Source organism: Citrus sinensis, chromosome 6 (assembly GCF_022201045.2).
Source record: "Citrus sinensis cultivar Valencia sweet orange chromosome 6, DVS_A1.0, whole genome shotgun sequence".
Taxonomy (NCBI): Eukaryota; Viridiplantae; Streptophyta; class Magnoliopsida; order Sapindales; family Rutaceae; genus Citrus; species Citrus sinensis.
In genome coordinates, this window is record NC_068561.1 from 23,985,365 (window position 1) to 24,258,127 (window position 272,763).

The 272,763-nt window shown below is 34.4% G+C and overlaps 41 protein-coding genes, 1 long non-coding RNA gene and 1 other non-coding gene across 73 annotated transcripts; 19 read left to right on the forward strand and 24 right to left on the reverse strand.

The window, feature by feature from the left end:
• The first annotated feature begins 1,972 nt into the window (after positions 1 to 1,972).
• On the forward strand, positions 1,973 to 4,962 carry LOC102624041 (cyclin-B1-2). The gene is made up of 4 exons (XM_006482235.4): positions 1,973 to 2,200; positions 2,483 to 2,583; positions 3,928 to 4,025; positions 4,638 to 4,962. Exons 1-4 carry the CDS (start codon positions 2,075 to 2,077, stop codon positions 4,736 to 4,738), a joined length of 426 nt encoding a protein of 141 aa, XP_006482298.1. The 5' UTR covers positions 1,973 to 2,074; the 3' UTR covers positions 4,739 to 4,962.
• A 311-nt stretch (positions 4,963 to 5,273) lies between these two features.
• On the forward strand, positions 5,274 to 9,007 carry LOC102624327 (uncharacterized). 4 transcript variants are annotated; one of them, XM_025100038.2, is made up of 7 exons: positions 5,274 to 6,005; positions 6,170 to 6,307; positions 6,668 to 7,023; positions 7,118 to 7,862; positions 7,949 to 8,045; positions 8,141 to 8,195; positions 8,362 to 8,568. In XM_025100038.2, the coding sequence occupies exons 1-7, from the start codon at positions 5,498 to 5,500 to the stop codon at positions 8,440 to 8,442; spliced, it is 1,980 nt and encodes a 659-aa protein (XP_024955806.1). In that variant the 5' UTR covers positions 5,274 to 5,497; the 3' UTR covers positions 8,443 to 8,568. The 4 variants fall into 4 exon arrangements, 3 of the variants coding, with proteins under 3 accessions (XP_024955806.1, XP_052299602.1, XP_006482299.1); XM_006482236.4 differs by lacking the exon at positions 8,362 to 8,568 and adding an exon at positions 8,570 to 9,007 and having other exon boundaries at positions 5,282 to 6,005; XR_008055801.1 differs by lacking the exons at positions 8,141 to 8,195; positions 8,362 to 8,568 and having other exon boundaries at positions 7,118 to 7,614; positions 7,713 to 7,862.
• Positions 9,008 to 12,117: 3,110 nt separating this feature from the next.
• Positions 12,118 to 14,413, reverse strand: LOC102624702 (transmembrane ascorbate ferrireductase 2). Its single transcript, XM_006482237.4, has 4 exons — positions 14,095 to 14,413; positions 13,968 to 14,016; positions 12,684 to 12,883; positions 12,118 to 12,585 (listed from the first exon to the last, which is right to left on the reverse strand). Exons 1-4 carry the CDS (start codon positions 14,236 to 14,238, stop codon positions 12,283 to 12,285), a joined length of 696 nt encoding a protein of 231 aa, XP_006482300.1. The 5' UTR covers positions 14,239 to 14,413; the 3' UTR covers positions 12,118 to 12,282.
• A 440-nt stretch (positions 14,414 to 14,853) lies between these two features.
• Positions 14,854 to 19,996, reverse strand: LOC102625181 (protein decapping 5). The gene is made up of 8 exons (XM_006482239.3): positions 19,718 to 19,996; positions 18,647 to 18,747; positions 18,130 to 18,201; positions 17,094 to 17,999; positions 16,781 to 16,855; positions 15,641 to 15,811; positions 15,404 to 15,514; positions 14,854 to 15,281 (listed from the first exon to the last, which is right to left on the reverse strand). Exons 1-8 carry the CDS (start codon positions 19,875 to 19,877, stop codon positions 15,132 to 15,134), a joined length of 1,746 nt encoding a protein of 581 aa, XP_006482302.1. The 5' UTR covers positions 19,878 to 19,996; the 3' UTR covers positions 14,854 to 15,131.
• A 4,586-nt stretch (positions 19,997 to 24,582) lies between these two features.
• On the forward strand, positions 24,583 to 31,093 carry LOC102625465 (protein CROWDED NUCLEI 1). The gene is made up of 8 exons (XM_006482240.3): positions 24,583 to 25,156; positions 25,967 to 26,176; positions 26,626 to 26,879; positions 27,007 to 27,277; positions 27,372 to 27,455; positions 27,735 to 29,815; positions 30,066 to 30,228; positions 30,469 to 31,093. The coding sequence occupies exons 1-8, from the start codon at positions 24,935 to 24,937 to the stop codon at positions 30,709 to 30,711; spliced, it is 3,528 nt and encodes a 1,175-aa protein (XP_006482303.1). The 5' UTR covers positions 24,583 to 24,934; the 3' UTR covers positions 30,712 to 31,093.
• A 1,433-nt stretch (positions 31,094 to 32,526) lies between these two features.
• Positions 32,527 to 40,771, reverse strand: LOC102625743 (histone acetyltransferase HAC12). Of its 6 annotated transcripts, XM_052443119.1 has the most exons (14): positions 39,906 to 40,577; positions 39,140 to 39,349; positions 38,932 to 39,023; positions 37,519 to 38,811; positions 36,723 to 37,022; positions 36,356 to 36,634; positions 35,804 to 35,932; positions 35,470 to 35,670; positions 35,227 to 35,369; positions 34,805 to 35,105; positions 34,396 to 34,535; positions 33,850 to 33,928; positions 33,066 to 33,736; positions 32,527 to 32,959 (listed from the first exon to the last, which is right to left on the reverse strand). In XM_052443119.1, the coding sequence occupies exons 1-14, from the start codon at positions 39,931 to 39,933 to the stop codon at positions 32,842 to 32,844; spliced, it is 3,984 nt and encodes a 1,327-aa protein (XP_052299079.1). In that variant the 5' UTR covers positions 39,934 to 40,577; the 3' UTR covers positions 32,527 to 32,841. The 6 variants fall into 6 exon arrangements, with proteins under 6 accessions (XP_052299079.1, XP_052299077.1, XP_024955782.1 ...); XM_052443117.1 differs by lacking the exon at positions 39,906 to 40,577 and adding an exon at positions 40,623 to 40,771 and having other exon boundaries at positions 37,519 to 39,023; XM_025100014.2 differs by having other exon boundaries at positions 37,519 to 39,023.
• A 583-nt stretch (positions 40,772 to 41,354) lies between these two features.
• On the reverse strand, positions 41,355 to 47,298 carry LOC102626617 (uncharacterized). Of its 3 annotated transcripts, XM_006482245.4 has the most exons (9): positions 47,141 to 47,298; positions 46,040 to 46,481; positions 45,803 to 45,884; positions 45,568 to 45,643; positions 44,338 to 44,418; positions 43,400 to 43,536; positions 42,833 to 43,085; positions 42,273 to 42,336; positions 41,355 to 42,157 (listed from the first exon to the last, which is right to left on the reverse strand). In XM_006482245.4, the coding sequence occupies exons 2-9, from the start codon at positions 46,419 to 46,421 to the stop codon at positions 41,571 to 41,573; spliced, it is 1,662 nt and encodes a 553-aa protein (XP_006482308.1). In that variant the 5' UTR covers positions 46,422 to 46,481; positions 47,141 to 47,298; the 3' UTR covers positions 41,355 to 41,570. The 3 variants fall into 3 exon arrangements, with proteins under 3 accessions (XP_006482308.1, XP_024955789.1, XP_024955788.2); XM_025100021.2 differs by lacking the exon at positions 47,141 to 47,298 and having other exon boundaries at positions 46,000 to 46,179; XM_025100020.2 differs by lacking the exons at positions 46,040 to 46,481; positions 47,141 to 47,298 and having other exon boundaries at positions 45,803 to 45,891.
• Positions 47,299 to 47,478: 180 nt separating this feature from the next.
• On the reverse strand, positions 47,479 to 50,929 carry LOC102631072 (protein GAMETE EXPRESSED 3). The gene is made up of 10 exons (XM_006482338.4): positions 50,539 to 50,929; positions 50,235 to 50,416; positions 49,772 to 50,101; positions 49,442 to 49,688; positions 49,077 to 49,361; positions 48,888 to 48,974; positions 48,748 to 48,780; positions 48,610 to 48,669; positions 48,387 to 48,529; positions 47,479 to 48,200 (listed from the first exon to the last, which is right to left on the reverse strand). Exons 1-10 carry the CDS (start codon positions 50,720 to 50,722, stop codon positions 47,586 to 47,588), a joined length of 2,166 nt encoding a protein of 721 aa, XP_006482401.2. The 5' UTR covers positions 50,723 to 50,929; the 3' UTR covers positions 47,479 to 47,585.
• A 118-nt stretch (positions 50,930 to 51,047) lies between these two features.
• Positions 51,048 to 56,093, reverse strand: LOC102626905 (isoprenylcysteine alpha-carbonyl methylesterase ICME). 2 transcript variants are annotated; one of them, XM_006482246.4, is made up of 11 exons: positions 55,489 to 56,070; positions 55,054 to 55,130; positions 54,845 to 54,914; positions 54,655 to 54,735; positions 53,819 to 53,893; positions 53,328 to 53,429; positions 53,105 to 53,242; positions 52,741 to 52,806; positions 52,488 to 52,631; positions 51,966 to 52,056; positions 51,048 to 51,535 (listed from the first exon to the last, which is right to left on the reverse strand). In XM_006482246.4, exons 1-11 carry the CDS (start codon positions 55,698 to 55,700, stop codon positions 51,374 to 51,376), a joined length of 1,218 nt encoding a protein of 405 aa, XP_006482309.1. In that variant the 5' UTR covers positions 55,701 to 56,070; the 3' UTR covers positions 51,048 to 51,373. The 2 variants fall into 2 exon arrangements, with proteins under 2 accessions (XP_006482309.1, XP_024955790.1); XM_025100022.2 differs by having other exon boundaries at positions 51,392 to 51,578; positions 55,489 to 56,093.
• An 870-nt stretch (positions 56,094 to 56,963) lies between these two features.
• On the reverse strand, positions 56,964 to 61,033 carry LOC102627174 (hypothetical protein). Its single transcript, XM_006482247.4, has 9 exons — positions 60,758 to 61,033; positions 59,917 to 60,028; positions 59,661 to 59,764; positions 58,900 to 59,025; positions 58,693 to 58,813; positions 58,486 to 58,570; positions 58,030 to 58,143; positions 57,916 to 57,955; positions 56,964 to 57,425 (listed from the first exon to the last, which is right to left on the reverse strand). Exons 1-9 carry the CDS (start codon positions 60,932 to 60,934, stop codon positions 57,273 to 57,275), a joined length of 1,032 nt encoding a protein of 343 aa, XP_006482310.1. The 5' UTR covers positions 60,935 to 61,033; the 3' UTR covers positions 56,964 to 57,272.
• Positions 61,034 to 63,761: 2,728 nt separating this feature from the next.
• Positions 63,762 to 69,469, reverse strand: LOC102627466 (proline-rich receptor-like protein kinase PERK8). Of its 2 annotated transcripts, none has more exons than XM_006482249.4 (9): positions 69,162 to 69,469; positions 67,586 to 68,736; positions 66,260 to 66,670; positions 65,839 to 65,925; positions 65,424 to 65,494; positions 65,220 to 65,302; positions 64,788 to 64,935; positions 64,368 to 64,529; positions 63,762 to 64,275 (listed from the first exon to the last, which is right to left on the reverse strand). In XM_006482249.4, exons 2-9 carry the CDS (start codon positions 68,724 to 68,726, stop codon positions 64,051 to 64,053), a joined length of 2,328 nt encoding a protein of 775 aa, XP_006482312.2. In that variant the 5' UTR covers positions 68,727 to 68,736; positions 69,162 to 69,469; the 3' UTR covers positions 63,762 to 64,050. The 2 variants fall into 2 exon arrangements, with proteins under 2 accessions (XP_006482312.2, XP_006482311.2); XM_006482248.4 differs by having other exon boundaries at positions 67,586 to 68,788.
• A 3,208-nt stretch (positions 69,470 to 72,677) lies between these two features.
• LOC102627960 (probable endo-1,3(4)-beta-glucanase ARB_01444) lies at positions 72,678 to 75,261 on the reverse strand. Its single transcript, XM_006482250.4, has one exon. The coding sequence runs from the start codon at positions 75,127 to 75,129 to the stop codon at positions 72,889 to 72,891; it is 2,241 nt and encodes a 746-aa protein (XP_006482313.1). The 5' UTR covers positions 75,130 to 75,261; the 3' UTR covers positions 72,678 to 72,888.
• A 761-nt stretch (positions 75,262 to 76,022) lies between these two features.
• On the forward strand, positions 76,023 to 78,704 carry LOC102628255 (uncharacterized). The gene is made up of 6 exons (XM_006482251.4): positions 76,023 to 76,374; positions 76,984 to 77,106; positions 77,387 to 77,563; positions 77,670 to 77,751; positions 78,028 to 78,092; positions 78,217 to 78,704. The coding sequence occupies exons 1-6, from the start codon at positions 76,081 to 76,083 to the stop codon at positions 78,520 to 78,522; spliced, it is 1,047 nt and encodes a 348-aa protein (XP_006482314.1). The 5' UTR covers positions 76,023 to 76,080; the 3' UTR covers positions 78,523 to 78,704.
• A 78-nt stretch (positions 78,705 to 78,782) lies between these two features.
• Positions 78,783 to 80,520, reverse strand: LOC102628551 (protein trichome birefringence-like 19). The gene is made up of 2 exons (XM_006482252.4): positions 79,919 to 80,520; positions 78,783 to 79,802 (listed from the first exon to the last, which is right to left on the reverse strand). The coding sequence occupies exons 1-2, from the start codon at positions 80,384 to 80,386 to the stop codon at positions 78,993 to 78,995; spliced, it is 1,278 nt and encodes a 425-aa protein (XP_006482315.1). The 5' UTR covers positions 80,387 to 80,520; the 3' UTR covers positions 78,783 to 78,992.
• A 2,543-nt stretch (positions 80,521 to 83,063) lies between these two features.
• Positions 83,064 to 86,555, reverse strand: LOC102628848 (protein trichome birefringence-like 19). The gene is made up of 2 exons (XM_006482253.4): positions 85,922 to 86,555; positions 83,064 to 84,073 (listed from the first exon to the last, which is right to left on the reverse strand). The coding sequence occupies exons 1-2, from the start codon at positions 86,438 to 86,440 to the stop codon at positions 83,252 to 83,254; spliced, it is 1,341 nt and encodes a 446-aa protein (XP_006482316.1). The 5' UTR covers positions 86,441 to 86,555; the 3' UTR covers positions 83,064 to 83,251.
• A 3,424-nt stretch (positions 86,556 to 89,979) lies between these two features.
• Positions 89,980 to 90,719, forward strand: LOC102629107 (uncharacterized). The gene is made up of 2 exons (XR_371081.4): positions 89,980 to 90,214; positions 90,336 to 90,719. It is a non-coding gene; the product is annotated as an uncharacterized LOC102629107 (long non-coding RNA).
• A 1,846-nt stretch (positions 90,720 to 92,565) lies between these two features.
• On the reverse strand, positions 92,566 to 96,343 carry LOC102631384 (BRCT domain-containing protein At4g02110). 4 transcript variants are annotated; one of them, XM_025099588.2, is made up of 8 exons: positions 96,178 to 96,343; positions 95,944 to 96,083; positions 95,560 to 95,693; positions 95,324 to 95,480; positions 94,614 to 94,760; positions 93,842 to 94,309; positions 93,172 to 93,345; positions 92,566 to 93,069 (listed from the first exon to the last, which is right to left on the reverse strand). In XM_025099588.2, exons 1-8 carry the CDS (start codon positions 96,218 to 96,220, stop codon positions 92,890 to 92,892), a joined length of 1,443 nt encoding a protein of 480 aa, XP_024955356.1. In that variant the 5' UTR covers positions 96,221 to 96,343; the 3' UTR covers positions 92,566 to 92,889. The 4 variants fall into 4 exon arrangements, with proteins under 4 accessions (XP_024955356.1, XP_024955357.1, XP_006482402.1 ...); XM_006482339.4 differs by having other exon boundaries at positions 92,567 to 93,069; positions 93,842 to 94,405; XM_025099589.2 differs by lacking the exon at positions 95,560 to 95,693 and having other exon boundaries at positions 93,842 to 94,405; positions 96,178 to 96,324.
• A 1,504-nt stretch (positions 96,344 to 97,847) lies between these two features.
• Positions 97,848 to 101,783, reverse strand: LOC102629309 (protein FLX-like 2). Of its 2 annotated transcripts, none has more exons than XM_006482254.4 (5): positions 101,626 to 101,783; positions 100,247 to 100,829; positions 99,698 to 99,843; positions 99,508 to 99,605; positions 97,848 to 98,987 (listed from the first exon to the last, which is right to left on the reverse strand). In XM_006482254.4, the coding sequence occupies exons 2-5, from the start codon at positions 100,807 to 100,809 to the stop codon at positions 98,283 to 98,285; spliced, it is 1,512 nt and encodes a 503-aa protein (XP_006482317.1). In that variant the 5' UTR covers positions 100,810 to 100,829; positions 101,626 to 101,783; the 3' UTR covers positions 97,848 to 98,282. The 2 variants fall into 2 exon arrangements, with proteins under 2 accessions (XP_006482317.1, XP_015387050.1); XM_015531564.3 differs by having other exon boundaries at positions 99,508 to 99,608.
• A 2,196-nt stretch (positions 101,784 to 103,979) lies between these two features.
• LOC102629591 (uncharacterized) lies at positions 103,980 to 107,126 on the reverse strand. The gene is made up of 6 exons (XM_006482255.2): positions 106,805 to 107,126; positions 105,982 to 106,309; positions 105,674 to 105,890; positions 104,733 to 105,270; positions 104,554 to 104,652; positions 103,980 to 104,455 (listed from the first exon to the last, which is right to left on the reverse strand). The coding sequence occupies exons 1-6, from the start codon at positions 106,878 to 106,880 to the stop codon at positions 104,199 to 104,201; spliced, it is 1,515 nt and encodes a 504-aa protein (XP_006482318.1). The 5' UTR covers positions 106,881 to 107,126; the 3' UTR covers positions 103,980 to 104,198.
• A 2,034-nt stretch (positions 107,127 to 109,160) lies between these two features.
• LOC102629871 (uncharacterized) lies at positions 109,161 to 111,316 on the reverse strand. The gene is made up of 2 exons (XM_006482256.4): positions 110,737 to 111,316; positions 109,161 to 110,231 (listed from the first exon to the last, which is right to left on the reverse strand). Exons 1-2 carry the CDS (start codon positions 111,057 to 111,059, stop codon positions 109,319 to 109,321), a joined length of 1,236 nt encoding a protein of 411 aa, XP_006482319.1. The 5' UTR covers positions 111,060 to 111,316; the 3' UTR covers positions 109,161 to 109,318.
• Positions 111,317 to 111,514: 198 nt separating this feature from the next.
• LOC102630360 (uncharacterized) lies at positions 111,515 to 114,995 on the reverse strand. Of its 3 annotated transcripts, none has more exons than XM_006482260.4 (6): positions 114,809 to 114,995; positions 113,726 to 114,049; positions 113,406 to 113,551; positions 112,750 to 113,026; positions 112,196 to 112,468; positions 111,515 to 112,110 (listed from the first exon to the last, which is right to left on the reverse strand). In XM_006482260.4, exons 2-6 carry the CDS (start codon positions 114,032 to 114,034, stop codon positions 111,631 to 111,633), a joined length of 1,485 nt encoding a protein of 494 aa, XP_006482323.1. In that variant the 5' UTR covers positions 114,035 to 114,049; positions 114,809 to 114,995; the 3' UTR covers positions 111,515 to 111,630. The 3 variants fall into 3 exon arrangements, with proteins under 3 accessions (XP_006482323.1, XP_006482322.1, XP_006482321.1); XM_006482259.4 differs by having other exon boundaries at positions 113,726 to 114,053; XM_006482258.4 differs by having other exon boundaries at positions 113,726 to 114,135.
• Positions 114,996 to 116,393: 1,398 nt separating this feature from the next.
• LOC102631071 (uncharacterized protein At1g32220, chloroplastic) lies at positions 116,394 to 121,115 on the forward strand. 4 transcript variants are annotated; one of them, XM_052443684.1, is made up of 11 exons: positions 116,401 to 116,609; positions 116,950 to 117,067; positions 117,163 to 117,251; positions 117,366 to 117,421; positions 117,506 to 117,561; positions 118,088 to 118,181; positions 118,332 to 118,411; positions 118,678 to 118,720; positions 118,914 to 119,005; positions 119,488 to 119,669; positions 120,824 to 121,115. In XM_052443684.1, the coding sequence occupies exons 1-10, from the start codon at positions 116,548 to 116,550 to the stop codon at positions 119,665 to 119,667; spliced, it is 870 nt and encodes a 289-aa protein (XP_052299644.1). In that variant the 5' UTR covers positions 116,401 to 116,547; the 3' UTR covers positions 119,668 to 119,669; positions 120,824 to 121,115. The 4 variants fall into 4 exon arrangements, with proteins under 4 accessions (XP_052299645.1, XP_052299644.1, XP_052299643.1 ...); XM_052443683.1 differs by having other exon boundaries at positions 116,402 to 116,609; positions 120,851 to 121,115; XM_052443685.1 differs by lacking the exons at positions 119,488 to 119,669; positions 120,824 to 121,115 and adding an exon at positions 119,089 to 119,442 and having other exon boundaries at positions 116,394 to 116,609.
• Positions 121,116 to 124,346: 3,231 nt separating this feature from the next.
• Positions 124,347 to 125,102, reverse strand: LOC102606660 (stress-induced protein KIN2). Its single transcript, XM_006482263.4, has 3 exons — positions 124,840 to 125,102; positions 124,673 to 124,741; positions 124,347 to 124,587 (listed from the first exon to the last, which is right to left on the reverse strand). The coding sequence occupies exons 1-3, from the start codon at positions 124,894 to 124,896 to the stop codon at positions 124,513 to 124,515; spliced, it is 201 nt and encodes a 66-aa protein (XP_006482326.1). The 5' UTR covers positions 124,897 to 125,102; the 3' UTR covers positions 124,347 to 124,512.
• A 2,766-nt stretch (positions 125,103 to 127,868) lies between these two features.
• LOC102606965 (proline dehydrogenase 2, mitochondrial) lies at positions 127,869 to 130,563 on the forward strand. Its single transcript, XM_006482264.4, has 4 exons — positions 127,869 to 128,553; positions 129,269 to 129,914; positions 129,996 to 130,233; positions 130,361 to 130,563. Exons 1-4 carry the CDS (start codon positions 128,005 to 128,007, stop codon positions 130,398 to 130,400), a joined length of 1,473 nt encoding a protein of 490 aa, XP_006482327.1. The 5' UTR covers positions 127,869 to 128,004; the 3' UTR covers positions 130,401 to 130,563.
• A 5,443-nt stretch (positions 130,564 to 136,006) lies between these two features.
• LOC102607258 (probable inactive ATP-dependent zinc metalloprotease FTSHI 3, chloroplastic) lies at positions 136,007 to 139,188 on the reverse strand. The gene is made up of 4 exons (XM_006482265.4): positions 137,815 to 139,188; positions 137,315 to 137,638; positions 136,650 to 136,950; positions 136,007 to 136,369 (listed from the first exon to the last, which is right to left on the reverse strand). Exons 1-4 carry the CDS (start codon positions 138,949 to 138,951, stop codon positions 136,170 to 136,172), a joined length of 1,962 nt encoding a protein of 653 aa, XP_006482328.1. The 5' UTR covers positions 138,952 to 139,188; the 3' UTR covers positions 136,007 to 136,169.
• A 703-nt stretch (positions 139,189 to 139,891) lies between these two features.
• On the forward strand, positions 139,892 to 144,663 carry LOC102607554 (uncharacterized). Of its 3 annotated transcripts, XM_006482269.4 has the most exons (10): positions 139,892 to 140,107; positions 140,787 to 141,036; positions 141,171 to 141,366; positions 141,889 to 142,059; positions 142,137 to 142,253; positions 142,881 to 143,078; positions 143,175 to 143,234; positions 143,318 to 143,416; positions 144,117 to 144,195; positions 144,288 to 144,663. In XM_006482269.4, exons 2-10 carry the CDS (start codon positions 140,885 to 140,887, stop codon positions 144,305 to 144,307), a joined length of 1,092 nt encoding a protein of 363 aa, XP_006482332.1. In that variant the 5' UTR covers positions 139,892 to 140,107; positions 140,787 to 140,884; the 3' UTR covers positions 144,308 to 144,663. The 3 variants fall into 3 exon arrangements, with proteins under 3 accessions (XP_006482332.1, XP_006482331.1, XP_006482329.1); XM_006482268.4 differs by having other exon boundaries at positions 139,893 to 140,107; positions 140,878 to 141,036; positions 144,117 to 144,663; XM_006482266.4 differs by having other exon boundaries at positions 139,894 to 140,107; positions 144,117 to 144,663.
• A 2,847-nt stretch (positions 144,664 to 147,510) lies between these two features.
• On the forward strand, positions 147,511 to 149,038 carry LOC102608436 (S-adenosylmethionine decarboxylase proenzyme). The gene has a single exon (XM_015531523.3). The coding sequence runs from the start codon at positions 147,710 to 147,712 to the stop codon at positions 148,793 to 148,795; it is 1,086 nt and encodes a 361-aa protein (XP_015387009.2). The 5' UTR covers positions 147,511 to 147,709; the 3' UTR covers positions 148,796 to 149,038.
• Positions 149,039 to 150,651: 1,613 nt separating this feature from the next.
• LOC102608731 (uncharacterized) lies at positions 150,652 to 154,775 on the reverse strand. Of its 3 annotated transcripts, none has more exons than XM_006482270.4 (8): positions 154,551 to 154,775; positions 153,655 to 153,762; positions 153,414 to 153,557; positions 153,008 to 153,067; positions 152,716 to 152,865; positions 152,295 to 152,392; positions 151,578 to 151,788; positions 150,652 to 151,076 (listed from the first exon to the last, which is right to left on the reverse strand). In XM_006482270.4, the coding sequence occupies exons 1-8, from the start codon at positions 154,627 to 154,629 to the stop codon at positions 150,991 to 150,993; spliced, it is 936 nt and encodes a 311-aa protein (XP_006482333.1). In that variant the 5' UTR covers positions 154,630 to 154,775; the 3' UTR covers positions 150,652 to 150,990. The 3 variants fall into 3 exon arrangements, with proteins under 3 accessions (XP_006482333.1, XP_015387010.1, XP_052299451.1); XM_015531524.3 differs by having other exon boundaries at positions 152,716 to 152,868; XM_052443491.1 differs by lacking the exon at positions 153,008 to 153,067 and having other exon boundaries at positions 152,716 to 152,868.
• A 51-nt stretch (positions 154,776 to 154,826) lies between these two features.
• Positions 154,827 to 156,812, forward strand: LOC102609020 (pentatricopeptide repeat-containing protein At5g38730). The gene has a single exon (XM_006482271.4). It carries the CDS (start codon positions 154,966 to 154,968, stop codon positions 156,742 to 156,744), a length of 1,779 nt encoding a protein of 592 aa, XP_006482334.1. The 5' UTR covers positions 154,827 to 154,965; the 3' UTR covers positions 156,745 to 156,812.
• Positions 156,813 to 157,791: 979 nt separating this feature from the next.
• On the forward strand, positions 157,792 to 158,476 carry LOC102609308 (stress-induced protein KIN2-like). Its single transcript, XM_006482272.3, has 2 exons — positions 157,792 to 158,016; positions 158,157 to 158,476. Exons 1-2 carry the CDS (start codon positions 157,888 to 157,890, stop codon positions 158,229 to 158,231), a joined length of 204 nt encoding a protein of 67 aa, XP_006482335.1. The 5' UTR covers positions 157,792 to 157,887; the 3' UTR covers positions 158,232 to 158,476.
• Positions 158,477 to 160,350: 1,874 nt separating this feature from the next.
• LOC102609581 (pentatricopeptide repeat-containing protein At3g02490, mitochondrial) lies at positions 160,351 to 162,618 on the forward strand. Its single transcript, XM_006482273.4, has one exon. It carries the CDS (start codon positions 160,451 to 160,453, stop codon positions 162,464 to 162,466), a length of 2,016 nt encoding a protein of 671 aa, XP_006482336.1. The 5' UTR covers positions 160,351 to 160,450; the 3' UTR covers positions 162,467 to 162,618.
• Positions 162,619 to 170,704: 8,086 nt separating this feature from the next.
• On the forward strand, positions 170,705 to 174,370 carry LOC102609880 (protein NSP-INTERACTING KINASE 1). Its single transcript, XM_006482274.4, has 11 exons — positions 170,705 to 171,102; positions 171,263 to 171,395; positions 171,526 to 171,597; positions 171,684 to 171,827; positions 171,911 to 171,982; positions 172,077 to 172,136; positions 172,217 to 172,314; positions 172,440 to 172,586; positions 172,680 to 173,021; positions 173,209 to 173,588; positions 173,696 to 174,370. The coding sequence occupies exons 1-11, from the start codon at positions 171,003 to 171,005 to the stop codon at positions 174,014 to 174,016; spliced, it is 1,869 nt and encodes a 622-aa protein (XP_006482337.1). The 5' UTR covers positions 170,705 to 171,002; the 3' UTR covers positions 174,017 to 174,370.
• A 3,839-nt stretch (positions 174,371 to 178,209) lies between these two features.
• On the reverse strand, positions 178,210 to 181,144 carry LOC102610184 (F-box/FBD/LRR-repeat protein At1g13570-like). 2 transcript variants are annotated; one of them, XM_006482276.3, is made up of 4 exons: positions 180,977 to 181,144; positions 178,959 to 179,819; positions 178,712 to 178,870; positions 178,210 to 178,634 (listed from the first exon to the last, which is right to left on the reverse strand). In XM_006482276.3, the coding sequence occupies exons 2-4, from the start codon at positions 179,793 to 179,795 to the stop codon at positions 178,362 to 178,364; spliced, it is 1,269 nt and encodes a 422-aa protein (XP_006482339.1). In that variant the 5' UTR covers positions 179,796 to 179,819; positions 180,977 to 181,144; the 3' UTR covers positions 178,210 to 178,361. The 2 variants fall into 2 exon arrangements, with proteins under 2 accessions (XP_006482339.1, XP_052299469.1); XM_052443509.1 differs by having other exon boundaries at positions 178,405 to 178,588.
• A 4,485-nt stretch (positions 181,145 to 185,629) lies between these two features.
• Positions 185,630 to 187,611, forward strand: LOC102610914 (zinc finger protein CONSTANS-LIKE 2). The gene is made up of 2 exons (XM_006482278.3): positions 185,630 to 186,499; positions 187,014 to 187,611. Exons 1-2 carry the CDS (start codon positions 185,762 to 185,764, stop codon positions 187,371 to 187,373), a joined length of 1,098 nt encoding a protein of 365 aa, XP_006482341.1. The 5' UTR covers positions 185,630 to 185,761; the 3' UTR covers positions 187,374 to 187,611.
• A 7,318-nt stretch (positions 187,612 to 194,929) lies between these two features.
• LOC107177564 (protein GLUTAMINE DUMPER 6) lies at positions 194,930 to 195,522 on the forward strand. The gene has a single exon (XM_015531507.3). The coding sequence runs from the start codon at positions 195,007 to 195,009 to the stop codon at positions 195,358 to 195,360; it is 354 nt and encodes a 117-aa protein (XP_015386993.1). The 5' UTR covers positions 194,930 to 195,006; the 3' UTR covers positions 195,361 to 195,522.
• Positions 195,523 to 208,504: 12,982 nt separating this feature from the next.
• Positions 208,505 to 208,585, reverse strand: TRNAL-CAG (transfer RNA leucine (anticodon CAG)). Its single transcript has one exon. It is a non-coding gene; the product is annotated as a tRNA-Leu (tRNA).
• Positions 208,586 to 211,023: 2,438 nt separating this feature from the next.
• LOC102611218 (protein SOB FIVE-LIKE 3) lies at positions 211,024 to 211,428 on the forward strand. The gene has a single exon (XM_052443812.1). The coding sequence runs from the start codon at positions 211,024 to 211,026 to the stop codon at positions 211,426 to 211,428; it is 405 nt and encodes a 134-aa protein (XP_052299772.1).
• Positions 211,429 to 213,022: 1,594 nt separating this feature from the next.
• LOC102611501 (6-phosphogluconate dehydrogenase, decarboxylating 2-like) lies at positions 213,023 to 216,034 on the reverse strand. Its single transcript, XM_006482280.4, has 2 exons — positions 215,835 to 216,034; positions 213,023 to 214,852 (listed from the first exon to the last, which is right to left on the reverse strand). The coding sequence occupies exon 2, from the start codon at positions 214,842 to 214,844 to the stop codon at positions 213,381 to 213,383; it is 1,464 nt and encodes a 487-aa protein (XP_006482343.1). The 5' UTR covers positions 214,845 to 214,852; positions 215,835 to 216,034; the 3' UTR covers positions 213,023 to 213,380.
• A 1,290-nt stretch (positions 216,035 to 217,324) lies between these two features.
• On the reverse strand, positions 217,325 to 220,077 carry LOC102611989 (probable galacturonosyltransferase 9). Its single transcript, XM_006482282.3, has 3 exons — positions 219,701 to 220,077; positions 218,080 to 219,318; positions 217,325 to 217,869 (listed from the first exon to the last, which is right to left on the reverse strand). Exons 1-3 carry the CDS (start codon positions 219,863 to 219,865, stop codon positions 217,594 to 217,596), a joined length of 1,680 nt encoding a protein of 559 aa, XP_006482345.1. The 5' UTR covers positions 219,866 to 220,077; the 3' UTR covers positions 217,325 to 217,593.
• Positions 220,078 to 223,685: 3,608 nt separating this feature from the next.
• Positions 223,686 to 225,377, forward strand: LOC102606786 (UMP-CMP kinase 3-like). Of its 2 annotated transcripts, XM_006482340.4 has the most exons (8): positions 223,686 to 223,813; positions 223,923 to 223,994; positions 224,087 to 224,135; positions 224,248 to 224,365; positions 224,513 to 224,669; positions 224,804 to 224,884; positions 224,961 to 225,068; positions 225,172 to 225,377. In XM_006482340.4, exons 2-8 carry the CDS (start codon positions 223,944 to 223,946, stop codon positions 225,274 to 225,276), a joined length of 669 nt encoding a protein of 222 aa, XP_006482403.1. In that variant the 5' UTR covers positions 223,686 to 223,813; positions 223,923 to 223,943; the 3' UTR covers positions 225,277 to 225,377. The 2 variants fall into 2 exon arrangements, with proteins under 2 accessions (XP_006482403.1, XP_015386995.1); XM_015531509.3 differs by lacking the exon at positions 224,961 to 225,068.
• A 22,103-nt stretch (positions 225,378 to 247,480) lies between these two features.
• LOC102612281 (basic leucine zipper 43) lies at positions 247,481 to 248,487 on the forward strand. The gene has a single exon (XM_006482283.4). The coding sequence runs from the start codon at positions 247,694 to 247,696 to the stop codon at positions 248,261 to 248,263; it is 570 nt and encodes a 189-aa protein (XP_006482346.1). The 5' UTR covers positions 247,481 to 247,693; the 3' UTR covers positions 248,264 to 248,487.
• A 3,731-nt stretch (positions 248,488 to 252,218) lies between these two features.
• On the forward strand, positions 252,219 to 255,245 carry LOC102612581 (uncharacterized). 4 transcript variants are annotated; one of them, XM_006482284.4, is made up of 8 exons: positions 252,223 to 252,398; positions 252,509 to 252,577; positions 252,704 to 252,733; positions 253,247 to 253,279; positions 253,476 to 253,546; positions 253,874 to 253,955; positions 254,612 to 254,704; positions 254,872 to 255,245. In XM_006482284.4, exons 1-8 carry the CDS (start codon positions 252,297 to 252,299, stop codon positions 254,944 to 254,946), a joined length of 555 nt encoding a protein of 184 aa, XP_006482347.1. In that variant the 5' UTR covers positions 252,223 to 252,296; the 3' UTR covers positions 254,947 to 255,245. The 4 variants fall into 4 exon arrangements, with proteins under 4 accessions (XP_052299663.1, XP_052299664.1, XP_006482347.1 ...); XM_052443702.1 differs by having other exon boundaries at positions 252,225 to 252,398; positions 254,878 to 255,245; XM_052443703.1 differs by lacking the exons at positions 252,704 to 252,733; positions 253,247 to 253,279 and having other exon boundaries at positions 252,219 to 252,398.
• A 4,706-nt stretch (positions 255,246 to 259,951) lies between these two features.
• On the reverse strand, positions 259,952 to 262,382 carry CYP707A1 (abscisic acid 8'-hydroxylase 1-like). Its single transcript, NM_001288947.1, is given in 7 exon segments — positions 259,952 to 260,344; positions 260,456 to 260,574; positions 260,665 to 260,771; positions 260,881 to 261,055; positions 261,190 to 261,576; positions 261,692 to 262,010; positions 262,106 to 262,382. Coding segments are annotated over 7 exon segments (1,434 nt in total). The 5' UTR covers positions 262,306 to 262,382; the 3' UTR covers positions 259,952 to 260,217.
• Between the last annotated feature and the right edge of the window lie 10,381 nt (positions 262,383 to 272,763).

A 272,763-nucleotide genomic window follows, 5' to 3' on the forward strand; every position in this document is an offset into this window, starting at 1 on the left:
TGAATAAATTATAATTTGTTCTTGATAAGATAGTGAGAACCTGAAGTTCTAAATACATGCATGAAATTTTTATATAATCTATAATTTTTGTTTTTTTGTTTAAATTTAAATATTTATATTGTGATACTTATTTTTGTTTTCTTTTGGTCGTTAATAACAAAGTTTTTAAGAAATGGAAAACCTCACAAATCTACAAATCCCGTTCTTGAAGTTTCTAGAAGGAACTACCTTTCTTAGGTATTGGATGCCAAAATGCATATGCAAGCTATATGCCTAGAAAGCACCGTAGTAGAAGGAAACGAGGCATTTTTGTGGGAAAAATCGAAGGCCATGATTTTCTTTCACCACCATATACATGAAAGCCTGAAAGCTCAATATTTAACGATGGAGGATCCACTAACTTTGTGGAGTGACCTCAATGAAAGATTTGGTCATCAGAGGGGTATTTTCCTCCTAAATGCCAAATACGAGTGGTTAAACTTGAGGTTCCAAGATTATGCAAGAGTCTCTGATTATAACTATGCTTGGTTCTGCATTACCTCATAATTAAAATTGTGTGGCATGGAAATTATTGATAGAGATATGTTTGAAAAGACACTCACTATTTTTCATGCATCAAATATTGTCTTACAACGACAATATCAAGAGTGTAGATACAACAAATACTCTAAGCTGGTAACAACTCTTTTAATTGTTGAGAAAAACAATGAGCTCATAATGAAAAACCATGAATTATGTCAAACTGGCTCTCAACCATTCCTAGAAGCGAATGCGAATACACATACTAATAATGGATATAATCAAGGTGGTAAGAGAGGTCGTGGTTACTACTATCGTGGTGGTTATAGGCATGAAGGACATCAGAACAATAAAAATGGATCTCACTAGATGTGAAATGTTTATAAGAGACCTAATAAATACAACGATGTAGGAAAGAATAATGCCAAAAATGATAATGAAGAAATTTATTGTCGATGTGGAGGAAAAGGGCATTGGTCACGCACCTGCTGGACTGACAAACATTTAGTGGACATTTTTTAGGCACTCAAGAAAGGAAAAGGAAAGATTGAGACTAATTTGGTCAATAATTCAGATCCTATTCATCTTACTGTAAACTGAAGCAGTGAACCTTCACCATTTAGAAGAATGAAAGTCCCACATTACTCCCCCACCCTAGCTCTTGAACGCTATATATGTGTGATGTATTTCATTATTTTGGTAATAATAAAAAATAGCTTAATGTAAACTTGATAACAAGGTACTATTTAGTACTTTCTTTAGTTCAAAAATTTTCCTATTGTCTATTTATCTTATAACAAAATCAAAATTTTGATTCCACTACTATTTGCCTTGGTTCTATTTTAAATAATTAATTTTGTCTGCACAAAAAGAATAATAAGTCACAAAGTAAAGTTGCTTTAGATTCAGCGGACTGTTTTTTCAAATAGGGTAAATGTATATAGTTTTTGAAGTAAAATTTCTGTTTCGGTAAGTTGGACATTACTAGTCTCTAAACTACATTTTAAAACATGTGCTCTGCTTGAATATTGATGTAAAAATACATTTGTATAGGAAACTCATTGTGGTTAACGATGGCTAGACAATTTAAATAAAATTATATATTATTATAAGAATTTTATTACACTAATTAATTCATTTAGTATTTCGCATTGCTTCGACCCTACTAAGAGGGTTGTAAGTTACATGTAACTCAGCATTAGCCTATATATATATATATAGAGTAATGATACAGTCACAAACTCTTGTACAAACTTATTTTATACAAACTGATGTGGCATGATAAGATTGGTTGAATTAAATATCACTTGGCCCACATGATTACTCATATATATATATATATATATATATTAACATTTTGCATTTATGTAGCTTTACTTTTCAATTCGCTGACATAAGAAACGGCGTCGTATTGTACACTCGCACGCTCCTCCTATTTATTGATCAAAAGCGCACACAGAAAATTCGCGTTCATCTTTTCCGTTCTTCATTCGTAACTTGTTCAAAAAGTTTCAGCAAGAGCATTCACTCACACGGAAGAATCGAAGTGCAAAATATGGCGGCACAGAACAAGATATCACACCAAGTCGGGGAGTTCCAAAACGACGTGTTTCGATTCGATATCCACGGCGTCAAGAGCGACATCGTTGGATCTCACCCTCTAGAAACCCTATGCCAATCTGTAAACTTCTCTTCTTTCTTGCTTTTTCCTTTTAATTCTCACTATTTTCCGCTAAATTCAATTAAATATTATTCGAGAATTAGTCTCGCGCACTATATATATATATATATATGTATGTGTATATCTATATATCTATATATATATATATATTCTAATTTTAAAAAATCAATGATAACTTGACTTATGAGCTGAAATTAGGAGGAGAAATTGGGGTTTCTGTGTTATTCATTAAGTTATTAAAGAGATTTCTATTATTTGTTTCGTTTTCTTGGGGTGTTTCAGGCTAAGCAGAGGGAGGAGGAGATGAAGAGAAGAATTCTTGTGAACACTTATGGAACGGCTTTCCCAATGAAGATGGATTTTGATAGGCAAATTCTTTCTCGGTATGGTTTTTGAGTGATTTAATTTCTGATGATGCTTAGCCATTTCGTGGATGTTGAATTTTTTCTACTCTAATTTCTCCAATGAAACGGAGAAACTATTTTTCTAGTTGGGGTTTTATTAACAACTGTGTTACCATGTTGTTGTTGATTGACTCTGCTACTTTCCCTTGAACTTCTCCTGTATTTTGGATTGGGGTTTCAAGTTATAAGCATGGCACATTGGTGAAATTGATAACCAAGAGCTCATAAACTTTCACAGTTGTTTGACAACTCTAGCTATCCCAACCAACCTAGTAACCCCTGTTTCCAACTGTGAACAGCACCTATTCCTGTACCATTTAGTATTCAAATCATTAAATGAATATTGTTTGGATGTGTTTCTGTAGATAAGTGGATTGCAAAGCTTGATTAATAATGATATAGAAGTTGACGTTGGGGAGAGTGGTGTCTTTCGTTGTTTTCTACTGCAATCTTAGGCTTGGATCTGTTCCATATACTCCTTTTGCCACCTTTTACTGTTTATAGCTCTCTTGTGTATAGACTTTCTCTCTTTGTCAATTTCTAGGTCCTCAGAATTATATATCAGTTTGAAGTTCATATTATTTCTTTAATTATGGCTATCAAAAATTAATTGATTGATTTGGGGAAGAGAAAACCATTTAGATGGGGGAAGAAGCTTTATGAAAGGATCCATGGCCATTTTGACATGGAGTTCCAGTCATCTTATTCTTACTAGTCTTTTTGTATGAGAATGATGTGAAATTAGATTTGCAAAAGCCCTGAGTTGCCTTGTTACATAGAACACTCAAACTCCTTGGATCTGTGGAGGTCTTTTCAAGCAATTCATGTCTCTTTTTGCAATTTCAAGTGCAATGGACTAGCTCTTAAATGGGGGCTGTGTTAAGCTTACATAAGAGAGAGTGTTTTGCACTAAAAATAAAAATGCACATGGGTTTCTTTTCCTTTAGAACCTCTTGTTCCTGCAGTGATGATTGTATGAAATTTGCAGAATGCAGGCTTTATGTTTGAAAGATGTACAAATTATTTAGAAATAGAAAAGACTGTAATTACAAAAGGAAGTGGAAAGGATTTTTATCTGTAGCCTGCTTAGTGGGGATATCCATTTCCCCTTTTGGTTCTTTAATGATTCTGATGGCTGTATCCATAATGGTTTCCATCCAGGTTTTCTTTGGAAAAAGTTATTGTATTAGTTCTTAGCAAGTTTTTTAACAAAACTGTTAGTAACTACCAATTTCAGACACATCCACAAATGTGGCTGTTTTTATTAGGATTTCAGAATATGCTCTACATGCCATCATTCGTATTTCTTTGTAATTTTTGCAGATTTCAGAGGCCAACAGGTGCAATTCCATCTTCAATGCTTGGTTTGGAGGCTGTGACAGGAAGCTTGGAAGATTTTGGATTCGAGCACTATCTGAATGGTAACTATGTGCTGTTAATGTTTTGATTGTCAGTCACTTGTTCCCTCCTGAACTTTTTTAAGTTACACACACACACACACTCTTCTTGGCTCCCTCCCTTGGTCTGTTTATGAAAACAATGAGACCACTTATATGAACATAAAGCTACTTGGTTCTTTGAATCAACAGTCCTATAAAGAATTTCCTACTAAGAAACTAAATGGTAAATGCTCTTTTCATACTTTATTGAACTCCCGTCTGGTATGGTGTCCAATGGGATTGGGTAATATGTTTATTTGTATGTTTATAGATTTTAACACAAAATTTGCAAACTTTCACCCAAAACTTGAAAAGTAGCCCAAGAGGTGAAACCCAAACTTGAAGTATTTACAACAAATTTTTTGTGTATAGTAGTGAATCCCTCGTGGTGTATAATTTAACTTGAATAGGGACTTTAAAGAATTTGCACATAGGCTTGTTAGTGGATAGGTGTGTGCCAACACATATTGTACATCAACATGTTGTGGGTTCCTTTGGAAGTAAGAGATGACTGATTTGGTGTTCACTGTTCATTGCTCAATGTCTGCATATTGGTTTGTGTTTATTCTGAATTTGCTCTGATATCATTGGCAGACCCTCGTGAATCTGAATCTTTCCGACCAGCAGACCTGCATCATGGAATGGAAGTGCGCATTGGCCTCTCCAAAGGCCCGGCTCACCCAAGCTTTATATGATTTACGCAGCTTTATTCAATGATTCAGTGAAGGATCTTAAGATGTGCTTGTACCAGTTTTCAATGAAGACATTTTAATGTGTCATTAGAGACTGAATTTATTTACATCACCTGAAAATCGAACAGCTAGCTTTTAGTACATGTGATCCTTTTGTTCTCCCCTGTTATCATATTTGACTATCATGGATGCTTGAAAGTTAAACCAGCTGTTCCTTTTTTGCTTAATCTTTACAAGAGTAATTCCATTTCCTGGCGAGTGCTACCTGGTTGGGTTTTTCTACCTGTGAGTTTCAGGAGCCAGCATGACTTTGGAGTTTCACCCTTTTTGAAAGAGAATTGACAATGGTTTGAATTATATTTTAATATTATTACAGGAGTATTTCGCCTGATGTCACAAATTGTGTACAGATTTTTTTTTTTTAAGAAATAACAATTAAAAAAATGCATGATTGGAGTCTAACATGAAAAAGAGGTACAAAATCTTTTACTTTAATTTAAGGGAGGAGAGGAGGAGAGGGATATGAACAATTTCAATACATGTTAAAGCTAAAAGGAAAAAAATATTTTAAAAATATCGTATAATAATAAAATAGCGGTTGGTATTTTGTATTTGTTTATTTTGAACCAAAAAGAAAATGGAAAAAAATATGTACAAAATATTGTATAATAATAATTCGATTTGCGTCTTGGTTCCTTCATCTTCATCGCTTCATGACCGCCTAAAACTCCCTGGCTAACCAAACACCCTCCCGTATCCTTAATGGACTCGCGACGCAGCTCACGCGCCCTAATAGATCCAAAGGTCCGTCAAGTCGGCTTCTTCACCAACGCTCCCCTGCCACCCGACCGCACTCAGTCGGACCCACCCGACCCGATCCACTCAACACCGTTAGCCGACGCCTCTTCCCCTGGAAACTTCCTGTCTCCTGTCATGATCCCGCCGCCACGTCACCCCTCCTCCTCCCTCCTCCCACGTCTCCCTCACTCCCCTTCCGACGCCTTCCCTCCGCCCTCTCCCACCACCACCACCACCACCACGTCTCTCGGTGACTTCTCTGATGACGTTACTGCGGCCTCGTCCCCTCCCTCTGCTGCTGCTGCTGCTGCGAGGGTCAGGGGTAGAGGCAGTTCGGTAAAACAGCAGGGTGCTGCATCCTCGTTTCCAGGTGGAGGATTTGAGGTTCCGCCATCTGTGAAAGCTCCCAGTAGTGTCCCCGCAAGCGGCCTCACTACAGTGTCGGTCGTCAAATTGCCGCCTGGAATTTCGGGTAAGTAGTCTATAAACGCCAGCTTTTATTGCAATAACCCCAAAATAATTTACTTTGTAACTATTTTTTTTATCAGTTGCAATTACTTTGCTTCAATTTGTTTGATTAAAACCAATTTCAGTTAAAAAAATAGAGAGAATTAAATAAAGGTTATGCTATTGCAGAGAATGCTGGTGGGTCTGTGTCAGTTGAAGTGCAGAGTGATCGAGCTTTGAATTCAAAGCCCTTGAAAGAGAAGACCTCCAAAGCTGAAAGACGAGCCATTCAGGAGGCACAACGAGCTGCGAAGGCAGCTGCTAAAGGTGTGCATATTATAGTTTGTTAATGCCATAAATAGAACATGTCTATATTCTGTGACTTCTGATAATTGAATAATTGATCATTTTATCTAGTTGTGAATTTATTGAGTTTGAATGAGTAGAAAAGTTTAATAAGTAATATGATCATACCTTTCACAGCTGTGTCTGTGTAACCATTGGAAACACCTATGTATTTGCTGTTTACGGCTGCCTGTTGAGTAAGATTTGCACTTTAGTGGTATAACTTAATATCTTTAACCCCTTGTCAACATCTACTCGTTTGAATTGTCTTTGTCTCAGGTAGGTTATAGTATCTAATTATGTTGTATTATATTGTAATAATGATAATCCTATAATGTTTAGCGGAAGGAATTAAGACACCTGCTGCCACGGCATTGGCAAATGCAAAACCAACTAAATCCACCAGGCCGTCTCCACAGAGGAATGATAGTCCTGTGGTTGTTGCTGCTTCCGAGAAGAAGGGAGGTGATCGTTCTGTAGAAAAAGATAGAAAGAAAGATGTCCCCCATCCGCGCATGCAGTATGATGATAAGAGTCGTGTGCAAAAGTTGAAAAAACGTTCTGTGGTAAAACCAACTGAAGCTAGGAACAGAGTTGAATTGTTTAGGCATTTGCCCCAATATGAACATGGAACTCAGCTTCCTGTTCTTCAATCCAAGTTTTTCCAACTTGACACATTGCATCCTGCCGTTTACAAGGTATTGATATGAAGAAATGTGTGCTAGGTTGTTACGGATATGTTATCAAGTTCACTAAGACTCTTGGCTAATTATGTCCTTGTTTTGTTGTCAGGTTGGATTACAATATTTATCTGGAGATATATGTGGTGGCAATGCTCGTTGTATTGCAATGCTTCAAGCATTCCAAGAGGCCATCAGAGATTACTCAACTCCACCTGCAAAAACACTTAGTAGAGACTTAACAACAAAAATAAGTAGTTATGTTTCATTTCTCATTGACTGCCGTCCGCTTTCAGTTAGCATGGGAAATGCAATAAGGTTTCTAAAGAGTGGAATTGCCAAGATACCTATTTCTCTGTCTGAGTCAGAAGCAAAGGCGACTCTTCATTCAGACATTGAGCGTTTCATAAATGAGAAGATCATACTTGCAGACAGAGTGATAGTAAAGCATGCTGTTACAAAGATCAGAGATGGTGATGTTCTTCTTACATACGGGTCATCCAGTGCAGTTGAGATGATACTACAGCATGCCCATGAGCTAGGCAAACAGTTTCGCGTTGTGATAGTAGACTCGCGTCCAAAGCATGAAGGGAAACTATTACTCCGAAGGTTGGTGAGGAAGGGTCTCAGCTGTACATACACTCATATAAATGCTATTTCTTATATCATACATGAAGTTACTCGAGTTTTTCTGGGTGCTTCATCAGTTTTGTCAAATGGGACTGTTTGCTCAAGAGTTGGAACCGCATGTGTTGCAATGGTTGCTTATGGATTCCATATACCAGTGTTAGTATGTTGTGAAGCATATAAGTTTCATGAAAGAGTGCAGCTTGATTCAATTTGCTCTAATGAGCTTGGTATGCATTCCAAAAATATGGGAACACCCAATACCTCTTTCCGGACACATGCCCTATGGTTGCTTATTCAGGTGTCTTGCTTGCAGGTGATCCTGATTCCATTTCAAAGGTTCCTGGGCGAGAGGACATCAATCACTTGGATGGCTGGGACAAGAGTGAAAATCTGCAGCTTCTGAATCTGATGTTAGTTCTTATATATTTTAGTATTTTCCACTCCAGTTGCCACTTCTCCCCACTAACTGATCAATAATATTTCTATTTTGGATTGATATTGACAGTTACGATGCTACACCCTCAGATTATGTGTCGTTGATAATCACAGATTATGGCATGGTAAGTCATACTCTGGTTTCTGTGAGAAGTGCATGTTGCTTGTATTTTCATTATATTATTATAATTGTTATTCCGTAGTCGAGTTTTATACATGTTGAATTTCTTTATCTTGAGATTCATGTGGTTTGTTAATTTCTTCACCTTCTGTTGATGCATTGCTTACAAGGGTTTGCCCAGCCTAGAACCTCACATTTTGCATCTAAGCTTGGTTGTGCAGAGCCCGTGCCCTCTGAGAGTGGAACATTGAGCCATAAAAAAATTTCCTGGACTTTTCATTCCTTTGATTTGCCACCGACCTTTTTACTCTTTTTTTTGTGTGGTTAATTTATGTAATCATCAATGTAACTTGATATGCGAGTATGTGATTGTTTCAGATCCCACCAACAAGTGTGCCTGTGATTGTGCGAGAGTACGGGAGAGGACAGCTGTGGATATAGTATGGCTAAAGTGTTGATAGTGTCCTCCCCAAAATTTTAAGACTGTTGAAGTCATTCTTCCTTGGGCCCGTCCTCTCTTTTAGTCTCTTTAACCCGTCTGGAATAATGTTTAGTCTCTCATTTATTTTTCAACATTTTGTATTTTACTTCTTTACCTGACTCAGTGAAGAGTGCGATCCCCTCGCCTCTCCGGGCAGATGTAGTGATGCAGTCTTCTTTGTTGATGGTTTAATTTTTTACCCCTCTCAACATTTGGTTCTTTCTTTTTGGTTTCCTGATCGTCCTCCGTCAGGATTGAACAATGATCTTTTAGAAAGGAGTGACAATTTTGTTACGGTAGCAGAAAATGGGAACTTTACCGACTTTGAACTTTAACGAGTCTCTTGTATATATTGTGTTTGTACGTTTCCATGTGATCTTGAGCCATGGCAAGAATACAGCTGAATGTATGAGCCCTTCCCAGAAATCTGCTTATTGACCTGAATGTCGAACTTAAGCTTGCAGCAACTGAGTTAAAAGTGATGGGAGAACAAATAGAGGAATCCTTGTGGTAACGGCTTGCAAACAGTAAGTTTTTTCACTGGGATGAAATGGATCGAAGAAAGCATGTTCATGTCTGTTTGTGCATATGGTTCTTTCTCTGGCACGCATGGCAACAAGTGTTCCATTTCCATCAAAATCAATGCAACAAGAATTCCTCGTGTCCGTAATACCTATTCAGACCACAAAAGAAAATTTACGCATCCTTACATTTAGTCTTTTATCATGTAGCTTCATTATAACACACAAAAATTCACAAACTTAAGCCATTAATCAGTCTCAATATACTCACCGTATGAAGCCGGGGCATCCAACATAACTTTATAGAGTGGGAGCCTGCTCTACTTAGATCCACTCTCGGCTGTAAAACTTGAGACACTCACTCTTAATAATTCTGTCTTTATGTTAATATTTTCCTTGATTTTTCTCGCTACCCGTGTCTCTGTTGGCCTATATGTTATGTGTCATATTCACAACAATAGCAAATTAATACAGAAGGACTTTGCCATTTGTCATTAAACACTACATCAAACTTTGTTTAATTACAGCAAACATGCGTAATAATAATGTTCCTCCGAAAACTGAAAAGCCCTATTCAGAACATTGCTTATAGACTTGCACGTCCAAATTATTCTAACCATCATTCTTTTTGGTTGAAGAAAACTATATCGGAACGACATCGAATCAGTTACAAAATCATCCAAAACTTAACTTAAGCTTGCAGCAATTGAAATAGAGTGGTGGGAATAGAAACAGATGAATCCCTGAGGGAACGGATTGTAAACAAGAATTGAGTTTTTTCACTAGGGTGAAATGGATCATAGAAAATTTGTTCATTTCTATTACTGCATGGCTCTTTGTCCTTTACGAATGGCAACGTTCCGTCTCCAGCCAAATCAACGCATCAAGAATTCCTCTTGTCCGTAATACCTGTAGAAACAAATTAGAGGAAGAATAAAGGTCTGAAGTGAAATTTTTACGCATGCATGTCTATGAAAGTTAGTCTCACTACAAAAAAATACTGAGCTTAGTTGTTGTACTCACCGTATAATTCTGGGCTTACTATGGCTTCGAACATAACTTCATAAAGATCTGCACGAACGAACTTTGATCCTGAAGAATCGACTCCAAGTGAGGCAACATATGGAAAAGATGATTGTTGAATAGCCTTGTTCGTTTATTTATTGCTTCACTACACAATGTCTTTGGCTTTTCTCTGTTCACTACAAGCGGAATGCACCCATTTGCAAATATATTGTTCAACAAAAATTTAGGCGCACCAAGTGCATATAGCCTCTGCTACAAATTAAAAATAATTAATAATTAATTTTGCATTAACACTATATATATATATATATATATATATATATGAAAGTTCTGTACATAATTACCATTAATTCTCCAGCAAACTCGACGGTGAGAAATTCAGTAAAGCCTGAGAAAGTGTAGGATATGTTCACTTTAGATTCGAAACCATCGTAGCCATAGCCGGTGTCAGCAGAGCCTGTATTCATTAAAAATAGTGATTTTGATAAATATTCAAGTCTACTTGTTTGTGGCGAAACTGGCGTCTCAGGTCCTTGACACTTCTTTTGAATAAATCTATTTGATTGTCCAATTTCAAGCATGTTCCCTAACGATATAATGTAAAATCAAAATTAGAAATTATCGTCTAAAATAATTAATCAAATTGTAGGTCATGTTCTTACAAAATGTTGTCCTGTCTTAGGAAGAACGCCGCAGGAACTTGATGCACTTCTCACTCTCGGATAAGCTTAAGTATGGAGGAGGAAATGGCAATCCAAGCACTTGGGTTGCATTAATATTGAACATTAATCACATATTAATTAGCCTCTAATCCACTGATAATGCAATACCTTGTGGACTAAGAAACCAAAATGTTAACGTAATGCAAGGAACATTCTTGTTAATGTTAATTGAAATGTATGTGAAATAGTTTAGAATAATTTCTCTTACCCATGAAATCTGCTTCGTTTCGGCTATTGCTGAATCTGCCGGTAGGTTTGCCACCAAAATCAACTCCGAAAGGGGAGTAATTAGCTTTGGAGTTGGTTGAAAGATCGTTGTTGTTTCCACTGTCAAGCAGTGCATCTCCAAATACAAACAAAGCTGGCACATAAAATGTTTTGATATACCCCAAAATTCATGTGCTCCAACAGAGCCTCCTGACTCACATCCAATGGTGGCACCGTGAATTCATCTCGACATTTCACCAAAACCAAACCAAACAAAAGATAAAACAATAATAACGATATTGCAACTTGTTCTCATCAGTTCCTTCTTCTTCTTTCTTTTCTTCCTTTAGCTCTAGCTTCAGATTAAATCGAATGGAATCTTTAGAGCTAAAGAACTAATTGTGATTTAAGTTGCTTGGTTTTGATGCAAGATTTGTGATTATAGGTGGTTTTTTGTACCTTTATTATTGTGTTTATATATATGTGTATATGTGTGTATTTCAGATTTTGCTGGGTTTGTTTCAAGTGCATGGAGGAAGTTCTAGTAGAGGGTATGTACATATCCGATCTGTATTCTGTAACTTCAGTAATTGGTTTTTATTTGCAGCTAAACTACTTTTGCTTAAATCATGTTCTCTTTTGATTGATTTTACAGCCATCCGTTGCAATTATACACATGTACATATGATCATATCACCCATTAACGTGTTCATCGATGCAAATTAAACTATCCAAACAAAATTCATATACGGATTCTAGATAGGTATATATGATGTTTGGATTAAAATTTTGTACTGAGCATATGATGTTTGGATTAAGATTCTGTACAGAGCTAAGAACGGAGCAAAAAGCTCATCACCAAAATAGGCAAATATAACGTACCAATTTAGTCAATATTCGATGAAATGCACGCCTTATTAAATAGCACATTATTGAGAATAAACGACGGCGACTCATTGTCCTCCCAAGTTCTTGCTGCAAATAAATATGTAAGTGAGATTTTATTTTTATATTTTTTTTTCCGAATTGTCATAATTGATACATCCATTTTCTGAAAAGAACAAATCCTGTATTTCTCTTGGAGTATAAATACACCTTACTCGCCTGTGAATCATGGATGAATTCATAAAATGCCTATTCCGATGCTCTGAGAACTTCCGACTTGCCGTTCTCAGGAGTAATAAGAGCAAGAATAACAAATCCTCCTAGAACGACAATCAAAATTCCTAGAGAGTTCACAAGCAAGGCCTCGGTAGAATAACGACTTATGACGTGGTTGGTCTGAAGGAAAGTGACTTTCTCTAAGATTCCGGTGGCAGCAGTAGCAACAGCTAGGGCATATATGTAAACCCCAAGGAACACATGCCATGGCAGCAAGGAAGCTCTACCATTTTTCGAGCCCCCTGGATACCAAAAGGTTGTAAATCCAGCAGCCCACTGTCCAAACAAAACAACAGTGAAAAAATTGCATGGATATAGATGTAAATACAAAAGCTAGCTTTGCAATGAGAATGGGGCAGGAAAATGAAGAAGACCTGGATGCCAAATAGGAAAACGCAAGCTAGTCCCAACCATGAATGCAGGCTGTAGAAATTATCAATACCCTTGTCATTGTGGAATTTCAGAGCAGCCCAAACACCAATCAAGCTTAAAAGAAAAGCAATGAATTGCAAGCTTAGATGAACCAATTTTCTGAGCTTTTTTGTCCCTGAAACTGTCTTGTATGCTAGCATAGCTGCATCAGTCAATGCCAGCTCATAAAAATCATGAATTCTTAGCTGCTATCATAACATTTAGCAACGGAGAACAGTGTCTGAGTATTCAAATAATGACAAACGATCATCTCAATTGATTGCAAAAAGTGAATCAAAATATTACAAACAAGTGTGTATGTTAATCAAAATGCTTGCCGTATGGCACCCAAAATAAGCTTCAGAATTCAGAGGATAGTTATTCCTTCAGAAAAGGTTCCAGAAACAGTAGTCACACCAGTACTATTGCAAAGTTTGAACATTATACTGTTGTATGGTCAGTCGCAAGACATTAGGAGTTTAACTCCATTTTCTCCATTTTGAGGGGTACAGCTAAATCATGAAAGGAACATCTCGGCAAAAGAATCACAATTTTAACAGCCACCTTAAAACAAAGAAATCTAGTTTCAAAAAAAGCATCATTTGCAGTATCACATAGAATTAGCCTCCAAGAAGTCACTAAGTTTTCTGGTGCATTTGAAATGTAAAGCAAATCTGAATGCAATAGACTTACCAACATTAGGACAACCAGTGAAATCTACTACCAGCAAAATCAACTACTAGTGTTAACATAATTCACATCAGAGAACCATCAACCCAATAATCACCAATAAAAATTTACGAAATGGCCTATATTTCTCCATTTCATTTCCTAGGTCTACTACTAAATACTAGGGTCTTGAAGTGCTTTCTAAGAAAGTGCTTTGGAATTAAAATTGCTTCCTCCAAAAGCACCTGAAAGCAATTCTTCAAAAAACACCTCTCAAGTGGACTTCAGCCTTGTCTTTACAATTCAAAAGGGGATCTTCTAAAAAAGCACCTATAAAGAGCTTCTCTAAAAAGCAGTCTAATTGCTTTTTCTTTGTCAAAAATAAATTTTCATCTTAACCAAACACAACAAAACAAAGATAAAGGTATTGGCTTTGTATGAGCACATTTTGTGTTGTTAAAATGTAAATGTTTCTTACGAAGTCCAAAATACAGCTATACTTCTAATTTTTTTTAATTAATCAAAATTAAAGCGTAAATAAAATAATATAATTTTTAATTTATATCCTATCAATTTACCTTCGCCATTCAAGAGTACGAGACCGATCACCATAAGAACCGGATGAACCTACAATGCACGAATCAACAAAACACGCAATCAAAAATAATTTCACAGAAAATTAAAAAATAAAAACAGAAAACTTACATTAAATATGAGATCTTTGTTATCGGAGGCAAGAGACAAGCCTCCTCTGTATTGAACAGTCCACGTCAGCACAAGAGTCGAGATTATCACTCCGATTACTCTGATTACTAGAAAGATCGGAAACCGAACCACCGGAACCGCCATTTCGAGAAAAGCCGCGGAGAAGAGCAAAAAATGAAAAACACTCGATTTGATGCCAAGATTATCTAATGCGGAGAAATTAGGGTTTATATGAATTGAATGAATTTGAGTGAGAATCTGAGTTTTGCATTTGCTGTGTGCGCTGATGTGAAGAAAAGAAAAGAATGTGTGCCACGTCAGCTTACGTTTCTAGATGGTGCATTGAGTTTTTTTATTTTCGTACGTTGACTTGACGAGGATCTTTTTGTAATTTTCTGTCAGTATTGATTAAAATGTATATATAATATAAGTTTCCACTTCGAGAAAATTAATACATAAATCCTCATAGAAAAAATAATCCTCCTCCAAGGCCTTGATCTTAATGCAAATGATACTTGAATCCAGATACGTTATACCATTTCAGAGACGTTATACCATTTCAGAGCTCTTCAATTTAATGTTAAGTATGTTATGTTTACCAATAATATCTAGTTGAATTTAGTAATTTAATTGAAAATGAAATACTTTATTTGAATTTTTAAATGATCAGATATTTTACTAAACATGTTTTCATCTCTAAAACACCCTCTTGTAGATACGGAATTTGTTAAAATCATTCACCAAGCAAAAGACGAGGAATATTGAAAGTCTGAAGAAACCTTAAACCAAAACTAAATTTGTGTTAAACAATCTACTAACAAAGCTTATTCAACCATGCAATGGGAAAGCATACACAGCAGTGTTTTGTCTTGTCTGATGCTTGTTTATTTTGACCTAAATCCCAACAACAGAACCACAACAGGAAGTACAAACACAGCACCTCGAAATATAATCTTGGTGGGCTGGAGGCGCATGTAAGTTAAAACATCTAACAATCAACACCATTATTATTGTCTTGGAGACACAATGAGGACAGATTAGGAAGTTCGCGACATGCCATATCCATATCCACGACCTCGTGGAGCATAGCCATAGCCCCTTCCGTGATAAGAACCCCGTGACCGGCCACCGCGATAAGGCCCACGGCCACCTCGCCCACCGTGATACCTTGGGAAATCACCGAAGGTCTAGAAAATGATCATTGTTCACATTCATCAGTTTACCAATTCAAAAGACTCAGACACTTCACAGAACTAATTGTCGTTAGATCATATGCAGGGAAGTATGGTGGGAAAAACAGAAAAAGTACCTCTGTATCTCTTCTCACTTGCTCTGAAAACCTAGGCCTTCCATTATGCGATCCACGATTAAGGGCATCACATGATAAGGAATCAAAAAAGTCATCCTTAACATAAACAGGCTGTATAACAGAGGAAAGTGTCAACAACAGGCAATGAGTAAAAGAACATAGTAAGCTTACTTTTCACCTTATAAATCATGTATTCTGTGCCTGTGTATGAAACAGAGCGAGAGGAGCAAAATTAACCTTGTTTTCATGTTTTGAAGATCCAACATCTTCTTCATCTTCATAATTATCCCCATCATCCAGAGCTTTGTTACTTTTACCAAGATGGCCCCATACCTCATCTTTGTTAAATTTCTCATTCATAGCTATAAAATCAAAATCCTCTGTGAATCTAGTTGCCGAGCGTGAAAGCTGCAATAACACGTGTACAGCGTCATATTCCATGTATCTGTGATTTATTGGAATGCATAATATTTTTTTTTAATAATCAACAAACGATAACAGAGATCCTACACAAGCAAAACAAACAAATTTTGATATTAACCAGTACTTGGAAAAATGAAACAAAAATAATGCCTGATGATGCAGATTGCATGTAATGCTAAGCTGATGCAGCAGAAGTTTAATGGATGACTCTTTCTGGTTTGAATTGTGGTTGAGGTCCACAGACACGAGATGGAAATTTGATGCCAGTGACCGTGGATGGTGGCCAACGCGGGGGCTGAAACTTTTTTTTTTTTTTTTCATACCAAACTGATGAAGCAAAAGTTTAGAATTCTAATATTCCGTTAATTCTTGAGAATATCGGAATAAAGGAACAGTCTAACTTCACATTGATTCGAAAGGATATTGTGAACCTAGGGGATTAAGACTCATTGACTCCACAGAATGTCGAGAATTAACTAAACTCATAGCATATATGTGCCTGATAGAATTACAGTAAATTCTCATCATACTGAAGGTATGATACCATTTCATTATCTGAATTTTCAAACGCTACGCAGAGCTAACTTTAAATGTACATAACATCTCAATCAATGTCCACTTTTTCTCAGAAGATCTAGAATTTTAAATTACCAAAAAGGCCAAGCATGAAACTTCGAAGATCCAATATTTTGAATTACCACTAAGGCAATAACAAAAACGATAGGAAAAATGTAGAAGGATATACAGCATACATCAGTGCTACTTCAAGAGACTGTTGAAAACTTCCTGTTTTGTTTGTCTTCCATTATGGAAAAAACAGTCAGATTTAACGCATATCTTGGTTGGTGCTACTTCAAGAGACTGTTGAAGTTCTGTTTGTTTTCAATTATGGAAAAAGAAAAAATAAAGGCGAACGTGTGCTGCAATGACATTCGGGCAACAAGAAAGGCATACCTCATTTCCTCGTCCTCTACCTCTTCCACGTCCTCCTCTATAACCATATTGAGTAGAAGTAGGAGCTCCATATGGCTAGATTGGAAAATAGAAACAACAAAAACTTCAAATCAAAGTACATGACATTGATTTCAATCAATTAACAATCTGACCACAAAATGAAGGCATACAATAGAAGTTCAGGAAAGAAAAAACAATAACATTAACTAATAGCAATCCAACGCTAGACTTAATTCCATAACATAGAGTCCAATGTTTTGCATTACACAATCACAAAACTTTGCTCTATGGAAGTCAGATAATGCACCAATACCTTACGCTCAGTTGTTGAAGGTAGAGGCAATATTGGTTCCTGCACGTCTGAGGCTGGTGGTGCTGCTGCTGCTGATTCGGACGATGATAACTGTACTACCTCAACATCCTTTTGAGCTGCTTGTGAAGACTGGGATGAAGATACTGCAGGCAGTCCAGGCTGCAGCAGTTGGCCAGGGGTTACCAAAGAAGGCATTATTCCATCATTCAGAATCGAACTTGACATCCCAACAGTTGAGACAGATTCAGACACGGTGCTTTGAAATGGCATTATGGGGCCAGGAACTGATTTAGGCTCGGAAACTGGTGCAACAGCAGTTTTATCTATACCAGAATTCAGAGGAGGCACCAAAGGTAAACTAGTACTTGGAGCTGCAGTCGGAAGAGTTTGGGTGGAAGCCTTGTCAGGAATCAGATTTGTTGATGAGTCTGAAATCATTGCAGAAGATTGTGCAGGAAGCATAGGAGACAGCAAATTCAAGGTTCCTGTACTAATGGGTGGCATCAAAGGAGGGCGGTGTTCTGCCAATTGGGAAGCTGGTAAGTTGGAAACCCCAGTAGGTAGAGAAGGATTCATGGCAGGATATTGCATGGATTGCTGCATGGACGGTAGCATTGACAATCCAGGAGGGGGTTGAAGCAAAGGTTGCTGCTGGCCCTGAAGCCCATTCGGTGACCCATAGAATCCTTGCCAGTACATTGGCATGGCAAGCCCAGCACCATTTGTTGTGGGCATGGGTGATGAACCCCATGCACCCAAACTGCCACCTGGCTGATAAAGGGGAGGATTCCCCTGAAATGGAGGTCTGGAAAGTCCTAGCTGTGACGTTTGGGAAGTTGGATCAGGTAATGATCCAGTACCAGAAGGCAAGGTTGTAGATGCAATTGCTGCCTGAGAATAGTGCGACTGCACAAGGATTTGAAAATAATGTCTATAAATTTGGATACATCATAAATTATACTCCAGCATGAAAAATGATCGAATCCAGGCTCAGATAATTCACACGCAAGGAAAAAGATTTACGAACATCCTTTACCTGTATAATAGCAGGATCATTGTGTATAGATGTTGTAGTCTGAATCGGTGGGGAAGATTTGACCTGCAAATCCTGTAAAAAGAAACAAAAAAGAATGTTCTATTAAGATATGACTCTGATTTACTAAATATTGAACAATTATTTCATACAATAAGATACATGACAGATAAATGATTTTCTCATGTTAGTTGAACATTTTAAAACAAAAGGGTCTCTGCACACCATACAGACTTGAATGTCTTTTCTGATCACAGACCTTAAAGTCCAGTCCCTAGTCTGACTTAAGCGTGGACCACTAATAGCATCACCAGTAATGGTAAGGAGACAATGCTAATCAATGAGATTACCCTCATCTAAAGTCAATCCAATGTGTCCTCCAGAGACCAAAAACCCAGACTGAACTTCTATTCACAATTGACAACAATAAGGCTCAGTAGTAAGTAGTAACTTGCAAAAAGGTAGAATTCTCTTATCCATTTGGAAACCATTAACTCTCAAATGGAATTGTCTGGAATACCTTGATATCACTTCCTCGAAAGAGTATGTACTCATAAATTTTATCACTTGGTGGAACCTGGGGACCATCTTTTCTTCGCCCTTCTGTTCCAAACGATCTTACTGCAAAGTTAGGAAACATAATTAGAACCACAATAATGTTTACATCTTTATAGCACCAATAAAAGGAAAGAAGATATACTAAAAGAGAAGAAATTTCCTTATTTTCAAAGCAAAACATTTCACCACCACAACCAACAGGATAATTTATGAGGGAAAAAAAAAATCTATAATCCAGCCTTTTTCCCTGAAGATATTAGTAGTATGCAATAAGAATATAACAGCAGACAGAAAATATCCCTTTGACCGTTAAAGGAAGCAAAACAGCAGTAGCAAGACAGTCCGCTTAGGGTGGCATAAAAGCTAAATGCCACATGATTGGGAGACAGAGAGATGTTAGTGCCATGCTTGGTTGGCAAAAAGGTAACCTCCATGGAGGCACAGAAGGTAAAGTCATGGAGCCACAACAGTGAAAGCAGAGTAGAGGATTGGTCGTCAAACTGATATTATCATGTGAAGAAGAACATTTGGACATTGCAGATCTCATTCTCCAAGAGTGAGGTGGGATACTTTCATTTCCAATACTACCGACATTCTTGCCACTAATAATTAATATGGTCTAGCTTAATGCAATTGTTATAACATCACAAGATGATGCTATAGCCTACACACATAGTTTATCTTCTACTGGCACGTACTTAGCTCCAACACTCGTCATCAAGCTTGAATAGTTACATGTTTCCTTTAACCATTTTTTTAAAAACTCCACTATATAGCATATGCAAATATATCGCATCAATAACGCCCAACAATAATTCCTTTTTTCTTTTAAGCTAAAGCATCCCAAAATTTTAAAATTACAGAATCTGCATCATAATAACAAGCAAAACAAAACTCCATCTTAAAATCAACAAAAATCTTATCTTCCATACACACCCAAAAACCAAACCCCATGGTAAGCCTAAACATAAAAAAAAAAATTTGAAAAAGCAAAACCCCCAGCCCCGAAGAAATTTTGGAAACGATAATTTACCATTTCTCAAACCGATGCTAGATTCTTCAGTGTTGATGTTAAAGAGAACACCCTCGTAACGAATCTCAGACTTGGAAGTCAAGCTGATCAAGCTACCGATGTACGAATCAGCAGACCCACTTGAAGAAGATCTGGGCGCCTCTGTTGCCGCCGCTGCCATTAGCCTTTGAGACGAGTGCCTTTTTTTCCCCTTCTTTTCTCAATCTCCTCGAGACAATTGATGATGATACACCGGGATACTTACAAAATTATCTTAATACCCTAAACACAGAATTGCCAAAATTTTCATCAATACCCTCTGAAAGCTCACGTGAAATTACTAAACTATCCTCGCCTTAAAACACTCATAACACGGCTCATACAAACGCTCACACGTGCTGGCTCCTCTTTGGTATTCTTTGTGCTTGACAAAACTAAAAGTGATTAAAGATTTAGAAAGAGAGGTTAAACTCAACTCAAGTACTCAACCGAACCGAACTAAAACTTTGTTTGTTTTGTCTTTTTGCAGGTCTAGTCTGGAATTGGGCCTTGGATTTGCGTTTTGTTATGCTCGGAAACACACCTCAAATGACGAGAAAGACTTTTGAAAACAAACCTCACCTTTGTTTCAAGATTTCTTTTTTCTTTTTTTTTTAATTATGTGGTATGTAAAAATTTGTAATGGATTACATTAGTTTGATATTTTCACTAGCAAAAATCAACTATTTAAGCTTATTTTATGAAATATTTGGTTAGTTTAACATTTAGTTCATGAATTTGTAATGGATTACATTAGTTTGGTATTTTCACTAGTAAAAATCAACTATTCAAGCTTATTTTATGAAATATTTGGTTAGTTTAACATTTAGTTCATGAATTTGCTTCAGTTCTTAACATTTAATTCATTAAATTGCTTTGGCGAAATCAATAACTGCCTCAATTGATTTTTAAGAAATTTTATTTAATTGATCACCAAAATTTTACATATTTAAAGAGATGGGAGCTAAAAAAAAAAAAAAAAAATTCTTGATTTGGCTTTCATCCATCAGTTTTGAAAAAAAAAATAATGTAGCATAAAAGTTTATATAATAAATGTGTGGGTGTTAAGATATTAAAAATATATGACACGAAAATACAAATATAAATGGATGCTTAAGTTCATTGGTATATTTATTTTACAAGTCGACGTTGAGTCATGCCATGGGTCGTAGATTAGAAGTCGTTGTGAAAAGACAAGTTAATGTTTCATTACGATATACATTTCAATTGAGTTACTCGGCCCAGAAAACAAACTAATCAAAGAGTTTTTGACACAGCTTTGGTTAGTAATTAATTAAAGTTATTTACACAATTCAATCAACTAATAATATGACTTGTTATTTATGTGCTGAAATTTTAAATGACATCTCATGCACGACCTTAACTATTATACCTTTCATCGGTAATAAGAAATAATAAAAACATGTTGTGTAATTTTTACTTCAGAGTACAAATGTTTATATGTCCTCTTTGTGCTGAAATTATAATGATATGTCGCATCCATAGACTTTAGATGATAAGTCATCTCTACATGAAGCTACATTAAATGTTAATTTGTTAATCTACTAATATAAATAAGAGATGGATATAATACTAAATAAAATCCATTTAGTTTTATCATTTCAATCCAATTTAGGATCCATTTTGGGAGATTCAAAAATTATTTTTGAAAAGTTAAAAGTTAATTTTAGTATTTTGTAAATTTTTTTAGAAATTACTTTTGGCAAAATCATTTTATCCTACAATATGTTTTGAAAATGAGGGAATGATTAGCTTTTTAAAATCTCATTTTGAGAATTAGTTTTATACTTATTATAATTCAATATACATCTTCACAAATATTATAAAAATATAAAATTATCATTATTAATTATAGCAATACCGTAGCTTTTAAAATAATTGTTATTAGTTGTGCTGTAAAAATAATAAACTATGAAGAGAATGAGTTAAACGTTTGGTAAAATTTTATTTTTAAAAGTGCAATGAGTTTTAAAAGTAATCGTATGCGTTTAGTAAATTCTACTATTAAGTTGTTGTGAAAATGTGAATTGTGTATAATATTAAATAAAATTTATTTACATATTTATAAACATGTATATAATTTTTTATATATAATAATTGATAATTAAAAATATTTTATGATATTAATTTTATTTTTTTGGGGCATCTCAATATAATCAGCAATAATAATAATTTCTTTAAAGTAAGTGATTTCATTTCCTAATTAATAAGGAGAATTTTGAATTTTTATAATAATATATGAGGATGAATGTGCAATTGTATTAAGTATAAAAGTGGCTTTTAAAATTAGATTTTGAAAAACCACTCCTTTAATTTTTCAAAAGAGTGGGTTTTCAAAATCTGTTGTAGAATGATGTGATTTTGCTAAAATTATTTTTTAAAAATTTACCAAATACAAAATTTTAATTTTAACTTTTGAAAACCACTTTTAAAGTTCTCAAAAGTAATCTCAAATGGGCTCTTAATCTCATTTGACGTACCGAACATGCCCTTGGTGTCTATTGGTAATTGGGGTTCAAACCAATCTAATTAAAGTAATTTATTTATGCAAACCCAGTCAACTCTAGAAAGATTGAATTTATAAACTTGGGGTTTGAAAAAGAACCACTACTACGAATTTTACTGTGAATATGTTTATTCACTTCACGTAATTTTAATTCACCAAATTCAATTCATTAGTCAGATAGGAATCACATTTTGATTTTCTTCAAACTTTGATTTTTCAATAGTCTAAAAATTAATTAAATAATATTTCATTATATATATTGGGTCAAATAAGTAGTTCTATAAGCTATTAATACTCTTAGTGTGGTGTTCTTTTCCTGTAAATCAAACAAAAATACTCCATTTAAAAACTAAAAATAATAAAATTGTCCTCAGCTTTCTATTTTTTGCTAAGACTGTTTAGGTTTAAGCTAAGTAGCTTAAATTAAATGATTCAAAGTTCATCTTCAAATAATTCTCTCGGTTACGTGCATTATTATTGTCATTTTCCTCCAAAAAGCTCACTCCACAAATTTTCGTGGTCCTTTCTTCTCACTAATTACATATACCACTCACATATCAATTATTTAAACATGTTAACCCCTTTCTAATTTATCTGCAAACATAAAAAGAGTTAAAGAAAATGAACGGATTGATTCACTATATACGTTTTTTTTTCTAAGAGTCAATTTCAAATTACTTCCCTCATAAAATAATAATTTTAAAAATATTTCTTAAATTATTGTGAACTTTAACTTATTCAATTTTTATTATGAGACTGTGTTAATAAAAAAAAATTGATATTCTTTATAAAATTAAGATAAGTTGAGGTTAATAATTTGAGAATATTTTAAAAATTATTATTTTACAACGAGATAATTCAAAATTAGTTATCTTTTAAACTGAATCAAATCAACATTTATTAATTTCTATTAAAAAACACTTTTTTTTTTGAAAATTTCTAAACACAAATAATTGTTTTGGTTTTTTATAAATTTTCCATACGAAAAATTTAACATCTAACTTCGTGCTTGCCATAAGATGGGTGAGCTGCTATTTTTTTGGTTATTTTTATAAATTTATTATATCGGAAGAATTTCTAGAATATCTCTGATGTATTACAATCAATTGATGCATGCATAACATATGTAGTTGAATTTAATATAACTACCACATATATAATATTTTTTTAAAAATAAATACACACATATCATAATATTATTTAATTAATATATATCTAAAAAAATACCTTTAATATATCATAAAATTTCTCTAATCACGGAAGATTTTAACATCTAACTACGTGCTTAGCATAAGATGAGTGAGTGACTATTTTCGATTATAAATTGAGAACCCGAGGGTGGAGAGAGAGAGAGAGAGTGTGTGTGTGTGTGTGTGATGTGTATTGAAAGAATAATGATGGGGTTGAAGCCACGTGGGGACAAACGAGATTCCTATCTTGAACACCCAATCAACTCATTCCCTAAGTTAGCATAACAGCTCGTTAACACCGTGGCAGTTCCATACCATACGGTTCATTCTCATTCTTTTAATTCCAAGTTTCCAACCCCACCTGTAATTCCTATCCTATCCCCACTTCACTCCATAATTTGACCTCACCCCGCCCCTATCTTCTCTTACCAATCAAGGCCAGTTTCGTAATCGCACTTATGACAACCCAAACAACCATGTTCTCCTCCGCCCCCGAGCCGCCCTCTTTATTCCAAAACTACCCTTTCATTTATTTGATAGGATCACGCTTACTTTTGACTCAAAATAGAGACAAATGTAGAAAATTATAATATTCAATGAGAACTAAAAATATCTAATCAAGTATTATGTATTTATCCAATTTATCTAAGAATATATTTTAATAAAACTTAAATATTATTGATCTGAATTCTTGATGATCTATTATGAGCAATTTTTTTAATATATCATTAAAGTTTTCTTTTTATAAATTTATCCTCAAAATTAAATATTTTAAATCTTTTTTGTAATTAATTACTAATGCAGATAATTTTTTTCAAAGTATTTATAAGTCACAAATTAATTGATTAATTAGGTTGTCTGAGCTAACTTAATAACAAGTTTTAGAAGTTATGCGTACTTTTTAAAGTTTGATATGAACTTCAAAAATTTATTTAATAGAATTAGATATTTATAAAAAAAAATTAAGATCTATTTGAAAACTTTATTAAAATTTTTAATTAGGAAAAATGGGAAAATGTGAAGACATTCACTTGTTACACAATTAAAAAATTCAAGGGTAAGAGGGTAATTTAAAAAGGGAAATGATATCGGGGCCCAGAAATAAAAAAGGAAGGAGCGTGAATGATCCGCGCAAAGCACACAAAAGTGTGGGCTGAAAAAGAGAGAGAAAGTTGCTTAGTGAGAGAAAGCTGTTTATAGACGTTATCGGATTTCAAATCCACTTACTCGCCGGAATTTATTAGTTCCGTTGACGTCCGCGAATTAGGGTTTTCAAATTTAGAGAAATAATTACAGAACAATAGAGTTACAAAGACTCTGTCCTCGTATTGCTCGAACTTTGAAAACTTCACTTCACCCAGCAATTTGGGAATTCTCGTTCAAGTCCGTGACAGCATATGAAAACTGAGGGTTAGGTTTCTTATGAGTTCACGATCTGTAAAATTCGAGTACGTTGAGTGGCAATTGCGGGAATTCAACTAAATGTTTACACCGCAGAGGAAGGCTTGGTCGGGCTGGTCTTTGACGCCAAGAGGCGAGAAGAATGGAACCGGGTCGGTTTCGAATCCGACTACGGTTGACGGACTTACTGGGAAGGGAAAGAGTATTGTTGCTTTTACTGAACCCAGGACTCCGCAAAACGGTGTCGGGCTAGTTGATGATGTGGAATCTTTGGCCGAAAAGGTTTCAAAGCTTGAAAATGAGGTTAGTTTTAAGTATATAAGTGAAAATTTGTCTTTTTTGAGTATGTTGACTGGTTCTCGTTTTGTTCAGTAATTTTATGTGATTGGTTTCTGTAGATTAGATGCTTTAATTAGCTTAGGATAAAGTTTAGTGTCTGATTATTTATTTATTTAGTGTTTTTTTTTTTTTTGAGGCTTGTCGATGTGGGTTTCTGGTGTAGTCGTTGGGTAAGTGATTGGCTTAGAAATTTATTATATGATGGGATTTTGACTTGGACGGTGGAATTCTTTGACTTATTGTTTAATCGTGTTTCAGTTTTAAAGACATTCTTTCATTGCCCTTGTTGTAAGACAATGTAACAGCAATACATTTAAGCATGGTGGTGTTTTGCGGGCTTAAAAAGCAGGGACAATGGTTGAAGATGTAAACTTCTCAGAAAGAATGAAGTAGAGTTGTAATGTTACTAAAACTTAGTAGGCTTCTTGTGTTTTTGATTCCTTCATAAAGTGAATTGATAAGCCATTCATTTTGAATTTTAATAGACTTTAGGTTAGTGATGTATAAGGAATGCTTTGTGAAGTTAGGAGTGTGTTTTGACATTTTAAAAACTTTTGGTTTAGTGATGTCTATAAGTTGCATAAGGTCATTTCTGCTGCATTCCTGTGCTTATGGGCAAGTTGCATACTTGCTAAGAGTTATTAGTTTGTGTATGCATATTTTTCTTTTGTAATTGGGGGGCAGGCATTGCCGTATCTATGTCTTGTTGTTGTGCTTAGTATTTTTCTGTTTCAGTTTCAGTTTCTCACTCTCATCTGCTAACCTTTTCCTCAGCTTTTTGAATATCAATACAATATGGGGCTTCTCTTGATTGAGAAAAAGGAGTGGTCTTCTAAGTATGAAGAACTCAAGCAGACATTTGCTGAAGCAAAGGATGCTCTTAAACGAGAACAAGCAGCTCATTTAATTGCAATAACTGATGTTGAGAAACGAGAGGAGAATTTGAGGAAGGCTTTGGGTGTTGAGAAGCAGTGTGTGCTTGATGTAAGATTACCTTTCCCTGTTTTGGTTGCCATTTTCCATATTTGATTTTTAATTCTTTCTAGTATTTTCATCTGTTGTTGTAATTTTATGCTGAAGGGGACAAGTAATTCAAAAATGAGCGTAAGCTCTTTTAAAGTATCTCCATTTTGCCTCCTTTCTTTTTCAAAAGTAAGAAATGAAGTTCTCAAAGATGATGATTATCTTGCTCTTGTTATGAATAGGAATTCACCTAAGGGATGGTGAATACTATATGTAGTAACTTGTTAGTTTAAAATTGTCTGCCACTTGGAACCTGTGAACCTTAAGACTTCTGTGCACTTGAACTTCCTGGTATATATTTTTTTCATTTAAAGGTTGGGATTGAGGTCTTGTGTGAATGCTATATAAAAAAAGTATTATAACTTTGTCTGTGTGTGTGTTTTAATTTTTGGAGAATGTTGTTGCTACAGTTGGAGAAGGCTTTGCGGGAGATGCGTTCTGAAAATGCAGAGATAAAGTTTACAGCTGATTCGAAGTTGGCTGAAGCAAATGCCTTGGTCACTAGCATTGAAGAGAAATCTTTAGAGGTAGAGGTAAAGTTGCGTTCTGTTGATGCCAAGGTAGCTGAGATAAACAGAAAGAGTTCTGAGATCGAGAGGAAGTCACACGAGTTGGAATCACGAGAAAGTGCTCTACGTATGGAGCGTGCATCTTTCATTGCTGAGTATGCTCAAGTCTCCTGACATTTACTGTTTCTATATTGAATGCATTTGCACTTTTTATCGTCTGTTTGTATACGTAGTTTAAATGCCATTTTGCATTTAATTTTTGAACTTGGTATATTTTTTCAGGCGAGAAGCATATGAGGGCACTTTCTCCCAGCAGAGGGAGGACTTGCGAGAATGGGAAAGGAAATTACAAGATGGAGAAGAGAGGCTAGTCAAAGGTCAAAGAATTGTTAACCAAAGAGAGGAAAAGGCAAATGAAAAAGAGAAGATTTTTAAGCAGAAAGAGAAGGACCTTGAAGAGGCACAAGAGAAAATTGATGCAACCAACTTAAGTTTGATGAGGAAAGAAGATGATATCAACAAAAGACTAGCAAATCTTATTACAAAAGAGAAGGCAAGTGTTTTCATGCTGTTCTATGATGAGCTATTGTAAATCTGGAATGTATTAGTATTGTTATGATGATATGGGCTTTTCATAATGGACGCAGGAATATGATGCTGCTAGGAAAAGCTTAGAGATGAAGGAGGAGGAACTACGTCAATTGGAAGAAAAGCTTAATGCAAGAGAAAAGGTATACCTTTGTGATGAATTTTTTTTTTTTGGGGGGGGGGGGGGGGGGGCCTGGTTTCTAGGCATATTTACCCAGTTTATTTCCTCTTTTCTTTGCCCTTGGTAGAGTAGCAGCCATGTTAATTGTAACAAATTTATTTGCGTGCAAGAACCAGAATAATGATTTATTGTTTAAATCACGCTATACAATAGAATTTAGATTTGAATTATTATTAGTTATGCTTTTTCTTGCTTACTTTCTTTTGATGTTCATTTAAATTCTTTCCATTGAATTTTGCAGGTTGAAGTTGAGAAGCTACTCGATGAACATAAAGCAAGTTTAGATGCAAAACAGCGTGAATTTGACTTAGAGATTGAGCAAAAGAGGAAAGCTTTCGATGATGATCTCAAGAGCAAGGTGGTTGAAGTTGAAAAGAAGGAAGCTGAAATCAATCACAAGGAGGAGAAAATTGCGAAAAGAGAGATGGCATTGGAAAAGAGACTGGAGAAATGTAAGGATAAAGAGAAGGATGTGGAATCAAAATTGAAAGATCTGAATGGAAGGGAGAAGACAATGAAATCTGAGGAGAAGAACTTGGAGACAGAGAAGAAACAACTGCTTGCTGATAAAGAAGATATCTTGACTGAGAAGGCTGAACTCGAGAAGATCAGGGATGCAAATGAACAACAGTTGTTGAAGATTTATGAAGAGAAGAATCAGCTGAGAATAAGTGAAGAAGAAAGGGCTGAATATCTCCGCTTGCAATCAGAATTGAAAGAGCAAATAGGAAAATGCAGGCTTCAGGAAGAAATGCTTTTGAAGGAAGCTGAGGATTTAAAGCAGCAGAAAGAGAACTTTGAGAAAGAGTGGGAACAATTGGATGAAAAAAGAGCTGAAGTTGAAAAAGAACTGAAGAAAATCAGTGAACAGACAGAAAAACTAGAAAAGGAAAAACTCTCGGAGGAAGAAAGGATAAAAAGAGATAAACAACTGGCAGAGGACCATATAAAAAGGGAGTGGGAAGCTCTTGAAGTGGCCAAAGAATCATTTAAGGCCACCATGGACCATGAGCAGTCGATGATAACGGAGAAAGCCGAAAGTGAGAGAAGGCAGCTGCTTCACGATTTTGAGCTTCAAAAAAGAAAACTCGAATCTGATATGCTGAATAGACAGGAAGAGTTGGAAAAAGATTTGAAAGAAAAGGAGAGGTTGTTTGAGGAAGAAAAAGAGAGAGAATTAAGCAATATTAATTATCTGAGAGATATAGCAAGAAAAGAGATGGAAGAAATGAAGCTAGAAAGGCTTAAATTAGAGAAAGAAAAGCAAGAAGTTGATTCTCATAGAAAGCATCTGGAAGGAGAACAAGTTGGAATTCGCAAAGATATTGATATGCTTGTTGGCCTTACCAAGATGTTGAAGGAGCAGAGGGAGCAAATTGTAAAGGAGAGAGACCGTTTCCTTAACTTTGTTGAGAAGCAGAAGAAGTGTGAGCACTGTGCTGAAATAACTTCAGAGTTTGTGCTTTCCGATTTGGTCCAGGAAATTGTAAAATCAGAGGTTCCTCCTCTTCCACGGGTGGCTAATGATTATGTCAATGAGAAGAAAAATAGTGAGATATCTCCAGATGTTTTAGCTTCAGGATCTCCTGCTTCTGCTGGAACTATATCTTGGCTCCGTAAATGCACTTCAAAGATATTCAAGTTATCTCCTAGTAAGAAGGATGAGAATACTGTTGTTCGTGAATTGACTGAGGAGACACCTTCATCTGGAGGACAAACTAAGTTACAAGAATCATCTAGAAGGTTAGGTCAGACTAACGAGCCAGACTTATCTTTTGCTATTGTAAATGATTCTTTTGATGCTCAAAGGTTCCATTCTGAGACCAGCACCAGGGAGGTTGAAGCTGATCAACATAAGCAGGTTGATGGGCAGAACAACTTAAATGGTAAGGCCCCAGAAGTTCAGGAAAATTCCCAGCCTTCTGATTTGAATCATGGTCGGCAGCCTCGGAAGAGAGGCAGGCCTAGAGTCAGTAGAACACGATCAGTGAAGGCAGTTGTCCAAGATGCGAAGGCCATTCTTGGGGAAGGTTTTGAATTAACTGAGAGTGAGAATTTAAATGGGAATGCTGATGATTCTGTCCAAGAGGCTGCTGAAAGTCGGGGTGAACCTAGTCTAGATGATAAAGGAACATCCAGAAATGCACGAAAGCGGAACCGTGCTCAGTCATCTCAAATAACGACAAGTGAGCACGATGTTGATGATAGTGAAGCACAGTCAGGGAGTGTTGTGGTGGGCCAGCCCAGGAAGAGACGGCAAAAAGTTGATCCAGCAGAGCAAACACCAGTTCCAACCCGATATAATCTCCGGCGACCCAAAACGTAGGTTTTCAAATTTTGTCTCAGCTGCATACCTAGTGTGTCCCACCAAAACCCAAAAAAAAAAAAATTGTGGGCCTTATAACCTTGCACCCCTTATTGTACATAAATTTCAAGCATTGTCATTATTGTTTTCCATTTGGCTTGCTTCCATGAATGACCTCGCTGTGCATGAATACATATGCAACAGTTAAGTTGACTGGCTGGTATGCGTGTCTGGGCAACTAATATTTATCTGTTAAATGGTTTGCAGAGGAGCCCCTGCTGCAGCTGTGTCTGAACCAAACAAAGAAAAGGAAGAAGTGTCTGAAGGTGTTCGAGGAGCCTTAGAAGATGAAATTGTCAACTCCAAAGCTGCTCCCCCAAATTCAGTGGGTGTCTTCAGCGACAATGGCAGAAGCTCACAATTAGTGAGGGTAAGGCCCCTAACTCTGTGAAACTAAAGAAATGGTATTGTTAGATTGGTTTGTGTGTTCTTTACGGCTTATGGAATGCCTAGTAATGTTTCACTTATGATTGTCAGTATTTTGATTTTGGATGCTTTTTTGGTTTTATTGAGATCGTTCATTGGAGTCTTACATGATTGCACAATGCCGAAGGTCTTTGATTTTCTGAACTGAATTTGATATAATTTTTCCTACACTTTTATGTGATAGTGTGGAGCAGTCGACAACAAGGATGCATCAAAACAATTTGTTGAGAATATGGCATTGACAATGAGCGAAGAAGTGAATGGAACACCGGAAGGAGCAGGAGATTATGGTGATGCGGATGAGTTCAGGAGTGAATCCCCTGGAGAAGATGCTTCTGGGTTCGATGGTGGTGATAGCGATGATGAGTGTGAACATCCTGGTGAAGCCTCAATAGGAAAGAAGATCTGGACTTTCTTCACAACATAATGTTGCTGAGTTCTGTTCACCATTTTGATTGCATAAAATTTGTTAGGTTTGCTGTTAGGATTTCTTTGAAAGAAGTGTAGTAATGTGTATTAACAATTTGAATGTAGTAATGACCGCGAGGTCTTTAATCTAGAGAATAAGGGGGTTGGGAATTTGTTTGCCCTCTTACTTCTCTTCTTTAGAATTCGGATATTGGTGGTGCTGTTTTAATCATTTTAGTACAGTCCTAGATAGATTTTAATGTGGCAATGACCAGTGGCTATTTGTTTATGACGGGGGTGTAGCTTCCTCATTACCTCAGAACTTGCTTGTACCTAGAGTTTGTATTTCACGTTCTACGGCAATGATTGTTTGATATTATTCTTAAAATGCCATTTTCTGTGTCCTTTGTCCGCTTGACTGCTTATAGCCAATGACGTTTAAGGCAGTTGTCCGGATTTGTCCCGACCTTGGAGCTGCTTCCCCTCCGGACATGGGCTTGTCCCAAACCGGATCCTGAGGAAAGGCTGAGATTTGAACCGGCCTGGAAAAGAACTTGAACTGGGCCAAGCCGCAATGCCGGCCTGACAAACTCCTCTTTGGTTCTCAGTCCGAGCAAAACGGATTGGGGTTTTCCACTGAACTTTATTTGGGCAGGTTTGCCCTTTTAGTTTCACGTGAATTTAACAAATTCTCTGTGTTTTTCAGATTTTTTTTTTTTTAAAAAAAATTTCAAATAATTTTTTTGAGAATTCGTAAAAATTAATTTTGGTTTTCAAATAGACTTTTTTTTTTTTTTTTTTTGGTCTAGTTTTACTAATATCTATGCATATGTAAAAATCTAGGATGAAATTTAGCACCATTGCGAAATCTCTATTTAAAAGTCCAAAATCGTGTGCTATAACATTTAGTCTTGTGCCCAAAATAGCTTTAAACAAAAAAAAAAATTCTTTTCAAAAAACTAAGCTCTCTTAATTTTGTGGATTTTTTGACTTTCAAAAATTCATAAAATTATTTCAGACTTCTAAATCAACTCTTATTTATTCCTACAGTTTAACTTCATTAATATCAATGTACAAGGAAGAAAACTAGCTTGAACTTCAAAACCATTGCAAAATCACCATTTAAAGGCCCAAAATCATGTGCTAGCCTTTGGTTTGGGTATAAAAAAGTTCGTGTTTTTTTTTTTAAAATCAAAATTCTATTTATACCAAAAAAAGACCTCCCAATGAGTTTCACATCATCCGACAAGTTCTCATAATTTTTTGACTTTTTTTTTTAAATATTTTTTATTTTTTTTTAAATTCATAAAATTATTTTTAGTCCTCCAAATTCACTCCCATTTTCCCCTATAATCGAGTTTCACCAATATTTACGTGGTACATAGGGTAGCATGAGATTCAACACAATTGCATAATCGCCCTTTATACGTCTAAAGCCGTGCATTATATACCCTTTAGTTTTGGACCTAAACTAGGTCCCGGAAAAAAAATTAAGTTTTTTTTTTTTTTTAACCAAATCCATATTTTGCCACAGAAATGCCTCTCTAAAGGTTTCACATCAATCCATATATATATATATAACCTTTCTGGGAGATTCAGGCGGGGTAGCTCGACGACCGGGACGTTGCCCTGTAGCTTCGGGTCGGGTTCAAGAGGGTTTGCTAAGCCCAGCAATTGCATCCCCTTTATTTGGTTTTCAAAATTTATGGTTCACTAGAAAACTTATTTCTCGTTATACTTCCTATATAAACCAATTATTTATTTATTTTTTTTGGTCATTTCCTTTAGAAACAAGTTACAGAAAAATCATTAGATCAATTATTGAGACGCGATGATTCTCGAACTTAAAAATTCTCAGTAAACAAACATGGATTTATAGAACGTGCTATCGTGATCCACTGCCTTTACATTTTAATTTAATCGTTGATTCCGTATTTCTTCTTCCTTCATCATTTCTTAAGATTTGGAATATATTTATACTCATATACAAAATAAATGGGAAAAATCCAAACATGCCTAGTCTAGATTGTTGAATTTCGAAATCTACAACAAAACCACAGGGGAGTCCTTGATAATTACACCAGAGAAGAATAATAACTAAAACTGGGGCGCTTCAGACCGTCTGTTTTGGGTTTTGTTGTTAATGAATTTACCAAGTCCTGCGATGGCTGCTGCTTTGGGCAAGTCCTGCTCTATCTTTACAATTGGGACTATCCCCTCGTTTCCAGCATCCCACCACGGCTTCAGCATTCCACTGCTTCAAATCCCTGCAGATTTAACATGAAAATTAACAATCAAGTTAATGTTTTGGACGAACTTATTAAACAGACACAAGGTTTGGAAGAATTTCTTGAAAGAGAAGTATTAACGTACTTGCAACGTGGTACCCTGCAATCAAGTTCTTTACAGCGCCTTGAGTGCATAGTCAGCAGCAACCATATCTTTCTACAGTGCTGACAACCCCCGGCGGTTCGAACATTACAGCTGCGTGCATGGTAAAACAAAGTTTTCATTTGAAGGCATTTTGGGTAAGAGCAGCCCTTGCTTTTGGTTAAGCTACATTGAGAGGCATGTTGTAGGAGATTCATCAGTTGTGTTTTCTGCAGTGTTAAATTAACTTGTGAGTGAATATAAGTGTCCGGGTTTCTTCCTGCCTGCAACGCTTTCGTCTGTGCCTCTCTACTCTCAGTCCCACCATCAACTGCAGAAGAACGCTGGGTCAACTTATGGATATGCAAAGAATTGCCCTTTTCCTGATAGCATGCAGTGCAAACTTCAAACTGCGGGCAGGTCTCACACTGCCAGCACTGGTCTATTACAGTGTCCTTGCGGCAAAGGCAGCAGATGCTCTCAGCTGTGAGCATGCTTGAATTGTGTAGATGATGCAGGATCATCATCGAAGAAAACTTAGCCCGGCGAAGTGTGTCAAACTGATAATAATTTTTCTGACAAAAACTCAAGAAAGCATTCCTATTTTCAAATAAAGTATTATCCGTAATAACATCCTTATCCCTGGTATGACATGGCACATCATCCACCATAACCTGAAAAAAAAAAATTATATATATACGCATGCGCGCGTGCGCACAAAAGATAAGCTAAAAATGCCAGACCATTACAGAGAGAGGGATGACTGAGATTTGAGATATGAATTCACCTTACTGAGTGCATGCTTTTCTTTGCCATTTAAAGTGTGGATGTCCTCACCGTTGAGGTTTCTTTCAGCATCATGGCATCTGCAACATGAAAGGAAGAATAAGAATTGTGTTCTTTGATCATCCTGTGCACCGTAGATTCATGGAAGAACAGACATTTTGCCAACAACGGGATCAATCTTAAAATAGTTTTTTCATGTTAAAGCTAATAACATAAGAAAAGTAATTTTGTAAAATTATGCCCTTGCACACATTTGTGCAACATGGCTCTTTAAGTGACTTAATTCTTTGCACAGGGCCTCTGTTATCTACTAGTGAAAACAAAGCCTCCAATTTATATTAATATTGTATCACACATTAGCTTTGCATTCTCAAGAGGATACAAGAATCTGAAACAGTGATAAATTGAAGATGATTAGATTTGATAACTTAAACAGAATTGAGAACCTGAAGAAAAGCATGGACATAAGTATAAAAGCAGAAAGAACAGTTCAATTAAAGACGTGGACATGAGTATGAAAACAAAATTTAAGAGGAAGAATTATTACCTTTCACATAGCTGGAAATATTTGCACTGACTGCAAAACCATCGGTGCCTATACAATATCACTTCATGACAGTGTGAGCAAACAAATTGCAAGTGGACAACGATGAAGTCCTCCTTAACAGGGAAGATGATTTGTCCCAGCTATAGAAAGCAACCAAAACAAAAAAAGCAAGATTAATTCGGTCAAAACCACGTTGAAATAATTCAATAACTCTTAGCCATTGCACTACCGCTGGCTGAAAATGTCCAGATAATTGGTTTGACCCCATATAGACCTTAATTTGCATGCTCACTAATTCCTATTGGCTATTTAGTCATCATTCGAGGCAAAGCAGCACATCCAAACGATAAGAATTATGGCATCTAGTGATTATAACATTCAAAAAGGTGAAGTTGAGAAGAGAAATTACTTTTTGCATAAATAGAATATCTTTAGCAGCATTGCTAGAAGGATCTGCATGTCCCATGGCCTTTAACATTCTCTTTGTCATTGGTTTCTTTAACTTCTTATGAAAGTCATCTCCTCTTTCTTGTTCAATGCTCTTGATCACACCTTCAGCGGCTCCAGACCAATAGTCACCGTCAAAATACGGCAAACGAGCTGCTGTTACTTTTGAATGTTGTCCAGTTGGAATGAAAAATTGATCATATAAATTAGAGATACCAACAACAATTTTTTCTTCAGCTGCTTTTCTTAGCATTGATCGATACCTGCACATAGAAAAGTTCTTAAACAAGAAATACACAGAGAGAAAATCAATAGTTATAGGAATGCAGGTACATGATTACAACAATGGGGTATATATATATATATAGAGAGAGAGAGAGAGACCACTGTCGCAGCTTGTCAGACTTGGGAGTTTTCTGCATCTCCGGATGGCAGTATAAGATATAATCTTCTCCCTTTACAGGGGGACAGGCCCATATATAGCAGGTTGCAAAACCCCGTTTTTTACTGTATTCAAGGTATCCTATCTGATGAAAGAAACATAAGCAATCAATCTTCCAATTTTACGATATAAAATTAAGTTGGAAGATGTCAAACAAGTAGAATAATAAGAATTACATAATATACCAATATTTCATGGTAAACAAAGGTACGAAGAGTTTTCCCAGCTGCAGTTTCTGTCTCAGGCCTAAAGTACTTCACCGAATCAAGATATGAGATATAAACACAACGTTGATTTGGGTGACTGCATTCTGAACCAAACTCCTGGACATACATGCCGAAAAGGCATACATCCACCCCTTCAATCTTCTGAAACAATAAAATCACCTGAAATGGGAGAAGGGCAGGCAGGTTTTCTCAGAAACAAGATAACAAATATACATGAAAGCACAATAAGAGGCAAATTACAGAAACCACAAAATGTTATCTCATAAAACACTTAACTGAAAATTCATCTAACCTTTAATCTGTACGGGAACTCTGTAGGATAATTAGCTTCATGAAAGATATCTAGAAATTGCTGCTTCACTTTTAACTTCTTGTCAACAGATAATACAACTCTAACAACGAGATCTTCTGCCGTCGGAACCTAGTAATGGCATCATGTATTATCAATTAAGCAGCATAATGAAATTATAGAGCAAACAGGGAAAATAAAGAATGAGAAAGAAAACAGGGAAAAGAAAAATAGACAATCATCTTAAAGAAAGCAATTACTGGAAGAACAATAGCATCATCTAAAAACCGAAAATATAGCATTTCCTAACAAAAACCTAGATCTTAGTGGGTGAAAGTTAATTTAATTCTTTTTTTTTTCCCCTCTAGAATACAGATTGTGACACAGACATTGACCGGTGGAATTCATCAATGATCTTTTCATTTAGGGTTTTATGCTTGTATTTATTTATCCTGAAAACCATTTTTCAGTAATTTATGATGTATATGCAGAATACAAATTGCTGCTATATAACACAAACATGTTAAAGATCCTTCGGTGCAATTGGCAACTTACCTCATCAAGGTTCTTTCCGGAAACATTTGCTTTCATTTTTCTCTCCTCCTGGATACGCGTGAAGAGTCTTTGCTCTAAGTGGTCACTAAGCATGGTGCTTGGTAGATCTTTTGCAGCAAAAAATGTGCTTTCTGCTAAGAGCAAATGGTCCCCAGTTTCTATTTCTTTTAAGCGGCATTTGGGACAGATATATTCAGCTTTTCCTTCTGTATCTCTTTTGTTATTATAGAGAGCACATATCTGGTGTTGCCAACCTTGACATTTATCACACAGAACCCACTGAAAGAACACAACAGGCATAGGAAGTGAATCTTTTCATTATTTTGTAGAAATAGCAGGAAAAAATATGAATTAAAACTCAGCTTACCGCTTCTTCTATATCCTCATCATTCTTTCTCTTATACATCTTTGCCTTGGAAAAGGAAATTCCATATAATGAAATTTTCCCACCTCGAGATTGTTTATAGCATGACTTACAGAAACAATGCCGCATGCCATTTTCTTCAGGTGTGCTGTAGTATATGACATAGCGCTTAATGTCAGCACCACAATATGAACAATATATTGGTGTTGGAGCCAATAAGAGCTTCTCTGCTTGACACAGCTGGCAAGAATTGTCGCTGAGAGTGTTTGTAGTTTTATTTCCTTTTTCCTCCTTCAATGCACTCTATTTCAAAGAAGACGCTCAAGCATATAAGTGTTTGTTTATAAACAAAGTATATTTGCAGCAATTAAAGGTTTGAAATAAAAATATCAAAGACAAAAACTTGCCAACAAGTTTGTAAATTGTAACTACCACCTAGTCTGCCAGCTCAGTGCAAAAGTATCTATATTTACAGTGCACAAATTAATGGTTTGGAGGTAACTATGCAAAAATAACAGAATTCAAGCAGAAGCAATGGACTTATTATTTAAATTTTTAATTCGTAGATATCTAGATGCTTAAGGTTTAGGGCCAGCAGAAATCAGGAATCACATGCAAACAAGTTGCTGGATCAGTAAATGGTGATAACATTGCTTTATTTTCCCAAGTAAAGAAGTTTTTCAAAATGGGGATAAAACAAAGAACACGCAAATGACATCATGTACTAACAATGAGATAAAAATGGAAAAAAAAAAAGAAACAAAAATATTAGCAAGGGAGTATACAATGATGTACGAACCTGGCTAACCAACTGCCTAAGATTTGATATATGCGCCCTTAATTGTTCTGCTGTGAAAAAATCAGTTAGGGAAACACCATTTGTCCTGGGATTCCTCAATTTTAATGGTTGCCCATTATCAGCTTCTTGTGCAATAAGTTCATTTTTTGTCCCAGGCTTGGTCAGATCAGACTCAGTCCTGACTGGTACTGCAACACATTCACTTTTAATCTCTGGGTTGGTCTCATTCAGCTTTGCCCTGACCAGTACCTCATCCTCTTTACAACCAGCACCACACGCTTCATCAACAGACACAACACTGGACCTCAATCTGTTAGACAATCTGTTAGAATCTAGGAATATATCCGCTATATCACCACCACTACTCAGGTCCTCCTCCATCTTACTACCGAAATTAAACTCCTCTGGAGTAAACACTTTCTGGGAGTTCAACATGCAATAATGATCAACAATGCTATTTCTAGTCCCTTCAAAAATAGTAGAATCTTTTGCAGGATTTCTAAGTAGTTCCATGTCCAGCTCTCTGACCTCAGAATTAATAGATTTAGGAGATTCAGGCAACTGCTGCAAGGGTGGAACTGCTCCAAAATCAAATGACTGAACTTGTAATGGATCCACGAAACTAGAAATTCCAACCCCAGATGAAAAAGGGCAAATTGGATGTTCCATCTTCAAACGTTTCGAAGAAGGGAACAAGCAATTTGAACTGCCAGATTTGGACCAATCACAATCTGTATCACTGAAACTGCTTTTCATGATATCAAATTTCTGGTGATTAGCAGCATCAGATGCATATCGAACAGGTCCACAGATATGACACTCAGCAGAGTGACAGCCATCAAAGTGGGACAAAAGTATGCAGAAACGTTCACATCCACACCAGTGAATATTACATATTGTTGAATGCAAATAGTTCACAAAAGAGACTATACTACCTCCATTGGCCACCATTGAACTCTTGTAGTTGATATAAGCATGTAAAATTCTATTTTCAAGATATAAACATGATGGATTACTTGGCTTTGCATATTTAGCAGCTCCCATTTGATTAGAAGTGGGTGCGTTGCTCTCTGAAGCAAGTGGAGACACATACAATGGTTCTGAAGGGGATGCAGTCTGCATACACATATTTTGTTCTGCTATCAGACTGCAAGATACATCCCTTTTATTGAAATAAAATTGTGCTTTCCCATCAGATGGCTCATCAAACTGTACATATGGCCACTGATACTCCAAGTCTGTGCTTGGTAGAGTACTGGGGACTTCAGGAATTATCTGTAAAAAATGTGGGATCTGCAAAGTTGAATCAAAGACAGGTCCATTGTTGAAAGTTGCAGCATCGGAAAAGCCATCCTCACTAGAACATGAAGTGATGGTTGAATCCTGTTCAGGAGATAGAATCATATTTCCAACCTGCTTTTTGGCCATAGGTGAAGGGATGTTCTTCCTGTTGACAGCAGTGAGTACACTGGGAGCTCCACATAGATATCCATCAAAAGTTAGTCCTAAAGAAGAAGATTGGACACACAATTATTAGAGATAAATGTAAAACCTTGCAACAAAATGGTACAAATAACTGAATTGTGCAACCAATCTACAGTTGGAACGCTAACTTGCTCACCTTCAGTGCTTCCATTCAAGAGACTAAAGGGTGGGACTAATCCGTCAGAGTATGAATCACGTCTGAAATCCAAGGTTGACATTGACATATGGCACGGCAGTGATGAAGAAGTAGCATGATAGGCAACTTGTTGGATGGGGCATACATCATCCATTTTATTTTGGATCAAGGTTTGCAAACAACAATTCAATCCTGGTTCATATATTTCACCTGAAGAACAATTGAGGAATAAAAATTCAGCAAAATAGTATAAATAATATCCCAAAATCATTCAGATAATAATTCATATCGTAGGACTTTTTCACTTGTATCTTAAAAAAATACATTTTTTTTTACAGTGCAGTAAAATGAATTATCCCAACCAAGCGAGAATACCTGAAAATTATGGATAGATTTCCCAACGAAAGATATCAATCTGTGTGCATTTTGCTGTTCTACGTGGATTACTATATTCATTTATTAACGGAGACCATGACAGGGACTTGTATACCCAGTTAGACACAAGGTGAGACCACTTTATTCTGTTATCTTAATAAAGATTTTGTTGCCAGTACATTGTACATTATCTGTTTGATTTAATTAGTTTCCTCCAGGTTTGGTTTGCCTCATTCTACATGATCGTAAAAAGCCCAACTTTATAATCCTAGAAGCCATTTTTTTCATAATTAGCAGAGCGTTGTACGCTGAGCATACGTCTGTAAGTGCGCACAAGCAAACGAACATAAAACCAAGATATCAATGCTTGGGTGACAGATATGAACATAACCATGCTTTAAATATTCTAAAGCTATCATTTGGATGTCATGTTACAGAACGGAACATCTACTCTCATAAAATCTTTCTATCAGTCTGAATCAATCACTTGGAGATCGAATAGAACAGGACTGTCCAGCTATGAGCTTCTTGGAAGCAAAATGTAAACTTAAGAATCATTTGTGTTTGATGAGTTATGACTTCTTCTTTTTTTTTAAAAAAAAAACCACAATAATATATTTATGTCAGTTCTCTATCGCTTTTGGTACATTGGTTTATATGTAGTTGGGTTGGGCAAATTTAAAATTTCCCAAACAAAAACGCCACCGTTTTTATTTTTTCCCAAACTTTTTTTTCCAGAACCCTAAACCAATTCTTAAAATTTGGGTATGAAGAAACAAAACAACACCACTACCACGTCGCTTTTGCTTCATAACTTCAAAACCCCTAAACTGAGAACGACGCCTTTCATGTCAAGACTCAGAAACCCTAACCCTAAAAGAACCTAAGTAAAGCTTTTAGCTCTTAATTCCAGCGACAACGTCAATTTCAGATGAGAAGATCAGATAATCGCAGTGAATAAATATTTTCTTTCTTTTAGAAAAAAAAAAAAAATTCTTTGCTTGATTTTGTTACCGTTAAACAAGAATAAAACTAAACAGTAAAGTTAAAAGCATACATTACGAAACCCTAAAAGGAAAGAGAGAGAGAGGGAGAAAGAGAGAGAGACCTGTTTAAGCCGTTTCTCTCTCCTTGATTTTCGAGAACCATGGTGGGCCAGCTATGCTTTATTTTTCAATTTTGTTTTATTTTACTACCAACCAACCTATGACCACGAGATTACATGTAAGATATAATAAGTAGAGTTAAATCATAAAAAGATCGGTTTCCGTGTCGTAAACTGATAAATGAAAATACAAAAATACCCTTCAATAATTAATTGATTAATTAATTATACAACCCTTTATTGCGTCTGAATTCTGATTCAGTCTCCCGCAGTCACGCGTGGCGCATGTTAAATCAAAGTGTCAGATTCGATCAACCTTTTGATTAACGAGTTAATTTTTAGACAATTTTTTTTTTTTTTTGGTTGATAGACCGTGCCGACAGATTTGATATCAATACTATTACTTAAATCGATAACAAAAAAAAATTAAACAAGTGGGCTGATTAACTTTCAAATGAGTGGGTGAGCGATGCAACACGATCCCGTGGCACCTCGTGGTTGGGTCATCATATAATCCCACGTCATGGCGTCACTCGCTTACCAGTACTGAAATCATTAGTCACGCATAACGACCGTATTATTCTCAAAAGGTTTATACAAATTTCATGGCTTTCAGACATTAACATCAGCCAAAATTTCTATGCAAGTCATTCCCTTTTTTTTTTTTTTTTTGGATGCAGAGCTGCATAGGATTGATATGAGCAAAAGCAATAACAGAATTTAAAAGAACAAGCAGAACGAAATTGCGAATGCATTAGAGAATATTGACAGCTTTTAAATCTAAATGTCATTCAGAATAAATCTTACAAATGGACATCATCCAACTAGTCTACTGCCTTAATACAAGTATCCCCTTGCTAGACAGGGAAACAAAATCTCAGAAGAAGATCTGTCAGTAAAACTGGGTAAGGTTTTTCTACAAGTTACTGCTACAATGATGTCCAACTCTGTTTACCACCACCTACCACGAGGGCGAAACCTGTCATACTCATCCATACTACGAGACAAATATTCGCGGCTATAGTCATCTCGGTATCTATCTAGATCATAATCTGGTGGCGATGTATGTCTATTGGAGTATGGTGAACTATAAGAACCATGACTGGCATAATCATCCCTATCTCTGTCGGAGTATGACCTCCCACGGGTAGGGCTTCTACTGTGAGAACTGTAATAATCATAACCACCATACCTTGGAGGATAACTAGAAACTGGGTCGACACCAGGAGGACCATCATCTCTGTAATCCCTAGACCATCTTTGTTCATGGTAACGCCCTCTGCTAATTGATTCTGAATGGTGGTTCAATCTGTGGTGTGACCGATCCCTCGATGAATCAGAACTAGAAGGCCTAGCTGCCCAAAGTCTCTCATCCGCATTTTCTGGGATTGGTGCATTTATTCCGGGAAATTCAGCGGTCATTTTCCTCTTTGATGCGGGACGGCCTGTTTCAATTATTTCCCCATCTTCTTGACCTTCCTTGATTTCCCGATCAGCGTATATAGTAATCCCTGATGGTTGATCATCGTCTTCTGAGTCTACATACATTAATATAAGAATTATGAGTTTAATGAATTTAAATGAAAATATGGGACAAGCATTTCACAATCTATATGATAGGTTGATAACATGTATAAGCACGCTTTCACTGACCAAGATACCCAGGTGGATACCCAAGTTCTCTCATTCTGTGAAGCCAAGGCGGTGGATCAAGCTCCTGTACAACAACAAATAAGACAAATTGTGACCACTTTTATTATGTCATAAAAGAAGTTTTATTTTGTTAAAAAAAATTGTGTCTCTTACGAATAAAAAAAGTCGATAGTGGTCATCTGCCACTAGTACATGAGAGGAAAAGAAGAGAAATAACTTGAACTTGAACACACAATCACTTGCATCACAAGTTGCCATTAATTGGAGGAAGATCAACAATTTGAAAAGGTTCAAACAATCTCAACAAATAGATGACATTGTTAGAAGTTTAACCATAGAACTACTTTGAGCAGTGATAACCGTGAAGGGAAGTGCAAGCATGTAATATGCAATGCACAATGCACTCATCATCAGACTTGAAGAAAAGTGTGAAATGTCAATATATATTAGTGCACATAAGGGCATTTATTTGTACTCGCCTAATAATGGTAATAGGCAAAGGCACGCTAAAATGTGTTCACGAAGAATTGATAAGCAGAGGAAATAAAGAAACCACATACCCCAAGACCTAAAAGTTGCCGTGTTTCAGCATCAAGTGCACCAGGCCTTAAACCATCGTACTTTCCGCCAGCAGAGTTCTGATAATATCGCATTGGATTGCGAGAAGCAGAATTCTGATTACGTTTGGACTTGTGCTGCTTTCGGGCATTATTAACAGCATCTTTGTCACGAGGCTTCGGACATTCCTTTAAAGAATGACTATAAGAACCACAATTGAAACAACGACTAGCATCATCTATTATCTCCAAGCCTCTGCAAAGTACAGGAAAAATTGCTTAGAAATATCAAATAAGAGATGCAGACTATCAAAACCACCAAAAAGAACTATTTGATATTTTTTTTAAGATCCTCAAACTAGGTAACAAAGTTGAAGCTATAAATTATGCCTTTAATAAATTTGAAGTTTTCAACTTATGCCATCAAATGTGTGTGTGTGCGTGTGTGTGTTTGTATGTGTGTATGTATATGTATATATGTATATGTATGGGTGTTTGTGTGTCTATATATATAGTTTCGGATAAATGAAAAGCATCATCCTAGGAAATACAAATATAAAGAACATTTACCCCTCCAAATTACTTGAACCATCCCCTGATGTCAAACCCAATGCATATCCACGATCATAAAGAGGTGTGCTGTGGCTATCCGAAGGAATGAAATTCTTATTCTGCTGATTCCTTGTTTGGTTGTCTATCCAAAAAGACTACACATAAAAGAATAGTTCAGTGGAAGATTTCTATGTAAAACAGAAAGCAATGAAGCTCAAGTACAACATTTTATTTGCTTTTGTCCAGAGTATAAGTTTGACAGAAAAGATACAAGCAAAATTGAAAGAAATGTTTCATTAATGTATTAATCACCACAATCCAGTCCCCACCATAAAGCAAGAGTAAAGCAGTTGGGGATCTCTTCTCAGGGAGCCATGTATGTGACATGTGTCAGATTCAAAGCAGTTATTCTGTCACTAGCCTAAAAAAGATATGAAATAAGAGTACCCTTTCTGAATACTTTTTTACAATGCAGCGTACTAGTAATTCTATCAGCTGATTAAACATTTTGTATTCTCTAAGTGAATTTCATACAAGCCCATCTTTTACTCATGCATCCTTGCACTTTATCATCTTGTAATTCAATCTTCTATAATAGCCTTCTGAATCTGATTCATGAAAATTAGAATTTTAAAGTATTTATAAGTCCAATAAAAAATGGCATTATTTCATGCTTGTACATTTTTTAAAATAAATATTCTGCAATTGATTCTTTAAAAAGCCATATAATCATTTGAAGAAAACAAATTAATAAAATACTTTTGAAATCGGGGAAGATCATTTGCAACAACAAAAGTTCATTACAATCAGCTTATAATCCATAAATTTGAGGAAAAAACTTAACAAAACAAGTGTTGACCATTAAAGATAATATATGTTAATATACGTACAAGGTTAATGCTTGGCCTACATATTAAATGTGTCAATGAATGTAAAAACATAAATGTGGCACTTACCACTGCAGGGCCCTTCGCCTTGCCAACACGTATAGCTGGAAAGAAAGTCTGCTCACCAAATTCAATGCCTTCATTTGGATCCTATAAGAATTGGAGCAAGAATGCAAACCAAGCTCAGGTCAAGGCTCAGAAAAGCATAACAGAACAGAATTGCAGAGACAGCAACGTATAAGCCCACTGTTGGTATGAAGAAACAAAGCTAAAGTACAAATGCAAAATATGACTTTGAACATCAGATAAGGTTGAGGAATTGAGCCAATAATCAGGAAAGATTCGACTTTGAACATCAGGTAAAGTTGAGCCAACAATTAGGATGTTTTATATAATGAATGGATAATGTGCTGCCTCCCATACTTGAGAGAAGAATAGGTACTCCACATCATCTCAGCACAATTCGTTGTCTCCTCCAACCAGACTTATGTTAGTTCTTTTCTATCTTTAAGGTTCTATGATGTTTTGAATACATCATCAGATCTGCTGTCAGGGCTAATAAATAATTTTCAAACTTAGGAGGTATTGCCATTGACAATTTTTATGGTAATCCTAGTAAAAGTAGAAAAGATTAATACAAGAATATGAGAGTGTGTATGTACGGCTTCTAGCTACGGGAGAAAGACCAACAGTGAGAAGAACAATTATAAAGGATCAAGCAACGGTTCGTCATTACCTATGCAGCCATTTGATTAACAGATTTTGTTCCCATCTCGAAAGACAAATCAACTAGAAGCACTTCATTCATCTTTCTAAGACGCTCAACTACTTAGATCAAACCTAATCATTACTCATATCTAGCAACAAAAACTCCAAAGCTACTTTCATATGATTGATAGGTTAAATCTCTAAGAATAATCAAAATTATTGCACTGGGTGAGTAAACCTAGTCCATGCAAGTGTGACTTTATATGCAAACAAGAACTACAGTATGTCCCAACTTATCAACTTCTCCAATATGGGATCCTAGATCAGAGAGAAAGATATTGTCTAAATAATTACATATTCACTACGGTTCACACATAAATTGATAGGGAAAGTGTATATCTATAGCTGATACGTAATTCATGCTAACTAACACAAGCCACTTCAGTTCATTTTAGTGAAAAAGAAATAAGACATGAAAAGATGTTTATCTGCCTCATTTTAAATAATGCAGCCTTTAAATTGGTAAGAGGAGAGAACTGGGATGGCTTAGAAATAAAAAATCAAAAACCAACTTCCACCAGCAGTACTTACATTTGATGATGAACCAAATTGAGCTTGCCATTCTGACCACTGCTGTAATAATTCCTCAAGTTTCTGCTTACTAGCTCTAGAAAAGGGCAAAAAATTACCAAGTATTTAGTGATTGAATAAATAAAATGATCTAAAAGAGGAGCTAGATATACTCTTAGTCACAACTTATAGGAAAGAACACAAATACAATTCTTTTTTCCTTTTTTTGGTAGCAATAAACACTCCCAATCCTAACCTCGTTAAGGAATTATAAATTACATGCACCGAAGGTTGTTCTTCATCAAGTGTCATCCGGGCTCTCTTAACACCGGATGTAGCTGCCATTTTGATTATGGAAAACAAAATTAGGAGCATTTATTTAAATGCTAAATCAAAGTCCATTTGCATTAGTATCCAGAAAAGATTAGTGCACACAGAGTTAGAGAAACATACAAGAAACAAGGTTAGGATATCAAATGTTAAAACAGGATACAGCTGACATCCTTCATGCGGTTATGGTTGGGACTACGGTTTCCAACTTCAAGGCAACCATTTTGAACATGTATCCTGGAGTCTGATTCCACAATGGTTTCAGCCAATTCAACAGTTGTAGTCCCCTCAACATTTACATTCGAATCATCAACAACATCCTTCCCCACTTCTCCTTCCTCTATTAACTGACCATCTTCAATCTCAACATTGAGTTCATTAAGCTCCATGCTCTCACCATTTGAATCATCTTCTTTCTTCTCAGAATCATTAGGTTGAAAATCAGATTTTCCAGGCTCACCATCACGACCTGGCATTTCATTGTTCTCCTCTTCACAGCCAGAAGGGCTAGAAGCTAGGAGGTCAATAACATCCTCAGCTTCCATATATAAACAGAAAGGCAAATATCCAATGTATGAGGACCCCTGATCAACAGCCCAGATTCCCTGCATGAGATGAACCACTCTTAGTGGACCAGAAAACCACAAAAAATATCGCCACCAAAAACACCATAAGGGAACTACAACAAGAAGTATATCAGAACAAGAAAACAACGAAAACATAATTTTAATTAACAATATACCAACATTTAAGGCAAAATCCAAAAAATATTTGTTAAAACAGCTGTTAATAAGAACATGAAGTACAAGATGAACGCCATAAAATCAAAACCAGAGTACATCAACTACTTCAAGCTTCTATCAAATACAATTTTCTCTCCGAGTAGCACCACAATTCCAATGACTCAGTCTTAAATATAGCTTCATCTACATACACTATTAAAAATACATTACTCGCAATCAAGATTTTGGCTTGAACCAAAACTGTTAGAAGTTGAAAAACCTTTTCTACTAATTTTACAATAAGCAAAGGAAATTAGGGTTCTGATCAACAAAAATGACGATGTGTGTACAACATATATATATGGAGTTGAATTTTAGCTTGATTGCCGAGAAATGGAACTTCCACTAAATTAAACTTAAATTTGCGATCTTTAACCAACACAGGGAAGAAAATTATACACAAGAAATTTTCTCAGCACAAACAGAAAACAGAAAACTGAAAACTGAAAACTGAAATTAGGGTTTTGATTAGAGGTTTTCACCTTTATTATTCGTTGATGATTATTAGATCTCTCCTTTTTAGTTCTCTTCCTCCTCGGGCTTTCAACGTTTTATCTTCTTTTAGAGAGGCGGCGATTGACTGTGTCGCGGAATAGGGTAGACTCATTGACCTATAACGACTTTTGAGACGACATGTCGTTTTTGGTCATTTTATTTCACCCCTATAAAATTTAACAAACTCTAGTCGAGCTGAATTTTTTTTTTTTTTTTGGAAAAAAAAAATTCCAAAACGAGATAGTAGATATGTATGTGTGTGTGTGTGTGTGTGTGTTCTTCTCTAATTGTCAATAATTACGAGCTTTAGTTTTGAAAATTGCAATGAAAAAACTCAATCATAAGAGAATCTCGGTTTCTTAACAAAGGATTAGTGCTCCACGAAAATATAAATAAAAAACGTTAATTATAGAATGTGTAGCTATGAATCCTCTAGTTAGTTGAAGACAATGTCCTCCTCCTCTTCAACAGTAGCATGCTTCTTATGCTACTCGACATTGACTCCACCACTTCCCCTTTGTCCTGCAACTTTTCTTGCTTCAGAAGTAATGGATTGATGAACCCCCTTGAGCTTGAAGCTGGCTCTGATGGGCTTCTTCTGTACTCCTTATCCATTATCCCATCACCATCACTTGAACTTTCTGCTTTAATGGGTGCCTTTGCTTTTGCCTTTGCCTTAGCTTTGGCTGTTGACTGATCTTTATCCTCGGAAACCCAGCTGGTTTCTCTTTCGCTGCTACTTTCTGCAGAAGAAGTTGCACTCAATGTGTGAAAGATGGTAACACTTTCTTTCTTGGCTCCTTGAAACGAGTAGCTTCTGCTTTTTGCATCATAAACTGGTGGGAAGGATTTTGACTCTGAGCTTGCTGCAGCTTCATCGCGGCCCAAACTGTATGTTGTTGAGAGCTTCCTCTCAACGCTCCGTCTTTCACGTACCAAACTACTGATTTTTTTGATCACTTCATTGGCTACTGCATCCTCTGCAACCTTTTTCTCCAGTTCTGTGATTGATCTATCAAATGCTTTCTTCTTGAGTTGGAGTGATCTCTGAAAGGGCCAAAAGTTAAAACCATTGCCAAAGCTTTTGGGTGTGTGATTTAACTATAATCTTGTTAATGCTGTTACATATTTTTAGCTTTAAAGTACTCAAAATACAACATTTTAGTAAGTTGCTAACTAAATAAACAAGGCTGAGCCTTTTCTAGAATGAAACTGTTAAAGTTCAAGGCTTACTCTCTTTTCAAGAAAATTTCCCAGATGTTGGCCTTGGAGCTTCTTTTTCCTCCAAAATATACAACAGAATCGCACTAGCACTGCTAAAACTAGCAAGACTACAGACTCAAAAAAGAGGAACAGCAGTATTGCCCTTTCGTTGCCTGAAGAAATTGAGAGGCATGTGTCCATAAGTTTTCTTTCTTTATTTATTGATTCATTTCTTTGAGTACTGTCAACTTACCTGTGTAGATACTAGGCAGCTTAGGCCTTGTTTGAGAGCAACTAGCTACAAGTTTCTGATCTGGTAACAGATAAAGGATCAAATGCAACATATTTTTCAGCGTAATAACTTTAAAAGAGTGGTTTCACTGATTCTTACACTTAGTACGGCATGGCAGCGGGTTGCCAGTCTCTGCATCATCATAAACTCATCAATTTTACTGACATATGATGTTGATTCTTTAAATGGAATTAAAAACACTTGGTGAATATGCGTATGCTTTGATGAGAAAATCTTACTTGAAGCAGTGAGAAAAGCAAGAACAAGACTCTCATCTAGTACAAAATGCTGCAGATCACTCTTTGACAACAAGGATGAGAATTGGCCTACAACCATCAAACACTGAAAGCAGTTAGACATGAAGCAATAAGGAAATTGAAATCTAACCAACAAAAATCAAACTTCGAAGAATTAGAAACCGAAGTTACCAGGATAGCTTTCAGACCAATATATGGCCCCAGTAGATGGAACCAATAAGGAGAAGACTGCACTTTTAGGGTTCATTGTGGAAACAAAAGTATACTCACCACTAGTGCAAGTAATCTTTTGATTCATCTCAGTTTGGGATATATAAACTGCATAGGCAGAGCAATCAAGAAGCGGACTAACTTGGATCACTGAATCTGAAGTATCTGATTTCGAGAATTTATTGAGAACCCCAGACGGGGAAAATGAGTACAGCAAGCCATCTAATGAACCAACAGATATCCAACCTGTTAACAGAAAAGTGAGAAAAATTTGAAGAAAAGCAACTTTATCATCAAGGGCTATGTAGATGATGAAGGTAACTTACCATTAGAGTCAACTACTGGAGCATATTCTGCAGAACCTAATGGTCCAACGCTTTTGTGCCAAAGAATATTTCCTGAGGATGTGTCTAGAGCCAACACTAGAGCCCTAACTGGTATTGTAACATACAAGTAACCATTGTTTCCAGGGGTGAGAGTAAAAGCTTTGTCAAATGAACTCAAATCCTGGATCCAGTTAAAATAAGGACTACGAGCTGACAAAGAGTAAAGTTCACCTTGAGTATTTGAGATCTGAAAAAGCAAAAATTCTATTCTCACAATAAGCAAAAGAATTTGTAGACAAAACAGAAAGATTTGGGATGTGAAGTGCTTACATATATACTTCCCTCACATTGATCAATCACGGGGACTGAAGTGAAGTAACAATCAACATCAGTTTTCGTGCAACCTTGACGATAGCCTAATTGATCTAGCACAGGTCCAGCACTCCACAGAAGTTGTCCGTGTGTCATGAATGCAAAGAGAGCGTGACGTTTAACATTAATGTAAACTGATGAACTCGATGTGCTAACTGCAATCCCAGCAATTGCACCTGTTCCCCCTTTACCAGATCCTGTACCGTAGAAAACTTGTGTGGCAGATTCAGAAGTTCCAATCTTCAGAAGATCGACTTTCAGAACTCTATTTTCTGCAACAATATATACCTGCCAATAATAAATCAATAATCATAGGAGATAGCTGGAATACGAATAAAGTAATATGGAGCATTAAGGGATGAACACAGTGCCATTAATTAAAAGCACTTCAGGAAAGATAATCAGAAAGTTGATTGCTAACCTCTCCTGTGCCACCGTGAACTGGAGCCGTACCAATGTTGCATGTGAAATCTAAATCCAAGGACCAAGCAATGGTACCATTACTTTCAAATGCAAATAAAGTCTTTTCCGAACAAGCATAAATCTTCCCATCTTCTCCAATTAATGGCTTTGAAAGTCTAAAAGCACTTCTTCTATAAGGCACTTTAGCAGAAGAAGAGAAAGAGGCAAAAGTCAGAAAGGGGAAACATGAGAGGTATGAATGAAAGGAATCAAAACCAATATCTTGCATTCTTCACGTTCTTTAAAAAATAAATAAATAAAACCTGAAAGGGAACTTTCACTAGGGTACTTCCATGATTTTGAGGGCTGAAAAAGCACGAAAAGCAAAGCAAGAATCAGAAGCAAGAAGAGAAAGGATTGATTCCCCGTCATTGCAGAGATTGCAAGAGAATGTATTTCCGATATCAGTAGAAGAAAAAGTTTTTGGTGGAGTGCTTGGAGTCCCATGATTAGAAGGAATAACCGTTTCCTTAACTGCTCTACTTTTGGAGGGAACTGGAAGTTTTTGCTATTATCTTCTTTTCTCCCCTCTACAGTTTTTGAAATAAAGCTTTTGCTAGTTCAAGTTATTATTGGAATTACTCGGGTGACCAAATTATTATTAGTTGAATTAAAATCAATCTATCAACTGTATTAAACATTCGAGGGCCCTTCTTCATGTTAACAGATTTAACCAATACCTCACCAGAGAGAGAGAAAAAGTTGGTTTATTTTTACGATTGCTACGATTTGTGACTTGACTTATAAACCTGTAATCAGAAATGGAGAAATCTTTCATCTGAGAAGGGTGAAAGTTTCCCAGTTAGGAAACCAACCTTGGCAATTGAACAAATAAATTTGAATAAAATTACAACACTTCTGTCATCATCTTTACCATAATGATTTTACAACACTCGTAAATCTGTAAACTTTCAGAACATTCAACAAATGGAATCAAAATGAATCAGCCAAGTGTTGCATGTTGTGAGCTTTTCCGGGAAGAAACGGATATCTGATCAATGACTAACAGAGATGATGCATGAAGAGAGTGTGCAACCAGTGCTTGACCGGGCCTGGAAACCACCATACACTTAAGATAAACCTTACAAACTATGTGCCCTAGAAGGGGCTGATAAGTCGAGCCATCCTTAACAAAGGTTCGGGAACAAGACGTTTTCTTGGAGGTGCCATAGCGTCCTTTGCAAGAGCTTCTTTGTCATTGGCATGTATCACAGCAATAATATGGTCGAATAAATCATCTTTACCGCCTCTAAGAGGATCCTGCATAGCATGGGTAACAAGGTAGGGAAAGGTTGGAAGGCAACTAGGCAAGGGATATAGCAACAGCAGACAACAGCTATTACATTAGGGCATATAGTCATATAGTCATAGAATGCTATTAAGTCTAGCAAATTACATAAATAAATAATTTTTTTCCTAATTATCTAGATAGAAAAAAAATTATTTACCCACTTGTTCAGAACTATAAAGTAACTGAGAGAATTATGTCCATCAGTGGAAATCAATAATCTGAATACTTCCAGCTCCAAACAACTTATTTGTCAGAAAAATTGCATCCAGCTATAGGTGGTTAATGACATTATTTCACGGTTTCATTAACCCATGCCTGAGAACAATTATGAAAAGCATTGACCAAGAATAATGGACAAAAACTGATGAAAATTACAATAGACATCCAATCATGACTTACTTGCAGAAACAAGTCTGTATGACTTTTCCCAGGATACAAAACCAGCTCAGGCTTGGCTCCAACCTTTTGAAGAGCATCCGCAAATGCCATACTGCATATGACAACTTAAATATCAGGAATAACGGAAATACGCAGAAATTTTAGTAAATTTGTAATAAAGCTATTTCATATAATCATATTCCAACAGTCAGATAGACTGGATGCATTTCAGTTTCCATTTTGTTTTTCTCATTTTGCAAATACCTCATGCACCTTTAGCACCAATATCTTTATGACATTATAAATAAATAATTTGAACAAGAAGGCAACACATCTTATATTTGACATGAATAGTATCTGATTTGATACTAACAATACTTCGCCATCATTTAATTTAATGAAAACCATGATACGGCGTAAAATCACTACCAGTATACACCTTTGCTACATTTATTTTTGTAGATCCAGAATATAAACATAGCAATGATATTAAATACAAGAAGGGATAGCATGCCGTATCAATCTAGAGAAGCACATTCTAACCTGGCATCTGATGGTATTGAGTAATCTGAGGTTCCATGAAAAAGTATAATAGGAGGAAGGAGAGAACTAGCATCTCTAATGCTTGGGTCCTTTATTCTTACTTCAGGTGAAAATACTGGAAGGGATTCTTCTCCTTCCATGATGCTGTAGCAGCAAATCACAACAAAACTCATCTATGGCAATGAACATGATAAGGAAAAAATTGACAAGCATGATTTGATCAAAACCAATAAAATTATCATCTGCAGATTACCTTAAGAAAATGGAACGATAGAGACCACGGTTGTGGCAATGATCTACTAAATTAAGTAAATTGTACCTGTCAATAGAATATGAAAGGGAATTATAAAAATATAGAACTATGTGGAAACATCAATGAAGGAATCGATCAACATACTGGAAGAACATTACTGCTATGAGTTTCTATCACCTTCAATACATCAAACCTAGAAGTTCATGATTTTAAACATTTCAGTATAACAATAGACAACCTTCAGTTACTAAATTAAGTAATACCGGTGCTGATAATATATTGACAGAAAAATTTTAAAACTGCTTTGCTAACATTCTTTAAACTCCCACAGGGTTCATAATAAAGGAACGGACAGAAACGTTACCCTCCAGATAAACCAAAATAATATTTTATATGGGAAGCGCTCCACGAGATGCTCTCTCCTGTAGATTCTTTGACTGCTTGCTCCAAGAGAGCACAAGAAGAAATATGTGCACCAGCTGATTGCCCCATTAGATAAATCCTACTCAAAAACAAACATCAGAAATCAATGGTACCATTTGAAGATCAAACTGTGAATTCAGGAAAACAGGAAACCAGCCTATCACCTGTTAGGATCACCTCCATAATCAGCAATGTTGTTGAAGACAAATGAGATGCCCTGAGAAACGTCTTTCACCATGTCACTGATAGTTCCCTGGGGAAAATTTCTGCATTGATATAGGCTAAAGTAAATTTTTATGAACAGATAGTACAAGAAGCTCTATTTGTTAAACTTAATACTAATTTTGAGCATGCTCTTGATGGAGAGAGAGTTATATAAATAAACTGACAAATCAGCATATCAAATTTGTCAGTTTATCCAGATTCGAAACTTGCTTAACTGTTATGAATAACATAAAATGAAATTACTTTTCGTACTTCCAACACACCCCTTCAGGAATGGATGTGAGAGGCATTATATTCGAAACGTATCAGGCTAAAGGCACCAGCCAATCTGTGGAAATACATTTTTTTTTTTTCATATTTTCAAAAAGTTGGACATCTAAATGATGTAAAATGTGACTCCGACATTGTATTGCTTGAACTGAACAATTACCTATAATCAAGGCATGCAACTATAATGTCTCTTTCCGCCAACTGCCTTCCTAGAAGAGAACCCCACGCTTTGTACCTAAACCAACATGAAACCAAAATAAATAAATAAATAACTAAATAATAATTCCAACAGAAAAGTCATATTATGAAAGGAATTATACAGCAATTTAAAACAAAAATACTACAAATCAGCCAGAGAATGAGGACAGTAGTATTGTTAGAAACAGTTGGCACAACAAAGTTCAACAAGTCCGCACCTTCAGTGAGGTAACAAACAAGGTAGACAATGGGTTTTGTGCATATATTAAATGGTCATCATAAATGCAACCGGGAAAGATGATTGTTGATAAGACATGGAATTGCCAAAACTATTGTTGAAAATGAAGGACGTAATGACCACATTACACCTCTTAACATGTCTTTGATGTCAAAGTTCTGCAAGGAAAAGTGAATCCAACAGCAAAGTTTGATGTTAATTCCTCATTCACATGGACTCTCCATATGTCTTCTTAATGTCACAACACAGATAAAAGTACTCTGTGATTCAAAGGGCTTCTCAAGCCAACTATGATATAGAGACTAAGAAATTGCTTCCAAAATCAGTATCAAAACCATATGGAGCCATCATATTTTTTAACTTTCTTCTCGAGCTCTCCTTCTCAATTAGGTGGTGGTATTCTATAGCAGAGAAGAGGGGTGAGTGTGACTGAATTTTTAGCCTAAAACTGGTACCTATATGGGTTCCTGAAAGAAATTTGACTTCATAAAATAATAGAAAAGACAGGAAATTTTAGGAGATCTTGAAAGGTAATGAGGCAGCTACTCAAAATTACTCACCCAATAATCCAGGCTCCACCAGTTACAAACACCACAACTGGCTTCGGTCCATCATTATTTGTGGGAAAATGTAGGTCCAACCTGTATTGTAATGGTAGAAGTAAATTAAGTCTGCATTCTGTGACCTGAAAAGGTCATCGAACATAGGGAATAATATATTAACTATTAACCGCATCACACATTTGCTGACCTATTTCTGGGTTGATCTCCATAAACAACACTCCGCCTGACTTGGCTCGAGAAAAAATAATAATAGGCAACTGCAGAAGATCAAAAGCAGATATGTCTCATAAATCTTTGACACTTCGGCAATTTTTAATTTCCTCCCTAATCGAACACAATCCAATCCTTGTTTAAAAAAAGATAATTATTTATGCAAGAGAAAAGGAAAACAGGCACCTTGGAGAAAGCCAGGCAAAAGTAACATAGCATAACAACCGAGAGCAACCAATCTTGAGATCCACCGATAGCCTAACCTGAATGAAAATAAATGATTAATAGAACATATAAATGTTGCAAACAGAACTTAAATTACGGCAACCCGCCACAAACACCAAGGTAATAATTAATAATCCCAAAGCTTCATATCGATGCAAGCACAATAACTTGAACAGAATCAATATTTTTTTTCCTCTGTGTCCCGCAATTTTCTTGGGAAACAAACAAAGGCAAAACTTTTTCAACTCATATCAACATGTGTCAAAGCATAACTAACAACAGAAAAAATAGAACAAAATCTGAAACAAATTCACATATAAACAAACACCCAGATACATCCATATTCAACCGATCAGATGCCATCATAAAAACAGATTTTTAAAAAATAAACAGTACCCAAGATATCGAAGAAGAGTGAAGGTTAGCCTGGTGATAAGATAAGTCTCAGCGGCAGCGTGCCCAATATCTCGGCTAAACGAATTCTGCCGTCGTGGCTTCTCCGGCTTGCTTCCGGCGGGTCTCCGGCGCCTCTGCTGATTATTGCTTCCCACATAATTACTAGAGGGACCAAACGACACCATCGGTTCGGTCTCCATATCGTCATTCATAATTTTAATTGTCTATTTTTCCACTACCACCTTAATGAAACACACCCAAAAACAAAACCCAGAAAGCAAAATAAAAGATGTTTTATATATTAATAATATGGTTGGAGATTGGATCTTGGATTGTGGGTCGTTAATGATATGCTTTGAAATGAGTGCAATGATAATGAAACAACGTACTTCATGTGCAGGCAAATACAATGTTGTTGTCCTTGTGTGTGTGTGAGCGCGGTGTGTGTGTTTCTTAATTTTGTTGCTCTTGCTAGGAATTATTTACTTATTTGTCTCTCCCCTCCGCTACTCGTCCATTGGAGGTGGGGCCACTTAATGCGTATCTTATCGATGTAATGTCTAATCATTGAAGCTTGCAAGAAAGAGATTCTCTGCTCAATGCTAATAGGTTCCAGTGAAGTGTTCATCTTCATCTTCATGGAAACGTGTTCGTTTGGAAATTGTGGTGGTTCATGGAGTGCATCATGTGAGTAGGACTCGTGGTACGACATGAGACATCAAAATAGAGTCGGTTGTCAACTTTGATTTGATTAAATACTATTTCATCATTATTAAAAAAAAAAAAAAAGTCTTTTGCTTTGGCTTTGACTATTGCGAGTACTTATAAGTTATGGAGTTAGTAGTCCGTAAACATACCCTCCCAAGTTTAAGTTGATTTGTTTATTGGTTGTTTTGAGTGTCCAGTGACAATTAGTAAATAGTCAAGAAAGTTTATAATAACTTGTGACATGGTTTAGTAGCGCTGGAGTGGAGTGGGTTAACTCTTCATGAGTAAAATATAGCAGAGTAGGCTTTCTTTGTTATTTGAAAGTACTAATTTTAATTCTATATTTAAGCTTGTCAAGTTTATTCTAGACTACTTTTCATTAATCTACACACTTCGATTCATCTATTTGCCGAAAGTCCATTCATTGCCCGGTACACAAATTATGTGGTTGCTCAAACAAAAAATAGCGGCTGCCCCATTTAACGCACTTGGAGACATCCCATTTTCTGGTGGCTTCAAGAAAATGCCACATATCACTCGCCCGTATCTCGATTACCCTTTAGCCAAAACAGCCAGCAAGCTACTTGTTACATGCTTACATGTCATGAGTGCTTTTTTGGAGTCTTAGATTATTTTATTTTTTGAAAAAGAAAAATGAAATTTTAAATGTTTCTTTACAGTTTTGAAAAAAAAAATAAGAATAATCGGATTGGGTTTTGGGATTTGTTATAGAATCTAGTTAGAAATTCTAAATGCACCCACGCATATAACTAAAATGAATAATAATTGTTTGTTGTTGTCGATATATCATCACTGATAAATAAAAACTGAGCAGGGTCAAGTTTTGACCACAAAAATTTGAGGAAGCCGCTTTGCAGGACCAAACTCATGACATATCCAGTAAAAATACAGAACAAAAGAAAGGCAGAATGTTGAAAATTAATTGAAGAATCCGCCTACAGTCAAGATGGCTACTTCATCATATATCTAAATTCTAAATTCAGCTTTTCTTACAAAAATTATATTCAAGTAAATCCCATGTAGATTTGTGACCCTACATGCTCACCTCAATACTTCTATCTTAACCACCAGCGCTGAATAGCAGAAATTGGAGTGTTCAAGAACGGTGCATAACGATAAACAAGTGGATTGACAGTCCTCCCTATCTTTGCCCACACGCTTTGATGGTAACCAGCACTCACAGGCGCATGATACATGAGTTTCAAGAGCTGCCAGACAGATTTCCAACAGGGAGAACATTTTTAGATTAAGTTATATAGCTGTAGCTCATATGCATTACCGCGTATGTTTTCTCTACATTAACTACAATTTCTCTCTATCAAACGCATCTGATGATAAATCATTCACCTACTATAAAAGTAAAAGTAGATTCAAACATCATGTTAAGAATCCTCATAAATGATGACAGTGAATTTTAAATGGAAACCGCCAAAGGCATAATATGTTAAAGAGTAACAAAGAAACCCTGGGACATCCAGATATAATCCAGTTTGGGGTAACATAGAGGGACATATAGAATGCAACATTGATCACCATATAAAGAAAATACATCATTATCATATCAAAGCAATAATATATTCATTCTACCGACCGTTAGACTGCATGGAAAAAAAAATTTGTGGCACAAAATATCCATAGAAAATAAAGCTATGTAGTAATAGTTAAACCAATCTATAGAAGAGAGGTGGAATGTCCAACCTGCCAGTACATGAATGTTTGTATTATGTTACGCTGCCACCTGTATGAGTAATTAAAAGTAAGACGAACCGAATTAAACAAAAAAAGTAGGAAGAAATGATTTGAGAAACTTACGACAACAGAGAGATAATTAGAAGGAAGCCAAGTCCAATCTCAGCATGTGAAGTAAGTATGCTAAGAGTAGTTGAGTTAGACTCCACCCATACGCATGCATCTTCCAAGTATTTCCTGTCACCAAAAGAGAAATTATTGAAAATGTTTTATGTATTCAATTATATAATACATCATACAATATGCAAATTACAAATATAAACACATACATAAAACCATAACTACTGACTTCTTAGGCTACACAGCTACCAAAGAAATCATACCGTCAAGTGGAATGTGCCTAAATGCTCTCTGAGAATTTTTATTCTGTCAAAGGCTCTTACTTCGTAATGAAGTGCTTAGTGATTTTCATATTTATTTATTTATTTATTTATTTCTAAACACTTGAAAACAAACATAAGTTCATGTCATGGCAAATTATAGTGACCACAAAAATTCATGAGTCGGCAGGTCTCATACCTGTACAAGATGGAACGACTAAAATTACGCCTTAAGAACTTCGCAACATGTTCCACAGAGCGGCATAAAATGGGAATCAAAGCAACTGAAGCAAAGCTCAACATAGTCAGTCCATTATATTAAATAAGCGACAAGAAAATGTCTGCTATATAGATTGAGGGAAAATCAAACTAAGAGACAACATTTTAGAGACCAAGCAATACTCACATTTTAGGCAAAGATGTGAAGTAACAAAGGAGAGGCAGTAGATGAAGTAAATAAAATCTTTGGTTGCTATTATTGACTGAAAGTAGACTTGCAAAGCCTGCATATTCCATGCTCTGGGTTTCTGCATATGGTATATGACTGATCAATCTAAAAAGAAAAACAGCATAGCATACTAAGTGTAGGATAAAAGGCAAAATGGATGGGTACCCCATAAAGTGAGTACAAAGAATATATAGAGGAACACGCCGTGCCCATAAATGACAGTCTATATGCCCTATTTGAGAGATTCCTTGGTATGAGTGGAAATATTGCAAGCATAGCCACAACAAAAACCTACAAGAATTAAAACATAGAAGTAAGCTTAAAAATTTACAAATTAGATGCAAGAACTAGGACAAAGCATAGCCCATTTTGACTGAGATTGCATAGATAACTTTTAAGGGATTAACAAGACTTTGTGATCTAGTGAGAGGATCCACGACAAAATTCATAACTCGACAACTTCCACAAATATTAATCAAACTATATAACTATCATAAACCATCCAGATACTCAATTGAGGATATTCCTCAACAAATCTTTCCTATCGCATCAAAGTTAGGCAGTATTGTCCATCAAGCCCCAAAAGAATTGATTAAAAAAAAAAAGTTGAAGCATTTATTTCAATTTATTTTATTATTTACTCCTTTCTTTAAATGTAGGTTTTTAAAAAATGCTGAATTTTGAGGAGAAATATGAAGAACTCAGGAAACCATTGATATTGTTACCAACCAAGGAGGACTAGGATTGACAATTTCTTACAATTGCATTAAAAAAAGTACAAGCAGAAACACTCAGGCCAGGCCAAAGGCAAAACTCAATCTGAGGATTTACTTAATTTGTAAACCTAAATTTAATACACTTGTACAAATGACTGCATGCGCATTTGTAAGTATATACATACTTGTACGCCTAAGAAACTACATTACCCAAGCATTGACAGAAAATTGTATTGTTTGCCGGTCCCAGCGCACAGAAGTTGTATTGGAACCTGCATTGGTTGATGTCCCAGAGGACCTACTAGTAGTTGACCCTACAACATCAATTTGGATTCAATTCAATGAAAAGAGCAGGATTCTTTCCAGAAAATAGAAAATTAAATGAACTTCTGACTTAAAAATGAAACCGCTGCTGTTTTCAATTCTGTTGATTAAATCAGACATGCAGAGACATGTATTCATCTACCTGGGTTAGCAGAGTTACGCTGTCGAGGTCGGTCATTTGCAGTTGCTGATGAGGTTGAAGATGCCGAGGCTTGTGTTGGTTGAGACATAGACTCCACCACAAGATCAGGATCCTGCTTTTTGAAAAGATCCCACTATAAGAACAACTAACAAGTTGGGGAGAAAAATTGCCCAAAACAGAGGTAAGCTCCTAAACCAACATAAAGTTTACTAATAATGTGAATAATAAGCATCAATAAGCATCTTCCAACCCAAGATGTAAATTCTATACCAAAAAAAACAAGTTACAGAAAAACCCCATCCCAAATATGATTAGCACTTATTTTCTTAAATGCCTATGATACACTGAACTGATCCCAAAAGAAACTAATACCAAAGATGACCAGGACCCAAAACTGGAAAAAAAAAACAAAAAACAAACAAACAAAATCAATGCAGCAAATCAGGAATGACAAATCTCATTCCCAATTCCAACAAAACTAGGACTTGAAACAATCAAAATCAAATTTTGAAAACGATAGTTTCCAATTACAAAACACTAAAACCCAGATAAAAAATTTCACAACTTGCGATCCCAAATCCCAAATAGAACACGAACAATCCAAAAACATTTGAACAAACCCATATCCCATGTCCAAAATAAAACAAAATACAGTTCGCAGAGACAATAAAAACAACACTTCAAACAATCAAAAATAGATTAACGGTAACAGTATCCAAGAACAAAACATTATAACATCAGAAATCCAAAAAGTAAAAACGGAGATAAAAATTCACAACAATCTGAAATAATTTAATAAAACCCAAGATGAAAAAAGTTGAAAAAGGAAGAGTGTACGAACGATGTAACGTTGGTAGAACTTGCGCTTGTAGTGATCGACAACGTCGGAGCGGGCGGCCATGTGCGGCGGAATCAAGATGTTTGACCAGTAATCCGCCCATCGCGGGTCGTTGTCGTAATCGTATGCAGCGGCTGCTATTCTTTTGATTTTCTGCGAATCCTCTCTCTCTTCACCCATCACTCACTCTCTCACTTCGTTTTTGCTTTCTCGCCGTCTCTTCGAAGTTTGTGTCCACAGAATACAACCAAGATCGAGCCTTCTTTCTTTGTTATTGCTTCTTTTTTTTTCACGTCAAAAAACAAAAACAATTTTCCTTTTTTTCATTTTGGGTAATTTTAAAAACCTCCCCTGAGGTTTCTAGTAGTTGCAAGTAGATGGGAAAAATTGATTTATTTGTAAGCACCCCCTTCTATTTTTGCTCCGTTTAATTTCCGTTTAGGTAGTTGGGGGCATTTATGACAATTCGTGAGATAACTAAAAGTTTTGCAACATCTGGTGGCAATTGGCATGAGCACAATAATTGAGACTTGTCTTTTTAATCACTATGCTCTCAGATCCAAATTTCTTAGGTTTCCAAAAGCCTTTAATTGAATGTGTTTTGAGCTCATTGTTATCAAAGCTTGAATTGTTAGACCATTAACAATTGACCCACAAAGACATTTGTTGAATGTATGCACGCCATTGGCTTTAGTGTATAATCATTTCAAGTAATGAAAAAACATTTGACCAAATCTTGCAACCGGTGATTAAGCCCCTGTGAGACTCGGTCGTCTAACTAAGTCAGCAGCCTCACCAAGTCATCCTCATTGCCACCATCTCCATCCACATGTTTTAAAGCCTTTGTGACTCCGTTGACATGCTCTCTGTCAATCCAGGCTTTAATTTCAGTCTCGATAGCGCAGCGACTCGAATGATGGAGTGAGACGAGACTCGCCGAGTTAAAAAGCTTTTGAGGCTATTATGGTTGTGCTATCTATGAAGGTTTGGACAAGGGTTTTGAGGTCGGCGAGGTGTTGAACGAGAGTATGAAAATGTGGGTCCTTGGGAGAGGAGGGCATCGGATTCGGTCTCGAGCTCGAGCGGAGCTTTAACGACGGATGAGTTGAACTCAGCTGAGTTGGAACTAGGGTGCGCTTGGACTTACAATTGATTATTCATGGAGTTTATGTGAAATAGAGGCAATGATCACTCACTGAGTCACTGTATACAAACATCATCAAGGTAATTTCGTCTTTTCAAAGGCAACTAACTGTCAACGAAAAATTTAACTAATGGTGAGCAGGTGCTTACAAATAAATTGATTGTTGTCATCTATTTGTAACTACCTCAAAACTCAGGAGAGATTTTTAAAAATTATCCTTTCTATTTTTTGCGCCTCCTTTTAAACATTATCGTATCGCTTGAGATTTTTACCATTTTATTTAAGAAGAATAATCTTTGACTTTTTGAGATTACTTTTCTCATTAGAACTCAAATCTTTTAATTATGTGTCTTTTCACATTAATTAATGAAACGAAAATTTAGATAAAAAAATTAATAAACATTTAAATAAATATTTACAAATTAATATGACATGACTCCTGTAAGTTCACGAGCTTCTTCCACCCAAAAATAAATAAATAAATAAATTCATTTACTAAAGTTGGGTTAACGTCTTAACGATATAAGCCACTAGGGCTTGGCTCAAGTGGCTAGAGCCACTCTCTCATAAGTGTGAGAGAAATGATTCGAGCCACAACAGACGCATTAGAGGGGTTAATTTAAATTTCATTCCTCGAAGCTTCAAAACTTGAGTGAATATAATCTTTCTTCCAAAAATAGAGTTGACGTCCCTTGAATATTTGAGAGGGTTAAAAAAAGTTAAAAATTTGAGCGGTGTCATATTAGAAATTGTATGATTGTAAATATAAATGTCTTAACGATATATAAAGACATGTATTGATCATGACATATGATTTGATGTCCCTCGAATATTTGAGAAGATTAAAAAATTTGAGCAGTGTCATATCAGAATTGATGTAAACAATTCTCAATAATTATATGATTATAAATATCATGAGTAATAATCTCTTAAAAAAAAAACGTTTTAACAATATATAAAGACATGTATTGCTGATGGCATATGATTTGACTATCGTCGTTAAATATGTACCATAGCTAAATATAGACCGGTTTTAATTTGATTAGATAAAAGAATTAAACTTAGTGAAGCATTGACCCACTTTGAGGAGAGTGTTGGAATATGCTAAAGCTGGGGCTTTGGGGCTCTGGGCAGGTATATGAATGATGAGTTGCCATCCACGAGTTATCCCAATACATGCATAAAAACATTAGGCATTAAGCTAGCTTTGTTGCTAGTTATTTTGACCCAAGAAGGTTCAAATTATAGAGGTTTTTAACAAGCTGTTCTTCAACAAGAACTGGGATTTTTAATCTGAAGCTGACAATGGATAAGAGAAATGCCGTCACTAGAAACGGCAATGGGGTTTCACTCTTTGCGGGATAACCGTTGAGATGCATGACATAACAATCTGCCAATTCATCTGTTTGCTAATGTTGCTGTCTACTAATCCACGGCTTCATATACGTTTACATCTGTAGTTGCTAGCAGGCCTTGTTGTAACATCACCTGGTCACCTACTCACACTTTTAATTTCAAGATTATGTCCACTTCATAACTTCAAAATTATAGTGGCCCCGGTTCATTTTTTCAGATTAGTATTGGGTAAGATTAGGCTCACAACATGATATTGCAAGTCTGTAACATTTTAAATATCTCGTCCCGCAGCAAGATTTAAGCTGGGTACAGACAGCTGCACTCACTATTATTGATACTGTCATTTCTTCCATCACCATCTTCTCTCTGCTTAGGAGCTAATAATGATGTGATCTTTATCCCCAAAAGTCTGTCTACTGTACAATGGCTAAAATGGAAGAAGAATGATTTTTCACATTTAACCTTTTAAGTTAGTATTTGTAAAGGACCATTATTGAAAGAAAGAAATTTGGAAGAAAATATATATCTATATTACTTTAACGGATAGAGATACAAATGGAAGCTGCGTTAATCCATATGTATAACAAAGAATAAAAAATCAGCAATTCCTACAGAAATAATCATTTTTTTTGGCTGAGTGAACAAAAATTAAGAAGAAAATGCACAATCGCAATATTTGTACAAGAATCAAGCAGCAGGACCTGGTTTCTGGATCTCAAATGAGAGCCTCGAGCTGTTTCTGGTTTCCAATCATATTTCAGAAATTTGTCCCCAATTCTGCATACCATAGACACACTCATGGCATATAGGAACTCCGATCCTCATATTCTCGACTTCTCCAACTAGTCTGAGATTGGTTGTAAAAATCTGAACTATAGTCTTGACTACCACCAAATGCCAACCTTTGAAACATTCTGATTTGTGCAGAATGTTGTGCTGAACTGAAAATTCCACTTTGGCCGGGTTTCACTCCATTAGTGAGATCTGATGCTCCATCTAATGTGTCTAAAGCTCTCACTACCTGATTAAGTAAAGAAAAGAAACTTCTGTTATTAAACTTCAACTAGAAATGAAAAAAACGGAAATTTCTTTGTCGTTCAAACATGATTTTACCTGACTCATTCTCGGTCTTTTTGTTGCTGAATGGCGCACACAAGCTGCAGCTGCCTCAATCATCCAAAACATTTCACTGTCCACATAGTTCTTTTCCAGCCTAGAATCTACCAAGGCTTCAAAATCCTCATGTTCAAGTGCTTCAGCAAGCAATGGTCGAGCCTGAACAACACACGAAATAATCATTAGCTATATTACAAGATGGTCATTGGAGCCCTTGGACATGCTGAAGAGAAAATTTTGAATGTATCCATTTGACCATTCACTTTAGTTAATGTCATTATCTAGCAAATATATAGAAGTTCTCTATTTAATTACTTTAATGGAAGACAAAAAATAAAAATCTTTGTTATAACGGAAGACAAAATCTTTGGTATAATATCTGGCTGTATACAGAAGTTTGAGGTCTTTATAACTTACCCACTCAACCAGGCTCTCATCACCCAATGGTTGAGAAGCATCCACAGGCTTGCGACCTGTGATTAGCTCCAAAAGCACAACCCCAAACGAATAAACATCAGACTTTTCTGTCAGCTTACCACTTGTTGCATATTCTGGAGCCATGTATCTGGAAATCACACCCATTGATCAGATATATATAAATAGGATATAAGATAACAGTACATATTAAACAAAAGGTTTTGTCATATTCAACCAAGTGCTTTATAAACACACTGGCTAAAGAACAATCATAAAACAGATTAATGTCTGTCTGTAATTCTAAATTTATTGCAGAAATAGCATTAACATTTGACCATGCTCATACAGCATAGTAAAAAAGGATCTAATGCATACACAAGAATGAAGGTTCATAAATTACTTTACAAGTTTTGCCACAAACAGTTCACCTACCCAAAGGTTCCCATTACACGTGTAGATACGTGTGTATTTGAATCCAATTCCAACGCTATCTTAGCAAGCCCAAAATCTGCAACCTGTAAAAATAAAAATAAATGAATAAAAAAGCATCTTTAAGAGTATGAACTCTGACCTACAAATTTAGATGGAGAAAGTAAATTGTTTGTCGAAAAAATAAGGCGGAAAACTCAGGCATACCCGAGCTTCAAAACTGCTATCAAGAAGAATGTTCGATGACTTGATATCCCTGTGAATAATGCGAGGATGGCCTGGTAAATCAAAAAGTAAAATGTTTCAGTACATGATACAAATGAAAGCAGTTCACATTCAGACCAGGAGAACATAAGGAAGACACAATTTTACATTAAACTCATGCACGTATTTAGATAATTTAAGATGGTTATTTAGCTCATAATAATGTTGATCGAGTTGTCTTTGTTTTATACTTAAAGGGCATTGGGAAAATTATAATGTTGGACCAGCACGGCAAAATGTGGAAGACGACAATGAGAAGCTCTATCAAAGATAAAGTACCATAAGAATGTATTGATTGCTTTTTTACAATCAATGACATAAATGAATCCAGAAACAAACAAAGAAGAAGAAATATTACAGTCTTCATGGAGGTATGCTATCCCACGAGCTGCGCCAGCAGCAACCTTGACTCTAGTTGCCCAATCCATAACAGGTCTGCCTTCAGCTGCAAAATCGTGTAGCAAAACAAGAAAGTTACCATTTTATCATTTTTCAAAAGGGAGATAATTCATGTGGGGATATTCACAAACTGAAGCCTGGGTTCTCAAGCTTAAAAGATCCACGAAATGTTTATTTGCATATGAAAAATCCAAAAATTGTTTTAACTATTACACAAGGAGCAATTTTTGGTGCAAGATTAATGAATCAAATAGTTTCAGGCCATTCAAATACCTCATGAGGGACCTTTTTTAATCCTAAATTTTATTTTCAAGACATGAAATTTAATGCTTATAGAGAAAATGGAATTCTAAAATTCTAAATTGAGAAGTATGCCTTACCATGGAGATGGTAGTGAAGAGTATCGTTAGGGACATATTCATAGACAAGCAATCTTTCACGCTCGGATATACAGTATCCCACCAGTGAAACCAAATGACGATGATGCACGCGGCTAATGATCTCAACTTCTGCTCTGAACTCGCGCTCTCCCTGTGAACCACCTATCTTTAACTGTTTGACAGCTACTTCTCTTCCATCTGCCAGGACGCCTTTGTATACACAACCAAATCCACCTTCACCTAGAACATTATGAGCTGAAAACCCATTTGTGGCCTGTATCAGTTCGTCATACGTGAACCATGACCTTGAATTGCCTAGTACACCTGACTCTGATGGTGAACGTGAAAAACCACTGTTTGACCCATTTCCTACCAGGGGAGCTGGAGAATGTGGCCTTAGAAATACTGAATCTGCAAAGCACATGCAATTAAACTAATTATTATAGTTCAACAGCCTCATTTGCACTAAATATATGTTATAGCTAGCCAAAGAGCAAACTCAAAAGAATGGATTCAAATACAATAACAAATTAAAAAACATGAGAATAGATAGCCATGCAATTTTTTTTCCAGAAAGCAGAGAACATTTGATCCTCTCCTGTAGAGAGAGAATCTAGAACGAACATTGCAGCTCATCACCTCGATATCCATGACCTAAAATGTCTGAAACAAATGGACAACATGTAGTGAACCACGGTTCATATTCCAGGCCCAAAAACAATGAGCTAAAAAGTAAAAACTATGAGCCAAAAAAAATAAAAGAATATATTTAAATTAGTATGACTTGCCAATCAACATGTTGCTCTGCAATAAACTCAATAATTTAGATTGAAGATACATCCAAATAAGCATATAGTTCCCTGAAAAATATCATCTCAAAATGCAATTTCCAGAATGTACAGCAACAGTAATCACATTAGAAGTCAATTTGCCAACTTTTCACAAAAGATGGTGCACATGCACGCACACACCATGCATGCTCTCATATGTTGTTATAGACATATCGTTACCTCTTTTTTTCTTCAAAAAAAAGAAAAAAAAAAAACGAGTTTGATTCCATAGAAGGAACAATTTACAACTATCCAGTTTAAAGCAAGAGCTTTCCTTTCTTTTGACCAATGATATTACACTTCAGTACTGTTTATCTAAATTAAGAGCCATTTGATTACAGGTCCTATTTAATCAGGCAACATCTACAAGATCACAGTGATTTTACTTAGAGCTAGTACATATCTAAACAACAATGATTCAAGATTGAAAACCTAAAGAATCAAAAACCATAAGGCCATAACTTAAAAAATTACTGAGCAATGTTCAGTAGATCACCTGACTTCTGTGAGGAGGCATGGGGAGACGGCAAAGTGTAACCAATATGTTCCCCAGCTCTCTTTTTCTTTCGTTTATGCGCAAACCACACAGCCATCACAAGAAGACTTAGCACCAGAAACCCAACTGCAATGCCTATTGCCACTGCACCTCCAGTGCCTAAAACCCCTGCATTCCTTGGTGACGCATTTGCTGATACAGTGGTCCCATTAGTTGATTTTGCTGTTGGTTTCTCAGTTGGAACAGATGGTAGCGGTGGAGTACTAGGACTTCCACGTGTAGATGAATTACTAGGAGGAGCAGGAGGTGAAACTGCTGGTGGTGAAGAGGTTGAGGGGACTGAAGGCGGTGGTGGTGACAATGTAGACGCCGGGGGAGATTTTGTAACTGGTGCAGGAGCAGATTGAGAAGGATGAGGTGGTGGTGTAAGCACAGGAGGCGAAGGAGTACTTGTAGGTGGATTTGACGAAGGTGGAGGTGGAGAACTGGAGGAAGGTGGTGTTGGGACATTGACTGGAGGAGGTGAACTGGAGGAAGGTGTTGCTGGGACATTGGCTGGAGGAGGTGAACTGGAGGAAGGTGTTGTTGGGACATTGGCTGGAGGAGGTGAACTGGAGGAAGGTGTTGTTGGGACATTGGCTGGAGGAGGTGAACTGGAGGAAGGTGTTGTTGGGACATTGGCTGGAGGAGGTGAACTGGAGGAAGGTGTTGTTGGGACATTGGCTGGAGGAGGTGGAGAAGGTGCCAAGGCTTGAGGCGGGGGTTGGGCTGGAGATGGAGGCGAGGGATCGACTTCAGGAGGAGGAGGAGCATCCAGTGGCGGTGGTGGGGATGGGGGTTGAGGGGGAGGGGAATTGACAGCAGGAGATGATGGCGGGGGTGCTGTTGGTGGTGATGGTGGAGTGGATGTTGGTGGTGAAGGGGGTGGGGATGCTGGTGGTGGGGATGTTGGTGGAGGCGTTGTTGATGGAGGTGGTGATAATGGTGGTGAAGGGGGAGGGACAGCCGGGACAGCTGGAGGGGAGGATTGAGGGGGTGGAACTGAAGGAGGTGGTGAAGTAGCTATCGATGAATCCAGTGGTGGTGCTGGTGGTGGAATCAGAGAAGGCAATGAATTTGAAGGTGGCAAAAGTGAAGTCATTATTTTTTATCTGAACAAATGAACCAAAGAATATGTAATGTAAAGCTAATTGTCCAATGTACCTATCAAAGATCAAATCTTTTCTCAGAATTATACAACTATACAAAAATCTACAACAAAATTCAGTCCATAGAACACACTTCTCACAGCCAAAAGCTCAAATCTTTCTACACTATTGAAATCCTCTTAACAACCTACAAACACTTACAAGCTTTAAAGAAAACTCTGTCACTACAAAAAAGTAAATAAATAAATAAACACAACCCAGTTGAGAGAATCCTCCACTGGCCGAAACCCATATCAAAAATTACAAAATTTAGAACAACAAACAGATCAAAAAGAGTCCACTTTGAAAAGATCAAATGCAGCATCAGCCAGATCACTGAAAGGGACAAAGAAAAGATCAAGAAACTGAGGACACAAAAAAATGCTTACCAATGTTGATGGAAATTGCTGGCTGGAAAATTCTATTTTTTCGCTAATTTGGAAGAAAGCAAAGTTGCTTCCGTGGAAAATGGTAAAGACTAAAAGACGGTGCTAAGTGTTGGCCACAAAATGTGCAAAACAAACGTGGGGGCAACTTTGCAGAGCCTTGACATCACATGTTGTGTAATCAGACAATTTCAGTATTTCATACATTCGCACCATGTTCGGAGAATTACTAAGGCAGGCTTATATATTCTTCTCTAAACTCACTTGGATTCTTTTTTTGACCTTTTTCTTTTTCTTTTGTTAATAATATTCTTTAAAAGAGATAAATTACAGTGTAGAATTTATGCCCATTTTATCTAAGAATCTTCCATTATCTCTTACAATAAATAATAAAAAATAATAACAATCACCCCGTTAACCCAATAGAATCTTAACCCATTGCTTTCCTTTTGTATAAATAGGATTTAGATTATCCATTTTACGAGTTGAATCAATTAGTACACATTTGCCGCATAAATATTGTATCATAGTGTATACAGTGTGTTTGTATTTTTGGTAATTCTTAACGTTACCCACTATGAGACCATTGTGTAATTTATTATTACCATGCAGAGTCCAAATAATATAAAACTTGATGGAACCAATATGGGAAATAAATGAATAAATGGAAAGAAATGTGGGAGTAATAATTGAGTATCGTGCGCATGCCCCAGATAACAAGGAGGAAAAGAAAAGAAAAAGCAATAACAACAACACATGGTCATGGACTCGTGGTTGCCAGTGAGTATTATACTATTATATAAGTTGTGCTATTATATAAGTCAAATCTTTTTTGCGAAATTAGGGGAGAAATTAAAAAAAATTAGACCGCGTTAAGGTTTCTTTTATCCCAACTACAGTCAGCGTTGAATGTACAAAAAATAATGTTAAGTTTGAGTAATATATGTATAAATGTGGATCTGGGCGAGCCTTAAGTTCGAATGCCAAGCCGTGTTGAATTGAACATGCGTGCTGTGTTTTGATTGTGAAATATTTAATTAAACGATTTGTAGCAAATTATTAGGAATCATCAATTCATTATTACGCAAGCCAATCTGTTTTTCATCTGTTAGTTAATTTATTCACTGACAATCTGACATTTTAGTTAATAACGAGGATCTTCATTCACTGGAAAGCTCTTTGTGGGTTTGTTGAGCTAATGCTGGAATTTTGATGGGGTTTCTTGTGTATCTGGAAAAGTGTCTTCTTTTGTATCTTTAACCAATAATTTCCATCATCGTGCTTGTTTTTCGTACTCTGTAATTTATTTTTATGGGATTATTTTCCTTCATTGGAAAAAAAAAAAAAAAGAAGTAAAATGGGTATGTTTAGGAATTTTAAAAACATTGTTAGACAAGGTGAAAAACAAATGTAGGAGGAAATGACAATGAACATAAATCTTGATTCTTGCCATATTGGGTTGGACCAAGCACATCGCATGCCCATTTTTAGAACTTTCAAGCCCAAGCCTAACATTTTTCAAAAACCGTTTTCGTTTTTCGAAAGTAAAAAGCAATGAAATTTTTGTTTGTTTTTTATATGTTTTACAAAATATGTTTTTTTTGAATGAAAAATAATATTTTCGAAATCTATATGTGTGTGCGCGCGCACGTGCGTATATACACACAAAAAATATAGAAAACAACCGCACACATGTCAAATTATTATTGGAGAAGTTGTGGGTCCTACAATATAGTTCTCCCAATGATATTTTCAACATGCAATCGCTCATCGTAATAAAAGACAAGATGAAAACAAAAAGAAAACACATGAAAAAAAAAATGATACATGATGATTAGAAGCATGATGCTTCATGATGATATACTCAAATTGAAAGACAACCACTATGAAAAAGCAAGCGAGAAGGCGTTGGGGAAAGGCTTCCGACGGAACCAAGTAAAATATAAAATTAATAAACTAATTTTTCAAGTAGTTCTTCAAATTGTTTCATTTTGTAATCTTGGAAATTTTTTTGAGGTATAAAGCAACCTCTCAAAAAGGTCTATCTTCTGGTACAGCTTCAGCTATATATCTTGATTGTTTTTAATCATACGGTTGAAAATGGCCATTTCATATTTCAAACATACAAATATGCATGCAAAAATTTAAAACTATTGAGTAAATAAATTGGAAGCAAGTGATTGAAATAAAATTGATAGATTGATAGCAAACAAAATATATAGGGGCTTGATATGATGTGTACAATCGTGCATGTGTGACTGTGCGTTTGTCATGTTTTCATTAAGGGATTATGGGACTCACATCACAAGCTCCCAATAAAAATCTGACACGTACATAATCGCGCATCATAAAATATGCAAATTCTATAAATGTGGAGCTGTGCGTATACTTCACCGGCTTCAAGTAAGTTAATGCAGAGCTACTTCTAATTCTGTATAGCAAACCGAGTCATTTTGGTAAGATGACAGAAGAAAATAAATTTCGATAGTTAGCAGATACACATGCATGATCAATAGCTAATGTCAAGGCTATAAAATGTTGTTATAACTAGTTATCCCATTATCAGAATGCTGCTTTAAAGTCCAAGGCTCCAAGCTTTTATTGTTTGGTTTGCAGTACGGATTACTCTACAGACAGCCATGGGTTTAGTTTTCCAATTGCATTACGTCACTTTATAAGGATAATTTTGCTGCACACAATATGATGTAATTCAATGTAGTACCTTCATTAACTTTAGAAAATAGGACTTCCATCTTCGTTAGTGCTTAAAGTTTAATCTATCCGTTTCTTGATTGCTCTTGATCTCTCCCTCTGATGTGTATATAGAGCGAGAATCACCAACGACAAAATGTGCCGATATGTAGCCTGGGAAGAAGACATAGCAGGAAGTTATGCTTATGAGCAAAATCATGAGAAATGAAGCTGCTGATTTTTTATGCCAATTGATAAGAGTACATGAATGAGATGAGAAAAATGATAAACAGCATTAAAGAAATTACCAAACGGTTAAAAAGGATAAACTATTGCTTATTTGCTTTCTTGATTGTCATACGTATTCTAGAAGGTATCAAATACATACGTATTCCATTAACTCAATGAGGTGCTCAGGTATGTGATTAGAAAGAATCTGTGTGGATGGAGTGTATTGAACAATCTAACAGACACTTGGTAAATATATTTCTACTTTTTAATGAATTATTGCTCTTTCTTTGTTCAGTTGGTTCCGTAAATCTATTGAAATGGTCTGATGGTTTGGTTGTTTTTGCAAGCGTACTTCAAAACTTTCTGTATCATAGACAAGCTCCTTGTTCTTATCTACTTAAAATGATCAACATTTTCATTTTTCTACTAAAAGCCAAACCAAGAAGTTTCCAGCATTTTAGTGTGCCTTCAGTACTTTTTAACCTTGGATAAAACTTCCAGACGTAGAATAGTAATTGTCATTCATATTGGTTTGACAGAAGCCGAATAAATGAAGCCTACAGGCTTTAGAATATTATTTAACAATGAGACAAATGATAGTCAGAAATGCTTTATAATCTCTATTATTTTATTATATTTGTATAAACATACAAATAACTAAAAAATAATACACAATACGGAAAACAAATTCAAACCTGATGCTAACCAGACTGATCCCCAAATTAAATATCCCCACATTTGCAGCTTAAACTTTTTTACTCCAATTCATAAGTTATTCAACATGATATAAAACATAAGGGAAACATATTTAGTGACAGTAGTGACCAAACCAACAGAATTTTCCGCCTCCACTGCATTCCTCTTCGTCTACTTCGCCCCTACTGTGAATCCACCATAAGAGATTAGTGAGTGAGTTCCCATCATCATAACCATTTAAGTTCCTGATCTTCTGCAAAGCACTATCTTTGTCATAAATCCCTTCTAAGGAATAAACAAATCCTTTCCATCCTTCGCCAACTCCCTCTCTGCCTAGAGCCGGTAACGTCCAATTCACAAGCTGTCTCACAAAACCAACATCAGAGAACAAAACCTCAGAGATTGGCGATAAGGGTAGCAGTTGAATGCCAAGCCTGCACTCTCTCCAATCAGGTGGAGCAAACCAAAGTCCACTATCTCTTTTGTTAGCCCACAAAACACCCACAACTCTGTTCTCTCTGGTGAAATCTTTGTCATACAAGGTATCTTCCTCTCTAATATGCCACCATGTTTGTGCTGCCTGAATCTCCATTGCTGTAAGCGTTGATCCAATGGCCACGAGATGTGTATCTCCATAGGCTAGCCCCATCAAAGCAGCAGAATAGTATGCGTTCACAGCCTCACTTGTGCTCTCTTGATTCCTCCCATCTGCAAATTCAGTTAGACCTCCAGCCCAAGAATGCAATTTATACAAGTCAAAGCATCTCAAACGTGGATAATTTGAGTTCTCTCTCCTGCCTAAGTTCATAAAATCAGCCATAAGCGAATAAGCTTGAGGCCTATACTTCCTCCCCCAAACCGGATCAATCTTGACAAGCACAGCAATTGCATAAAGAAAGTACCCCAAGTGATAATGATGGTCGTTATACACTCCAAATCCAAAATCTGCTCCAGAATCTAACGAACCTTGTTTTGTTACAATTCCACCCCACTTTCCATCATACAGAAAACCATTACCATTAAAAGTACCATCCAACCACGGCCCAATTGTATCCCTCAAGTACTTCCTTATTGCCGGTATGACATCAGGAAAGCTTACCTCTTCAGCTATCAAAGCCAACCTTGCTGCTCTAGCAATTAATTTCCCATAAAAGTAAGATGAATTTGTAGTTATAGGAGTTGAATTTAAGGCCTCGACATCCTTTGAAAGTGCTGAAATTATTTCATCATACGATTCTTCTCTATTACCATTAATTGAATGCCATGTTACCGAAACCGAGTGAGGTTTCAATACCCAAGAATCACCAACAACACCAACGAGATCACCATCTATACTTTTATACTTAAAATCTTCTAAAACACTAACATCGGAATCATCAATAGACAACATGTTAAGATGCAAAGGATGAGCCAACATAAGTAAATCACCCCATCCTTTCTTTTGAAATTTGTACTCTAAACAAAAAGGCTTAGTAAAAACAGCATCACCTGAAACTGGATAACAAGAACTGAACCGATCAAGAATTGACTGGTACTGAGGATCAAAATCCGGCAACACTGCAATCCGGATGATGCCAGTAAACCCACCAGAAGTGAGCAAAGAAACACCATTTTGGCTCAAACTAATCGGTGAAGATGAATACAAAAACCATGTTTGGTTGTTGTTAAGCTTAATGGTGTACTTGGTCAATGAATTGTTGGCATCACAAGAGAGAATGGCATGAATAGTTGATATTGAAACTGGGGTATTATTGACTATAGAACAAGTCAAAAAAGGGCTTCCTCTGACGAGAAAAAATCGGAAATTTGCAGCGGGCATGTCAAGAGTGACGCTGAGATCACTGTAAGATGAAATAATATGACTTTTTCGTGAACTTGGTTCGGTATTATTTGATGCGGAGATGATGAGATCAGCATTGAAGACCTGGTAAATGAAAGAAGGGTTGTGGAACCGAGATGGATATGAGACGGAGAGTGAAGAGAGTGAAGATTTGATAAGATATGGATGAATGTATTCAGGCTGATCACCGGCTTTGAGGGTGAAGTTTTGGAAGAAAGAGTTTGTGGGGAGAGGAGACGACAAAAGGCTTGGCGCGAAGAAGAGTGAAGGGTCAGGGAGCACAGTGGATTGTGCTTTGGGGAAGAGAAATGGGAAAGTTGGGAGCTTTTTCGAATGTTGAGGCTCCATTGTTGGGGGTGGTTCAGGTTCAAGTTTTGGTGAATCTGGGGGCGAAGGTGAAGCTGAAGGTGAAGGTGAAGGGCTTTTTGTATTTGGGGGTTTATGAGGTTTTCGGGGCTTTTTAAAGGGCTTTGTGATAATTGTCTTGACTCTTCTTTTGAGCTTCTTCAACATTTTTGGTAACTTAGCAATGTTGGTTCCGTTAGTTGGGATAAGGGTTTGGATTGGTTGTGATTTGGTGGAAGGAAACTAGGAGGAAATGGAGGGAGTTTGACTATTTTATTTGCAAGGTTTGACTTTTGGAAGAGGGGAAATGAGATGACTTGGCTTGGAGGTTTTGAGATTGACGTTTGAAGAAATGCAAAAATAGCGGAGCTGAGAAGGGTGGCTTGGGAGTGAAGATAACGCGAGGAGTGCAAGATTTGCAAAGTTGTTTTTTTTTTTTTTTTTTTTCTTTTTTCGAATCTTAGAATGTGTATACCATACCATGGAGGAAGGTACTAACCAAAGTGGGATTTCATAATGCTTGAGATGCAAGGAAAATATATGCTACCATATATGGTAATAAAAAAAAATCCAATGATAGTATTAACGGACGACAAAATTCCAACACGATCTTAAGATAGGCTTTGGATTAAAGAAGTAACTTGGAAATTGGGCAACATTTGTTGCTAATGACTTGTTTTGTCAATAAGGTTTGTAATTTGAAGCTCGCAAGGAATTAAATTACTTTTATTATTATAACAACAATGAGAAAACTCGCCAAACTATTATCATGCGTTTTTTTTTAGCGCTAATGAATGATGTGTTGTTATTGGATACAGCAGGAGCATTATTACATGGCGCAGTTTTTAGACTAATCGGTATTAATAAATAATAATGATAAAATCTCGGGTGATCCAAGTGATAAATCATGCAAAAGTCCATATTGCGCCCAGCCCAGTAAACCCAGCAGACCAACAAGACATAAACGAAGGCCCAGCAAATCGGAACCCATTAACTGATCATAACTGAAATGGACCGCACCGGTTCAAGCCGCCACTCATCCGGTTCACCTCAAAGCAACGTTCGCAAGTTCACGGCAGATCACCACCTGAAATTCAGAGCCCAGAGAAAAGAGTCGAAATGGCGGGATTACTAGCATGGGCAGCCGACGTAGTAAAAGCCCACAAGGACGACGATGACGACGAAGACGCCATAAATTCATCCATCCCATTAGTATTCACAGAAGAGCAGCAAAAGTACGTCCGTGAACTCGACCAGAAAGCCGCCTCTCTCAGCCGTTTGATCCGAGATCTGCGTCTCAGATTGCCTCCCCCTGATATCTCCCAACGCCTCCCTCATCTCCACGCCCACTCTCTCGCCTACAGTGCTGCCCTCAGCCAACAACTCAGCTCGCACTCTTCTACTCGTGAGCAGGTTTTGCTCTTTTCCTTTCTGATTAAATTTTTTATTTTTTTATTCTTAAAGTTTGTGTTTTTAGTGTATTGTTAAATTTTGTGGTTCTTTTATCTGGGTTTTTTATTTTATTATCTGGAGATGTTGAGTTTTGGTCACTGGTATTGTGTACCAGTTCAAAGCTGGCATTTTGTTTTTTAAAAAATAGATATGTTATTTCACGTCTGTTCTTGATTCTGGTTTTGATTCTTGCTTAGAAATGTGTTTTGGTGTAATATTTTATTATAATAATGGAGCTGTATGGTCAAGATTTTGAGCTTGGTGCTGATCTTGGTTTCTCTTTAGTTCAATGTAAACCTAGATGTCTTAATATTGAACAATGTAATAATGTATTCAGATTGGATTGATAACATTCGAGTTGTGTCAGATAAGGGTTAAGGCATTTATAGTCCATTGTATGATGAAGAAATAAAATTAAAAAATGATTCTTACATTGCATTATCTGATGATTACTTGTTCTTACATATGCCTCAATGTATGGATGAGATTTGGTCTTGATAAAAGAGTAATGGCTAATAGGTAGATATTTTCCAATTTTAGCTGATTGTTGGTACTGATTCTTGTATACAGACCCAATTGAGAGAGGTGACATTGCAGGAAGAGAATGCTGCATATGAAAAGGCTATATCTAGTTGTGAAAGTAGAATACAGGAGAAAATTCAGGAAGCAGATTCACTCCGAAGGAAGTTGAAGGTCTGAGCTAAGATTCCAAACCATAGTTTTTGCTCTCATGAATTATGTATCATCATTTATGAGCTTTTTCCATTCTTTCTATACCTGTTTTTTGATAGTATTGTTTAAATATTGGTTATGAACTACATTTTACATTTTGAAGAAAACATTTTTGGGGAAATTTCCTATATTTGTTTTGATTTTGTTTACAAACTGATGTGTATGTAAAAGTAGAAGTGACAACTAAATTGCTTTCTCATGACCCTTGGAAGTTTTTGTTTTAACTTTTTTATTTTTTCAGGAAATGGATGAAATGGAAAACAATCTGGCATCTGAGCTGGACAAAGTGCAAACTGCAATGAATACCAGCAAATCAGGAAAATTTACTGAATCCATTTTGGCTGATAAAGCTGGAGTGGATACAGATGCTTTGAGGTCAGATATAGCAGAAAAATTAGAAGTCAAGAAAAAAGAATTGGTATGTTTCATCTTTCCTTTTGATTTTTTAATTTTCATTTTCCTTACTGTTATTGGGTCATTTTTGTTGTTGTGTTTGGTGCTAAAAGATTGTTTAATGCTTTCAGAATTCAATGGAAGAGAGGGTTCAGGAATTGGAGAAAAAATGGGCACAAGTTCAGAACGATGCATTGAAGCAGCCTTCCCCAGGTATCTTTCACCATTAATTTATTCTACGGCCTTTACTCCCAACTTGTGTTTTCTTGGCATGAGTTAATTATCTAGCTTAATACATATCCTGACATTGATAACCATCTCTGCTGATATGGTTCACATCTCATAATGCTATGGGAACTTTGTGTATAGAATTCCAGCTCTTGTAAAATGAAATAGAAAATGCACTTGTAACTCTGTACATCTCCATAAATATTTGGTAGTAATTGCATGTATTCATGATCTTGACAATAAGCAAATACTGTTGCACAGCTCAGCGAGAAAAGATGTTAAACAAACAGCTTCACAGCCTCATTGAGCAATTAGAAGTGAAACAGGTCAGCTTTATAAACTTCTATGTGACATTTTAAGTTTTCTTTTGACCCAATGGTTATGTTAATTATTTGCAATATTCTTTGTCAATTTCAGTATATTTATGAAAATTATAAAATATTTTGTTAGACACAAGCCGAAGGCCTTGTCGGTGAAATTCATTTGAAGGAGAAGGAATTGGAAACATTGAATGGTTTGCGGAGGAGAATTGAGGGGAGCAACGTAGAGGAAGATACTGCAAGAAACCGGCTTAGAAGAGTCACATCTGATAGGGGATCTGCTTCTACGGATTATCTTGTTGACGATTCTCAGAAGCTTCCTTATCACACTGGTGGCCGGAATGAAACCCTGTATAAGCTCATGCTACTCAGATCATCTTTTGTGCTCTACATTCTTGCTTTGCACATTGCCGTCTTCATCAAGATTTCATTTTGAATAACGTCCTGATTCTGCACAATAAAAGATAAACTACTATCTGTGTATTTGATGTGTTGTAATTTTCTTTTCCACAATTATTATTACAACACTTCATACTCTGACAAAAAGTTGATGTATATTTAAAGTAATCTGATGAATAGAAAATAAATCTTTATTAACGAAAATGATTCTTTTTGTCACATTATCTTATTCAATTTATTTTTTACTAACAGCACAATTGATGCATTTGCAAGTGCAAGGAATTGCAATTCAACCAATTAAGAAAGGTTAAATTTTCTGTCATTTTTTTCATCTTTGTACATGTAATTTCTCCAAACTGCTAGCTAGAAGCCAGCAAAAGAATCACAATTCTGCAAAGTGTGTTACAACTTTCATTCTTCTCGGTTATATATCATAAATGAGGGGGCTATGTTTTTACAGGTATCAAATACATAAACATAAATAGAAATCCCTGTAACTGTTTTACATTAGGCATTTTTTATCAGCTTCTCCACAACTGCTCTCTGTCTTTCAATCTTCAACATATAAAACAAGAACTCATTCCATGTGTCAATGGGGCCTGGCAAGCACCAGTGAACACAATCATTCACTGTCTTATTCTTATGCATGGAGTGTCCGTACTGATTAGGATGCCCATCTGGCCTTAACAACATAATTTCAGTAGTGTCAAGCAACGAAAATTTCAACCCCATATCCATCCCTTGCTTCTCTGCTGCTCTTAGTTCCTCTACTTGCGTCAAGTAAAACTCCATTGTATACCCATCTAACTCCACTTCTTGGCTTGTAAATGGCCTTGTTCTCCCACAGTTTCCTCCCTTGTCCCAATCACCATTCTCAAAATGAGACGGAGAAAATGTCCTTAAAAATGTGATACCCTTGTAGTTCTTAAGCCTCTGAAGAGTTCTAAATGCAGTTCGAAACGCCATCCTGTACGCATGGTACTTGGTTAAGGCTGTCATGTTGTTAATATTGCAGTTGTGGCAGCCAACAGGTTGACCATTTGCATAGTATACCAGAGGGCGAAAGAACCATTGTCCTGCTGAAATGATCACATAGTCGAAATTTTCAATCTGACTCACCCAGGATTCATCAGCTTCGTCTAAGTAGAGGTTCATCAGGTTGTTGCGAGAATGACCATTAGGGTCTGCATCACTTGATTTAACCAAGAAAGGAGACCATAATGTAGCTACTGTAAATTTATACTCTGTGTAATACCATCGTTTGAAATAATCGGTTTCCGATGTGTACTTATGAGAGATGTCTTCGGGATTGGCCTCCTGTAACATGTACTTGATCTTTACTTTCTAGTGATTATCATGAGAGCATGCTGAGCAAATTATCAAATTATGCAAAAGAAAGAAAATATGTGGTAATGAGGGATCAAAACACTTACACTGGCTAAGAGGCACAGCAAGGATTCCATTTGATTCCTTCCCACTGAGTCCCCGACAAATGCCAATGATTTCCCTCTAACAATCTCCAGGAACTGAACTGGATTGAACAAAGGAAGCTCACATTCATGTGGCTTCCACCTCCAGTTCATGAACTCTGTATCCGGTCTGCCAAACTTCATGCAGTTCTGCTGATCAATGATCAGACGGCAACTTTCGTTCGAGTAGTAAGGCCCTTTTGGATTCGGAACCCATTCTCCACTAAAAATGTCACAGTGCTTCTCTAATACCATGCTTCTCAATTCACCGACATTAATCCTAGCAGATGACAACGGTGACCGCCGAGTGTCCAAACAGAGAGGGATTACGGTGAGGAGACTCAAAATAATGGCGAGTAAAAGAACCATTTTCGGGGTGTTTTCAATTTGAAGTTTGGTTCGTCCATTGAGATCAGCGGCATGAGCCTTCATGGTGTAGTGCCAAGTAAGAAACTTGTGCGTTTGGAGTTAATTTATATGGCTGCAGTGGAGTTAATTTATTTGTTCTTTGAAACGTGGAGATTGTGATGCATCTTTCATTTAATTTGAAGTGAGGCATCATAATATAAGATTATGATTAAATACTTTTTTAAAGATTTCATTAGTGTTGCCCTTTATCCATCTAAAACAGAGGAAATTAATGCTATCTTTTTAGATGGGTTTGATTAAGACTAGCAAACCAAATCGTCCACCGACAATTCGTTTTATGGCGCAAGCTTTACTGTTGAGTGTTGACCAACTCACTCTTGAGGTTTTTAACTAAAGAGTGAGTATGAAAGAAACTGGACTTTTCGATTGCTTGCACGCGCGGAGGATTTTATAACTTTAATCATTGTCGAAATATTTACCGTTAAATTATTGTAAACTACTACTTTAAACAATCAAAAGGACCATGATGATGGATATTGATTGGGAGCTTGCTGTGTTAAGGATTATGTAATATACACACCCAATGGTTGGCAGCCACGTGTCCTCAGGAGAGAGAAAAAACAAAAGCATTGAAATACAAGCCATGGGAGTTGGCAGCCACTGCATGGTCCGTAACTTAGCCAACTCCTGGATATTTTTGAGTCACATCTGGTTGTTAGTCTAAAGCAATCGTGAGCTGCAAGTAAATGGGAGCTTTGGCGGCAGCTTTTACTGCTCTGGCTTGCCTTAAGAGCCAAGGAATCGATGATTGAAAATTGCAATGACTTCATCATATAATTTTGCTTTAAAATGTTGGAGGCTTGTTATCATCTTATGGTTTAATAATCATCAATATATTCTGTTTTTTGGCACATTAATTTAACGTATGGAGAGGGGAGTCTTTAATTTCCGTCTGTATGTCTCTGCTCATAAGGTGGAATTATTGATTTCTGTATAGATTAAATAATTAAATCGTAAGTTAAGGGCAACAATAAGATAAAAGATGATAATTAAAGGTTGAGACGGCGAATCTAGATGCTTCTTTGTCAATAGAGTTAGAATTTAATTCCACGGAAGTTAAAACTTTGAAATATTGTACGTATGCATGTTTTAGAATAATTCAATTTTTTTAAAAAAATACAAATAAATGTATAAAATAGAGAAGAGAGAGAGAGAGGATGTTATTTATAAAATTAATGTACGATTAAAACATTTTCAATAATTATAACGTACATTTATTTCATTTTTTAAAAAAAAAAACTAGTTAATGGATATAAAACTAAACTACAAAGCCTAATCAAGAAATTAAAATTGCTTGGACGAAGCAAAAATGTGAGTAGTTTGGCTTAAATGAAGAAGCAGGCCATTTTGGCAGTTTTGTGGTGTGGTTGCTTTTGAAAGAGAGGCCTTCCAGTTACAGCCGCCGCATACAAAACTCTCAAAGTTGCCTCTATAAAATCGTATTAACGATCATTCAAATTTGTCTCCACAATCATATTAACAATTTCCTCTGATCCTCTGGAGGGGTCAGGACCAAATTGGATTGATAAAAAAAAAAGAGAGAAAAGTTGATGTTTTCTTTAATGTCTATTATTATTATTATTTTCATAATCAAGTAGAATTCATAGGGACCTTTATTAATTAATTAATTAACCCAACAAACGAAGACACCTCTGCGGCTCTGCCTCTACTTCAAGCTACTCCACGGAAACTTCACAGCCGCCGCAACGTCAGCAAACCCTCCCTCCCTTCACCACTTGTTTGGCATCAAGCCAATGTTTCTTGCCCTCACCGCAAACAGATCCTGCCACAGCGGAAGCGGGTTCTTGGGGGTGACGTGACGTAAGCCTTCTTGTAATCGGGTTTCGCATTAAGCAATCCGCCCCATTTCTTCTTCTTGCCTCCCTTGTTGAGCGTGCGGGCTTCGTCGACTTCGAAGCCGTTTGATGGGATCGTCTTGGCTGCGATTTCTTTAATGTTTTGGAAAGTGTTGGGCATCAAGAGCTTGATTGGGAGGTTCCCAGCTGCCTGCTTCCCATTTTGTGCTTCTGTTATCTCGCTCCGTATTTCCCATTCTGTGCTTCTCCTTTCTCGCTCGGTATTTTGTGCTTCTGTTTTCTCGGGTGCGGTCCGTGCGGACCTGCGGTTGCGAAAATGTGATGAAAGTTGATTGAGGTTTCTGTGAAGTGTTTGTGCAGGGTGATGGGCTTGGGCCGGGCATTGTTCCAAGCCCACCAGTAGAATTCATAGCACTATATTAAATTTAAATTTCCACCCATATTTTAACATTAATTGATATTAAACAAATTTTGAGAGAATATGACTTTTTTTTTTTTTAATTTTTCGAATGAAAATTATGAGAGGGTATAAAAGTATAAAAGATGACTATACATCAAGATTTTAGTTGAACAAACAAACAATCAATATGACTTTTTAATTTATTAATATTTGAAAAAACTTACATAAGTTTATAGCATAGCAAAAGAAAATAACAATTTTATTGTGTTTTTGAGTTCATACATTTTGCATGTCTATTTTCACTAATAATTTTACATTCAATATATATATATACATATTGAAACTTTAACTTTGTTGAAAACTCATTTAATCAAATCTCTAAATAATTTGATCACCAGCTATACATCGTCAGTAATAAGCATGAAAATTTCGTCATATTACTCATAAAATAAATACCCACAAATTAAACAACTTTGATTTCTTATTATCTTCTTTCCTATATATATGCCAACTAAATTAAAATAAATTCAAACACAAATACACAACTACTAATTAATTCACAACAATTACAAATTAAAGAACCATACTAATAAACAGAAAAATCAAACAAAAAAAAAAACAAATTAACAAATTGATCGAACCGAATCTTGTCTATCTAAACCTCATTTTCCTATCACTTGGATAAAGCTTATCCTCATACGATCTAATCCCCTCCATCTTCAACATCTCCAGCAGGAAATCACTCCACGTATCGATGGGCCCCGGCAAGCACCAGTGCACACAGTCATTGTACAATGTGACATTTTCATGTGGCCAGTGGCCGTATCTACTAGGGTGACCATCTGGTCTCAACAACATTGCCTGTGTGGTATCAAGTAACCTAAACTTTTTGCCCCTCCTTTGCCCTTCTTTCTCAGCAGCTTTAAATTCCTCTATTTGAATCATGTAAAGCTCCAAATTGTCACCCTCCAGTGTTGTCTCATTGCTTTTGAATGGCCTTGTCCTCACACAGTTCCCACCTTGATTCCATAACCCATTTTCGAAATGCGACGGTGCAAAAGTTCTCAAAAACGTTATGCCCTTGTAATTTTCCAGGCTATATATGGCCTTAAAAGCTGTTCTAAAGGCGCTTCTATAGCCATAGAACATTTTCATGTCAGTCACATTGTCTAAGAGGCAGTACTTGCAGCCAACGATTTTGTTGTTTTCGTAATAAACCATTGGTCTAAAGAACCAATGGCCTGCTGAAATGATTAGGAAATTAAAGTCATCAATTTGGGTGGTCCATTCTTCATCAAATTCGTCCAGATAAAGATTGAACAGTCCTGTGTTGGTGGGTCCGTCTGAGTCCGCCTCTTTGGACTTCACCAAATGGGGCGTCCAAAATGTTGCAAGAGTAAAGTTGTAAGATGTGTACCTCCATCGTTTGAATCTTTCCTCTGGTGTGTATGAAACGTCAACTGGGTATTCCACCTGAAAACGCAAGTAACAAGGAGTGAGAATTTGAATCTACTATTATGGCTCGTTTTCTATCATATCTATCTATCTATTCATGTAATTACATATAAATGTTGATCAATTGCGCTCTAAAATCTTTAATGTGACTAATGATTCCTGAAGCAATATGTGGGATTAATACGACAAAGTTTTTAGGAGGGGTTAACAAATTAATTATGGAGTGGTAGAAGACAAGATCATGCATGGTTGGTAGAGTTTACAGAGACTCTGAACTGTATCAGAAGACAAATGTTTGTAGATATAAGAATCTTTGATTAATTTTAATTGAGTGGGCAACGAGGCCATGCATGTTGCTAAGCTTGGACATGATCTTGTGGGCAACCAATCAATAGAATAATTGAGACCAAATCTGATAATAGTAAGTGGCTAACTGTTATCTAACCATGCATGCTTAACTTTATATGCAAGTGGGTTGGAATGTCGAATTTAAAAAAATAAAGTGTGACATAAACGAATCTGTCGACAAGCAATGTGACATATTACAAATATTTAATTAATTCTACATCACAATTAGAGAAAGAGAGAGAGAGAGAGAGAGAGAGAGACCTTTCAACAATTTATAATTAATTTTGTTTATTATTATTTTCTGGACAGCTGGGTTGTTGAACCATATGGGATTAGGTGCTATGGCTCCTTCACAACGTTTAAAAGTTCATCAATTAGAAGCTTTTAAAAAAAATGAAAAATGAAATTATAATTTTATTTCAGTATACCTTGGTCAAAATTATACATAAAAAAATATGTGTATCTTAATTTCGACTTCTAAAGGAGAGTCTTGGGAATCAATTTTTCCTTTTTAAAAAATATAACGAATTAATGAAGGCAGAAATTGGTATTTTTCGCATTGAAATTTTTAGTAGAGGTATTTTTTAAAAAAAAAGAAAATTAAAATCAAATTAAAATGTTTAAAGATTGATAGATCGAAATAGCTAGTCGTGTTTGTGGGAATGAGTAGATGTAGCAAGTAAAGATTCCACAAACTGCCACCCCATAATTTTACCTAATCGTTCATTTAGTTGTTGGGTTAATTAGGTCAACTAACTCCCTTTTCTAATTCAAAATCATAGTACGGATCAGTTAAATTGCAGGTTATTAGATTTATAGAAAAAAAAAAAAAAATCAACAGCGACCATAGTATAAATTTTTTAAAAAGTAATGTAAATAGTGAGCGTCCGTCTAACCCAAATTTAGAAATCAGAAGCAATTTAGTGTAAAAAAAAAAAAAAAAAAATTAAAAGACATTGAGCGGTAAAATATCTCACAACTATAGCTAGGTTATGGGGGGAAAAAGAAAAGAAAGTATGTCATGCTACATATGATTATGTCGAGAAAAAATGACGTTAACACTGATTAAGATATATGCTTCTTTTTCTCACGCCAATAAAACTCAGCTCGTTATCAAGTTTAAAATGCTGATTAATATAGTTTCCACTAAAATTAAGCACCGTAAAAAATTAAGGTAAATTTTAAATTATCTTCTTATGACAGTCTTTAAATTATCTCCTTCCTTTTAAAAATATTTAAATACCTCTTTTTTTATTCAAAAGATAAGAAGAAAATGGAGGTGAGTAAAGAAAATATAGTGATAGCTCGAGATTTTTAAAAGTACAAAATAATTCGAAGATAGTAAATTAACGATGTGTAATTTAAAATTAACCCAAAACTATTTATGTAGTGTGCTATATAAGTTGCAAATGACGAAAAAACAAAGGAACAAAAAAAAAACAAAAAAACGGAAGTACCACAAAAATGGATAGAATTTAATTGGTTGATAATTAAAGAGAGAAAGAGAGAGAGCTTTACCCTAGATAGGAGGCAAATTAGCGACTGCATCTGATTTCTGGCCACAGAGTCACCAACAAAGGCCATTGATTTTCCTCTAACAATTTCAAGAAACTGAGACGGGTTAAAAATAGGCAACTCACACCCATCTGGCTTCCATCTCCATTTCATAAAATCAGTATCTGGCCTTCCATATTTCATGCAATTTTGATGCTCATGAATTGCCCAACATGTTGTGTTTGTGTAATATGGACCTTCAGGATTTGGCACCCACTCTCCTGAAAATATATCACATTTTTCTGAACCTTCGACTTCTTTTATCGAGCCTTGATCTGCGTCATTATTATTTAATGAAGAAGGCGATGATGGCTCGGGAGAAGGAGAAGAATAATATTTTGAAAAACCAAAAATAGGGTTTCCTGATAAAGGGTAGTGAAGAGAAATGATTGCAAGAATAATTAGGGTTATTGTTATAGTAAAAACTATTTTTGGGGTCCTAGGGCTTTGGCTAAAATGAAGCTCCATGGCTTGATGCTTCATCTTTGTTAGCAAGAAAGAAAATATATAAAAAGGATAAAGAGAGACACATGCAAAAGAAAGAGACCTTGTTGTTGTATATATAAAGTTCGTAAGTTCAAAGAAACAATCAAGAGGTGAAATTAATTTTTATAATATCTTTTTGGGATGGTGGGGTAATATCGTCTCTTGATGCTAATTAAACAAAAGAAAATCACGAATACTATTACTAGTACTACATTGAAAACAACAGCTAAAGAAAAAAAAAAAAAACAACTAAATAAATTAAAGGTTCTGTAGGTTTTGGTTTGTCGTGGAAGGCGGAATCTTCTTAAATTAAAATGCAATAATGGTGGTCACCCTCTCATTCATGTATATGCATGGCAAGCATTTTCTAAAAATGATTTTTGTATGTTTTCGGAAATTATTGAAGAACAATAAGTGAGGTGAGTTAATTAGATCAGTAGTAGAGTAATTGAATTAAAATGTTTGAATGCATAAGCAGTTAGTTATATTTAAAGAAGCATTTACCAAGTTGAAAGAAGCTTCTCACCTTCTATTTATAGATTGCTTGCTCAACATAGTTAGTAATTGGCTTGTGTAGGCTTTAATATTTGACGGAAGTTAGAATCTTCAATTCCAAGTAACGTTTATCAAGGGGTTTTTTTTTTTTTGTTTTGTTTTAAAATACTCATCTTTAATAATTAATCATCTATATGCTGAGATTTAATTTATATCAATTTTATTGTAACATAATAGGGATATCAGAGCCTATTTGCGTTGATTATATTTATACTTAAATATTAAATAAAATCTACTCTCATCAAATAAAAAGATATTGATTATTACGAGAATTATAAACCTCATTTATTACCAAAACTTATAAGTTAGATACAACTCATTTACATATTAACACATGTAAAAAAGTTGTGTTGAAAATGAGGAATTGTGGATGACATAAAAATTCTTAAAGTTAATTCGCAAACGATTACTTGGATATGACAATTAGGTATCAAAATCAGAGCTAGATATCAACTTTACAACTCATAAATCCTTATAGAATGCGCAATTCATTATAGCCGGCTCACTCAAATTGCGTATGGCATCTATAGATGGTCCAAAATTGTGTTAAAGTAAGCCGTTTATATTACTAGTGTTTTTTTGGAAAAAAAGAAAAAAGAAAAAAGAAAGGTCCAACAGTGTGATTAAATAGCTCTTAAGCTGTTGATTTTGATTGGAATTTCAAAATTTTTCGCTTTGTCTTTCCATGAGCTCAATGATTATTTGCTTTCCAACTCATTTCACCTTGGCATTTACTTCTTCTTAGCCTCAACTTTTTCTTCAAGCTTTTTGATAGCTAAAAAAAAAAAAAAATTGCCCGTGAATGAATAGGGTGATGTATCAGCATTTAATTTCGTTTAGCATTAATCTTTCCGTAAAAATTTTAATTTGACCGCAAGCACAATTATAAATTTGAATATCTAAATCTAAAATGATCAGTTGAATTTATTTCAAAGATTTGAAATGAAACCAAAGCAATGGACACGAAAAAATTGAAAATTCATAACCACTCATGTTAAATTACAATTATTTTTTTTAAAAAAAATGAGATTATAATAATTAAATTAGATTTACTGTCCATTCATCATGAAGGGAGAGAAAGAATCTAATTTGTCACCAAAGTAATAATCGGATAGCAATTAAATATAGGTAATTCAATGTGTCACAGTCAAAAAAATGGTCCCCAAAAATGAATTGATTATGGTACACAAATTGCCTCTACTAGAACTACAATAAATTAAGAAAGCTCCTTGTATATTCCAAACAGGCTATTATTTTCTATATAATAGCGACTGAATTGATTAATTGAATTCCCAAACAAGTAACCGACTCAAGTCCCATACCATCAACTAATTTAATCTTTTCAAGCAAAGTCCCAACATATTCAACAATTACATGTTATATAACCCTTTTCTTTTCTGTTCTTTTTGAGCTTATTATAATGAATTATGATAATCAGCAGATAATGCCATGAAAAGTGGGATCCACATCCATAATTTAGAAAGAAAATAATATTCAATTTGCTCTCATCTTCATATGTGTATTATGTCCTTTGTTGTTATTACATTACAATCATACTTTCAAAGCTGAACAAAATCGAAATCGGTTGGCTTCTCATTATCATAACCACCAATATCTTCTTTTTCTGATTTTGTTAAAGCACTAAAAAATGATACAAATCTATCAAAGGTAATATCATTTACGGTGACATTTGTGTCTTGTACGTTGCCTGTTTAATTCTCATTTCACTGTTTAGAGTGTGCCATTTCTACAATTGGAAAAGGAATTTTGGCCAACAAAATCACTCATCTTAAAAATCACACTTGCATAAAAATTAATGTCATCGAACTTAGTTTAATTAGAAAATTAATGATTCTGTGGCGGCCTTTCTTTTTAACTTTTTTCAATTTATTTTTTCAGTGTTCAAAGCAAGTACCAAAGTCTTATGCTCCTCCAGTGTGTATTATGCTATTTTTTTTTTTTTTTTTGGGTGCATGTGTGATGTGGCTATGAATTTTCTTAAAATTTTCGCCAAAAAAAATAAATAAATAAATTCTTGACTCTCCAGCCTCAAGCCTAAAAACTCTACCTATACTTTAGGCAAGAGTCCAAACCTTATTAAATGCAGTTGATAATATCTACAAAGGCCCAATAAATCATGGCCTGCGGTGCTTGGTTTACATTCAGAATCAGAAGAGTCGTGCCATGAAGGGCACGGCTGAAAGGACGGGCCTCCGTCCTCTGAAGATTCAAATTTCACCGAGCCCAGCATGGCCCGTAAACTGCCAGGGCTAAAATGGGCTAAGCCCATCAAATTGAACTTGTGCCAATTGCTGATTGTCCTCGACAACCCTAGTCACTGTGTTATCCGAGAATGCAGTCATGTCCAATGAGAAGGAATTTTTCATCATCTTTTAATTTTTTCTCTCATTCAATTGCATCCATAACTTATTCATGTCCATTAAATGATTCTGGTATAATATGGAATATTGTTAAAATAACAAAATTATCAAAAAGGAAAAGAGGGGAGGGAAAAAAAAAAAAAAGAGTGGGCGAGTTTTCATTATGAGGGGGGTTATTAGAGCTTTTCAGTTTAAATAACGAGTGGTCCTTCAATTTTATATTGATTTGACTCGAGATAATGACAAAATGGGATGGAACTTATCACTACCTTAAAATTTTTCATAACACAGCCCAAAAATTTTGGTGCAATTACAAAGGATTATTGTTAACAAAAATATAAGCATAAACCCACACCGGCCACAAAAATTCATTTTAAGTCACTTGAGAAAAAAAAAAAAAAAAAACACATCTCTGTCGTATCATGTTATTTGTCTAAAAATTTAATAAAATTTTATTATGTCAAGCATCGCCAATTGTATTTACTTTAAATATAATAATTAATAGTTTAGTGAACGACGTTAATGATATTATGATAAGCGACATTGTTATATATAGCTCTGTATGATTGCTCTATCAAATAAAATTATTTAGCGAATCATTTCAATATAATGTTACAATAAATCAATTACGAAAAATTTTCCCAGGGACTAAATTTTCTCAAAATATATATTAAAAAAGGGGGGCTTCTCTCTCTCATAAAAGAATTGCGTGGTTTGCCTTTCCGAACTTTCACTTAAAATGCTTTTATTCTGTGACAACCAACCGTTATAATTCATTCATTTTCTCTTGTTCACTTGTTCTTCTCAAACTCTCTGCTACTCGTTCTCTGCCCAAGTAACTCCTCTCTCTTTCTCAACTATATAAACCCCCATAACTTTCAACACTTTCATTGAAGTTTGATTGATTATTGCTAAGTTGATTTACTCATCTGGGTTCTTGTTTATTTGTTCAACAGGCTTGTTACTTAGCAGTTGAATATCTACCTGGCGAGATAGCAATGGTGATGATGGGATTGGAAAGGTTGGTAGTGAGCTTGAAGTCTAAAATAAGGTCACTGAAGATGAAGAAACCCTACGACAAGATTGAAAAGAGTGAGAGCATGAGAGTTGAAATAAGAAGCAGGAAAGCTCGGAAGCTTATTGAAAAGACCATGAAGATTGCGGACTCTCCCAAGACCAAAACTTTTGCTTTCTGACATGTATACATTTACTTTTATACAATATATACATGAGTCTCTCAATATCAAATGATTTAAGAGACTATGAACAGAGCTACAACTTACCCTCTGCTTGCTGTTGATGTTATGGGGGAGAAAAAAAGATAAGGGTGTTTGTATTTACTTGTGTCCTTACTCTCTCTTTTTTTCCCCCCTTTTTTTTAATATTATATATCTAAGTTTCCATATCAACAACATATGGTCATCATGCTTCCTGGATTTAACCTTGCTTTATTATTCCTAGTTGGAATTTTGATTCTTAATTTCTCAACTCGAGAATTGTTAACATTTGATTACGTGATGATTCTAAATCTCACATAAGCTGCAAAAATATTAATTTAAATGAGTATTCATGAGTTCACGAACATATTTAACATTTATCTTACAATTAATTTTTGAGAGTGAGTTTTGCATGTGATTTTCTGTTCGTAAAAGATTATTTTATTATCAATTTGCTTAATTTTTTTTCTTTTCTTTTGTTAACTAATTAACATCCTCTACTAGTTTGTTATCTCCTAGTCTCTCATGGTTTTTCAGAGATAGAGAAAAAGGCTAGTTTAATTGTAAAAAAGAATGAAAAAACTAATTAATACTAAAATTCAAAACTTGATCTTGATCGATCATTAAACTAAGTATAGGTTAAAAGAAGGGAATATATATATATATATATATATTAGAAGAAGATCCTTGTCCGCAAGAGAAAGAGAAGGAGAATAGTCATAATAATAAGTGAGTAATTGTGGAGAATGAGAAAGTAATAGTTCCCATTTTTTTCTTTCTATTTTATGGTACTTTGGACCGTTAGTTTTTATTAGTGGTTATATTATTAGACACGAGTTGGCAAGCGATTGAACTATAAATGCTTACAAAATTGACTTGTCAATTATTCTTATCCGAATTTAAAGGCATAATCCAACGATTTAAGGTGCTTTATTGAGTAACGCATGCTTATTACCTCACAGATTTGAAACTTAAAACTTTGATACTATAGGAGGTAATAATAAACGTCCGTAGTCCCAGCCATTTTCATATTTCCTCAATACTATTTTTCTATCTTACTAGTTAACTTTGAAAAAGGAAAAAAAAAAAAAAACGTAAGTCATTTGCTAATCAATAGACATATCATGCGAACAATAAGATCATGATCTACTGTGATAAGTGCCATGAGGTTATCAAAATCAACTGTTCCATTACTTGAAAATGAAAGAATTATTTAATAAATCAAAGCAGGATAAATCCTTTGTTTAAGTGATCTTTCATGTCAGCAGTTAGCTGGAAGTGATGAATGCTGAAATAAATCCAACTAGCAAAAGGAATGGCTGGATTACGTATTCCTTCAAATTAAAGTTAAAATGATAGATGAGAGAGGCAGAGAAGGGAAGGCAAAAGAAGAAGAAAAGGTTGGTCATAATGTGGGCAGTTGTTTGTCTTTGCCTTCACATGAAAATGAAGCTTCGGTGGGCAACGTCACAGCTCAGCTTTTATATGAATGAGAAAAGACTTCCACCAAGTGTTCTGTGGCATGCAAAGAATATGCCAAAAGGGTTAAAACGACAAATATGCTTTTGAGAAACAATCTACTCAAGCTCCTCGTCATTCGAATCTTTCAAGTTTTATCCAGCTAGGCCTGAGATTAAATTAAACCTTTTAAAAAAAGTCCACGTTAGAAGGGGCTTCCTAAAGTCTACCCGATGGTAGAATCTTTTTATTTGACCAAAAGAGTTTCCGCTTTTGAGTCCCCAGATTAGCCTTAATTTGTTTCATCTCAGTTTCAAAGTGATAGCGCTCAAGAGACCCGACCCATTGGGTTTGGATCTTGATGAAGCACTTTTGTATCAAGTCATCCAAACTGAGATTTAACACAATGTAAAATTTAAAAATCCTACACTAATCTGAAATCTTGAGCCAATTACCACTAATTGAGGGTTCTGATCCTAGGTACAAACTAGCAGGGTATATAAAAAGTATATGTATATATGTATGTATGCATGCATGTGTGTGTGTATGTATATATATAGAGGGTTGTTACAGAGTCATAGAAATTATCAAAGTTACATTGTTATTTGCTTGTACATATCAATTGGTGTAAAAATAGTGCTTGGTAAAATATCTTGTGAACAGGGAATCTAGTAACAGCTTCAGAACTGGTAATGCCAATTGCCAATTGTTTTTTTTATCGATATTGTTTATAGATCGAGAATGGGCCAAGAGTACAAAATATAAGCTAAAATCTTCCCAGTGATCTGTGCTGCATTAAAAGAATTTGCTCAATGTGGAATTGATAGATGAATACCTAAAAGTTGCTGCGATTGTAAAGCATTTGGAGATCCTTGCAGTGAATGCATGTCCATGGATCCAAAGGAGGGTCCATACAGTAGCAATGGATGCATCTACTCTGGCAGAGATGGCATCTGATGAGAAGATCTTGTGGTTCCTGAGAACGGCATTCGATACATGCTTCAAGTAATGACAGCTTCAAGAAGGAGAAGAGTTAGCCCCAAGATCAACCTCAACCTTACATTGAAATTTAATCGCATTGGAGAACGATATATGCTAGTATAAGCAGAAATTTTACCTGAACACTGGCACTATCTCCATCTGGAAGAATGAAAACATCCCTTGTTGACCAGGCACATGGAATTGTTTGCGAGTAGATTTTTTGGTCAGAAGTGGCTGCATCCTCCACCTTTGTAATGCTCATAAAACTGGCTTTACACAGAGGACAAGTGGAGATCTTTCTCACTGAAGCCTGCATACATCATCACAAGAAACGGTAAAAGTTGCAATAATTTCAGGAGCATATGGTAGAACAGATAAAGAATAAATAATCTTAGTCACCAAATGCCATTTAAAATTACATACTTGGAAACTTCTATGTGTAACTGCATTTAAAAAAATAGTGGCAAACGCAAAGGCCAAATCAGGGGGAAAGTTTTCAAAATCAGGGGTAAGGAGCCAAGTTAAACTGGTTTCCATAGTAGATAATAAATTTTATGCAAGAAGTGAAATTTATAAAGCCCAACAAATAGAGAGATTTGCAGGCTTTAAAACATCATTGTTCAAAACTCGAAAAACCAGAGGATACCATAAAGGCCAATCCCAAGTATGTTAAAGTATAACGTACAAGAGATAACATATACATATTAAGAAATGAAGAAACAAACTAAGGCACGTGCACATATTAAACATGAAATTTAAATAATTTGAAAAGAGATGCATAACTAGAAAAAGATGAGAATGTATACCATATGATCAGCCCAGTTTTGGATGCATGAATAACAAAATCGATGTCCGCATGCCAAAACCCCTCTGGTTGAACTAAATTCTGTCCAACATATTACACATGATAATTCCCCTGAAGCAGATGATTGGTTAACGTGTTCAATTCGTTCAGTATTTTTTACCATTCCATTTGAGTTCTCAATACCAGAGCAACCATCTTGTGACTCTCTTTGCAGCAGAGCTGGAAAATCTCTTTCTTCTATTTCTTTAATATCTTCAGAGCCTTCATTTATTCCCCCATCTTTATGGAACCCATCATCAGATGTTTCTGCAATTCTGATAACTGGGGCCCTGTCTTGGTCAGAATCCAAGAGCATAGACTCCAAACCATTTCTACCAATACACTTCGCAAGTCTCCGTCCCTTAGTAGAAGGTTTAGCAGAAGAGCTGCTGCCGATGCCCTTGGAAATCTTGGTCTTTTCTCTGAGTGACTGCAAAGAAGAATGAGTACTTGACTCTTCATGCTTTGAAATTTTCCTTTTCCCTCTCACAGAATGGATAGAAGAATCTGAACTTGACTCTTCATACTTCTCAAGCAAAAAGACATATTCATGGTAACATATTCATAACTTCAGATGAGCAAACAAATCAAAAAATTAAACATCCAAGATAGATTTAATTATGAACAGAAGCTAGAGCATAATCTAGACTAGTAAATTCAATCCTGAAATTTCAGAAAAACTAGAGCATGATCATATCAGTTGTGCCAAGTTTGTTGTAGAATTGTATTCATACCTCCATCCTAATTAATCCAGACAAAGGAGGATCCTGAAAACAATTTCTGGCACTAGACCTCTGTTCCTGCTTTGAAGCCCTTTTAAATGATTTTGACTTGCATTTATGAGAAGTATTCTCGCTTTTTCCAAACTTAGGTAACAGGTTCTGTCATAAAAATAACAGAAAAAGAAAGATAGACATTGAGTTTCAGATCATCAAATGTTAAACACACACTATTGAACGAAACCGTAATACAGGTTTTGGATCTCCTAATAAGGCACCTAAGGTTCAAATTCTGAGTTATTAAATAAATTCAGAAAGTAATCAGAAACGTAAATTCCTATAAACCATAGAAACATAAAAGCTTAAGATGCATTCAGTAAGATTGTTAAAATAACACTGCTAAACTTATAAATTCAGCACAAAATCATGAAATCTTTTTTAGTTTACAGACAAAGATGGTGCCTATGTGATCATTTGATTGCCTTGTTAATAACAATTTACTGCATTAGATTATTCAATCTAATGGTTGTTTCTACTGAGCACACAACAACACCTAAAATTAATTTTTTAATGCCATTACCATCAGCTGAATTCCATTTAATCATCCCAATGCCATGACATCGTTGAAAGTTCTTGCCTACTATAGCTAGAAGATGCATCATTTATGTTTTCATATTACACATACACAGAGCAGAAGGAAGGAGTTTATTTGTATAAATAGTCACCTCGTTCAACAAAAAGGAACCCTTCCAACCAGCCAGCTCGGAAACTTCAAATCTCATATCAGTTTCTTCGTTCTTAGAGTTGTCATCAAGGTTGGACCTGTCAGAATTCATATTGAAGAGTGGGACTTCCAGCAACAGAGGCCCTATCTCTTGTCCACTGCACATAATCAATGCATACGTGTTTAATGTGCATCAAAATTTACACAATTCAGTCGAAATCAGAGCACTAATGTTACCTTTGCAACATATAAGGGCGCTCAGGAAGACGTCTGTGTTGCTTTATGCAATCTTCCACCCACTGATGATTAACTATAATCGTTCTAAACTTCTTAGCAAGACTGTGCTTCTCTCCTTCAAACTTCCAACACACCTAATCACCCAACCCATAACCATCCGTAATCATAATCTCTATAAAGCCTAAAAGCAATTTCACAAAAAGCACTTCAAGCACTAAATCTTTAAAAAGCGCTTCTCAAATAGAAACTGCTTTAATACTCCCACAAAAAAAAGCATAATATATGAGGTTGCTAAGTGTGTTGTTGATAATGTACTTTCTAATACGTTAAAAATACAACTAAAGATAAAATGCAAATAATCCATAGGTTAGATTGAAAGCTTACTAAGTGTGTTGTTGATTTTGACATCGTACCGACGTAACTAGCTCCGGAATAAGATATGAGCTTGATGAGATTGAAGCGCTCCGTTCCATGGTAACCGCTCACTGTCGCCACCACCGATTCCATGCCTTCGATGGATCGATCTATAAAACAATCAATAATATTTTTTTTTTAAATCAGAATTGAAATAATTCTTAGCTTCAAATTGCTTAAATAAATCAGAGAGATAAGATCTACTGTCGGATTGATCGATTTGAGAGGAGAGAGATTCAGCTTCCATTGGAGAACGAAATGCCGGGAACTTGAAAGGTTTTGAATCCTTTTCGAGAAAAAAATGAGCGCCACGGTTTATTATTTTAAATCGGACCGGACTGAAGAGGCTACCGGTTCATTTTTTTCCTCTCTCTTTTTTGCCTTTTTGAATATGTAAAATACTACATTAATGTTGTGTTTACTTGCTGGAGTGGGAGCGTTGATTGGGAGTCTCACTCCGTGGGCCCCACTCATTTTTGGAGTGGAGAGTGGGAGTGGGACTCCCATTGGGGGAGGTGGGAGTGGAAATCCACTCCCACCTCTTCCATTTCTACCCTTTTTTTATTTTATGTTATATAATTAATAAAATAAAATAAATAATATTATATTTATTTAAATAATAATATTATATTTAACTAAATAATAATTTACATTGATTTTAAGTTAAAATTATTTTAAAATAATATTATTATATTAATAGAGAATTAATAAATATAATATTATTATATTTATTTTAAAAATAATAGTACTATATTTATTTAATAATAATAATAAATACTTTATTCTAAGAAAATATTAATTTTGTACTAAATAATATTATATTATTATTTTATATAATAATAAATTTAATATAATTATATTAAATAAAATAAAATAACATTTCATTTTATATTAAAATTACAATTAATAATTTATTGTTCATAATTAAGAATATTAATAATTATAATAAATTTACAAATATAATAAAATAAATATTATTCATTAAATATATTTTTTATTAGTTTTGTAATTAAAAATTATAATTCTTTAAATAAGGATAAAATTGTAATTTGAAACTATTTACTCCAATCCAAGACAAAGTAAACACATAAATTGGATTCTGATCTCCATTCCATACTTCCATTCCAGTGTAAGTAAACAACTTACTCTCACTTCCACTCCACACTCCTAATCCTAATATTCTCACTCCTCAGGATTCCCAATCCAATCCAAAAAGTAAACGCTACCTAAGTCATTAATGATAACAACAAAAAGGAGGTTATGTAAAATACTATTTTTTTCTCTCTTTTTGTCCTGTTAATCAAGTGATTTTTAACATTGTTGGTCCTCCCAAGTGTAAATAATATACTAAATGGTAATCTATATATTTTTAAAATATAATATACACAACCAAAAATTTCAAATAAACTTTCACGATAATGATCTAAGTATTTTTAAAAAAGTTAAAGTTAATTAACAAGTTTTTAAAATTAATTGTATTTTTATAAATTTATCATTTAGCAACAAAAAAAATAAAATTGAACTTGTATATTCTATATAAATTTTATCCAATTACCACATTGAACATAATTTGTCTATTGTCAACTATTTTTCAACTTAATAGTTAACACATTCTTATCTTATTCTTACGATGTTGTGTGAGAATAAAATTTATCATAATTTAAGGGTCTGATTAAGGTGCTGTAGCTTTTATCGTTGTAATATAAAGTATAAATTGTATTGTATACAAAGAAAACATAACATGTCGGAAACTGAGAACTGTATTGCATCGTCCTAAGCTTTGGACGATAAATGGATCCAAAATAAGCTGCTTGGGAGTTTTTGAATAACTTCCATTTTTTTTCACAGCACTTATTACATAAAAGATCGTACTATAAGTAAAATAAGAACCAGCTTATCATCGAATTTGGTTTTCAAGATGTAAATCAAGTATTACAGCAATTAACCAACCACGTTCTCCCATTTTATGTGCATTCATTCCTAGATCAAAGTACATCCTCTGACATGATAGCTACAATTACTGACAGCCGATAAGTTTCTCTTCAATCATTTAAGCAAAATAGAAGCACCAAATGATTGCCAAAAAGGACTGGTGAGTGAAATATGAGGTATCAGTATACTGTTAAAAAAAAGATGGGGGCAGCAGTCAGCTTCATTTAAATGCTTCTCAAATGTGGGGATATTACTCTCTGCAAGGGCTGGATAAGAAAATAGATGAACCAGCAAAAGGGAAAATAGCTTCTGATTCCATACTTGCTCTTTGGGAAGATGTTGCATAATATCTGTTTTGCTGAGATGTCTAAAGAAAATCATCTTCGAGCAGGGTTCCCACCACGAGGTTGCCCGCTTCCAGATCGAGCAGGTGGTGTTGCAGATCCATAAGGCACATTGTTCAGAGGTGGCGGTACTTGTCCATGTGGGGCAGCACCTCTGGGTGCTCCATCAAAACCGGTTCCTCTTGATGGATCATAACTAGGTGCTCTGCGCATATCATACCCTTGCCCTCTTTGTACATCATATCCAGGTCCTCTTTGCGGAATGTAACTGGGTGCTCTTTGTGCTTCATAGACAGGCCCTCTCTGTACATCATAGCCAGGAACTCGCTGTGTCTCATAACCTGGACCTCTCTGCATGTCATAACTAGGCCCTCTCTGCATGTCATAACCGAGCCCTCTCTGTGGATCATAACTGGGTCCCCTGTGTATATCATAGTTAGGCCCTCTTTGTGCATCATATTTAGAACCTTTCTGTGCATCATAACCAGGTCCTTTTGTTGGATCATAGCCGGGTCCTTTGGCTGGATCATAACTGGGTCCTTTGGTTGGATCATAACTGGGTGCTTTGGATGCATCATAACCAGGTCCTTTGGATGCCTCATAACCAGGTCCTCTTGGTATGTCATAAGCAGCCCTCATAGGAGTTCCTGATTGAGTTGCCGCATAAGCACTGGTACTTGTATTAGGCCCAGCACCAACAACACCAGCAGTAGTAGCTGAAGGTGGAGGCCCATGCCCCTATGACAAAATTTCAAAGAGTGGCATCAGTCTTCGCAGCAGTTAAAAAAAAAAAAAAGAGCAATAGAATTTTCTTCTTCCAGTCTAGTACTGAAACATCACTCCTAGAACCATGCTTCAACGGGACCATCCTCTGAATAAGTTGAAAAGCAAGGTTAACCTATGTGATGAACAGATTTAGTTTGTCCCCTTAACAAACTTGTGACTGCCATTTTCTTTCCCCTAGAAAAAATTTATTTCACCATCCACATTATTCTTGTGACAATCAAACACCCATAATTGGTTTTACTAAAATGACTGTGATGGATAACCATCTGATCAAGGAAATCAAGTTTCTGATAGAAAATACATACACAAGGAAACCAAACAAGGGATGGCAAGATATATAGATATTAGCAAATAACATGGTCATCATTCTAAAAAGCACAACTTTGCAATGCAGATTTTGTCCAAGATTAACAACCATGAATGATGATAAAGCAACAGTTTACATAAAACCAAATCGAGGAAGACAACAGACCTGGGGAACACCATAACCATCTTCATAAGCATTTTGTCCCACAGGACGTCCAGAAGTCTCATTCTCACTGTTTCCAGTTGCACCACCATAAGATCCATCTGCTTATGTTTGCAAATGTGATACATTAGTAATATACAAAAATGAAAAAAGGAGCTCCAAAAGGGAAGGAGAAAAGAAATGGTAAGAATACCAGCCCTTCTGTCTACATTAGGAGCATTCATCAACTCAGCCCGTAGCTTTTCCACCTCTGTTGCCATGGTAATATAGTTCTTCTCCATCACCTGAAGTGATTCAAGATGGTCATTGTAAAATTTCTTCTCATATTCGTAAGTACCCCTGCACAAATGGAAGGTTATGGCATTTTTGGACCAAATTTTGAGGAAAATAGCGCAATAGCAATGTTGGAAAGCAAGATGAAGAAAATAATATTGTGGACTAGAACTTTCACAGATCCAGGGATGTCCAAAATGTAATGCCTTGGAGTAAACTTGTCTGAAGAGGAAGTCCAGGGTACACGTGAAAATAAGTGTACATCTTATTTCCAGTTTGTGAGCTCCAACTTTAGGCATTGTCTAAGATGCTACAAGAAATAGATAAATAATGTCTGAACAATGAACATTTTGTCAATTCTACATGCTCAAGCAACAAGCATTAGCATTCACATTCACTAAACCAGATTTGTCAAGTCAATTTTTCTTTAAGTTGTTATTATGACAATATAAGAAGCTCAAAATTACACCTGCAGTGATGATATTCTTGTCTGAGGCTCTCGAGTTCTGACAGCAAAGCTGGTATCTGCTGCACGTCTGTGTGGGCCCTCTGAAGATCCTGGGTCAGTTGATGTACTTTGGCAATAAGTTCCTCCCTCGCTACAACCAAGTTCTGAGCTTCTGTCTTTGATTTCTGAAACTCTAGCTTAACGGGCTCTGCAGTTTTTAGTTCGGCTTCCATCTTGGCAATCTTTTCGGTAAGGTTCCTCATTTGTAGCTCTCTCTCAGACTTCATACCTCCTATCTGACCATGCAATATCTGCAACTCATGCTGTGCAGCAGCAAGTTCTTGTCTCAATGTTCCATGGGTAGCAGCAAGCCTCTGATTCTCTGTTGCAAGCTTCTGCATCTCCACATGCTGCGAGGCAATCTTTTGTTCCATAACTTCAGGAGGAGGCATCATATCGAAAGGAGGAAAGGCACCTGGCATTGGGGGGCGCATACCAGAGACAAATGGATCAGGATGCATCATGCCAGGGCCTGGAGGAGGACGCCTTAGATGAGGAGGTGGAATTCGACCCTTGCTTCCCATCTCAATCACTCAGTTATGACCTGATACAAGAAATACCAACAATAAGCAAGCTGGTTCTAGCAGGGAAAATGAGAAATGTAATTATGAAAGCACTTGGTAAGTTCCAAAACTAGAAGCGGTACAGTGACAAATCATACTCAACTACAGCAATAAAAAGATTGAAATTAAGATAAAATAAGAATGCAAAGTGCACATTTTTCCTAATTACAAAATCTTCTCGTCAGCGTACAAATTATGTGAAGCACTCGAAAGCATATCAGTCAAGAGTTTGCAATTATCACACAGATTATGGGAAGTATTCACATATTCAAAGACTGATTAGGGAGGAATTCATATAGTTAAACAATTGAAATTAACCCATTTTCCACTTTCTAACAAATTGTAGTAAAATTCAGTAAGATATCAAAATCAAGAAACGTCAATGACAATGCTGAAGTCAAATTCAAAACCCGAATAACTCCTGCATGTTACCATCACCTTACAGCAGGCAAGAAATGAAAGCTGTCTCCACAGCGATAGAAGTTACCAAATAACATTATAATCACTAAAAATTTCTTCTTCTTCTTCTTCTTCTTCTATTAATTAAGGTTTCAAATGCTTCACTAAACCCCAAGAATTCAAATAGAAACTTAAGAAAAATAAAAAAGACAAAAAAAAATTAAATAACAATCATATGGTGGACTGCCAATTTACAAATGAAGATTTTGGAAGAAAACTGCTTGTAAAAAACTTTGAAATAACCCTAATTAAAGGATTTTATCTTTTCTTTAAAAAAAAAAAAAACCGCTGACAAGAGACGACGTAGTTTCTTCTTACTAGAATAGAGATAGATGGCAGTAGCAAATCGTCAGTGAATGATGGAATAGCAGAGGCTTTAGCTGGCGAAACAGAGCCAAAGGCAGAGAAAGAGTATGCGAGCTCAATGTTCGTATCGTTGCCCCAAAAAAAAAAAAAAAAAAAAAAAAAGGAATAACACTGTATACTAAAAATGAAAATAATGTCTTCTTCTGCGTAGGAAATCGTAAGTTCATTAAAACGACGTCGTGTAAACTGACCCGGCCTTCACGGCCCTTAAATCTTATTAGACTTTTTAATTTTTTTGGGTGGATAATTTAATTTAATAGCATATATTTTGAAGATTAAAGTGTAAAACTTGCTTTTTATATTTATATTAGGAAATGGAACCGCACTTCGTGCGGCTTTTAAAAAAAAATTAGTATTATTTTTTTTATTACTTTACATTTGATGAAACTAATAAAAAATATGAATTATTTTTTTAAAAAGATGACGTAACCTTATAAAACTAATGTTATTTATGAAAGTTAATTATTTTTTGTTAGCATTAAAAATATATATTAATGTGTATAGTTAAGTGTACACAACCTTTTCATCAATAAAAATTATGTTCACACTAATCAACTTTCTATTTTTCTTGGTATTAACAGACTCCCACATCTTACAAAGTCTAACCCTTATCATCCAACTATCTTTATTATTGTTTAACTCGTGAAGAAAAGAGTACTCCATGAAGCATACAATACTAAAAATTTAAATAAGTCAAAAAATAAAAACACAAGAACATTTCTAAAGAGGATGTTGGTTAAATAATAAAAAAATCCAAACATAACAAATCTTAAATGCTTAATATTTATAGAGTTTTAAGAAACCAAAAGACACTAAATAAAAGGTTGCATAATTAAATATGTGATTATGACATTAAAATTAGATCCTAGTGGCATTGGTGATGAAAGATGAACGAACCTTCCTTCCTATATTAATTAGTTGATGTATTTTAAACCACTAAAGTTTAGTTGTTGGCTTAATAAAATAAATGAATGTTTCAAAACTTATAATTAATTTATTATTAATGGTTATATATTGTTGAATTTAAATAGAAAGAGGAAGAGACATGTAATTTTTTGTAATCTATTAATTATTTTCTATTTTTAATATTTTGTAATGTAATTATTTTTTAATCTCAACCAATAGATTAGATAATAGAAAATATAAAAGATGAGAAATAATATACCACAAATCTTAACTACTTAATATCTATAGAGTTTGAAGAAGAAGGTTGCATAATTAAATATGAGATTATAACATTAAAATTAGACTCTAATGACATTGTTGAGAGAATATGAAGGAACATTCCTTCCTATATTAATTAATTGATATATTTAAGCCACTAAAGTTTAATTATTGGCATAATAAAATAAATAAATATTTCAAGATTTATAATTAATTATTATTAATGGTTACATATTATTGAATTTAAATAGAAAGAGAAAGAGACATGTAATCTTTTATAATCTAATAATTATTTTTTATTTTTAATATTTTGTAATGTAATTATTTTTTTAATATCAACCAATTTATTAGATAATAGAGAATACAAGAAGATAAGAAATAGTGATGCCACATCACATTCTCTAGTCCCAACTTTATATATATATATAGAGAGAGAGAGATTTTTAATATTTTGTAATGTAATTATTTTTTAATTTCAACCAATATATTAGATAATAGAGAATAAAAAAAGATGAGAAATAATGATGACACAAATCTTAAATATTTAATGTTTATGGAGTTTGAAGAAGCCAAAAGGCACTAAACAAAAGATTGAATAATTAAATATGAGATTATGACATTAAAATTAGGTTCTAATAGTATTGTTGAGAGAAGATGAAGGAATCTTCCTTCCTATATTAATTAATTGATGTATTTTAAGTCACTAAAATTTAATTGTTAGCATAATAAAATAAATGAATGTTTCAAGACTTATAATTAATTATTATTAATGGTTACATATTGTTAAATTTTAATAGAAAGAGGAAAAGACATGTAATCATTTATAATCTAATAATTATTTTCTATTTTAATATTTTATAATGTAATTATTTTTTAATTTCAACCAATTTATTAGATAATAAAGAATATGAAATGATGAGAAATGGTGATGCCACATCACCTCTTGTAATCCCAACTTTATATATATATATAGATATATAGATATAAATATAGATAGATAGATTTGTAACATTTTACCCATTCCAATTATACAACAAATAGATTCCATATGTTACTATTAGATAGCCCTTTTGTGGTACTATATATCTCAAGTTTTAAATAGTTCTAATTTTCATAATTAGAAATTTACTTCACTCAAAAAATAAAATAAAATAAAATTTTATTATATTTTATGTTATTACAAAACATTTACCACCAATTTTATTATACCCATGCATTTGATTACGGAGCTTGGAATCTATTTTATTATACAAACTCCCCAAAGTTTCTCAGATAATGAACAACGGAAGTACAATGAGAAAAAAATATGATCTTTCTGTTCTGAATTTCATCCGACATTGTGCATCAGTCATTTCTTCACTTCATGCAATCACTTGAGGAATTTTGTCCAGAGCCTCTTGTATTTTCTTCTCGTCAAACGACAAGTCAACCATCTTTCCTTGCAAGTACTTCTCATAAGAAGCAAGGTCAAAATGGCCATGGCCACACATTGCCGTCAGAATAACCTTTGCTTCTCCAGTTTCCTTACAACGGAGGGCTTCCCTGATGGTGGCTGCAATTGCATGAGTCGGTTCTGGCGCTGGTATTATCCCTTCAGTTCTAGCAAATTGTATAGCACCTGCAATACAGAAAATGAACATCCCACATGAAACATGTCTGCTATTTTCTATATAACTAGCATCAGTTGATAAGTTGGGAAACAGGGAAGTTAATTGCCTTGAAAGCACTCGGTCTGAGGAATTGAAATTGCTTCCATGAGACCTAATTCATAGACATGTGATAATAATGGTGCCATACCATGGTAACGTAATCCTCCTGCAGCAACAAAGAATGCTAAGTAAACAACAAACGAATAAAATTTAGTTCATCATATCGATAACAAAACAGTATAATACCAGCATGAATTGGATCAGGAATGAAGTCGTGCCCAAGTGTATGCATCTTCATCAATGGAGTCATCCCTGCGGTATCACCAAAATCATAAGCATACACGCCTTTTGTTAGAGAAGGACATGCAGTAGGTTCAACTGCTCTTATTACAGGGTTGATTTTTCCATTGAGTTTCTCTCGGATGAATGGGAAGCTGAGCCCGCCAAAATTGGATCCACCACCAGTACACCCTATGATGATGTCTGGGGTTTCTCCTACAGCCTCCATCTGCTTTATACACTCTTCTCCTATGACAGTCTGGTGTAGCAAGACATGATTGAGGACGCTGCCCAGGCAATACTTTGTATCAGCATTTGTAGCAGCAACCTCTGCAGCTTCTGAAATGGCTATTCCTAAACTTCCCGGGCTTGATGGATCCATTTGCAGAATTTTCCTACCTGCTTCAGTGATGTCAGATGGAGATGGATGTACTTTTGCACCCCAAGTCTGCATCATTAATCTTCGATATGGTTTCTGATCATAAGAAGCACGGACCTGCCATACCTATACAAAGATTTCAAATTAAAATGTCACTAGCTCTACATGAATTCAGAAAACGAATTAAGTGCGGATATAATGCAACTTGGAATCAGTTCCCTGACTCAATTAACAGTTAATATGCTTACACTACAGAGGAAATAAGGATGTGTGGTTTCAAACGACTTGATCAAATGGCTAGCTGAAAAGGGGGAACATAAAACACTTGCTATCAACTTTGGCCATATGTTCTACGCATTTTTCTCCAAAATTGACAACATCACACAAGTATGCATTATGCAGAAGGGAATAATCTAAAGCTGTACAAATTGAGCTAACCACACTATAACATAAAATCCAATTTGGTTCAACCTACTTGAATGGACAGAACTGGATGCAAGATCTATGACTTTGCTTTAAATTGTCCTACCTCACAGTTGAGACCAAATAAGCTGCATGCGAAGGCCAGTGAACTCCCCCACTGGCCAGCACCGGTTTCAGTTACAACATTTTTGGTGCCTTCTTGTGCATTATAATACACTTGTGGAACTGCAGTGTTAGGTTTGTGAGATCCAGCTGGGCTGACACCTTCATATTTGTAGTAAATTCTGGCGGGCGTATCTAGAATCTTCTCCAACCTCTTGGCTCTAAATGAAGTAAAGAACATAAGAGAATTCAAAAGATGGCACAGAAAGATATATCCAAAAAGATCATACATTATGTATTAGCAGAGCAAACCTTATTAGAGGCGTTGGACGCCAAAGCCTGTATATATCAAGAACTTCATCAGGGATATCTATGAACCTGTCAGTGCTTGCCTCTTGCTTAATCAACTCATCAGGGAATAGAGGAGACAAATCTTCAGGTTTGACAGGTTCAAAAGTTTTGGGATGCAACGGAGGAGGAGGTTTCACTGATAGGTCTGCAATCACATTGTACCACTGACAAGGAATTTCAACCGGTAACGCAACAGCAGTCGCAGCTGCTCTTACTCTACAGCCATTTGAAAGCCTCGGGCGTGTAGTCTTTGCCTTCAATGGAAAAGACCCAAGAAATTGTTCCCCAGCTGAAAGTAATAGAGGTGGTTAAAAAAGGCAAATTCAAGCAACACATCAGAACAATAAAGAAACTTCTGTTCTAATCAAGGTTGCTGTGGCACATGATTTAGTCTAACATGATCTGCACTCATAAAAAATAACCCACTACAAGTATAATTGTCTGGTGAAAAATCCACTCAACCTACCAGTCAAACGAGGATGGCTTCATGTCATCAAAGTGCAGGGACATCAAGAAACATGCCTTAAAACCCTACTACGGGCAGCACCATGTCTCTCTAAAGATTCATGCTTAATTTAGCCAGTGTATTAATCATAATTTACAACCACAGCCCACAAAGAGCGAATAATCGATAGCATTTCCAACAGCAAGAACCAATGATTGAACAACCTTAAAACAATCAAAGGAATCAACAAAACAGAAACATTGGAACTCACTTTTGGCATCAGCTAAAGATTGATTAAATGCATGCAACAGATTAGAACAGTACAAGTGGAACAGTTACCTTTGATCTGGTTTCCTGTTGACCCGGAAATGAGCAGTGGGTTTAAATTTGCATATAAAAGTGATTGTGCAGCCATTTTCAGAAAGTTTCTGCAGTTGTCCTGAGAAACTAGTAAGTGATGGTGTGACGATGCTGGTGCGGCGAGGTAAATTTCGTTGACCGCCGAGAACTTTTTTGTTCTTATCTTTAAGGCCAGGGCTATGCTACATTATATGTAACATCATACGTAGACATTACATCCAACAACTCAGAACAGTTTCAAGAGAAAGCAACATTTTAAATTTGTTGGGTGCAACATCTTGTTGATGCATGTTACGTTAAATGTAAAAAGCCATGTGGTAGCAGTGGAGAAATTGAATTTGCCTTGGACCATTTCAATTTGAATAACTGAAGCAATCAATACCTTTGAAAAAATTCACAGGGAAAGACTCTATGATTGGTGCTTGGATTCGAAAGTATAAAGTAATCGAAGTACGCGCTTTGCCCTTATTAGCTGCTTTTCAACCTCTCCGACAAAGTTAATTAAGAGCATCACCAAAATACTCTTTAAATAAGATTTTATTATTTATTTAAAGAGTTTTAAGACTCTAAAAGACATTTCAATTAAGATTCTTCAAATAAAAAATGATCCTCTCTCTTTAAATTTAAAGAGTTACTTTCTCTCTTTTCAATTTATATTTTATGACTTTTTGTTGAAGAAAAAGAGAAAGGTACTTTAATTATTATTGACTTTTTTTTAAAAAAAAATAGTTATTTAATTAAAATAATATTAACTCATTTCTATTTGAAGAGTCTTTTGGAGAACAATATCTTTTTTCACTCATCTATTTACCACATAGGTAAGCAAATGAATATTTGAAGAGTAAAATTTATAGAGCCTTTTGGAGATGCTCTAACATGAAAAATTTACAAAAATAATCATAAAAGTTTTATTATTTTCACAATTAACCCTCTTAATTTTTTTCTATCAACATTAGCCAAACACATGCTTTTCTCCCCAAATTACCCTTCTTTACAAACCAAAAGCAACATTCTTTCTCAACTTTCGTCAAACAAAGGCAGCTTCCACTCTTGAATCATCAACCAACGGCAACGGCAAAAGGCAACGATAAAAAGTGAAATCCGATCATAATTTATTCGGATCCAACACTAATCGACATCACATAGTGGTATGAGTTATTTTCTTGCTCGTGAGTTTGACTGAACTGCAAATGATTTCATAGGTGAATCTGGCGACAATCAGCCTGTCGCACCAAAAACCATATTCATTATAATTAACTATTAATTTGATAGGGCTGAAATAATTTATTTTTTTATAATTTAAGGCTTAATGGATTCAGTTGTACTTGAATTGTGTTACGATGGTTGCTGAGAGACATTAGAGGATGGGCGTATAGAGTATGTCAATGGTAAAAATAGAGCTTTTTTGGTTGGAAAAAATTATCTTTTTGATAAGTTATTGGCAAGAGTATACGATGTGTTATAAATTAATCCTAATGAATATAGTATCACAATGAAGACAACTTTGAGGTCTAGTAACACATTATATCGTGTATGTGCACTGCCCATGGATATATTTGATGATGAAATGGTGAGGGTTGTGTTACATATGGCATCCGACGTAGTTAATTTTGGATGTATTCCTATATTTGTTACCACATCACCTCGAGTTCCGAGTGGAGATATTGAGCCAATAGAAACAAGACCATTGAAGGCCAAACAAGTATTTTAAAATTTAAAGGATTATGTGGCTTGGGTCAAGCTTCAGAGTTGGATTATCTGATAATTAAATCTTTCTTAATCTTTATGGGATATTTTGACACAAAATAACTAAGTAATTTAATGGACAAAATTAAATGTATTCTTAACTTTCCTTTATAAGTACAAAACTCATTATTTTGGACTAATTAAAATTCCAAAACTAACAGCCAGCCACAAACAAATTGCCGTTAACTTCTTTTCATTTTCTTTAGTCGTTTTCGTTTTCCTTTTGCCCTTTCCTTCGGGCATTAATTTTTCTTTTCTTCGATACTTTTCAGTCGTCGCTTTCCTTCTTTTTCTTTTGGACTCTTCTCTAAACTCTTTACGAAAAGCAGACAAAGACAAATCTTAAAGGAAAAAGATCTCAATAAGTAACTTTTTCTTTTTTAATTTAAAAGAAGATCATTTTAATCCAAAAACTGACAACTTGCAAATGGAGTGATAAGAACACATAAAATTCCTTCAATTATATCGTTTGAGATTTAATTAATTATAAATTAGGAAATAGTACTTAGGTTGATTAATTAGCTTGTCTATGTCGCATAAAGAAATAAATGGTGAAAGCATATAATATATATCCCTAATAATTCATATGTAAGACAAAACCAAATTGAAGTAGTTGTCAACAATACAACATAGGGTTACAAAATGATGATAAAAGAGATATTAATATACCCCCTTTGCCACTACCAACAAACATTTCAAAAATAAGAATGTGTACATCTCATTATATATGAGTACTAATTAATTGATTCATTCCCATTTGCATTGAACCCTATGTGTGTGCCTAAAATCACACCTTAATACCATACTACCATCCATTCTCCTCAACACAAAACTCTCAACCAAGACAAAGCAACCAAATCTTTGCCACCCGTTTTCACCAGCAATTTCTTCAACTCTCGAGACTCTCAATTCCTTTTCTCTCCCACGAACCCACCCTCCTTCCTCTTGCAACCACCTCATCTTCTCGTCAATGGCCAAACTCAACCCCACAACACCACCACCACCACCTCTACCCCACCTTCGCCGTCTACAGTTCCTATCACAAACCCTATAACCCACGAACCCTAAATGCCTACCCCTGTCATCCCTCTCACCTTGCTTGCCATAAACATAACTCACTTCCCTTTGTACATTCACATTCACATTCACTTCATTAGCATCATCCCCTCCATTGTTCACACATGAGAATATTTTCTCCCACCACTGCTGGAGGGTCATCTTATACAACACCGACTTTCTCATTTGGTGTCTGATTCTTGATTCTTCTCTAACGAAAACAAATGGGCAGTACCATTTCCCTACAATGCTAACACTCGAACGCTTGTTGGTGATGGGGAAGTTTAAGCTTGGGAGTTGTGTTCGAAGAGAGATATCGAGGCCCAGGGCTTCGCTGAGTTTATCATTATTCCATCGGCGTAGAAATGATCTTGATGATGAGGAGGAGCTGCGAAGCTCCCAGCCTTTCTTGCGGAGAAACTTTGGAGGAAGGCCGTCGGTGGTGGCTGCTGACGTGGCGAAGAACGAGTGTCGGTGGTAGCGGTGAATCTTGAACTGCTGGTATATGTTTCTGAAATCAAATGGCTTTGGTTTCATGTCTTTTACTACATTGCTGAAGCAACACATACCCACCTCTGTCTCCCTTGAACTTTTGCAAGTTTTCCTTCAGAAAAGGGGAAAAACAACCTTTAAACGTTTCTCAAAAACTGATAGCAAACAAGCGGTGTGTTTGTTTTTGAAAATGAGAATAACGTTTGTTTTCTAACTCAAAAACGTGTAATCTGAAAACAGAAACAATGTGCATGTGAAATATTGAAAAGAGGGTGTTAGAACAAGTAAAAATAGTAACAACCGAGTTTTGGTATATTTAATTTTCCTTTTACAAGAATTAAAAAGTACTATCACTTCTATTGATATATATATATGTTATAAAAAATAGTATTTATAAAATAATACTAAATATCCCACAAATATTGAGAAAATTTATATGGTGCATACACTTTTTTTCTTGTCATGTGTATGCTTCAACTAATTATAAAAAAAATAAATACACGTTATAAGAATTAAATAAAAATAAATTTGTATATTAAAAGTATGATGGACTCTCATGTAAATGTTTCCTTTTTATAATTTTATAGTTAATGTAAATGTTAAGAACGAGGACGTACCCTTTGTATTTGCCTTTAGCTCTAATAACATAGTACCGATTGGATGACAACGGTTGATCGAGAACTGGGAGGAACCAAACTTTAGTAACACTAGTTTCTTGATAATCATTTGAATGAACAACTGTCAGCATCTTGTCTTGAGGAAACGGCAGTCTTTTTACTCTCCTAAGTTTACATGTTCCCCAGCAAAATGTATCTTCTGCTTCTGCTTCTTCATCTGTAATCAATAAAATACCCGAGTATGGACCCTCTTGTGGTGGTAGCTCTGCTGAAAGAGTGCTGGGCGATTTTCTGTACAAGGAAAGAGGCCTTGTAACATACATGGCTTAAAGCTTAAGTTAACATGTACCCTCGTGTGTGTGTGTGTGTGTGTGTTTGGTGCAGGAGAGAACAGGAGATGTGGTGTGTTTATGTGATGATTTGCTTAAGAATTAAGAAATGGGAATTGGGTTTGGCTTTTAGATATGATCAAACCTTTATGTCCATGATTGCCCCTTTAATGCTGAGATGGGCAGATGGGGGGGGCCATGAAGCTTCAAGACTTTCGGTAGTGGAAGAAGATATAAAACGAGAATTAAAGATAAAGTGCGCTTTACTTCCTTTTTTTTAACTTTGCTTTTTTCTTGTGATTGTGTAATACATTAACCACGTAAAACGGTAAAAGGCAACGTATAGTAAATTTAACCACGTAATAGGGTTAAACTTTGAAAATGCCAAAAGAAAAAAAATAAAGTAAATTTCTTTTTATGTCAAAACATGCTTACCAAAATTTTGGTGATTAGAAATTTTAAGATCAGAGTTATATTCAATTTAGAATTATCTTATTCAAAACACCACACATTGGTACAGAGTATCCGAGCTTCCGGGAAGGAGGGGAAAAAAAAAAAAAAAAGCTTATGCTTTTAGTTTAAGGTAGGTATTTATAATTCCCATCATCTCTCCACCCGGGAAACGCCCAAGACACCCCCTTGCTGCTGCAACCTCGTTGAACTCACAGACTGAATCACCACTGAATGCTTGAAGCTGTTCACTTCTTTCTTTTTCAATCTTTGTATCTTCTGTTAGGTCTTCACCAGCCTTAACAGTGGGTAGAGGAAATGGATCAAGGGGAATTTCCATGACAGCAGACTCCCCACCCACAGCACCCACAAAATCCTTTAGTTGGCACATTGCAAGTGGAACTGGTTCAAAGCTGTGGTCTCCATACTCAACTGGAGTCGAGTGGTCTCCTGTGACACAAAGGAAGTATTGGAACTTCCCAGATTTCTCAGCCTGCCAGAGCAGTCTTGCTAGCTGGCCTATTGCTCGATCTACAGCTTCCAGAGCTTTAACTTTGAAAATGCTAGCCTTATCATGGCCAGCATCATCTACTGCCTGCAATACCAAATATCCATGTTCCGTTATCATCACAGTTCAGAAAGCCATTGACCCAAGATCATAGCTGTCAGAAGATTTAGACCTTAATGTGAAGAAAACCAAAATCATAGCCATCCGATCTGCCTGGTTTATGCTCATCCTCCCCCGGTACAAATACATTTGGGCAAGATTGCAAAGGAGCTGAGAGTGCCTTAGCTATGGCAGTTGCTTTGGAAGTTAAAATTGTTCGATAATCTCCAGTAGCTCCAGGAGCTTCCAGGATATCAATATCAAGTGATAGGCCCAAACCAGCTATAATCTTAGTAGGAGCTACCATGCATGGCCATAATCCATGTTTCTTTTCAAATGAAGGTACCTGCAATATGCGATTTAGGGTAAAAAAAAAATCATATAACTAAGAATTCTTACTTGATATAAATTAAAAAACGCTCCAATTGGAAAATTTACATCTAGGAAGGTAATGCCACTTTCTAACACAAGGGAAGAAAAAGAAGAAAATAATTTCAAGAACCATGACAGTGAAATCATACTACCAGACAGCGCATCCAATGATTGAGACATTAATGTTCAGTTTCTCTAAGCAAGGCCAGCTGCAATAAAGAAAGACAAACAGAAAAGTCAAGGATTACAACACACCTCTATTCGAATACCACAGCCTCGCAAAAGGACAACATTGGCGATGTTCTTCCCTTCGGCTGCCCGTTTTGCATTTAATGGGTGAGAAACCAGAATTTTTGATATTTCCCTGGATAACTCATTAACAACTGCTGCTGTGTGCTTTGCTTCATCAGTATCATCCAGTGCCTGAGCTTGAAATAGCAAGCGGTTGTCCTTCAATGGATCAGTCCCTGATATATTGCCACTTAAGTTTGGTCCTTTGACAACCACCCCACACCTGTGTTCCGTTGCATACCTGTGGTAGAAGATTGTTTGTTAAGCTTGTCCATGTCTAATTTCCAAAAAGTTGAAGTAGGTAAAAGCCAAGAACTAAGCTATTTATTGTAACTTTGATGGATGAGTTCTGTACTACTTGATTCATGGGAACAAATTTGCATTCATACAAACAAAGGTACCAAATTCAACTGCCTTTTTTTTTTCTTTTTTTTTTTTGGGAGAGAATCATTGAATCATAAGCGTTAATGTTTTTTTTTTGGATATAATTATTGAATCATAGGACTTGGTCAACACATAATTTTAGGGTTCAAAGAACAGATTACATTTTACATTGTATTGAATTTAACAAGAAACAGCTGAGCATGATATAAATGTTCAGTGAAGAGGAAACACTGCACCTGACTCTAACTTCATACTGCGGAAAAGACGGGAGCTTCATTCTATCCAATGCTGCACATAATCTGGGTCCTTCCTCTTCAAAATGCCTGTCAGCCCTCCTACTGGTAACTATTCCAGTTTTCTCATCCAAGGTCGCAAAATTTGACTGAAGATCAAACATAGGTAATTGGTCATGACATGTAACCACCAATCTAAAACACATTAACCAAATATTTAAATCAAAAGAAACTACAAGAAGATGCTGATTATTGATTAGTCATGTGAGATCAATAACAGCAATAAGATTATAAAAGAATATGAAACAAGAAAATAAACCCACCTTGAAAGCAATATCCCCAGGTGACATAGCCAGTCCAGCACCCATGGACTCAAAAGCACCACGTCCTCGGTAGTACACTCGCGGGTTGTAACCCAATAAAGAAAGATGAGCTGTGTCACTTCCGCAACCCAAACCCACTTCAACAGGATCCATGAGACCGTTCACTCCAGCAGATGCAATGGCATCCAGGTTCGGCACATAAGCAGCCTGCAAAGGAGTCTTGTACCCAAATCTTGGCAGTGACACATCTCCTAACCCATCAATCAGCACAAATGCTACTCTCCTCTTGGGCAGATGGGGACTACCCATGCTTCTATATTCTATCTACCTTCACAGTAAGGTTAAAATTGAACACAGAAATGAACTTGTCAAAGCTGCTCACTTCCTTATCATGATAGACTATTTAACCCCTACAGAACGAGAATGGAAAAATAAATAAGAATATCACAGCAAAGACAAATTTCAACCAGAGACCATGTAAATTGTTTTTTCATACATTCTACAAAATATGATTAAAATTTGGTGCATCCTAATTTTTTCAAAAACTAGTCTTAGTAGTCAACTAAGTCCAAGTTAGAGACATGGGCACCAAGAACAATATATGCATAAAATGCAGACACCAATCATAACAAAAGCTCAGAATATCTGGCCATATGATTTTATTTCATTAAAACAATGGTTTGACAAAGAAATCATATGCAACAAAGAAATCCAATGGAATCAGTAAAGCGCCAAAGCAAGCAGCAGTCCAGCAGATTACAAGCTTTAAATAAATATTCAGCAAAGTGAAACGAAATAGGCAATCCACTTGCATCAAGCTCGAAAACAACAGCACACAAAAGAAAACATTTTTCGTCATATTCATATCAAATTCCAAATGGGATCCTCTCATTATCAGCTAAATTGATCAAACAAACAACCAAAAGCTAAGGAATCAAACAACAGCAACATCATTAACTGAAAACAGTTTAGTCCCAAGCTAAGAAAATGGAGCAAATCAAGTTAATCTCAACCCATTAACAAGTGCATGCAAACAAATAAACTTTCCCAAAACAAAAAATGGTATCAGAAATCAATTCTTACCTTAAAAAGATGGGGAAAAAAAATCAATTTTGATATTTCAGAGCTTATTTAATCTCGTACTGGTTCCTGGGAATTGATTAACATCGGGGAAACGAATCATTCAAGCACATTTTAATCAATTTGGTTTCTGTATCTGGCGTGAAGAAGATAAAAGTGGTTCGAACTTTTATGCAAATGAAATGATGTGTTTTTGCGTTTTTTAACGAATTTAATAGGTAAATGAAGTAATAACATTAGGATCCCTATTGTTTACATTTTCTCAAATAAGAACATAGTATATCAATTTGTGTCAGATAGGTTACTGTCTCCCAAATCAAATGTCTAAATTACCCTTCAGAATCGGAATTATCCGACATACATTTATATTGTGATTGTTGTTAAAATTCAAGATTATAGGACTAGTTTTATCATTACAGTAGGGTTTGGGACTTATTCTAATAACAGTATAAACATCTCGTTATTTGAGCAAAAATGAAAATTTTGGGATCTAGATGCCATTTTCCTAAAAGCAACTGATTTAAATATATATTTTGATTTGTATGAAATATTTTATACAAAATATATTGCTAAATAATCGGATCAGCCTGCAGTACCACAGTGGCACCATGCCACTTCCTTTTGTCTTTTGTAGTAAATTATCATATAACCCCTTTCACTCTTTTTTATTTAAACTTTACTTTACAAATATTAAATTAATTTCAACTGCATCCATGTGAACATTACCGAAATACCCATGCTGACCAACGGTGACCGGATTTCAACTGACGGCGACGGAAAACTCGAGTTAGACACTTTTGGCCGAGCCGAGTCCAACGGTGGTGGTGGTGACCTCTCATGCGTGGTGATGGCGCCGGATCGAGCTCCCAAAGCCGTGAATCCTTCAATGACCGATCAACGGCAAATAGGCTCCCCCCGGTGGCTGTGATTGGTCGGAAAATATAGAGGGAATCGTGGGGAGCAAAACTCAAGTGATAGCATCACCGAAAATCGGAGAAATCACGGCGAATTGAAGCGGCGGTTCTGCGGCTTTTTACGGCTTCAATCGGGAGCTTTCCGAACGCTTTTCGGCGACAAGATTGGCATGGAGATGACTGGCATTGCACGATCTTCCGATCGGTACCAACCTTGGCCGGTGAAGTGGCCGGAAATGGAAATAGCATCCGGGTCAGGTTGTGGGTTCGGCATGGGCATTTCGGTTCACAGAGGGGGTATTGTGATATAAGTGTAATATATAATAAGAATTTGTAAATAATAAATAGTATAAGGTACTAACTAAAATGTCTATGTGGATGTAATACATATTAACTTAATATTTGTAAATTAAAATTTAAATAAAAACAAATAAAAGGGGATTATATGAAAATTTATAATATTGGAGCCATAAAAGACAAAGGATGTGCCACGGTACCACTGTGGTACCGTAGCCTGATCCAAATCGTGCTAAATGATGCTATTTATATTTTATACATAATTTAAATTTTCAATTAAAATTGTAATCTCAATGAATAATAAAAAAAGGAAAATGTGTTAAGGACTTACTGTTACGTGGACTCGAGATTTTGCAACGACTTGTCACTATTACCCGCCATGTGTTCTCGTATATTTTGAACAGCTAGTTAAAGGTAAAACATTTTAGCTAGATTTTAAACAAAATCTTAATCAATCAAGCAAACGCCAATTTTGATTCTTTATGCTGAAATCTCGAAGAAGAAACAAAGTGCACAACACAACACTTCAATATGATGAAGAGGATTCTAATGTCACGTTTGCTCCATTCACAAACCTCCACTGCTAGACTCTTGTAAGTGCTTCTGTTTACTACATTTGTTAGGTTGTGTGAATTAGCTAAGTTTTCGTGACTCGTTTGTTGTTATGATGAGATTATGTGTTCTTATGTTGTGTCTCTGATGGTCTTGTCATCTGGGTTTTTATTTATTTCCAATTTTTGTTGGATTTAACTGTTATTTGTTGGAGAAAATGTTCCCTTAGCATGTTTATTTTCTTTGATATGGGTTTTTTTCTCATCTTTAATGAGATCCTGGACCATTATACGACAAAAGGCTCTCTCTTTTGGAATTTTCAGTATCTGCAATGTGTATCTTTGCCCTAATATGTCATTGTTTCTCGTATTGCTGAGACAGTCCAATTCCTGTGTCCAGTAATGGGAGATCATTATCAACTGGTTCAAATAGGGTAGATGATCCCTTAAAGTCTGAGGGCACTGAGACTCCAAATGTCAAGCCTCCTTCAAATGAGAAGGTAGTTTTGTTGTACTCATGAAGGGCTTCCTTGAATTCAGTTTCTCCATAGAGTCAGATTCTTCTCCTTCTGACCTTACATGCATTTTGGTTTAGGTACTTGTTTTAGGTGGAAACGGGTTTGTCGGTTCACATATCTGTAAAGAAGCTCTAGAGCGTGGTCTGACTGTTTCTAGCTTTAGCAGGTATCATATTGTATTTACTTGTGATCAAATAAACATCACATGGAAAATTCAGTACCTTTTCGTTTTCTTAGTTATCGTATAATTATGCTTAGACACTGAACTATTTCTTTCTAGGTCTGGAAGATCATCTCTTAAGGATTCTTGGGCCGAAAGTGTGGTCTGGCATCAAGGTTCACTAAGATTCAGAATTTCAGATGCATATTTATTGCAAATAGTTGATTAAATGTAATACTGTCTTTCTTTTCGAACTACAGGAGATCTGCTCTCACCTGATTCATTAAAAGATTCACTGATTGGAGTGAACTCTGTGGTATGATTAGTTCTGTTACCATAGGTCATTATAAGCCTATAACCACAAAACAAAATCCAGGAGAAAAATGAAGGGTAGAGATTTTATGAGGTCATTCATACTATCACCGTGGTGCAGATCAGTGCTTCTTTAATTTTTTTGCAAAGCACAATAGGTCAATTGGTAATAGTCCGTAGTTTGTTTTCAACAGAATATTCCTGTCTCCATCCAATGATTTGGCATGCTTTGATTGGTAGTTAGTTGGAAACTAGAGAATATAAAGGCACAATTCTGAAGAAGGCATATCAAAGTTGGACAATATCTTTTGGAGGATTGTAGAGTTTCCTATTGTGTTATGAACTTAATTTCTAGTTTGCTTATTGACTGCCATTGGTCTTCTTTATGTTAGTGCAACAAGATTCTCATATTTTCATAAACATCTGAAAACTCTCTCCCTCTTCTCCTATGTTTAACATGCTGAAATCTTTATGTTGATGAACTCTTAATATGTAACTGGATGCTTAGCTTTTTGATTTGGAACTTATAGATCTCATGTGTTGGAGGTTTCGGCTCAAATTCATATATGTACAAAATTAATGGGACCGCCAACATAAACGCTGTAAAAGCTGCTAAAGAGCAAGGTACGCCAAAATTCTTTGAGCAACTGCTTTAAGTATCTAAGCATTGCCTTCTATCATTCTAGAATAATTTTTTATTTGAAGTTTTGTATTGCAATGTTACCGTGTGCTGAGAGTGACATGAAATACTTCCTTGCAAATCATTGTCTGTAGGTGTAAAAAGGTTTGTGTTTGTCTCTGCTGCTGACTTTGGTTTGGTAAATTATTTACTACGGGGATATTATGAGGGAAAGGTACTTTCTTGCTCTATGATGTTCATCCACAAATTGAATATATGTAAAACACTAAATGTTCTGTGAATTGAAACAATGTAGTTTCTGTCCCTGCTTCTGTGTAACCAATTAAAATTCAAAATTGCAACTCTTTTTCTTTATCATGGCCGGGCATTTTTAGTTGGTGTTGCACTTTAATTTGTCATTTATCTGCTATGCTTAGAGAATTCTTTTTCCCCTTTAATCCTTTTTCTGATGATTGTTTCTGTCCATCTACTCTGATGCAGAGAGCCACTGAAAAAGAGTTAATGACAGAACTGCCACATGGAGGTCAGGTCTCATTCCTTGCTCTGATTCTAGACTTTTGTTTTGCTGCTAGGTGGTTTTTTAAAGTTAAGAACCATGAGTAATTAGAGGTCCTTTTGAATTATTTATTCAATGGCATGAGTACATCAATGAAATGATTTCTCATGGCTAGAGCAACTTAATGCTAAGAGGGAATACTTTTGTTCATTTTACGTAGGTGTGATCTTGAGGCCTGGCTTTATACATGGGACTCGTCAGGTTGGAAGCATCAAGTTACCTCTAAGTGTCATTGGGGCTCCATTAGAGATGGTAAATTTTGGCATCTATATCTTCCCTCAACAGATTCTTATCTTTACCCAGCAGTTCACTGAGTTTTGTGTCTCTGTTTCTAGAGAGCAGAGCCTATGGGTGGTAAAAGCACACATGGAAATAGATAGTCATTGTTGAAGCCTTCCATCTATTTGCTGTTTCTTAAAACTCACTGATGTTCGCTCATCCATGGACCATTGAAATTATAGAACCAAGGAAATTTCCTAGCTGTCTGAATGTCTGATCTAGGGAACACAGGATAAAATGTGATGTATCAATAAACAATCCTTTTAAATGTTTTCTCGGTATATCTTTCTTATTCTTTTTGCAATGTTGCATATTGTCCATACACTCTGAAAATAGTTCAATCAGAACGACTCTGTTTTGTTGGTAACGACAGATTTCATGCGGGTCTGGCAGAGGGCTATGTTATTCAATTTTTATTTCTCCCTTTTCTTCAATTAAATTCATGTTTAATGCAGATGCTGAAACATGCAAAAGTGCTGACGGCAATTCCTCTCGTTGGTCCGCTGTTAATACCTCCAGTACGTGTGACTTCAGTGGCAAAGGTTGCTGTGAGTGCTGCAACAGATCCAACATTCCCCCACGGCATCATTGATGTATACAGTATACTACAGCATAGCCAACAAAAGTCAGCATAGACGTATGTTGAGTTCTTCCCTCTCTTGTCATTTAATTTTTTCTCAGTTACATGGGTCATGATGCAGCTAATTTTCTTTGAGAGCAAAATTAAATCCTTACAACATGATGTTAGTGCCATTGTCCAGATCTTGTTTCTCTCCCAAATCAAAATAAGTGATTTGTTTGTTGGTAATTTTTACACCATACAAACTCAATAAAATGCATCAGTTCAATGACAAAATGCAGATCTGTTTGTCACTATTTCTTGCCTTAAACTCTCAGTTCATTATTTTAAAACAAGAAAATTACTTGCAATTTAAAAATGATTGCAAAATGATAATTTCCCTCGCACTCCATTCAGAAGGCATCATGAAAAGAACATCAAATAAATCTGTGAATAATTCGGTCACTGTTGCAGATAATTATGAAAATTGAATTATCACAATGGGTAGCAGCACTTTCTGTTGAATTGTTTCTCTCTTGCTTATATGCCTAGCATTGTGCAGAACTTTTAGAGGCTATTTTTGTCCCCTCTTTAAAATTCTCATAGTTAACAATTGAAGCATCCAACTAATTTTTTTTTTTCTCAGTTTTAGATTTTTCCACCCTTCTCTCGGTTTCTAAATGCAATCGTCTGTCTTTGTTTTTTTTTTTTTTTTGGGGGGGGGGGGGGGGGGGGGGGGGTGGGGGGGTGTGGCAACTACCTGTAATGTGTAAAAGATTTAACAGTCTGATTGGGAAATATCATCACTGATCAATCTTATTTAGTGGCAATTGCAAATAAAACTTACAAAAACAAGCGAAAGATTGGAGAATTTAGAAGTAGTACTCTATTAATAAAGATCTCTACGTAGAGTTCAAAGTACCATAAAACAAAGAGATAAAGAACACAGCAACAAAATGTGCCTTAAAGTAGGGAAAAATAAACGAAACAAACTGATTCAACATCAAAACCTCGAAATTGATTTGGGAAAACAGAAGCAAAAACAAAGCAAGTGGAGTGGCAGCTATTAGCTTCAGCTTCATTTGTTGGCTCCAACAGTGCTCTTCACGGCATCAGCAGCACTCTCAGCTTGAGCCTTCACCTGCTGTCCAGCCTGCAAACATCAATTACCGATATAGAGTTATCATATTCTCATATATTTGTAAATGATATTATTTTTTTAATTGTTTTAGTAACCTGGTTGCATGAATCCTGGACAGAGTGGACAGCATTGCTAGCCTTATCCATCATCTGGCTGCCCTTTTCCTGGATGAAAGATACAAGCACATCATCAGCAACAAGTGAAATATACAATTGATTCATGTAATGTAACAGCATGTAATTAATTAAACAAGCATAACGTGTCAGTATGACTCACCTGTGCTTGGCCCTTGGTCTGGCCAGCTTGGAAACTTGTATTCTGGGAGTCCATCTTCAGTTCTCTTAATTTGACTGAGCAACTAATTAAACTCAAAGGCTAATTAATCGGCTTTGGTGACTAAGGTTCCAGGATTTGTAAGTGTTTATAGTGTGTTAATGGGGCATTTAGGTGATGCCATTTGTTGTAACAAATAGAAGAGGTTGAGAAATTTAGGCTTTGGTCCTTTAGACTAGGTAATTCTGTTGATGAAATAAAATCTGATTCTTGATTCAAAAAGTTGGTTGACATTTTTGAGACTTGGTAATAAAGGTTTTGTTCCTTGATTATAGATATCGAGACATGACCCAATTGATGCCAAACCCTAGTACATTTTTAATCATATCATAATTGAAACATCATGAATAAAGATTATACATATAATATGATGCATGAGCATGATTTTAAGCATAACGCTTTTAAGTTATCATGAAGGGTACAAAAAAATAAAAATTCTTGACATACTCAGGATCTTGAATTAACTTAATTAACAGGATCTGAAAAATTTACAATTGAAATGAATGATGGATGAACAATCATTATTAAATTGTTTACTTTGATTTTTAATATTTATTATTAGATTGTATGAAATCAATAACTTAAAATTTATGCTAAATTTTAAATAAAAAATTCAACTTGAAATAGTCTCAGGCTAATGATGTATACTCCTCGGACAAAATTTTTGAAAAGCCTTCTCACTGGTGTTTATTTTTTGATGTCACAATTCATTATGCTTAGGAGTGGACTAACTTACAAATCAATCTTTTAAATCTTCTTGTACCTCCCAAGATTTGAATTGAAGTAACTAGTCTTATAAAAGTTTAAAGTAAAACCATTCAGCCAAGCCTCCGGAACAAGAATAGTAATAATAATAATAATTTTGGCCATTAATAAGCAATGTTGCACTAGCGCAGTAAGAATTAGGATACTAAGGCTCCGTTTGGTATAATTTTTCAAGTAAAGTTTATTTAAATAGAGCTTTTAATAGTAGAGCTTTTACATAAAAAAAAAAAATTAGTTGTTTGGTTGTCAATAAGAGTTTTTATTAAAAATTTATGAAATTATTTTAATAGACAAGTTTTTTTAAGTTATATTATGAAAAGAATAAAATAATATTGTCAAATAAGTAGAAGATATTTTTGATATTTTAATACTTAAAAAAAACTTTTCAACCTCTACTCTCAAAAGTTTAAAATTTAAGCTCTTACTAGTAGAGGATAAATAACTTATTTAAACTCTAAAAACTCGATCAAAAAAAAAATCAAACAATAACAAAAATTATGATAAGTGTTTATATGATTAAATAAGCACTTATAACCATTAAATAAGTCATACCAAACAAGCACTAAGATTACTCGGAGCTAGAGATTCGAAACTCCATAAATTTTTTTGAGGGGTGTCTACGGGGTGTTTATTCGACTCATGTTTCTAAAGGAAAAAAATTATCTTCACTTAATTACGATATTCACTTAATTATATACCATAATTAAAAAAAAAATAAGTTTTTAAATATGTTGCGGGGGCTTGAACAACTACCCTCATAATTATAAAGATAAGGTTCTCACCACTGGAGGCGAAGTGATTGAAACTCCATAAAATTTTAATAACGTTTTTCTTTTTTTAAATGGAAATTTTGTTTTGGGATCGATGGTAGGGTAGCTGAAAATTACTGATTGAGAGTTGAAACATTTTGTATTGGCTTTCTTTTTCAGGACTGTTGTACGTCATGGAACTTTTGATAATGATGGTGTGTCTAATTGTTTCGAATTCAAATGTCTGCGATGGTACCCGAAGCCCTTTCTCAACTGTCAACATTTTTTCTTTGACATATCGATTTTTTATTTTTAAATATAGGCGTTTTTAAGTTACATTTATTATAATTTATTTAAAAATCGGGCTTCATAGTGAAAATAAGTTACAAAACAGTGAGATTAAGTGAATTAGGCTGTATTTGAGATTAAGGTTGATTAATTATAACTTAAAAGTTACAACATTAAAGTGTTTAGTAAACACTACGTGCTATATCTTGAAAGCTATATTAATATGATTTTTTACTTGTATGATAAAAATCTATTATATCTTTAATAATTTTTTCAAAAATATTATTTAAAATTTACATTTACTATATAATTATTAATTTTTATTTTATAATTATAATATTTTTTCCATAACAATAGTATCTTAAAAGTTACAACACCTCAATTCCAAACAGGACCTTAATAAGTGAACTAACTTTGATTAATACAATAACGAGCACCTGTTAACCCAACTAGCTCATATAAGATACGTTCAACCTTTGCTACTTACTATTACTTAAATTCCAGTGTTCAAGTGCACAAAGCACATCAAACTACACTTGGGATCAGGCATAATTGAATGGAATTAAAATTTTTTGTTTACATAGACAATCTAATAATATTTTTTTTTAATATAATGATATATTACAATTAAAACTCAATTAATATTTACAATCAAAAATATATATCTGGACTCTTCTTAATAATTCTATTATAGTACAACTTAAAGTTCGACCTGAAGAAATATATAATCTAACCCAAATGATGGAAAAACAAGTAAATTCTTATTTATTAAAAGGTTGGGATTCAAACCTTTGAATGCATGGATTGACCAATGGACTAATAATGAATTAAGAATAAGAAGAGATCACAATTTCTACTCAAGGCACGTTATAATTAAGTTCACAAGACCATTTCAATAAAGTTAACGGAGTTAAGAGCTTATAAGAATGGGTGGAATTTTAAGATGGCAGCGGCCCCCACCTGCGGAGGCTGGCGCCGTCCTTGCGGCTGGGGTCAACGGTCAACCATACGCTGTATCACTATCAGTGCGTGGATTGCTGCAACCAATACTTTTGGTGGTCCAAGGCCTTGCATTAAAGTCCGTTGCTGCCGAAACTACGACAAATTTTAAAGAATTGATTGCGAAATCGCAATTAAACATCAATGAAGGAACGCCGCTGTAGAAGAAAAGCATAAATTAAAATTTAAAAGTTTTTATTTATTTTTTCCAGATTCATTTATCTTTTTAGTGTTGTTATTATTACTCAACGTTTTACAAGAACTAATTAAAATTATTCGGAACTAATTAAAATTATTTGGATCAAACGTTTTCTCTGGGATTTAACGATATCTTTTTGGGGATTTATCCAAAAAAAAAAAAAAAATTCGAATTTAGCTATTACAAATATTGAACTACTAATTAATTATTCGGGAAAAGAAAGGTCCATCTATTCTTATAAGAAAATTCAAAATAACATATTGACTGCAAAGAAAGAATGAAAAATAACCACAAAATTAATCAGCTCTTCACAAGCCCTGAAAACTTAAAGAAAAAAAAAATTTACAAATCCAAATTCAAATTGAAAACCAATTAAGATAAAAAATTATTTTTGAGAAGAGCTAGCATGCATGCCGGTGGCTGTGGATTTATTGGGTAGCATGTGCTTCACTTGTTCATTCCAACAGTGTTCTTCACAGAATCAGCAGCTCCTTGAGCCTTGGCCTTCATTTGGTTCCCAGCCTGCGTCAAAATTATATACATTGATCACAATTTCATTATTAATTATATTAACTGATCAATTGAATTAGCAGTAATTATAATTCACCTCTTGGACTGAATCCTTTGCAGATTGTGCAGCATTGCTGACCTTGTCCATCATCTGGTTGCCCTTTTCCTGAAAAAAAGATTAAAAAAAAAAAACGGGGTGTGCCTACGTATCAACCATTCTGCCCAATCAACGAAAATTGAATTTCATTCTTAGGCTAAACTCACCTGAGCCTGCCCCTTAGCTTGGCCAGCTTGGTAGCTTGTGTTCTCAGATGAATTCATGTTTACTTTTTCTCTTTCTTTCTTGAGAAACAAACACACACTGGAAAAAATGAGAATGAAAATCGAAGTTCTCTACTTAATTTGGTGAGTTATGTCCCATGCATGATTGTGACTGAAATTTATAGCGTGTTAGCACCGTTCCTTTGCATGACAATTGGCACCAAAGTGGTTGCGGGTTTGAGGATTTTGGCCTTTGGACCCGGGATGCCGTGAAAAGTGTCAACAATCGTATACAATTTAAAAGGTTATTAACATTTTATTTAGGCCTTGAAAATTTGAACGACTGGAGAATTACAAAACATTAGCACGTTCGAAATTATTTTTGGTAATTGAATGCATGTATACTTCGTTATGATCACGTAATTAAAGCTTTGTGCTGTTTGAATTTCTACACGACAAGTGTGCTTTCACAAATTTGCTAGCCAGTGATTTAGAAAACAAAGACGTCGAATCACTGAAATATTTTGAACTATACGTAGTTGTTTTAGCAAGAAATTATTTATGAATGAAAATGAATAAAGGAGGCACCAAAATATGTGTAGTGGCGCTTATCCTTGTGCAGCTTTAGAACATGCAGCGTTTTACAAACCCATCCCTCGTGCACATGGATTGATTTTCAATTGTTTTTTTTTAAAAAAAAATAAATAACTGTGGCTACATACATTTGAAAGCATTTTCCAAATTGTTTCTCATTTTTCAGAACCGAAAAATAGTAAAACACGGGCTTGGTTACATGTTTTTGTACACTTGCTTTACAAAACAGAAATACATTTTCTTTTTTATTTATAATCATTGATAAATTTTGAAAACAGTATTTTATTTATAAAAAAAAAAACTCAATTTTTTTTTTTTTTTTGCATGACTCTTATTTTACTCATTTCAGAGAAACAATGTATGAACACGTTCTTGCTAATTTCAAGTTTAAGGGACCGCACTGCCAAACGCGTTTTCCATTTTAATGAAGAACATCATTTTAAAGATTCATCACGAGATTCACTCATATATAGACTAGTTAAGTTGGGTCATAAAATAATACCAAACCAATCAAATCATTTTCTTAATATACAGATCAAATCAAATCAAATCCGCAAATTAAAATTATTGGCTTCTTTATGTAGTGATTGATTTTGATTGACTGAATTTCTATTTTTACTCTTACACTATCAGAATGTGACGATTACCATAAATTATATTATTCCTTAAAGCATTAATTGACAGTTTTATTTCGTCGTTGATGTAATATTTTATTTTTATTATTCATTGATGACATATTAAGGAACTTCTTAATCTGCCAAATAGTACACTTTAAATATTAAATAAATATACAGATTTTACTCCGTTTTACCAGTAACTATCTAATATATAACGGTCCCAAATCACCCCCTTAATTAGTTAGATTACAAAATGTAAAGATTTAAGTGACTTTACCAATTTCCAGTTATCAATTATAATCATTTTCGAAACGATTCATTATACTTAAGGGTCCAGTTATAGTATCACAGTGGTGCCATACCACAACTGGATCCAGTTATTAAATTCAGTTTTGGTGACAACTATAAGCTGGATCCAATAGTTGAATCCAGCTGTGGTATGGTACTACTGTAGTACCATAGTTTTACCCCATACTTAATATGTTAAAAAAAATAAAATCGAGATTGTAATAAAAAACTTAACATATTTGACTAACAACTTATAAATGCATAACCTAAAAAATTGAAGAGGTTACTTATGATATATAACGGATGCGAGGTAATCTTACTCGCATCAAGAAATATAATCTACCCAAAATGAAAGCATAACAGCTCTCAATAATTATTACATTATTTTTTTTAAATTTCATTATTAATACAAAAAGCTCATAACTTTTTACCGATGAGTGACAAGTGAAAATGGTACACGTTATATACAAATTATAACCTAATAAGAAGTCATTGATCTGGTTGTAAAATACTATTTCCCATCAGCAGGAGAAACAAAATATTTGGCCTCGACGGGGCCACAATATGGAAACCATAAACTTGAGAAATCTACAACATAAAATTTGTAAAATTGAGAAGGCTGGCTAGTATAACGTTGAGGGCCAAATGAAGAAAATCATATAATTTAGTGGTCTGAAAGAAAATATGTAAAAATGAGGGGGCAATATGTAAGGTAGAATATCCATTGAGTTCTTTATTATTATTATTTTCAGCTTGGGGCGCCCCGACCGTACAATTTGGAGCAATGCTCAAGAGTGCTCCCCATTATGCTAAATTAAAACTTCATACAGACACCACCGATTGATAGTGACTCAGAAGATTATTTATGTATATAATATATATATATATATATAGAAACTAAATATCATGTTACTTGCAAAAGTATGTAACTGTCGTGCTATTAAGTCGTTAGGTTACAAAATGTAAAACAGTATAGTAGTACAGTTGAAAATGACAAATTTGTCACCGACATCTTTATTAAACTTCCCCAAAAAAAACCCCAAACTGGCAAATATTAAATCAGCTGACTCAGATCCATGTCAGCACCCACCAAACTTCCCGGTGTCGTAAATTTTCTTCAGACCAGACTCCAGAGAGAGTTATTTCAAATTCTCCGTCCAATAATAAATTTAAAAAAAAAAAACTTATTTCATAATTTTTTAAAGAAAATGGGGAAAATTATAAAGAAAAAATTCCCCAACAAATACACGTTAATATACACACAATTATGAGTCATCCGATGAAGATGACTATTACTTGATCAATGTTTATCTAGAAAGAATAAACGCCTCGGCTCTTATCCAACGGCCCACATTGAACTTTGCATTAAATCTCTCAACTAATGACTAAATCTTACATTACGTTGATAAATTATTTTAATTTCCACGCAGGGCCAGCATGTTGTTGTAAAAGGAAGGTACCCAGAACACCAAAGTCACTTTACCGTTTTAGCCTCAGATAAGTAATGGAAATTTTCTTATAAAACCCCCCATAGGCGACACCTCAATTCAAGCTTTGCCATTGGTATTATAGCAATCCAAAAAAAAAAAAAATATAGTAGCAGCAGCAAAACCAAAGGGCAAAAACAAGAAAAAAAAACAAGGCCATCAAACTTTTCTCCCATAGTCATATGGCCATTCGTTTCCAAGCACCAAAGCTTCTGAAAAACCTCCGTTACTTCACAAGAGCTCTTAACTCTGCTTCCACCACCTCAATCTCCGCCGTTTCGCCGTTGAATTTCGACGAAAAGCCTGAACCCACCATCGAGAAACCGGCCGCGAACCGTCTTGGCTCGTCGGTTCTTGATATTAATGATCACGAAAAGCTGTTTTCTCTGCTTTCGACAACTAAGCTTATCCGTGCAGCTGCGAACCTTCACCTGGCGGCTGTTGAGCCGCTGGTTGATTTCGGCGTCTGGGTTATGAATTCCAGGTTGATGGATATTGACTTGGCACGTGAAGTTGTGATGTGCACCGTTAGACACAGTTTTTATGAACATTTTTGTGCAGGTGAGAACGCTCCTGAGGCCACAGATTGCGTCAGGAGAGTTAATGACGCAGGTTTAAGAGGCATGCTTGTGTATGCTGTTGAGCATACTGATGATGTCTCTGAGTGTGAGCAGAATTTGCAGGGATTTCTCCAAACTGTTCAATCTGCCAAGTCTCTGCCTCCGGAATCTGTAAGTTTTTTTCTACTCTTTAATTCCTTCATCACATACGCATTAACTTTTTAAGATCTTTGTTTTTTAAACTAAAATCTTGAGATCTTTTACTAATACCGCCTCATTAATCATGTTCCTTTAGGAAAATAGTTATCTGTTTTATCTCCTTTCATCCTTTCTTTAATATAAATTAGAAAATAAATTTTAGCGGCTGAACAAACTGCCACGCTGAAAAAAAGAAACCAAACAAGGAACCAAAATGCAACTAGCTTAGTCTAGTGGCATTTTTCTTAAAAGTTTTGCATGCTTGCTGACGCTTGATGGTTGGTCCTACAACATAACAGCTGGGTTTGAATTTAATATTTAAAAAAAATTAATTTTCTCTTTAGAAAGATAGAGAAGCAATCACAATCCAACTTGAATATTCTCAAATAGGAAAAACAAAAATTGTTGTGAAAATTCAAAGAATCAAAGATTCCCCCCACGCGATTAGGAAAATGGGAAATTTCTTAGCACATCAAGTTTGAGTCATTTACACCGAGAGAGAGAGAGAGAGAGATTGAACCCGATACGTCTTTGTAACTCCTGTCCGCCCACCTCATAATTAATAAAAATAAAAGAAAAAGTCCAAACCTTGCAGTTATTGCAAGCTGTGAATTCGTTGTCATTTGGTGTCAATTGCATGCCACAAAACGACGTTCCTAATTTTTTTTTTTTTTTTTTTTTGTAACAGGCTAGTTTTGTGATAGCGAAGATCTCAGCAATTTGTCCCATGAGCTTACTCCAGAGAGTGAGCGATTTGCTTAGATGGCAACAAAGAGACCCTTCATTTAATCTCCCGTGGAAGCTCAACAACTTCCCTCTTTTCTCGGATTGCAGCCCCTTATATCACACGTTGCAAAAACCTGAACCGTTGACATTACAAGAAGAAAATGAGCTCCAATCAGCCCACCAAAGGCTACAAAAGTTGTGCCAAGAATGCTTAGAGGCCAATGTGCCACTAACAGTCGATGCAGAGGACACATTTGTGCAGCCTGCTATTGATTACTTGACATACAATGCAGCACTCTCGAACAACAAAGCCGGTAAGCCGATCGTGTACAACACAATTCAGGCTTACTTGAAGGATGCCAAGGAAAGATTGTTTCTTGCAACAGAAGCTGCTGAGAAAATGGGAGTGCCTATGGGGTTTAAGCTTGTCAGGGGAGCTTATATGTCTAGTGAAAGTAAACTAGCTGCGTCCTTGGGATTTGACTCTCCTATTCACAATAGCATTCAAGAGACTCATGCCTGTTACAACGATTGTGCTTCTTACATGCTGGAGAAGATTGCTGACGGCTCCGGTGCTGTTGTTCTTGCTACCCATAATGTGGAATCAGGTAAATACAAAATATTACTTAAGCACTTATTTTGATGTTAATGCTTGACGTGATAATGATGTGATGTTTGCTTGTGAATAGGGCAACTAGCCGCAGCAAAGGCGACTGATCTGGGGATCAAAGGGGACCAGAAGCTGGAATTTGCACAGCTTTACGGGATGGCGGAAGCTCTTTCTTATGGCTTAAGAAATGCAGGGTTTCAAGTTAGCAAGTACATGCCATTTGGGCCTGTGGACAAAATCATACCGTATTTGCTGAGGAGGGCAGAGGAGAATAGGGGATTCTTATCTGCTTCAAATCTCGATAGGCAACTCATGAGGTAAAATTGAGTTTGGAAAAGTGCTTACTTGAATTTTTTTCTTTAAAAAAAAAAAAAACCACTTTTAATTTGATGATTTTGAAAGCAGAATGTAACTTTTTTTTCCTTTTTTGTCGGCGGTGCGCAGGAAGGAGTTGATGAGGAGAGTAAATGCTGCAGTGATGTAAGGTGAAGATGATGGGATCTGACTTGAATTGTGTTGTATCAAGCATCATGGCTCATGATGATGCTAAAATAATGTACAAAAATAAAATTAGAAACATCTGTAATTTCGAATTTTCTCGTTTTAATGTACTGTTATTTCAAGAAATTCTACTTTGCTTTCTATCATGTTGCTTTTACTTCGAAAAAGGAGAATGTGGTGGAATGTGAATGGACTTCGTAAAAGGGGAATGTGGTGGAATGTGAATGAATTTAGAATGAGAATGAAATTTTAATATTTACTTGGCAAAATAAATGGGAATGAAAATTAATTTATCAAAAGAGTCATAATATAAAATAATGTAATTTTCATTAAATAGGTACATGTATAAATATTATTATAAAAATGATATTAGTTAAAAAACTAAAATTAATAATAATAATAATAAATGTTAATAATAATAATATTAATAAAAATAAAAATAACAATAATTAGTAATAACTAAAATAATTAAGTTAATGACATTTAATAATAATAATAATATTTAAAATAATAAAATTAATTGTGATTTGAATGAGGGTAATTCGAGAAATATGAAAAAATTATAGGGATACGAAAATCAGTTCAAGGAATGAGAATCTTCATTTCTAATTCCCATTGGAATGAGATTCTCATTCTTTATTCCCAAATTATATGGAACCCACACATTTTATTCCATTTCTCAAATTACATTTACACACCATTAATTCGCAATAGTACTCCAACAAGAACCAGCAGGGCATCAATTAATTCTATCAACATGTTATATTCTCTAATTCTTAATTTCTGGCTTGAAAACCATACTCAAATTGACACACATATTGTATGCCCATCAATTAAGCACGTGAACATTACGCTACACATATTAAAGATAATAACGCTATGTAATATGTACGCGATAGCGTTGCTTTATTATAAATTATCACGGTGATCCCACTGACAACCACATGTTATATGTATGCCACTTGTAGCAACACTACAAAAAATATATGAAATTACATCAATGTTTATGATAACAAATATAATGTTTATATATTTGTTAAACATGGTTTTGAAACAACGCTTTTAACAAAAATAATAAAGATATTATTATAGAGTCTTTTTATTTCATAATTTTCTCTATTTTCACAAAATTTTTAAAAATAAATAGGTATGACTTTCTAATTTTCTATACATAATTTGTTAAATAAACCATCATACATTTTTGAAACTTCTATCATATCTTTGATTTTAACCAAATATATATAATATATAATTATATCTTATTTTTTTCATAAACCATAATAGGCGAATAAAAGGTAATTTTAATTTATTTCTATTTTAATCATTATATAATAAAACAACACTTTTATAATAAAATTTAACAGATGCATTATTCGTAAATACAACAAAAAAATTATTAAATATCGAACTATTTTTTTATCAACAAATTATTTTTTTCTGCACAACATATACAAAAGTAACTTATTTTATCAACTAATGTAATTTTAAACGGGTAACTTTAATTTTTGAACTACCACAACAAGTGTTTGCTTTTGATGGCTGTGGTTAAAGTCCAAGAGGTGAATCAATTGTGTGAATTTAATATTCAAGATTCTGAGCGCAACTAATAAATAATTTTCAACGTACACGCCGTAGGAATCAGCTGCTGCCGAGCCGCAGAGCAGAAGACGCCAAAACAGTGGTACCAACCAAAAGTACCGCCACCACCACGGCATGTGACAGGCAAAAGGGGTCCCAATTTGATGTACAGTGCATTTATGTTTGTTTTTCCAATCTCCGAAAGAAAAGGGCTCCCACATTTATTAACGCTTATGTGCTGTCGCTGTGCTTTCATAATTTTCTTCTCTCTCCAAGAGGAAAGGCAGCGCATTCTGATGCCAGAATGATGTGGAAGCATCCAGATTTACTAATTAATTGGCCGAGTGGGGACCAAAAGACCAGTTTCGGTCGGTGAAGCCATGACTCAACATGAGGTGGAGGCGAAATCCCATTATAATAAAAATTTAATAAAACCGAGTACTTTTCGTAGCACCACTTTTAAAGATATCATATTTTTTTTGGTTTTGACTTTGACTCACATGGTTCAAATTTATCACGCAGCGAGCATCAAGAAATCTCGCACATTTTGCAGACATTAACACGAACACGATTGTTGATTCCGTCATATCTTATCTTATTATCACTTGAGGGGCGCGGGGGAATCTCTGGATCCCATTTGCCGAGATTCCAGTCCATCCCCGCTCAAGAAAAATGATATAATAATAAAAAAAGAATATATATAATAATTCGTGCGGAATGGATACAATGTCAACCAATTCCATCAGAGAGCTGGACCCTGGATGCCTGGAACAGGGATTCAACCACAACCGCTATTTGCACCTTTTTTTTTTTTTTTTTTGTTCTCCATGGGGACATGTGCAAAGAACTTCGTACGACTCGGGACGATAATTAATTTTTAATTAGTCGTTAATATTAGTTTATATGAACAAAGCTTACAATAATATTAGGGTAATTTTTAACTTGCCCCCAAATAAATTAATATTTTACAACCCGCACCCAAAAAAAATGATGTGTTGCACATCGCTCCCAATTTCATTAATTTTTCAGTTAAGCGGCTCCGTTTAACTTTTGATTGAATGACAAAAATGCTCCCTCTATACGAAAAAAAAAAAACAAAATTTTTAGCTCATTTAATTTTTTTTAAAAGGTTTTTATTTCAATTGCAATAAAGAGAATTCCCATTAAAATTAATTTAAGGAATGAACTTCCAATTTTACCCCTCCACCGTTAAACTTAATTGAAAAATTAACGAAATTAGGGGCACGGTGCAACACGTCATTTTTTTTTGGTGCACGGTGCAAAGTATCAATTTATTTGGGGTAGGTTAAAAATTTCCCATAATGTTATGTTGAGAGCTATGTATGTGGAACAAATATCGAAAAATAGAGGTGTGCAAATTTGGGTTCGGATCAATCCGATCGAATTTCAGGTTAATCGGGTTGAAAAAAATGTAAAACGAACTCAACCCAAACATGTGATTCGAACCAATTAGATTCAAATATATTCCTATTGGATAGAATCAAAGATTTATGTTTGTTTTGGTTTTGATTTTTTTGAATTTTTGAATCGGATCGAGTTGGCCAAAATTCAATCCGATTGGGTCAGAGCCTTCATTTGAATCCAATATGAACCCGAAATTTTTAGATCGAATCGGGTCAGATCGATTCGGGTCGGGTCATTTGCCCACCCCTACCGAAAAATATTGTAGACTTTTGCCACTTGCTGAGGATGGTTTGGTTGGACGGATAGAGGTGGCTGGCATACATTAAGCTTGAAGAATAGCCATTGTGTGTGTGTGCACACACAAACATGCTATCTTCATTATTTTTACCTATATTTTATACTTGCTTAGAACAATTGATAGCATAACTCGAAAATGTACGTCTAATTAGAGCTGATCTGTTCTTAAATTTTTTTAAAAATTTATACTTCCAGCATAGGGAGAGTCTAACCCCATTCCCTAATGCGGAGAGGGAAAAGTGAAACCTATATGACTATATCATAATTTTTTTTATAAGTTGAAAAAACAATTAATACAATATATACATAGTTAATTTTTATATCTAAGTTAATATAACAACTATTCTGTCATTTAATAACAGGTTTTACTGTATTAACATATCAATAATGAATAATAAAATTAATTAACAAATAGCACATGATAGCTGATTATAGGCGACATATTAATTGAATTACAAATTTTATATTCCAACTACTGTTATTGATTTGAAAATTGTCGCAACTCCCTCCGTACTTCTTTCTGCCAATCTCCAAACACGATATCAAATCTCAAGTGCTTGAATGAAATTCAACTTTTAATGAAGTACATATAGTATAATTTGCAAAAGCTCCCAAAAAAAAAATCCCAATATTATAAATAAATCAAAGATAAGCTGGCAAAAGTCGTGTGCTAATGGCCATAAATACAAAGTGGGAGTCCAAATCACAGCAAGTGGGTAGTGGTACCTTAAATCTTTTAACCAACCAGCATGAGATAATTTGATCGAATGCACGCTGAGTGCTGACAAAAAAAAGCGCAGCATTTTCCGGAAAATGACAATCATTGAAGAATCGGCCAACCATTTACAACTCATTTAATGAAAAAGAAAAAAGTAGAAAAATAGCTGTTTACCACTGATATTTTATCATCTTCTACTTCTTTGAAGGAGCTAGACTAGATAGATTCCAAAACTTCTGAAGCTGTTTCAGAATAGCAAAAATATATGAGTGTGTAACCCGGTGGGGGAGAAAAAGTGGGAAACAACAGAACAAGATTATAATGACAAACGACTTTTAAATTGATGTGACAACATTTTTTTTGATAGCAATTATCAACATTGGTTTATGAGTAGAAATTACCCAATAATTGAAACTTCTATAATACTACCAACGAAAGTGAAAGCAAAAAGGATGTGAAATAGTTCAATTAGATGGTGCCGTGCCGGTGGTTATACTTCTTTCGTCACATGAAACAATGTCGCCATCATAAATTATTATATGAATGGAAAAGAAAACAAGAAGATGGAAGAAACAATGTCGCTAGATCCTTTGATTAATACTAATATTGAGTCATTGGTGTTATTAGGTCTTGCGTGTTCATCCTTATTTCAATTAATTAAATACATATTAGTTTCTTTTTTTTTCTTTCTTAGTAGAATATATATATCCATCTTCATTTCACTACTTATCAATTTGATTCACTTTGAGGTTATGACTTGACTTTAATTCTATATTGAATCCTAAACTTATCCAATATTCATTAGATTTAATACTAATATTGAGTAACTGCTACGAGTTTAAGCTTCTTAGTCATTTTAAACTGAAAATTCTTTATCATATGTATCTAAAATTTTCTAGTATTGTATTTTAGTCCAAATTAAGGTTTAGTCCTTGCCTTCTCCAAAGATTTAGACGTGGATCGTCAGCTAAATAAAATTACTTGAAACCACTTGGTGAAGCCTTAAAAGCTTGTGAAATGTATCAAACTGAATCAAACAAGGCAAATGATTTTCAACAAAAACCAAAAAACAAAATAACCAGAAAAAAAAAATGGCTAAGTGTCTGTTCAGATTGCAGGTGCATTGACTTTTTTGATCTAGAACTGTAATGGAATGAGATCATTAGTTGTCAAATATGAGTGGGTGAATAGTTTGTAAGCATTAATTGGTAAGTATTCTCGCTCGCCGCCTTCCAAAATGGAAGAGAATCGAACGGATATACTAAATACAATCATTCATACTCAAAATGTAAAACTTCAAGTTCGGTGTACTTTTGCCAGTTCGTCATTTTGCAACCTTCAGACGAGACTCGAGAGCCTCTCAATTACCCAATAAGGTCTATTCGCATAGTTATTTTGGGCTCCCTGTGGTGAACTATGTAGAATGAAACCAAATTCATTTTTGGGCCGGCTTGCACAGAGTGGTAGACCAACAACACCCCAAAAGATATATTGGCATGAAATGATGGCTTGCTTCCATTATTTGTATTTTATGATCATTAACTGAAGAGACTAAATAAGGATAACTAAAGTATTAAATCTGATAATCTTACTGAATTCAATTGGTATATCACTTTTGAGCAAAAAGATTATAAACAGAAACAAAATTTCTTATACATTCAGATCTGTGAAAAACCTTAAGAATTGTGTGTCAATGATTGTGGGGGGAAAAAAAGGAGGAAGAAGAAGCACACATCAGCTTAGAGTTTGATAGCCCATGGGCCCTTGCAAACCATCTTGTTTTGTGTCATTTCTTCCCATGAGAGATGGCATCCATGGGAAGAGCTTTCCAAGCTCTTTGCTTATTGTATTCGGCCGCTGCTGTCTATCATTGATTCCAAACTTTGCTCTTTCTATAGCTTCCATTATATTTTCCCTTGTCACAGTTTCACTGCCTGCAACATTCAAAAGATATTATGTTACATTTAGTAGGTCACAGTTTTAATCTTCATTAGGAATTTCAGTAAAAAGATTGTTGTGTTTTACAAAACAATTGTAATAGAAAAGAATGGAAAGACAACTCTATGGAAACTACATGAAGAAAATTGTCACAAAAGGATGGTCATATTTGTTCCGGAAGATTAAAGACTACCATGTGCAGGAGATATTAAATGCAATTTGTAGGTAGAAATAGAGCAGGTAGCAATTTGAACATACTATATACTTCAAACTCACCTCCACGAGCAGCAAGCAAAGCAGCTTCATTAACAATATTTGCTAGATCAGCACCCACAAAGCCAGGGGTCAGAGAAGCAACTAGATCGCAGATAAGCTGTGTATCTTCTTCTAGAGGAATTCCTCTCAAATGTACAGCCAAGATCTTTCTTCTTCCTTCCTCATCAGGTTCTCCTACAAGCACTTTTCTAGAGAAGCGACCAGGGCGACATAGGGCTGGATCCAATGCTTCTGGCCTGTTAGTTGCTGCAATAACAACCACTTTTGCATCTGACTCAAATCCATCCATTTCTGTCAGCAACTGAAAGGCAGAAAATAATTTTTTTTAGATTAAAGGACATTGCTATTGAGACCATGAGGAAACATAAAATTCAGAATCATGCATAAGTAGATCAAATTTCTACGGAATTAGGTATGACAAAATATTTAATCTAAAACCAGATAACCTCTAGATTAAAAGGTTTCCTAAGAAAGAAGCAAGGCTTAAGAAGTAAATGGTGGAGTTAGATTTAACTGAGTAAGTTTTGCAATGACTCAACATTATCTAATAATTGATTACTATTTTCTGGATTACGAAGCATACTTGTAATGTGAAAAGTGACTTGTCAAAATTCAATCAAAATCAGTTAAATTAATGCAATATGTAAGAAATCGAATTAGATAACCTGATTTAGTGTTTGATCACGTTCATCATTGAAACTTCTACCACGCTTTCCTCCAACTGCGTCAAGTTCATCAATGAATATTATTGCTGGTGCACATTTTCGTGCTGCACTAAAGAGGTCTCTAATGCGAGCTGCCCCTCTTCCAACAAATAACTCCACAAATTCACTGGCAGAAACAGTAAAAAACGGCACTCCTGCTTCACCGGCCACTGCACGGGCAAGCAATGTTTTCCCAGTTCCAGGGGGACCCACAAGCAATACACCTCGAGGTAATTTTGCTCCTAATTTTTTGTAGTTTATAGCTCCTTGAAGACATGAAACTATCTATAAACAAGAGTATGTCAATACACAGAAATGGAAGAAAATTACTTGGTTAATCATGATAGAGTAAGTGAACATGGGCTAAAACCTAAATGAGATCCTAAGATACTTTCAAGCAATATAAACAAAGGACACAAACTTATATTATTTGATGCAGTTTTGAAGGATTAGATGCATACCTCCATGAGCTCAACCTTAGCAGCATCAACACCCTCCACATCATCAAAGCCAACCATCTGTTTGTTAGGCCGGCGCTTTTTGGCTGGGCTATTAGCAGCAGAAAGCTGACGATAAAGAAGCCACATTAAAGGAGACAAGGGAATCCACAAAGATATCACGGTTATTAAAATATTTCTCATCGATGCCAATGGAGATTGAGGAGCTGAGCTATATGTTATTCCCTTTTCCCTCATCAAACTAAGAAGAAATTTCTCATCATGATCTATTTTCCTGGTGGAAAATTGCCACTCTGGAATAGAAGACTGACTCCTTGAGAATTTCTTCCATACATTCACTGCCTGACCTGTTCTTGCACCACTGTTTTTGGCAACTGTATTGGCTACATCCTGAACTGGTTGATTTACTTCTACATTCTCAACTGGCTCACTTACTACAGGTGATTTTTCTTCTGCAATCTGAGTATCAGGGCCCTGCAAATTCGTGTTATAATATATACGACGAGACCCTTCCTCAAGTAAAACTTTTGTAACAGAGCCACTCTGAAGGCTTGTTATCAAGTCCGAGTATGGAACAACCTTTGTCGATGGTGATGCTGTCAATTTCAGGAATAAATAGCACATCCCCAATACAAAGGATATCAAAGTGGACAAAGTCACCCTCCTTATATTCTTCCTCAAGAACATCACAACATCATTCAACACTGACCTCAACGAAACCCTCTTCAATCTCAGTGCTAATAACCGCAACCGTGGACGCAATCTTAATGAAGACCGCCTTCTCAACTTCCCATTACCTCTTTTCCCCAAATGGGTTTCTTTATCCCCACTGTTTCCACTCATTACCGGCCTAATTTCACTACTACAAGACGCCCCATTTCGAGACTTACAACAAACACTAAAGCTCAACAAGGGAGCTCCAACTATTCCACCATTGAGAAACCTCCTAAACCTATTGTTACAACCTAACAAGCATTGTGAACTTTTGCAACAATTATAAAATCCCACTGAAGGAAAGCAAAATGAAGTATGACTACTGTAAGAATATCTCCGCAAAGACTTGATTTTTCCACTATAAACACCTAAGTTATGCTGAGTTGCCAAGAACCCACTATTGCAAACAACAGAAAAAGAACTCATCTTTCTTATTTAACAATAGCTATGAACTGTGTGCGTATATACATCAACAACATTCAAGAACAGCCATTAGTGATTAGTGATTGAAATGTCGAAGGCCGTGAAGGAGCTCTGAAAATGATTTTTTTTTTTTTTTTGGTTGAAAGGACAACGATGGTATTACCTGCTTTGCTGTCAGCTGATGATTATGAACATGGAAACTATAAGAAGTTGAGTTGAGTTTCAGTTTAGTCGCGGGTGAAGGGAAGAAACAAGATAAGTTTGACACAATCGATACGCAGCGTAGAGGTTTCCACGTGGCAAGTTATCACTGGGTAGTAGGTTGGGTGCACCGTAGCACAAGAGCAAATAATTGAGAGTTTCATTTCACGTGCATTATCAATGACCGTTGATTTTATATTTAAGAATTGCAAATATTACTAAACTTGTAATTACGCTTGAATTATTTCTATTCCTTAAGCTTTGCAACATGAAATGATCAAAGTACAATTTGACTCAAATATATATATATATATATATATATATTTTACCTACTCAAGTATTTATTTTAATCGCTTGTTGCTTAACTTCAAAACAACCAAAATATTCGCCACAATACAAGTAATTTTGCTATCAAAGTTATCATGTAATTATGATTATCAAATTCATAATTTTAGTTCAATTTTTAAAAAATATTTAGAAAATATATTACTCAATTCCGTGTTAGTTTTAGAGAGGGTTTTGTTTGGGGTTAAGAAATGCTCTGACAGCTCTGTAATCCGTTACTAATTTCTTTTAGCTGCTACCTAAAAAATATATTTACCCCAAAAAAACAAATAATAAAAAACGGCATGTGTGTGTGTATTAAAGTCGCACAAATTATGACTTTAGTCCATATATATAAATAAATATATATATAAAGTTCTTTTTTTTAAAAAAAATATTTTCGAGAAAATGTTTTGTCAATTTCAACAACCGGTCAGTGCAGATGAATTGATCTGATCATGCACTTTTCGTATATGAATGTGCTTAGCTCTCCTATTGGTTTGGAGTTATTCAAATATTACCATTCTTAGATTCATTTTTGCTTAAAATAATAAAAACTAATAAGAAAATATAGATATTTTGATCAATAGAAGAGAGACCCATCGTTCATTTGCTCATAACTCCAAAATCCCAGGTTCGTTTTCTTGTTTATCTGGCGAATTTTTTTTTTTTTTTTTTTTTGCACATGGATTATTGATTTAATCTGATTTTATTCATTTTCCAATTCACAATAATCTCAATTGAATTAAGGAACGACCCATTTGTTATTGATGCAACAAAATTGGTGGTTTTTTTTTTTTCTTTCTTCTTTTTTCCTTTTTCTCACTTGCACTTTTCAGTTTCATGGTGTTCCTCTTGCTTTACTTTCTTCAATATTTGATGTTTTAGGTTTTTCCTTATATGTTAGATTTTTTTTAAGCTAAATTTGTCATTTGTAAAGAGCGTTTTGTTTGTGCTCCAATGCTGAGGTTGCCTCGGAAGAAGTTGCTCAAGGGATGAAAATTTTTGGTTGTGTTGTCATGTCATAGCATAATTTCAGCACCTTTCATTTCGGATATTGGCATCTGGTGTTGTTTTCTGTTTCCTGCATTTGCTCCAAACGATTATTTTGTTGTAATTCTATAGTGTCACTGCATTTTAATTTCCGTTGGCTGATGAAATGAGTTGTTACTGATCTGCTTGTTTGATTGTCTGCATTGGATGTGTTCACCATTCCAACTAAGTCGTATGCTTAAGAGTGTTTGCGAATGTTTTGATTGTGGTCGTTGCGTAATTTCACAGACAATATCATGATTTCATTTCTTTCCTTTCAGATATTGATTGTGTATGTGATCAAACTTTGGTTAGTGGGTCAATATGTTAAGTAAACAGAAGTTACATTGTTTGCCTTTTGGGATGCTATAGCTTGTTGATGAGTGGAATGGAAAAGAGAAGAATAGATGACTGCGAACCTGGGCCGGTTCCTTCACCAAGACCAGTGGACAGATTTGGTTTTGTAAAGCAGGAACATGGTAGTCCTCATGAAGGTGTAATCAAGAGCAGGTCAGCCATTCAATTTGAAAGGTATACTTCCTCCTTAGTAATAAGTTCAGAATTTGTTCTTGGTTGGGATGATCTTGAATTGACTGCAATCTTTGTTTCTTCACTGCTGATAATATAATATTGATGATTTGTGATGAATATCAAATTTTTTTCAGGGAGGAAAGAAGGGTTCGAAAATGGAGAAAGATGATTGGGGTTGGAGGAAGTGATTGGAAGCATTATGTTAGAAGAAAACCTCATGTGGTTAAAAGGCGTATAAGGAAAGGTATTCCTGATTGTTTAAGGGGTCTGGTTTGGCAGTTGATCTCTGGAAGTCGAGATCTTTTGCTCATGAACCCTGGAGTTTATGAGGTACTGCTTTTCTTTTTTTATCTTGATATTGCCTTCAAGACTGTCCTTACTTTTCATTAGATGATTTATTAATTCGTATCTGCTATAGCATTTGCTTTCCTTATCTTTATATGTTTATGAATAATGTTCAACTTCTAGTGAAGGAATACTGATGCCTTACTCTCAGCTTCTCAAACAACTTATCATTTTTTTTATCATTGAGTGCTTTCTTTTTCCTTATTTTTATTCTTTCCATCTGTCCTTTTCATTTATATCATGTTGGATAGTTGAATGGATTTCATTGAGCATCTTTAATATCAACTTGGTTTTTCTCCTAGAAAATGCTTAGGTTTGTTCTTGATGGATGTATAGCTGCCTGAAACCTTGGCCGGCTAAGTTGTTGTGCTATTAAGAACTATTCTGCTTTTTGTTCGTAGACCTAGTGAATATTAACCATAGTTTTCATATTCCTTTGTACTCTTACATGTGCATTCGCATAGATTCTAATCAATATTTGGTTGATGGAAATTGTTTTTCTTGCAGCAACTGTTAATATATGAGACATCAACTTCAGAACTAGATATAATTCGGGATATTTCTCGTACCTTCCCTTCTCATGTTTTCTTCCAGCAGAGACATGGACCTGGTCAAAGATCCCTTTACAATGTTTTGAAGGCTTATTCCGTCTATGACAGAGATGTTGGTTATGTTCAGGTTGAACTTTTATATATTTAAGGATTCATGTATCTGCTTTGTTTCAGATATTGATTTTGGTAATGTTGGTAATGCAGGGAATGGGTTTTCTAGCTGGTCTTTTGCTGCTCTACATGAGTGAAGAGGATGCATTTTGGTTAATGGTTGCATTACTGAAAGGGGCTGTCCACGCTCCAATGGAAGGATTGTATCAGGTAATTCTTTGTTTTTGAGAAATTCTTGAAATAATTTTAAGGGTTTGAATCAACTGAAAGCACTTGTTACATGTTTAGATGAAACAAGACTTTATAGTCATTGTTTATTCATTGTTCAGATTTTGATTACTGAGGTACTTTAAAGTTTCTTATTAAGATCTGCACCTTGCTGTCACCCTTGCTGCATTAGAAAGTAGTGCAAGAGGAGAATCCTTGAAGGTCCTGAGCTTACTCTGTAAAGCATTCACTGTCTAATGCATTATAGGTCTCCCTTCAGCATGTGTAGGCGGTTTCTTGTTTCCATGATGTGGGTGGTACTTTGAGTTCATCAAGGTCTAGATCTGTGATCTTGTTACTCTGTCCTGGTTGTACTGAATTTTATTTCTATATGGAGTTTCTCTCTCCCTCCCTCACTCTCTCTCCCCTCTCTCTGTTTTTTTTTTTTTTTCACCTCTGTTTCCTTCATTTTTGACATTGAGAACCACCTGTAGAGGAACTGCTGCTGGTGATTGACCCATCTATGCTTTATGATTATTTCATAGCAGCATCTGTTGTTTTATATCTCAGATGAAGTGATATCTCATATCTGTTTTCTGAGAGCTGTTGTTTTTTGTGCTCATGAAATAGGTAGGACTACCTCTTGTACAGCAGTACTTGTTTCAGTTTGACCACTTAGTGAAGGAGCAATTGCCAAAGCTTGGAGAGCATTTTACTAAAGAAATGATAAATCCTAGCATGTATGCAAGTCAGTGGTTCATAACTGTTTTCTCATACTCTTTCCCATTCCATTTGGCTCTTCGAATATGGGATGTCTTTCTCTTTGAGGTCGGTGAATGATTTTTTCAGTTTCTTTCTTTCGAAGCTTCTGTCTGTTGGTCCACAAGTTGGAATTAATGTATATATATAATCATCTTTTAACAGGGTGTTAAGATTGTTTTTAAAGTTGGCTTAGCCCTGTTGACATATTGCCATGATGACTTGGTGAGTATCTCAGGACCTAAACTCTACTTGAGATTGGAATTACAGTATATTTTGCTTACACATGGTATTTAAATCATTTTCAGATTAAGTTACCGTTTGAGAAGCTCATACATGCTTTGCGCAACTTCCCTGAGGATGCAATGGACCCGGATAAGCTATTACCTGTGGCTTACTCAATCAAGGTTCTCTCTCTTGCTCTCTTCCCATTTCCTCCTTGTATCTATGCCAATGCTGATGTGCAGAAACATCTCATTTAATTGCTATACATGCATTACATCTTTTTTATCGTGTTGTGAACTTTGATCATAAGGAAAGGGTGGATACAAAATTATAAGATTTTTTGATACTTGTAATATTTTCCATTTTGACAAAAAATATGAATTTGGGAATTTTCTGGTTGCTGACGGACATAAATAATATATATTCAGATTTTTAGTATGTTCATTTCTAGGAATGTAAAGATATTATGTCCTTTGAATTCATGTTCAGAAGCTATGTTTGTTCCTGTTAAAAGTATTCATTCTCATGACATTTGCACCGCAACCTTAAGAATCTTTGGTATTGTTTGTCTGGCCATTGTTTCTGTCTGAATTTCTCACGGAAGGTAACTGGTTGAAGCAGCAATTTGGGGTGAAAAAAACTACCATTTGCTTTTCCATTTTTTGGTGACTGGTAAATTAGGCTGCTTTTATTTTTCTCTTTTGGGTTGTGTTGGGTGATCCTTAATCTAAATAGTTCGTAGAGCTTTAGCGCATGGGAAAGGAGTCATACTGTTTGAAGAGCGGCTTCTAGCCTATGTAACTTTCCAATGCATGACTGTTTATTAGTAGTTCATGTTAAATTATGTGTTGGTCTGAAATCAATGTACTGGTTGATTGTTAGGTATCCAAGCGATTGGAGGAACTGAAGAGCCTTTACGAAAAGCAGAACAAAAAGGTTGTTCAATCTGCAGAAACTAATGGTAAGGTGAAACAGCAAGACATGCAGGAGGATTGAGGAAGCTAAGATGACTGATCAATTTTAAACACCAATTCTTTTCATTCTTTTGTCTAGGTGGCTGCAATAATGCTTGAAGAAATGTGAGTCTAATGACTGACTTGAGCCAGGGACTGAATGAAAATAGGTCCTTGGTTGATGGAATGCTTTAAAATGTCAATGAAATTATAGATGTCTGTACAGAGATTTTTCAATCCTAATTTTTGGTAGTTGTCAGAAATTTCTTGATTAGGTCAAGGACTGATTTGAGAATTTCGGTCTAGGTTAGTAATTCTTGATTAGGTAGAGAATTTTCAACCAAAATTTCTTCTGATATTATAGGCATTTCTGCTCAATCTTGATTTAGGATTTCAAGTTTCAAGCTTTGTAAGTGTTCTTTTGTAAAGTCACTTTTATTTCGGATTGATTAATCAAATAAAATCACTTAAAGAAAGGTTGTAGTGGCGGTTTGTTTCTTTATTTGTCCAAAATGATGGTGGGCAAACAGGGCAACAAGTTTTATGCCAAACAGCTCATGAGATTCTATTATCGACAAGACGTAGCTCTCAAAAGATAACTTTAGGGGGGTACCTGTGTACATTGCTTGTTTAATATGAATGTTTTTTTTTATGCCTAATTATGCCTACTTAATACTACTAAAATACTCGATTACAAAACCAGTCAACTTTGTGACAGCAGCATCTTAAAAGGCTTCCAATAGTAGAACTTTAGGGTAAGAAGAACATCATAAACATAAAATCCAATACCTGTATGTAACATTGCCAGGGAGCATTTTTCTTTATATATATAAACTTACAAATTCACTTGTATCTATCAGAAACATATAATATGACTAACTTTGATTGGCACAATAATATATAATGTGATTAATCTTGATTTGACCAGCATAAGGAAATAATAAGTGACTACCCAATATAGTAATAAACGAATAATTCTAGAGATTTCAATGTTTAATCTGGAATGACATGATGTTTATTTATATAATAATATAATGAAATAATAAATAATTTTATATTTATTATTTTTATAAATAAGTGACAATGTTAAAAGTTGAAACAAAATCCACAAAACTTTGAAAGGGCAACAAGGCCATTTTGTACCTTGGAATAGGTTCTTAAAGGGGTCACCTTAGTCAGTAGGACCACTTAGGTGCTGTGGGCCCCGCTTACTGACCAAAACAATACAAAAAGATAGGAAAAGACAAGAAGACACAGCGAACATAGTGGTGTCGTTATGTGATAGGTCTACTCAAATCTGCAGGGGGCATCCCAATCTTATCATCTATTGCCCAAATTACGTGTGCCAGGTTTCCTTCCAAAAATAAGTGACCTCATACTTGGCAACAAACTATTGGCTATAATTGCGCCAAAGCGAAGATGCTTGTATTCTTATTATTGTTATATCGTAATTTTTTTCCTATTTTAAATTAATATTCTCCACGTGCTTTTTGACGGCTAGTCTAAAAGGAAAATATGTTTTCATTTTGATAAGGAAAATATGTTTTATTGACTTGTATCCCAATCACGCCGACATCCACTTCAATTACCGTCATCGTTACTTATGGAATCTTTTTATTTTATTTTCTGCACATTAACCTTGTTAATTAAGCACTTTAATGCCGAATTTGAATAGTAATTATCCATCATTCACATTATTAAAATAAAATACGATCATAATAAAAAATTAATAAAAATAAGATCTTATCTTCAAAAACTTCTGTTCAAAGAATCATAACGATAATTGTTAAGAATTTATTAATCTTTAAGAGCTCCGATATCTTTTTTTCGTTTTAAGTTTATATAGAGTTTGTAATGCAATTTTTTTCCTAAAAAAAGAAAAAAGGAGTTTGTAATGCAATTAAAAAAATAAAAAAATAAAAAAAATTGCGATGATATACCGAAAATACCCCTCATTGAAACCTCTGAAGAGTCGGGCTAAAGAAAGGGCAGCCGCGCAAAATTAAAAACACACGAATCCCACTCAATTGGTCCACAAATTCTTGGAGGGCACATGAGTCATTACGCGGTGCAAAAGCTTGCCATAATTAGCGGCTAGCAATCGATGTCTTCGAGGAAATTCAGGTGCGGCGGATAACAAATGTGAAGAGAGGGTAATACCGTAATTATATGTAAAGGCCGTGGCATTCTCAAAGAGCTAATAGTATATAAAGAGCTCTCGCTAGTTCGTTCATGCGATAACGAAACGGACGGAAGGAGATCGAAATTCGTTTTGTGAAACAGAGTGAAAAATCAACCCTTCTTTAATCCTCAAGGAATTTTATTATTTTCTTGGTCTCTGAATCGAGGGTTTTGCTTCTTGGTTTAGTGGGTTTGTTTTCGTTATATTATCTGTACGTATATCGATTCCCCTTATCGTTTGATCTTTATTTTATCGTATTGTTTATTAGTTTATCGTTCTATGAATCTCTGTATGTCGTGTTGGTTGGGATTTGATGAAGAACTTTTTAATGATGAATCCGATTGCGCTTGATGTTTTTGGAGAAATAAAGATGGGATTTTTATCAGATTTTTTGCTACAAAATTCTCTCTTTATCAGATGTGGTTTTTTCTTTTCTTGTTTTCTTTCTTTATAGATCCTTACTTGTTTGGTCTGGTATTTTAAGATAAGATTATTTTGATTGTGGTATTGATTCTGGTGAACATCGTTTCAATACCTTGTATGAAGATAATTGTTTATTGAATATTAAGTTCCTGCTTAAAGAACTTGTCTTTAAGCTTCTGTTAGAGATTTCTTATTCTCCTTTTAGTTAATTACACAAGAAATTGTTATTTTCTTTGATTGGTGCTATTGTTTTCATTGCTTTGCTGTTTGGTTTGTTATTATACATATGCTTGCATATATGCAAATGCTTTTATGTAGTTTTTTATTTAAAAAAAAAAAGAAGGAAAATATATTCTTTTTAAGTTCTTTGGTTACATCAAGTTGTTTTGCCTGTGATTGGACATGGGTATCAGATTCAGATCTGTTATTCTGATAAGGGTGCTGATGTCTGGTAGTATTGTTCTTGCAGGAGCAAGGCTGAATGATCTAATGGAGTCAAAAGGTGGTAAGAAGAAGTCTAGCAGTAGTTCCTTATTCTACGAAGCTCCTCTTGGTTACAGCATTGAAGACGTTCGACCTCACGGTGGCATAAAGAAGTTCAGATCAGCTGCATACTCAAACGTGAGTTTCATTTCGTAATAAAATTTTATTCCTTCTGTATGTTATAACATGAATGCCTTTTTGACATTAATTATTTCTTTTGTTTATGCAGTGCGTCCGCAAACCATCCTGAGATCGTCCAATTTGTCCCATACCCCCCCAAAAAAAAGCTCACTACTACTGCAATTTTAATTTTTTTTAGTTTTAGCCGTCTTAATACTGCAATTTACTTGGCCTATTTCTTTTTCGACTTCCCTCGTTCTCTCGTTCTGCCCTCTTTGCTCTTTGCAATTGTCATTTGTTTTCTGTAAGGCAAGATGGCCTTGCCAGTCTCTGCAATTGGATTTGAAGGTTATGAAAAGAGGCTTGAAGTTTCCTTTTTTGAGCCTGGTGTCTTTGCTGATCCTGGAGGTAGGGGCCTCCGCTCTCTGTCAAAACATCAATTGGATGAAATACTGAAACCTGCGGAATGCACAATTGTTTCTTCGTTGTCAAATGAACATCTTGATTCATATGTCCTCTCAGAATCAAGCCTCTTTGTGTACCCTTACAAAGTTATTATCAAAACTTGTGGGACTACCAAGCTGCTTCTTTCAATCCCTGCCATCCTCAAGTTAGCTGAGTCCCTCTCGTTGTCTGTTCGATCTGTGAGATACACTCGTGGAAGCTTCATATTTGCTGGGGCTCAGCCATTTCCACACCGTAGCTTCTCTGAGGAAGTAGCTGTCCTTGATGGACACTTTGGCAAGTTTGGTATGGACAGCACAGCTTTTGTCATGGGTAGTCCTGACAACACAAAGAGATGGCATGTTTACTCTGCCTCTGCTGAAGCAGGAAGCCATGTAAACCCAGTTTACACTCTAGAGATGTGCATGACTGGTTTGGACAGAAAGAGGGCATCTGTCTTCTACAAAACTAATGAAAGCTCAGCCGCTATGATGACCGAGGACTCTGGCATCAGAAAGATTCTTCCAAAATCTGAGATTTGTGATTTTGAGTTTGACCCTTGTGGTTACTCCATGAATAGTATTGAAGGGGATGCAGTATCTACTATCCACGTCACACCTGAAGATGGTTTCAGTTATGCAAGTTTTGAGGCTGTGGGTTATGATTTTGAGGTTGTGAAGTTGACTCCCTTGCTTGAGAGGGTGCTTGCTTGCTTCAAACCCGCTGAGTTTTCTGTTGCTCTGCATTCTGACATTGTTGGCGATGAACATGGAGACACCTTCATGCTGGACTTGAAGGGATATTCCTGTGGAGAAAAGATATATGAAGAGCTCGGTAATAATGGTTCGCTGATCTACTACAGCTTTTCGAGGGCTGATTGCTCCACATCTCCTAGGTCAATCTTGAAATGCTGTTGGAGCGAGGACGAGAAGGACGAGGAAGTTGAAGGGAAATAGTGTCCCGGATATAATATCGTGTTTGTTTTTTTCATTTTAATCCTTCGCTTATATAATAAAATGTGGTGGGGTTATGTAATGGTAGGGCTTGAGCAGCCTTTACCTTTCCGTTTTGCTGCATTTTTCCTGTTATTGTGAACAAGGTCTTATGTTTTTGGATTTCTGTTATGTTGGATTTCCGGAGATGTAGATGTTAAACCAGTATCTTCTTTTATAATAAGAGTCATATTATTATATCATAAATTTGTCTGTCTTTACCATGTCAATTCAAGAGTTACTATCATCATGAGTTGAGCTTGTTCTAACTTATTTACACCTTGCAATCCTTTTTCATGTGTTTTGGAGTCCACAACTTGTGTGTTTCTATTATTTTCTCCATATACGATGCGGTGGCGATGTCAATCCGTTTTCCAGTCTTTTGGTGTCCATAACTTGTGTTTTTCTGTTATTTTCTCCATAAATGACGTGTGGTGGCGATGTCCTTATTTAAGTCTTACATAATAATTGCCTTCTTTGGAGAGGAAATAATGAAAATCTCAAACAGTAACAATAGAAGTCTAGTGTCGTGTCGTGTTGCGCAATTCAGGTTTACAACGTGGTAAAGGCACGCGTGCACAACAGCCATTTGGATTTTGGACAGCAGCAGAAGGATATGAAGCTGCCAAACTTGACCACATAAATAAAGGGCAAAACTGAGCAAAAAAGACACCACATGTTTTGCGTCGGAAGAAAATTGTGGCCAGCATGCGTTGGATTTTCTAAAGCTGTTATTCTACCTTTACTCGCTCAAAAAAAGACTGGGTGGGTGGGGTGGCCCGTTCAAGACCCATCTAAGAAGAATAAATGCAGCAATTCTGCAAATGCATTAAAAATTTTCTGGATGGTCAATTCATAGTTGCTGCATCTTTACAAGATGAAATAATAAAAAAGAAAGAAAAATATTAGTAAAATAACTCAGAAAAAAATAAAATTTAAGCCCACTTTGTTGGTCAAAACTGGAAACCGATGCTAAGAGAAGAGAGTTTGCTAGAGGAGGCTTCTTTTGTTTTAAGCAGGTAGCGATAGCCGATAGGGTGCCTCTCTCGTAGATTGAGAGACATTTACTGTATGGGTAGCCTTTGTTTTGCCTGTCTAGAGTAGCTACGTGTGGGTTGCATGGGAGAAATAAATACATAAACATATATTTAGGGCTAATTTAATATTGCTGTGGTGGATAAAATAAAATTATTTTTATTTTACGGATGAAATTAAAAAAAATAACTTGATGCTTATTTATGGTTAACTGGGAGTTTGAAAAACCAATGGATTACGGTATTTTTCAAATTACAGTCTACAGCGATGTAATAAGTTAATCGTACAATAAACATTATGACTTTTTTTTTTTTTTTAAGTAAACACGCGCATTTGCCAATGAATCACTTGCCTTAAATGCTGGAACAGTATTAGCTTCAAAATTTACACAGGAAAGAAGATGTTGATTCATATCCCCATCTTTGATTGTCGATCTCTGGAATAAATCTCTCATTCCCCATTTTCAAATATTGATGGGTCTCATATTTTTTATTTTTGTAAAATAAACGCTGTTAATTATTCTGATTATAGATTTCGATTCCTCAATCCGATAAATAAACGAACCATAAAATATTTCCTTTTTTTTTTCTGTAACACGATGGAAATATGTTCCTGGTTTTATGAAAGTCCAACCATGAACGAGTAAGTTCCAATCACATAAGTTCAGATTGATGACTAGCAAAATGCTTCGTTTCTCAATCACCAAACATTATCCGGTGTTCGATAGGTATGGAACTTTTTTTTTTTTTCTTGAAACGAAAGACAATAGATGTGGAACTCCAGAGAATGGCAATTCACGACAGTTACGTCGAAGATTGTCATTTGTTATGAGCGAGTTCTATTAACTAGTTCGATGGGGAAATTCATACATAACGCTATGAACAACCAGGTTTGTGAAACATCACAACTCGTTTTTTCAATAATGAAATAAAAAATCTTCAGTTCCAAAATTCTAATCATTCAAAAATGGTACATTTTCATTAACAAGACTGTTCATTAATACAATAATGAAAAACGGGACTCAAAATTTCGTGTGGTTAATCCTGTAATCCCCACATTGTTAATATTGAGGGGGAAAAAACAGCTGCTTCAGCTTCTGGCTCTTGATAATATCTCAGCAGCATTCAATAAGGTTTAAACTTCCTGGCAGCTCTTAATTGCTGTATCCGCTTTCTATCCTGCTCAAATTTGCTTTGGAGCAGCATGATTTCTGCAAGAAAGAAAAGCATTAATGTTTTGTTTGAGGAGCTGATATGATTTGACCAGTGAAACACAGATGAAATCAACCCTGGAGGTAACAGTAGGAAGCAGAAGTTTCAAGTGTGATTAATTATAGGCAAACAATGTTTTCCTGTCTGGCCTCTATTAGCAGGCTATAAAACCTGGAGAAGACCTCAGACCAGTCAACGGATGCGTTAATTCCACTTTCAAAAGACTACAGCTAATTTACCAGGCATACTTTTTTATAAGAAACAAGTGTGTTTATGAGAGTGTACATTCATTGACATGTTAATATTTCTTAATATGTTATGTAAATTTTCCAATTCTGCAGAACAGAAAAGATCACCTTAACTGGTGATGAACCATAGAATTCCGAATTCTAAGTTATAGTTTTATTTTCTGACCAACATGGTTAGCATTTATGCAAACAATCATCTAAAAGAAAAGAGAAAATAATAATCAATAAACTGTCTATAAGATTTTGTTATACCGTTCCTCTTGGCTTCTCTTCTTTGGAAACGGTAGAAATCCAAACCAACGTCTTTTTTCTTCTTTTTGGCCATCTTATCTTCTACAGCAGCCTGAGCAACGGAGCCCACAGCAATTCCACTCTCAGCATCTGTGGTCTTTTTCCTTCCTTTATGGTGTACAACAACAGTCCAACCCCCTTCTGCTGCACGAGCTTCTCTTTCTTTTCTTTCCTGTACGTGCCAGAACAGTTTAACGAGAATCTAAGGAAAAACAATAAGGAACTAAAAGAATAAATAAATAAATAAAGATGTTGCATTACCATATAAATTCCGTTCAAGTAAATATACAGACTAAATCTAAGAATACCTGTTTACAAATAAACATAAAAATGCATAATGCTCAATGCTCATTGACCACAAGATATGCGTATGAAGACTTCTACAAAATTCCCTCAACAAGACAAGGAAATAAGAAAATAAAATGCTAAAATATGCTAATCTATTTAGCTTCAAATAAACACATGTTACAAATATTCCACTGCTTATTCTACCGATGCGGGTACAGTGATGAAAAGGAGCTTCGAAATAAGTAAGCATCTTCCTCATGTTTATTATCTGAATTTAGTATGTGGAAAACCATTCTCAAGGGCAAAGATGCAAGCACTGAATGAGACAAGTAATATTCCACCTCAATGTCGGTTAACAGTAACTGATAGGGATACAGAAAAGGATGTTACCTGTTCAAGTTTTGCTTCATGAGCAGTAATAAACTCATCAATTCTTTGTTGTGACACCTTCAAACCTGGTCTACTTTGATGGTATTCTGTAACCCACTCTGTAGTCAAAAAGTCCTCCATAAGAAACCAAATAAAAAAGAATGAAACCAATCAAATATAGTGATATAACATGCTCAGAGAAAAAGCCAGGGGAAAAAAAAACTGATTTTATGCATGTCAACTGTTGTCATAAAACTAAATTAAGCAAGTTCCAGCAGCTACTGTTTACTAAAAGAAACTACTGGTTCGCAAGTATGTGCAGCATGTTTAAAGACTCCTAAAATTCTGGAGTGTTATCTATAACCATATATGAGCATCAATGAGTTGAGCACAAAATCATGGCACTTGAAAACAAAAAATTCACCAGTTCAATGCTTCTTACTTTTCATTCCTTTTGAGCAATCCTCATCCCCCGAAGAGATCATATAAACATCATCCTCATCAGCGTCTCTTGTATTTTCCTCCAGCTCTTCATCTTTCATCAATGAACCGCGATCCTTCTTTTTCTTTTTCCTAGCTTTCTTAGACTTCCCTACTACAACCAAAAGAATAACTCGATGAAATTCCATAGATCTTCATAACTACAAGACAATTCAAAGCCATTTTCTAATTCTAACAAAAACAAACAAAGAGTATCACTGGTTTAAAATTATTTCTCTTATTAGTATTCTCACCAGGCCTGCCAGGATTTTCAATCTCCTTTTTGACTTGGCTTGCTCCTGCTACCAAATTTTCTATATAAAAGAAAATCAAAAGTAATATGCATAGGTTAAGATAGCAAAAAAGGAAAAATGTATGACTGATGCCTAGACAACATTCAGAAATTTCACTGCACAATCGAACTAGATGAGACTGACAACCATACTTTCAAGAAAAGGAAGGAATACTCTACCAAATAAATACAAGTAAATAAGTCATTTAAGGTAATTGCATTGGAAATAAAAAGATATCCACCAGGGGGAACAAGGTGTTCCCAGGCATGCGCATACAGACACAACAATATATACAGTAGTTGAATATGCCACACACCATAAAGTAATAAAAAACCCCAAAGTAAATGGGGCTCATTTTATCACATACCATTAGAATTGTCAGCATCATCTCCATCCTCAGCACCATGCTCCCCCACCTCATCGATGGGAGTAGCATTACTTTTCTCCTCTCTTCTTAATTTCTTCTTTGATTTGTTTCTCTTCTTCTCTTTAGCTGCTTTATTAGAATTATCTATGGAACCAACAGAAACAGGACCCGATTAACAGAATATTTATTACATATCTAAAGTCATTTTGAAGCAATTTACAAGTTGTCTAAACCATTTTACCTTGGACATCGCTAACATCAAAACTGTTTCCTTTCTCCCTCTTTATCTTTTTCTTCCCAGAAGGTTTATTCTGTTCATTGTCTTCTTTTACTGTAATCAAATTTTCATCTGAAAACGACCAAAAATAAATAAATAAAGAAAATAAGAAAAGAAAAAGGAAAAAGCACTGTCATTTGGCAATAAACCAACATATGTGGCTCTTATAGCAAATGATCATAGTGCATACTTGTATGACTCTGGTCCATTTGAGTACATTCCTTCATGAGTAAAAATGAAAAATGAAGATATTTATAAAAATAAATAAATAAATAAAAATTAATGGCATCTAGCTAATATTAACATAAATCATTGGTGCTATTCAACGATTAGTGAATCCCTTAGAGAATGTGACAAGATTTTTTGGTGTTATTCAACCATTAGTGAATTTATTGCATAAACAAATTCTTCATCATAAGACACTGGCCGTGATCACTAACATTCAACATATTCAATGACCATACATATCAAATCAATTTCACAACTAGGACATTCTCATCATTGGTCGCTATAATTTTGCCCAATCAAATTGTTCTAATTCCTTTCATTCCAGCTACTTGCTTTGACTTGTGAGGTCTATACTAAGCTTTTCAGCCCCATATCCAAATGCACCAAAGGAATTTTTTTTTTCCTTTTCTCAAAAAGAAAAAAATAGCAAGCTGGATAATGTAGATACCATGAATGCTAGCAACCTAAAACCCAAAAAAGAACAGATTTTTATATTCAAAAAGTCGAAACAAAACAAACCCAGATAGCTTTCAATCAGCTTCAAAAAAAGAAAAAAAATCAACACTTTAGAGAGTTATAATCAAAAGAAAACAAAGAACTTAATAAAGAAAAATTTAAGCAAAAGAACATACCGCTTTCAGAAAGCTGAGAGTTTTTTCTCTTCTTGAGATTAGGCTTCTTCTTCCTCTGCTTCTTCTCGGCGCTTCCCATCTCTGTTTCTCTCTAGTTTCAAGTTTCGGGTTTCCGTTAACAGTTGCTGTGCAGACAGCGCTGGAGGAAGGAGCGTCCGTGGTTACTGCTTAGGGCGCCAGGCTTTTTGTTTCGATGGGTGTAACTTGGGTCCGCGTTTTCGTTTGAACCCGGTTCAAGTTCCTATTTCCCGAAAATTTTATTTTTAAACTTGGGTTAATAACATTAGGCCCCTTATTTTTAATAAAACAAAAAAATGATATAGTATGAAAATGGTTTCAGATGGGTCCCCGACGGAGTACGTTAGAAGTCCTCTCTTTCATCTCCACTGTAGTGAATGAATTTGTTTGTCTTTAAATGGCAGCTAGCTTAGTTGCGTTAAACAGTGACACCAAATTCATTAAAACCATTAGTGCAATTGTGCTAAAGGGTCACTGGGCCAAGCTCTTGTATCCCAACATAGCTTCAAGTCTCACCTCAACTGCTATTCACAAAGTGCTTCTAAATCTCTATAATTGCTGTCACATTCCTTCTCTTTCATGTGCATTCTTCAAATGGGCTGAATCTGCGGTGCCCAATTATAAGCATTCTTTGCAATCTCATTGGACAATGATTCACATTCTAACTAAAAACAAACACTTCAAGTCTGCACAGAACATGCTCGAGAAAATTGCTCTGAGAGACTTTTTATCAACTCCTTCAGTTTTGAATGCGTTAGTGAAAATTCATGATGATCCAGATGGGAATTCTCATGTTTTGAGCTGGCTGGTGATTTTTTATGCAAATTTGAAAATGACCCAAGATGGGTTACAGGTGTTTGATCAAATGCGGGTTCATAATTTAATGCCTCATTTGCATGCCTGTACTGTGCTGCTGAATTCATTGGCGAAAGACAGATTGACTGATATGGTGTGGAAAGTGTATAAGAAGATGGTTCAGCTTGGGGTTGTTGCGAATATTCACTTGTACAATGTGTTGATTCATGCTTGTTGCAAGTCTAGTGATGTTGATAAAGTGGAGAAGTTGCTGTGTGAAATGGAGTTCAAGGATGTGAGAGCTGATCTTTTCACGTACAATACATTGATTGCTTTGTATTGTAAAAAAGGAATGCATTATGAGGCATTGGCTGTTCAAGACAGGATGGAAAGAGAAGGGATCAGTCCTGATATTGTTACGTATAATTCTCTTATTCATGGGTTTTGTAGAGAGGGAAGAATGAGAGAGGCTAGGAGACTTTTCAGGGATATTAAAGGAGCCACTCCTAATCATGTGACTTATACTACTTTGATTGATGGGTATTGCAGAGCGAATGATCTTGAAGAAGCATTGAGGTTGAGAGAGGTAATGGCTGCTAAAGGGGTGTATCCAGGGGTTGTTACTTATAATTCGATTCTGAGGAAGTTGTGCAAAGAAGGCAGGATAAGGGATGCAAATAGGCTCTTGAATGAGATGAACGAGAAGAAAATTGCACCAGATAATGTCACGTGTAACACTCTGATTAATGCCTATTGCAAGATAGGGGACACAGCATCTGCAATGAAAGTGAAAAACAGGATGCTTGAGGCTGGATTGATGCTTGACCAATTTACGTATAAGGCATTGATCCATGGATTCTGCAAGGCAAGGGAGATGGACATTGCTAAAGAGATCTTATTTGGCATGCTTGATGCTGGGTTTTCTCCAAGTTATTGCTCATATTCGTGGCTTGTTGATGGTTATTGCAACAAAAACAATGAGGAGGCATTATTAAAACTTCTGGATGAATTTGTAAGTAGAGGCCTTTGTGTCGATGTTTCAGTGTACAGGGCACTAATTAGGAGGTTTTGTAAAAAAGAAAAGGTTGATTATGCTCAAAGATTGTTCAATCTTATGCAAGGGAATGGTATATTAGGAGATAGTGTTATTTACACTAGTTTAGCTTATGCTTACTGGAGAGCAGGAGAACCCAAGGCTTGTTCAGATATCTTAGATGATATGTATAGGAGAAGGTTGATGATAACTCTAAAAATCTATAGATCTTTTAGTGCTTCCTATGCCAAAGACAATGAGATCTTAGATCTCTTTTGGAGTCATGTAGTTGACAGAGGCCTAATGTCGAAACATATTTTTAAGGAAATGCAGCTGAGGAATTCATAGTCACAAGGGAAACTAGGAGATGCTTAAAGTCACAGGCTGAAGTTTTGAATTCAATCAAAAGGCAGAAAGCTTTCATTTCAGTGGATCATAACATGGATGGATTTGAACCCACACATGGTGGAAAGCTTCAATTGAGCTCAATTCATTGATCTTGGCATATATTTGTTGATGTCAAACTTATTGACACTGTACATTTGTCTGTGGTCAATTGGAGCTTAGCGGAGGAGAAGGGTTCTGGCAATCGACCTTGTGGAAGATGTCATTATTACAATGACTTGCATAGGGATTGAGTTTTCTACTAGATTAAATGATGGATTTATCTTGGGTGACAAATTCATTTGGTCTAGATTGAGCCTCCAAGATGTGATTTTATGATGATCCTTACACTTGTCATTTGAAAGATAGAACTTTGGGGAGGCAAATTTCATATCTACATATTTATTATTTTGTAATGTATTATTGTTTCATGTGAAAATAACAAAAGTTTATTTAGGGATGGCCTCGGGTTTATTATTAATTGCATAAGCTAATCCATCTCGCTGTATGTCTTTTCATCACTTCCTCACAAATTAGACTAGTATATACAACAACATGACAATATTGTTCTTGTCATATTGTTCCATAAAATTTGGTACTTGGTAGCTGCATTGAGCTTATTCCAAAGAGAAACTGATTCATCCAATTCCTATTTAAGTTTCATGGATCGGTAGCCAATACAATGAATTAAAAAAAAATGTATCAAACATTCATATTATTATAAATACAAAATATTTTATTTTTCCTTCAACTGCTGAATTTATTCAGAGAAGTTAGAACTAGTCAAACTCAGTGCCCTTTTGTATGACTCAGCAAACTTTGAATTGAATAACTCAAACGTCTCCCGAGTCACAAGGCCTAATTCCACTCACCCAAGGGCAGAGTTACACGTGTTAGCCTCACCAAACCGAATGCTCACACGTGTCAAACAGATTTCCAAATAAACAGGCAAACAGCACACATGTCAAGCAAAGCACTAGCCTTTAGAAACTATAAATTGTGCCAACTTTGAGATACCCCATCACTGAACTTTCAAGTTTCTCACTCCATTCTCTGAATACATAATACATTTGTGTTTTATAACCCCACCAAAAACCAAAATAAAAAATGGCAGACAATTCTCAGAAGATGAGCTACCAGGCTGGTGAGGTCAAGGGCCAAACTCAGGAAAAGGCCAACACCATGATGGACAAAGCCGGCAATGCTGCTCAATCTGCTAAAGACTCAATGAATCAGGTTCAAATATTACTTTCAAATCATGCAATAATGTTATATCATACATATACACCTCCAGAGTCACTCTCTGATGCAAACATTTAAAGATTGTGTAGAATTGTTGTAAATCTTTTTCATTTTTTTTGTGTGCGCGTACGTAGGCTGGTGAGCAGGTGAAAGCAAAGGCACAGGGAGCCGCTGATGCCGTGAAGAATGCAACTGGGATGAACAAATAAAGCTGATTATTGGACCCCAACACAGGAGCTGCATGAATGGATTTCAGGGTGTTTTCCTTTTTTTTTTTTTTTAATGTTTTTGTGGTGTTTCTGTGTTCTTCTTCAAAGAAGAGAGCTCTTCTTGTGTAGCTCTCTCGCGTTAAATTTCCCCATAAGTGTTTTTGAATTTAGCCAACCTGAGTTGCTTTTAGAGAGAATGTACTTCCTTTTGGTACTTCCTTAATGCAATTCCTATTTTAATTTAATTCACTGTTCTGTTGTCGATTTTAAATTTCTGGTTTTGTTTATTCGATCATTATCAATTTCCGAAATCCTTCAATGGATCAATCTAATAAAACAGAAAAAGTATGAGAAATAAAAAGTGACTCCTCATTCGGGGATAAAATCAATCAAATCATCAAGGTGTTATCGACTATAAAAGATATAACAGATAGATCTTGATGATATATAATATATAAAATAACCTTCATTTTACAGAACAATTTCAATATTTAATCACATGATTATTCAATGTAGTTTAAAGCGTGTTGTGAAAGGGTAAAATCTGTTGCCTCACCATCTGGATTACTTTTTGATTTTGCGAATTCACAGGGAAGTTAACGTACAACAGAATTTAGAAATGGATCAAATAACAGGATCGATGAAGTTCAGTGACGGATCTAGAAAAATAATTTATCGGGGGTTAAATTAGATAATAATAAAATCTAAAAAATTAAAATTTTAAATATATAAACTATTTGCTAATATATTTATAATTAGTCTCTACACATTTTTATATTTTAAAAATGTTATGCAATAGACTCATTATTAATATTATTAAATTTATTATTTTCTATATAAACAACCAAACTATCACTTATCTCATCTGATTCCAAAGATGATTCTTCATGAGTTTTATTACTCAAAACGTTCGTTCTACTATTATTATATAAACTGGAAGAATTAACCATATTTTTTAAAATAAAAAATATTTTAGGTGGTGCGCTATCATCATTTTTAATTAAATACAAGTTTTTATATTTCTTAAAAGTCAAAGTTTAAATTTTATGGATGTTTATATTTTATAGTGACTATTTTAATAAATTTAATGGAGTTAATTAAAAAATTAAAATATTTTTTCTTTTATTTTTAAATTTTTTTTTTACCAGTGGGTGCTTCAGGCTTGATAACTGCATCCGTCCCTGGATGGACATATAAATAACTTTGATATTAAACAATGAATTATATGATTGAAAACTCACTGAGCTCTAAAGATGAAGCTTATGCTCTATTCTACTGAACTGATATATGACATTTTTTTTTTCATTCTCTTAAATTACTATTCACTGCTGTTATCATCCTCCACCATCAAAGTCGACTCTTTCTTCACTCTTTTATATCATCCTCTATAATCTTACTCTCTACCACCATGTTCCCTCATTTTATTTTCTGTAATAAAGAATTCCCATAGATTAACTGTCTAAATTTTGTACATGTTAAAATCTTCTAAAATGCTTGAAAAAATTAGCTTTTTATAATCCATACATGTAAAAATCTTTCTAATCCATTGAATAAAGCCACTATATATGTGTAGAAAATTACATTGAAGGATAAAAGAAAATCTAAAATCCCAAAAAATAAAATGAAATTATTTCTGCCAAAGAGAGACCAAGTGGTAATTATGGAGCTTCTTGCTCAAAAGGGAGAGTCATGTTTGTGTGTGTGTTCTTAGTATTATTTTAATTTATTAATATTAAATAATAATAATAATAATAATTTCATTTGTGTCAAAAATTCATATAACTCTTTCTGTTATCACAATATACATATTTTCAAGTATTGGAAAGAAAACCTTCTCCATTAATATACATAAAAAATGTGAATTCAATAGTTCATTCTAGAAAAAAAAAGTGGTTTATCATTTGATTAATAGGTGGTTCTTCCTATATTTATATATGTATAATTTATCTTTGATTACATTAACAAAGCTCTATCAAATACATAATTGAATTTGTTGCTCAACAATATTAAAATATTTTCAAGAAAAAGAAAAGATAAAAAAAAAATTGTGACCGGTTCAAGTCGGGGTTCGGATTGAACCGGTCCATAGATCTTTCGATCAAGTACATCGCGTAACACACAACACGTCTCTAAAACCCTAAAACACAGACACTCGTATGCTTCCCTTCTGAATCTGCAGTTATCATTTCACCAGCATATTAATCGAACCTTCAGAGAGAATGAGACATCAATGGCGTTTTCTCCTATTCCGAAACTACCCTCGATCGTCTCTTCAATTCACTGGTTCTTCTTATTATTTTCAGGTACCCTTTAATCCAAACCTCACACTCCATGAATCTCTTCACACACTGTCTTCACTTCTTCCGACGAGCTCTCACGCTTTTTATAGCAGATTTTCTCGACTACCCATTTGTCATTCTCGTTTTATAAATCTTATAGACCCTAAAAATCCAAACTTTAGGAACCCCATGATTTGTAGCTATTCGTCTGAGCCAGCTATCGAGCAGAAAGAATCTGATTTTACTGTTGTCGGTGATATTTTCTATAAGTTCAGTGATGTTACTGATATTAGCAAACAATTGGAATTGAGTGGTGTTGTTTTCACCCATGAAATGGTGTTGAAAGTGTTGAAGAATCTTGAATCGAGCCCGGACGAGGCAAGGAGGTTCTTTAATTGGGTTTTGGAGAAGGAGAGTGAGAGACTGAGCTCGAAAACTTATAATTTGATGCTGAGGATTGTGGGTGTTCATGGGCTTGTTCAGGAGTTTTGGGGCTTGGTTGATGTTATGAAGAAAAAAGGATACGGGGTAGCAAGTCATGTGCGCAATAAGATGACTGAGAAGTTTGAGAAGGAGGGGTTAGAGAGCGATTTAGAGAAATTAAAAGGGATTTTTGCCACTGGTTCAATTGATAATTCTATAGAAAAGGTTGCTTCTAGGATTTGCAAGGTTGTTAGAAGTGATATCTGGGGTGATGATGTTGAAAGGCAGTTGAGGGACTTGAATGTTACATTTTCAAATGATTTGGTTAAATTTGTAGTGGACAAACTTGGAGATGAGCCAAAGAAAGCATTGATATTTTTCAGATGGGCTGAAGAGAGTGGTTTTGTTAAGCATGATGAGAGTAGTTATAATGCCATGGCTAGTGTTTTGGGGAGGGAGGACTGCATCGATAGGTTTTGGAAGGTTCTTGATGAGATGAGGAGTAAAGGATATGAAATGGAGATGGAGACTTGTGTCAAGGTTTTAGGGAGGTTTTCTGAGAGGAATATGGTTAAGGAAGCTGTGGACTTGTATGAATTTGCAATGGCTTGTAAAAATAAGCCCTCTGTGAATTGTTGCACATTTTTATTACGCAAAATAGTGGTCAGTAAGCAGCTAGATATGAGACTTTTTTCAAAGGTTGTGAGGGTCTTCAGAGAAAATGGCAATGTGTTGACCGATGCTATGCTCAATTCAGTTTTAAAGGCTTTGATTAGTGTTGGTAGGATGGGAGAATGCAATAAGATTTTGAAAGCTATGGAAGAAGGTGGGTTTATAGCTAGTAGTAACATGAAGAGCAAAATTGCATTCAGGCTTAGTAGTGCTGGTAAAAAAGATGAAGCAAATGAGTTTATGGATCATATGGAAGCATCAGGTAGTGATGTAGGTGACAAGATGTGGGTTTCTTTAATTAAAGGACATTGTGTGGCTGGGGATCTTGACAAGGCTGCTGATTGTTTCCAAAAGATGGTTGAAAAAGAGGGCACCTCTCATGCTGGTTATGCGATTGATTTGTTGGTAAACACTTATTGCAGTAAGAACAGAGCAATAGATGCTTGCAAGTTTGTCCATAACTGTGTGCGTGAATATGATTTGAAACCTTGGCATACTACATATGAAGAATTGATAAAGAATTTATTAGTTCAGCGTGGGTTTAAAGATGCATTAAGTCTTCTGTGTTTGATGAAGGATCATGGCTTCCCACCTTTTGTGGATCCATTCATCAAGTATGTATCAAAGTCTGGAACCAGTGATGATGCTATCGCTTTCCTTAAGGGTATGACTTCGAAGAGGTTTCCATCCATGTCTGTGGTTCTTTGTTTATTTGCAGCCTTTTTCCAGGCAAGAAGGCATAGCGAAGCACAAGATCTCCTGTCCAAATGCCCACGTTACGTCCGCAATCATGCCGATGTTTTAAATCTGCTCTATTCCAAGAAATCTGGCGGAGATTCTGCACCTGCTGTGACTGCTTAGGTTTCATTGTAGTGTATTTTATTCCCTATTTTGTGCGGTTGATGTTTTTGGGTATGAAAATTTTGATGCTTCTAATTCTAAACTCATAACCTGCTTGCACATGATAATTTTCGCTGAGTGGCAAATAAAACCTATAAGGTATTCAATTTTTACATCATTCTCTTTTATTAGATACATCTTTTTCCCCTTACAATTTCTTACGTGCATATAGCACTGAAGTCCTTAAATGATTTGTGAACGACTAAACTGAATGTAGAATCCAATAAATGCAGATTTTGTTCAATAGTTTATCAGAACTAACAGTTTAAGTTCATCTGTAATCATATATTTTGAATTTATCATTGTAACCATCAGATTTCCTGAAGTTCCAATTAGTAGGAACCATCTTTGAAATAGTTATTAGAGTGCTCTAGCAAGGTTAACAACCTGCTTTTGTGATTATTGTCTTTAGCAGCCTCGTTGTTGATATCAATGTCTATCTCATTCTCGTAGTAACAAATTTGAGACAAGTCAAATGATTGTGTTTCGCACTTTGAACAAGTTAATTCAGTTTCCTTACTTCATATTTGAGATAATAATGGTTAAATCCATGTCAGTTGTAGGTTTGTAATTTCAGATCATGTTGATTTTTGGTCTGTCGCTTAATTTTTCCAAATCCTGATCCGTTAGTGTTTCATTCATGCAAAAGATTATTGTGCTTGTCTGCTTAACAACCCAGAAATGATTTTGATTAATTCTGGTGGATCGGGGTAATAGTTGTCTAATTGTCTCCGGGATGTGCTGTACAAAATAGGTAATAGTTGTCTAATTGTCTCCGGGATGTGCTGTACAAAATATTCATCTGGTGACAATATACTTGCTTATTATTTAACGAAAAGGCCCATTAAACAAGCACGCTAGGCTGAATGGATGTTAAAGCATTTTGTCTGATTGTCAGTCTTCAAGATCCGAAGCTGGATTTTGGATGATTTGCTGGTATCTTTGTTAATTTGAAAATCGGGACTAAAATAGAAGTATTTTAGATAATTCTGAAGGGTTGCTGTTACATTATCATCCTTCTTAAGAAAGATCTCCCTGTTTATGATATTTAAATATTACTCCATGCTTCTGAACTTGATACTCTTTTAATGGGTTATCATGTCCATAAATCTTAGGGCAATCCCTCCTAAGGCAGCAACAAAGCATTCACCATGAAGCTACGCACTGCACACTATATGCACACACCTACAAGCTCACTTTGTATAAATGAATCTGTGTACTTTGTGTGAAGCTCAACTTTAGAAAAGAGGGGGGAGTTTTAAAAAAGCACCGGGCCTTAGTGTGGAGGCCCAAATTTTAATTGCCTGTGCTTGCCAATGCCAGGGCAGTAAAGCCGGATGGTGTGTAACAGTGTCGGTGTGTCGATTTTGAAATCATTTTGTTCAGGGATGCCTCAACACTTCTTCTCCTTTCCCTTTTAGTTAGAAAGTATCTATATTCAAATATTTCCACTTTTAATGGTCAAAAAATAAAAATCTCGGAGGAATATGTGTTAATATGTGCCAATGCTTTTCTTTGCTTCAAAGCTAAGTTAGAAATTTACTTTTTCCCGGTGAAATTCAATTTTTCACATTTATTTTGAATACGTAAAGTGCATGTTTTTGTTATGCAGAAAATTTGAGAATCTTTACAATTGTTTGTGTAACCAGCAAAGAACCAAATGGCCAATAGTAGTTTGTTTGTCAAACTTATTAGTTGGTGATTTAACGGCCTTCCAATTTATTGAATATTCCCTTTATGTATCTAGGAAGAGTTAGTTATTTAATGTTGCATCTATTAGCAATTCAAGAAGTGAATCCCATGTAAAACATTAAACACACATGCAGTACACTATGCTAGTGGAAGCCAGAAGGTGTAGTTGGGAATATCGTGTTCGGATTTGTTCTTTCTAAATAATTGAGGTGGGGGACCAAATGCAAGACCTTTTATTTGATCTATACATGCTGCATATGGTCCTCATGAGAGAAGTTGCTCTTCAAATTGTGTTCTAGGGTAAATGAAACAGTGTAGGCTAGCTTTTAGCATGCCTTCAAAAAGGAACAGCATTTTCTTTTTTTTTTTTATAAATTGTAACAAGCATGGTATCTGAACTTTGCAAGAAATTTTGCATGAGGTTAAATCCTTTTTGGTTGCTCAGATCAAACTAGCAACAGAGTCACACCTCAAGATTCCCTTCTATTACAAGGGCTTACTTGATTGGTTATCAGTTGAAGGCTGCTGATCTTGATGTGGTTTGTTTGTGATGGTTCACTTTATGCTTATTATGAAGTCGGGAATCCCAGCAGGCTTTTGTATTCTTGAGCTTGCTCCATTTTCAAAAGAATGTGAAATCTGTCTCCGTTGTTTGTCTGAGCTCGACATAGAAAATGATAGATCATAATAGTCACTTGATCAACATTTTCTTCCACTATCTTTAAAATTTTTATTATATTTATTCTCATTGTTATCAGTGTTGTCCACAGCATTTTATCGAAATTACATTTGAATGGCATGCCAAAAGACTGAATAAGACTCATCCATCAGCAAAACGCGATGAGCGTGACAGAACAAGCCATACACATTTGGTATCACTCTCCAGTGCCTATTAATGCTCTGGAAAATTTCTTATGAAAGACAATAGGGAGTTCCTGGGCTCGTCTCTTCAGCATTAATTGAATCAATGTGATAGGTTTCTTTGGCATATATGGAACAAACAAAAGACATTTCATGTTCTTACAGACAGCAAGACAGAATTCTCATCATGTTGTTATGATTAGTTGCTATTACTTCTCCAGTCACTGTGTTGCTGTTGAGAAGGGGACCAAAAACAGCAAATTTGCAGCTAATCTGTGTCTCGTGTGTACATTAATACAGGGTAAATTTCGAATTAGCCGGTGAAATGATAATTTTTATCATGTGTAAACTTTAACTTACCCTATTTCTCTTCAAAAGATGCTGGAAAAATTAAAAAAAAAAATTATTCTTAAAAAAAATGAGAGTAAGTTGAAATTTATAATAATTTAGAGATATTTTAATATGATCATTTCATGAGAAAGTAAACAAAAAATAACCCAAAGAAAAGAGATCAAAAGCAGAGCCGTGCTTAAATTAATGTAACCACCAATTAGTAAAGTGATAAATCAATTTGCTTCCCACATGTGAGTAGTGATTCAAGTATCTGAAGGTTTATTATAGAGGAACATTTTCTTTCAATATTTTAAAGGCAGATTTGACTCGTTTTAAACACCATTTTTTTTTTCCCGTACGTGTAGATAGATATCCAAACTGCTTAGGTCTAGGGGAGGGACAACGGTTTGGTTCGGTTCTAAATCAGATTGAGCCAATCGTTTTTTTTTTAATAATAATCCAAATTAAATTGATATTTTTTTTTTTGTAATTTGAAAAAACCCGAACCATCGGTTTGGTTCAATTTTTTTTGAAGCAACTGTTCTTTTCACCTATCCTGCTCGCGTCTAATGCCGGAAGATATTTTCTTCCGATTTTTGGACGCAGCTCTTCGGCTCATATAACCATGACGTGTCATAACAAAAGTATCTGAGCCTAGTCTCCTGACAGATTAAAAAAAACCTTTCCCACCCAAAATGAGAAGTAAAAAAAAAAAAAAAAAAGCCCCCTTCCCCTCTCTCCAAAGGAAAAATAATAATAACAATAATAATTAAAAAGAAAAACTCGGAGGCAAAGGCGGAAATGTAGAAGTGATGATCGCTTCACAGGAAAGAGCATGTAGAGGATGTTGGCATTGGCAGGGACCATGCAGCAAATAATTTTGCGGGAAATACTCGTTATCTTGGTCTTCTCAAAGATGTAAAAGCACGCATAATCATTCATTTCAAGTGCTGCAAAAAAAAAAATTGAAATAAAATAAAATAAAAAGATTGGACCCAAGTGTGTGTTTTCCTTCATCTTGTTATGAACTCCTAAATCACTTGCACTTTCCTGTCAATGAGACCATCTTTGTCTTTACAAGATTACAATGGACCATCCCACTCTTTTTTCTTTTTCACCTTAATCAAAAATTGCTAAGAAATTAACACTTATCAGATAATTAGGGATACTTCAACAAACCCATCAAATATTACATACACCTCCAAGTGAAATAGAAATGAATGGCCGCGTGATACAAACAAGACGCTGCCTCCTTTTCTTATTCTCTTTTTGAATTTATACACAATGCGATCTTCTTTTCTTGCATAACAGCGATAATTCGTTGAACGCGTATGTGGGGCCTAATTGTCCCCCCATACAGGGCCACCCAAATGATGCCCATTGCCATTTGCCACTTGCTGCCATGGAAAATTATCATTTCTCTAAAACCATCACAACATCATTACTGTTATTATGAGGAATGAACAAAAATCATTAAGATGTTTGTAACACTTTTGACATCAAACTTGGCCTTTTAATGAACCTTGTGATCATCAGCTACAGGATCACACGGTGCCAGATGATTAATACGTTTAGTAGCACTTGATGATAAGGGGACCCAGTTTCTAACCCCCCCCCCCCCCCAACCCCCACAAAAAAAAAAAAAGAATTAATTCATAGTAGGATAAGTTGCCTGAATTACAATTTACACATATCTTCGTTGCCAATGCCGAGCACTATTATTAGACTCCGTCTGTGCATTTGGAGTGCAATGCAAATAGATAATTACATAGCCCAATTTTGCAAGTACCTTAGAAAAGAAACATGTGAAAAAGTGTTGAAGGTAAATTGATTAAAGATTCTTTCATGAGCAAAAGTACAATTACTGGCTTGAAAATTCAAGTGGCTTGAGAGGCAAAGAGACAGGATAGGTATAAATGAAGTGGCGATGCTGCTGCTTCACGTCCCTCCATTCAAACTTCAAGTACTTTCTGCATTTTATTACTTACACTCTATCAATACAACAATAATAATAATAGATATGAATGGCTTACAGATGATTATATGTATTCAAAAGCTTATTCTAATTAGTTTATACTAAAAGTGTTCATTCCAATACGAAGCAACAATAAGAATATAGATGATTGATGGTCTTTTATGATATAGACAAACGTGACACATCTTATTAATGTCCATACTTTAGTTTATCCGGCATTTATTCTCATGCTTGTCCTAATAATTATATAAATAAAATATACGAGTGATCTTCAATATTCGTTTTCTCTTATGCTGCGTTTATTTTTTGGATTGGAGTGGGAATTCTGAGGAGTGGGAATCCTTGGATTAGGAGTGTGGAGTGGGAGTGGAAGTAGGGTGTTTACTTAGACTAAATGAAAGTATGTATTGTCAATCAAAATCCCAATTATTTGTTTATTTTGTCTTGGATTGGGAGTAAATTGTTTTAAATTACAATTTTATACTTATATACAGAATTATAATTTGTAATTAAAAAATTAATAAAAAATATATTTGGAAAATAAAATAAATATTTTATTATATTTATAAATTAATAATAATTACTAATATTCTTAATTATGTAAATCATAATTTTTTATTAATTTTAATTATGTGAATAAAAATTATTAATAATAGCAACACAAATGAAATATTATTATTGATAATATAGTACAAAATTAATATTTTTTAAGAATAAAATATTTATTATTATTAATTAAATAATTAATTAATATTTATTAAAATTAATGTTTAATATTATTAATTTAAATATAATATTTATTTATTTTTATTTTATTAAATTTAATAAAATAAATATGATATAATTATTATTTTTAATAAATATGATATTATTTATTTTATTAAATATTATTTATTTATTTTAATTTTAATTATAAGGATAAAATGGGAAAAGGGGGGAGTGGATTCCCACTCCCACCTCCCCCATGGGAGTGGGAATCCCACTTCCCACTCCAAAATTGAGTGAGACCCATGGATTCCCACTCCCACTCCCCCTTTTTTTAAGGTAAATAAACACTGAAATGTGAGGAATTCACACTCCACACTACCACTCCAACAAATAAATACTAGCTTAATGTAAGTTCAATTAGCCACTGTCTAAGGCATAATAAAAGGATATATGGCCGTTCACAGCCAACAAGAGAAATCCAATAATGGGCAGCCACGTGTTCAAAGGGTCCAGCCTATGACACGTGTCATAATGCTATATGATTCCTAGTGTTAATAAGTGCGTCAAAGCCACAGCGATCTATCATTTTTTATAAAGGACAAAAGAAAGAAAAGACATGCAATGCGGACAAATGAATGGTTAAAACTTTTTTAATTTTATATCTAGCTTCTATGGCTTTTAGCTGTGACCGTAAGCATCTAATATCGGGAACGCCCTAATTTGTTAGGGTTGCTTGTAGTTTGCAGAGGTGAGGTAAGTGAAGAAAGAGACAATGAAATCTAGCTGTTCTCTGTTTTATTTGGCCCCTAATCCCTGGACATATTTGTCATTTTCAAAATATTAAAGTTCTGTGTTCTTGTCTTCTGTTCGGTCAATTCTTTCTTTCTTATTTCTTATTATTATTAATATTTTTTTAAGGGCTTATGGATTTGGTCACTTTGTTACATGGGGTCCTTCCTATCCCGTGATTATCACATGGACTACTTCTTGGAACTAAATCAAATAGCTAGCCCTCATTGCACATTGTTATTCCTTCATTTGGGCACTTCATGTAATCCCTTAAAAACAGTGTTCTATGTAAATATGTAATCGCTTTTGTTTCTCAGGCTTTGCAGTCCAAAACCTGTATGTATATATATTTTAAGGAGCCAACACGGTGCTTAAACTAATTAATACTCTATTATGCTGACTGAGCTGGAATACTTAATTTGTACTCCAATCAATATGTCACTTATTCATTTTGCTTAACAGTAGGTTCAGTCCAATTCCTATGCCAATAAAAGAGTTCTTTACAGGACCCCATGAATGTGTTTGAAGTTTAATGTAAACTTTCTATCATGACTTAGAAGAAGCAATGGCAGCTTTTGCTTTTAAAAGCTTTCCTCTTTTTGAATAGCTGTTGTGGAATGGCTGTCTGCTGCTTAAAGCCACAAGCAGAAACAGAAAAGAAAGTGTGTGCAAGTCTAACCGTTAGCTGATAGTGGCTTTGTGGAATCTATGAAAAAAGCAGACCCATTTACAGCACAAAAGTGCTTTAAATTATTTACCATTTCACAATATTAAAGTGAAGAAAGCAAAAAGCAAAGATACTCATGGTCATGGGGGCTCAAAAAATTGGTGGGTGGGTGAACAAATCCATTTTCATCAATCTCGAGCACTCTCCCATTTTTGCCCCTTTTTTCCCTTTTTCTCGAGATTCTCACATTCCCCATTAATTATCCCACAAAAAAAAAGGTACGAAAAATAATACACTCTAGGAATTTTACTGTATGGCCAAATTCAGGGGAATGTTGGATTCTCTCTTCTCATATCCAACTCCATTGTTACAAAGCAAATGCATGCCTTCCCATACACACAGACTTTCTCTGCCCCTTTTGTACTTTATGCTCTCATAATTCAAAAAAATGAAATACTTAAAATGAGAAAAGAAATAGTAAAATATAAACAATACTTATCTCTGGGCCATAGGATGACTCATCTCCTCTGGGATCCTCCCACTAAGCATTTTGCTTCCCCTTAAGTACTTGTTTTGCAAAATTTGTATAATCATTTCTAAATACCCATATTATTAATATATATATATATATATATATATAGTTTTTTAATCAGGAATCCCTGACTTTAATAAAGTAAGTGATTAACTAAAAGATAAAATAAACACATATTTCAATGCACTGTATTTTATCATGTAGTATAGTAAAATTTAAATTTTTTTTATCTTGTAACTAATCTCTGACTTTATTAAAGACATGGATATATTGCAAAACATTTAAGACCAAATTTGCCTCCACATGTTAAGAAGAAAAAACTTTTAATTTGCAACAAATTTTTAACAAGAAAAACAATGAAAACGTCAAGCATGCAGGGTCTTTTGTATAATTTTTACAACCATGCTTCTTAAAAGAGTAACGGGTATTCATCTACTTGTACATTTGTTAACGTTATTCTACTGTCAACTTTTTTAACAGTAACTTGAGTGAAAATTAGAGTAGCATGCAACAAATTGTAAAAGAAATGCATGCATGATTGAGCCTAAGAGCAGGAAGGGAATTTCCAATTATATCCTTGTATTTTGAATATTGCTGGTCCAAAGCATTCGGCAGTATTTTTTCTTTTGAAGATATGGGCATTATATATTCTTTTCTTTTACAAACTCCTGACCCAGAGACAGGCATGCTAAGTTCCCCTTTACATTACCAACAAAAACTGTGTGTTTTTTCTTGGGTTCTGACACAAGATTTAGTAGATGGATTTCTGCCATGGAAAGCAGCAACTGAGTTTTGATCTATGCATTTCTTTGAGCCAAAGAAACTCAGTTCAAAGCTTGTTTTGTCACCTATAGTTAGTAGCTAGACAGCCAAAGTAAATCACTAGCAGACTTTTGCAGCTGGGATTTTCTAGTTTTTATCAAATTCAAAATCAAAGGAAATGGCCATAAGGGAAGTTTTTGCTATTTGTTTTGTGGCTTTCTTGTGCTTTTGGACTACTGCAAATGGATTGTTATCTGCTAAAGGTGTTAATTATGAAGGTAAATTAAGATAGAAGCTTTAGTTCTGTCTTCTTTACTTATGTTGAATCTGTTATTAGTTTTGCAATAAGTTAATGTTATTATTATTATTTTGGCATCAAATGAGTATGAAATGAAGTTCTTTTTTTTTTTTTTCGCCATCTGGGTATTTTTGTTTCAGTGCAAGCTTTAATGGGTGTAAAGCACTCACTACATGATCCTCATGGTGTTCTTGAAAACTGGGATGAGGATGCCGTTGATCCGTGTAGCTGGACTATGGTTACTTGTTCTCCCGAGAGCTTGGTCATTGGCCTGTAAGTTCTCATAGCAATTAATTCCACACATTTTAGAAATATCGAATATCTGTCAGTAGTATGAATTTTTGAACAGCCTATATTAATTGATTGAAGGAGATTGCGAGCAATTGAACTTTTCTTTTTGCAGAGGAATTCCTAGCCAGAATTTGTCTGGTACTCTTTCTCCGAGCATTGGCAACTTGACAAATCTTCAGATTGTGTAAGTATCAAAGAAATTTGGATAGTTTTTCAGATATCTAAATGGAAATGCTTCACTTTCTTATTGCTACGCTTTGGATCTTTCAGGCTCTTACAGAATAACAACATAACTGGACCAATTCCTGCTGAGATTGGCAGACTCACAAAGCTTCAAACACTTGATCTTTCGAATAATTTCTTTACTGGGGAAATCCCTTCCTCTCTCGGCCACTTAAGAAGTCTCCAATACATGTAAGTTTAATTCTGTATATAATTCTTATAAGTTTCAATATTTTTGGTCTCTATTTGACATGAATTTTTTGTACTTCATATAGGAGGTTTAATAATAACAGTCTCTCTGGTGCATTTCCAACATCGCTGGCTAGCATGACTCAGCTTATCTTTCTGTAAGTGTATTCACCATAATTTATCAATGAACGTTCTTTATTTAAATTTGGTTCACGACAATAATATAACATTCTTTGATTATTTGAACTTCAGTGACTTGTCCTACAATAATTTGAGTGGCCCTGTACCCAGATTTTCTGCCAAAACATTTAAGTAAGCATCCAATACTTACTATCATTCAGATCATAGAATTTGTAAGGTAAAATAGATGATAAATTTATGTGTTGTTGCAGCATTGTTGGCAACCCTCTGATCTGTGCAACGGGTTCTGAACCAGATTGCTATGGGACACAACTAATGCCAATGTCCATGAACTTGAATAGCTCACAAAGTATGGAAATTAGAATTCTCACTTTGCTTAATGTTCACTTCAGTTCACCATTTTCAATAACCTTTTCAATTCCAAGTACTTGGGTCAATCTTTTAGTCTGACCCCAATTCCTCTTGCTCCGTCAGCTGCTTCACCAGGCAGAACTAGAAGTCACAAATTATCCCTTGTATTTGGCTTGAGTGTGGGATGTGTCTCCCTCGTCATTCTTGTATTTGGACTATTTCTTTGGTGGAGGCAAAGACGCAATCAACAGATGTTCTTCGATGTTAAGGGTTTGTGATCCTAACATAAAACTTGACTCCTACTACATATGAAATGGTTGCATGATCCCTTGAATTCATTCCTTATTCACTTGAAATTCTTAGAGCGGCACCACGAGGAAGTTTCACTAGGAAACTTGAGGAGATTCCAATTTAGAGAACTGCAGGTTGCAACACATAACTTCAGCAGCAAGAACATCTTAGGAAAAGGTGGGTTTGGTATCGTCTACAAAGGGATTCTCCAAGATGGAACTGTTGTAGCAGTCAAGAGGCTTAAAGATGGCAATGCCATTGGAGGAGAGATACAATTCCAAACTGAAGTTGAGATGATCAGCTTGGCAGTGCATCGTAATCTCCTTAGACTTTATGGATTTTGTATGACACCCACAGAAAGGCTTCTTGTTTATCCATACATGTCCAATGGCAGTGTTGCTTCCCGTCTCAAAGGTAAAACAACTCTGACAAGTGAAAGTAACTGTAAATGTAATTCTAAAAAGAATTACTTCATTTGCGTACTAGAATCCTCAAGAACTTGTAACAGTGTTTTGCAATTTGTTGTTATTACAAGTAGATGGACCATATTCCGAATTTCAACTCCAGGCAGCTGAACTCACGCGTCATTTATGTTTGACAGGGAAACCAATTTTGGATTGGAGCACTCGGAAGAGAATTGCATTAGGAGCAGCAAGGGGATTATTATACCTACATGAGCAATGTGACCCTAAAATAATTCATAGGGATGTTAAAGCGGCAAATATATTACTTGATGACTGTTGTGAAGCAGTTGTAGGAGATTTTGGTTTGGCTAAGCTTTTGGATCACCAAGATTCTCACGTCACCACAGCTGTAAGGGGCACCGTGGGGCATATAGCCCCTGAGTATCTGTCCACAGGCCAGTCCTCTGAGAAAACAGACGTTTTCGGATTTGGCATCCTCTTACTGGAATTAATCACAGGCCAAAGAGCACTAGAATATGGCAAGGCAGCTAACCAGAAAGGAGCCATGCTTGATTGGGTGAGCCAAAATTCTCTATTTTCTTCTCTTTCCTACATCCTTGACAAACATTCAGCAGTTATGTTGTACCTATTCATCTAGTGACATCGGATTAATTATCATTGCAGGTTAAGAAAATTCATCAAGAGAAAAAGCTTGAAATGCTTGTAGATAAGGACCTGAAAAACAACTACGACAGAATTGAGCTTGAGGAGATGGTTCAAGTGGCTCTGTTGTGCACTCAATACCTACCAGCCCACAGGCCTAAAATGTCGGAGGTTGTTCGAATGCTGGAAGGCGATGGCCTTGCAGAACGATGGGAAGCTTCTCAAAGAGCAGAAGCAACCAAAAGCAAACCCCATGAATTCTCTTCATCAGATCGATACTCTGATCTCACGGATGATTCATCTTTACTAGTCCAAGCAATGGAACTCTCTGGACCTAGGTAAAATCCTTAAAGATACAAAGTTATTTTCCCCCAATCGCAAGAGTTAGAATGAGGAAAGAATAGAGTATAGTTGAAGCCACCCTGCAAGAATTCCTGTATTGCTTCATAATGTATGTTGTATAATAGCGGTACATCAGGGTTCAAACAGCTTTATGTATTTTCTTTTTTCCTCTCAACTGTACAGTTTCTTTAGTCTGAGAAAGTAATATCTTTAGAATGAATATTTCATATGCATTTGGTATTCCTTTCGAGTGAAAATTCTACAAGGAGTTGTCCCTTCAAATTTTTGACCTTGTAGAGTTTGGTCATGATTGTAACCTTTTAATTCTCAAGTGATGTGGAAAATAATTCAGAATGGACTCATGTTCTCGTTTACTTTATATAATTCTTAAAACATTCTGCTCATGACTCAAATTTTACATCCTGCTCCTGAGTCCAATTTTCACAAACCTCCGACGAACACTCAGAAATCTATTACATGAATTCAGGACATTGCAAGAAAATATCTTCTGCTAATTCATACCCAAAAAAAAAATCTATCTTATGTATTACACTGAATTTGTACCTTTTACATTCGGAGGGCAACAAATACTAGTCTTCTTCTAGCCGTGCCAAAAATCATCAAGTCATGATACAACTAGCTGCTTAATATAAATACGAGGGTTTATTGGAGTAAGAATATCCTACTCTTGCTTCCGCTGATGCCTATTCAACTGACTGCAATTCTCTTCAATAAAAAATCTTCTTTTTATTACCCTACTAGATTATTAATTTCGGTGTGGTCGACAAATATCCTTTAAGAATTTAACAATCCAAAATAAATTAAGAGAATGTTTGGGAGTAATGTGAGACAGTTGAACTGCCAAAACCCAGCTATCAAGGCATTTGATAACACTTTACAGCTGGACTTAATAGCTCAGCTGTTTAAAAACAAAAGCTTTTACTCTACAGCTATGGATTTTACTCCCTCACTCCCAAAGGCACTCCAAACTTTAAGGATAAGTTATCGAAATTTGTTGTTGAGTAATGTTATATTTGCTATCCACATGACACTGATAAAATATCATCATTTGGATATTATCTATAAATCTTGAGAAGTGAAGAACAACTTGGCCTTGGTGACTTTAATTTGTGTTTATTCTTTTCGAACGAGTAATTGATTACTTTAACTTATAGGTTTATGATTATGTGCATAAACATAGAATAATACATAGAGTCTTTAAATTCCCTATATTTTGTGTTAATTATTTTAGTTTTACTATAATTTCAACTTATTTACTTATATATGAATTTGAATAGGACTTTTGTCTCAAAGATATTTTGATATTTTCAATAATTTTTTTTTCAATTCTATTTATCAACAAGAATTACGACAATTATACTCTTGATCAAGTGATCAACTTATTCAATGGGACAAATTATATGATCATATTTTATTATAGTAATTCGATACCGGAGCTCCTTACTACATACGTGGTACCTTTTAAAAAGTTAGTACATTAAAACAAAGAGATCGGGGATAGCCTTTCCATAAAGCCCAATGTTACATGAAAAATTAGGACTGGTTGAAATTCAATGCAACCGATTAAAAAGAAGAAGTGAGACTAATATCACAATATGAAACCTACTATTACTTGTTTATTTAATCAAACTACAAGGGTCACATTGTTGACTAACAGTGTATCAAAGCCTGTGTCTCATATACGTATCTGTATCTGTCTTCTCCATCGCCAAAAATCTGCTCCAAAGTGAGCTCCTTTATACCATTCCCTGAAAGAAACTGTATCCAAGAATCAAAATGATGGGACAATGGTTTGTTGCGAATGGAAAGCTTGAAAGTGTTGATTGGGCCACGATGAGATAACAGAACGTGAGAGATGACATGAGCAAGAAAAATCAACACTGTCCGCGCCCACACAACTATCATCAAATACTAGCTCTGCATAGGGGTGGGCATAAACCCACAACCCATGGGTTTACCCAAATTCAAACCAAATTAAATGATTTGGGTTGGATAAATCATGAAAATGGGTTAGATTAGGGTTTATATAGAAAACAATTTCATTATGGGTTGGGTATGGTTTACCCATGGGTCAAGGACAAAACTCCAACACTCAAATTTTTCAAATGAAATAAATGAAAACAAATAAGTGAAAGGCCACCATTAAATTTTTTACAGCGTGATCAATTGTCAACAGTTAGAAAATGAAAATAACAGTAAAAATAAATTTAAATTAAATAAATATTGTTGTAAATAACATAATTTTTTTTCTTATTTACAAAAATAATTCCTCCCACATGAAAGGATTATCTTAGAAAAAGCAGGAGGCTCTACTAGTGATCAATAATAATTCGGCTTAGACTGGGTCCGATATGCTAGATGGCGGCTAATTTTTTATCAATAATTGAATGTAATGCCCATATTAGGCCATGTACAAAACTTTGCTTACCATATAATGAAATTAGAACATAAAGCATGCACACTATATAATATCATAATGTAAATAAAATTAAGGGGAATTGCCACTTTCCCCCCTACAGTAATTAAAATATACCATTTACCCCCTTTTTGTTTTTAAATGGCCAAAAATCCCCCTGACAACATAAGTTTACACTATTACCCTTATTTTTAACTACTCTTTTATTTACATTTATTATAAATTAAATAAATTAGATGAATAGAAACTAAATAAAAAATTAAGTATTAAAACAAGAAATATATGTTTTGATATGAGCAAAAAAATTAATAATAAATTTTTTTCTTGTAATTATTTATTTTGTGAATATTTTTAAATTAAATGTAAAAAGTATAGGTACAATATTTTATTATTTATCTTATAATAAATTTTTATTTGTCATTTAAGTTTTCTTATAATAACTTTTTTATCATTTTACTAATAATTTTCTTATATATTTATTATAAGAAAATTTTCACAAAATAAATAAGTATAAAAAATTGTATTATTAATTTTTTTGTTAATATCAAAACATATATTTCTTATTTTTAATGCTTTATTTTTTATTTAGTTTCTATTCATGTGATTTATTTAATTTATAATAAATATAAATAAAAGAGTAGTTGAAAATAAGGGTAATATTGTAAACTTATACTATTAGGGGGTTTTTAGCCATTACAAAAACAGAAGGGGGAAAATGATATATGTTGATTAATGTAGGGGGGAAACTGGCAATCTCCCTAAAATTAAGCATATAAGTAGACAACATAACGCAAAATTATCAAAACGATAAATAAAAATAAATATTGCATAATTAAATAAATAACAAGTGACAAAATTTATTATTAGATTGTTAATGTCATGTTTGTGAAAGTTTATTATTAAAGTGTATGTTCTTATTTATTGAGAAATAATAATTTTTGTGATTAAACTTTATTTTGATTTTCTAGTATTCTTTAATTTAAGGATTAAGTTATTGTAAAATTTATAATTTTTATCCACTATATTTTTTTATATTTTAATATCAATTTAATAATTAATAACAATTAATAATTATTATAATTTTGATATAATTAAATTTTATTAAAATAAAAATTATTTTGATAATAAAATTCAAACCAAACCCAAATGGTTTGATTAAAAATATTTGGGTTTGTTTGGATTGAATCTAAATTTTTATGGTTTGGTTTAGGTTGACTTAAAATCCAACCCAAACCAACTCATGCCCACCCCTATAAGTATTATAGAATTTTAAAACATACTTATTTAAGTCACGCAAAACTTATACTTATTTTGCAAAAATAATAATAAGTGTCACAAACGATTTTATATACAAGTTGTCATAGTATAAAGAGATCGACTGAAAAATAATAATAATAATAATTTTTTAATTAATGGACCTATCATAACTTTACACAGTAAATTTCTTCATTACACATTAGTTTATACACGTTTATTTGTAGAAATATGATTCGCAAAACGTAACCCAAAAAAGGAGGGTAATAAAATAATTGGGTCCTTGATTTCTTATAAAATCATTACTAAGAACATTACTTATTCCTTTTCTCATTTGGGTCCCTATTGAGTATTTCTTGTAAAATCATTACTAAGAATTTTTCTGTTTAGTTTTAGTTGCGGCTACAGGTAAAACGGTTAGAAAAGATGAAACAAGGAACTTTTTTCCATTTCCCTTTTTTACGTTATGGAAAAAAAAAAAGAAGAAGAAGAAGAAGGTAAGTCATCAAACAAAAGAGAGATTTATTCATGCTGTATACTAAACAAGCACAGCTAAAACCGATTTAAACTTTAAAAAAAATCATAATTCACATGATTGTACAGATTGTATAGTCAAAATCAAGAAAACTGTTGATGGCCGGGAACTCTAGAGGCCTACAGTGCTAAACTTATAATCTTCACATGTTCTGAAGCCCGGTCAACTTCCAGCAGCAAGGATTCAGGAATCCTATCACCCAGATAATTTACAATTATAATTGACTCGAGCTGAGGGGAAAGTGTCAGTACAACTTTGATAAATTCCAATTCGGTTCTTGTACCAATGATGCCTCTAATCCTCACGACCTTAAGCTTATGGAACATGAAGCCACATAGGCACAGTCCTGTAAAACAATCCATAGCAGGTCTAGAACCGTTTGATTGAACAACCTATAAAAGTTCAACATGATATTCAGTTACTTCAGCTAAACTTATTACAATGCACCGATCTTGAGGTAAAAGCTTACCGTAATGACGAGTTCCTCTAAATTGGGGCAGCTTTTAACTATAGAAAGGGAAACCATGACTTCTTTAAAATTGCTGAGTGTTACTTCCTTTAGGTCAAGAAACAAGAGCCGATTGAGCACAATAGGAAGTCTTTCCTGTACTTGGTCACCGGCTAGCCACTGAAAATAAATGCACAAACAATATAACATATATAAGACAGCTAATCAGGTAAGTCAAAATATTGGATGATTAAACAAATAAAGTTACCTGAAGAAAGTGGCAGGACAATGTGAGCCTCTTAATATCATATAGACATCCAAACACTCGGTCAAAATTGCAAGAGTTGCTTTGCTCATTGTTGTGGGTTATGATCCCTCCATGCATAGGGATCATACGAATATCAACACTATCTAAATTCACACTATTTTCAAGATTGATATCTTCAAACTCCGAATCTATCTTCAGGTACTTCAGGCTAGAATTGTGAATTCTCACAGAGGCCAAATGGTCAATGTTCAAAAGCGTTAACCTCTCAAGAATAGGACAGTTCCGAATTAAACTTTCAAGTATGTCACTGATTATAGAAACCTGAGTGAGCTGAAGGCTTTTAAGGCAATGAAATCCTTTGAATGTAGAAGGAAGCTTGAACACGCAGCCATAAAGCTCCAGACATGTTAGCTGCGGACAAGAGAAAATGCCACAAGGCAGCTTGAAACGTTTCACAAAACCAAAGTCCTGAAGAATTAACTCCTTAATACCTTTGTCCATCAGATACTGAATCCACTCTTCTAAATCAGAGAAATTTGGACTGCAATAAGCAGCCAGCTTGAACTTCTCAATTGGGCCACTGTGATATGACTGCACCATGTGAATGATTTTCATAATCTCTCCCCACCTTTCTTCCATTGACAGAGAACTAGAGAAGCATTTATCATCAAAAACTAACTGTGAAAGGCCAGTCCACTTATATCTCCACTTACTTGACAAGATGCTAGTCCTAGCAGCTTCTCTTAACGGCAAGTTGACAAGGATGGTATCTAGCACATCCCAGGGCAGATTGCTAATCCTATCCAACTTTGCAGCTTGCTTTTCCATTTCAGTCATTTGATTTCTCCACTAGTTCTTTAGCTGACATAAATTTACAAGATGATCTTCGTCACCAAATTGATACTTGGATGGCAAGAGGAAAATTTATAATATAATAGAAAAAGAATAATTATTACAATACAAAGTGAAACGAGATGATACTTTAAGCAAGAAAACTAACTGCTCTGAACTACCCAAAGAAAGAAAAATAGGTACAAGGCAAACACACCAGACAAGCAAGTGTGGAGGGGAAAGCAGGAGAAGAGAGAAGAGAGATGCTATGGCAAAAAAATAAGTTCAGAGAAACAGAAAACTATTGCCAATCAATTATTTTTCTACGTGTTGTGTTTTTATCTTAAATCAATACGTAACATAACATGTTGACGTTCACATATCTTGAAAGACTAATCACTCATTGCAGAAGGTTCCATTACGTATTCACAGTAGGGGGCAAACAAGTACATCAAGACGATCTTATGAGAATGACAGCCAAAACATATAGCTCAAAGTTTATCCAGTCAGTGTCTTCCCCTGCTAAAACCACACGAAACTAATGGGCCCAGTAGTAATTATCCAAAACATCTTCCACTAGATCAATAGTAAGACCATAATCTTCAGAAACTCTAGAATATATTCAAACCTGATCGATACTCATATTGAACATACAATCCACAATTCACAGACCAAACCTCAGACCCCTTTCCCCAAAAATTAGAGTAGATTCTCAATCTAGACACTCCACCAGAGAGAGCTATCATAAGAAAATTTCTTTAAAATATCTACACAAGAAACTGATTTAAACACTAAAATCATGTTTTCTGCACTAATCCCGCTTGACCCTGTACTCTCGTTAAAATTCACACTAAAGAACATGCCATGATCAGGTACACATAAAATTTTGCTTCATCCCCAGAATCAAACACAATTCCTTCTTTCTAATTCCAATCAAACTGTAATAACAACATCCACGACATGCAAAATTTCTCTGGGGCTTTTGCAAGAACCCAGATAGCTTTGTATTTCATTTAGAGAAAGGCAAAATATCCATTTCAATTCACAAGTTTTCACAACAACCCAACAACATAGTTCTGAATAAAAACGGGAAAAAAATAATAAAAAAAACGAAACGCGAAATTCAGATAACCAGTCAAGAACAAGCCTTAAGTTCCAAAATTGAAACAATCAACACAGTTACATACATATGCATGCTATATACATGTATAATTATTCAATTATGAGAAGACAATAGAGTGAATTTTGCAGTGGCATCGGCAGAGTCGATGGTGGGCGGCTGCTGACAGCTTCAGCTGTTTTCACTTTACAAAAGTAAAGCGTTTTTCTTATTCTCTATTAGTTGTAAATTTGTAATACTACTTCTTTATATATATATATATATATATATATATATATTTCCTCCTTTTAATGTACTTTACATAAAAAGCACTTGCAATTTATATCAAAATCCTAAGTAAAGGCCTTACATTACGTGTTAAAATTTTTAATACTATTAATAAACTTCTAGTTTCTATATGCCATTGATTGAGAATAAAATGCATCAGATGGATCACGATTTTACTAAATTTTTCTTTTTAATGTATTATGTAGTTAATTACAAAACAGCTGCTATGCTAAAAAGTTATTACAGATTTAGTATTCAAATGGACAAACCGAAAACGACATCCTTTTAAAGTCTTATTTTCATACATCAAATCAGGCATAATAGCTTTTTTCCTATTAATTTATTTAAAAAATATGAAATTCAAACAAAATAATAAAATATTCTATTTTGATGTTCGTTTGGGATTGAGGTTAAGTGCATTGAAATGTTTGGTAAATATTAATTACTATACCTTAAAAGCTATGTTGATATGATTTTTCACTTATACGATGAAAATTTTATTATATGTTTAATAATTTTATCAAAATAATAATTTAAAATTTATATTTATTATATACTCTTAACTTTTATTTTATAATTATAATTTTTTTTTCTACAGCAACTATAATTTAAAAGGTGTAGTACTTCAATCTCAAAGATAACCTTAGTATGGTTGTTGTTTTGTCTGGGTAAACTCTAGTAAGTATGTTAATTTACACACACACATATATGTAAATTATTGGTTTGGAGGTTTCCTATTTTCTTTATAACATTTTTGGGTAAATATTTATGTGATAATTTATTTCATATCATGTTTGAAAATACTTTTTATCATAAGGTATCTGTATCATTTTAAAATTATATTGTGATATCATGTAAATGACTTTTTATAATGTAATACTATTGTATCATGATGGAATAATAAAACTTATAATTATATTTTTTTGTTAATTTTTTTTAAATATCTGGTTTATTTTTATAAAGAGTTGTTGTCTCGAATAACTTGTGGTTTTTCATGTAAGTTTGGGGCCCGAGTTTGTCTGCAAAATCCCAGTTGAGGGCCCAGAAGACATTTTTCTGGGCTAGGTCATCGGTCCAGCTGATTTATTTTCAGAGTCATGAAAGGTCCATTGGGCTGCTACAGAAACAAAATAATGCTTTGATTTGAGAGACTTAAGGAGACAAGGAATTCCTATTTCTCTCTCTCTTTCTTTATATTATATGGTATAATTCTATTGAAATTGTGGCAAAAAATTTTTGGAACGAACTTTGATTAGCACAATAGAATATCATGCTCCTGTACTATTTTGTTTAGCTTTGAAATCTGTCGATATCAACTTCGATCGACGCAGCAAAACATTGCATTACAATTAAAATTTTGATGTAATATTTGAAAAGCAGGAACTAAATTTCGTAGGGTCTTAACCCTTGATGAGCAAAGTATTTGACATTCAAACCAGATATAAGCAGCCTACCGAAACTTATCTAGATGCAATCATTCAGGTCTCTAAATCTTAAATCTCAAGAACGAGACTAGGATGTGTCGACCTCCTCAGCTGGTACTAATTAGTCATTTTTTTAAAAACATTTATTGTTCTATCATCACGCATCTTCTGGCTATCATCACCAGCCTCCTGTAATTAATATGTTATAAAGTGATCAGCAAATAAGCTCAGACTGTTAGCTAGCAAGGCAAGGTCACACTCGGAGCAAGCGATAGTGTCACGACGTTCATGCTATAAGATCAGATCTCTCAAGTGTTTACTTCGATGTGTTCGTTTTCTTCACGGCATTATTAATTTGCTCTCATCATTTTCAGCCACACATATTGCAAGCGATCCGTGGGAATTTGATTGATATAACATAAAGATAATTACTGATGACGAGTCAACACTAAACAGCATCATCAGCTAGCTGAAGCTGACAACGGATAATTTTGCAGCGCAAGTCCTGACAATAATACTCCTATGGGAGTCCCTATGTTACAATTAATGTAACATACACACTCAACAACAACCACACAAATAATGGACCCACACAATTTGTGTGGTTGTTGTTGAGTGTGTATGTTACATTAATTGTAACATAGCATTTGCCTACTCCTATTAGTTCAATTCAATACTTATCCCAATTTTTTTTTTTTTTTTTTGGGTCTCCAAGAGACATTGAAAATTACACACACATATCACTGTCATCAAAACTGCTGCATGAGTTTCGGCATGGCATTCGGGTCCCTCTCTTTGTCAGTGAAAAACTAAGCACTGGTTAGACAAAGATGTATCACGAACCAGAAAGTTAATTCAGAATCGGTTTTAGGGTATCTGAGACCTAATAATCAAAGATTCTAATAATTGTTCTCATCTATTAATTTTTTATTTTTAAATAGAAATTAAAAAGAATAATAATAATAATAATCAAACATTCTAACATTATATAATTAAGTTTATTTAAGAATTTAAAAAGGTAAAGAATTTCATTTTTTTCTTGAAAATATTAACAATGAATAAATTAATGGTTAGACAATGTTATTAATCATATCTTTTTAAATTTTCTACAAAAAAAATAATAATACTTAATCAAGATAATTATTAATTAGAGAGATGTCCGATAGACTTTCTTATAATATTTAATTTTAAAAATATTATTAATTAAAAAATATTCAAAAAATAAGATTTTAGACGACCAGCTTATTGATTTATACTTAGTCACCCCATTCAAATTTTATTTTCGGCTTAAAATTCCATTAAAAATAAGGGGAAATAAATTCAAGAGAGATTTGTTGGTTGGGACCCAAATTTTTTATCAAATGTACAGTACAACCATGAGTCTATGATTAAAGCAGATTTAGACATGGCAGCTAGTGGGACGGATGGTGCAATTTAGGCATAAAAGTACTTCGTGGCTGGGGAAAGAGATGATGCGGCTTATCAACAACGTTAATAGCAAGCGATAACATTGCTTTTAATTAGGGCCAGAAGCCAGTTTTTAAGGGACATCAGATCGGTACCACCACTAGTGTCGCCAATTTGTGGCTCAGCTGCATCCTAATCTGGTTGCTGCATACGTGGGAGCATCTCATTGGCTTGGAAATATTTATTTCGGACTCGTCTGAGTCAGCTTCTTTCATTCTTGAAGAAGCAATTATTTGATTCCACCTCAGCACTTCTGTCACAACGTCATATGATCCAAGTCGGCATCTGGGTTGCCGTTGGACTCGGGCAACTTGCATTCTTGCAAATGTTACAGTACTGTGAAAATGCTTCCTTCCTTTTTTTCCAGAAGCACTTATAAAGGAGCTTTTATTTTTTGCAACCAAATAATTCTTCAATGAAGTATTGTAAAAAGAAATAAATACATTCAAATTCAATGTATATGAATATAGTTTTTTTTTTTTTGTCCTTTTAACATCCCAACGCAACTAGAAAATAAGAAATGATAAACTCTAATTTATTGAAATATATATATATATATGACGGTTCACACAAAATATAGACAGTATAAAATATAAATACTCAAATTATCCAATATTCATTAAAGTTCAAAAAAATAAGACCTAAATTCTGAACCAACCGAAGAATGAAAAATGCTTGTAAAAGTTGTTATAATGTACATTATGCTTATGCTGTAACAAGGGCTATCGTCAAAGTGCTATTTAATTAATTTCAGCGCAGCGGCATTAAAGAGACGATGTAGATTCGCACTGTTTATGCATGCTCCTACAGTTGCTAATCATAAGGTGGTAGAAAATTATTGGATTTCAACAGTTAAATTTCAACCGAGATAAGCTTTACAATATGCTTTTGTTGGTCAATTTTTTTAATGTTTCACACGGCTAATGTGATTTGTTGGTGGTTAATATGGTTGCATGATAGCGCCAGTTAGTTAAGATACTCCATTTGTTACTTATTAATACACATTAGTGATGATCGTATTAAAATAATAATAATAATAATGCTGGCTGCTTAATTTCATGAACAAAAGGAGGCAAACAAGTGCATGACAATAATAAGTCAAAAATAAACAAATAAAAAAAGGGAAAAAAAAGAAAAAAAAAAAAAAGAAAGAAAGAAAACTGTATGTTGTTGTAAAACAACATGTGTGATGGTAGCATACATTATCTGCTCCAAAAGCCCGAAGCCTGATGAAAGCTCCACGTGTCCCCCCACTTGTCAGCACGTGTACACTTGGATCTCATCGACCCACCTGGACTAGCGGAGCACTTCATTCGAGCGAGTACAACACAATTAACCCACTCGCTCGATTACGCACGCCGCTACCTCATGCAGTTAGACGATTCCAAAAGGCCAAAGTGGCAAAAACCTGTAGGCCCCACTTACTCAAACCTGGTCCCACCGTGAACCTTCGCCAACCACAAGATAACGTAGCACCTTTAGTCCGCCACTAATTTCAAGCCACGTGCCACTCCCTAGATTCTCTCCCTCCGCTCTTCACTTACACCCCCCCTCTTCTTCTCCCCTTCACGCTCAGCTCGCAAATCACAATTCACAAACAAGCTGAAACAAAACGTCGGCGTTTAGAGTGTGAGAGAAAATTTAAAGAATTAAAAAAAAAAGGGAGAGAAACAAGAAAACCAACTAATTAAACGATGATGAAAGAGGAGAGCAACGACGGCAGTGGAGGAGGAAACAGCTGGGCACGTGTGTGTGACACTTGCAGGGCAGCTGCATGCACGGTCTACTGCAAAGCTGATATGGCGTATCTTTGCTCTGCATGCGACTCCAGAGTCCATGTGGCCAATCGTGTCGCCTTTAGACATGAGCGCGTGTTCGTGTGCGAGTCCTGCGAACAAGCCCCGGCTGCTTTCTTATGCAAGGCGGACGCGGCGTCGCTTTGTGCTGCATGTGACGCTGAGATTCACTCAGCAAACCCTCTCGCAAGGCGCCACCAGCGGGTCCCTATTCTTCCGATATCTGGCTCGGTGTACGGGGGAAGGACCGGCGCGACGCCGGAGGGAGATCATGAGGATGACCAGGACGAGGAAGAAGCGGCTTCGTGGTTGCTGTTGAGTAATCCTGGGAAGAATTGCGGTAATGGTAATAATGGGAATAATAATGGGTTTCTGTTTGGTGGGGAAGTTGATGAGTACTTGGACCTTGTGGATTATACTGGTGGGAATCAGTACCTTGATCAGTACAGTAATGGTAACAATAATCAGCAACAGCACGGTGTTGCTCAAAAGGGTTATGTGGGTGACAGTGTTGTGCCTGTTCAGTGTGAATTAGCTAACAAAGATCATCATCGTCATCAGCAAAATTTTCAAATGGGATTGGACTATGATTCATCTAAAGCAGGATATAGCTACAACGGTTCAATTAGTCACAGTGTAAGTTTTCTAATTTTGGTGCTTCTGCTTCTGTGCAAACCCAGTCTAATTTTCATCTATTACTTTAATCAAATGCTTGACTAAAGCTAGCTTACACTGCTTGTTTGCTATGCTATCTGATTACTTTGTCTACCCAATTAAGTAATAAAGCCTTTACTTCTTTGTACAACCTAAAGTCCAGGAGGTATCTTATGATACTTTTGTGCACTTTAGTAGTACCCTTTTTCCTCTTTCTTTTACTTTTTATAATTTAAAGGGTGGAATCTACTGGCTTAAAGGCTTAAATTCTTTTGGTTTTCTTTCCCTTTTGTTCCAAGTCTTGATTTCGGAGGTCAAAGTGCTGATCTCATTAGTTCATATTTTATTAAAAGAATTGCAGCCTAAACTATAGCTAATCTTGTATTAAGATATTTTACATTTTACTTAGAAACGGGGAAAAAACAGAGTTAGGTGCATATATTTCTTTCTGCTTCAAAGAGTTAATCAACAGTGCTTTTCTGTGTTTATGAACTAGGTCTCGGTTTCATCTACCGATCTCGGAGTGGTACCGGAATCAACCATGAGTGACATATCGATTTCACACTCGAGGCCACCGAAAGGGACCATTGACCTCTTCTCAGGACCTCCAATTCAAATGCCACCCCAGCTTACTCCCATGGACAGGGAGGCCAGAGTCTTGAGATACAGGGAAAAAAAGAAGACAAGAAAATTCGAGAAGACAATCAGGTATGCCTCAAGGAAGGCCTATGCGGAAACTAGACCACGTATCAAGGGCAGGTTCGCGAAGAGAACCGATGCTGAAGTTGAAGTTGATCAAATGTTCTCCGCAACATTGATGACTGATCCTGGATATGGCATTGTTCCTTCATTCTAAATCCATCGATGAGTCGAAGAATAGCTCTCAAGATTAGAGGTCTACTGTTTATTACTAAAGTACTACTACTTGTATTGTAGCTCTCTTAATATAATTATCTGAATCAATGAGATATTTCTTTTGCCGTATAGTAATTTTCTTGTCTATTCATGCAACCATGACACTGCTATGTTGTATATGTATGTATATTCATAATTTTTGGAATTAATTTCATCACGATTATTGCTTTCCCGAGTCACACTTGTGTATGCAATAAGAACTGAATGGTCCTTGTTGTGATTTTTGAGGAAAAATGTTGATTCAATGTATTCCTTCCTGGAGAGGAAAAGGAACTAAATTTTGAGCCACATGGTGTAAAATGACAAAGATGATCCAATGTGAACAATGTGGCATAGATAAAAAGCTCAGTATAGCTATGGGGGTATCCAAGCTTGAAGGAGACTTCTGGTGTTTGAATGATTCCTTGCTACTTACTTTTCAACTTGCTCTTTTCTTCACAAGTACCTAGCTACACATCATATAAGAAAGGCAAGCCAAGTGGCTAAGGGATGATGTCCATGTATGCAAAAAAGAAAAAGGGCCAACAGTTGGCATAGTTTTGACGCTTTTGTCAATGTTTTGCTATGCCATCAATTTATTATTACCACAAAAAAGGAAGCATCATATTCGAAAAGTGAACAGAGTAATTCCTCTATCATACCACAAGAAGATAGAAACCTAAAAAGCTTCAACTGCTGCAATGGAATACATTAAATTCAAGCGAGCCTTCTACATGCTATGCTTTGATCTAATCTTGTAGTTATTGCAATCTGGTTCAGACAAGTCAAGTTTAGCAGTCATTACTTGACTAGTACAGTGCCAAAAGTGAATTGTAAATGACCATATTTTAAAATAACATGGTGTCTCGGGGAGACGGCAACTTTGCCTTAATGAGTGAAATCATTATCATCATGTATTATGCAACAGCAAACTCTTACTTTTCAAAACTCAATTTGCAGTCCTTATACCAGTCTAATATCAGTGATACAATATATTATCTGTATTTGTAATTCTTTTGCTTTTGCTTAATCTTGAAACCACGATAGTTTAAGCACTTTGTGCACAACTTTTTCCTCAGCATCTAATGTTAACAACCTCCAGCCAACTTATACCTGAGTACTGTTTTTGTTTTCATTTGATGCCAGCTGTGGATTAAAAGTTACGGCACCTTAATTCCAAACATATGAATTTTGTTTGAATGGAATCAAGGGAGGTATGCTCAAGCTATAGTATTAAGATGTGTTCAAGCTAATGAATCTATAAAACAAGGTAGTACTATGCAGTACCTGAAAATTTACAGAGAGCCACAAATATCATAGCCATAAAAACTGCAGCTGAAGACTCTGAAAAAGCAAAATTGCGCTTTTTTGCTTGCTGTCATGTATGAAAAGGCGAAAAGGTATAGCTAAAGTGCAGAGTGAACTTAAGGAAGAGGGCTTCCGTGAAGGATATTGCTAATGGCTCTAGTTTATGATTCCTAATGCATTCTATGAATGTCATTGCTGAACTTTTTCACTTTAGTCGAGGTCCTCACTGATCCTTTTGCACTTTATGTATCCATATCTGCATTGCCATTTGTTGGGCATCAAATCTTCTTGTCCACTAAGCAAGCCTTGAGGCTAAGATTCGTATTTATAATTTGTTACATATGATATACCGAACTAACTTGCACCACTGACAGCAGACGATAACATATAACAATAGATGTTGATGATGATGATTTAACCATCAAAAAGGGAAAAAGACTGCTTAATTATCGGTATATTTTTATCGAACACCTTTGGATTTTTGGTGGAAGTCGAGGGCCGTGCAGAACAAGTGAAAGCCAAGCACTCACCTATCTTTATTAAAAGGATGCTGCGCTTTTTCCACTTTAGGGGTATGCAGCAATAAAAACAAAGTTGAGCCACATGCAGGATCTTGATAACTTCTTGTTAGCATTAACTGCCATGTGAAGGATTTGGACTTGAGCACTAAACTATTGATCTCCCAAGCTATTCAATTAAGTAGTGTGTCAATTATTGTAAAGTCAGCCAGCTTTTTGTCAATTTCTCCACTCATCAGTGAGCACTGGCCTTAGATTCTCTGCTTTCTTGTCACCGATATTATTCCAGCTTAGTGTTATGCAGACACTGAAATGTAAAAGAATGCTTCTCTATAATTTGTGTATCCTTAGAAACAGAAAAGATATCCACATATTTAGTAAATGGCAACTCCCTCGGATAACACATTAGTAATCGGTTTTGTAACTATTGTGCTTCTGCTTAAACTTGAACGCACAACAGCTAAAGTGTTATGTAAACAAGCGTAGCGTGGACTGATGCCGAATTACTATGAACCAGAAAGAAGTTCACATTTTACAAAATGCAAGCGTGGACAGGTCTTCTAAAATAGTCCATGCTATGATCTTTTATTCCTTTTTCTTTCATACCCATTTATGAGATTTTACAGATCACAAAAGAGGGTAACACTAGAGTGGTGTTAAGTGAAGAGTGAAGTCACAGTGCGGCATACTGACATTTCAAGAAAGCACGAAAGCAATTTGCACTTTTATGGAAGCAACTGGACATACAAGAACTAAGTGCATCCACAGAAAGTGCTTGCCGTCACTGCATGTTGATAGTTCTAAATTCCAAAGCCTAAAGCCAGGTGCTCGCATCACATGGTTCCTCAGAATATTTTTTGATCAATTCACTTAAATCTGGTCAAGTTAATCTTTTTGCCAAGGAGGTCCAAAAGGATCCTTATTAATTCGGGCTCTCACAATATCAGTTTCTGCTCTCTCATACGTTGAGAATCAGTGTTTTCCTTCACACATTTACATAGAGATTCTCTTTTAGAGTAACCTTTATCCAATGGTTCTTTAAACAAGCACCTCTAGTCCCCTTGATCGACCAGGAGCACTCGTTGCTGAAATAGGAAGCTTTGTTAATTTTTTTCCAGAGTGGTAAAAACGATTGCCTGTTACTGAATTTTTGTTAAAATGTAATTGAAAGGAACATGGCCAGTTAAAAAATTCTGCAATATGTTAGTTGCAAGCAGATGTGATTCCTGGTTTTGCCTTCTTGATTTAAAATGTTGTCATTTACAGACTGAGCATTATAGCAGTGAATGTTCAATTGAGGTATGGTTTATCCATTTATATCAAACAGGCCTACCTAATCTACTGAAATGATCGTGTCAGCCTTGAAGTTACTCTTTCATTGTGAAATGATGGCTCAAAATTCAACAATTATGCTCCAATCATAGATCATTGGCGAGAAACATATTGAAATAACATTACAAAGAACTTCAGCACAATATAACTATCCTTCGAAGAGAACCATTTAACTGTAGCAAGAGAGTTAAAGAAAAAGAATTGAGTGTATTATTATTTTCTCTGTAAGTGTGGGAAAAAAAAAAGAACAAAAACAAATACATGTAGATTTCATCTTCCTCCCTTCAACAGAAAGTAAGGATATATAATTCCTTCATAGACAAATACATGTACATTTCACTTGACATTAAAAGTACATAGTCCATTTGATGTAATCTAGCTATTAGTCATGGCGGACATCTAATTCACAGTTAATAAAAATTAATAATTAAAAAGAAATCTCAGACCTATTTCATGTAGATGAACTAGTTATGTCCTTCTAAAGGAAAATATAGAAACTCAGGGATCCAAATGTTATTTCTCCGTGACAGACAAAGAGTGTTTTTTCAAAATAATTTTCGATGGACCATGAACTAGTTCTGAATGAGTGAAGCTTCTAACATCCCTTTTAAATTATTAAAAAAACCCCCCATTTTTATTTATTTATTTCTCTTTCTTTTGTGAAATCATAAAAGTGGATACTAAATTACAATAGAATATAACTATTTGTAAATATACTTTTTCATAATAAAATTATTGTTATTTGAAATTTATTTCTTCGTTGTTTTTAAATTATTTTAATTTTTATCAAAAAATTAATTATATCATATTTAGGATTAAAAAATAGTTAGGGACCATGATTTTAGTTTAATTGAATTCACAACTGCCCTGCCCTCCTATAAAAATTCTAGTAACGATTGAATTACGATTACGAAAGAGTGGGGTGATACCAGTGTATTTAAGGAGTGTAGAAAGCATTTCTCCTCTTGAATCCTTTTAAAAATGAGCGGGCTCGGACTAGCCCCAATTCAAGATGGACCAGACCTTGAAATAATGGGGCTGTTGATCGATTGTCTGGACTCTTCGATTCGAGGTCCAAACGCAAAACTTCATTGGCACAATTTTGTTTAGAGTAGAGCTACTGGCACACCCCTACATTATTCTTATAAAACCCCACTTTAAATAAAATTGCAATTAACGACAATTAAAAATTAAATACATATAGATTTTTTTTCCAGCAAATTACTTAATTCATGATCAATGATTTAAAAAAAAAAATCTATATGTTACTTCCTATCTAACTAGAATTAATTGTATAAATTTACAATAATCTATTGTTGTCTTTTGACTTCTTATTAATTAAATATTTTTATACTTAAAATTACTTGAAAATTATAATTTGAAATATGTGTTAGTTCAACGTTCAGCCAATGATTAACACTAAAAAACTTATCACCCATATAACTTTTTTATTTGTGTGTAGAGTAATAATAAAATTGAAAATAATTAAAAAAAATAGCACAATAATACTTTGAGTTTTAACAATAAAATAAATCAAATAAAATTTGAGAACTTAAAAAAGTGTATCTGAAAAAAGGGGCATTTTCAAAAATAAAATAAATATAACTAAAAAGGGGGTTTTATGAGGAGATCAGAGGGGTGCCAATAATCCAACTCTTTTGTTTATCGTTGTTGTGATTTACAACCCGTCCAATTCATGACGTAAACCCACCTCTGGGCTCAGGCTTCACTCCGATCACACTTTTGGGGTTGGGGGGGGGGGTTATTTTGTGATGACAAAAAATTTGAGTTTGGCCTGCATCAGTAAAGATTCAAAAGATCTGAATCTACATATTAAAAATATATGAATTCAAATGTTAATATTAAAGATTCATGTTGGAATTTGGATCCACGTATCTTTTAGTTCAAATGTTATTTATTAAATTAAAATTTAATTAGAAAAAATATAAGTTAAACGATTTAGATAAAAAAAACTAAAAAAATCTAACCTAACACTAAAACAAAAACATACTAACTTAGAATCTATATAGATTTGTGGTATTATTAGACTTGGATAGTTGGATTTATATTATTCTTGATATTTGATTTATGTTATAGTATTTTTATTTGTGGATTTATAGTGTTGTAGTATGTTATTCTACATGTTAGAATTGTTGATTGCTAAAAAATTATTGAATTTTATTTGATTTTAGCATTATGCGAATTCATATATCTGAAAAATTCACACACAATCTGCATAGGTATTACTCGCATCGAGATCTGCATATTTTTTAGCGGATGCAGATGTACTTATATATGGGTATAGATTTAGATTTTTCCATCCCTACATAAAATAATTAGGACCACTAAAAATAAGTCAAAACAAGATCTGTCTAGATATAATCCTACGTATTAGTTACTTATTCTTGCATATTTTATTGAAATGTAGAAATGTAAGTTACAATAACTTACTAAATTAACTTTGGCAAACTCAACAAGTAATTCCCTTACATGAAAGTGTGCAATATTAAATATTTTTAGTGAGTGGTGGACAAATGCATGTTTGTTTTCATGTTGTCCAAATCAATAACTAATGTTAGCTAATTGCAAAGTTTGGTATCTTTCGTGGTTTAAGGGAATAGCCTTTTGTTTAGGGGTGAGCACTAGTTTGTTTGGTTCGGTTCAGCTCTCAAACTGAACCAAACTGAAACCAAATGGTTCATGAATTTATGAACCAAATACGAACTAAATTATAGAACCAAACCGAACCAAACCAAATTAATTTGGTTCAGTTTGGTTCGATTCTGTAATTTGGTTCAGTTCGGTTCGGTTTGGTTTGATTTTATCCTATATATTCATTATTCAATAAAAAAAATATAATATAATAATACACTATTAATACAACAATAATCTTGAGTCTATAAATTAGCAAATAATAAACAACATAATAAAATCTAATAATAGTAAATTAACATAATAAATTCCAAAAAGAATCTAGAAATCCATAAATAATAACTAATATAATAAAATCTAACAATAATAAATTAAAATAATAAAGTTCAACAATAAACTAAAGTGTATGCTATGACATATATAATATCATATATTAACTAACAAAAAAAATAAAAAAAAAATTCTGAACTATTTTTTAATTTTAATTTTCTTGAACCATTTGGTTCGGTTTTGAGCCGAACCAAATGCCCACCCCTACTTTTGTTTAAGATTAACAATTAGATTGAATTGTGGCTGCTATCTGCAGAGTCAACTGTTTTAACACAGTGATAATAATGAGGTTTGGCATAAATAAGAAAAAAAAAATTGGACATTTATTTATTTATTTTTGTTTCATTTCTAGAACATGCTTACACACTCCATTAAATTCTCCACAGAAAATGGGAAGGAATTTACTGATGAAATCAACTGAAATTTTTTCGAAACCGAGAATTGATACTTGCGCCTAAAGGACACGTTTTCTGGGGTCTTATTATTGGATAAGCAACCGAAAAGCCTTTATTAGTTTATGGGACATGCGTGTTTCACATTTATTAGTCTTTTCTCACTGTTGGTTGCTTCATGTATAGAACATGAATTTCAACACAATTCAATTTACAAGAGTACCCATTTGTGCAATTACTAATCAATTATCTAATGAACCCCTTCATGGACATTTCTTTAATAATTATTTCTTAAAATTGAAATATGCAAGCTTTTAAGGGTTTTTCAACAGAATTTTCTAACATTTTTCCCTATTTTATAATATAAGACCACATAGACTACGATTAGATTCTCAAAAAAAAAAAAAAAAAAACTTGGGGACAATTTTTTTTTTTTAAAGAAAACATGGATATTAACAATTGGGTCATCTATGTTTTTACATTTCTGTTTCCACTAATAAGAATATAGTAATTCATCAACAAGAAGTACGTGCCTAATCTAAGAATGATCAAATTTCCTTATAATTTTTCAATTTAATGGAAGAGAATGCAACTTTGCAGTCATTTCTCTATGATAAATTGGTCAGATCCTATTTGATAAACTTATTTTTTTAATAATTTCGTTCTCATTTTTTAAGCATGTTATATATTAGAAATTAACGTTTTCGAATATTGAAGATAAATAAATATATGCAAGGAATCATAAACTGTTAGGAGTTGAAAAAATAAATAAGATAACATGTATATGGCTGCCCAATAATTAAGCAAAGAAGAGTCTAATTCTGCCGATGCCCCAAGCATTAAGTAGCGCCCAAGAAAGAATCACCCTTTGTTGAAAACAAAAGGGCAATTTGGTATCTTGAAAAAGAAGCAACAACGTATTCACATTTCTTTGTTCTAATCGAGGAACCGTACAACTTGAGCTTTTGATGAGCTATAAATACCCAAGAACATCACCTAGGTAAAACTGCAACAACAAAAATAATTAATTAAACAATACTAACCATAGAGACTCTCTAGAGAGATGGTGAGTCCTGGAATTGCCAGCAATTCAACGAGAGATGGCGGTGTCAGTGGTGGTGGGTTAGGGCATTGGAACTCTCCCCTTCCTTATCTCTTTGGTGGGTTAGGCCTCATGATGGGGCTAATCACCGTAGCTTTGATGATTCTAGCTTGTTCCTACCGAAAATCTTCATCGAATTCAGCAACTGATCATGCAGATGAAGATAAATCAGCTGGTCATGATAAGCAAGTGGAGATGCAAACGGAGATGGAGCCAAAGATTGTTGTGATCATGGCTGGAGATGATAACCCTAGTTACTTGGCTAAGCCTGTGTCTTGCACTTTTTATCACCAGCAAACTGAACAAGTACTCTGAGCTATCTAATATAATATATTTGTAGTTATATATAACTAGTTAATTTCTTGTTATTTTTAATTTTATTTTACATCAAATTTCTAGCTGGTCTTATAAGTCTTGGAATTTGTGGGAATATGTAAATTCATGATGAGTGCAAAAAGAAAGTCGATAATTTTTAGATTTCTTCTTTAATATTCTTCATATCATACATTCGATCATCTTATTCGAAGTTATTAAGAAGCCTCATCAACAGTTGGCACAAGATCAGTTAATTACATATATACGCATGACTCAAGAAAATTCACTGCAATAACTATCAGATTGCTTGTAGAATTTACTCAAAGAAGATGCAAGGGAAGGATATAAATAGAGTGCATATGCTTTATTAATGAATTAAACTTCTATTAACATTTACTGTCAGAGACTATAATTGTAGTGTTAATTTATTAGCTTTCTCTGGAAAAACAAATTTTGCTTAGCTTGATTCAGAAATATAAGGTTGTGGTAATTGTTTTCGTAGTTACCTTTTTAGAATGTTATTGTTTCGGTCTTTATCTTCAAGCTGAAGCTTTCAGATGAATCAAACTTCTTTAACGAACTAGATTAATGGTGGTTTCATTAACTTGTAATCGACATGGAATCCATACGAATCGTACCAGTCTTTACGTTTTCGCCTTTCACAAATTAAGAAATGCTTCGATCTTAAATTTTTTTCAACTCCAAAAATGTCCTAATAATTCAGTGCCGTCTCCGTTGGGCAAAAACGTTGAAAGATCATTCTCTTAGAGGACCACTGACCACATAGGTCAATGTTTCATGACTAAACAATGAGCTATATTGGAGGTCATCATTATTCCATCTGCATCAGACAATTATAATTTTTTGAAGTGCTGGCAATATTCTAATTAAATCTCACCTTTTCTTTTTCTTTTTCTTTTTTTAATAAATTTGTTGCATGCTACATAGATACAGTTAGGATACATATTTTCGTATTCCAGGTCATATAAAATATGATGTGTCGTGGTTTTGTAGAATTGACTAATTAATTATATATCTATATGACTTGATGGATACATATATATTGTACATGATCCCTTCTCAATCCGAACTTATTTAACTTGTAAAGGATCTTTATCATATTCTTATTTATACATCTGTATTTCGATATCTAATTAACATATATTCGTTAATGGGGTAAACTTTTTACTCCATCTTAACTCACGTAAAAGTTCGGATTTAGAAACATTATATCCTATAATCCGTATGGATCATATGCCACAAGTGGGTAGTTGAAAATTAAATATATTTGTCAATTAAAAGTGGGATATATTTGTGTTTTCAAAATTTAAGTAGAAGTTCAATAATTAAGAACAAATACCTTAAGTCGATCATCGTGAATTCTCCCCTAAAGCAACATGTAGCTAATGATGCAGGTTTATCTAACCATATATTACAAGAGATGTTAAAAATAAGGGGAAAGGGTGAATTGGAGAAACGCCTAACTACTAAACGCATGAGTTAATTAAGCTGACTTAATTACCAGTTGAAGTCACTAAAAAGTCTCTGATTATATATCCTTACCGTACATATATTATTGTATTATTAGCCAGCAATTAAGCGCTGACAAAACGGCTGAAAGCTAGCTAGGCCGCATGCATCGTCTCCATTAGATTAGTTTTGTAGACGCGGCGGGTGGGCAGTGTGATTTAAACACTGTTAATAGTGGGAGATGGAGAAAATTTGAAGGGGTTAGTGAAGAAATGGAAAGAAAGTAATTAAAAAGATGGCGATTTCTTGTTGAAATTAATGTGCAAGAATATTATAATATTATGGAAAGTGCATCTCCACATCAAACTTTGCTTCAGTGGGAGACACTTGATGATGATCATTTCCATTAAGTTTAGTAAACTTTTTTTTTTTAATTCACATTGTTGTTTAATTTCTCATTGAAGTTGAAAGAAACTGACCTCAGGTGTAGCCAAGAATTGGCACTTGCAAGCGCCGTCAAAATGAATTAATCGATCTGAATTGCTTCAAAATTGTCTCAGAAATCACAATGTGATCAGACCATCGTCTCAAGTTAATAAGATGACTACAGCTACGTGCACTCTCACTCTACGTTTATTTAACAATTTTTTTTTTAGAGTGTAACAAAGAACTAAATATTTTTAACAAAGAGTGGAGGGGCGTTGTATGTATGCATAGATAAAATAACCCTTGACACTTTAATTCAAAATCTATGCCTCTTGGCCATCTGATCATAAATAATTCCAGCAACACAAAATCGTATCCAAAAAGGTTATTGATAGATCCTCTAGTTCATTCGCATTACTCTTTCTAATCTATATGACTTTGGCGTGGTCAGTTCACTAATTAAATACATGAATAATTAAGTCTTTGTATATGTACAATATAGTAATATACATTAGTATCCAAGAGTAAAGTAACAACAAGAATCTTGACTTATTTTGACGACTCATGAAGTGGAAGTGATGAGACCTCTTTTCTTAATTCTCGTTCGTCCATATCCTGAAAAACACCTTTCTTTAAACTCCTATGGAGATCAGAGACAGATTTTTGCTGATTGGGAATCTCCAAAACTAGATGTTAAAGGTTGTGTATATATATAAAATAAAATAAATTATTAGATGTATTGCAAACTGCAAATTTTAATTTTTATAATTAAATTCTTTATGATTTTGTGTATTAGAAGCAACGCATCCTAATTAACAAATCTGTATATTATTATGTCACTTGTAAAATTGAAAGTTCAAACTTTAAACTTGTTGATAGGCAGTTTTTATCTAAACTAAATAATTATTGGTGGTATATTGATCCTAGAATTAAGGAGTTGATGGCTCCATTACCACATAAAAAGGAGAAAATGGCCAACTATCTGGAGGGGGACAATATAAGGTAAAAATAGAGAAAGAGTGGGGAGAGGAACCTTGGGGATGATAATTGGAGAACATGATGGATGACATTGGGATGTTGAGAAATTCATATTGAACTCACTGTACAGGCTCAAATCGTGCTTTCTTCTCCACCAAAACAAATTCAGTTGTGTGGAGGTCATTTTTCGACATCAACGTCTTGGCGCCGTCTGTGGGGACCAGTACAAAAAGTCATATGGAAGAAATTTAAATGGCCAAACAGAAAAATGGTGGGCATGCGACCACTAGATGCAAAGGTTGTATTTCGAATCGACAAAAAATGGAGTGATTAATAGAACGACCTCAGGATAATAATTGATCATATTACACCCATTGATGATTTATTAACGGGTCCTGGTATTAATTTCATTATTGCATTATTTTTGTTTTTCTTCTATCCTCACAGAAAGTTCTAAGTGTCGTTTCTTTAATACTATTACATCCCTCTAAAGGACTGATTAAAATCCTTTGGCTTTTTTTTTTTTTAAGGAATTTCAAATTACTATTATGGATAGTTTATTTTTAAGTAGGCCGTCAGAGGAACAAAATTGTTAGCAAGCTAAGAACAAAGTCTCATATTAACATCCATTGTGGAATGGTTATGTTGTTTGAACAGCCTCAATTCATTTGTGTTGCTAGTTCTATTGTTTGGTGTCCCGTACGAGAATTCTCAACACCGCAAAGTTTCAAGAATTTTATGGAAACTAAATACCAACCGCACCACAAAAGAGGATTTCAGCAAGCAGTGGGTGTCGACAGGCTAGACTCGGGAACTTTTGGAATTTTGTAAGGTGATTGCCTACAATGAAGCCTATTTGATGAGACCCGATCAGATTAAAATCTAGCCTAGAGCTGTTGGATGAAATATGCAAAAGAAGTTAAAAGACAACAAAGAACTAACTCAGGTGCATTTGTTCTAAACTTCATGCATGATATTTTCACTTAAAAGGTTACTGTTTAGTTAGTTTCAAATCTCTACTAGACTAATTTATTATGGTATTGGTTGGTTGATCTATTTGCCTTGCTTTGATAAAGACGGGTAAAGCTCTAGCTCTACAATTTTTATAAATCTTGTTTATGCATCAGAGCTATAGTAACAAAAGGCTTAACATGATATCCGAAAAATGACCATTTTACATAACTGATTTAGACTGCTCATCCAAATTCTAAATGCGTGAAATAATATTGTCTTTAACATTATAGTACCTGAATATCTGGAACTTGTCTTAGGCAATATAGCGATTGCATATTGTGGTTACTCATATAAATTTATTTGCTCAAGAGAACTCTGCCCAGAAGCCAAGGATTGAAATCCAGGTTCTGTTTCAATTTATTCAATATGAGCATGAAATTATTTGAAGAGCATGAATTATGTATACATTGTTAATCGATGCTCAATTACTACTTTTTCGTATGAAAATATTATATATTAGCTATGGTAATGAATGGTTTTAATTGACATTACATAATTTCCAATGATTCTTGAAAAGTGCTAGAAGTATGAAAAGCAAATAGCACAAATTGTTTAAGGCCAAGTGTTGGTCATGGCCGATTTTAAAAGTTGACAGAGGAAAGAACTTTGATGTAAAAGTTACAGAGCACAACTTCACAAGTTTGTGAAAACCAATAAGGTGTATATATATATGGGAGAATTATTAGATCCACCTATACATGGATGTTTGTATGCTTGGATGCTTAATTTTAGAAAGCAAATTCAAGCCAATAAGGTGTGTATATATATATATATAGAGAGAGAGAGGAATTATTATATCCACTTGTACATGGATGTTTGTATGAATGGATGCTCAATTTTATAATGCAAATTTAAGTTCTATTATATTATGGCATACACATGTATTTTCAAATATGCAGATAATCAACATTGTATTTGGTATAACTTCGAAGAGAAAATAAGCCAAGCCATGAAATTTTAGAGACTTGTTATAGTCTTATGAAGCATAAATTCTGAGTTTTTCATGGTTCTTAGCATCATTTGAGGTAGAAAACTCTTTTAGCAAATCAGATGAGATATGGATAACAATTGAAGCCCCAGCGAATAATTTCACAATCTTCAGCGCTTGTTTAGTTACTCTATTAAAAGAATCAACTAGCTCATATTAGGAAAATTCTTCATCGGTATGTTCATATTTTGATTTTGTATAATTGTCGTCTAATGTGTTCAGCTTGGCTTTGATTTGCTAGCCTATTGAGGTCCAGTTAGACTTTGATATCAGTGGCCTTGTTGAGGTCGACTTCGACATCTACATATTTGATTCTACAACTTGAGATCTACATCTACATATTTGATTACAATTTGTGATCTGCAGCTACATATTTGATTCTATAATTTGCGATCTACGACTACATATTTGATTCTACAAATTTGAGATAGATATCTACATATTTGATTTCTCAACATTGATTTTTGTGGTCTTGTTGAGATCCACTTCGACTTCTGCATTTGATTCTACAATTTAATTATATATTTTGAGATTGACATCTACATATTGAGATCAAGATCGCTATCTTGGCCTTATTGAGGTCCAATTGATTTTATTCTGCTAGCCTTATTGAGGTCTAGCTTAATAAATTATTTTGGCATTATTGAGGTCCAGCATGAATAAATTATATGATTCGGTCTTATTAAGATCGTTGTTGCTGTCTAGGCCTTATTGAGGTCTAGCTTAATAATATATATATATATATTTTTTAGCCTTGTTGAGGTCCAATGTGAATAAATTATATGATTCGATCTTATTGAGATCGAAGCCGCCATTTTGGCCTTATTAAGGTTTTATTGATTTTGTTCTGCTAGCCCTATTGAGTAGCTTGATAAACTGTCTAGGCCTTATTAAGGTCAATTTGATTATGTTCTGGTAGCCTTGTTGAGGTCTAGCTTGGTAAAATATTTTTGCATTATAGAGGTCCAATTAATTTATTTTCCTAGCCTTATTGAGGTGGACATTTACATGTTTTAATTTTGTAATTTGAGATCGACCTCCACATGTTTAATTCTATATGTTAAGGTTGATATCTTCAAATTTTGTTCTATATGTTTAACTCTACAATTTGAGGTCAACATCTACATATTTGATTCTACAATTTGAGGTCAACATCTACATATTTGATTCTACAATTTGAGGTCAATATTTACATATTTGATTCTACATTCTGAGATTAAATTTATATATTTGATTCTATATTTTGAGAGGTTGGAGGGATTTTATTTTTCTATTTCTTTTTAAGCTTCCAACACCGATTATGTCTTCTTGGTATTGAAAACTAGGGACTGATGTTGATAGACAATTTTTGTCTAAACTAAATCATTATTGGTGGTATATTGATCCTAGAATTAAGGAGTTGATGGCTCCATTACCACATAAAAAGGAGAAAATGGCCAACTATCTGGAGGGGGGCAATAAAAGGTAAAAATAGAGAAAGAGTTGGGGGAGGAACCTTGGGGGATGATAATTGGAGAACATGATGGATGACATTGGGATGTTGAGAAATTCATATTGAACTCACTGTAAAGGCTCAGATCGTGTTGTCTTCTCCACCAAAACAAATTCAGTTGTTGAGGTCGTTTTTTGACATCAACAAAACTACTACCAGCTTCTGCTTCCATAACATTTTTCTTCATGTATTGATGATGACTCTTTACACGAACAGACATCCAAAGGTCAATTGAATAAATTTGGGGATTTAAAGAATTCGTTTTTGTTTTTTTGTTTTTTTTTAAATTTGCGAAGCACTGCAAAATCATTTAACAACTAACATTAACGAGGATTCTTTCTTTTCTTTTTTTTTTAAATGTCAAATTGAGACCTTTTTGTGTTAATTTTTTCCGAAATCAATTAACATATTCAAGGAGTCTACATCTGTAAATGACTATGTATTTAACCTTCCATAAATACACATATTGTAAGGGAAAAAGAAAAAGAAAAACTAAAACTCTCAAGAAAATGCATATAATTAATCAGGTGTTTTTAGAAATAGATTTTCCTGTAATATTAATGTAAATTTATATATATTCTATTAAACAATAAAGATATTCTATAACTCGAGTCAAAAACCAAAAAAGTTTTTCCAATTAGATATCGATCGACTTGTGAGTTGTAGCAAAATTAAAACCAAACTCATTGATTTTTTTTTTTTTTTAATTTTTGGAAAGTAAAACCCATATGATTGTTATCAAGAAGGGGAAAAAAAAAAACAAAGCAGCCCCTTTTGTTCGATGAGATCTATCTTTCCCTCTTAACGAGCGAACCAATGAGAATGAACTAAAATTGACAATTTGATTAATTTCTGGGTCCCTGGTTTTTCGTTTTGCTTTCATTTTGGGCCATGTTGTGTCTTTTTGTGCCAAATATTCAAAAAAGATAAGCATGAGAATTATTTTCAAGAAAAGAAAAGAAAAAATCAAAGATATGCACGTGTTTTATTTCTGTTAATATCACATAGAAAGAGGAAAAAATGCCAATAAATCTATGGGCTATCTGAGTAGTTGATTTCAGTTGCCGAAACCAGTACGAGTCTATCGACTATGGTCTTGTTTACTGCAGCTTAAAAAAAGTTGTAATTATGAAAAAAAAAATAATATGTAACAAATATAAAATTTAAATAATAATTTTGATAAATGTATATCAAGGGATTCAGCTTGCATGGAATTCGGGTATCCGCAGATTGAAAGTTGAAACGGATAGCCTTTGCGTTACTCAATTGGTGGCTAGACCTTCAGTGTTGACCAATGAATATGCTCCATTGGTCCAAACTATCAAAGATTATCTCAAATTGGATTGGCATGTTTCCATCTCTCACATCTACAGAGAAGCAAATTTTGCTGCAGATTATATGGCGAACCTCGCGTTTTCTATTCCGCTAGGCCTTACTGTGTACCCTTCCCCCCCTTTGGACGTTAGGGCTCTGTTATTGCATGACTCTTACGGGGTTTCTCACCCCCGTTCTGCTATTCTCTAGCTCTTCTTAGAGCCCCAATTCATCAAAAAAAAAAAAAATCTATCAAACAAATCAAAAATTATATCAATATAGTTTCTAAGTTATAGCAGTTAGTGTTTACCAAATACTTTAGTACTGTAACTTTTAAAATACAACTACTCAATCTCAATTCCAAACGCACCATATATCTTACTACATTAGACAAAGAAAAAAAATATATACTAGTCTCATTTTAATACTAATATTGAACTTTTATTTAACATATTCTCATCGTTTTATTGTGGTGCGAATAAAATTGCACCTTATTGCTTAGATTTATATTTTCTATAAGGTCAGACATGTACACGCGAGAATATATAACATACGGTATACTAAAATTAAACCCTAATGACCTGTGGAATGATCAAATGAGGCCTCCACACAACAGTCACAGCACTCAAGTTCAACTTGACTACATAAAGTGTGTACAAAATCTTGCATTTGATGTAAATGTTGGGGGATCACTTTTTAATTTGTTAAGCCCCCCTTCATCTGACATGTAAAAGGGATGAAGAATGTGTCCAAAAATGTTCAATTAAAATCTCTTTGATAAAATATGGGTTAGTAGACGCGGGGGCTTGGAGACGTCAAGATTTTATTTTATTTTTAATTTTTCTCCTCCTCTAATTTTGCATCACTCTAAAATAAAATTTTAATAAGTTGTTCTATTTGCCGATCTGAAGAAGCACACAGCAATTTTGCACATGGAATTGTTGGGCGGTGAAAAGTTTTAAAGTGCGTATTCAAATTAGGCATAAATTGCAGCAAATGTTTAGCAATATGAGAGTGTGTGGTTTATTATTATATTTATATTTTAGGTTGATGTCAGCACTTTCAATTGAACTTTTTAATAGGATATTAGCTCCTTATTCTCTCCCCCCCCCCCCCACAAAAAAAAGATTATAATTAACTTCTTACACCATCGGTTTTTTTCATATAATTTTATTTTTGACGTATCAATAATAACTTATAGCCAAATATCAATTATATAACATGTAGCTCTAGATCAGTTTTACGATAGCTCATTTCGAGAATTTGTGTTCAAAGAAAGCAAAAATTGCTTTCGAATTATGAGAATTATATCTTCACCCCCATGAAGGATTGAATTAAGTAGAACCAGCTAGTGAAATATTTTTATTCACATGAGTTGAATTGAATATGTTTTTTTTTTAATTAAAAAAAAAGATTATAGTCTTCATATTACGCACTTTCTTTTTCCAATAAATTAATTATCGATTCTTAGTAAGAGATGATTTTAGGCATGGCAAACTATACATGTACATAAAAAGAGATTTGCCCACTAACTTTTTTATGGTGAAGAATTCTTATGCAAGATTTTCCCATATGGCCTTGTCAATTTCATGCCCAAGATCCTATGCCACATATTTTCATCCACATTCGAAGAATTTCAACGAGAGATAGACAAACTAAAGTGGCTGCAGCTGAGATCTATTACTTGATTATTTGTTTAAAATATATATATACGTCTTGGATGAATTGATGGCTGTGATGATTTAGAGGGGGACTGTCACCGTCCATTACATGAGCCATTAAACAACCCACCAAAACTTCTCTTTTATAAAATAAACAAACGTTAATATGTCGACAAATGAGAGCAAGATATAGAAGAAGATACTTACTAGATCAAAAGTACAAATTAAGAGCAAGATGAGACTGGCTTTACGTACCACTATTGGCTGGGACTCTTGTATTTAATTTGCTCATATCAAAACAAACATGTCTTTATTTATTTGTTTTAAATTTAATCTTCAATTGCCAATACAATGATATTCTATTGGAGAAATTATTTGACTCGACGATGAGGTGATTTAATTATACTAACAGTAATAGATAAATGAGAAGAAAAAAAAAAGAGGAACCGATGGGATGCAATTAATAATACATGGGGGCCGATGATTAATACCGTATAATTACTTCGACACTGACAAAAATGACAAACAAATGCGACCGATAGAGCCTCTACATATAACGTATCCTTGTCAATTTTAAATTTTTAGGGTCATGAGTTCACATTAATTTCCCTATAGCTAGGACAAGTTGAAGTTTGATTGAAAGGCCTCACTCTTGTGCTTTGAATTAATAAAGACCTCTAGATTATTTGTTCTGAAATCTTAAGTTTGCAACACGAGCAGCAAATGTCCACAACCACAATGCACAATGACGTCAAATAAATTAATACGTGCTACTTGATTGACAAGAACTGCTAGCTACCCTGACGATATTGAGCAAATTTTATATATATGCGGACAAGAAACTTGAATAAATATATCGAGAAAACTATGTGACACAAATTAGTTATGGAACAAAATTCAAGATTATTTTAGAGAACATACATACAAAAGTGTGATACTTATTAACACATTTATGAGAGTGAGACGTGTAGGACAAAAATGAAAGGTTCATGGGAAAATATTGAAAGACAAATAAAATTTTGTTGAATTTTTACAACCTGATTTTCTGAAAATTTTTTAGAGCTGCACCCCCCCGGCCGCTTCACTCTTATCTTATCTTGAATAAAAAGAACAAAAGGTTGTCAAGGGTCTAAAACGTCATCCTGTGAACTGCTCTTTTTATGTTGACATCTTGACATCATGGCCAGGGGAGCCTCTAATTCCTCCAAGCTGGTGCAATTTCAAGGGCGCACTCAATTGTAGGTCAGCAATTGCTTGGAATTCCTGATGATTATTTATAGAAATTGTTCGATGATTTACACAACACCTGAACCCTCATCCTTCACTGGTTGCATCATTGTTTGTTGCCTCCTCATCCTTCCTTCTGTTCTAATCATAGCTGCCAATAAACCTTCCTCTAATATACCTTTGTTTACTATATTTATTTCCTCTTGTAAATTTTCCTCTAAATTTTGGACTAACATACTGCCTTTTATTCAGTTTTATTTTTTTTTTAAATCAAAATATGAAATGTAATACCATAAATATATACATAGTATAAAATCTTCATAAATTCAAGAGAGCTTAAATTAAAAAAGAAAAAAAAACTCCTAAATATTCTCCTATAAAAACTTAAAAGCGTAGATGATGATATTTGTGGGAAGAGCTCTCGGGTTCGATCCCCATTAAACATATCATTTAGGAGGGATAAAGAGTCTTAACTGTGACTACACTCCAAATCCGGATTAATCGAGTCCCAATGCGGTCGCAGCACACTAGATGGTTTATAACAAAAAAAAAAAATTATATGTACCAGAGAGATACTTTCAAGCTAATGCCTAGAATAAAGATTTTGCCATAATTTCAAAATCTGCAATGGATATCATAAAGAAGTAACAGTAAGAATATTACGTGATAGCACCAGGAATGTTCCCTTTAAAGTTCAGGGCCATTAAGGTCATTTAATATCATCCTATCAAACCAAAACCACTTCGAATCCCCCCCTATAAATTCATCTTTTCGCACCAATCTAATTTCATTGCCACTAGACGTACAACAACAATCAAAGAGTTCTTGATAGATCAAGAAACAGAGGAAACAGAAAGAGATAGCAAATGAAGCCAGCGGCTGCAAACACAACGGCACCCATCGATCTTTGGCACTCTCCAATTCCTTACCTTTTTACCAGCCTAGCTCTAGTGCTAGTGCTAATAGCTGTGGCATTGGTCCTATTGTTATGCTCCTATCAAAAGCGTTACTCTAACTCATCATCAGGTAACGGGCGTGATCAAGAAAACCAACCGGCTGTGCTGCCGAAGGTGCTTGATCCTGAGCCAAAAGTGGTGGTGATAATGGCCGGAGATGACAAGCCGACATACCTGGCCACGCAGGCCACCATCTCATCAAAACCTTGCTGCTGCGAGCAAGTTTGAGTTAAAGATTCGAGAAAGTAGCTACATCGATCATTTCCATGTGGCTGAATATAAAGTTTTGTTTTAATTCATGTATTTTATTTGTATTTGATCTTTCTTTCCTCTAAGTTGATTCTAGTGCTATTGTATTGTGTTTGCGGGAATATGTAAATAATTTTGATGAGTGTAAGTAGATTTGTTCCAAGTTTTGGCCATATTACAAAAAAAAATGTCCAATCTTTCCAGTTCTTTTTACTGTTTTGGTTTCTCGCTCAACAGGATGTACTTAACAAACATATCATTTGAAGGTCTTTTACTGCTTGTCAATATGGAAACTGTTTTCTTGTATTCGAAGTAATATACTTTTAGAAATCACAATTAGCTTACCATTTTAAATGTTTTCTCAATAACCTTCTTTATTATAATAACACTCTTAATTTAAATAATACCCATTTTTATTTGGTAGCAACGTGGCCTGCCTTGAATAAATAAAAGTCACAACAACTCAATTGCATATATAGAAAACACAACATCTTAATTCTAAACATATCTTTACTCTATAGGACGTGTCATAAATATATTTCTAGTTGGTTCCATCACTCCTCTTAATTTTCCATGTAATGTCATTATCATTATGGAAGCAATGACTATGATGACGTTTGCTAATAATCATAGATAGATTATGGCAACAAATTCGCTATATACCCAAGAAAAGATACACAAGAAAAGTACTGTGTGAGAGTCCAGAGTGGACTAGCACCCACTTCCTTTTTCCCTTAACAGGTTTCTTGAAGGAGACGTTAACCTCATCTTGCTTAAGCTTAATCTCCCAAGATTAACAGCCTTCACCAGTTGCCAAACGACTCTAAAACAAATTAACCAGTCAATGATCCACAGCCGCAGAAAGTTCTTATGATGATCAAAATTTCATTACCCCAGTCATTTCACAACTAGAGCATCTACCCATGTCCATAGGATATATAAATTTTCATGTAATTAATATGGCATTTGATTAGTTACTACCATGATTGACAAAAATTGTGCTTTGACTTTGCTAATTAGTGGACGCGGCGGCCTGGAAATGCAAAGAGGCTAAGGCCTATGATGGTCTGGTTGAATTAGCATCAGGCTGGTGAAAAAGAATAAATAAATAAGGGCAACAGCACTGTGGGTAATGGGGGACAATGGTTTGATTTATAAACTGCTGTAGGTGACTAGGTGTTGCACAATTTGGATATACTCTCAGGATATTCTTATTCGGGGCTTGCAAAAGTTTTGTTTTGAAAAAGTTGAAAGCACAATCTGGGGTCTGCAGCTTGCTAAAAAGGCAATTTTAGTTTTTCTTCACGGGAGCATAAAATGATCATTGATCATTCCATCATTTAGGATAAAAGTAAAAAAAGACGTGCTGTGTCAAGAATGGGATTCGAACCCATGCCCTTTCGGACCAGTACCTGAAACTGGCGCCTTAGACCAACTCGGCCATCTTGACATTGTCGGTAGGTGAAGTCCAATAAAAATTTTATCATTTGATCGTTTCGATGAGAAATCCTTCTCTATGGCTAGGAATCACTTTTGATTTAACTTGCTGGAGTTCAAAGTTGATTTCCTGACTCTTCTCTTGCTTTCTGCTTTCATTTTTGCCATCAAATATAATGCAAGTGAGATGAAATAGTTTAAAGATTGACCATGCATATGAGATCATATGCCTTTGCCTCTTAAAGCTAAACAAATAGTGAGTGGGTGACTATTCCTAGGCCCAGTAGATGAGGCTTTTACTGTTTTCTTGGGCTGCACTTTAGTTGGTTTTAGTCACCATCCTGTGGCGGAAGCTTCAGCCCAAGTAAAAGTACAAAATTGGGTTCACAAACCTTCACCAAATTCTGGTACATGCAGCAGCAACTTTAGAGCTTTAATGGGCTTCTGCTGCTGATTTTATAAGCAAGAAAGCAAATTCAAGAGCGCATGAATTGGGACATTTTAGAAGCTCGATTACGTTTCTATTTTCTAAGAGAATTATTCGTATATTCAAGTTTTTTTTTTTTTTGGTTTGATTTACTGTTAGTTAGTCAAACATCTACCAACACCAAACTTGGATTAGTACTATTATAGCGTACTCCGAATGTCTGAGCTTATTTTCTATCACATTTGCACAAATGAACTTAACTTCCGTTTGAAGAGGTTCACATCAGAACTTCTTGAAATCAATATCAGAATGAAGTGTAAAAATTTAGAGTGTTAATGTGCTTTTAGTTTTTGGGTGTGAACGCTCTTTGCGATCGCAGTTACTTGAGTTTGAATAATGATAGTAGGTAAGGATTGGTGTTCATTGAGGGAGATATCTCATCTTTATCCAAATCTTAGTTAAAAAAAAATTAATGCGCTTTCATAAAAACGTGTCCAAAATTGCAACTGCTTCAAAAACCACCACATTATTGACTTAAACGGGGAAGGGTTGCAGCAGCCATCTATGCAAGCACGTGGTAAAACATAATTTTTTTTTTTAATTATATCAGAATCATATAATTAAGGTAAGTCAAGATGCAATCTTTGAAGAGAAAAAGCTGTAAAAAAGGATTCAAAAAGATTAAAGTTGAATTTGGTAGAGATGATGAGATTTTAAGTGGGAAGCAACCTAAGTCACGCCATTAGAATATTAGACAGCAAGAAAAGTGTTGCCAACCCATTTTGTTTTCTTTTAATGATTTTTTTTTTTTAAAAAAAACCATTTTTTTGAGTTTACTTCTGAGTCAAAAAGTAGTTAATCAAGTTGAGTAAGAAATATTGTGGGAAACAGTGGGATGTAAGAAATGAAGACTAGAAAAACATGAAAACTGTGAGTTTCCCATATGAAAAAAAGTAAAAAAAAAAAAGCCTGCGAGCTGCAAATTTCTTTTCACAAAAGTTGGCATGGAAACAACTGCCATGGCAGCTGCTATTGTTTATGCTGTTTTTGTTTTTTTTCATGTTATTGTCTAAAATAAACAAGTATTATGATTATGCATGCATGATACAACAACTTCTATCGATAATCAGATGTGATGTGGGCGAGAGAGGCTTTGGTCTCATTTATAAGTAGTGGGTGCAAAACTGTGACAAATTGTAAGCGTAAAATGGACATTTTCAACTTAACAGTTGTTTTATCTATGCATGCCAGTGTTTTGATCACAGTAACAAGAAGACAGTAGCCGTCTGTGTTAGAAGTTAAGGGACAAGAAAACAAACAATGACAGAACAAAAGTGTAAAGATCTTTGGCGGCCTCATTTGAAACATTTTGATCTGGATACCAGAACTCTGTAACTCACAGTTGGCTTATCTGCACTTTTTTTGCACAAAGCTGATCTATGGTAATGCAAAAGACAAAAGAAATAAAGACATGTTAGAAAAATAGAGAAATCGGGATGGTTGTACTGACTCTATCATGCTTAGGGATATGGGTCTCATATTTCTTCCAGTTTGAGGAATGGGTTCATCTGCATATTCTGGTGACACCAACGCAGAATTTTAAGTGTGAAGATATTTTCTCTCATGTTTATGAAATGGGTTCTTCTGTAAATATGCAATGAAAGAGAGCATGTGAAACTCCATTTCCTTCAAAATTTAAATTCTTTTAAGAAAAGGAAAAAAAGAAAAAAAGAAAACAGTCTAATAAGCTGTCTATTGCAAGGGTCTTTCTTTCATTTTTTTTTTAATAAGAAAATGTTTAATTATCATAAAATCTGTTAAGATGTCAAAATCATCCTATAGGCTCCATAAATAGAGGTTTTATAACTTCTATGACACTTGTCTCTCTCTTCCTCCCTCCCACCGTCCTATATCACTCTCTTCTCCTAAATAAACTCTTTTTCTTTGCATTTCATCCTGGCTTCCGAATAATTACTTTCCACATCACCAGTGTTCATTGAGAATCTCTGGCTTTGCATAGAGCAATGGACAACTCCAAATACCCTTTCGGCACAGAAGGATGTAGCAGCAGTGAATCTGGGTGGACAATGTACATTGACTCTCCTGCGCAAGAAGATGATATGGAATGCTACAATGAAGAGGATTACAGCAATGATCGTAAGAGTAACTACAATGATGGCATTCATGGTGGATTTAACAAGGAAGATAGTGATGATTCAATGGCTTCAGATGCTTCCTCTGGTCCAAGTCATCAGCATAAACGTCCAAATGATGAAGGTAGACATAGCACGGCAAGTTCTAAGCATGGTAAGAGTGGTACTAAGAAATTGCTTTCATGGAAGAAGTCAAATGAAAAAGAGAAAAAAAGTGTTGATCATAGTAGTAAGCATAAGCATAAAAATGATGCTCACAAAAAACACTTCAAGTAGTTCAATTTGATTTGTGCAGGATTGTAAAATCTTTGAGTTTACAAAAGGGTAAAATGTTTCTCTCTAGGATTTTTCTCTCAAGAATGGAATTGTATTCCATATCAGATATTTGTAATTTCATACTTCCATTGCATATTTGAGATCAATTTGAACACATTCACACAGGAATAGAGTGTCTCCTGTTTTCTCAGCCATATGAATAATCATGTATTTCATTTCTGTTTTTCTTGGTTGAGTAACCATATCATACCATCTTTGGTTGGGTCACCAATCATATCGCACTTTCAACTTCTGGCCTTCTGCAATTCAATTGTTAGATCAAGGTGTTTCAAGGAAAAAATAAAAATAAAAAATTAATAAACACTACCTCATGAAGCAGATTAGAAGAAAGAGATAAAATGAAGTTACTGTTCAATCGGGTTTGAATTGACAGAGAAAGAAACATTAAGTATTTTAATGGAATAAGCTATTAATAAGAATACATTTTTGTGCATGTGTGCCCATGTGTACTTGTGTGTGGGTTAAGATATGAACTAGCAAGTTTAATGTGCTGGAAAGAAGAAAGATCATTAGATCAGCATGGAAAGACAAATAAGTGAGAGTTCTGGTGCATATGGGATTAGATTGAAGTACAAAAGAAAAATAAAATGATTGCAAGACAACAAATATTCTTTCAAAACTAATAAAAAACAACAATGAATTTGTGCATGCATGAATGGGTGTGTACATTTGTGTGTGTTGTGCTGGAAAGAAGAAAGATCAGCCTAGAAAGACAAATGACAACTATTGAGGGCAACAAAGATATTTGAACACACAACAATGGCCACTTGTAAAAAAACTCAACTCTACAAAGATTGGAGGCAGGTGCAACAGCTAGGAACCTTCAAAATGTTGGCTGTACAATGAAGCTAAAGAAAAGAAACATTATAGAACATACCCAGATAATTCCTACCAAGAAAGCATGCACAGATATACTAACTGATATTCCTTATAGTTTAATGAATAATACATATCACATCAAGAATATTCTGTTCACATTTAAAACGAAAAGGAGAAAAGAAAAGGTGTTAGCATGTGTTATAGAAGACAGAAAACAACAAAAAGTAAACTAAAATAAGATTTTGTGTTTACTCCTAGTGCTAGTCTTGACTCTGTAGATTCATTTAAGGTTCTCACGGCAGTACTGGGGTGTTAAAACAAAAAGGAAATTTATGTAACATGTTAAGGATTCTCTCAAATGTATAAATGAGCCATCCTTTAATAATATAACTGTGAAACTGGGAAGGGCTACCACTACAAATCGAAAAAGTAAAACTAAAGTTATTAAATGAGAGACAGAATGAATCCAAAGCATTAAAGCAAGAAGTTGGCCTATAACCTTAAAGTGAACTGAGTGTCAAAGATTGAATGGTCGGGTAACTCGACCATCTTCTATCTATCATGTAAGAATGACTCGGCTTGCTTCAAGCGATGTGAGAAAGCAATGCAGATATAGGCCTTAATCTGATTTGATATGTGAAAGCAATGATGTCACCTGAATCCCACAGAATGTTGAGCACAAACAATTTCAATCATCCAAATAGCAGCACAAGACTAGCACCACCAACTGATGATTTATTCAAAATATAAAACTTCTCTTCGATAATTTGATTAAACATTACATAAAAAGCCATTATGCCCAACAGTTATAAATACACGGCTCCTTAAACTGCCGGGAACGAAAACTTAATCAATTTGCACCTTAACACAAAGCAAAGCAGAAGATCTGCCCAAGCACAAGCATGACAAACAAAAGAGAAATAATTCCAGAGATTTGATCTGATGAAACAATTCATACTTAAAACACACTTTCACCAAACACCAGTGGTGTAAGCTCTGCCCAGCTAGTCTAAAGCAGAGATTATTATGTTTATTAAGAGTTCTGGTTAAGCTGAATCTTTTTAGGAGAATAATTAGATTTTGGACTGTTTGGCAATCTTGAACCACTCGGTATGAAAAGATCCTTCCATATCAATCCTTTCATATGTATGAGCACCAAAATAATCTCGTTGAGCTTGGACCAAATTAGCTGGCAACCTTTCCCTTCTGTATGAGTCGAAATAAGCAAGACTGGATGACATACCAGGTGTGCTAATACCCGAGTTGATAGCAAGGCAAACAACTCTTCGCCAGGCAGACTGCCTATCAACAATTTCCTTTGCAAACTCAGGGTCCACAAGAAGGTTTGCCAGATCAGCATTCCTATCGTATGCCTTCTTGATTCTGTCAAGGAACACAGCACGGATAATGCAACCCCCCTTCCAAATCCTAGCCAGTTCCCCCAACTTCAAGTCCCATCCTTTTTCAATACTCTTTGCACGAATAAGATTCATCCCCTGTGCGTAACTACATATCTTGGATGCATAAAGAGCCTGCCTCACATCATCAATCAACTTTTGCTTGTCCACAGCTTGGTTAGACTGAACACCAAAGCCACCTGATTTAAAGACTTTGGCAGCTTCAACTCTTTCTTCCTTTAAACCACTAAGGAACCTTGCATCCAAAGAAGATGCAATAGTGGGAGCTGCAACTGATAGATCAGCAGCTTGCTGTACAGTCCATTTGCCAGTACCCTTCATACCTGTTTTGTCCAAAACCTTGTCAACCAAGTAACCATCTCCCTTATCATCCTTTATTCCAAAAATATCTGCAGTGATTTCAATCAAGAAGCTGAGAAGCTCCCCCTTGTTCCATTCTGTGAAAACATTTTGCAGTTCCTCATTTGTCAACTTTCCAACAGATTTCAGTACATCATAAGCCTCTGCAATCAGCTGCATATCACCGTATTCAATTCCATTATGAATCATCTTCACAAAATTACCAGATCCACCTTTGCTAATGTAAGTCACACAGGGGCCGCTATCAGGAACTTGAGCCGCGACCTTTAGAAGAATGTCTTCAATATACTTGTAAGCCTCGAATGATCCTCCAGGCATCAAAGAAGGACCATGTCTTGCACCCTCTTCACCACCTGAAACTCCCATTCCAAGGTAGAGCAAACCCAATTCAGCCATGGCTTTCTCTCTTCTCTCGGTGTTCTCATACCACTCATTACCCCCATCAATGATGCAATCACCTTTCTCCATGTAAGCGGAGAGGGTCTTAATGGTTTCGTCAACAGGTGCACCAGCTTTAACAAGCATGATTATCACCCGAGGTTTTTGGATTGAATTGACAAACGATTCAGGATCAAGGAAACCAAATAAAGGCAGATCTCCCTCCTTTTTAGCTCTTTCAACTGTCTCATCAACTTTGGAGGTAGTTCGGTTATAAACAGAAATGGGAAAGCCTTTTTCAGCAATGTTGAGGGCGAGATTTTGGCCCATGACCGCCAGACCAGCAAGGCCTATTCTCGTAAGTTGTTTGCCCTCAACCATATCTTCCTCTGTTCCACAATTGAGATTGATAGTGAGATTAATTCAAAATGATTTTCACAAAGCAAACAAATTTGAGATCCTTGAATAAATATTTTAATGAAGCACCACCCATGACTCAATGCCAACTTATGATCTATTTTTAAGAATGAAGTGGATTATTTCAGGGAAAGAAATATCAGATGCAATAGTGAAATGAGTGATGGTCATGCATGTACTCCTGAGCTAATCAAATTGTAAAAAGTAAAAAATTATCGAACCAGCATCATCATGTGATTAACATAATTTAGTAAAAATCAATTAGCCAATGCATCTTAAAAAGGTCTCCAGCTGAAAAATGCACTTTTTCAGGAAACCCGCATACTTAGAAGGCCATTGTTAGGAACATAGTGATTCACTAGTTACGTCAAAAGGAAGCAAAATTAGATAACTGAATAGAGAAGCCATCCTTAGCCAGATGGAAGTCACCTCCAAATGGGCTCTCCAACCTGGTTTCGGTCCCCTAGAAGTGAAATGTAGAAGCGGTTTTTTCCTTTGATAATATGGGAGTAAATCTCTATTGGAGCGGATTTTCAAGCAATGCGAGTAGAGCCCCGACTCTACTATCATTGTATGTATTTTAGACTTATGATAAACTAGTTTGTAATATAAGTTAATTATAATATAATAATGCAAAAATAAACAATAAAATAAATGAATGATTCATAAGAAATAAGATCCAACTACTAGTCTACAATCGCCTAAAATTGTGACTTTCGTGAGTAAAAATGAAATAAAAACAAAGGCGCAAGAATAAGGCACAAGAATGATCATGCAGATAAAAGGATTCTTAAAACAAGTGGATCATATAAACTCAGAACAAATAGAAAGCAAACCCAGATGAGCAAATTCTAAATCAAACGCAGAAAGATCATTACTTTGCTCAGTCTCCTATAAAATTATACCAAAATCATAGAACACAAAAGACTTTAAGGAGTTACGAAAGAATCAAACCTTAAAAAATTCTTCTTCTTCTTCTTCTAAAATCTGATGCAAAAACAAGAGAAGGAAAATTCAGACAAATCAACCCAAAATGTGATCTGGGATTAGCAGAGCAGAGACTCTATAAACATAATAAATGATTAAAAATACAATACGTCAATAATACACAGTTTCACAGCAAAAGGCAATAACATATATATTGCTTGCCCTGGAAAAAAAAATATGAGCTTTTTATTAATGGAAAAGGCCAAAGTGGCTGCACCAGCCATTCATAATCGGGTCAAAGTTGGCAACTCTCCTCCCTTGGCGAATCAGCAATCGTTCGTTAACCTCTTGGTATTGCCACGTCATCTGGGTTCAACTACGCCAAGCTGATGTGGCAAACAATAAAAAAAGAAAAACCTTTTTATCGTAGGGGTTTGTTTAAAATTAAAATAGTTATGATGATTGATGGTTGATAATTGGACTGGCTTCCTACTATTATTGACGGCTGTTAAGTGACAGATATTAGATGAGATTCAATAATTTCGATCTTGTTATTTTATTACTTCATTATTTTTTTATTTAATTTACATGATTTTATACAATAGCATCCATGCTATGCATATAGATGTGCTATTTAAGATGGATGATGTCTTCAGTCGTAACATTTTATGTTCATGTATTATACAAAAGTATAATATGATTCTGAGAAAATGTATATATTATGCGTAACTGATCACTTTTAAACATGTTAATAGGGTGAAAAATTATGAAAAGGATAAATACAATCAGATTGAATCCATCAAATATTAATTTTATTTATGTGGGACAATATGAAGTTTCAATACACATACTACTTTTTCTTTTCCCTCCGGCTAGAGCATATTATAGAAAGTCTTCCTTCTATTAATCACTTATCAATGTCAAATTTGATCTGAACATTTTATAATTGACGGCTGCTCAATTCACTGCTTTGATCTTTGTGGCTAGCCGTCAAGTTTCTAATCTTTGACCCAAAACCAATTCCAAAGGTAAAATGGGAAGAAAATGGACTTTTCTAGTAATTGAAATTTATAATGCCAAGGCAGGTTATTTATGTATTTACAAGTTTAGGTCAGATTCCGCAATAGAATAAAGGTATGACCCGTCATGTGAATACTCTTACAATAAGGGCAAGTTGGTAAATAAGAAATCATTTCTTGTTCGGTGACACCCTCCCCCTTTGACCTTCGTTCCTTCTACCAAGTCTCGCCACTAAAACAAACTTTTTAGCATTTTATTTGAATTATTAAATTACAACCTGATATTTTTTTTTCATAAAAATAATTAAGTCGTCAAAACAAAAATAAATAAGGGCTGCCATTGTGTCATAAATGAGATCACAAAATTGATTGATGTGAACAAGCGATATACCATACGAAGTTGGAAAACGAAAACTACTCGATCACGAAATAATTAGATAACGGAGTCACTGAGGTATCGATTTGTCAGAATTTCTAAGCATATAATGAAAAGTTAAATTAAGAAGAAAAAAAAATTGCATTTCTGCGTGTTTTACACAATTGAGTTTTGATTGTTTACAATCTTAAGCTCAATGCTGTAAAAACTAATAAGCATCTTAATCGAAGCATATTAACCGAGAAGAGACACACCATCACTAAGCTTTGGAGAGGGTTACAACCAATTAGAGGAGACCAAAACTTGTATGAATATAAAGTAACCATCTATAAACCATCACTGAAAGTGTGTTTGTGTTACCTGAAGAATAAGTGCTGTAACGCGACTTGAATTAGAGGCCAAAATTGCACACCTGCACAAACTCCATATCATTATCCACATATTTAGTCCAGAGACTCTTGTATTGATTCATAGCAATGTCAAGCCAAGGTTTCATGTTTCCGTTGTAATGGATGACTGCAGCCTTATTGATTTCATCCATACTGATACTCGGATTGTACCCAAGTCCAAGGACGTGCCAGGATTTATCCAATGACTTTGTTGTTGAGTAGAAAGTGATGAGGCCCGGTGGCAGGGTACCCAATTTCCACAGAGTTCGATCCTCATTCTGATGAAAAAAATTCATGCATAAATTGACTGAATTGTCCAATCTCAACGTCAACCCAAGAATTTTAAGTCCTCACTAAACTAAAGCGTCAAGCAAGTTAATTACTGAATTAAACTAATTGAACATGCACATGATTTGCATCTACTGTAAGCTATTATATTGGCTAAAAAACATAAAATGGAACTCTATTGTATGGGTAGACACACTTACCAAGTTTTGCCAGTAATGGTATTGGTCTGTGCATTTCTCACGCCTCCAAGCATCAAGATCAAATATATTCATCCCAAATGCCCATGCACAAGCCTTTGGATTAAATTTCTCCCTGATTAAGGGATGTGAGAAATTTAGATATTGAGCATAACGATGAAATGACCCAAAGCAGGTTTCCACAGCCCCGTTCACCTTTCCATCTAAATCAATGTTCCACAACCCAGTTAAGTCCTTTTGAACCACAACATCATCATCCAGAAACAAAATTTTGTGCAATTTAGGATACATCTCAGGCAAATAGAACCTAAGGTGATTCAACATTGACAAGTACTTGGGATTCCTAAATTTCATGTTATTCACATCTTTAGTTGTATTCTCCGCCTTATGGTCAAAGTAAAACTTCTGCATCTTAGCAGACTCAAGCTGCCTCAATACTGGTACATACGACGAGTTCAGGAATGAATAATCCTCCACAGCCTTCACTTCTACATGTGCACCACCTTCCACGGGCCTCATCCTGAACCAAACCTTCATTGCCGCAATATTCATTCTGTCAGTAACCACATGGAAAACATGTTTCCACGGTTCCTGTGCATTCTTCACCACAGACCTCACTACAACTGATACTGCAATCACATTATCCGAAAATATAGCATAATGATACAAAGTGGGGTCCTCAAATTCCTCCTTAGGAGGCTCCTCCTTATACTTGTCTGGGTGTGAAATCCTCTCCTCCACAAGTCTCATTGCCAAACAATGCAAACTCTTAGGAACCGATTTAGCAGAAATCAAGCTAGCAAATGCCCCGTTCTTCTTCGCCTTAATCAACAACTCATTAACTGCAAAGATCGTATCTTTCAACTTCTGAATCTTCAACTGATTGTCGTAACTCTCTTTCGACTCACCAATCATCAATCTTGCAACTTTCACTTTATCCTTCACTTCCTTCTCGAACTGCCTCAACACATCCTCATCCACGGCACCCTCTGACTCAAACAAGGCCGACTTATAACCAGGTTTCATCAAAAGATCCGAAAAGTTGTGAGCCAGATCATCAAACATCCTCAACTGCCTAGATATATCTAGCTTCAACTTCCTAGCATAAGCAGCATAAGTATTCACTAAAGTGATATGATCATTTGCTTGTTTCTGTATCAAATCTAATCTAGTCTTAAGCGGATCAGACTTCAACGCCAAAAACGTCCTTTGAACATACGCATTGCCACTACTGGGCAAACCCTATCCAAAACAAAAAACACAAATAAACATTCCTTCTCTGACGAACTCTGTCAAACATTTTCTTAAAATCCAAAACCATCATCAACTCTTTTTACAGAGTGTCAGTAAAAGACAAAAAGCTTATAAACCAAAAAAAAAAAAAATCTTAATCGATTCAACACTCAACATTTTCTTTAAATCCGAGTCATCAACTTTTCTCATAGATTAAACATTTGAAATTCACAACTTCTTTCTTAGCGAAGTACACACGAGTAGCTAAAAGAAAAAAATGAATCCAATTTATTGCTCAATTAGCAATTATTGATAGTAACTTTTCATAGAAATAGTTGATAAATGGCATTTCAGATAAGTGAAAGAATGAGTGAAGTGGAGGTGGACTTACGGGGTCGTGATGAGAAGTGGAGGGGTGAGAGGTGAGGATGACGGAGAGAGTGGCGAGGAAGAGGAGAGAGAACATGGCGGACACGAAGATGCGGTATGAGAATAAGCTGCGTAGACCGGGACCTACAGCGGTTCCGCCGCGGCCTCCGCGAATGGCCACCGCCATTTTGAGGTTTAAGCGATCTGATTGCTTAATTTGAGATCTGAAGTATTGAAGAAGAGAGATTTAAATCGCTGCTGTCGTTGTTTTGATTCAATGATTCAAAGATTTTTTTTTTTTTTAATTTTTAAATTGCTTTTTCTGAGGAGTCGAATATTATTAATAAAGAAGGAGCAGATCGGAGTTCAGATGGAGTACACAGAGTTGACACTTGACAGTACACACGCGGTTTAGTTTACTCGAAGTGGATTCTGTTAGTTTATACGACACGTCATTTGTAGGAGACGATGTCGTTTTATGTGCCACAGGTCGTAGTGAGGACGACTCGTCATCCAGCCATTTGCAATGACATCGTTTTGACTTTATGACTCATCCAGTAACTTTATTTAAGAACTTTGTGCTTCTCATTGAATTCAAATTACTTTATTTATTTATTTTCCTTAAAAATGTGTGTGCGCGTGTATATAGACGGTTACAGAAAACTCACCAATCTAGAGGATTTCATTAGGATACAGAAAACTCACCACACAATGGTATCTTACAAGAGATTCAAGGCTCTCTAATGAAAATGTAACAAAATTATCCAGATGGTGCAGATTGTTTAGATTCCCAATATCTGCAAACAACTTCTGTAGACGGTTACAGTTTTGTAATTTAAGAGTCTCCAAATTGTGAAGTTTACATACTGATTCAGGCGATGTTTCGACTTGAGCATCAGAAAAATTAAGGTATCGCAGTATCTTCAAGTCACCAATTTCACTTGGTAGCTCATACCTAAAGCATTGTAGCTTCAGCGATAGATCAAAAAGAACGTTCCGATTTAAGTGGCTATAATCCCAAACCACTCTTGATGATATTGGTAAGGAAGTGCGCAGATGTTTTACACCATCGATAGCCTCGAACCTTTTAATGCCATCATATTTGCTACGGATGTAAGATAAATGCCGAAGACTTTTGGAGAACTTCCGTTGCTTGTCACCCTCTACTGCATCCTCCATTCTGTAGCACACTTCTCTTGCAGCTCACTGAGCAAGGTCGTTGATGAAGTCATGCATCGCAAATCGTGACACATTGCTACTTGATTGTCGAAAATGTGATCTTGACTGTAGCTCACCAGAATACTGGTGGCCTAATTGTTCCACTGGTTTCTCACTATTTTCATGCCGCAAGAAACCCTGAGCCATCCGCAGCAAGATCAGCTCTTCCTCCTCAAATTTGCAGTCCTCTGGAAAGATTGAGCAGTAACTAAAGCATCGTTTCAAATGTGGAAGAAGATAATGGCAGCTTATTCTAAGAGCTGGTTAAAATGGCACTCCTCTCTCCGGGTAAATCCCACGCTTTGCTGTTTAGTACATCTTCCCAATCAATACAGTCGACTTTTCCATGTAAGAGGCCACCCAGTATTTCCGATGCCAAAGGCAAGCCGTTGCACTTTTTAACTATTTTCTCACCAATTTCCTTCAAGTGCATATGCATGTTAAAGTCCGTTCTCCTCGACGATCGCTGAGTAAACACACACAAACAATCGTCATCTGACCATTTTTTCAACTTGTAAGTTGGAAGAGTACCCAACATTAATGAAACATCTTGATTGCGAGTTGTGATAATAGTTTTACTTCCTGATGAGCCAGCTCCAAATGATCAGCCACGGACATTCTAGTCGCTGGGATTCTCATTTCATATATCATCCAGCAGCTTCTCCTTTAATTTGACTTGAAGCAAATTTAGATCATTATCACGAACAGCCTCGGTAGAAATGGACTGTAACATTGTTTTAGTTATCCTGAAAACATCAAAATCTTCAAAAAGATAAACCCATGTTTCAAGGTGAAAACGATTTTTCACTTTGACATTATTGCACAGAAGCTGGGCAAGAGTTGTCTTCCCCACCCCACCCATACCTAGTATAGGATGAACGGAGACTCCATCACTGCTCATTAAATCATATCATTCAACAACAATTGAAGTATTGTCTCATTATGATTTGCCCTGCGATAAACTTTTGCTTCATTCACCACAGATGTTGTGGGAAGTCTTTGTCTGACTTTCTTGGACCTCTCTCCTGAATTGCTTTTCAAAATTAGCTGCTCTTTCTCCAAGTCAATTTCCTGTAATCTGGTAGTACTGTCCTTGAGTTTGTACCTCATAGAGGCATTGAACATTAGAGAGGGTGTATTGAAATTTGAGCAGCAAGTACGAATAATTAGCTTCCATGCCTTACTTGTGCTGGGTTGATCAGGTTTAAATAACAACTTTCTTTGCAAAGCTTCAGTGTCAAGCTCATCCATGATGTCTTTTAAGTCGTAAGCCAAGTTCTGAAGTTCACCAAGCCATATCGTCACTGATTGCTCTGTCACCTGCTTTCCCTCTGCATCTTCAAGAACTACAGGAATCTTCGACAATGTTTTCTCCCACTTCTTGAAGGGAGCATCGATTTGCTCTTGGTGGGCAAACAGCCTAAGTCCCTCTGAAGTCAACTTCTTCAGCAGCATCCCAAACGATACAAATAGAATCGCCTCTTCAATGATAGACTTGGTTTCTCTGTAGGCCGCAAAAAAAAAAAAAAAAGGCAGTAATGCAAATGATAGAAGTAAAGCAAGTTTGCAGAAAGTTGACTGGAATTTTGGAAAGCAAAAAGTTCAGTATGTTTTATGGATGCTGAAGCAATCTCACGTATGTTTTATTCATTTCTTTAGACTTTTGGCCTCCTAAAAAGTTACTTCACCAAATAAAGGACAAGAAAAAAGCACTAGCAGCAGTTCATTTTATCAGTGTTCTAACATCACACAGAGGCCAGAGCTTGGATGCAGTAGCTGATAAATTGTCAAAAAGTATAGAATGGCATGGTTAGTCATCATTGTTTTTCATTTAATCTAGATTACCTTCACTCTCAAGCAACTAGTCATTTTATAGCTCTTGTATGCTATATTCATATGGGTTCAACTAGCAATAAGTGGTCTTCTCAAAAAAAAAAAAAAAAAAAAAAAAACTAGCAATAAGTGAACGAGAAATTAGTAAATATTAGCTATCGGACAAATAATATTTTAGTTGCTATGCTTTCAAAGTTAAGAAGAAGCATAGTTCTACTTTGTTCGAGCAAACTTACATCAGCATATTGACTCTTTTAATGCTGACTATAGGAACAAAACAAAGAAAAATGAGCAAGCCTTCAGAGGAGGCATCTCAAGTCTTAGTTTCCCTCCCAAATATGGTATCTACATTTATGTTGTTCTTCTGGACTATTTTCAGTTGGTAACTTCAAGGCTTTAACCAAGATGCTACCGCATAAAGCTAAGATGTCATTGTCATCTGGTGCTCGTCAGATTGAACTGTTGCACATTGTAACAGAGCTCTGTGCAGACAAGCCCAATTTGCGGCAATGATATTTTGTTAAAGCTAAATAGGTCCAGTATAACTAAGACCCTGTTTTGTTACATCATCAAACAAAAACTTTGCTAATTATTTAACTTCATCAACAAGCTCATCAGAAAATCAAGCATATATAACAGAGTACTGCCAGTGATGTTTTATTTATGTGTTACTTTATCTTCAGGTCACATTGCGCAATTGAATAGTTAGACACTGAACTTTTGCTTGGATTTAATTTAAGATTTGTCAATTCTCTTCTTTGTGTTTTTTTGTTGGAGCCAACGGTGTTATCAAGGGACTATAAATTTAAAAAAGATGATCACTTATCACGATAAAACCAATGCAAATTTAAAAGATAAAAAACAAAAAAACAAAAAGACTGAGGCCTTCCTCATTTTTGACACATGGGCATCCATATATATATATATTCTTTCTTAACGCGAACACTCTGGAAATACTGTACATACATGTGGTTGTTTCCAGAGAGCCCACATTATTATTTTCGTCATATCAAGGCACCCAAGTTGATATAGACTGGTAAATCTTCAGGGCATTTCTGCATAATTTATACGAAACTTAATTGCCAAAGGTGAAGCTCACAGCTTTTTATCATCATTTTTTTTTCCTGAAATAATGATATTGTTATTTGTATGATTCAGTTTCTTTATTAGTTCATATATACATATATAAGTTGAAGGTACTTTTAATCAACATCATGGAAAGGGTCGCAAGTGATGACACAAAAAAGGAACTAGTGCAAAACAAGGTAGCAAGCGTTTAACTCTTTTTTTTTTTTTTAGATACATATGTGTGTGAGTGTGCATGATTCAAAATCTTATCTGTTTTATATATCTACAGGATTCAGGAGAAGTCTCCTCAAATCAGAGTAAAGTTGTATATGTTTTAGGTAACTAATTAACCGTTTTGGCACTTCAGAATACAAATATGTACAATCTTAGCACAAGGTTGATATATAATTCTGGTTTCTGTTGTGCAATGTCAAATTAACATTTTTACAGGGGGACCAGGGAGTGGAAAGAGCACCCAATGTTCCAAAATCGCCAAACACTTGGGCTTTCGCCATCTAAGCGCCGGGGATCTTCTTGAAGCAGAAGCTGAGTCTGGGTCCAATGACGGGTACTTTGCGTTTCGTGTTTAGTTAATAGTTTACAATTTTTTGGATCAAGCAGTTGAAGCAAAAAAATTTTTAGATCTTTTTCTTTTTTAAGGACTCTTTAGTGCTTCATATGTCTTATTAACTATACATATATACTTGGTTAACAGAAAGATGATCCGGGAATATAAGAAGGAAGGAAAGCTGGTACCATCCGAGATTATCGTCAAGCTTCTGCAAAAGGCAATGCAGGAAAGCCAAAAGAAGGATTTTGTCATTGATGGATTTCCTCGCAATGAAGAAAATCTCTCTGCTGCTGAAAACATTGTAGGCTTAATTATAACTTCACACACACACACACACACACGCATGCATGCATGCATGCGTTCTCCTTTCTACATGTTTATTACTTGTGTATGATCACTTATGTTGATTATTCCTTTTTATCATCTTAATTACAGTTGAAAATTGAGCCGGATGCTGTACTGGTTTTCGATTGTTCAGAAGAAGAAATGACAAGACGCATTTTGAGTAGAAACCAAGTGAGTAGTTTTGCACAATTCTGTTTTCCCCTTTCAAATGCTCATATTGAATTTCATATGTGCAATAATTTTGTAGGGAAGAGTTGATGATAAAATTGACACAATTAAGAAACGGCTCAATGTTTATTCCGAATCCACGCTGCCTGTAATCAATTACTATAGCTCAAAGGGAAAGGTTCGGAAGGTAATATTGTTATATGACATACTAAGTTTGATGTACGTATATATACAATTACAATTTGGTTGAGCGATTCCATTTATGCCCTTGTTTTCTTTGCTGTCTTTAGATTGATGCAGGGAGGCCGATTGAAGAGGTGTTTGATGAAATCAAGGGTGTGTTCTCTGAGCTAAATGCAGGACAGGACCTGGGGAGAAAAGAAATCAACATCTAATTAATTAATGTAGATGATCACTTCACTCGATTAGGGCTGGACGCCGAGACTTTTTGTTTTGAGTCAATTGATATTATTTTGCAAATTGATTCGTTCAGTAATTAGCACGTAGCTAGTAATTAATGGATCTTTGTTGATACATAGCGCTTTGTACTGCTGGTGTTATCTTATGACACCTGTAGTCTCTCTTGAACCAAATTAAAATAACGGGAAATTATAAAGAATACACACGGACCAAATTTCTCAGTAACGTTGTCTCACTTTACGTCATTTTTTTTTGGTTACCAAACAATAATGAGTAAAGCGAACAAACCAACATTATTTTTCTCGCCACGCCAACCAAAGTAAAGGCAACGGAAAATTTTGTTAACAACATTCAAAAGAATATAACTTTATATTTATATATATAGAGAGAGAGAGAGAGAGAGCGAGAGAGAGAGATTTTTTTAATAAGAATATTCTGACTTTATTAAAATGAGTATGTTAGTAAAATATAAAAAATACAAATTTTAATATATTACAGACTTTTTTTTTTGTTGGTTAGCAGTATTTTATATTAATAAAATGAGATATATATATATATAATTATTATTTAGTATGAGAACGTAACATAGGGTGAATTAGTATAACACTTTAATAAAATACTGAAATTATCATTGAAACACTTTGAATATCTATTAAAAGGAACAACGTACCAAATAAGAGTCTTTAAACTATATAATACAATTGAATTTTAAATTCAATGGAAATTATCAGCTCTTGACTCACAACTCTCTGCAGCATGGGTAATTGTCTGGTTATTCATTTTTTCCGTTTACGAGAAATTTCGTATGGCGTGACTTTGTCCTTTGATGTGATTCATGTCTTACATGAATACTGTGGGCTGGTTCGGCCCAGTCCATTTAATATTCACAATTGGATTTCCCTAAGTTACATGCATGTAACTTACAATTCTCTCACATGAATAATGAGTAGACTCATACCATACACTATTCATGTGAGAGGGTTGTAAGTTACATGCATGTAACTTAACATTAGCCTTCACAATTTTGTCAATTTTTTTTTTAATTTATATATTTCTTGTTTTCATCTTTTTCTAAGTAAATTTATTAATATAATTAATGGTTAATAAATTAAAAAATAAAGGTAGTTAAACCTTTATCATATATTAACATTAAAATACAAATGACACAAAATTTATAAAAGATCAGGAGATGAGAGGATTCTAGTCCATATAACAACTATATTTAAGGAAAATGATACCTACACTCCAAGGTTTGGGAAAATAGTCACCAACACCTCTAAAATTTCAAAAATGGACATTAAGGCCCCCTTTTGACCACGATACCATTTACTTATATTATCCCAAAAAAATTAGTTTTAAAATTTTTAATAAATAAAATATGATATAAATAATGTAATCTATGTGGTAGACTAACAATATTAAAATATTTTAATAGTTAAATAAATTTAAATATGTAAATTATTGTATTTATTTTAATAATATATTTGTATTTATTGTCGGGATTTTAAATAAATATTTGCATTGAATATATTTTACAATTAAAAAAACTCACATACTAATAATGTTAAAATTATTATTTTTCATAATATTCAAAATAATTTGAATTTTAATACATTCATTTTAATATTATATTTATATTATTATAAAATTTACTTTAATATAACAAAATATATCTAATATATTGTAAAATATTAAAATACTTTTTAATATTGAAATTATTTTAATATATATATATATATTATTACATTTATTTTAATATTATATTTTTATTTATTATAAAATATTAGAGTCAATTTTTGTATAATAACATAGGGTAAAGAGTATTATAATCAAAAGAGAGTCTTTAACATTCTTTTCTAAAAACTTTAATTACCAACCATAAACAAGTCCCTTTCGCACTCGGTCTACCATTTCCATAAAATTTAGGGGCGTAGTACCCTTTTCTCTTACATTCATAAGTTAAAAATTAGGATCATTAAATTATTATAAAAAAAAGGGTCAATTTGAAAAATCCCAGAAATTTCCCTGCGAAGACAGAGACTCTTGACTTGTTGTTTCCGGGAACGATCATTTCGTTGGAAAAAGAAAGCGAAATTAATTAAAGTTGTTCCCGCAACATTTCTTCATACCATCACAGAACTTTCCTACAAACTTACTACAGAAAAAAAAAAAAAAGAAACGAAACAGAGGGCCGTGCTCTACATATAAATAATTGCAATCGTCTGAAGATTGTTATCCACTGCATAAACAAATCTCAATTTGGAGCATTTTAATTCCTAATTGCCGAAAATTAAATTTTTTGTTGATACAGATTGAGAATGATGTTGAGAATAACTTGTGGAGAAGAAGAGGAGCTGCTGCCCGTGAGTCAAGTACCGGCAGGGACATGCTGCGAGCACCAAAACTGTCTCAAAATTCAATGGGATGAGGTGATATTCACAGCATCGTGCATGACAACGTTGATAGTCTTGCAACTTCCTATGACAAATGCCAGCGGCAAGCCTGTGCCCTTGTTTGTTTTCGGTAATGTGCCGCCGGCATTCCATGCCTTCCTTATGTGCCTTACGGGGGCTTGTTTCGGTTCCGTTTGCTCCATTCATATCCGCAAGACCAACCCCAAGATTGCAAGCTTTTACTATGCTTTTTCCGTGCTCTCAATGTTTGCTAGTCTCGCAATTGCCTTCTCTTGTTTTGTTTGGGAATCTTTCAAGGCGCTATGCCAATTGTGTTGAATCGCAGCTATATAAATGTTTCCAGAGTCGTGTGTGGTGAGCTTTTAGACGGCGAATTTGCAATAATACAAACATATATGTTTGTGTGCGCTTACGCCCGCATGTAAGTGTGTGTTAATGGTCGGATGAATTTTCAACAGACATTATGTATTTGTTTTCCAGTTAATCTATTGAAAGACATACCTTCTTTTCAAAAAAAAAAAAAAAGTGTGTTAATAATCAATATGTAAGACTCTTCTTAATTTTCGAAATAAATGTCGTTTAATCATGTCTATTGTTTCAATGGTAAGTTGAAATTTTAAGGGAGAAATATTACATTTTATCAAATTTGGATTCCAAAACTTGGACATATAAGAATTTGTTGTAATTCCTTATACTAAACAAGTGTTTTATAATCTCACATACTAATTTCATACTTAAAGCTAACTGGAAAGTTAAAAATTACCTTAAATTTATATACATAACACAAAATGGATTCTCAATTGACATGGTAAGAGCGGAGCCCTTACTCATTCTTTGAAAATTACAAAAACATATATGATATATTTGTAGTTTTAGCTTTTAAAATAGAGTTTCTAATGATTTAGTCTCTGCAAGTTTATTATTTTAACAATTAAACTCAATAATCAAGTAATTTTCAACTTTAAACCCCCCAAAATTTTACTTATATAAAATTTTGGGCCCCTCCAACACATTGGATCTATGGCACTGAAGAGGACGTGCTAGATACGTTCGATATCCTACTTTCCCCGTTTGTTCATCTGGATCATCTCTAAAATCAAAAGACAAAATCTAGCTTGACATATATTAAGAAAATTAGAACCATCAATGGCTGTTCATTGCATAGAAATATACATCTACTTTAATCTATTGTTCCCCTGTTTCCCAGTTTCCCTTTTTCATTTCTGAAAGGTACCAATTGGTTTTACTGAAGTCATAGTATAATCACTCAAGTGCAAAATTCAAATCAACAAAGACAAATATATTGCTGACTTCATTTTATTTTTTGAAAGCAATACCTTTTTTTTTCCCCCCTGGGCAGGATTCAGCCACTACGACTGCCAATTTCAATGCATTTATATATGAAAAATGTATCCCAAGAGTTTTTTATTTTTTATTTTTTATTGCGGACTTTCTCACATTACAAACTTTAGAGTTGGCCTTATACAGCGTTGTATATCTATAAATAGATCGTTAAGTCAAAGGTCAAATCTGAATTTCACAATGTGAATAGAATAACTACGCAGTTTAATTCGAAGATCACTCGATAATTTATTTAGGAAACGCTAATATATCTTGGGAAGTACTTCTGGAAACCCTACTTCGGGCCGGGGGCATCGCACTCTTCATAGACAGCCAGTCCGAAAACTATGAAGAGCACAGTTGTAAGACAAATCCATGGCAAATCCTGGAGATGGCTTGGAAGAAGAGAAGCAAAGAACATAGTCAGTGCTAGCAGCATGCATAGAAATGCAATAAGGTAAAAGCATCTCGCCATCTTGGGGAAGACAGGCCACAGGATGATTCCGGCGACCGATGCATAAAATCCGAGCATCAACATCAGGAAAAATAAACCATAGGGAAAACAGACTGAAAAGCCATGGCCACTTTGTTGTGTTGTACTCAAGGATGCAGGCAATAAAGCAATAGTGATCTCACATGGCAGCATAGCTATTTTGTTAGCCCATGTCTGGAAAATTCGCTTGTACTTGAACTTGGATATTGCTGCTTCTTGTGCACTTGCAGGACTTCTGAGTTCTGATTTATCTCTTGATTTGCCTTTCCCCAAATCAGGGCTTACATTCTGCTGAAAAAGAAAATTGAAGACCGATTAATTAATATTTAATAAGAAACTTGGAAAGTTAATTAAATATATAGGTTAGTGCATGGTTATTATCTAATTGTTTTCCCCTAATTATAATACAACTAGACTGTCGTCTACCCTATGGACTTGGACGAACCGGTCGCCTATGTTCAAATCTTAAAAGAGATAAGAGGCTAATAAATCAATTTTAATTTTGTCCGCCCTTACCTTTTGGGGAAAATAAAAATACATTGTCACTTTATCTACATAATTATTATAAATGTTAATAAACAGGACAAAAGAAAGTACTTAATTATTGAAATAAAATTAGGATTAAGATATGAGATTTATCTCTTTAACTATATATAATCGACAAGAAAATTTAGCATCAATCTTGTTCAGGGGATTTAAAATGACTAGTTTTTTTATACTCCAAATATTTTGCATCAGTTGAGACCGACTAATACCCACATATTAATAAAACCATAAAAACATCTGCAAGCTTAATGAGCTTGAGAAATTAAGAATAAAGACTCGCTGAATTATAACGGAAAAAGCATAGACCAAAAATTAATGCACAAGTTATATAGACTTGTGTGTAACCTTAATATGCATGTTTGATTTGGAGTTGAGCGGGAGAAGAGGAGAAAACAAGTCCTAGAGGCTGCTTATATATCTTCAACCTGACGACAAAGATGGCATCGAAGGCGTCTCCAGCTTATTGATATGACCGTAAATTTGGACGCCTCTGGTTCATGTCTATAAAATCTATGACACCAAGATTGTAATAACAAGATCAATTTGGATGTTCCAATGCATGTGTTCTTTGGATTTGGCTTCCATACCGACCTCAGTACTTAAGGAGCAATTCTGGAGTTACAATCAACACTCTCGTTTATAAAATCTAGAACTTTGGGTAATAATTTAAATATTTGTTAAGGGCTATACCTGATATTGGCCTCATACTTAATTGTGACTTTTTTTAAAAAGGTTAATTAGGAAGCATTGATTTCTTTTTGTAAAGGCTTTTGGGTCAAATAAATTTTCTAACAATATAATATAGAACCAAAGTCTTAAGTTGGTGACCTAATAATAATTGGTATTAATTGAGGTAAGTCAGGTTCTTACTAAATTCTAACTCAAATAACTTAAGAGTCGGAGAGTTAGGTCATTTTAAGGGCACCCCTCCTTTTACTCACTTTAGCATGATTGCAAGTTACATGAATTATAACTTAGCTACGACATTTGAGGCAAATATTAAGTATGTATTGATAATATATTCTTATGGTTATATCTTCGTTTGCAAATCTGCAATTATTGAAATTTTACTTTTAAAGATTTGACTTTCTTTATGACATCTACAAAATTTTTATTTTTCAAATCTGGATTAGAAATTAAAATCCAGAGTGGACTTATTTCCAAATACATGGGACAAAACTTGGCGAGGCATGGACACACACTCATAATTAAACCAAGAATTACCACCGAATATCCACTCCACATATTGCCGCCATTGAAATCACAGCCGATGGCTATGAAGTTTACTCCTCAGTAATTTTACTCTTGATTTTTCAGCCAAATGTTTCTAGTGTTTCATTGCATTTTTTTTTTCATCTCGCACGTGCAACGAGATGGAAATTAGAGATCGAATTAAGGAGACAAGGAAGAATATGCGAATATTTGTGATAATAGACACCTTTAATTCCATTGGCTATCTTGGGATCTGTGGATTCTTTACTTCTTCATTTTCGTTGCACATTTTTGTTGCTGGTTTTCGGATCGATAGTTTCCATGTTAAAGCATTTTAATTCATCGATAGTTGCCATGTCAAAGCATTTTAATTTTATCATATTATATTAAGATTCTCATATGATGTGAGTTTCTTTTTGATAAAATTAATGGGTAACTGATGCTAAAAGCCTATCAGGTATTAACTACTCATCCAACATCCTAATCCGTACCCTAATCAATGCCGTTCAAAGTTTTCTCTTCTGTTTTTTTACTAGTGCTTGATGATTTCAGATCAGATCAGAAGTTGCAATTTTGTTTTTGTGTTTCGTTTAATTTGAAGAATTAGGATTAAAATTATCTTTTCAGTAAGTAAAGTTATCAACTATATATCAATATTCATTATTCAAGGGTAAAATTGTACTTATATCGAACGAAACTAGTCAACCATTAAAGATAATTTACTAACGAACCGTCGGATTGGACTTTGGAGGGCCGTGATGATTTATTTTCGAAACTTTTGAGTAGTAATTTGAGGTTTCTCACCTAGAAAGCGAACAAATGTTCCCATGGTCATGATTGTTGACTAAACTGCCCTTTCTCTGATTCCCCTTCCCGACTCTAAACTAACTCATACTTGAATGTGGCCACCTTGGCCTTGGCCGAAGTGGTGGGCTGCTGCCCTCACAAGGCTTGTGAGGGCAGCGGTTCTAGCCCCCACAAAAGCATTGTGGGGGCTAAATGTTCTTAATATGTAAAAATCATTCTTCCTTCGAAATGCGAGTAGAGGATGGACATCCTTCCTCTGTGAGGGGTTATTTTTCTGGACATGTACTTCACGGAATTCAATGTAATAATGTAAGTCTCAATCATGTATATCTGATTGTAATTATCAGTATAATATATCTGCTATAATAGCAGTTGTTGTAAATATATGTGTAATGCAGTAATCTGATGTTTAATCAGTATTCAAAAAAAAAAAAAACTCATACTTGAATGTGAACAAGCGATAATACGGAAAGCAGCATTCTATTGATTTGATTACCCTCTTCCCTTCCAACAATATCTTACTTATGAATAAAGCCTGATAGTCTGCCGGTAAGAGGTAAGCTGTGAGGTGAACGGAACCTATTCTAGCAGAGGAACCAAGCCCCAGAAAACCTAACCAAGAAGAAAAGAAAGGATGCCATTTAGCTGTTGGAGTAAAGGCATTAGGAGATTAGGACTCAGGGCATGGCATTAGATTAGGTAAATGCTCTTTTGAACGAATCCTAAGAAGAAGCTGCAATTGGAATGCTTTCAATGGCCAGAAGGGAGGAGAGAGATATGACAGGCCCAGAAGATGGGGGCAAATAAACCGAATCTGGTGGACTACATGTCAAAAAATTAGCTCAAAATTCAAAACTAGTGCATTGCCCTCTGAAGACCCCTCCCAAATAATTTGACACCAATCCAACAATTTCTTCCAATTTTTGGGGACTTTTAGTTTTCACAATTTTTTTTTGAAAATTCAGAAAAAATTATTTCAATCTTCCAAGAGCACAGGGCTTTGGGCCTTTAGAGTGCAAAGTCATGATGGTGTTCAACTCAAGCTAGTTTTTTTGCACATGCGTAGATACTGATAAAACTGGACCACATGAGAAAACAATAGTCAGTTTGTAGGCTCCAAATAATTTTTATAAACTTTTTAGAAATAAAAAATGCTAAAAATTAGGAGAACTTGTCGGATTAATGTGAAACTCTTTGGGAGGTCTTTTATGGCCAAAATAGGGTATTGGTTGGAAAAAAAAAGTAATTTTTTCTCAAGCCCAGAAGGTGATTTCGTGGTAGCATTGATTTTCGAGCTAGTTTTTTTCATGAGTAGATATTGGTTAAAATAAAACTAGACCAAAAGAAAAAAGGATGTCAACTTGGAGGTCGAAAATAAATTTTCTGAAAAAATCTTGAAAAATTAAAACTGGGTACATGAGAAAACAGTAATTGTAGGCCCCAAATAATTTTTATGAAATTTTTTAGAGGTAAAAGATCCCAAAAAATTGGGAGAACTTGTCGGATTAATGTGAAACTTTTTGGAAGGTCTTTTATGGCCAAAATAGGGTATTGGTTGGAAAAAAATAATAATTTTTTTGTCAATCCCAGAAGGTGATTTCGCGATAGCATTGATTTTCGAGTTAGTTTTTTTTTTCACAGAGTAGATATTGGTGAAAATAAAACTAGACCATAAGAAAAAAAGGGTGTTAACTTAGAGGTTGAAAATAATTTTTATGAAAAAAAACTTGAAAAAATAAAAGAAATCTTCAAATTGATGTGAAACTCTTTGGGAAGTGTTTCAAACAAGATTTTGGTGGGAAAAAAAAATGCAACTTTTCTTGTGCTTGGTTTAAGCCTAGAACCAAAGGTTGTAGTACACAAATTTAGAGGGCAATTTCATGATAATGTTGAATTTTATTCTAGCTTTTTGTAGGCACATATATATTGGTAAAATTAACCTACATTTAGGGTTGACAGTGGGATGGGATGGGATAAAAAAAAATATGCTAGTGGGATAAAAAAAATCCCAATCCTTCCATATATGCTAGTGGGATTAAAAAAAAAGGTCTCATTCCCATTCCTTTATTTTTTTGGGGACAAAAATTTATTATAATCTCATCCCGTTAAATAGCTTATCCCATCCTGTTATCGTAAATAGTCCCAAATATAAATAAATAAATTTTGGCATTTTTTAAAGGATATCATAATTCAATATAGCAAAAATATTAAATAAATACAAAGTAGAATAATTAAATAATAATTTTGTTTTAACTACATGCATATTCGAATATAATTTTATGGTAACATTTTTTATTTGTCTGTTTGCTTCCATTGCACATTAATATTAAGACCTATACTTAAAAAACTATAGATTTGGACAATAACCAACTTCTGTCATTTAAAATATCTAATAATTCAATAATATAATAATAAATCAAACCAACAACTAGGATCAGCAATGGGATGGGATGAGACGAGATGAGATTTATCAATCCCAGTCTTATCCTATATATACAAATGGGATAAAAAAATGTCTCATTCTCATCCCTTTGTTGTTTTTTTTTTTTTTTGGACAAAAATATGTTCTAATCTCATCCCAAACAAAATGGAATCCTACAAGATATTTTCCCAATAGGAAAAATTGTCATCCCTACCTAGATAGAAAGGGGAAAAAAGAAAGTTGATTGAGGCCCAAAATGATTTTTATGAATTTTCATAAAATTTTCTAACAAATGGAAGAAAATTCCTCAAAAATCAAGAGAATTTGTTGAATTGATGTAAATCTCTTTAGGAGGTGTTTTTATAACCCAAATTGGATTCTAGTGTAAAATATCCAAATTTCTTTTTTCGAACCCAGTTTAAGCCAAGAATTAAATGCCATACAGTTTTGTGCCTTTAGAGGGGATTTCATATAGCATACAGCTTTTGGCCTTTAGAATTTTGAGCTAGTTTTTTGCATGCATATAGACATATTTGAAATTAGGCCACATGAAAAATAGGAATCAATTTGAGGCCTAAAGTAACTTTTACAAATTTTTGAAATTTATTTGAAAAGTTAAAAAATCCTAAAAAATTAAAAGAACCTATTAGATTGATATAAAACTCTTTGGAAAATTTTTTTATAGCCTAAATAGGGTTTTTGCATTAAAAAATCTAATTAAATTTTTTCCAAGCATAGTTTAGGCCCATAATTGAGGCTAAACCATACAAGTTTAAGTCTTTAGAGGGTGATTTTGTGATGATGTTCAATTTCAAGTTATATTTTGTATGCACGCAAGTATTGATGAAATTATATTATAGGAAAAATTGCAAGTCGATTTGGAGTTCTGAAATAATTTTTACAATTTTGAAATTTTTTTCTAGCAAAATAAAAAATCTTGAAAAATTGGGAGTGTTTTTTAATTGATGTGAAACTCTTTGGAAGACTTTTTTTTTTTTTTTTTTTTGAGGAGGAAGACTTTTTTCACACATACTTAGATATTGGTGAAACTAAATCACAGGAAGAAACAGAATTCGATTTGGAGGCCCCAAAATGATTTTTATGAATTTAAAAAAAAAATCAAAAAAACCAAAAAAATAGTAGTTCTTATTGGATTGATATGAATATCTTTGGGAGGTCTTTTTGTGACCCAAATATAATTTTGGTAGAAAAACCCCCAATTTTTCCCGAGGCCTAATTTTAACATAAAATCAAAGGCTATAGCATCTGATTTTGGGCCATTAAATGGCATTTCATGATGGTGTTCAATTCAAGCTAGCTAGTTTTTTACACATGTAGATATTGGTGAAATTAGACTACAAGAAAAAATAAGAGTCAATTTGGAGGTTTGAAATAATTTTTACATATTTTCAAAAAAATTTATAAAAAATAGGAAAAATTTTGTTGAATTGATATGAAACTCTTTAAAAGGTCTTATAATAGTCTAAATAGAATTTGGTGAAAAAATTGTAATTTTTTTAAGGTTCCAATTTAGACCTAGAAACAAAGGCTATAACATATAATTTTGGGTCTTTAGACAGCAATTTCATGATGATATTAAAATTTGAGCTTGTTTTTTGTACTCAAGCAAATATTAGTGAAACTAGACCACGAAGAAAAATAAGAATTACTTTGAAAGCTTGATGTGACCTTTTATGAGTTTAAAAAAAATTCCAAAAATCAAAGAAAATCATGAAAAAATAGGAGAATTTATTTAATTGATTTGAATTTTTTTAAGAGGTCTTTTTTATGAACCAACTAGGATTTTAGTGGGAAAATTCATTTTTTTTTTCTTTTTGCTAGCTTATTTTAAGTTTAAAATCGAAGGTTATAGTACACGGCTTTAACCCTTCAAAGGACGATTTCGAAATAATATTGAATTTTAAACCATGCTTGAGATCAAAATGTAGATATTTGTAAAATTAGGTCTCTGAAAAAAAAACGAGTCGATTTAGATTTTTGAAATAATTTTTACGAAATTTATAAAACTTTTTTTTTTTAAAAAAAAAAGATCTCAAAAAATTATGAGAACTTTTCAGATGGATATGAAACTCTTTTGAAGTCTATTTATGACTGAAATAGGGTTAAAAAAATCCAATTAATTTTCTCAGGGACAGAAAGGCTGTAGCAATCAGTTTGAGAATTTTGGAGGACGATTTGAGCTAGTTAATGCATGCACGTATGTATTGATGAAACTCGTACACATGAAAAAGGGAGTCAATTTGAATGATTGAAATAATTTTTACGAATTTTAAAGAATTTCTCCGAAAAATAAAAAAATTCCAAAAAATTAGGAGAACTTATTCTATTTATGTGAAACTCTCTAAGAAACCTTTTTAATAAGGATGCGCAGTTTCGGATTCGGATCATTCGAACAGATCCGGTCGGATTTGGAATAATTTGGATCGAAAAAAAAATCTATCTGATTCCAATCCAAACCTCAAATCCGAACTAATTTAATTCGAAATATTCGGATCAGATTTAGATCAGATGAATATTTTTAGATAAATTTAGATTTAGATCTTTGCAGATTTTGGATTATATTTCTTATTTTATGGCTATGTTGGAGTTCATCTCTGGTAGAGCACGAATTTCAGCCACACACGCAAAGTGATAAATAGTAAAAAATTTATTATAACTTATTATTTATTATTTATCATTTTACGTGTGTGGCTGAGATTCGTGATATACCGTAAATAAACTCCAACGTAGCCGAAATCTTAAAAGAAAAGCCCAAGTTATGTATTTCACCAAATCTCCGACACGCAACAACAGTAGACAAATCAAAACCTTTAAAATTTAAAAGTTTAAAACCTAAATTTAGTACGGGCTCCCTAATTTCAAGCAATAAGCCAGAATGCTGAGAAATGGAAACCCAGAGAAGAAAATAATTGAGTTATAGAAGCATATTAGTGTGGGTTTAACAATACCCTAATTTGCATCATTAATGAACTTTAAAAAAAAAATGCTTCTTTTCTGCAAGGAGCTGAGCATAAATGTAAATAATAATATGTTAATTAATTTCTTATGAAAGGAGTAGCAGCCAAGGTTTGTTTGCTTCGCTCTGCCTCCTCCTTCGCGCATTAATAAGTCCACGTGGTGGCTGGACGTCGTGGAAGATGCGGCTGAGTTTGTTTGGTTTGTGTCATCGGCGGCGTGGGTCATGTCGTGGGTCTGTTGTCAGTCTGGTTAGTGCTTTGTGGTTTCTCTGATTTGTCGTGGCCTTGTGGTCGTGGACACGTGGCTGCTGTTGCTGCTTTGTGGTTTCTTTGGTCTGCTGTGTAGTCTTCATTGTGGCTGCGCTGGTTTAGGATTAGGAAGATGGAATTAGGGATTTGAACATCTGTCGCTAGAGGGTGTTTTATATTTTCTTTCTTTTTTCTATTTTTTTCTTAAGTAGCTATGTTAAAGCGGTGAATCTGATAGGATTATTCAGATCAACCAAGTCCGATCTGATTCGAATCAAATCCGATCAGATCACATAAATTACATCCGATTGGATTTGATTGATGGCAAATCCGGATTCAATTCGAATTTGAACGGATTGGATTAAATCTTTCTGAATTCAATCCGATATCCAGCCCTATTTTTTATAGGCTAAATAAGATTTTAGTAGATTAGGCCTTAGTACAAATTAAATGGGACTAGCTATGATGAGTCCACAAGCAGCAAGCACGCTTCATGCTTGAATCTCATAACCTGAAATTCCCCAAACTTTTGCAAACATGTGTGCAAGGACTCAAAAACTTAGCACGCAATCTGTTTCCATTACAACCAATTAATTTGTACTAGATTAAACCCAATATTTTTAGGCCCAGATTAGGCCTTCGAGCAAAAACCATTTAATTATGGCCCACGGGCTTGATTTTTGAATTAGGCCCTCCAACAAACAATCCTTCGGCATAATTAAGGTAGTGTTTACTTTCTGGAGTGAGAGTGTGGAGTGTGGATTCTTCCCACTCCAATGTTTACTTACCTTAAAAAATAGGGAAGTGGGAGTGAAAATCCGTGGGTCCCACCCAATTTTGGAGTGGGGAGTGGGATTCCCACTCCCACCCATGGGGAGAGGTGGGAGTGGGAATCCACTCCCCCCTCTTCCCATTTTATCCTTATAAAAATAAAATAAATAAATAATATTTAATAAAATAAATAATATCATATTTATTAAAAAAATAATTATATCATATTTATTTTATTAAATTTAATAAAATAAAAATAAATAAATATTATATTTAAATTAATAATATTAAACATTAATTTTAGTAAATATTAATTATTTATTTAATAATAATAAATATTTTATTCTAAAAAAATATTAATTTTGTATTATATTATCAATAATAATATTTCATTTGTGTTGCTATTATTAATAATTTTTATTCACATAATTTAAATTTAAATTAATAAAAAATTATGATTTACATAATTAAGAATATTAGTAATTATTATTAATTTATAAATATAATAAAATATTTATTTTATTTTCCAAATATATTTTTTATTAATTTTTTAATTACAAATTATAATTCTGTACATAAGGATAAAATTGTAATTTAAAACAATTTACTCCCAATCCAAGACAAAGTAAATAAATAATTAGGATTCTGATTGACAATTTATACTTTTATTTAGTCTAAGTAAACACCCTACTCTCACTCCCACTCCACACTCCTAATCCAAGAATTCTCACTCCAATCCAAAAAGTAAACGCAGCATAAAAGTGGTGATATTTGATGTTCTGGTTATATGTCACCAGCCCTCACTTTTTGGTTAATCTGATTAAAATTTTTAAATTAATTTTTATCTCTCAAAATATCCCATCTAATTTTGAATTTTCACTTATTATAATTTTTATCTTTTTTCCAAACACCCAATATCTAAAATTTATAAAATCTATTTTAAAAAAAATCACAAAATCACTATAATCTCTTTTTTTTTTCTTTTTGAAGGTTTTATCTATCGTTGCTATAACCATTTAAAAAAAAAATTGATACTTCTTCATCATCCTTTATTGAGTACTGCAAATTAATTTCTTAAATGATTACAAAAGTATAATATAATATTTGAGAAGAGATAATAATTTAAAAAGTTAAACTAAATCAGGGTTTATACAAATTATTATGTGGGTGCACTTAAAAGTTATTTACCCTTTTAGGTCATTTCATATAAAGATAAAAGATATTATTATAAAAATGATTAATGGAGGCTGATGAGATATAATAAAAAGGTCAAATATCACAACTCTATAATTATTATAATGCACGTTGTAACTTAAACCAATTGTTTGTGGTTTTTTTGGCAAAGAATGTTTGCACCTTTGCTCTGATAGCATAAGTTTGCATTGGCTTCAATTTTTCAACCATCAAATCCTGATATCAAGACGATCAAGAGAAAAACTAAATAAGAAACCTAAAGCTTGTTGCTGCCAATTTGCGTTCGCCAATGCAAATTAAGAAATTATGGGTTTATTTGGAAATTAAACGGTTAATTACTGACAAAATCACTAATTAATTAAGAAATGCACTAATATTGTTACACATTATATGAGCTCAAGTTGAATTATTTTTTTGGTTCTTACGAGTCAATTATATTGCATAAACCACAGATCTAATTTAATCTTCCCACTTACCCTCATTCGTGAAAATATGAGATGGGTTTACATGACTTACATCAGCAGCAAAATCCCAAATAATCCAAAAGAAAAGATATGTATTGCAAAGAAACAAATTTGTTGTCACTTTCACTAATGGAGAAGAAGCAGCTAACCACTCAAACAAAAGCGATATTCGACATGCTATTCCCTCTGCAATAAGCCTGAATTTATAGTAATTGTGGCCTTTGGAAGCGGCTTAAGCTCAAGATTAATTTGTACCGGAGCTCTATCTTTTTCTAAGGAAAATTTAGTGATATTTATTTATCTATTTAAATGTTTGTGGGGACCTAGAATTATTATTACCTCAATCATTCTGAGCTTGAAAATTTTGAAAATGGTAGTGAGTGATGTTTCGTTTATGCATCCTTCCTGGTTTTGTTTTATTATATGTATGATCTTTTATGGGAACCCACTTAGCCAAAAAATGCCCAAATAGCCAAATCAATTGGACGGTTTTTAGGTCTTGGTGGTGTCGTGTTGGCCATTCCAGGACAATCAGCCGGATATCAGTCACTAGCTAGCCCATTGAGTACCAAACATTTTTGCACAATTTTTGGCCACAAAGTTAATTGGTTGTAATGGAAACAGATTGCGTGGTAAGTTTTTGAGACCTTGCACACATGTTTGCAAAAGTTTGGGGAATTTCAGGTTATGAGATTCAAGCATGAAGTGTGCTTGCTGCTTGTGGACTCATCATAGCTAGTCACATTTAATTTGTACTAATTTGCCATTTTCTTTGTCAGATGTAAATATCAATTCTTATGTATACTTTCTCCCAATATTCATTTGAAGCTAGAATTAAATCATGATGAAATGCTTATATGCTTGTAATTTGTAAACCAAAATTATAAACATAATTTAGAAAGAAACGAGAAAGATAAAAGACAAAGTGGTGATAATAATTAAAGAAAATTACTCTTCAGCATATGTATAAATTTAGACAGGCAGTAACAGTCGCCAACAATTGAATAACAAACGACCAAAAATTACGAAATAGTTAATTAGAGTTTAATTATATCCAATATTCTTAAATTAATCATTTTATGGGTTCAAAATTAATGAAAACAAAATAAACATCATTCTCACTTCCCTATAAGATACTCTCATCATTTTTCAAGATTTAGGATGATTTTATTCGTTGAATGACAAGAAATAAAGGTCAAGAAAGATTGGAGTAAAAGGAATACATACATGGTGACTTGATGGAGCAACTGACAAAAAAAAAAAAAAAAAAAAAAGAATTTACAAGCAATGTTTCATAGGGCATGCAAGAAAACGACATAGAGACGAGAAATTGCTGATAGCAAAGCAAAAAGGTGAAAGAACAATTCTTACCGTGGAGGGTGCATATCGCAGCATACAAATCAAAATAAAAATGGCATTTTCATGATGAAATTCAATCTTGATGTGTAATTATATGATTGGAGTATTAAATGTTTAAAATGGCAAAGATTCTAAGATTGAATTGCATTTTAACCCAACTTTATAAATGATATACGGTGATGTCCGATAATTTATAATCGGGTAATTTTCAGATACACCCAATAATACTAACAAATTACATCAATGCCGCATCCCAAGTCCCAACGTTTCAGAAGATCTAACTGTGTCCCCATTCTGCTAACAATAACATTGATGGTTAAAAATGACAGTTGACCATGGTTGACTATCTCAATATTTTAGCCATTAACATTTAGTTTCCCACAAAATACGTAAACATGTTTTAAAATTAATAATCAAATAAAAATTTAATTCAAAATCCATTTCCAATAAAATTTTAATACAATAAATTAAATACTATTTTTACAAATCAATATTCTAACAATCCTAATCTTAAAATATAACAACAACAAAATTCTTTTTTTTTTTTTTTATCTTTTCACCTTTTTAATTTCTGTTGATCCATTTATGGTCAACCATTGCAATTGACAGCAGAAATTTTTTGGTGTGGTGGGGGCGCTGAGAACATCTGAAAAAGTTGAGGGCACGTGGATGTTTGTCGATATTATTGGGTGTGGGTAGAATTTACCCTTCAAAATCTAAATCAATGTGTTTATTGGATAATATCGAACGATTCACATAACAGGAGCAATAAATAACAACGGGGGATCGAAAACAACATTTTACTGCCACAAAATGAAATCAAAAAAAGGAAAAAAGAAATCAAATGCAGTTATTTGCTTAAAATAACCCAAGCACCTTTATGATCCACAATGTTAGTGGATCTATTGACGACCGCGCTACAAGTACGTAAGCAACATGAATCTGTGCGCAGTTTTTTTTGTCACTTTCATTGATTAATTTAATCTCTTAGTTAAATAATGAATTGAACCACTCACCATTAATTAATTGATCTTGTGGAAGATGACAATCTTATTGTATAATATTGAAAATTAAGAAATTATCAAGCAATGGTGTTGGATGATGATGGGCACGGGCTTATCCGTTTATCCACCAATCTCTCTGTATCTCATTACCTTATTCGAAAAATAATTGACAAAATTATAAACTTGTTAGTTGGTAATTAGATTTTCAATTTCCCTCTTTTATTATTATTATTATTATTATTATTATCATTATTGGGGGTTAAAGTATTTTCAATAGCACACCAATATCAAGTTTTTTAATTCCCCCTGCTGGACAGTCTTTATTAGTTATATTGATTGAATTAATATGAAGCTAATAGAATTTTCATTTCCAATTACTTTGACTTGGGGGGGGGGGACTTAGCCCTTAGAAATATATTTTTAAAATTCTACAAGTTTAGCCCACGTTTGCGTGCAAGTTTAAAATAATATTTATAAAGTATTTGGGAAAAAATTGAGATTTATATACTTAATTAGAAAGGAGAGCACTACTTCAATCTTTTATAAAAAAATTTTACCACTCGGATCTTTATAAATTTATAATATTGCATTACATTCCTGGCGCTAAAGCATTGATCTATGTACAATATGTTTTTAATGGTGTAAGTATAAATTAACAATTTTTTCAACTACATACATTAGTAATAAATTATTAAAAAATCTATAATGGATTTAAGTGTAATTTTATTTTTTTTTATACACTGGATGAAAATGTGTCATTCTCTACTTATAATCTAGTTAAGATCAATACAAATTACACAAATCAAGCAAAGGATAGATATCATAATATCTCTAGATTATAATTCAATGACAAATAATAATAATAATAATAAACGTACTCATACATCTAAACACTTCGGATCCACAACAATATGTCTTCATTTGCGCTAGTTGCATGAATTCTCCATGCCTTCATATTGCAATTGCATCACCATCCACAATATGTCTTCATCTAATAGAAAGGAAATTTAAAAAAAAAAAAAGACCTTAGAAATATATTTTTATTATGGTGATTGCATAGATTAGTCACACGAGAATTCTATGAGTTTAGCCTATGTTTGCTTGCAACTTTAAAATAATGTTTGAAATTATTTGAGATTTTTTTTATAGATTTAAATACTTATGAAGGAGAACGATACTTTAATCTCTTATAAAATCTTTTTAACCATTCAAGTTTCTATAAATTTAACATTTCATTATATCCCTTGCATCAAAGCATTAACTTAAATATAATACATTTTTAACAACATTCATTAATAATAAAATATTAAAATCTATTACGGATTTAACTGGTAATTTTTTTTATACATACAATGGACGCATACATACATACACATACATCTAAACACTTTGGGTCCACATTATGTCTTCATTTGGGCTAGTTGCACGAATTCTCTATGCCTTCATATTGCAATTAATTACATCACCATGCGCATTAAACAAAATTTGTCTTAGGCTGCTTGAGTGGGGTGCACAATTTGATACAAGTGACATTACCCCAAATTCTCAAGCTCGCCTTGAGAATTATTTTGGCAAAAAAAAAAAAGGGTCGTTCCCAAAAAAAAAAACCACGATCCAGAAAGAAATGAAAATGAAACCCTAGAGAGAGAAAAATTAAGGGACCTTTGATTTGCATGAGTTGACAAGCAAACCAATGGGAGTAAAGAGTGGTGCATTAGGCAACCCACGCGAGCCTTGCTCGTAGGGTACCCCACGAACTGTGTTTATGATCATGCGCCAAGCTATAGTATTTATTTTCTTGTGAAAAATTATCATTAATTTATTAATATTGTCTTCTTCTTCTTTTTTTCTTTTATTATGACAACGACTTTGGCAAAAAAATGTTGAAAAGGAGTTAAATCAAGTACCCTTCCGTGCAAGACCAAAACCGATATTCTAGGGCAATGTTTTATTATTGGACAGATGGTTTTTATTAAAGTACCCTTTGGACTTTTGTGATTTTGAGAACGAATTTGAGGGTATTATGGGATTATGAAAATGGTAATTGGATGTGGAGAATGATTTTGTGAAGGTAGATAAGATTTGTGAGCCTTGGGGAAGTTGAGTTTAATCATTATCTATTTGTCTCCATTGTTTTGAGTGGGATAATTTTAAATTTCAATTTTTTTTTTGTCTTTGTTAGTTTAAACGCTAATTATATATATATATATATATGTATGTATGTATGTATATATACACTCACACGCACGAGGAAGGGAAGAAGAATAAATGGAATCCATAAAGAAAACTCAAGTTTTGGACGCAAATTAATCAGTAAAATGAAGGAACTGGTGAGGTACTAGTGTATATACCAAGCCCTCTTCACAATCACATGGACCTGGGAAGGGATTTGCTGGATGCCAAAATGATTGAAATAATTAATCAAAAATATTTATATGTGATACCTTTAATCGATAAATTCTAACTTTTTCTTTTCCTTGGGAAATTTAGGAATTAAGCATACATTGTAGAGGTGGTGATTTTATTTTATTTTTTTATTTTTCCTCTAAATGAGCAGCTGATGGAAAATTGAAATTCATGTTGATAAGTGACTTCCATGACAAAATGTTTCAAGTGGAGGAATTCTAAGAAAATGCTGTGCAAATGTACCCTACAAGTACGATAATAAAAGTCGAACTTTGCTTAGTAAAAAAGCATATACAGATGCAACGAGGAATAAAAACACTCACTAGACAAGAAAAGAAGAGGCGTCTACGTCTGTCTAATTATATTTTTGACCATTCAGTATTCCACTAATTAAATTTCATAACCCCAATTACCTGAATGACAAGCGAGAAACACATTTGTCTCCACATAATTTTTGGTTTCGTATGCAACAGAAAGCCTTTAATTTAATGGGAAGTTAAGAATTCAAAGAAGATCCATTTCTCTCCATCATCCCACTTTAATTTGCCACCAAGTGTTGAGTTTAATAGGGGGAAAAAAAAAGAGAGCCAAAACCAATAAATGTTTTCTGATTTTCTGGTTCTAATTTCCAGAGCTGCAAAATTTGATCCACAACACTAACTTCAGGCTTAAAAATGTGAATAGGGTAATTTTGATATGCTCAAAGAAAGTGGGATGATCAACATAAGACCAGCTATTAATCAATTTGATGAAAACAAGTTGACAACAAGTGAAACCAAAATTCAACCTGATTATAAATATTAACAAGTTGAGCTTATCCCTCTAGATATTAATTTATTTGTAAAATCTCTTTATTAGCAATTCTAGCTAGGTTCTAGATCAGGATTCTTTCACTTGGTGGGAAGCCAAAGAAACTAATAAATTTCAATAGATCGTCTAGGAATTTTAAAACTTTTTCTTACCTCTTAAAGCTATCAACTCCAACTAAAATCTTCATGCTGAGATAAACATATTTGTCTTACTAATAAACAAGTGTTAATCATAAAGAAAAGAAAAGAGGCAACAAGAAACCTGAGTTCTTATAAAATAAACATAGAACATCTTAACCACAAGAATTGATCACCATTAAAAATGTGGCAAGCTTTTCTCTTTAGTTAGTGTTCTCATATCTAATTCTCCAACTAAACAAAAGAAGGCTAAAAGATTACACTGCCTTTACATTGATTAATTAATAAACTAATAAATCAAGATTACGATTTTTTGCTTCAAGTTTGGCCAAACAGCTGACTTTCGGTCATTCTAAGTTTTTGTAAGATGACTGTCCTTAACTACAGCTGATTTAGTTTTAATTTTCTCTTTGTTCATGGTTATTGATTGGTTTTTAATTAGAACCAAATGCTATGGAAATTGTAAGTGATTTTAAATAGAGTAAGAATTGACTGAAATTTTTTAGTTATATAGGAATGAAGTGCATCTATAATAACCAAAAGAAAATGTGATAAGAGATTAATAGGAATATTTTGGCCGGCTTGATTCATAAGAAAAAAGTATAAATTTGTAAGTAAGGCCCAATATGTTCTTAAGAATGACATACATGATTATTAATTTTTTTATAACATTATTCATTGGAGTAATACTACACTTATATAGTTGGGATTAATAGTTTGAATCTCAGCAAGTGATCAAAAATCTAACCTGTCATTTACTGATATGTGATCTAACATTGTCATGAAGAGCAAGTTAAAATGAAGTATAAATTTGTCGAAAAGTTAAGGTTCCTTATGACTCTACGAACGAAATATATAATTGTCCATTTTTCAATATCATTATTTAGCTAAAATTCCCAGGATTAGTAATAGAGGTTAACAACTATGACCTAAAATATAATTAGTTTGTGAAGGGTCTCAAATTGATCACCAAGTGGTTGCTGAGTCATTAGCTCCTAAAATAATCTGAATCCCTTTCCCTAACTCCTTTTCATTGCTTTACGTCAGAAAATGAGCAATCCATGTAATGAACATAAAAGGCTTGGCTCTAATTAAACATTAAAGCAATAATCATACTCATGATCCTGATCCACTCAAGTGATTGACTTCTTGAAACTCCATTTCTATTAGTTCTATGCGAGTGTGCTTACTTCTTTAGCCAAAACGGTTTCTCCATTAAAATAATTATTCTCCCCACAATTCCGACTCCTTTTCTCTCTGATGTAAGCATACTTTCATCTCAAAAATGATTATCCATAGCACATATATACTTTATATATATGTATGTATCATACATACATGTATCATCACATGCATTCATTTACATGTAATTAACATCCCTAATATGACTAAGGATGCATTTGGAGTTGTTTTTTATAGTTCTTGGTATACTACCAAAAAGTGTTTTCCTGGGGAAACATTTTCTAGACGCACTTATAACACGCTGGCATACCATCAAGCATTTATGTATATTTGCATATGAGTATATGTGAATACGACGTTACAAAACCCATTACACATTACACAATTAATCTGCAAGGATTCTAATGAGCTAGCCTAGATATAAGCAGAAGCTTTCCCACTGTGGCCCTAACAGTGGGCCATCTGATCAAGTCTCAACAATCTTTTTCCTCGCTATATAACAATAGCTTTGCTTCTCTTCAACTTCCACTCTCCTCCATTCTAACTCCATTACAATCAAGTCATCTCGTAATTAAATTTTCTTTGATAATTAAATTCAAAATCATGCAGCCCTTCAGCGAAGTTTCAGGTCTCCATTATCTTCTTGCCCCAAGCCTCTCCCAGTATTCATCTCATTACATAAGCAGCAGCGACCACAACACATCCACATGCCAATTCGACAGATTCTTGAACCCAATACTAAACTTTCATCAAATCCCTCCTCAAGTCCCAGAAATCATAAATTCTCAGACCTCATCTTTCAGCAGCAACAACTCGACTTCCGACGAAGCCGAAGAGCAACAACAGCAGAGCATGATCATCAACGAGAGGAAGCAGAGGAGGATGATATCAAACCGGGAATCTGCTCGGAGATCGCGTATGCGGAAGCAGAAGCACCTTGATGAGCTGTGGTCACAGGTTGTGTGGCTCAGGAACGAGAATCATCAGCTTGTTGACAAGCTGAATCATGTGTCCGGGTGCCATGACAAGGTCATCCAAGAGAACGCTGAGCTCAAAGTTGAAGCCACCGAGCTTCGTCAAATGCTCACTGATTTGCAACTTAATAGTCATTACTCTTCTTTAAAAGATCTCGATGATGTGCCCTGCTGTAACGCGGCAGATTTGCTTGGCTAAAGCTAGCTGGAGGGAGTGGCCATGTTTTGGATTTTTTTGGTCATTTTGGTCCACTTTTGGTCCTTCTTCTACTTCTTCTTCTTCTTGGTGTGGAAGTTAATTAACCAGTAATTAATTATGGCAATAACATGTTTTGAGTATTATTTGATTCTCTTATGTAAGGTCTGGGATATATTGTATAAGTCTCGTATATTGTTATTTTAGTTGTTTATTCGACAAAGTTTGCAAAATGGTCCTTGAATGTTCAATATCCTCGTTTCTGGTGGATATATATGAAGTAATATCATCGACAAATACAATCACAAATCAATCTAAGTAGGGTTTAGAGTTTGGGCACTGACCGGCTCTAGATTTTTATACCAGCAATTAATTATGAACTAAAGACATTGCAAAACTTGAAATTTGATTTTAGTAATTTGGATAAATGTACTTGATCGGTTTAAGTATTAAGAATGCAGCTGTGTTAAAAAATTATTGGGAGAGTCTTACCGTCCTAATAGTCCTACCTACCTTGAATTTGTATTAATCGGGACCTAACATGATCTTCAGATGCTAAATGCTTTAATATATTGAAAGAAAGAAAATATACTTGATCAATTAAATAAAATTGCACCAATTATTACTGTAGGTAATGAAAGAATAGTTGTGCATACTCAGATGTACTTCTGACGGTAAATAAGAGTGGCATTAGGTGGAGGATTGGATGACGATGCAAAAATTAATTAATTACCATGAAATCCAAATTAAGCTATCCTGATGGAGAATCCAAAGTAATATTATTACTGTCCATTGCTATTGCATTTTGAGAGGTACATTGACTAAGTTCAACTGGGCATATTTGTGTGCCCATCCCCACCACTAGTTTTGGATGGAGTCAGAAAACCTACATATTACTCAAAAACTACATATCTTTATATATCTTATATCTCTTGCCCTGATATATTACAATTTACAGAATAATGATATGTATTTTTGCTTATTTATTTATTTATTTATTTTGAAGAGTTCCATAGTTTGGTTTTGATACAGCCGCTTGTTATAATCCAGCTTTACTAAACTGTCTCAATTAAAAATTTAATTTTTCCTAGTGAAATAGGTAAAAATGCCCTTTATGGAACTTGTCTGTCGACTTCAAAGATAGTCTAGAAAGGGGACAAATGCCTTATGCAAGCAAATTAGGTAAGGTGGAGGTTTTAACACTCCTCTGAAATCTCTGTAACACCCTTTTTAAAATTTATTTTTTAAAATACTCTTAGCTAAATTGATAAATTATAGATCGATATATTAAAATTAATTATCTTCGCACAAAATTTATTTAACAGAAGTATTTTTTTTAACATTTCATAAAAATCTTAAAAGATTAAATTTATCTTAAATTCTTTTATTATATAAATTATACTTCCATAAATCTAAACCCTTTAATTTTATCTAAAAAATTATAATTATAATTATAAAATATCAATATAAATAATGATTGAATGGGTGTAAAATATTTCTTAAAAGAATAATATATGTAAGTGTTTAATTGAATTTTCATTCAAAATAAAAAATAAATTAATTTGTGTTAGGTTATCTAAGTAATTTTAATTAAAAAGGGCTTTGAAAGGAACTTTGGGTGGGGGGCTCGAAAGGTCTACTCATTAGGAAATGAAATCTGACGGAACCTGCATGGATAAAGATGATTGAGCCCTTAGAAAGAGCTCTTTTAGAAATTATTATGGGCAAGTTCAACAAAGAGGTCAGCACTGTTTATAGAGTGGAGCTTTTAATATCCCTCTCAAATCATTATAAGACCCCCTTTTGAATATTAGCTTTTAAGATTCCCTTGTTTAATTGATAAAATACAAATCTATATATTAAAATTAAGCGTCTTTTTTTAAATTTTACCCAAAAACATATTTTTTAAATTACATCAAAATCTTAAAATGTTAAATTTATCTTAGAATTTTTTTCATTTTATTATCTAATTTCTATCATCATAACTCAAACTTCTATAATTATCTTAAAAAAGAGAATATTTTTCAATTAAAAATAAAATATAAATAAAAATTAATTTGAAATGGGGTGGGCGTAAAATGTTTGTTAAAAAAATAATTTACGTAAATTTCTAATTATATTTTCATTTAAAATAAGAAATCAACTAATTTATGTGGAGTTATTTAAGTAGTTTCAATTAAAAATTGGTTTTATGGAGAGATATCGAAAGACCTGCTCCTTTTAGAAACTCTAATGGCATGGACCTGGATTGAAAATTCCAACTCCAAGATGGAGGGCAAATATCTGGTTCTATTGGCTACCACACAGAGTTATTGTGTATCGACTAAGCGCACATCCATGATAGTAGTACCTTCGTTACCAACTAAAGGGTTGCAAGCCCAATCTACAAGTTACAAGGTTCACATCAGAATCAAGAATCTCCTGATATGTATGACTCACTTTTCAAAGAGACTTATGGTGCCACAAACCACAACATTTAAGTAAGCACAAAGACAGCTCACTGTTCCTGCTGAAATGGCAGCCGCATCATCAAGCTCAATAACAGAATTTTAACCACACTTATTGGTTCAAATAGTACAAATACAATAACTAGAAATCCAATATTAAGTCTTAAGATCTTGAATTTAAACATCCTAGAATTCCAATATACAAAACTTGGTTGAATAATTGCAGTAGCTCATGTTGGGTTTTGGTCAAATAAGAATAACAATCTAATTGTAAAAAGTTACAACGAATCACTTATGAAAAATCACAATGTTTGGTGATATATCGGTGTTTTTAAAAGTCTATATAAGGGCAAGGAAAACAGCTGTCAAAAACTGATTTAATTTTTTAATTTTCTACAACACCAGAAAAATTTGTCAGATATAAAATGTTCATATATTTCTTAGTGAATTCTTCACTTTTATTTGGTGCAGATTCACAGACGACTTGCCAATAAACCCATAAGCAATCTCTATCGAGAGGAAACAACTAATGCTTTAAAAAAAGCGTATTCAATACGTGTTTCAAGTCTTCATCTACCACTGCTATTATTTTTAACAGTTTTTTAACAGCTCGAGCACACCAATAAGCCATTCTGTTTTGCATGAAATTTCAAACACTAACCTTCGTTCTTGAGCTGAGAATGCATCAAACACATCCAAATAGCACTGCAAGTCCGCATCATGACCATAATTAACACTGGAAAGCGTTTGATCAGAGGGCGCTCCATAGTCATTTTACTTTCTTCAACTAGCTAGAGATAACAACAAGAGCAAAGGCCTTGCTTTTTCTCAGCTGGAGGAAAACCTGCTGCACTGAATCAGATACTAATTGTATATGAATGATGACCGCAAAATGAATCTTCTGCCAATGCTACAGCTTAATGAATAAATGAGAGCGAAACTACAAAATGAATGAAATGTCAACAAAAACCAGCAAAGGCACTAACCAATTACTGATGATTTAAGAACTCGTTTAATATTCGATATTAAAACTTACATGAAGTTTTTTTAATTTCAAAAATCAGCAAACTGACAATGAACCTCACTCTAGTAATTGATTACTACTATAACGCTACTGCCTGAATAAACAAACACAAATGTAAGCGACTGAGCGAATCATGTGCCGCTAATTTAATCATTGTATGTGTATTAGAAAGATTAAGTTAACAACTACAAGAAAATAATTTAAAATAGCAAAGTGTGTTGTTCAATAGATTATTATTGCTACAAGAAATAAATATGAAGACCAGCTGAGCTGAGAGGTAATAGCAAATAGGAGATTTTCTATTTTTTAAACAGCCTTTTAAGGCCCTAAGCAACAAGATCTAGTAAGAATTCGACCAACATCAGAACAACAATTGAGTGTTTGAAATAATATGCATATACACTCAAATCAAATAAAATCGGCCCATTTTCAAAGCCCATGCTGAATCAGGCCCATTTCTGCACATATCAGGAAAAAGAACCATGAGAGCGAGTGGGAATTGGCTTTTGCTCCGTTGTTTCTTCTGTATCCGTCACTCTCCCTCCTCGCTTCCGTAGGGGTTCTAATGGAGGAATCGGGTCGTGCTGTAATCGGGTCGAGGCAATCGGATCTCAACAAGTCCTTTAAGCTGGCCATTCGTTCTCTTCTTACTACCTGCTCCAAAGAGGTAACTTCTCGAAGCCTCACTTGTGAACAATTTCTTCCTAAAATTTCGTTTTTTTCTTTTTTTGCTCAATTTGTTCATTTGTTTCCATTTCAACCTTTTTTTTTTTAAAGGAATTTGGTAAAGCATTTGATAGGTTTAGTAGCTCCGAGCAAAACTCTCTACACCGTCTATTTTTCCAGGTCTGCTCTCTATAAGCTTATCTTCTTTACACACTACTGTAGTGTTTTTTTTTTTTTTTGAATTAAAAATTTGAGCTTTAAACTGATACATATCTTGGATGTATGATTTGGTGCGAAAATTTTCAGGTCATTACTTCATTGCATGAAAACATTGAGGTATATATATTTCCTGCGCCTTTTTTTTTTTTTTTTAATTTTAAAGATATTTTAGATGCGGCAATTAGAATGTTCGGTTTTTTTTTTTAATGAGTCGTAGGTTGCTAGTGTGACATAATAAGCACATTGCTAAACTTCTGTTTGATTGTGTTAATTTTCCATATAATTTTTTTTCTCTCCATGTATCCTGTTCTTATGAGAACTATTACACTGTGATAATGCTTTAAATAGAAATGTATAACAAACTTATCACACACACTCACACACATATATTTTTTATCTACTTACGTGTGATTCATGGTAACATATAAGCTACTTGGGAACGAATGGGGTCATCTTATTTTTAACCTGGGTTCCCCGTTCAACCTATTGGAATTGAAATGAAAGTTTAAACCATCAGGTAGTTTGACCAAATCTAGTATATCAACAAATTGCAAAACTAATTCCCAATTGGATAGATTATTATAATATCTGATTATTTGAATTCTAATGGTGCCTCTTTGCGTATTGCAGAATGAATTTGAATCTTTGTGCCTTGAAACACAGGTAGTTTCTTAAGTTATTGCTTCTCTGTTGTTTTTCCTTCTTTGCATACAGGGTGCCCCTAACTGTGAGATCATCCTGTCTCATTTAGCAGGATGTTGGCATTCTGAAAGAGCATGATAAATGTTCTGCCTCTCTCATTGCATGGTAGTTGCTGCTGTGTAGTCATGACCAATAGAAGTTCCATTCACTTTTGCAGGTGGGAGCCGCTCTTGATACTGTAGAGCAATTCGTGGAAGAACAAAATCTGGATCCCTTGTTTTCAGAGAAGTATGTAATCACTCTGTGATGACCAGTTATGTGTACAGTGACCTTTTATCAATTCTTCCTTAGGAGATGGTGCTAACATAGTCTGTGAAAATGATAAAAGAGCTAGAAAACTGGAATTGAAAACAAAGAATCATAGATGGAGAACCACTGAAAGCTTTGGTTTCTCTGTTCCCTTATGACCTTATGACGGCACTAAGAATATCCAACTGAATGCTTTATGCTGGAACTGGTTTCTATGGCTTGGGGTTTCTACTTGATTAACTTGCAGTTCATTCTATCTGCAATTTCTGGATGCCTGATATTTCAATTGGCATCACTCACATGCAGGACAAATGTGATGGATGTTGTATGCGATCTGACAACAGCAAAGAAGAATGAGATCTGCTACTTGACATGTATTCTGGAAAGGGTGAGTAATGTTGAGAATTACGTCAATCTGTCCTTTTAAAAATTGTATTATAATGATCATCTACCTTTCAAGGTTGGTTTAACTTGCATTCATATGCTTATTAATAAGTGCTGCGAGTGATGAAATCAGCTTTTCTTGGGTTGGCTGAAGAGCAAACAATAGTTCAATATCTCTCCTTTTATTCTTGATTCAGGACCAATTAGTGCATTGCATCTTATTGAACTACTGTAGTCGATATCAAGATTCTTACGGTTTTACGAATCATATTTTTCCCTTTGTTTCACCATTCATAGTTTCACCATTCATGGGATCCTTATAGTTACCATGCTGCTGTTTGTTTACACAATTTATCCTTTTACATTGAGAAACAAGCAAGTGCCGTATTTTATGCCATCAAGAAAGAGAAAACTCATAAACCAATCTATTTAGGACTCACTTATGATGATTCCCAGTCAATTCTGGCTTGTGGCTATCTTACTTTTGGTTCCTTGAAGTTAGAATGTTTCTCTACAATTTTATTCATGCTTTAGTTGATTTTTAAGGATAGTTATCTATTTGATGGAATGGGCTTCAGTAGTGGGCCCATTTGTGTTCAGATCCTGCATAGTGATGCTTTCTGTTTTCTTGATGGATTCTTCTCCCACTTCATTTATTAGGTGGAAGAACAGAATCGCCTCCTTAAAGCACGTCTTGAACTACTTAAGAAAGGAAGGCAAGATTTTTCGGGCATGACAGAGGTTGTTGAGAAGGTGAGATATTTGTTGTTGCTGTGGATTTTTCTTCTGTTTTTCATTGAATTGAAAGAATAATAATAATGAATGAAGAATGTTTTATTGAAAGTGGGCATGAAGAGCTTATATTTGCAGGTTGATTTAAGTGGAAACGATCTCAGTTTTGTGTTCATTTTTCTTGCTAGTTACAGTTGAGAAGTGGGATAGCATACTACGGAACATACAATAATGGTTTTCATGATCCAGAATTAATGGGTTAAATGATGCGGTTACAAACAAGAACACTCGTGGGTTGCACCCTCTTATATATGTTGAAGATTAAAATTTCCCCTTTGTTAAGTGTGTACTTTCTGCCCTCTGAGTCAGAATCCACTAGTGCAGGGTACTTGTCAACAGTGTTTAGGTTGTCTTATAAAATAATATTTTATGATGTTTGGTTAAGTACTCTCTGTTGTTTATTTTATAAAGATGAGAAGCTGAGGATCTTGTATTGTTCTTATCATACCAGCTGTAGCATCACTTTTTTATCTATACAATTAAACGTGCTTCTTTTTCCTAAGTAGCATATGCATGAAGCCATCACACTTTTTCATATAAAGGTCTCTCTTTTGGCAATGATACCACTTATAGCAAATTAGATTGGAAGAGAAATAACTCTTTACAGCTGTGAACTTGACCATTTTAATATTGCTACAACCTTGAACTCTCTGGTAACTAGAACAGGTCCAAATGGAATTCTTTAAGCCCTGCTTTTCATGGTGTGATTGCATTACACTTATCATACTCAACATACAGTGACTTTGACTTTCGTTGAGCTCACCAAAAGAAAGCATTAAGAAATTTTCCCAATACAAATGCACGGCATGTCACAAATAGCTGGCAATGAGTTGGATTGAAAAGGCCGGTTTCTCTCTTGGTTGCGGGATGACAAAACTACTCTTCTTCATGAATTTATATTGTTCATCTGTGAATAGTAAAACAGAATTCGCCCACTAGTAATTGCATACACGAATCAAAGTTGATTCCTCGTGGCTTTTCTTTCTTAAAACTTCTTTGAGTAAAGAATATCCCACCACATAGCAAGTTCTTATGACTTCATTTCAATTCACAGTAACATCAATGTCAAACTATTCTTTGCTTATTTTATTTGGCTGGAGTCGGAAGCATAATTATGAGAAAACTTTAAAGAGAAGATCTGAAGAATTTCACAAATTTCCATATTTACCTGAATTCTAGAAATGTCCAAAATTTATCTTGGAACAAGTGCGCTTCGAGGGTTTGTTTGTTTCGAATTGAGGTATCGTGACTTTTAATCCTTAGTCCTTGTGGGATGCAATGTGTATTTCTAGTTGTTGTGCTTTTTCCTCAATTTTTTTGTAGCACAACAGGCCTACATTTACTTGGAAGCAAATTTTTATCCCCAACTCTCCCATTTATACTTGCATCTAGGGTTTTGAGTTAATCCAAACCAAATCATAAAAGTTTGGGTCTAACCCAACCTAAACCAACCCATTTAGGTTTGGTTTGAATTTTATTATCAATTTTTTTTTGAGAAATTTAATTATATCAAAATTATAATAATTATTAATTATTAAATTGATATTAAAATATGAAAAAAAATATAGTGGATAAAAATTATTAATTATAGATTTTAAAATAACTTCATCCTTAAATTAAAGAATACTAGAAATGAGAACGTAAACTCTAATAATAAACTTCTACAAACATGATATCAATAAGTAAATTCAAAGAAGAAAAAAAAAATAGTAGTATTAAGTATTAACCCTGTTACAACACAAACTCTAATAATAAACTTCTACAAACATGATATCAATAAGTAAATTCAAAGAAGAAAAAAAAAATAGTAGTATTAAGTATTAACCCTGTTACAACACAAACTCTAATAATGTCCATACAAATCAAAATAAGATAAGACATCCCAACTCAAGTGTCAAAGCAATCTGTCATAGTCATTCCCATCCGCAATACTTTAATCAAGAGATTCCACGATTAACTGAGTATGCTCCTTCACCAATAAATATATAAATATTAAGTGAAAAATAAAAGTTTTTTTAAAATTGATTTTGAATTTTATTAGCTCAATTCAAGAACCTGTAATACAAATTAAAACAACAAATAAATGAAAACAAATAAGATTCTGTAATTTCACTTGAGCACAACGAACGAATAGACACCATTTGAGAGTTTTTGCATCATGGTTTTAGAAAGGAGAAGTTGTGGGTTGAAAGGTAGCTATTTTGAATTCAGATAAGCAATTAGTCCATTTATTTAATTCAAATTTGTTTTTACATGTTGCTTTCTTTTTTTAGCTTTGACACTTGACCACGCCATAAACAATTTAACAGCAGACTTTCACTTATTTATTTTCATTTATTTTATTTGATAAGTTTAAGTGTTGGGATTTTATCCATGACCCATAGGTAAATTATACCCGACCTATGCTAAAATTATTTTTTATATAAAACCCACATTTAATTCATTTTCACAATTTACCAAACCCAAATCATTTAATTTAGTTTGAATTTGGGTAAATTCATGGGTCGTGGGTTTATGCCCACCCCAAATTGGGTGTATTGTGAAGTGTCGTGGCTTTAAAGTCACTGCCATTACCGAATGGAATCACTAGAGATCAAGTACCAATGAAAGTGAATGAGTATTTGCCAAATGTTTAAGCTGCTGGACTTTCGAAGTTGAGCTCAAGCGTCGCAACCCAAACAAACCCAAGGTTCCCATATTTAATAATCTCATATCTCAACTCGCGGTTTGAGGAACAACCCGAATCATCTGCAAACAGGTAGGAATAGGATTAATAAGTGCTAAAACTATGATCTCTGGTCTTACATGTTGAATTTCATTTAGAAGATTCCAAGTCAGACATTGCATCTATATATTTCATACTAAGTTGACTTTGTTAATGAAAGAGAGTTTAAGACAAAAAAAATGTTAAGACCTTGTGTTAATAGATTCGTGCCACCTTGCAGGTGAAATCTTTGACCAATAATAATAATGATAATGATATTAAAAAATCATCACCATCATCATCATCATTATTTTGTAGTTCATTGCTGAGCTACATGAACAGATGTGCGAATGAGATTTAATTTATTTTTCAAACAGAGACAGCAGAAAAAAAATTCCAAATTTCAAAAGAACAAAACCAGGGAATACAAACAGGAAACAGCGCGAAAGAATTAATTTTCGGTGGTTTTTAGTTAGAAATAAAGCAGAGTCAAGGCATCAAAATGTCCAGATTAGCAGCAGTCTTTTTCAGTTGCTAATCTAGAAAAAAGAAAGTCATCTTCGATGCTGACATTATCATCCTAACGTTATAAACGTTGAACGTTCTGATTTTGAAAGAGTTATTCATCTGTTCATCAATCTCTGCATGGAGACAAATTTCTCGTTTTCAATTGCGACATTCATGAAACACACCGGCAACTGATGATGAAATGCTATTGAATAACAAATTCTTCAACCGGCAATGCCTCAATTGTTAATATCTTCACATTTACAGCTAGCGTATGCCATATGCATGCATCTTCTTTTTTTACTTTTTTTTTTTTCAAATAATAATAAAATCAAACCAACAACTCCATAGAGCGTAGACTTTGAGTAATGCTAAGAATTCTAACTAAAATCCTAATATTTGACATTTGAGTATCAACTAATGTAATAATATATTTGTAACTCGCATCAAATAATTATTGATTTTGATCATAGACGGGTGAAATCGTAATTCATGAAAGTTAATAAAAATTAATAATAAAAAAGATGCGGCATTTAGAAATAAAATGTTACATCAAATGTGACATCCTTAACATTATCGTCATAAATAGTGCTTCCATATTGTTTGATTATGAAGTTGAAAAAAAAAATTGCTAAGTTAATATTTAAAATGCATTTTGGATAAGTTCGAAATGGATTGAAATATCAAAGCACGTTTTGCAGGGAAATCTCTAAATCTATCAACATCGACACTAAAGGTGGAATGAACAACACGTGTTATCCTTACAGGAAACAAGAATCAAAATCAGAAACTCGACTGAGATTTTCATGTTATTTGAAAGTTCTCTAATGAGAAATTTGTTGTCCTTCTTTGGGAAAATGATTCAAGCGATAACTTAATTAATTGATAACATAAATTAGAGATAAGCATAGATATTTTATTTTTTGATTCTCTATTGCCAAAAGTTGCAAAAATTAAAATCTGGCAAAAATTATATATATATAATTATATATAAAGTCAACAATCATGGCGGCGGTTTTGGTCTGTTGTGTTTGTTAAAATGACTATTTTGACAAAATCTTTGCTCCAGTAAATCTTGGAAGGTTTTGGAGAATTAATAAAATCTGAGTAATGATATAGTCACAAATTTTTGTATAATTTTATTTTATACAAACTGATGTGGTGTTAATTTATAATTTCTATTATTTTATATTTTCATTCAACTAATGAATTAATGACACATCAATTTGGACAAGATAAGTTTATACAAGAATTTGTGGCCGTATCATCACTCATAAAATCTTTTTCAAATGATTTTATCAGAATTAAACTACTATTATTAAGATCCTTGCTGTATGAGTTTGTGGTTGAATTTGTGCTTCAATATTATGCAACCATTAGTTTTGCACAAATTTTCCATTTATGAAATGTAATAAAAAATTTGTGGCCATGTAATATTGAAGCTACACATAACTAATACGTTCTTGAATTTCCCGTAGTCCTCAATCCGACCTTTCCACTTTTTAACGCTTAAAATGATTGCGGAAGCTTAAGACTATCATTGATATTGTTATCAAGCACGCAACTACACCTGTCTAAATCTTATTAAAATTTACAGTATTTTGCTGGATGGCCTTGACCTCGAACGTGTAAGCATTTGATCTCATCAAACAATAAAAAAGAATTTGTCAATGCATGTTTAGAAAAGGGAAGCATGCGATTCATTTACTTGGAAAAATTTTTTACGGTAATCTTGAATAATTGACGAGGTCAAGTCTTTATATGAATAGGTGTGGAAGGATAAATAAATATACATACATACATACACACACACACGCATATATATATATAGAAAGAGAGAAAGAAAACAAGCAATTAATTCGAGGTAAATAGATCATCAGAATTTGATTTTCATTTTTCGCCTTACGGCAACTCATGGCTTATATTTATAAACACTTAAAAAAGCACTCCCAAATTGGGGATTAAGACTAACCCACTTACATATATTGAATCCAATACCATCTGAAATTCCCTTGCCTAATAAAATGGAAAAATAATGAAAATAATCTGCTTCCTTTTTTTGGAATGTTAGGAAATAGGAATGCTCTTCTGTACAATTAAGGTTTCCTTTTTGTACGCTAATAATCTTTAAAATCTCCTCACCTTTTGGCAAAGAAACTATGCTTCTTCTCACTTTCTTCTCTCTTTTGTGATGTGTCGTCTGTCTTTAGTTTATTTTCTTTTTATCTCTTCATCATCATTTCGGCTTTCCACAATTAGAAAGTTACATGTTGTGAATTGTGATTTCGGACTTGTCCTTTGACTTTTGGGCTAATCTGATGGGCAATCCATTCATAGGAAGGGCAAAAGGGCCATATTGGATTCCAGTATTTGTGCCCACCACTGTCCATCTGCAAACAAAATTGCCCACGTCAGCAAGAAAAGTACTCGAAGCTAATTCCCCATTTATGGAAACTCAAAAAAAAACTTTTTAAACTATTGGTAAATCAAATTTTACCAACCTGTACTTTGTAGTCAGATGATGAAGAAGCACCAAAATTTCTAGCTTGGCTAACTCATTCCCTGGACATGAATGCGTCCCGTTCCCAAATGGCATGAACGTATTTGGCTTTGGAGATACCTGTGGATTCATTACAGAATCAGTACATTGAACAACCAAAACCAAATTATTAATCAATAATAATTTATTTATTTATTTTATTTTTGTTACCTCAAATCTCGAGGGGTCAAATTTTTCAGGGTCTGGGAAAATTTCTGGGCTGTGATGAATGTTTCTGAAAAGAGGCAAAACTTTCCACCCTTTTGGTATGAGGTACCCTGGAGAGATGAAAAGAAAAATGGGGAAAGATTATCAGCATACTGACAAATACATAGGCATAGGTAAGTGATAATTTTTTATCAGAAATTTGAGATAACTGAAACCGACCTTCATATTCAACATCTTCCACAGCTTCTCTAAAAGTAAAAGATAAGATTGAAGCAACTCTGAGAGTCTCCTGAATGACTCTAGAAGTTATTGGCATCTTCTTTGCATCTGCCCAACTCAGAACTTCCTCCTCACCACTCTTTTCTTTACTCTTTATTATGGCCTCTTGCTCTTCCTGCAAAGCCACCAGTATCAACAAAAAATTAAAAAAACACCCATTAGCCATTTGCCATTATTAAACTATTATTTTCACATAATATATTAAAATTGAGATATTTTTCTAGGGAGCCAGGATTGAAATTTTCTTACCGTGACAGCTTGTAGGACACCGGGGTTTTCGCCGAGGTATTTGACAATCCAAGTCAACACGCTTGCGGTGGTGTCACGGGCAGCGAAAATAACACCGATTATGTTATCTGCTATCTGCTCATCAGTGAGGCCTTCTTTGTCACCCATGAAAGATCCAAGCAAGTCATTGTGATCAAGCTTCATTTGTCTTCTTGTTGAGATGATTTTTGCCACAATTTGAGCCAATTCTTTTCTGGCTTTCATTGATTTGTGGAAGAGTGTTCCTGGAAGATTGATTGGCATTGAATTGTAACCCTTTTCTAGAATGTAATAGCACCTTTTCAGATCTTCTCTGTATAGCACTTCGTCTTTTCCAAATATGGAGAGCAGTGCAACATTGAAAGTATACTGCACAAAAGCAGAAAAAGGATAAATTTAGCTTTTGCAAATCCCAGAACGGAGGAAAACAGGGGAATGAAACAGAGGACTCTGTTTTTGTTCTGTTTTGAAATTTGGGACTCACTATTTTCATTTCTTGGTAAGTGTTGATCAACCTCCCCTGCCATGACTGGAGAGAATCTTTAGCTATGCATTCGATATCGGGGATGATGTTCTTGTTGGCTTCGGGCATGAAAGCGCGAAGAACAAGCTTCCTGAGCTTGATATGGTAGTCTCCTTGGTGAAAGAATATGGCTTGTTTCCCTAACATCCTTTCTTTGCTAGCTGGAAATGTTGGCTTGAAAAGATGAGCTCTTGTTACAAGCACAAATTTTGCAGCCTCCGGGCTCGAAATCATTACGCAAGGACATCCCAATATGTGAGTCTTGAAGATAGAACCATACCTATAAACCAAGAACACGATCACTTTAGTTACAGTCATACAAGAATTATTCAATATGCAACAGCAAGATGAACAAGGACTGGTTTTAATATTAACCTTTTCACTTTGGAAGCAAAGAACACATTTGGGTTTTGAGAATAGAGCTCAAAGGTTTCTCCAATATAAGGCCAGCCTAAGGTGCCTGGAGGGAGAGGCAAATTTCTTCCGTTTGAGGAAATGAACTTGAGAAACAAATAAAAGCAGAGGATGAAGCAAATGGAAGCAAATGGTAAGAGAAACAAGAAAGTAAAATCCATGCTTGATATGTTTTTGTGCTTGAGAAGTAGAAGGAGTAGTAGCAGTAGTGGTAGTTAAGTGGTGAAGGAGTTGTGTGAGGAAAACAAGTGAACAAACAAGGGTATATATAGGATTTTTTGGATTACAAAAAAGGAAGAAAGAGAGAAACTGAGAAAGTGCTTTTCAAAAAATACAGCTTGAATCCCACACACGGAATCTCCCTCCAGCTCATTCATGTTTTTGGTGATGTACATATTTATGCTAGCTAACTTCAATTTTCATTTTTTTTTCTTTTTTCAAGAGAGAGGAAGCACGTGTCAAGAAGTTGCGAGAAGCACTTTCGGGTGAAGAGAGTTTTGAGACTTTGACCAAAAGACTCAAAATTGGCCCTTAAGCTGTTAAGCAAGACAGAAGGGGAGTTAAGAAGACTTTAAATTTTGCTCCATCCGCACTCTTTGCCTTTTTTAAATTTTAACTATTGCTTCCTACAAGATTAGTTAAATTTAGTATGCACATACGTTCAATCTCCTACGTAATTTTTTTTCGCCAAACCCACAAAAATTCTAGATGTGTTGCTACTTTATGAGCCTTCATTAATATGAACTAATTTGATTAACAAGTTAATCTAGAAGCGACAACCTAAAATTTAATGAGTTTGAATGCGAAAATTTTAAAATTAATGAAATTGCACGTTGTTATATAATTTGAAATAGATGGGAATTGATGCTTTTTAACTGTTTATCTTGTTTGTGTAGACAATGATGGCAAGAAAAATGTTTTAAGGACACAACGAGCAATGATTTCAAGTTGATGGGTTTTTTTAGCACATCAAAACCCTCCACATTGACCAATCAAGTTTGGGACATATGGCAAAATTACAAGTACATAGTTTCTAGATAAAACATGGGGACCTTTCATTAAGTTCTAGGCCTGCCTTAAGACTAATTGATTCAATGTGAGAAAAGTCTTCAAATTTCATACGGTCAAGATCGTATCATTTCAGCTTTTAATAAAATCATATGATTTTTTTAGTGAGTCGTATCATGTTGATTTCTCCATATTTTTCTAATAATTTTTAGAATTTCTGGCACTTTCAGCCAAAAAAAAAAAAAGAAATCACAAATTCATTTTTTTATATCAACTTTTTACACCAAAAAAAAAAAAAATCTTTGTGTTGAGTCCACCTTAGATTTCATAAATACTAATTTTATCTCAAAAGAGAAAAAAAAAACCTTCAATTATAAATTATAACTCTTTTCCTTTAAAAAAAACAAAATTATGCACTAATTATGTATTTATTTGGAACATCTCAAATGAGTGGATGAAGACATAACAAACCTCACTAATAAATTTGGTATCAGTCAAATATTATTTCACAAACCAAATAGTGATAAGTGTGATACCCATGATCTTATTCTTCTTCTTTTATTCCTTTTTTTTTTTTTTGTTTCCATTTTTGATAAATAGCAAGTGATCACCTCTACTTCATTATGTGATTACAATAATTATGCAAATCCAAATGTAAGCTAATTAGTCCAAATCAGAAAGACTTGATGGCGACTAATAACTAAAGTTTTAATCAGTATGTTTTATGCATGACTTGTTTGCAAAATGTGACATGTGTTTCATACAATGTGTGTGCTCATCTAATTTGTGTACCCCTAATTTGTTAGTTACATCATATGAATTATAAACAGAAATATTTTCACAAAAAAAGTGTTTTTATTGTCCTATTTTCTCAACAAATATTTTCACATATTTATTGTGAACTTTTACCACACATTGATTACATTTTTTTTTTCAGAAAAAAAAAATAATAGGGCGCCAAAAATATTTTGATGTGTATCGGGCCAAAATGTACTCCAAAAGCAATTTTTAGAAATTTCGTTTAAAAATGGCATAATTCGATATACCTCATACTTAAAAAGTGTAATATAACTTGTACAGAATCAAGTAATCTTAGAGGAAATATATCAATATTTATTCATTACAGCGCTCAAAAATCATCTTTAACTATATATATGCCCCCCCCCAAAAAAAAAAAAAAAAAAAGAGTTTTACTTACTTGTATTTGGTCTTATTCTGTATTGTGTACGTGCGAAAACATATTTAGACTTCCAATAAGATATTGAATTATACAAATAGATAAGGTGACCAAAGTAATATAAAACGCTTCACATATGACATATATATCAGAGGAAATGTAACCCCAATACACACAAAAAAAAAAAAAAAAGATATATTAATTAAATACATTTACAGAGTACGAATATGAAATATGAGCAGAGGAAGAAGAAAGAAAGGTACACAAATATTCAAACAAATGATGAAAGAATGATGCACGAACCTTTATGCATTAATGAAGAGGAAAATGCTAAAGACAATCGATATTTGGCTATGCAACATTTATGAGCCTAAAAAGTTAGGATGCTACTACTACGCAATACATTAATAATTATTATCAATTAGACAAAATAATAATACTAATAATAATAATAATAATGTGGGCTCGAAAATTTTGGAAGGTAGGAGGTGAACAGTAACCTGCTGCGTATATCTCATAAATACATACGTCCAAGATCAGTATGGAGGCAAGTATATATTTATTTACATCTTTGAATAAATAAATAGTTTTCTTATTTAAGTATGTATCACGTATATCGGACTTCTATGTATTAAAGTTTTCCCCAACTACAATTGTTGGATTTTTTCGATATCTAATAATTTCATGAAAAAAAATCATTTAGAGATCGATGTAAAAGTATATGATGTGAATATTAATTGCATATATATATATATATATATATATATATATATATATATCTAATTTTATAGTTCTATCTTCTTTCATGCAAACGCCTACATATTTTAAGGTATAGATTTGACTTTCATCTCATTCTTTAATACTCGTACATTATTGTCTACAATCAAATTGTCATTAATTTAAATTAAAAAAAAAAAAAAGATATCGACACCTGATAACTAATACCCGACTTTGATAATATTTTCTTAAGGGTCTCTCTTACTCTTCAATGAAGCTTACATTATGTAATCAAATTTGTGTATAATAAATTATGTTTAACAATGTCAAAAACCTCTTAAATATATCGTTTATTTTATTAAAAAAAATTAAAATTTGGATACATGTTCAATCACAAGTGGGCGATGAACTTGTCTTGGGAGCATGCTTCATCATCTCCAAACATTTTTTTTTGAAGCACCAAACTTGCTGACTTAATTTACAAGTCAAACATTGCTTTCAAAGAATCCAATTTTAGTCGATTGACTTTTCTCTTGCTAATCATAATTAATCATATAAGAAAAAAAAATATAGTCAACTTCTCCTGTGCAGATCTCCAAAGGCTCCATGCATGCGTTGATTCATCACAACCCCAAATTAAATGAAGTATAACTATAATTTTCTTTTTAATATTGTCCTTCATATTATTCATAAATAGAGAAGCTAGTTAATATGATTACAAGAAATCTCTAACCAATCCTAATCCTGAAAAGAAAAATAAAAATTCATGTACTTTTAGGTATAAAGAGGCTATTTATTAATAGTACTATACGTAAAAGTGCTAATTGTAATGAAATAATTTATTCACTAATTCAGTGATTCAGAGTTACACATAGATAGCGAAAGATTTAAATTTACTCGTATGGTTGTATAGAAGCATTCAATTTAAAAGTTATCATTGCAAAAGCAAACTACCTAACCCATTATACCATTACCAAGAATTTTAATCCTAGAAATTTTCTATGAAGATACGAATATGTATTAATTTACATCCAATCAAGTTTGTTGAATTATAAGTTGGCGCTTGGCCTTTCATCTATGGTCGGGCGACTAGGCACCTAATTAACAAGAATCAAAGTGTATAATGCAAATAATATATATTCCACGTGCCCGTAATTAGTTGATTTTGCATGAAAGTCTCCAGATATTTAATTTCAGGTTATGAGGATAATACTAATTAAACTATGCTGGCAATACAAATGTTGCTCTTTAACAAATTAATGCAAATAAGGTGTGATTGGTAAAGATAGAGCTTTATTTAATTAATAACATAGTAACCATACGAAAAATAATATCATATATCCAGTTAATTTATATAATAATCGATTGGAATCCAAATTCGATTTTACCTTCTCTTGTGTATATATAAAAAAATCTGAATTGGTACGACTGCTCCAAGAAAATATTTACAAATAGATTCTATGATTACAATTATTGATTTATGTTACAAAAGCAAAAACGAATTGTGATTTTCTTTGAAAAAAAATAAATAGTCTAATTAATTAATCCTATTACTCCAATATATATACGTATCTAACCAAACATTTAGTTCAACCAAAACTCCTTTTTTTTTATTTTTATATCCCAACATTTTCACCTTTTTATCATATATTGTTAATTAATTAGTTCCGTAATTATCAAAATCTTAGCTTTTTGAGTTAATTAATGAGAAAGTATAATTTCATCACCCTTCTTATTTATGAAAATAATAAATAAGTCCATGTGTTTCAAATTATTCGATAATTTATTTCTTGTTAAGAAAGTAGGTCGATGAGCTTCTCAGTCAAATTAGGTATAAAATTTATTTCTTAAAATCTACTAGTTACTTTATTATGTAAAATCTTCGGCTTTTACCATTTAATCTCTTACAATTTTTATATTATTATTTTATCATTCTTTTGAAGTCCGAAACTTGCATAGAAAAAAACTCATCACACCCACAAAACATCCATTTTTTTGGTAGAGTTTTGACTTAATGCAAAATTATGAGACTATAAGGAAATAAGTGGTAAAACTTAAAAACTATAGGGGAAAGTGTCAATCTACCGTACATACTCATATCAATCTCATGTAGTGTTCGTGGCATAGAGGGTAATGAAACAATAGATGTAGCTAAAGATTGCTAAATACAAACATCCTAGTAATTAATTATACATGTGAAAGAGAATAATTGAATTCAATTGGAAGTTTGAGATGGAGTTTGATCGATCGATGAAGTCCTAACAAGAAAAAGGTTAATTATTGAAAGTTAATGCGTGCATGCCAATACAACAAATGAATGAATCATGAATGAATGACAGTCATTAAGCCCATAATTTAATCACGGACTAGTTCATGACGCCGTGCCTCAGCTTCTCTCTCTCTTTTACACATGAGACATATAACCCATCCCCCTCCCAAAAAAATAATAATAATAAAGAGAAGTACATGAGAAATAAAAATCAAAGATGGAAACAGAAGTGGACCCCCAATGCCATTACCATGCAGCAGCATGCACCTAACTTGCTGTTGGCAGAAAAATAATTGATCAAGGAACTGGTACAACAGCAAAAGACACTTGTACGTACTAAAATCCACCAACCTTTATTCTGTATCTATCCATATATCCCATGCATAATAATTCAGCTGCATGATTTATATTGGCAATATTACAACCATGCAGTAAACTAGGGAGAATGACTCTTTGTCCTTGAAGCTTTTGGCTCAGGCAAATGTTTGTTTGGTTTTATATTTTGATTTAAATACTCATTTAGTTTTTATATTTATAAAAATATTTTAAAACACTCCTGTCGAAATATCATTTAACTATATTATTTACTCCCTTAATATCATTTAACAACGGAAATGTCTTTTTTGTTTCCTCCTTAGGACGATTTTTTTTTTTTTTTTTGGGCAAAGATTTTGACTTCAAAAATTCTGAGTTTAATATGATGTACCAGTAACATCAGATTATTCACCAAGTGATAATGATGATTATTTGGTGTCGACGTCTACACATTAAACAATTATGTGCAGCGTTATGTAATCTGAAATTCAATTATTTGCAAATGGTATTGGAGCAAGTTGATCTTATTGCAGCAGAGTGGACGCCCAGATATTAAATTTTTAAAGTTTCAAATACACGGAGAGCAATGAACATGCCGAATAAATCGAAACACCATTTCAGAAGGGTATTAACCGTGTGCAAAGCATGTAAGTGCATGCACGTACAGAAGGGTCCCCCACATTTCTATATCCCATCGAAATCTCATAATCATTCATCATCGACCTCGTCATCGTCTTCTTGCTCGAAGAATTGATGTGACAAATGACACAAAGGACTGCTCGTTGTTCAAACTTTAAAACATTGTGCTCTTATTAATTGTTATGGTTGTGTTCCCAAGCATATGGTTTTGGGTCCACGCGCTTATAAAATTTTCATGGGGTCCGCAGTCTTCACTCATTTAGAGGACCAATAGACACTATTCAATTTTCATCGTCCCTCCCTTGTCTCTGTCCTCCAGTGTACATCCATAATGTATTTTGACCAAGTGCGCTCACTGTATTAGTTCCCTACTGATAATATTTGATTATATATACGTACTTACATATGCCCTTTTAATTAATTATGAAAATAAGACAGAAAAAGAGTTTAAGGTGGCATAAGAAAAGTATTGAGGGTTATAATATTGAAGTTATCAATGTGTGCACTTTCATTTGTTAACTTTTTTGTTTTTACCATATATATCGTCTCTCAATCAATGAATCAATCCATCCATCCACATATATATATATATATATTAATGTGGATGGCCATATTCTTTAAAATACAAGTTCATTGCACTGAGAATGATAGAACCCGAAGGCTTCCAGCCACTAAAAGAAGTCATGTTTATTTACAATTATTTCAATTTAAAAGGAAAAATAAATTTATAATACGGTCTAAAATATTTTAAAAATCACAATTTGCCCTAACATTTATCTTCTTTTGCAAATTTGGCGTGCCAATCGTTTCACCCCGAACATTTTGGCCACCATAACTCAAAAATTTCAACATTTTGTCTTTCAATATCTTCATACTTCAGGATAATTTAGACTTTAACCAATTAGCCTCTCTACCTTTACCACTTTGATTTTTTGGCCTTAGATAGTTACATGTAGATTTTCAATTCTAAACTTGCCCTTGCGTAGAGCTTTTAACCAAAAATAAAAGGCCATTTGATTGTTAATCATAATTATTAGAAAAAATAATGATGCAATTACCTTAATAGAAAGTTTTATGAAAGGTATATAAAATAAATGGAAGTAATTTATTTTTTTAACTAATGCTATTTTATACAACTTAAACATCTATTGTGTTTCTAAAACTTTAAAATTGGAGTTGATCTAATATGGACAAATAGCTAAATTTTTTAAATCTTCGATTATAAGCTCCGCTTCAATTACAACTAGAGGGCTATATGGAAAAAAAAAAAAAGACAATCGAAAAATTAAAAAAAAAAAAAAGAGTTGGCTTGTAGAAGAGCTCTTTTAAACTTTTTTTCTTTTTTGAAGAATATGTTTCTGCATGCATATTCTAAGAATATCAAAGCTTTTCTAAATTCTCAATCTTTTTTGTATCGATATACACTTAACAAACTTTAGGAATATTTGATGGCAGTGATCGTGGACGATGGAACAAACACTTTTAAATCATGATCTAAAAAAGGGGGAAAAATAAAAATAAAAACTAATAAAAGACTCAATCATCTACGTTAGTCAAACACTCAAAAAACTACTAGCAATCTATTTTGTGTCTCATTTCAAGAAATGATCAATTCATCAAAGATGCGATTTTATTTTCATTGATTGGAATAATTTTTTTTTTATTTCATCAGTTTAATGTCATAAGAAATCCTTATTAACCCATTTTTTAGATTTTTTCGCTTAAAATTACATCACTGCATTGGTCATCATTCGATGAACACAACAAGAAGTGGTGCATTTTAATCCAATTTGTCTATCGTTTTTTTTTTATTTCATCATTTTTTATCGAAATTGCAATTTTCATGTTAAAAAAAATAAAGAAAAAATAATTGGGGAATGAAATCCTACCCCCCCCCCCCCCCCAAGCCGTAAAATGACAATAGCTAGCATGTGATAAATTGATAATTCTTTCCAATAATTCTGCCTAGGGACTAGGTGTCTATTATAGGTAGCTGATGTGGCATGAAACTCTGGCAGCTCCACAATAATATCATAACCTCAAGTTGAAAGGAATTAAGAGTTTCCCCTAACCCTAGGAAAGGACATTACTCCCCCCAAAAATAAATAATAAAGAAAACTAGCAATTCCCACTTCTTTAATTTTTTCAGGGACCTGAAAAATGAAATTTAAAAATAGTGATGTTTTATATTATTTTGTAGTAAAATAATGTTGTATTACTTTGTTTTGTTTGGAAAAAAAAAAAAGAAAAAATCAAAATTATATAGCTCTAATATGTATTTTGTAAAATACAATCATACCCATGAGAAAAGATATATGCTTACAAATGGGAGCGTAATATATTAAACATGTGTCATGATCTCGTAGTAATTTGACAAAAATTAATGATATAGGGATGTGACGGAAATTTTATTAACTACATGATTTGAGAGTTGTTAATTAATAGTTGACTTTGGAGGGGTCAAACTGTCCCAACGCAGTTTATAGCGTGCTGGCTCCTTTACATCATAGCTGTGAAGATAAGATTTTCTTAATTAACAGTTTAAAATTATGTATTTTATTCATAATAGCATCACCCTCCATGCCTCCTAGGTTTCTAATTAAATTGCAATTTTAGAATATGCAACAAGTAGGGAACTGTACTGTTTGTTATGTGTGCAAGGAAACTTTATTTAATTTCTTTTTAAAGTTGCATACAGATCTGCGCGAATTGTATTATTAAACACAAAAATTATTTTTGTACCTATTTGTTTGTTAGGGTGCAACACAAATCAAAAGCTTTTAATTGGTTGATATAATTAATTATGTGATATTGTTCATGAGGCTCTCCATGTAATTTACGGTCAAGAGGACGGTAGAGTTATGAGATTTTAACCATTGAATAGATAATAAAAATCTTCAAATACAAATAAATTTTTCATATGAAGAAAATAATTAAATGGTTCTGTGATTAAATTGATTAATTTGGTGCCGATATTTGTTTTTTTTTTTTCAATGATTTAATCCAAGAAAGTCTAGTTAAGAGACTTTTTAGATTTAACAACAATATAAGTCTGAAAAGGTTAATGAAATTGTCTGACAATCTCGCCCCATAAGTTAAAAATATCTCAATGACTAGTAAATGGTCTGCTAGTTTCTTTAGCTTAAGTAAATTACTTAGTTAATTCTTGTATTTTAAAAGATTGCTCAAAATGTTTTTGTTACATATTTTGTTTCAGTTGAAATCTACTTAATTTATCATCTGTCGTCGTATTATTACATTTGTTTAAATTTTTAAATTACTATAGGATAGGAAAAACATTGTATTATCCTTAAATAGCAATTAAATCAAGATCAAACCACTAAGAAAGTAATGATAAAGATGTTTTCAGTAGACAAGATGGGAGCCACTCGAACCCCCACAAATGTATTGTGGGGGTATTTCTTTCCTCAATTAAAATTAAGCAAAGGTAGTCTTCTTCCTTACTCAAGAGTGAAAAGTAGACATCTCTCGAATATTTATAAGGGTTAAAATCTGAGCAGAGTTCTATTAGTATTTGATGTAAGTTGGTCTCAGTAATAATCTGATTTGTAAATATCGGTTATAATCTAGTTTTAGTTTGAGTAATAGTCTCATATAATAATAAAAAATAAAAAATAAACAAGATGGGTGATTGACTAAAACTACAGAGAACTAATTAAAGGAACTTTCGCCGCTTGTATTCGTCAAAACAATGGAATCGATTTGAGATAAAACAGCTAAAGAATATTACAGCATAAACGAAGAGTGGCATACCCCTATGCATCCTCAGGTACATTAATTATCTCCCTAGGAGCACAATCCCACCATGTGAATTAATATTAGCATATCCTACAAATGCATGGTAGCCAATTTATCAGCAACTGAAATAGGCCCTGAGATTAATGTTTATTCGTTCACTGATAACATTTGTTGACCTTAAGGCAAGTGGTCACACAAATATCCAAAAAAAAAATTTCATAATTTATAGTCGGATGCTACGTGACAATTAAAATCACTAAGTATAAAATAAATTAAGTTCTTGTTAAGTAACCTTTTTGTGTAATTAATTTACAGCCCACACAAAACTCATATGGACTCTACTGCCTGTTCACTACTGTTCATTATTTTTAAATGAGCCGACTGTAACTTAACAATTGTCAATAAATGATTATAGAACACTAATTGCTCAATGGTAGACCAAAACTATTCAAAACATTAGGTGGATGAAACGATATTTGATTTATGTATATATTTACGTAAATTTTACATACCAAATTTGATGTGATGGACTGTCATCTTCTTTCTAATGTAGTTGAAAATTTCCAAATAAGACTAATTTCTTAATACATGCAGAGTTGCATGTAACCTAACCATATGAGAAGTAAAATAAAATTAAAAAAAAATACATCAAAAGACCCTCAGGACCATGATAATGACTTTTTTTGGAAAGGTTAATCGAACCGGTGCAATTCGGTAATAAATTATATCCATCAT

Coding starts and splice junctions, on each gene's coding strand:
- LOC102627466 (XM_006482249.4), bottom strand. CDS start 68,726: ATGACTTCACTTTTGCCACCTTCAAATTCATTGCCTTCTCTGATTCCA. Junction 65,926..66,259: donor TCTTCACTACCATCTCCATG/GTAAGGCATACT, acceptor ACGATTTTGCAG/CTGAAGGCAGACCTGTTATG. Junction 65,303..65,423: donor ATAGCAGTTTTGAAGCTCGG/GTATGCCTGAGT, acceptor TTATTTTTACAG/GTTGCAGATTTTGGGCTTGC.
- LOC102611218 (XM_052443812.1), top strand. CDS start 211,024: ATGGACAACTCCAAATACCCTTTCGGCACAGAAGGATGTAGCAGCAGT.
- LOC102608436 (XM_015531523.3), top strand. CDS start 147,710: ATGGCCTTGCCAGTCTCTGCAATTGGATTTGAAGGTTATGAAAAGAGG.
- LOC102631384 (XM_006482339.4), bottom strand. CDS start 96,220: ATGGAAGCTGAATCTCTCTCCTCTCAAATCGATCAATCCGACA. Junction 96,084..96,177: donor TCAAATCGATCAATCCGACA/GTAGATCTTATC, acceptor ATTGTTTTATAG/ATCGATCCATCGAAGGCATG. Junction 93,070..93,171: donor GAGATAGTGCCAGTGTTCAG/GTAAAATTTCTG, acceptor TCCTTCTTGAAG/CTGTCATTACTTGAAGCATG.
- LOC102610184 (XM_006482276.3), bottom strand. CDS start 179,795: ATGACTGAAATGGAAAAGCAAGCTGCAAAGTTGGATAGGATTAGCAAT. Junction 178,871..178,958: donor TGTCCTGCCACTTTCTTCAG/GTAACTTTATTT, acceptor ATTTATTTTCAG/TGGCTAGCCGGTGACCAAGT. Junction 178,635..178,711: donor TAGAGGAACTCGTCATTACG/GTAAGCTTTTAC, acceptor GAACTTTTATAG/GTTGTTCAATCAAACGGTTC.
- LOC102626617 (XM_006482245.4), bottom strand. CDS start 46,421: ATGGAAGCTGAGGATGTTATTGACCTCCTAGCTTCTAGCCCTTCTGGC. Junction 42,337..42,832: donor GGCAACTTTTAGGTCTTGGG/GTATGTGGTTTC, acceptor GTTGTTGTACAG/GAGCTTGATCCACCGCCTTG. Junction 42,158..42,272: donor GTATCCACCTGGGTATCTTG/GTCAGTGAAAGC, acceptor TAATGTATGTAG/ACTCAGAAGACGATGATCAA.
- LOC102611501 (XM_006482280.4), bottom strand. CDS start 214,844: ATGGTTGAGGGCAAACAACTTACGAGAATAGGCCTTGCTGGTCTGGCG.
- LOC102626905 (XM_006482246.4), bottom strand. CDS start 55,700: ATGAATGACGATATGGAGACCGAACCGATGGTGTCGTTTGGTCCCTCT. Junction 55,131..55,488: donor ACTCTTCTTCGATATCTTGG/GTACTGTTTATT, acceptor ATTTTCATTCAG/GTTAGGCTATCGGTGGATCT. Junction 52,807..53,104: donor TATTTTGGTTTATCTGGAGG/GTAACGTTTCTG, acceptor TTCTATTGACAG/GTACAATTTACTTAATTTAG.
- LOC102611989 (XM_006482282.3), bottom strand. CDS start 219,865: ATGGCGGTGGCCATTCGCGGAGGCCGCGGCGGAACCGCTGTAGGTCCC. Junction 219,319..219,700: donor CCACTTCTCATCACGACCCC/GTAAGTCCACCT, acceptor TGTTTTGGATAG/GGTTTGCCCAGTAGTGGCAA. Junction 217,870..218,079: donor ACCATTACTGGCAAAACTTG/GTAAGTGTGTCT, acceptor TTTTTTCATCAG/AATGAGGATCGAACTCTGTG.
- LOC102607554 (XM_006482268.4), top strand. CDS start 140,885: ATGAGTGGAATGGAAAAGAGAAGAATAGATGACTGCGAACCTGGGCCG. Junction 141,037..141,170: donor TCAGCCATTCAATTTGAAAG/GTATACTTCCTC, acceptor AATTTTTTTCAG/GGAGGAAAGAAGGGTTCGAA. Junction 142,060..142,136: donor GAGATGTTGGTTATGTTCAG/GTTGAACTTTTA, acceptor TTGGTAATGCAG/GGAATGGGTTTTCTAGCTGG.
- LOC102609880 (XM_006482274.4), top strand. CDS start 171,003: ATGGCCATAAGGGAAGTTTTTGCTATTTGTTTTGTGGCTTTCTTGTGC. Junction 172,315..172,439: donor GAACTTGAATAGCTCACAAA/GTATGGAAATTA, acceptor TTGCTCCGTCAG/CTGCTTCACCAGGCAGAACT. Junction 173,589..173,695: donor AAGGAGCCATGCTTGATTGG/GTGAGCCAAAAT, acceptor TTATCATTGCAG/GTTAAGAAAATTCATCAAGA.
- LOC102609020 (XM_006482271.4), top strand. CDS start 154,966: ATGGCAGCTAGCTTAGTTGCGTTAAACAGTGACACCAAATTCATTAAA.
- LOC102612581 (XM_006482284.4), top strand. CDS start 252,297: ATGGAGGAATCGGGTCGTGCTGTAATCGGGTCGAGGCAATCGGATCTC. Junction 252,578..252,703: donor TACACCGTCTATTTTTCCAG/GTCTGCTCTCTA, acceptor GAAAATTTTCAG/GTCATTACTTCATTGCATGA. Junction 253,280..253,475: donor CTTTGTGCCTTGAAACACAG/GTAGTTTCTTAA, acceptor TCACTTTTGCAG/GTGGGAGCCGCTCTTGATAC.
- LOC102629591 (XM_006482255.2), bottom strand. CDS start 106,880: ATGGCTGCACAATCACTTTTATATGCAAATTTAAACCCACTGCTCATT. Junction 106,310..106,804: donor AACAGGAAACCAGATCAAAG/GTAACTGTTCCA, acceptor TATTACTTTCAG/CTGGGGAACAATTTCTTGGG. Junction 104,653..104,732: donor TCCTGATCCAATTCATGCTG/GTATTATACTGT, acceptor TTGTTGCTGCAG/GAGGATTACGTTACCATGGT.
- LOC102631072 (XM_006482338.4), bottom strand. CDS start 50,722: ATGGGACTCCAAGCACTCCACCAAAAACTTTTTCTTCTACTGATATCG. Junction 50,417..50,538: donor TAGTGAAAGTTCCCTTTCAG/GTTTTATTTATT, acceptor CTTCTGCTAAAG/TGCCTTATAGAAGAAGTGCT. Junction 50,102..50,234: donor TTCACGGTGGCACAGGAGAG/GTTAGCAATCAA, acceptor TATTATTGGCAG/GTATATATTGTTGCAGAAAA.
- LOC102606786 (XM_006482340.4), top strand. CDS start 223,944: ATGGAAAGGGTCGCAAGTGATGACACAAAAAAGGAACTAGTGCAAAAC. Junction 223,995..224,086: donor AGGAACTAGTGCAAAACAAG/GTAGCAAGCGTT, acceptor ATATATCTACAG/GATTCAGGAGAAGTCTCCTC. Junction 224,670..224,803: donor TCTCTGCTGCTGAAAACATT/GTAGGCTTAATT, acceptor TCTTAATTACAG/TTGAAAATTGAGCCGGATGC.
- LOC102624041 (XM_006482235.4), top strand. CDS start 2,075: ATGGCGGCACAGAACAAGATATCACACCAAGTCGGGGAGTTCCAAAAC. Junction 2,584..3,927: donor GATAGGCAAATTCTTTCTCG/GTATGGTTTTTG, acceptor TAATTTTTGCAG/ATTTCAGAGGCCAACAGGTG. Junction 4,026..4,637: donor ATTCGAGCACTATCTGAATG/GTAACTATGTGC, acceptor TATCATTGGCAG/ACCCTCGTGAATCTGAATCT.
- LOC102629871 (XM_006482256.4), bottom strand. CDS start 111,059: ATGTATGTTACAAGGCCTCTTTCCTTGTACAGAAAATCGCCCAGCACT. Junction 110,232..110,736: donor GCTAAAGGCAAATACAAAGG/GTACGTCCTCGT, acceptor CCTTTTCTGAAG/GAAAACTTGCAAAAGTTCAA.
- LOC102629309 (XM_015531564.3), bottom strand. CDS start 100,809: ATGGGAAGCAAGGGTCGAATTCCACCTCCTCATCTAAGGCGTCCTCCT. Junction 99,609..99,697: donor TAATGTAGACAGAAGGGCTG/GTATTCTTACCA, acceptor TGCAAACATAAG/CAGATGGATCTTATGGTGGT. Junction 98,988..99,507: donor ATGGTTATGGTGTTCCCCAG/GTCTGTTGTCTT, acceptor ATTTTGTCATAG/GGGCATGGGCCTCCACCTTC.
- LOC102610914 (XM_006482278.3), top strand. CDS start 185,762: ATGATGAAAGAGGAGAGCAACGACGGCAGTGGAGGAGGAAACAGCTGG. Junction 186,500..187,013: donor ACGGTTCAATTAGTCACAGT/GTAAGTTTTCTA, acceptor TTTATGAACTAG/GTCTCGGTTTCATCTACCGA.
- LOC102628551 (XM_006482252.4), bottom strand. CDS start 80,386: ATGAAGGCTCATGCCGCTGATCTCAATGGACGAACCAAACTTCAAATT. Junction 79,803..79,918: donor TGCTGTGCCTCTTAGCCAGT/GTAAGTGTTTTG, acceptor TACATGTTACAG/GAGGCCAATCCCGAAGACAT.
- LOC102606965 (XM_006482264.4), top strand. CDS start 128,005: ATGGCCATTCGTTTCCAAGCACCAAAGCTTCTGAAAAACCTCCGTTAC. Junction 129,915..129,995: donor TACCCATAATGTGGAATCAG/GTAAATACAAAA, acceptor GCTTGTGAATAG/GGCAACTAGCCGCAGCAAAG. Junction 130,234..130,360: donor CTCGATAGGCAACTCATGAG/GTAAAATTGAGT, acceptor GGCGGTGCGCAG/GAAGGAGTTGATGAGGAGAG.
- LOC102631071 (XM_052443684.1), top strand. CDS start 116,548: ATGATGAAGAGGATTCTAATGTCACGTTTGCTCCATTCACAAACCTCC. Junction 117,068..117,162: donor AGCCTCCTTCAAATGAGAAG/GTAGTTTTGTTG, acceptor ATTTTGGTTTAG/GTACTTGTTTTAGGTGGAAA. Junction 118,412..118,677: donor GGGGATATTATGAGGGAAAG/GTACTTTCTTGC, acceptor ACTCTGATGCAG/AGAGCCACTGAAAAAGAGTT.
- LOC102625465 (XM_006482240.3), top strand. CDS start 24,935: ATGTTTACACCGCAGAGGAAGGCTTGGTCGGGCTGGTCTTTGACGCCA. Junction 27,456..27,734: donor AGCTTAATGCAAGAGAAAAG/GTATACCTTTGT, acceptor TGAATTTTGCAG/GTTGAAGTTGAGAAGCTACT. Junction 29,816..30,065: donor AATCTCCGGCGACCCAAAAC/GTAGGTTTTCAA, acceptor AATGGTTTGCAG/AGGAGCCCCTGCTGCAGCTG.
- LOC102608731 (XM_015531524.3), bottom strand. CDS start 154,629: ATGGGAAGCGCCGAGAAGAAGCAGAGGAAGAAGAAGCCTAATCTCAAG. Junction 153,068..153,413: donor TGATGCTGACAATTCTAATG/GTATGTGATAAA, acceptor TCTTTTATATAG/AAAATTTGGTAGCAGGAGCA. Junction 152,869..153,007: donor TGAAAATCCTGGCAGGCCTG/GTGAGAATACTA, acceptor TTTTGGTTGTAG/TAGGGAAGTCTAAGAAAGCT.
- LOC102624327 (XM_025100038.2), top strand. CDS start 5,498: ATGGACTCGCGACGCAGCTCACGCGCCCTAATAGATCCAAAGGTCCGT. Junction 6,308..6,667: donor TGCGAAGGCAGCTGCTAAAG/GTGTGCATATTA, acceptor TATAATGTTTAG/CGGAAGGAATTAAGACACCT. Junction 7,024..7,117: donor TGCATCCTGCCGTTTACAAG/GTATTGATATGA, acceptor TTTTGTTGTCAG/GTTGGATTACAATATTTATC.
- LOC102609581 (XM_006482273.4), top strand. CDS start 160,451: ATGAGACATCAATGGCGTTTTCTCCTATTCCGAAACTACCCTCGATCG.
- LOC102607258 (XM_006482265.4), bottom strand. CDS start 138,951: ATGAGTTCTTTTTCTGTTGTTTGCAATAGTGGGTTCTTGGCAACTCAG. Junction 137,639..137,814: donor CTAAGGTTGAGCTCATGGAG/GTATGCATCTAA, acceptor TCTTGTTTATAG/ATAGTTTCATGTCTTCAAGG. Junction 136,370..136,649: donor TTTGCTTGCTGCTCGTGGAG/GTGAGTTTGAAG, acceptor TGAATGTTGCAG/GCAGTGAAACTGTGACAAGG.
- LOC102624702 (XM_006482237.4), bottom strand. CDS start 14,238: ATGGCGGTTCCGGTGGTTCGGTTTCCGATCTTTCTAGTAATCAGAGTA. Junction 12,884..13,967: donor CGTACTCTTGAATGGCGAAG/GTAAATTGATAG, acceptor TGACTGATGCAG/CTATGCTAGCATACAAGACA. Junction 12,586..12,683: donor TTTTCCTATTTGGCATCCAG/GTCTTCTTCATT, acceptor TTGTTTGGACAG/TGGGCTGCTGGATTTACAAC.
- LOC102625181 (XM_006482239.3), bottom strand. CDS start 19,877: ATGGCAGCGGCGGCAACAGAGGCGCCCAGATCTTCTTCAAGTGGGTCT. Junction 18,202..18,646: donor TTCGAGGAAGTGATATCAAG/GTATTCCAGACA, acceptor TTCTTTTTACAG/GATTTGCAGGTCAAATCTTC. Junction 18,000..18,129: donor ATGATCCTGCTATTATACAG/GTAAAGGATGTT, acceptor ATCCTTGTGCAG/TCGCACTATTCTCAGGCAGC.
- LOC102625743 (XM_025100014.2), bottom strand. CDS start 39,933: ATGATAGCTTTAGAATATTTAAAGCATG. Junction 35,671..35,803: donor AGTTCCCGTACAGATTAAAG/GTTAGATGAATT, acceptor CTCCCATTTCAG/GTGATTTTATTGTTTCAGAA. Junction 32,960..33,065: donor TGCAGGGTACCACGTTGCAA/GTACGTTAATAC, acceptor TTAAATCTGCAG/GGATTTGAAGCAGTGGAATG.
- LOC102628848 (XM_006482253.4), bottom strand. CDS start 86,440: ATGAAGCATCAAGCCATGGAGCTTCATTTTAGCCAAAGCCCTAGGACC. Junction 84,074..85,921: donor TAATTTGCCTCCTATCTAGG/GTAAAGCTCTCT, acceptor TTGCGTTTTCAG/GTGGAATACCCAGTTGACGT.
- LOC102609308 (XM_006482272.3), top strand. CDS start 157,888: ATGGCAGACAATTCTCAGAAGATGAGCTACCAGGCTGGTGAGGTCAAG. Junction 158,017..158,156: donor CTAAAGACTCAATGAATCAG/GTTCAAATATTA, acceptor GCGCGTACGTAG/GCTGGTGAGCAGGTGAAAGC.
- LOC102606660 (XM_006482263.4), bottom strand. CDS start 124,896: ATGAATTCATCTGAGAACACAAGCTACCAAGCTGGCCAAGCTAAGGGG. Junction 124,742..124,839: donor AAGCTAAGGGGCAGGCTCAG/GTGAGTTTAGCC, acceptor TCTTTTTTTCAG/GAAAAGGGCAACCAGATGAT. Junction 124,588..124,672: donor CAAAGGATTCAGTCCAAGAG/GTGAATTATAAT, acceptor ATTTTGACGCAG/GCTGGGAACCAAATGAAGGC.
- LOC102627174 (XM_006482247.4), bottom strand. CDS start 60,934: ATGGGTGAAGAGAGAGAGGATTCGCAGAAAATCAAAAGAATAGCAGCC. Junction 58,144..58,485: donor AGTCGTTCCATCTTGTACAG/GTATGAGACCTG, acceptor TTTTGGTGACAG/GAAATACTTGGAAGATGCAT. Junction 57,426..57,915: donor AAACATTCATGTACTGGCAG/GTTGGACATTCC, acceptor TCTGTCTGGCAG/CTCTTGAAACTCATGTATCA.
- LOC102612281 (XM_006482283.4), top strand. CDS start 247,694: ATGCAGCCCTTCAGCGAAGTTTCAGGTCTCCATTATCTTCTTGCCCCA.
- LOC102628255 (XM_006482251.4), top strand. CDS start 76,081: ATGGCGGGATTACTAGCATGGGCAGCCGACGTAGTAAAAGCCCACAAG. Junction 77,564..77,669: donor AAGTCAAGAAAAAAGAATTG/GTATGTTTCATC, acceptor TAATGCTTTCAG/AATTCAATGGAAGAGAGGGT. Junction 78,093..78,216: donor AGCAATTAGAAGTGAAACAG/GTCAGCTTTATA, acceptor ATATTTTGTTAG/ACACAAGCCGAAGGCCTTGT.
- LOC107177564 (XM_015531507.3), top strand. CDS start 195,007: ATGGTGAGTCCTGGAATTGCCAGCAATTCAACGAGAGATGGCGGTGTC.
- LOC102627960 (XM_006482250.4), bottom strand. CDS start 75,129: ATGTTGAAGAAGCTCAAAAGAAGAGTCAAGACAATTATCACAAAGCCC.
- LOC102630360 (XM_006482260.4), bottom strand. CDS start 114,034: ATGGGTAGTCCCCATCTGCCCAAGAGGAGAGTAGCATTTGTGCTGATT. Junction 113,027..113,405: donor CAGTATGAAGTTAGAGTCAG/GTGCAGTGTTTC, acceptor CTTCTACCACAG/GTATGCAACGGAACACAGGT. Junction 112,111..112,195: donor TTGGTTTTCTTCACATTAAG/GTCTAAATCTTC, acceptor TTGGTATTGCAG/GCAGTAGATGATGCTGGCCA.